Here is a 213,392-nt window from a genome sequence, read left to right as displayed (position 1 = left end):
CACGACTAGACCTAAAGGGTACCTTTACCTAAAAGTGACAAGCTTACCTTTCCCCCCAGGCTCTTGATAACCTATGATGCTACAGTGGTACCTCAGGTTACAGACACTTCAGGTTACAGACGCTTCAGGTTACAGACTCCACTAACCCAGAAATAGTGCTTCAGGTTAAGAACTTTGCTTCAGGATGAGAACAGAAATTGTGTGGTGGCGGCGTGGTGGCAGCGGGAGGCCCCATTATCTAAAGTGGTACCTTAGGTTAAGAACAGTTTTAGGTTAAGGACGGACCTCCAGAACGAATTAAGTTCTTAACCCAAGGTACACTGTATTGATTTGCCGTTAGCATGCAGCCAAAACTTTCTGATACTGTTATGGGGAGGGGGGGGAGGGAGGATGCTTAGTGCATTTTTAAAAATGAACTGCCTGTGTTTTTGTATTGATGCATATATACTATCTCTGACGTCCTGGCTGCATGTAGGGCAAACAGTGGAACTGAAATGTTTTAGACTTGGGGCACCTTCATTGAACATCCATCCTCACCTGTTTGCAGGAAGGTTCGGTGATGTTGGCTATTTAGTGAGCATTCGTCCCGATTTGTTTGTGGGGCTATTACACGACATTGCATCAAGCAAGCATTAACCATGCTTTCCGGTGATTTTTCTGTCCTTTTTCTTATTTCAAGGTCTGATCTCTCGGGGGAAACTCTCAATCAACTGTAACTGTACAACCACAATTTGCCGATAAGTGATCGAATTTCAGTTTGAAACAGCGGCAACCTGGAAATGCCCTTGGATGTGACAGAAAATTGATCATTTACCCCCTTCTCCACAGCTGCCTGGTAGCCTTTTCCACAGCCTGATAGCCTTTCCTTCCTGCCTACCACATTCAAACACACAGTCTTGCACACACTTTCCCTGCAAGAAGGAGCTCTGGTGGCATCTGTCTGGAGGATCGACCACTAACGATTTGTTTGACACCAGGTCTGCCAGGTACTTGCTGCTCACCCCTTTGCAGCCTGCTATTTATCATGGCTGGATGCATTTCGTGTGGCTTGCTGCCAGTGGATTTGAGCCAGAACTGCCAATTGCTAATGTCTGTGATACATCACATCAGAAATGAACATTTTCATACATGGATTAGTAAAAGCACGGCGATGATGAGGGAGGTGGCAGGGAGAAGTTGCTATCCCTTGACTGAACACTCCAATGATTGTAATTTCTGCTTGAAACTCTGGGATTTGTGGTGTGTGTGTATTGTCTTACTTTTCACAAGAATCTGTGCCTGCGGTGCTCCCCTGCTTCCCAATAACTTCTGCACATTGCTGCCACATGTATAATAGCATTCTTCAGTATATCTCAGAGATTATTTTATGCTGGGATTTGCAATGACTTGAGGTTTGCTTTTCACCATCTTGGAGGAGTGATAATGAGGTACTCTCTGTCTCTTACATTTATACTCCCCTTCCAGGCATGTAATTTTCTTCAAAAGTTGATATTGTTCTCATAACAAGCTGCTCTTTCCAATAATGCAATGCAAAGGAGTGAACTGCCCCCCCCAACTAGAACTTAAGTTTTCTTAGCAAGAGGATTAATTCCACACAGCAGCTATGGTGACTTGAGTTTGGGGATTGAAGACAATGAAGTGTAAAGAGGGAGAGAAAAGAGAGAGAAGTAGTCAAGGGCAGTGTCCAGAGGAGGGCAACCAAAATGGTCAAAGGCCTGGAAACGATGCCTTATGAGGAACGGCTAAGGGAGCTGGGCATGTTTAGCCTGGAGAAGAGGAGGTTAAGGGGTGATATGATAGCCATGTTCAAATATATAAAAGGATGTCACATAGAGGAGGGAGAAAGGTTGTTTTCTGCTGCTCCAGAGAAGCGGACACGGAGCAATGGATCCAAACTACAAGAAAGAAGATTCCACCTAAACATTAGGAAGAACTTCCTGACAGTAAGAGCTGTTTGACAGTGGAATTTGCTGCCAAGGAGTGTGGTGGAGTCTCCTTCTTTGGAGGTCTTTAAGCAGAGGCTTGACAACCATATGTCAGGAGTGCTCTGATGGTGTTTCCTGCTTGGCAGGGGGTTGGACTCGATGGCCCTTGTGGTCTCTTCCAACTCTATGATTCTATGATTCTATAATATGGAGATGAGTAAAAAGAAAACCAACCTTGAGTCATTGATTGTACTGAGCAGAAAAAGGCATATTTATATTATAAATATCATTATTTTATATTCTATTCTTGTGTAGCAGCCCTATTATTCTAACTTAAAATGTTGAAGTGATGCTTCAAGACTGATTGCAGTATCATCCATCTCAAAAAATGCTCATTTTATTTGGGCAATTTGAGTAGTTGATGACACTTCCAGATTGCAAGTGTCTGTTGTTGTTGTTTACTGTTCTCAATGAAAAAACATCTCAGTGATAGACATTTAACCAATGGCTTCAAGTCCTAGTCAAACGTGTAAATGTTTATATGGTTGAATTTATAGTTGGATGTCACCTTGATAATTATATGGAAAACAATATATAACCCTTTTAATGAATAAATGAAGAGGTGATGATGGAATAGTACCGCCATTTTTGTCCACGGTGTGCTCATTCATTGCCTGTGTTTTACTATCTGGATAAACAGCATTTGCAGGTTTGTGGATCACCACACAAACCTTTGCAGCTTTCTGACTCGGATGCTGATTGTGGGAAGAGAACAAATGAACATCCCTGGATCATGGCTGACTGTGATTGGGAGTAAGGGAGAGCAAACTGTTTGGCACAAGAGGGAAAGATTGTTGATAATTAAAAAAAGTTTCCAAAAGAAAAGGCGGTGGGAAGAAGGAAGACGAAATCCAAACAGATTTTTGTTGCGATGGAAACCTTATGGCAAAATAAGCTACAAACATCGATAAAGAAAAACACATTTATTAAACTTGTTATATACAACAGTGGGCCTTGTATTATGTTAAGGGCTGCTGGGAATTATGTCACTGTGAGGGGTAAACTATAGTGCCCAGAATTCTCTGAGAAAAGAATGTGCTTCGAATGTGCTTTAAAGGTAGAGTGTGTGTACAGCCGAAGATATTACTGTTTGATGTACTGTTTCTCAAACCAATTGGAGCCCGTAAGCCATTCCTAATTCAGCCTGTGTATGAGCCCATTGTCAGTCCTGACACATATTTTTTTTGCTTACTTGTGAGTCTCACTTTTTGTTTTTGTTAGTTAAACATTTAGCAGTTCTACCGCAAATCATCTTCTACTGCAAATTGTCTGCAATCAGGAGATCCCAATTTTACCTTTTGCCTGCTCTGCGTTAGACAATATCAAAATCTTATATGCAAGTGGCGGTGCTGTAACATTCATTTTTAAACTCATTACACTAGCCCAGAATATAGCGCTAGACTTCCCAAGATTCAAAAGCAATAACAGATGCAGTGAATCTGTGTAATCAACAACTTTCTATGTAATGTTTTTCTCTGCCTGAGGCCCCTGATTATAATGATTTCTCATTTGTGACAGGTTTCCACACTCCTATTGTCACATATATTTATTCGCAGTAGCTCAGGGGATATTAGAAACATTTATACTTATTATGAAAGTGACACACAAAAGATTGGAGACATCAGATCAGTTTAGTTATCTTGGAAGATATTCCTTGGGTATGCTACTAATCTCTGGAATTTTGTCATATAATCACCACAACTATGATATCCTCTGGTCTAGGTATGCAAAAACTCTACACCATTCTGCTACACTTGGTCCTAATCCTGAAATGTGTGTCCCCCCCTTAAAGTCATTATTAAGATAACTCTTATACAGCCATTATGAGAGATGAGGTGTAGTTCTGCAGATGGTGGACTACCATTATGTGCCAAATACAGGGTTTCTCTTCAAGACTAACTATTTTGCAGTTAAACAAAAATAAAATAAAATGTGGGGAAACTGTTATGTACTGAAGTTCTCACCCTGGGCCAGCAGGGGGATATTGTAGATAGTTATGCAAATAAGGGATGGAAAGTGATGTTCAGTGATTGGATAGTTTTAGAAAGTTGTTACAATTACGTTGTACTGGAGCTCTATATAAGCAGGCTGACTGAACCCTTCAGTTCAGTTCTGTTCTGGCCTGTGAATAAACAAGAGCTGTTTGAAGAATCACTGTGTCGTCTGATATGTTCACCAACAACTTAATAGAAACCAGTAATTAAACCTTCCCATGGTGATCAGGAGCACTTCATCGTGAATGCCATATTGAGAAGAAATCAGAAGGAGGGAGCTTCTCATTAAAATTGTAGGGGACCTTTGCTGAAGATAAAGGTCCTGAGTAAACATTATAGAATAATCTTTATCATGGGGGTGAGCACTGTCAGAGAATATATAGTATTATAATGTGCTGCTTAGAACCACGGTTTTAACTACACATTATGAAAAATTAATGCCTCCCTAAAAGACAGGCGGGTGGAAGCAACCTGGGACAGAGTGGTTTTGAGTGGGTAGATAAGATTTGGGGAGCACCAACTGCTAGTGTTAATAAAATGTTCACAGCTTGAAACAGGATAGCTAAAGCAATCATAAGGCTGGTCCTGTAAAGACATGTACAGTTATTTTAACTTGCACAACACACTTTTTACATCGCGAACCATTTTTGGCAGCACTATTAAAACCCATTGCCAAGCTCCACAGGATTTAGTACTATATAACAACTGTATTAAGAATTTATGGAACCAAGATGAATATCCTGGCCTGCTACTGCAAATTTGAAATAGATACCCGGTATATAAAGGGACAATGGGAACTTCCACAGCCCAGTATTTCCAACATGCATATGCTCTGAGTGCCTTAGCAGAAAGGTACTGTATAAATGCAATTATTATTAGTAGTAGAATTAGTAGTAAAATCATTTTGCTTGCTCTTTGCTAGAGTGTTGCCCTAGCCCAGGGGTGCCCAAACCTTTTCCAAAGAGGGCCAAATTTGATGAAGTGAACATGTGTGAGGGCCGACCAAAGTTGTTGAGTTTTTTTGTAGGACTGAAGTTGCTGAGCTTTTTTTAGGATTTTACCCCAATACATATGCTGCCACGGGGGCTGGATTAAATTGACCAGCTTTGGACATGCCTCCCTAGCCTGACCGTTGGTTATTAACTGTAAAAATACCTCATTTTTTAGAATTACTCTCTATTTCACAAATTTTCTGCTTAACAATTAAAAGCAGTTGCATGCATAAGAGCAACATGTAACCAACTACAATGAAACTGGCCCACATATTAGTACATTCTTTCCTATGTGGTGCTTTGTCCTGTAGTGCAAACTTTTTGGCTCAGGATTTTTCAGAAGATGACAAAAAATATTGATCAAATTGCCTACCCAGATCTGGGCTTTGCTTTAATTTGCCTCTTTCCCGACTTCATTCATAGGCTCATGCAATTCTTTCCTTGAAGCTGCAAGATTGGAGATAGCGCAACATTAGAAATATGCCTTTCCATTTACAGAATAAAGCTGGTGGATAATAATAGGGTGTATTGCCTTGGCTGAAAAACTAACTCAGCATCATGGTGTATTACGGAGTAAAACTAAGATAGATAAATTTGATATTGTATGGCAAATGTTCCTATGAAATGTTACTGGTCAAAAAAGTTTGTCCTCCAGATCCTTTCAAATCTTTCTGGCCATACCTACCTAAGCATTTTTCTGTTCCTAGAATAGCAGCCAGGAGAAGTGAAAAGCCTTCACCAAAATCTGCATCTAATGCTCTTTGATTATATATGTAGTAGCTTGTCTTTTGTATTTGTCCACAACCCCTCTAACACCATGTGGACAAGTTATCATTTATACACCCCAGCTCCGCTGGTGTAATATCCAGGGGGTGGCCCATCTCCTTTTGTTTCTCCTGGAAACAGGAAGGTGTTGCCCTGTGAGTTCCTGGCTGGATCTAGACATGTCAAAGAAGTGATTCAGTTAAATGCCTTGTAAACTCATACAGGGAAATCTGGTACGGATAGACAGGACTCCACAGCGCCATCTGGTGTCACAGTGTTATATTGCATACACAATGCATATACAACACTTTTTCTTTACCAATCTAGCTGAGTCCTCTGTGGGGGCTTTTATGACATTCTGCGGGGCTCTCACGAGATCTTGCCTGCACCTGCTCCTCTGGTGGCACAAGGGTAGGGGCTGTTCCTATAGAGGTGCCCCTTGGCTTCTGTTTCCGAGGCAGCTGTCTCAGTCTGCCTCATTGATGGCTGGCCGGTACCGTCTAAATGTCAACTTTGCTTCCCTCAACTGCGTTGATAAAAGATTTCAAAGGTTTCAAAGGCATCTTTAACCATATGGTTGCCCATACTGATTCATCTGCTATGGCTCAAGTCCTATGCTATGCACAAACCATTAGACACATCATGGGATATGGATAAGTGTGCTTTAAGGCTACATGTGTACCATATTTCAACTTAATGAGTTTATTCTATTTTACGTTGCCAGGTATGAAGGGAAGTAAAATAAACAATATTCAGATCCACAAGTGGAAGGACATTTACAGTAACCAGTGTATTAAAATGCTTGAAAGTATAATGTGGGAAGTGATATAAAGGTAAAGGGACCCCTGGCCATTAGGTCCAGTCGTGACTGACTCTGGGGTTGCAGCGCTCATCTCACTTTACTGGCCAAGGGAGCCGGCGTACAGCTTCCAGGTCATGTCGCCAGCACGACTAAGCCACTTCTGGCAAACCAGAGCAGCACACGGAAACGCCGTTTACCTTCCCACCGGAGTGGTACCTATTTATCTACTTGCACTTTGACGTGCTTTCGAACTGCTAGGTTGGCAGGAGCAGGGACCGAGCAACGGGAGCTCACCACGTCGTGGGGATTCGAACTGCCGACCTTCTGATCAGCAAGTCCTAGGCTCTGTGGTTTAACCCACAGCGCCACCCGCGTCCCTCTTGGGAAGTGATATACATACCCTTTAAAAAACAGACACATGTTCTACCCTTTCTAGTTTGAGTGAAAAGGGCTGTCTCCTTTGTTTTTTTCTTCTCTCCCAAGATCAGGCACATTTCTCTTAGCCACTTTGTAATGAGAGATCATCTAACAGTCTCATCTTTAGAAGGCCCTCTTTACTTAATAGTTATATTTTTAATTAAGTCTTTTCAAAAACTTTATTCTATGCTAATCATTGGGGCATTTTACTTTACTCAGAAGGGTATGTTAAAATGCTCCAGGGATATTATATAATAGCAATTTGGTTGTTCCGGCTTTGCCATGAAACTTTTTATTATAGTTCACTCATATCTGTAACTTGAACGCTAGCTTTGAAACCCCTCGGATGTCCGTTCAGAAGCAAGTCCCACTGAGCTCAATGGAGCTTAATCCTGTATGTGTATGCATATGCAGAATCAAGTATACCCTTAAGCAGGATGAGTGAGCACCTTTTGAAGGAAGCGCAAGGATTTCTAGTCCACAGAAAACACCTGACACAACACAAACCTACAACTTAAAGGTGTTGTTTTTATTGCTGATCTTTGTTCAAACAACAGAGACTCCAGTGCTTGATTGATACCGGTTAGGTGACACAACTCTTCCTCAGGGGCAACCCCAGGAGGCTGTGCGCGCACTGAACTGAGTACAAACATGCTCGTCGGAACGGGCTGCACGTGAACACGGGAGGAGCAACGCGCTCGTGCCTACGAGACCCGAGCGGGCTTACTCTGCACTTCGGCTTTTTATGTTTGACCATGTTTTTATACATGTTCGAAGCCGCCCAGAGTGAGTAATAATAATAACAACAACAACAATAATAGTAATAATAATAATATCAGTCTCCAGCTGGGATTCTTTCCAAGCAAGCAAGCCGCCCAAGCGAAACTAAGGGCGGACCCAGCTGCCGGCGGCGCGCCTCGAGACCGAGCTCGTCCGCAGGAAAGCGACGGGCATCCCCGCACTCGCCGCCGGCCTCTTCCCGGCAGGAGACTCGATCCCCGCTCCGTTCCCTCCCTGAGAGGAAGTCGACGCTTTCCCCTCCCCGACGCCTCACGTCTTCGGCCGTCTTCAGCGCGAGGGCGGGGTTTGAGCAGCAGCTCTTTCTTCGCCTCTCTCCGATTGGCTGGCGCGGCTCTAGGCCCATTTCGGATCGCGCGCGAGAGCGTCGGGGTTGGCTGGCCGGCGGCAGCTGGGTCACCGGTCTCCGATTGGCTGCCCGCAGGGTGGGCAAAGCGGGCGCGGGATTGGCCCGGGCGCGCCGTCACGTGAGCCAGGCGGGGCCGACGACGGGCGTATTGTGGTGGAGGGGCTCCGCTTGTCAGGTAGGTGGAAGATGCTGGGGATGAGGAGAAGGAGAATAAGAATAAGGGAATTAAGAATAGCAGCAGTGGCGGCGGCGGCGGCGGGTGCGCGCGCGCGGGGCCGGGGCCGCCTGTCCTTCGGGTGGGGCTGGTGCTTTGGCTGCGGCCGGCGGGTGGCAGGGGCCTGAGGCGAGGGGACTGGAGCCGGGGTCGTGAGGGGGTGCCTAGGCCTGAGGTGGGGGGGGGGCGCTTTCAAAAGAGCGACAGGGAGGAAGCAAGGAAGACGTGGTGGTGTTGCTCCTCCTTTTCCTTGGGCTCGTTTGTTTTGGGAGGTTGGGGGGCGGGTCCCGCGTAGGTGCCTCACCCGCCTCCGCGCAGCTGCAGACAGTTCCGGGGGGCGCGCGGGGCGGGTTTCTCTCAGGCACCCCACGTTCCCGCCGCGGGTGGGTTTCGTCCTTCCTTTGCCTCGCCTTCTGGTGGGGCGCCTGACCCCTGGGCGAAGGAAGTGCCGGGAACAATGAAGCTCCGGGGTTGGGTTTCCAGGCTGTCAGCGGCCGCAGGAGGAGGGGCGGAGCCGGCGACAGGGGGCAGCTGCCCTTTGGGGCAGACTGGCACCTTAGACTCGGGGGTGGAGGAGGCGCGCCCCACTCCCCCCACCCGCCGGGCCTGACCAGTGCTCTCTACTATGGGTCATGCAAAGGGCAGCGCCCTCTCCTCCTGGGGCGGCTGCAGGAAAGAGCACCGGGAAGTGCCCGCCAGGCATTTGAGTGGGTCTTTTCTCTCTCTCGCCAGAGTGAACAAGTGAAGGCATAGTGGGTAGAAGTGGTGGGCTTGAATTGCAAGAAGGTAGGGCTGGGCCTTGCAAGAGCAGCAGCTTCTTCTGTTCATTTGCTTATGCTCTGTAATGTGGAGGCCTGAAAGATTCCTTTCCCCTCTTGCTTTCTCTGATAGCCTTAGAGAGGAAAGCGGAGATGTGAAAGTGAGTGGTGTTTAGCCCATTAAAGGCAGTGCTGGTAGGCATCTGAGTAGAGGTGGTGGTCACTAGCTCTGGGTGGCCCTTCCTGTGCCCATTTGCCACTGCTCTGTCACCCAAACAGTAAGAACCATTGAGTGATCTGGAGCAGCAGTCCATTTTACCTGCTGTGCTACTAGTTGGGGATGGAAGCAATCGGGCAGGGGTAGTAATTTCTTCCCTTCTTTTGCTTGCTTGCTGTGCTTCCCCTGCACTTAGTCCTTTCTGCACTACCTGAAGGGAATGCACAGAAATGTGAGAGGAGCTACTGCTACGTGCTTCTACCTGCTTTTTCCCTAGGGGTCATTCAGCTTGTCTTTGAGACATCTGAGTGAGCAGAACCCGCTGCTGTCCCTACTCAGTTGCCTTTTAGCATTACTCTAGGCCCTCTGCACAATCTCTGCTGTTGAATCACCAAGAACAAGGACACAGGTGACTAAAATGGTGAGGCAGTTGATTCTTGTATAGTCTCTGCCTACTTATGCTTTTCTGCTAGGGGCTGTGGTGGTATAGACTAACACAAATGCAAGTGGGTTGTGGTGGCCCTACTGTCTCTGGGCAGTTCTGCATAGGCCCCCTCCCATGTTTCCCTTAGAGAAGGCATGGCCAAACTTGGCCCTCCAGCTGTTTTGGGACTACAGTTCCCATCATCCCTGACCACTGGTCCTGTTAGCTAGGGATGATGGGAGTTGTAGTCCCAATACAGCTGGAGGGCCAAGTTTGGCCATGCCTGCCTTAGAGAGTGCATGTAACCTGTGCCTACTAGTTTGCTTTCTCTCTTGATGGCATAGCTTTGAAGATTGTGCTGGCTAGTGGGTGAGCAGGTGGGAGGGGGGTCTCCAAAATGTGTGTTGCTTAAGGGCTACCCAGAACTTGGGATGGAACCTGAGAAGGGGTTAAGAGTAATTCCCTAAGTGGGGAAGTGGTTGGGACTGGCAGGTAGGACTCTAAGGCACTTTTGGGGTTACTTGGCCTTCCACCCAGCAGTGAACACTTACTCCTGTTTACCATATGGACTATGGGATTTCTAAGTGTGCTTACCTCCTTCCAGAGATGGTGACAGGGTTTCATCAATGTGAAAGATAAGTCTTCACTTCACTAGTCTAAATTTGGTGTGCTGATCAGAGGTACTCGGGGAGGCGGGCAGGGAGAGATGAAAAAACATTTTCTTGGTTCTATGATTCTTTTATTTTTTTAATTTTACTTATTTATCAACTTTGTATACCACCCTTCTTCCATAGATCTCAGGGTGGTTCACAACATAAAAATACAATATAAAAAACACAAAATTCATAATAAAAATAAGAACAAAAACAAACCAATAATTCCTCCCTTCCACAACATGTTTTAAAGGGTGTTGGATGTTAATCTGCCAAAGCCTTGGTTGAGGGGAAACATTTTCATCTGAACTCTAAAGGCATATAATGAAGGCATCAGCCAAACCTCTCTGTGGAGAGCTTTCCACAAATGGGAACCACTGAAGAGAAGTCCCATTCTTGTGTTACCACCCTCCGGGCCTCTTGTGGAGGAGCACATGAAGAAGGGCCTCAGAAGATGATCTCAGGGTTTGGTTAGGTTTCATATAGGGAGAGGTGGTCTGTGAGGTATTGCAGTCCTGAGCCAACTTTTGCTTGTACACAGTAGTGGAAGAGTGGAACTCTTACTCAGGCTTCTTAGAGCTATAGAAAGAGGCTGTTGAAAGTAATGTACTATTACACAAGGAGGTAGTAGAACACTTTATATATTTTTTATTTTTATTACTTATTCAATTTTAGCAGTGGTCCTGGCAGAAACAAATTCCTTATTTTGTGCTTGAATTTTATAATTTGGAGGAATGGGACCCATCTCTGGTAGGACTTACCAGTTGGATCTATTGGTTTATAATGTAGTTTTCTTTTTTGGTAGTGTCACAGAAGACTAGTGGCACAAAGAAAACTAGTTAAGCAGGTAGAGTAGGTTTTTCATCTAGTTGCAATTCGATTTGTGCTTCAGTGCCTTTCTGTTGTTGTCTTCAGAGTGTTGTATGGAAACAATTTGAAACATAAATGATTCAAATAAAATATCAAGTGGTTAACTGCTGTGAAGAACATGTTGCTGTCAAAGCAATAAAATGTTTCAACTTGTTAAATGTGTTTTTTGCAGAGTGGGTTAAAATCAATGTTGGGTCACTGCTGTCTGAAACCCCTAAGAGCTGCTACCAGTCAAACAAAACTAACTTCTAGGGACTGATGATCAGACTTGTAAAGCTTCCTATGTTACCAATACTCCCCCCCACATGGAATTCTCTCTGCACCTGGATATGTAAAAGAAAATTCCTTGATACATAAAAGTAAACCACAGAAAGCTTAGCGTCTGCTGACAAACTTGGGTTGGTCTGTCATTGCTTGTAACAGCAATTTCAGTTGGTTGACTGCTTATCAGCTTATAAAAGAAATGGAGCCACCCAAAAAACAAAGTAGTCATTTCTGAATACTTGGGTGACTCCCTAGAAACGCAAACATGGGCCTTTGAAAACTGAAGTGAAAATACCTTTTAAAACAGTGGTGGAAAATTCGTGGTCTTTCAGATGTTTGACTGCCACTGCTGTCGTTCCAGACCATTGGCCATGCTTGCTGGGCCTGATGGGAGTTTGAATCCAGCATCACCTGGAGGGCCACAGGTTCTTTCCCCTGCTCTAAATCAATCTGACAGATGGTGTTGAGATGCAGAAGCCAATATCACCAGTTGATGTCAATATTCTGTAATATATTTGCCACCATAGTCTATTCCAAAAGTCTTTATAATCAATTTAAAACCAGAAAGATAATGTTAAGCTGAAGTAAAAATCAGAGTCTCTGATTACTGAGTCCAAAACATTAACCCTGGTCCTTAACATAATTTCCTGTCCCCATTTGCCATGAGGTGTGTTAGTTGTAAGTTTAGGTACATTTCAGCCACAGCTCTTTCCAAGGCTATGGGGGTATGTGGGATATGAGGATGGGGGCACTATTGGATACCAAACCAAGAAACACCAGGGCTTGTTTGATCAGAATGACAGTGAGATTGAACAGATTATTGACAAGAAAAGGAAGGCCTTTCAGATCTGGCAAAGAAATAGAAACTGCGCCACTAAGAAAAACCCCCTATGCCAACACTAAGGGTAAGGTTTAAAGAAGAACCCTAGAGCTAAAGAACACCTGCTGGATAAAAAAACCCCTCAAGAGATCCAGCACTTAGCTGACATTCAGTGTGCACAGAGTTTCTTTAAAGCCACAAAGACCATCTCTGGGCCAATAAATCATGGCATACCCCCCCCCCCCACGTTCAACAGACAGTACCACACTTCTAAAAGATAAAGAAGCTATTGCATTGTGCTGGAAAGAACATTACTAGCATTTCCTTACTGCAACTCCCTCGTAGCTGCTGAGGTCCTCACAAATTCTGCAAAAACAAATTAGAGATGAGCTTGCGGTATCTCCAAATCTGGGAGAGTAGTGTACAGCTATTAACCAAATGAAAAACAACAGAGCCAGCAGACCTGATGGGATACCTGCCGAAGTCTTCAAAGTGGGTGGAATTGAACTTAACCAACAGCTTCACAAACTCATTGAAAAAAATCTGGGAGAGAGGGGTGATCCCAGCAGACTTTAAGGATACCAAAATTATCAATCTCTTTTAAAAAGGTGATAGAACGGATTGCGGAAACAATCAAGGCAATTCTTTATTAGCTGTGACCTGCAAAATTCTTGCAAGGATCTTAGCAAACTGTCTCCTAACAATATCTGAGGCTACCCTTCCTGAATGGTTTTTGATGTTCTAGGGGGACAGTGGACATGATTTATACTGCTTGACAGCTTCAAGAAAAATGCAGAGAGCAAAACCAACCCCTGTATATAGCATTAATTGACCAGACTAAGGTCTTTGACACTGTAAATCATAATGCCCTGTGGACTATCCTTCTGAAAATTGGCTGCCCAGATAAATCTGTAAACATTGTTTGGCTTCTACATGATAATATGACAGCAACAATTGCAGATAACAATGGATCTCAAAGTGAACCATTCGCAGTGGGATCAGGTGTTAAATAGGGTTGTGTTATCGCCCCAAATCTTATTTATATCTCCTTTGATTAGGTGACAACCAGGGTTTCTTTTCAGCCAAAACTCACAGGAGTGGGTAGCATCTCTCAGGCGGGCGCTATTGCCATTATAAGAGAACAAGGGAGGTGTTCATGGTGAGCTCTAGCACCTCTTTTTCTAGAAAAATAGCACTGGTTAGAGTCAAACCTCGTTTGTCGAATGTAATCCGTTTCAGAAGAAAGTTCAACTTCTGAAACTTTTGACAACCGAGGCGCGGCTTCCGATTGGTTGCAAGAGCTTCTTGTACTCAAGCAGAAGCAGTGTCGAACGTCCGGGTTCTGAAAAACGTTCGAAAACTGGACCATTTACTTCTGGGTTTTTGGTGTTTAGGAGCCAAAACGTTTGAAAACAGAGCCGTTTGAGAACCAATGTTTGACTGTACAACCAAAGGAATTGTAATTTCATATTATTAAAATTGTTGCAAACTGCAGTCTGCAACTCCTCTTCCCTTTGTGTGGATTAAGCAGTGGCGCTCTGTCTCCAATAGATCAAGGCCCTTCACATTATAGCTCACCAGTGGCTTATATCATATCTCTGTGCTTGTGTGGGGAGCACTGACCCTGCAAACTATGGCAATAATGAGGGCCTTCAGTTGACTTCAATTAGCTGGGGTTTTTTTGCCCTGGGTGAAGGCTCCCAGCCTGTGTTTGTGTGTACATAAATGTGCATACAGGATGCCAAACTGGGTCTTTGACCCAGGTGAAACAAAGCCTAGTTTCACCCCTGGTTTTAATGTCTCTTTAGTCTCTGTGTCTGTAAAGATATCAGGCACATGATAGATCGGAAGATGACGAAGCTTACTGAGTGAAATTTCTCTTGTACTTTTGTGTAGATACCATTCATGGTTGCTTTATCCACTATTCCTCAACATCAGTTACATTATTTCCTTCAAAATATGTAATGTTAAGCCTATGAGCTTGTTAGGACAGTTCAAGGTGCCCTTTGCTTCTCACATCATAGTTTGAAGCTGGTGTATGTTCCCAGCTTTAGCTGAAGCAGGTAACTAGTTTCCTGGTTTAAATGAAATGGGGAAATTTTGGTTTAATTAGAGACTTCCTGGTTTAATTGTGGCTTGTGAGAAGGGAGGAGCAAAGGAACTGCATGCACAGACAAAAGGTTATTTCATATCTCTGCTTCTAAGCTAAGGCTGTATCTGTACTATACATTTAAAGCAGTATCATACCATTTCAAACAGTTGTGGTGCCTGCCAAAGACTCCTGGGAACTGTAGTTTGTTAAGGGTGCTGATTAATTTAGTATCATCAGCAAACTAGGACACCTAACTTGTCCTATTGTTTATGAGCAAGTTAAAAAGCACAGGTCCCAATACTGATGCTTGTGGGACTCCACATTCTACGTCCCTCCATTTGGAGATCTGCCCATTTATTTCTATTCTGTTTCCTGCTGCTTAACCAATTCTTGATCCACAGAGGCCCTCTTCTCTATTTTAAACCATATTTTATTGATTTTCAAATATAACAGAACTAAATAAACAATAATATCATTACCAACCTAACCCCTCTCCCCGAAGTAGAGATAGCATTAAAGAATAGCACTTTGGAATCAACAGCTAAATTGATGCCATAAAACGAGAATAAATCAAACAAATGTATTATTCCACATTGCCTCTTATTTCATGGACCTCTCCTCTTATTTCATGACTTAGGTTTAGACAGGAATCTAGTGAGGTGCCTCGTCAAATTTTTTTTTGGAAGTTTCAAGTATCCATCCCTATCCATATACTTGTTGACACTTTCAAAGAACTCTGATAATGGGACTTTTATTTGATCACACAACCTTACAACATCTATATCCAGTACATTGTTGATCTGTACAGTGCTGTGATAGTGCTCCATTATGCATCTGGATCATAAAAGGCACAGTGACTCCACAACAGCAGCATAGAGGCTTGAATTGAAATGGGGTCTTCTACTCAGGGAATGCTCCTACTGAAAGGAGCAAAGTCAGGATCCATGCCAAGTAGTCTATAAAAGCAATTGCAGGCAGTTTTTATAGACTATCATAGTTTGCCATTTCAAACTTCTAACTTAGTTGTTGAGGATGTAATAACGGTATTCTAGAGTACATTATGTATATTTATGGGTGCTTATGTTGACTGACTGCTACACCCAAATTGTGAACAAGAGAACAGTTACACCTATAGCATTTTTAATGTATAAGATGATGCTTTATTAGTTAGCAGTTTATTCATGCCACTTCATCTAGGAAAAATATGAGTGACTAGAAGAGATTATGACAAGAAACCCTACGTTAGAACTTTAAATATAGGGCAGTTTATATGCATAGTCAAATCTGAATTATTAGAAGCCAGATTGCATAAAACTGAGAATAGAAGAGTGTGTTCTTGAGTATTGGCAAAAAATGTGCCTTTGTCCTTATCTGTCACTATAGTAATTTAAAAAAAATAATTCATAATTTTGTAGAATTGTAGTAATCCACTGTTTTGGTCATATGTAATAGGGGTTAATTTCTCCAATAATACTTGAAATCTAATTGTTCAGACACTATTTTGTTTTATTATTTATTGAAGCAAACCTTTTCATTTGTTGCTGCCATTTCTGTTTTGTGCAGTTGCAAGTGGCAACTAAATCTATCTTTGTTGACATCAGGAAGAATGAAATGTTTTATTTGTTCTGGGTTAATAATCACAATACTGTGTTATACAAAGTATTCTAGCCATAAGAGGAATCTGGTGATTACAAAGAAGTTCAAATACTGCTAACCATAAAAACAATGCAATATCATGAGACGTTAAAACACACAGTTCTATTGTCAGTACAGATAAATGGGGTGATAGCCAATGAAGTCCAGATCTGCCACTGGAGGCTCAGGTAACCTCAGTGGCTAGAAGTGCCCTTTGCCAACTGCAACTTTTTGTTTTAATCATATTGGACAATTGGGCATCATTAGCAAACTTGGCTATCTCACTCCTCAACCCAAGCTCTAAATCATTCAGGGAAAAAGCCAAAAAGGCACAGATCCTTGCAGGATTATGCTTTTTATGTCCCTGCATTGAAAGAACCAGTTGTTTATTCCTACTCTCTCCATTCTGTTTCTAAACCAGTTACTGATTCATAAGATCTCTTCTCTTGCTCCATGCCTGCTAAATTTACATAGGAGTCTTTAGCAAAGGTACTTTTATCATGGGTTATACTTCCAGACATTGAAGAACCTGCTTTATACTGTTTGTGTTTCATCCCTGGTCAACACTGAGTCTGCTGAGAAATGTGGGGTTTTTTCCTGCAAGTTTCAGGAATGTACATTTTGGATTTATATTGTTTGCTCTTTTTGTCTACTACATATAGAATTCTGGCACAATGCTATTGACTTCAATATTTGACAGTCAGTTGTAAAGGATATGAACTATTATGGTCAGGGAGACAGAGCAACTGTGGTTTTTATGTACTTATATAGTTATATTGACAAAAACGGAAACAAGTGAATTTCATGGGCCTTTGTTAACAGTGTGCAGATCTTTGTGATTATGAGGTTTTGCAAGCCTGTGGGAGTGTTGCTATTTTACATTTTGGTCCCTGCAAGTGATCAGGCCAAAGAATACACAGGTGTGTTGAGCAAAAAGCAAGGTTCCCTGGAGGAGCCAGAGGTATGTCAGCGAGCAGCAGCAAGTCTGGTAGAACAGAGGGAGGGTTTGGTGGCCTCAGCAACAGGATTCCCAATCTGATGAAAGTCGGCGAAGAACCTTATTGGAGTTGGTGTGAATGATCAGGCATAAGTATTTCTTTCTGCTGACATGAAGGCCTGATAATGCAGTGTCTCCTACTTCAGGATTCATGAAGTTTCCTTTAGTGTTGTAGGCAAACTAGATCATACAATATTTTTGTTTTGTATAGACGGGATAACCGGAACAGGGAATTGAAAGTTCTGGACGAAGGACCACGGCACAAGTGTTGAAGAATAAATTTGTGGGAAGAAAACTTTTTTTAAAGGTACGTATCTTAAATTTTGTTCTCTTTCTGTGTCATTTTTATTCTTTTCTGGTATGTCCTATCTAGGGCACTTACCAGCAGTTGTTAAAAATTAGAATTTCCCAGCAAATGCTTTGTGGTTATGTCCTAACTAGAACTCCTGTCTCATTTCACTTCAGCTTTTTCTCTCATGCTGCTGTTAGAGATATTTGTGCTTCCTTTTAAATGTATGCTTCCTCCTTTTAATGAGCTTTAAACTTCTTATAAACTATATGTAATAAATTGGGGCTGATATAATTGTGCACAAGTTTGTTGTTTTAAAAACTACAGCATGCAAATCCTAAATATTGGCAGGTAGCACATCGTGAGGAATATATTACTATGCAACTATGAAATTATTCTGAAAAAATGTTATTTATTAAATACTCTAATTTGAGAAGCAGTTTCTCATTACGATTGAAATTATTCCAGCACTAGAAGTTGCAAAATTTTGTTGTCTGTTGTGATATGTTTTAAAGAAACATCTCTCAACATTTGATTTTTGCTAAGTTGTGAGAAAGCTTGACCAGCTGGCATTTTTGAATGCTACAAACTGTTTGGCTTCCCCATTCTTTGTGAATGGTCCATACTTTTAAGTCTGTAGTCTAAGAACATTATTGGTTCTGGCTGTCTTAACAGCCCAAAGACTTCTAAATGGCTCTGGAATAGTGTACTTGTGTTGTCTTCAAAGCCAACTGGACTCAGAGTATATTGCTGTTGACAAGCTGCTTACACAAAGCAGTTTTGGGGCATTTGGTGACATTTTCCAGTCAGTCCATGTATGTTTGTAGAAGGAGCTGGCAGGGGTGGGACTGGAGAAGACCTAATTTGATAATTTAAACATTTTCAAAGCCACAAACTGCCTCTCTTCTAGAGTGTAGTTGAGCTTACTTCTTGTTTTAAGTGTCTTAGTGAGACACAGAATCATTGCCATGGAAATATAGCATTAATAGGTTCTGCTTTTTGACATCTTTCTCATTAGTCTTGTTCTGTCTACAGATGTGTTGACCAGAAGAATCTCTCACTAGTGGCCCTTGAAAATCTAGTGCCTTATAAAAGATGGGGTTTGGAAGTGACCTGAAGTATTCTCATGAAGCATTGGTAAAACTGCAAGATTGGGAATTACGGCTGCTAGAAACGGTGAAGAAATTTATGGCCATGAGAATAAAAAGTGACAAGGAATATGCATCCACTTTACAGAATCTTTGCAATCAGGTTGATAAAGAGAGTACTTCACAACTGGATTATGTTAGTAATGTATCTAAGGTAAGAAAAATGAGGCATTTGAATTGATCACACTTTTGTGTATTTGATTTGCAAATAGTAAATTTTGAGGCCAAGAGGTGTAATAATGTTTAAGGCTGCAGTCCTAATCATACTTATCTGGAGGTAAGTACTATTGACTGGCTGGACTTATATAACTACCCTTAGGATTTCAATGTATGTTTGGGCGGTGTTAAAGGAAAGGTGGTTTTTTTTTTGGGGGGGTGCATTTTTGGTGTGAGGCTGATCAGGTTGGCAATCTCTGAACTGAAGTCATATATATATTTCAGACTCTATGGATTGAAAGAAGTTCATACTGCCTCTACTAGCAGACATCCTCACTGTAGCCCAGAGTAATGGGTTTGCATTCTCTTGCTGTCAGTTGTCTCTCAGTCTCTGCTTTCCATATCTTTGGAAAATCATTACAGTGACTACTAGCCACAAGGGCTATGCTCTGAATATCAGTTGTTAGAAATCACAGGTGGGCAGTGCGTTGCTGCATTCATGTCTTGCTTACGAGACTTCCACCGTCAGTTAGTTGGCCATTGTGAGAACAGGATGATGAATTAGATAGGATAGGCCATTGGCCTGATAAAGCAGACTGTTCTTACTTTATGTTCTTATGGCGTAGTCGGACCTCTCTGGTCTCTTCCATTTGCTGTGTCCTGTAGCTTTCCCCATCCTGTATTACATTTGCCATTCTGCAAGAGTGGAGATTAATAGACTCCCCACCCCCATCCTGACTTACAGGATAAATTCACCATTGCCTTTTACGTTACAGGATAAATGTTCTAAAAGCAGTAGATATAAAGAGTAGGCTGGTTTGTCTTGACATCAGCTTGTGAACCATGTGGTCTTTTTCTGATTCAGATTCATCTTCTCAAGGCATTAATGAAATGCAGCTCACAAAAATGTAAAATGAAATAACATGTTAATAATATGCATTGGAATAAGAACTGCACATTGCTTTAGTTGGGTTTATTAGCAATATAAATCAGTTTAGTGGATAAATAGAAGTACTTTTAGTTACACTCAAAGTTGAGCATTAGTAGTGTGGCTTCTTTTCCCTGTAAGAATGATAGTTTCATTATAATATCTCCTTTGCCTTTTCTGTTCAGCTACCTTTGGGGGTCTATTTGGAACATTAATGGCACTCGCTGCAGATTTTATTTATTATCACTTTTGCAATCTCTGTTTTTCAATTACAGTTTTATTAAATTAATAGATAAATCATTTTATGACCCAAAGATTCTTGGGAGGAAAAAAAAGTTCTTATTTTCTATTCAAAACATGTATCAGGCCAATTTCAATTCAGGCTCTCAATTCTGTTTCATAAAAGTTTTATTCTGTAGTTTGAGGCTGCAGTCCTGTACCCATTTACCTTAGAGTAAGTCCTGTTGGACTCAGTAGGATATACATCTGAGTAAACATGCATAGAATTATGCTGTGAATGCTATTGTGCCCGCTGTCTTTTTCTAAATCTAAACTGTACTTCAAACTTTCCAGTAATTCATTTATTGCTACATTTCTGGCCCTCTTGTCTCTAGGAAGCTCAGAATAGCTTATATGGTTTACATTCTCCCCATTTTAGCCTCACAACAACCCTGTGAGGTAGGTTAGGCTAAGAGACAGTGTCTGGTCCCACGGTCTGCAGGAATTCAGTAGTAGAATGATTACCTTTTAATGTGTTTATTTCCTGAAACTGGTAAATGTTTGCAATATAACACCGATTTTGGGTATAATTGTATTGGCAGGTGACAATTATGTGTGTAGAATCCACAAATGCAATCAGATCTTTATTGTTATGTATCTAGTACTGCATACTACTGTAAAAAATAAATAAATCTAATCTCAGACAATTAATTTTGTTTTTAAGACAATAACAAATAAGCTCTCATCTCTTGTTTTCTCAAGTCCTGGCTGCTCATTGTGCAGCAAACAGAACAGCTTAGCAAGATCATGAAAACACATGCAGAAGACTTGAATGCTGGGCCGTTACATAGACTTACCATGATGATCAAAGATAAGCAGCAAATCAAGAAGAGTTACATAGGTGTTTACCAGCAAATTGAGGCAGAGATGTTCAAGGTATCTCATTCAATCATTATTCTGATTTTTTTAGTTTGTAGCGCAAATTTAGCAATCCAAATCGCCCATCGCTGCTATGTGATTAAAGGCATTGGTGGATTTCTGAGAGAATGTTACCTTATATTGAACACTTTTACTGGAATAGAATAATAATTTGAACTAATCAATATTTAAATAGTATCCCTGCGGCTTATTCTCTGAAAAATATAATCCAAGGTTCAGCTCAAATGCTAGTCTGTTGAAGCTGCCCAAATACTTCTGCTTGGTAGTGCTCCACTTAAGTAATAGTAACGTTTGAGTGTGAATTGCTGTGTCTGATTGTGTAGGACAGGCTGTGCATCCTTTCAGCACGTGGCTGAAACCCCTTTTTTCTCTCCAAAGAGTGTCCTCACACATCTCTTGTTTGTTTGTTTTTTCTTGCTAGGTTACAAAAACAGAATTGGAAAAATTAAAATCGACTTATAGACAATTAATTAAGGAAGTAAATTCTGCAAAAGAGAAGTATAAGGAAGCTCTGTCTAAAGGTAGGTTCTTAATGATAAATAGTACTACCTTTTGTATCTGCTGTGGCCCTTTCATGAAACACTCGAAACAACATGTGTAATAAGACCTTAATAGAAACAGGAAAAATTAGTGGCTAAGTAATTGGCTAGATAGTTGGAAACATTGTGGAATACAGCTGTATCCCATCCCACAGGTAATCCTAGACAGCCTCTCTTGTCCGTAGCAACTGTTTGAGCTTTTTCTACAGTCTCCTATATTTCAAATGTTGATCTGCACAACTCCTTAGCTGCACCTAAAAAAGAAATACGGTGCTTCTAAATTATGTGTTTAGCTTAATATATCTATGTAGAATTGCACTTACTATTATTGTATAATAATATATCTTTCTGGTAACTTTCTATGTTTTTATGTTGAAAAATAAAATTGGAAAATTAAAAAGAAGACATAAACAAATCCTGTGGGTATTTCAACTTCGCACATTGACTTGATGCTGACCTCCAACTTGTGAATGCATAGTAATATAGAAAGTCTTACTCTGGAGTCATATATTTGTGGGCGCCTATCAATGAAATGCTACATTTGTCAGAAAACCCCATTCCCACAGTTTCCAATAAAAATTACCATGTTTGACACTTGCTCATGATACTTTGTATATATTGCTTCAGATGGATTTTATTTTATTCATGCTTTTAGAGAATACACTCATCCAAGTAACAAACATAATATTTTGTGTTTTAGCTAATATTATTTAAGGAAGCTGGCAAATGTTACATTGGTCACCTAGGAATTACCCATTACTACTTTATTCAAAAACAGAAATACAGCATGTCAACAAATAATCACAAGTATGAGTGTCTTTTGCAGAGTTATCTGAATCTTTTGATAAGGACACAAATCAGTGCATTTTAATGTTCAACTAATGTGCTTATCTTACTAGGGATGTTGTACTGAAGGAGTGACTTTGAAAAATGGGTATTGAAGTAATGGTCTCAAGTAATTGTATTAACTTCCCAGTGTGGTGCTATAACGGGCATTTTTAATAAAGGCCTCAGAAGTACAAACAAGTGAAGTATTTAAATGATTAGTTTGGAATAATGTAGCAGTTATGACAGCAATACTTTAAACGTCTCTAGACCAATCACTTCTAACAGGATATTTTTGAAAGGGAAATGTCTTGATTATTCAGAAATTCATAAACATACTCTTCAAAGGAGTAACAGAAAGCTACTAAGTTGTAAGTAACATTTTTGTGGACATGTTTTTGAAGTTGCAGCCTGTTTTGCCAAATATTCTTCAGTTGTTGTCTGTTGTTGTCTGCATTGAGCCAAAGCTAATATGTTGATCTGCTCACTTTCAGGAGCAGACTTTGCTAATTTCATGTGATGCAGCAACCTCTGGCAGTAGGAGTGGTTTAACATGATTTGACAGCAAGTTTCAAGAGTTTCCCCATTATGGTAGTAGCTTGTGAGGGGTCAGGTGGCAGAGGCATTGGCCTGCTCCTGCGATCCTTGTCACAACAGGGATGAGGTGAGGAGGTGCCGGTGAGGGTGGAGTTGCTCAGGGACAGTGGTCCTACAGGTGTGCACACCTGGGGGGCTGACAGCTCCTATGACCCCATCAATTCTTATGTCTTCAGGATCTTCATGATGACAAGTTGGGGTCAAAATATAACAGATTAGATTATTGTAATGGGCAGCAAACTGAATTAACCCTTTAACCAGAAGTTGAATGAACTGTTATCTAGTTATTTGAGAAATAGTTTTTGTAATAAATATGTACTCTCTTCTGTGTTCTGTCCCGTCTTAGGCATGGATGGCAGGAATCATAGAGCTCTTTACCTTGGGAGATCCTCTTGGTCCTTGTTCTTATCTGATGGCATTCTGCCATTACATGAAAATATTTTTGTTTTGACATGTTTCCCTCCCCATAGATATGGATTTATTTTGCAGGCTGCTTTCCTTTTGTGTAGGGATGAGGGGCCTGTGTGTGTGTTTTTTTAAATATACTTCAAGTTTAATATTGCCCCCTTGAGTTCAGGTTTTGAACTAGAAAATCAGGATGCAAGTTGTTAATAAATAGTCTTGGATGTTGAATGCTAGCTAAATGGCATTTGAACATTTACCAACAGTAAAAATAGATTCTGTCTGTATCTGTTTCCATTAGAACCTAATATCTTTTTGGTACAAGTGCAAAATTTAGAAGAATTAGGCTGCAACCCTACACCCACTTATTTGGGAACAAATCCCATTGAATTCAGTAGGGTGTATTGCTGAGGAGACATGTATAGGATTGCCCTTGTTAGGGAAGCAGAAATAGGAACCAGAATAAACAGTACTCCAGACTTGCAGTTCCACTGATTACATACTAATGTCACAGCAAGCCACAATGAATGGTTTAGCATGAATGTGCAGATTGCTCCCACTTCACTCCAAACCTCAACTCTTGGCTTATAGTTGCATCTGAACCGGGATTGTGGTTTGTTTTACTCCAAACAAACCATGATCAGAAAGTTTGTTCTTGGTTTACCAATCCTAGTTTGCTTGAGTGAAACGAACCACGATAATCCAGTTTGGGTGCAATGCTAAGCTGAGGATTGCGGTTTGCTGCTCCAGTGCTCCAGTTCACTAGTGAGGAGGAGCAAAACAGGAGTCATCTGGTTTACTGTGGCTTTTGAACACACCCATTATGTTTCTAATTTGGAAAGTTTAACATCGTGTTCTTTATGTTTTTCTGTCTATGACAGGCTTTACTTGGTATTGGTTTAATGTGCAGGCTTCTTCAACAAATTAACTTGCACACATGGGTTAGTGTTTTAATGGGCAAGTGGTGGCAAAATCAGAACAAAACCCAGAAATTATCCATCAAAACAAACTGCCAACAAAGAGACCACGTCTCAGGCTGCTGATAAATATTTATTGGTAGCCCAGCATATTTCATTCAAAAGGCCTTGACTAAGAGCGTTATGTACTATTGAAAATATTTTCAGTAACTCAAAGCAGTAACTAAAATGATAATCTCTAGATATCTCTGCAGGTATATAAAGCCCCTGGAAAAGCCCCTTTCGGCTGAACTGTGATGGGTTATCTGTAAATACCTATCAGCATCCTGAGACTTGGTCTCTCTTTTGGTAGTGGAGGAAAATACACAAGCGCAAAGCCCCTCAGATGGGAAATGAAATTGGCTTTCAGTAGGTGCATTGCACACTCTTGGTGTGGTTGCTCACAAGCTTGATAGCTAGAACAGTTTTACAAGCATTCTTTCTTGTACAAATTGAACTTGTGTAATGGAATTCTATAATGGTCTTTGTGGCCTCACATACTGCACACAACCTTGTGCTATATTAAACATTAGCAACAGGTGATGGCAGTAGTTATAATTGGAACATTTTGTGAAACCATTTTACAGCAAAAGAGGAATCTCTTACTTTCTTCATCTTTTATTGAAAAATAGAACATGTGTGCACCTGTCTTTAGCTTTGTTACAAAAATAAAAAAGAAGTAAAACTGCAGCACTTAGAACACTGAAGCTGACAATAAACATGCTCTTCGCTGTACTCATTGTACTTCAGTCCAGTTCTGACATACAAAGGGAATACAAAGCCATCCCTGTTTTAAAACATTTTATATCCTGCATATTTTGGCCCTTCAGCTGGTTTTCAATAAAAAGTGCAGCAGGTTGGACAAATAATGGCCTTAGTTTTTCTTGCAGGTTTTGTCCACAGTGTGTGATATTGTTGCATGCCACCATGTGGACTTTGCACAGCACAGAGTGTGTGGAATTTTGGAAAAGAAAACAGAGCGCATGGTATTGGCAGAGCACACTGATGCTCTTATGGTATGAGTGGCATTGAGTGTGGCTTGAGCCTTTGCCAGGCTTCTCAGGTTAAGGTGGAGCTAGGAAGGTTGCTTTATGACTCTTGAGGTTTATGTCAGCCTGGCTGTCTGACACTCAGTCTTGAGCATTATCTATTTCTTGTTGGGCCTGCCTACAGTGCTGCTAATAGCCTGTCCAAATTTAGATGTGACATTAAGCACTGGATTGTTTGCTTTCGCTTACCTTAGCATCCGGAGTGTGAGTGAGATCTGAGTGGCACAAGGAGGGAAGGAATTAAGTTATTTGGGCTTGATCCAATCCTCATATGGTTTGTGTCTTCCCCTCCACCCTACATTAGTCCTCTTTTCACCATTCATCCAGGAAAACAGTAATAGAAATGGTATATTCACCGTCTGGAACTCAGAAGGTGGTTCAAGAAGATCAGTAAAATAACTGCAGGAAGGAGAGCAAAATAACTGCTGGATTTAGTTTTAAATTATCAATATGCATATAAAGTGGATATGTCTGAACTTAAACCGTAACAGACTGGAAGTTTAATCCAATTTATTGACTTAAGGAAGATTTTAGTTATTTCCTCCCTGGTTTTAATTGAGGCCAAGGCATTCTTGTAATTTTTTAAAATGCTGAAGTTAGGTGTAGAGAAAAGTGACAGAGATGTTCTCATGTAAGATAAAGATTAATTTTAATGTCCAATTAATGAGATTCTTTTTAATATGGCACAGTCAAGACTAATTTGCAAGCTGACCAAAAATATTTTGCAAGCAGAATTTGTTCCTCTCTTTGATCCAGTTGAAATGTTATTTAAAAATAAATGTGGGCATTGGAAGTGCAACTGTACAAGACATTCAAAGGAATACTAAGTATCTTCTAGGATATTCATATAAAATTGCTTGCTTAGTTCAATAAGGGTACTTTAAAGAAAAGTATTTCTTCTGAGATATATATATCTGATTACCCCCCTTTCTATTTTATGAAGTGGAAATAATTTTGTCCAATTTAGATAAATATTTATGCTGCATAGATAAATTTTTGTGTGTGCACACGTATTCTTGTTCCTTTTATGTTGGAGGATTTATACCTGTGCTGCAACTTATATGGACATGGCTGCTTCTGTTTGCATAGTGGAAAAATCAGCATATGCAGTTCCCAGAAGTGAGTTGCAGTGCCAGAATTTAGTCCATTATTTCCGAACTTTACAAAACTATCCCCTTTGTAAAATCACTTTTGCTTGTGACTAGTCTTCATACTTAGTTGCCCTTGTAGCTAGTCTTGGTTTATTTTGTGGCATTTGCCCCTCATCACTTTCATTACTTTCTCAGTATTGCTCCTGCATTTTTGTGGGGGTATTGCCTCTTTTCCAAACGTACCAGCTATTTGGATTATGCATACCTGAGCATATCTGTGCTACAAATCTAAACCAGTTTCTATCTTGTTCTTAAGTAATGACTTCTATCTGAAGGACTCAGGAAATTACTGTAATTATTTGTAGAGGCTGGTGCTCCTTGACCCCCTACACTCTCAGAAAGCCAGGACTATCAAACCACTTTTCGATCTAATTATGTAGTGTAGGTGTACTTGGGTATATAATTAGGTTTAGACCTTTCCCTGCATCCACAAATGAGATGTTATCTCTCCAGGTTCAACAATATGGTCAGATGATTGATTATCTTGTATTGCTGAAAACTTGTTCGCAGCATAATTAAATAAACTATGCTAGAAATGTGGGTTATGCTGATAATAGTCTATGCACATCCAATTCTGAAAATATATTTTGGAGGATCCTCATTTATATGGCATTTAAATGCCTTTTAATCTATTTAAAAAGCAGAAGGGAAAACTACTTTGAGGGCAAAATAGAGACGAATGTAAACCTTTCTGGTGTTTTTTTTAATACTTCTGAGATTGTACAAATAACATTATTTGCAATGGTGTCATAACAGTTGCCTCACAAATGACAATACAGTTAGTGAAGCCATATTGCTGAGCATTGTGAGAAGGCATGTTCAAATGTTACGGTGTATCTTCCAGGCTGTAGTTTTCAAACTATGGGGTAAGCTCTCTCTCTCTCTCTGTCTCTCTCTCTCTCTCTCTGTGTGTGTGTGTGTGTGTGCAGGGGACAGGACAAAAGACAACACTTACGGGTACATGGTTGCAAAATCCAAGTAGGGAATGGATCATGTACCATTATACTCAGATGTACTTTCTTCAGTATCAAAATTGCTGTGGTCATTGTAGAAGCCGCAGAGGCAGGAAGCATATGGGAGTTTCTAACCACAGCAGCTTCTCTCAGCTCCTGTCACCTTTTCAGTTCTCTGGTTTTAGGAAGTGTTCCGAGATGCCTATTGTTGTTCTCTTTTAACACTAGTATTAGATTAGTAGCCCAGTGTGCAGAGACTTGACCACAGAACAGTGTGCTGTGTAAATGCAGCTGTATGTGAGGAGTTTGCACAGATTTTGCACACTCACCTGCCCCTAGGTATAGCTGCCAGCAGTTTGGGGTTTCCAGTAATTTTTGAACAGGGGTCTGGAGTTCAAAGCTCTTCTGAAGGAGCTATTCATTCCATATAGACCTGCCTGGTACCAAGATCTATAGGGGAGGAGGCCCTGCTCTCAGTTTTGTGCGGTGTGAGGTTTGTGGGGCAGCAGGGCACAAGAAGACTTCGGTTGTGTTGGTGGCAGATTGTGGAATGCTCTTCCCTCTGAGATGTATCTGGTCTTCTCACTGGATACGTTTTGACAATGGGTCATGAAACACATTTTGAATAGGCCCTTGGGGAGTGGATTTTATATTGTTGGGATCACATGGTGAAGGATGTGAGAAACATGGCTGTAGCATTCCTGTCGTAAAATGCTCTGTGATGGGATTCCTGCAGTTTGACTCTGCATTATATCCTATAATAGAGAATCCCTGCTGTGTCCCAATAATCCATATTTAAGAAATATACATAAAAAAGCAGTTCTAGTTGGTCATTTATCCGTCAGAAGCGAATCCTTCTGATCTAGCAATGACCATCTGATCTGAGTGCTGGTCATTATATGTCACACTTTAATTGCTGTAATTTTATTTATTTTAGTTTGTTCTGAGATTTTAAACTTGGTAATTGGTGATTTTATCCTGATACCAGTCATTGACTGTAATAAAACGATCTACTTACTTACATAGTTAGGAAGTATTTAGAATATATTATTGTATAAATCAATTACAATTGTTAATGCTGTAATCCTTTGTACACCAATGTTTATTTCAGTGTGTTATACCTATGAGTAAATCTGTAGAGGGATGCATTATTTTACTTCTTCAAATTGCTATTTTGTATAGGGTAGAGAATCATGATTTATGTCATGGTTAACTTTGACAAAAACAATTAATTGAATAATGCCTCAGAATAAAAGCACTTTGAGATATGAATGTATATTATGAGAATAAATGTTCAGGTAACTGCATTATGAGATTTTTCTAGCCAAATGCAAACTAAATGTAATAATACCTTACCCTTCATGAATGTGTAATTCATATTGTCGACCATAGAGCTGAGAACAAAATATGCAGGCAGCATATGAGAGAAAAAAAAATCAAAATAGGAACGTAACATCCAATACAGTTGTTCCTCAAGCTCGGTGTTAAAAAAGGGGAAAAAAGAAGGATAAAGAGTGCATAGTGTAAACTTTTTTGCAATGTGTTAAACTTTTAAAAACGGTGATTCAGAAAGCTCTAATTAGGGTAGCTTGTGCCCAGTTCAACAGATTATATATTGTACTTTGGCATTCTGAAGCAAAGAGGCAGAGCCTGCTTTCATTTTGAAAATTGAAAGGCTAGCAGTTATTTGAATCTGTTTCTAGCACTAATTGGAACTCATTTCACCCTGGTAAGGCAAAGAGCTGAAGTAAAGAAATTGAATTTAAAGCCTTTAGAAATTCTCAGAAGAATCTACGGGTTTCATTAGGTTAATAGCTTGCATTAGATAGCAGATATGAAAACAGAAGTGGTGGCTTGGATCCAAAAAAACCCCAAGCAACTATCTCTCTAGGCTTGTGTTTCTCAATTGCAGGCACTGTGTATTGCATGGCAAACTGCTTTTGAAGGGAGGTGACCTAGGGTGTACTTAAGTATCTCTTTGGATCCCTGCCCATGTGTGTATTTAGCTAGAAATGAAATCATGAGCAAAGTTTAGGGTGCAGCCCTTCACAATTAATCATGTTAAAGCCCTGTTGAATTCAGTGGAACAGGGTTATGTCATGCATACCTGCACCATTGAAATCAATGGTAGTTAAAAGTGGTTAACTTTGGCTCTTGCTTAAGTTTTTTTTATTGCATCCCTATATAATTATGGATTTTCCTTCCCATTGCTCTTCCTTCAGGAAAGGAGACTGAAAAAGCCAAAGAACGTTACGATAAAGCTACTATGAAACTCCACATGTTGCACAATCAGTATGTGTTGGCGCTGAAAGGAGCACAGTTACACCAGCACCAGTATTATGACGCTACACTTCCTCTGTTCCTTGACTCCTTGCAGAAGATGCAAGAAGAAATGGTTAAAGCACTGTAAGACACATTTTCTTTTACTGTAAAACCATGCATATTTCAGCTGCCTGGGCACATTGCATTGTTATTTGTAAGTAGTGGTAGCCTAAAATAGCATCCATTGCTGTTAGCTACTCCCAAAATTTTACAGTGGCAGCTGAGGATAGAAACATGAATTTAAGGTGCTGGTTTTATAAAGCATTGTATGGTTGGGAGTATCCGAGGGAACACTTTCTGCCAACCTGGGCCTGTATCAAAGACCCTGCCCTCATAGTCGAGTAGTCAATGTAGAAATGGCCTTTCTAATGGTGGAGTCCTCATTGTGGAACATTGTCTCCAGGGACAGTAGTCAGCACCAACTTTTTTTGTGTGTGTGTATCAAGTGAAGAAGATAATTTTATTCTCATGGGCTTTTAATGGATTATTCTGTTTTCTGCTGTTACTTGTCTGAATTGCTGATGAGGTAAAATCAGCAAATGCCCGCAAGAAGTAGTGGAAATAAAATAGCTGGTGCGATCTGAAAGCTGGTTGTTGGAACTTTAAACAGTGCTACATTGGAAGCTTGATCTGAAAAGTGGTGTTATAAAAGTTTTAAACAATATTTTCCATTCCGTGTCATTGTTGGCTGTTCAGTTTTTATTAATTGGGTTGGATAGCCATTATTGCTCTCGGTCTTCCTTTTTTGACAGCATAATCTTACAAAAAGACTCCTAAGGTAAATGGAGTTGCATTTTGGTTATGGGTAGCTTTCCCCCTCTTTTAGCTCAACAGCTTCTGTAGATATTCTAAAACCAGGTTACTCCCTCTTCAAACAGTTGCTAAAATATTAATGGGCCTTTTGAGACAAACAGGGTTGCATTTTTTAATTTACTTTGAAGTAAACTGTTAAATTGGAGCCCGTATTTGCCATTCCCAAAGCAACTGACCCTGTTCTTCATTTTGTGACTTTTGCTCTTTTTCTTGTTTTGGCAGCTGTGAGTAGCATTGTTTCTCTAAGCATAGAAATTGTGTCTTCGTGCTCTTACCTGTTCAGTGCTTAGGATTTCATGGGGAACAATTTGTACCAGTGGATTAAATCCAATGGTGTCTATCCCATAGGTAGACTACATTTCCTCTCTCACGATAGGGCTTCCTCTTCTGGGGATTCTTCAGCAGAAGTTTGCAGGGAGCACAGGAGGCTGCTGGGTGAGAAGAAAGGAAGGGAAAGTCCTGTTGTGTGAGAGGAACTCTATTCTATTTGTGGATGCATACTATGGGATTTACCCACTGATGCAAATCTTTGCTTATTTGACTTGTGCAGATGGGCCTATTTAAAAGGACATAACCTTCTTATAGTTTAGTTCTGAAACCTCAAATCAGTATGATATTCATTTGGCTCTTCAGAAACCTTCTTGCAGTTGCTGGGACTTCCAGATCACTCTTGATTGGGACCTGTCCTTAGCCTGCTCAATTTTATGGGTATGGTACTGAATATTTGACAACCCAGTAGAAAAAGGTTTTATGTTTTGATTGATTGATCTCACTCTAAACAAAACCTTTGAAAAAGCATCATGCAGCAGTGAATATATTGTAGCATGCGGAGTGCAATTCAGTTATTCAGTGTTTATTTTTATTAAGTCATCCTTCTCAGCTGAGCCTACAGCAAGTTTCTCATATTCTGGTGAGCAGGGTAGATTATGCTAGATAAATGGCTACCATCAGGATGTGTGGTACAAGGGAATCTTCATTTCCTTCTTCAGTTCAACAGAAATAGCAGACAGAGGAGAAGAGATAAGAAGGGCGGTATAGTGGTTTCCTTCACTTCTCTCTTTCCCTTCGGTGGTGGTTTGAAAATGAGAAGAGGAACATGGAGCAGCTGCTGTGGCATGTTTCTTGCAATCTGCTTGTTCCCCATGTGTAGTTCTAAAGAAGGAAAGGGAGGAGCAGAAGGGAAATTGCTTATGCTTCAGGGTTGCTCTCACCTCCCTTTCCAGCTTTTGAAGTATCACGCAGGTGAGGATAGGCTGCATACCAATGTACGTATCTTGAATGATGAGTTTGTGGTTGAAGCGTGATCACTGTTGCACAGTGTAGGCACATGATTGTCTTTCCCAGACTGGGCTCTGAGGGAACTTGTTCATCTGGTTCTTGGCAGAAACTACATTTGTCACATTGCTGAATGGATGGCTCCTGTGTCAATTATGGAATTCCCCCTGTCCCTTTTCAGAAGAAAACTGTGCAAAGCCCTAATTGTCTGGCTGTTGTGTCCACTGTAAAATAACTTCCTCCCCTTTCAGAACTGGTTCTAAACTTTTAAAAACACTGTAAAAAAATAAAACATTTTAAGAGCTGAACAAGTGTTTGATAGGATAAGCATGCCAGGAAGCAGACAGCCCATCTGAAGCACTGAGGGAGGGGGGGAGAGTGTGTTGGAATCTGATCCACAGACCGTGATCTTCACAGAAGGGCAGGGAAGCAGATTGCACCTCTTGTTCATATGTCTGTTCCCTAAGAACTTTTGCTCTTCAAAGCCTACTCATAAAAAGCATTTGGAGGCCTTGGGAAGGTTGCAATACCAAGACATAAAATTATGAAGCAGCATATGTCATATATAAATAAGACTTAATTATCCAAGGAGTTAATGAAGAGCTAAAAAACAAGAATTCATCCATTCCTTCATGTTTTTAGTTTATAAATTACTGAAAGGTTTTCTAGCCATACTTACGCAGTATTTTTCTTTTCTCCAGAAAAGGTATCCTTGAAGAATACAGTCAGATCACCAGTCTTGTGACAGAAGAAATAGTGAATGTTCATAAAGAGATCCAAACATCTGTTGAACAGTTAGACCCTGGTTCTGAGTACAGTAGTTTCATAGAGGCTCACAGGTAAATGTATATTTATAACTGCTGTTGTTGTTTCACCATGGCAAACTATAATCTGTTCTAAATAAATTTATCCTCAACACTGTAGAACATCAGATAATATGTGGTGGCATCACATGCATGCTCCTCATGCAGCAGCATGCGAGATAGCGTCTCTTTTTCCACATGGTTGCCTGAATTTCCAAAAGAACTGGTTGTAGGAATCTGGAGAATATCTCCTGTTGGCTTTCTTGTCTGTCTTGCTAGTGAGCAGCATCTTGTGTTTGTCTCTGGATTCAACTAGAGAGTCATTGAGGGTTTCTTTTCCAAGAAGTTTGCCACCCACATAGCAGGTGGTGGAGAGCTTAACGCAGGACCGAATATCTGCCTCCCAGTGTGTAGATGCCACAGAGTGCATCTGGCCACCACACCAGCCACAAGGACATAGTATCCATTGTAGGGATGCAATGAATGCAGCTGAACAGTGTAGCTTGAGTAAGGTTTGGTGGGTACGACTCATATCTTGAGCAGGGTTGTCTAAAAGATCATCTACCTGCATTAAGGATGCATGTGCAGACACCAAGTCCGTGCAAACTACTTTTCTGGCTAAGGCCCTGTGGATGGCGCAGTCTAGGTGGCATTCTTCAGCTGAGAGTCCCCTTCCTGCAGAAGCAGAGCTTTAGAAACTGAAATGGAAATAGGTAGAGCTACGCTGGGCAGTTTTAAGGAGTCCATGAAATCAGAATCTAACTAGTATAAGTTTTTAGCGAGCACTACCACTTTCTGATGCTGGAGGGTTGAATCCCATTCAGCCTTTGTAACCTTCAAGAAGGGAGCTGGAACCACAACTCCAGACATAGGAGGTTGTGGTTCCTTTAGTACTGCCACTGTTTTAGTGGAAGCAGGAGATGACTCTGCGGGGGGGGGGGGGGGGGAGTTAAACTCCAAGGTAGCTAAAGTTTTGCATAATAAAGGAATGTAATGAGATTCCTGAAATAGCCAATGTGAGAATTGTTGGTGTTTGTGTGTGTGGTGTGTCATTCCATATATCCTCATATTAATCCATGTTAGTAAAAGTAGTCATTGGATTCTAATACTCTCCCAGACCAAAGGAATGGAGAGACCGAGGTCTGGTGGAAGCAAGCTCAGTGGTAGGTACATTAGGCTGCCTTGAGCTGAGAGAGAACCTTTTGGGCGCTGTCTTTGAGGTCATAAATCCCTTGCCAGCAGGTCTGGCTTGAGCAGGTGAAGAGGCTTGTAAAACACGCAAGAGCTGAGAGTTGTTGCAGGAGGCCCTGCTTGATTTGATTGAGCGTGTCCTCAGACAGCTGTAGGGTATGAGCAGGAGCTGGCTCTGAGGGGGGAATGGACCCCTGAAAAACCCTGGTCAATGGTAGTATTGGAGGGAAGGAGAGTTGGAGCCCCTTGAATTCCTCTTCATCTGATGATTGAGAAGGACTAATGGGATGCAGAGCATTGCAAGGAAGCAGTTTTTAAAGCCCTTGCTTGCATCTTTTCCTTTTCTCAATTGGTATCAGCCTCAGAGGAAGGAGGGACGCTTTCCCCCTCCCCAAGTATCTAACCCCACTAGCTTCCCTGGAACAGGAGAAACTGTATCTCTGGTGGGGTGGGCGCTGCAGGAGAGGTTTGAGCCATTGATGTGAATTGGTAGGGATGGCTGGCTGATCACTATATGAAAGGGGTGGTTGTACTTCCTTCTCCTTTCAGTTTTTTGTAAATGAATTGAGACTCTCTTTTGGAAAGGAATCCTCGATAAAGAGATTTTTCCTGCTTGCTGGAAGAGGGAAAATGGCTTTCTTGTCAAACGCAAGCAAGATGGACTTGCACTTTCTCTAGGTTTCTCAGATCCCTTTCCCATTGTCTTGCATATTAAACGGCTGTTGCTGTAGTGGAAAGGATTTTCTTTTCTCTCTTAGCTTAATGTATGGGGGGATATATAGAAGCTTTTGTTAAATTCCATCTATTCTGGGGCAGAGGTGGGGTGGGGGAGGTCTGTGAAAACTGAAGACACAAAGAAGCTAAAGTTAAATCTGAGGACTTAAAGTTAAATCCGAGAAGTACTGAGTAAAAGTATTCAGTAAGCTATTTGGAAAGACAAGAGAAAGTGAATAAAAATGTAAGAACCTGAGAAATCAGCGGGAGCTAATGGCAACTGGCTGCACTTTGATCGAAAGCAGGAGCAGAACTGCATGATGGATGCCCCACCTCCCAAAAGGTTGCTGCCTGCCTTTGTTAAGTGGGCAGAGCCATTAACCCATCCTACTAACCTAGAGCTGGGAATGGGAAAACTGTCTTCAACACTGTGGAATAGCAGATAACTGGGTGGTGACCGCACATGCATGTTCCTAGTGCAGCAGCATCTGAGATAGTGTGGTTTAAATCACCCAACCCTTTTGAGGGACTGCTTCATACAAGTGAATAGTTGCACCAGCACTATGTGAGTCACATGTGTGAGCTGTCAGTTGTATGAACTGGTCCTCCTCTGATCGTGTGATTGGTGTAGATTGCAGCCATTTCATCTGCAGAGACTAGAAATTCTTATGGGCAAAAGAACTGTTCCTCAGGCAAGAGGTTAGTGGGATGGGGCATGGGCAAAGGAAATCCACATACGACTACTTTGGCAAAGGTCATTGTCAGCTATGGATACATAGTTCATAAAAGTTCTTACTTTCTCTACGCTTGTTTTAAATATAAAATATATTATCTCCCATGGTCCTTCCACTAAATCTTAGTATAATTGTCAGAACTAACAGCCTGTAGCTGGCCAGCCTGGTATGGAAGTAGAATACAGTGTCATTCCCACTTCAGATGCTTGGTGTTAGTCTGTGTCCCACCTTTGGCAGTTCCTAGAACAAGCAGTCCTAGTAGCTCAGAGGAAATCCCATTTGTGGGACCTGTATTCATATAGAGTCACAACAGCGCCTATGGACAACCGAGATATGTTAATATCCTGATTCCTTTAATTTAATGCAGTTGTATTTTTGCAGACTTCGAATAGCATATTGTACTTGTGTGAAGTGTCTTTGAGTATTAATCAATGTTTTGCATCTGTAAAGGACACCAGATGTTGCGCAACAAGAAATAGAGTTTGATACATCTTTATTGGAAGAAAATGAAAATCTTCAAGCTAATGAGATTATGTGGAATAATTTAACAGCTGAAAGTTTGCAAACGATGTAAGTAACTTAGCCTCCTTTCTCGTTTTTTTCATCTTGCCTTATATGGTTCAGTTACTGACATCTCCAGGTAGACCAGACCCCTACATGAAAGCTGGAGAGCTGTGCCCATCAGTGTAGATAATACTGAGCTAGATAGACAAGAGTTTGCTTCACTGCAATACAGCTTCCTATGTTCCCATTTGTTGACCAGGGTGATGAGCAAAGTTATTGCAATGTAATGACCACTTAAGCTTAGGAGAGTGGGGAATTGTTACTGGGGGTGAGTGATATATCAATATTTTGTCTTTTACCGGTATGAACTCCAGACCGCGATAAAGGTTTCACATTTTTCCCCACCCTGTAATATATCGAGAATGCACTACCCAGCTGGCCTTGCAGACCCAGCAGGCAGGAAACAGCACTTTACTGCAAAGCAAACCTTTACTGCAGAGTAGATGACCATTTCCTGCCTTCAGATCTTCAAAGCATAAGCCCCTGCTGCCTCTCAGCTGGTGTTGCAGAGTAAAGGGCTTTACTTTGTAGTAAAAGCTGCTTTCTTCCTGCAGGGTCTGCAAGGCGCAAGCCCCATGCCTCTAGCTAGAGACAGATCCAGCATAACAATAAGCTTCCCTGCCGAGGCAGGGAGATTCATTAGGCAGAATAGAGACCCAGCACGATATCAGGCTAAGCATGATATCTAGGTCTCTACTCTGCCTAGCAAGAGACATTGTTTGTGCCTTAAAGCCCCGTGGATCTTATTGCCAGAAAAATAAACTTTGTTTGCTTATTGGAATTGATTCCAATCAGCAAACAAAGTTTCTTCTTCGTGATAAGATCAATGTGGCTTGGCTCCTGCTTTTGTTAAGGCAAAGAAGCAACAATTTACTTTTGCAAGAAAGGCTTTATGTATTTGGAAACCAAGGTGCAGATGATGCTGGTGAATGGGCTGTTGAACTTGCAAGTATCCCACCAGCCTGAGCCAACATGGCCAGTACACAGGGATGATGGGATTTATAGTTCAAAACAACTGGAGGGCTATAGTTGGTATAGAATGTATTTCCCCCCAATCGATGTGATATAAGCAAATAATAACAATAGATGGATATATGTTCATAGATACGAAAAACCTAGAATGGCTACATATAAGTGTATATTGCTCTCTCTTACATTTTCAATTGTATTCTGATGAAAACACTAGGGAGTTGCTAAGTGTATGCAATATATATTTGTGAGATGAATATATAATATTTTTCATTGAATCCTTAGGTTGAAAACAGTAGTAGAAGAGCTGATTCAGACACAGCAGACACTTCTAAACAAGGAAGAGCTAGTATTGGAATTAGAAAAAAAGATAGAAGAATCTTCTAAGATCTGTGAGAGGAAATCTGAGTGAGTATTAAAAAAAAGTCATGAAGTTTTAGTGTGCCATGATTGGATCTCATATCTGAAAATAATTAAGCAAGCCTGTCTGTATTCAAATGACTTGTTTATAACTTGTTAGGAACATATATTCCAAGGTAGCAGAAGACCCTCTGCAATTGCTCCAATTTGGGAATTAAAATCCCCATAAATATGTATAAATGCTGTGGGAAATTTATCACTGACCTGCTCCAGTAAGGAAGTTAAATCTGACCATATCCTGGTGGTCAGTGACCGACTATTAAGCGGAGGAATGTAGATGTTTAAAAGCAAGGTTCCTAATTGTATTAGCTCCTAACAAGTCTGGATCTACTGACCAGTTAGGTAAGCTTTCATTAGAGGAATATATAGCAAAACCTCTTACTTGGGATAAGGCATACCCAGCCCCATTTCTTGCACATTTGCCGTGTAAAGAACCAGGGCTGTCCATATAAGGCAAATAAATTACACCGTGCTGCAATTGTTTTGTAGTTGCCTCCATCTCCCTTGCCCTAGCTGCTCCAGTTGAGGATTTCTGGACAAACTTTCTGGACAATGGAGTCCCAGATGATTTATTTTAAGCACTGTGGGTCTGTGCTTATGTGGTAACCATATTAAAACCATTAAAATTGCAGAATATCCCTCAGTCAAGAAGAGCTTTAAAATTCCTTATCAGCAGAATGCTGCAAGCCGAATCAAAAGTTGCCCTCTCAGCACCTTTCCTATAATTAACATATATGACTTTTAAGTCCACGTAAAAGTAAAACAGATAAGCTCCTTGCCTGCATGTTGCAATTAACATGAACAGCTGAGCCAATTGACTTTAAAACTAAGACAAATTAAAACAGACGGTGTAGCTCAAAGGACCTGTCACCATCCTCACCCAGAAATCCATGTTTTTTGAGAGGAGAAATTAACTTCAGGTCCCACCCACCCCTCTAAATTAATTTTATCTCGTTCATTTTCAGTGTTGTGCTTCTATTAAGCCAGAAACAGACACTGGAAGAATTGAAGCAAACGGTTCAGCAATTGAGATGCACTGAAGTCAAGTTTGCTGCCCAGAAGGAACTTCTAGAACAAAAAGTGCAAGAAAATGATGGGAAAGAACCACCACCTGTTGTAAACTATGAGGAGGATGCCAGATCAGTTTCTTCAATGGTAATTCCTGTGATTATTATGGTATAACAGTGGCATTAATGGTGTACTTGTATGGGGCTGCAACTAGCAGTGACTGTTAACTGGAGGATATAGCACAACTACAAGGCATCCTGTTTCACTTTAGAGTTACTTTAATGATACATTGATGAATTAGGATCTTATTTTTTAAAATTGAATTTTGGTGCAACTGTAAATACAAAGAGAACTTAAGAATGAGGATCTTACTCAATAGATTGCTTTAAAGCTGGATTAAAATTAAGGTGGCTAGTAGCACATCAAGACCGAAGAGAAAACAGGTTTGCATAAAACTTGCATAAGCGAATTGATATGTGTAGATTGAAATTCAGAAACGATTGCTGTAATTTAAATGAAAGGGCAGCACTTATTAACATAGTGAGGAAGTCTGGGGCCAGAAGACTCGTGTGTCTGGTGAATCTACTGCCTAAGTTCTAATTGCAGAAGGGCAGCTTCAAGGCTTCATGGACTATGATAGCCATGACTATATCCTCTTCGTCCAGAACATTACATTTCCAATTACTAGGGCTATGCACCAGATTTGACTAAGTCCTGGATCCTGAGCCACGTTGTGCCTATTTGGAAGGATTCAGGCCTTGCACAAGTCAAGCTGAGATAGCCACAGATCCCTGTGGGTTGTGTTGAATGACCCAGAGGGATCTGGGGCTGTCAAGGATAAGGCATCAGGCAGGAAGAAGAGGCATGCATTGAGTTCCTTGTGACTGACAGCTGCCTATTTTGAGAGAAGGTAGGAGCCTAATGCCCTGTGACTCTCCTTCCTGCCTGATACCCCACTTGATCAGTGCCTCTGCATAACAGCTGTTGAGCAGAGGCATTGATCCTGTGTGGTGCGGGGTGATCCTTGCAAGTGGCTTCCCTACAGAGAAGTCACTTGCAAAGCAGCACCCTGAAGGATAGATGCCTTCAGCTGTTGTGTGGAGGAGGCATTATTTCTGCACGGTATGGGTCCTGGATTTCCTGCTGACATCATAGGGTCACTGGGTTGGAAGCTGTAGCTCTGCTCTGAAGACGAGGTAGGAAAAGAAATTATTTTGGAAGAGAGCAGTTCCCAATCAGCTGGTTTATTGGTTTCTGACTATCCTGGCAGAATGGACTATATGGATTTTGGGGACTCAGTTATGTTCTTACCTTTTGGAGTAGGATATAAATCTCTGGATCCCCACAGGAATTCTAATTCATAATATCTATGAAATTGTGTGGCTTAGCATTGCTTCTGTTTCATGGCAGGCAGATAAAACAAAAAAAGAGATAATTCATTTTATTATAGTTGGTAACCTTCCATCGATATGTGGGAGCGATTCACTAGAAATTTCTGAGTGGCTTTTCTCAACATGCAGAGGTTTGGAACTTGTGTTTGGTGAAGAAAATTTTCTCTCATTTTTTTGTTCTGCCTGTCTGCATCACGTCAACATGACATCTTGGTTTGCAGTAGAGAAGACTTCCTGACATCTATATCTCATGCAAATGAAAATGTGCATTTGATATAATTTATTTCTGTCTCCATTAGGGCATGCTTGTTTTCCCATAAACATGTCCAAATATACTGTCTCAATACTGGCTATTGTTTCACCCTCCCTCTCTTTTCCCATCTAGTTGTTTTTCAAATGCCAAAGTTGCATTCATTCCCCTGTCACTATTATTGGTATTCAAAACATGAGATGTACATGCTGCTCTGGACAAACTAATTTGATAAGGGCCTCTGCTAGAAAGTTTGCAATATAAATTAGGTATAGCGTAGCAGGAAAAAATATATACAGTGGTACCTTGGTTTAAGAACAGTCCTGTTTAAGAATGATTTGGTTTACGAACTCCACAACACTGGAAATAGTGTCCCGGTTTGAGAACTTTATCACAGTCTAAGAACGGAATCCGAATGGTGGAAGAGCACCGGCAGCGGGAGGCCTCATTAGGGAAAGCGCACCTCGGTTTAAGAACGGTTTCGGTTTAAGAATGGACTTCCGGAACAGATTAAGTTTGTAAACCAAGGTACCACTGTATAAAGAAAATTAACTGAGAGAAGGAAGAAAGGGTTGCTGTATCAGTATTTAAGAAAAAGTAAATTAGTTTTCTGATAATATTGCCATGGCCATACCAACCATAGAGGCAGCTTGCAACTATTCTGGGTGCCAAAATACCTGGGGTGCTAGCTTCACCTATGTAAACAGAGAGCACCACTGTGTGGACTTTTGAAGGTGACACAAGAGACAGCTTAGTAGCTCTTAAACTGGGTGATATTCCCTCCCTTCCAGGAAAGATAAATGAAAGTCTTTTGATCCTCATGGAAATACACTTCACCAAATATGTGCCTGTTTTGATGTGGGGGCATTTCACACGCATACCTCTAAGCATTTCCTTACATTTCCTGGACTTTGCACACCCTAGTCTTGGAGACTAGCTTTCAGAGGGAAAAGGGAGCAGGGACAGTGTTAACAGGGAGTGTTGTGACTGGAGGGCGCTGGAGGGGCTAAGAATCCATTCCTACCTCATGATACTTGTGTACAAATGACTACTACCCCCCCCCCATTAGTGCTCTCTACCTTTGCTTTGTAAGATGGGGTTCCCCTACCCTTAATTCAAAGAAGAATGCTAAACACATCTTTTCTGTAATGATTGTGATTGATCATCCATTTTCAGTATTTCTTCGATAAAACAAAAGTATTTTGTTGGTGAATTATATATAACCTTTTCTCTTATCTCACCATGCTGTGACTCTTAGTCATTTTTGAATGGCTTTTCAGATTTACCATGTATAATGATCCTCCTGAATGAAAATTATTTATTTAATTAGAAGTTAAATTGTTGTTTTCATTTCAAAGCAGGTCATCCTTTTGACCTTTTCAATTTTGTTATTTAATTCTTGACTTAAACAACTATGAATGCATTTCTGATTTATGATCAGCAGCATTCTTTTATGAATTTACAGTGTTGTCGAGCACAAAAATATGCATTCAGCAGCATAAAGAAACCTTGCTACTCAATTATCCTTAAGTAAATTATGCAAAGCTTCTGTATGCAGATGCAGCATAAGGTTTAACGTATAAGGTATCTGTAAAATAGATTCTTGATCAGTTTTTTTTTTAAAAAAAATATCATTATTATAAATTAGAGTGTTACTGTTTGCATGGGTTTCAGTTTGACATTCATTTAAATATTTTAAATGTTTTTAGTGAGGGTTCATTGCTCAGTTTTTTCTTGCCCTCCAATACAGCATGGAAGCTAAGGAGTGAATGGGGTAGAGCTTGGTTTTGTATTTCTCCCTTCCCCACTCCCCTCATCAGAGAGTGAGTCATTCTTTCAGATAAACCCAGGATCTCCTTTTATTTCATTTCCATCTCCTCACGGTGAAGGAAAGGGTAAGAGAGAGAGAGAGAGAGAATGCTCAGAACCCAACCTTATCACTTCCTAGGGGGTTAATTGGACTGTATTTTACATTACAGTGGTACCTCGGGTTAAGTACTTAATTCATTCCGGAGGTCCGTTCTTAACCTGAAACTGTTCTTAACCTGAAGCACCACTTTAGCTAATGGGGCCTCTTGCTGGAGCACGATTTCCGTTCTCATCCTGAAGCAAAGTTCTTAACCCGAGGTACTATTTCTGAGTTAGCGGATTCTGTAACCTGAAGCATATGTAACCCGAGGTACCACTGTAATCTGTTTCCCATGCTTCCACTTACTGATTACCCTTATGGAATTGAGAGAGCTCTGTCACCTTGCTTTATGTCACTGATAGCACTGACCTTCATCTGGTAGGCTGGTTCCCACAAGTTGGTCATAGCTTGGCATTTAGTGTGCTGCCCCATAACACTATTTCTGCATATGGTAAAATAAATAAATAAATAAGTAGGTCCCATAATGCATATTTGCATTGAAAGGTGCTTCCTAGGTGTGGAAAGTTGAGAACTGCAGGTGTAGTAGTGTTGATGGATGTTGATGGAAGTAGTGTTGCTTCAGTGTGTTTAGCTTGATGGATGACCACCTTGACAGATGGGAAGATAAAATATATTAATTCCATTTATCTCTGAACTTCCTGAATACTTAAGAGGAGGGTAGGGCATAAATGATGAACATTGGGGGGAAAGAAAAGAGAAAAAAGAAACTCAAAGTTGCTTAAAAACATTTTTGTCAGCATTTTTATATCAAGAATTCCAAAGTGAGATCTTAAGAATGGTTGTGATTGAAGCTGAAGTTAGAAATATTCTTCTTGGCATTAAATCAGTGACTGTCTAATAAAAGTATTCATCTTGTTTTTGAAAGCTATATTTCATTACTGCAGCAAATAAACTGTGGGAACATCAAATGCTTTATCTTTTTTCAAGAAAGTGAATAAAAGCAGAATAACATTAGAACTCTGTGTAGAAATGAGGGCATGTAAATGTATGGAATGAAAACAATGTTAACATGACTTCATGACAGCATTCTGGAGGAAGTTAGGATAACTCTGCTGTTCCTAGATGACCAGGGAAGGAAACCAGCACAAAGAGGTCTAGCCATTATAAATTGTTTTGATGCTTTTACCACGAAAGGTCTCCTACATGATGAAGTGATCAAGCCTGCCAAAAGTGGGTCCCAGAACTACTATATCCAATGTCTGATCTCTTCCTTTCCCAATTCTTAAGAACACAGATGGTGGAGAATGGACAGATTTACAACTGGGAACAGAGGCCTTGAAGAATTGGGGATGAAGTGGGGGAGTCACTACCGCTAATAGCAAACTCAGGTGGCCAGCTCTGACACCCATTGCAGATTCGGCCTTCTCTCTGTAGCCTGCTTTGCTCCCTGTGCAACTGGTCTGAAAAACTGCTCCAAAGGAGCTAAATCTCAATTCTTCTGTCTCATAGGAAGAGAGACTCTGATCCATTGTTCTATAAGATTTGCAAGAGAAGTGTGTATTATAAAAGTGTGACATGGATTTAATTATATAATGGCCAGGTTTTGATGTAGTGCTAATAATCTGTGATTTAATGTTTCATGTACAAGCCTTTGACTCCTACAGTGATGGGGAGGGAACTGGAAAGTTTCACTTTCTTGTTCAACCAACTCCTTATGTGCTCCTTATGTGGGAAGTCTTAACTGTGATTTAGGGCAGCTTCCCCAACCTAGTACCTTCCAGATGTTTATGGCTGCATCCCTTATCAATCATGTCCAACATAGCATACTGACTGGGACTGATGGGAGCTGTAGCTAAAACATGTGGAGGATACCGGTTTGAGAAAAGCAGGTTTAGAGGAGCAAGTTAGGATCAGAAACTCTGCTATGAAGATAGCTGACTAAAAACCTACCATACTTAGGCAATCTGTGATTCTGTATCAATGTCCAGTGCTTAAATCTCATTTTCCTACTCATATTGAAATACTGTCCCTCAGTGAGGCCAAACTTAGATTCACAAAATGTTTAGGGGTATGCGTACTCTTGCATCCCCCCAGAAAAAAGCACTGTCAATGTCCATCTCAAATTGTTCATATCATCGACAAAAAATAATAGTTCAGTCAAAGATGGAATGTTAGGTATAAAAAGCCATCATATCTGGGTCAGTTTGCCAGTAGGTGGAGCTCACTGCCAGCTTAAAGGTATGATATTGAAGAAAAACCTTTATTTAATTCACAAGTTTGTTTTTTAGAACAAAAAAATTACCCATAAGGTAAGAGAACAACAACAACAAAAAGTTTCTCTCTGTACTAAAGGAGACTGCCTTAAATCACAAATGTATGTCCAAATTATAACGAGGCATACTTTTGCTACACTTCAGTAGAGAGAATAGTCAGATAAGGTCAAGCTGTGAGAAAATCATGGACTCTACCATTTGCTTAATGTCACATCACCATCCTTTTCAGTTAATACAGAGAAAATAGTTGGTAGGGCAGCTTCTGCCAACCTGATGCCTTCCAGATGTTTTGGACTACAGCACATCAGTGTAGTCCACATCAGCAAGGGACGCGGGTGGCGCTGTGGGTTAAAGCCTCAGTGCCTAGGGCTTGCCGATTGAAAGGTCAGCGGTTCGAATCCCCGCGGCGGGGTGCGCTCTCGCTGTTCGGTCCCAGCGCCTGCCAACCTAGCAGTTCGAAAGCACCCCGGGTGCAAGCAGATAAATAGGGACCGCTTACTAGTGGGAAGGTAAACGGCATTTCCGTGTGCGGCTCTGGCTCGTCAGAGCAGCGATGTCACGCTGGCCACGTGACCCGGAAGTGTCTTCGGACAGCGCTGGCCCTTGGCCTCTTTGAGTGAGATGGGCGCACAACCCTAGAGTCTGTCAAGACTGGCCCGTACGGGCAGGGGTACCGTTACCTTTACCTTTTACATCAGTGTTAGTGGATAACTTAAGCAACATTTTTAGCTCAGGCAGCATCTTTAGAGTTGGTGCTTGCTTTTTAGGGTCATTTTAACTGTGTGTATTATTTAATTACATTCTTCCCCACCTGCCCACCCAATACTACTTGTATTTTTAAAAGCCCTCAAGATAGATGCAAAGATCAACATCCCATATTGTTTGGCCCACAGACTTAGGATCTGCTGTCCTAAATCTCACTAGGATCATGCACTGAGCTCTTATGGCTGATTTTTTTTTTTTTTAAATTCCATTCTCCAACTTCTCTGTAATGAATTCAGTTTACAAATTTTCAATACGTTATGACTCTTAAAAAGAACACGGACATCTACTTTCTGCTACGCTGAAAAACACGCATCCCCCCAGCTCCCAGACCCTACTTCTTAGAAACCCAAGTTATAACCTGAACCTATGCATGTTGATTCAGAAGCACGTCTCACTTTGTTCAGTAGAAGCTTCTTCCAGATACAGGATTACAGCCTCAACCTCCAAGTGAGTGAAATATGTCCCTTGTCTCAAAGCAGATATAATTCTGAAGTAGGTAGGTTGCATGAGCAAAGCATTTAGGTCCATAGTTTCGGATTGCACCGCTTGGTTGTGCAAATACTTCAATTAGTTTGTTGATGACATAAGAGAGGGCCTTCTCAGTGGATGCTCCCGGATTGTGGAACTTGGTTGGCTGGCTCCTTCTCTGCTTTCTTTTCACTGGTAGGCAAATACTTTTTTGTTTCAATGCTGTTGGGGCAGGGTTTTCTAAGGTGCAGCTTATGCTTTTGTGTGTGTGTGCTTTCAAATAGTTCTAAGTGTTTTCAGTGATGCTTTTATACTTGGGCTACTTATTTACTTGGGCATTTTTAGATATTTATATTTATTGTGTATGTTTTAGTTGTATCTGCTTTCTGTTGTTATATATGTTGCCTTTGGTGCTTCACTAGGAGAAATGTGGGCTATAAATTAAATGAATAACTAGATAAATAAGAGTGGCAGCCAAGTATGTTTTAGCAGTTAAAGCAACCAGTTTCCTTGTTGATTTAAATCACCTTGAATTAAGCCAATCCATCTACTCTGCTCCAGAGATCAGCTGGTCACAAGGTTGTGGTTTCAGTTTGGGGCGATAATTCTTTGAGGCTCAGTACTCCTTGTGACAAGATTAGCCAGCCACATCCCAGTAGAGGGCCTACTGTCAATGCTTTAATCACCTGCTGCTGCTGCTGCTGTTCTTCTTCCTTGGAGTTTTTTTTTTTTTTGCTCTCGGCTGCTCTTTGGGAGAGCTGCCACTGGGATGGGTGAGGAGAAGGAGCCAGTCACCTTTGCATGATTTGTCCTCTCCCTCAGGGAAGTGGTTTGGGTTGGACCTGGTGGAAGAGGCAAGTGGATGGGCAGCAACAAGAGGGGGGGCACTGATAGCAACTTGCCCAAAAGCTCATCAGAACCTGGAATTGGCACTGCTTTGTGTTATCCCCATGCTCTGCCAAAGCTTTCTCTCTTTTGGTATCTCCGAATAAAATCAGTGCATTTGCTTAAGTGCTATATTTTAGTTTGCTGCTGCTGCTGCTTTTAATTAAAACACACTCGCCCTTGGAGACTGCTGTTTAAACATTTCCTTAAGCTATCTATCTATCTATCTATCTATCTATCTATCTATCTATCTATATCCATATCCATGTACCATAGGGTTACACTGTGCTGCAGCACAGCCAAATGCATGCAAGTGTTCTAAGCATTTCCAGGAGTAGAATTTTCATATCTAAAGTGACACAGGAACTCTGTCAGATTCTGGGGCATTCTATCACCGCAGTAACTGGAAGCTCAAGAGTATAGCCTGGAACACCTGCTCACCAATGGAAGCATTTCAGTAATGCCTTAAGTGCTATGAAAGTGCTTTCTTTATAAATCAGAATGGACTTTAAAAAAACCTGTTGACTTGTATTACGGCGAGCCTATAAATAAGCGGAGCAAATGACTGATCACTTGCAACATTTTTGTTATTGGGTGAAGAATAACCTTGTCTGGCAGCATATGGCGTGAGATATAAACTGACTGTTTTGCTAAGATTTGGAGACTTGATTTGAAGTTGGGTACAGTTGAGTTGAAGATTGTGTGTCTGAAGTTTAGGAATTAGCAGAATCGCAAGAGAATTATTTGAGATTCCTGATTGCTGACACACAGCTAGATTTTTTTGTTTTTGTTTGGGGACAATCATATTTAGAATCCACTATGGACCGAAAATGTAGCAAATGTCCGGGGTTTGAGGAGAAACCAGACCATGAACACCATACTGCACGTGAGACAGTTGAGTCTGGGATTCCTCCAGTTTCCTCTAAAGCTCTGGTTCCTGCTGTCCCATCTAAGTCCCTCACACCTTCTACCAATACAGGAAGCACTAAAGTTTCGGTAAGATTCTAAAAGTGTTTACCTCAAGAGAATGATTTGCACCATAATTGTATGGTGCAACGTTGAAATTTGCTCCCCATCCCCATTTGTGCTGAGTCAAGCTGTTGAAGGAGTGTTAACCTTGATTTGTATTTGTTTGCCTTTTGTTCATATTATTTATAATTTCAATGGCTATGATCTGACCTGGTTGTCTTGAGTACAAAGAGGTCGGGGTTGTTGTTTTTTTGCTTATTTTATTCATGTGAGTGTTCCATGAGCTGATGTCTGGATCCAACCTTCTGTTATTGAAGGCGTATTCTTAGGGTAACCTGTTAAAGCAGCACAGGAGTACCCCATTAGTTAAGGCCAGTAGAATCACAGAAGTAGCGAAAAAGAAAAAAAGATTTCACATTTATAAAAACAGCACCTATCTACCCATTGCCTGCCAACCTAGCAGTTCGAAAGCACTTCTGGGTGCAAGTAGATAAATAGGGACCGCTTACTAGCGGGAAGGTAAACGGCGTTTCCGTGTGCGGCTCTGGCTCGCCAGAGCAGCAATGTCACGCTGGCCACGTGACCCGGAAGTGTCTTCGGACAGCGCTGGCCCCCGGCCTCTTGAGTGAGATGGGCGCACAACCCTAGAGTCTGTCAAGACTGGCCCGTACGGGCAGGGGTACCTTTACCTTTTTATCTACCCATTAACTTGAAAGGTGGTAAGCATAACTGACCTGATGGGGGTGTACATATTTGCTGAATCTCAAACTGATCCAATAAAATTTGCCACAGATACAATGCTGGAAATTGACACTGACCCTTTTTGCTGAAATCGTTGGAGTAAAAACAGTTAAAAAACCACCACATATATCAAATTTTCTTGAAACTGCTGCTGTACTTTTATCCAGGCTTTTTGGTGATAGTAGTTTCTCATTGGTTTGGTGAAGATATGATCAAAGGTTCAAAAGTTAAACATTTTCTTAGCAAAGCAAGGCTGGCCATGCACAAAACTGGTTTTTAAAGAAAACTTTTGGCCAGGCCTACAGTGTTTGCAGAGGGAGCTACCTAGTGGAAGCTGTGTGCAATGCCTATTCATTGTACAATGGTTAGATGTGGGCTTGCCAACATTTTTGGACCCACGGGCCCATTTGGAAACCTGAGGAACTGTCATGAGGGACACCACCTCACACTGCGACACAGACACATGAACCCTTACACTTTGCTCCATACGAACACCCCTTTCTAGCACTTTCTAGCACTCAAACCCAATGTCTGCTGCATCAGACAGGAACCCTGCACCACACTGAAACAAACCGCGAGACACACCTAGGCATTAGGCACAGCTTAGCTCAGGGGTCAGCAAACCTTTTTAGCCGGGGCCTGTCCACTGTCCCTCAGACCTTGTGGGGGGCCGGACTATATTTTGAAGAAAAAAAATGAACGAATTCCTATGCCCCACAAATAACCCAGAGATGCATTTTTAAAAACACGCTGACTGTCTTTGGGCCGGATTTAGATTGATTGGGCCGGATCCGGCCCCCAGGCCTTAGTTTGCCTACCCATGGCTTAACTCATAGGAGGATTCCTACAGCCATATAATAAGCCTCAGGTGCTTGATGAAAGCAGTACAGGACCAGGACAATATGGGAAATATTTTTTCATTCCAGGCACCTCAACCTCCCCATCTGAATTTGGGCCTGAAAGATGAAGGGAAAGTGTTTGTGCGTGAAAGGCAAGTGGTAAGCAACACAGTTTGCGATAGTTCATAGCTGATCATGGGGCGTGTATTCAGCTTTGGGTTCCAGTTTCCCAGCTAAGAGTACTTACTGATAAGGAGATATCATTCTAGCTCTTCTTGCAGTATTCATGGTTATAAAGAAACCAGTGAGCCTTGAGGATTCACCACAACTTACTTAGAAAAAGATGTAAAGACGCATAAAACGCTATTCAGGTTACTCATCTCAAGAACATGATTTTGATTAGTTTATCCTGTTTCTTGAACTCTATTAAAAGAGCCTTCTGTAAGAATATAATCTTGTGGAGAAATGGCAAACAAATGAATGAATTAATATTTTGAATTAGGCTAAACCTTTTAGGTGTTGAACTTGGTTACAGCATGTTTGGCACATTAGTTAAATGGTTTCCTGAAAACTCATATATAATTTTAATGCTCAATATAAAACTGCTTGCTCTCTGAACTAGCATATGAGCTCATGTGAGAAACATGGAGGACAATAGACTTGGTACCCTCATTTCTCATTTTTTTCATTCTTAACTTTAGTTCTCCACATTTCTGCAGCAATTTGCTTTAAAAAACTTTTTTTGGACATTTGAATGTGGATTTCTCTTAATAAACACATTTTTGTATGCAATTTGTCTAGTACACAGACCTGAAAACAATTTTCCATAATACACATTTTGTTATTTTCACCAATACTTGCATTTTAATGCACAACTTCTCCTCTTATAATGCATTCTTGTAGTCGCTGATTGTACCCAATGTAGTGGTAAGGTAAAGTCACTTAACAGTACATTTGTTCTGCTACTGAAATATTTTGTACCAGTGAAATGTTGTTGAATGTATAAGCAGTTTTCTAGTAACTTTGCGCACCATCAGCTGCATAGTGAGTTTCTTCTAGCGCAACTATGGTTTTGGACTCTTCTGTTACACAATATTAAAATACACTCAAGAACCCTTGTGGTGATGGGCAGAGAACATTGAATACAACCCCTCTCATTTGGTTGGAGAACTGCTTTGTAAAATTTGGAGAAGCGTGAATATCAAAGGGTGGCTGATTTTCACTTTGCATATTGGTGCATATTGGGTAATTTCTCATTAAAATGCAAACAAAATAAAATTTCTCCCCCATCCCTAGCTATAGGTCACATACATGGCAATCCTAGGCATGCTTACTCAGAAGTAAGACCCTCCAAGTTAATTGGATTTCACACTGAAGTACGTGTGCCTAGGCTTGCAGCCTTAAATGCTGAAGGAAAAAGATGGACTGAGCTCTGGCCCTTGTTTTTTAAATTAATTTCCATCCTGCCCTTTCTCCCAAAAAGGATCCCAGGCCAGCTGACCATTTTGCTTCAGGCCATTAGCTTATTGGTTCAAATGATGCAGGGAAAGAAGTTACCGTGTTGAAAAGAATGTGGAGATAATGCAGAATTTTTGAAGAGGTTCATATACTTTAGTAGGTTTGTTTCATTTGCTTCCCCCTGCCCCCTGTGCACGCTCTCTCTCTCTCTCTCTCTCTCTCTCTCTCTCTCTCTCTCTCTCTCTCTCTCTGTGTGTGTTTTTTTTTAACTTTTGCAGGGCAGTAAGCTTCTGCTGTAAGCATATGATAGCACAGTTGGATTGCTGGGAGCAACTTATGTTCCTAAGGTAGCAAGATCACACCAAAACCCATCAACAGATATGTTTAAATAAATATATCTCAGCTTTTTATTTATTCTTTCTGGAGTGATGATGTGAAATTGTGAGTACCATTGTTTCTCCCTAAGGAAATATGGGTGTAAGCAACAAACATGCAAATACACAGAATACATATAACCTCCTCTGTGAATATTTTAGGTGATCTCGATGCCTAGAGCTATAGCTTTTCTGGGAATAGAATGGGTTTCTGCTGCATAGAAACAAATCGATGGTAGGGATAGGAATGAAGGCATTTTATGTTCTAGCAAGGTAGAGTAGAAGCAGAAAATCCAAGGGTGTCCATGGCTGAGAGGTCATGTGACTGACAATTTAAAACACCAGATTGTATGAGGATATGAAATTATAACAATATCACACTTTTTTTAAAAAAAGTTACTTTTAAAATTCCTATACTTAAATCAACAAACTATGTATTTATTCCAACATTAACAGACTGTACTTTAATAAAAATACAGCAAGGGGGTATACAGCATGCAAAATTACTATAGGATCAATAAATAACTAGTTTGGGGAAAAGAAATTCATGTTCCAAAGGACTGCCTGAATAACAGAGTTTTCAGGAGACACCTGAAAGTCGGCAGGGATGATTCCACAAAGAAGCGCTTGCCATCCTAAAGGATCGGTCCCTAGTACTCAGGAGTAAACAAATATAGATGGGCTGCACACCCAGGTTTCTCCTTTTCAGTTCACAGTTCAAAATCTTGGGACTTGCATGTTACAGGTGATACGAAATCAGAGTGTAACAAAACATTGTACATCTAGGCTATTACAAATAGACCTCTTGATGAAGTATGTATTCATAGTCTTGCTGAGCTGACTGCCTGACAGAAACAGCCACCTTGGTTTTTAATCTGTTCAGTCTGCATATCTCTTTCTGTTTCAGCGTATGAAAGGGTAAGATTTATCCTTTAATACAGTTAATGTAAAAAGCTAAACTGGTTAAGAGTGCATTTCCTTCCCTATCTCGCCAAAAGCTGATCAGGGTTAATTCCGTCAGGCTTCTGTTTTACTGAGATAAAGAATTTTCAATATCTCTCCACATGAGTTTCTAAGCAGAGGGTAGACCTGCAAGATAGTCATATCTAACTAGATTTTTAATAAACTTCTTCCTTGTGAACACCGAGGTGCGGAAATATTCACAGGGAAGGTGGTAATTTCAGGTAGCTTGGAGGCATGATGTTTGCAAAGGCACCTTAATTGGCTGTAGGTTTTTCATATTGAAAATGTAGTTTTAGAACGCAAGTAAAGAGCTCATGGAACAAAGCTCTGCTACCCCGCCTGTAACTGATATTCTGCAGTATTTGGATACTTATTAAATATTTCAGTAGTGCTAAGAAGCTGACTGCATCTTTTTAGGTTTTATTCCTCTTGCTTAAATATGCATATCTTTAAACCGTAAGATAACGGTTATGAACATCGGCTGTTTGTTGTTATTACCTAGAGTCTCGTTAGGTGATATTCAGCAAAATATTTGGTATATTTGGTATTGAACACAAAAATTAGCACTGGTGCTATGGAATCTCCCCCTCTCCGCCCCCGCAATTCGTGTTCCCTTTGCCATCCTGGAAGGTTGGGGACACACAGGGAGAGGAGAATGTTCCATTGTGCAAGGAGAAATTATTATGCTGATAGTATGTTCACATTAGTGCTATGTTGAATACTATCCTTTATAATAAAGCTGGTAGTGGGTTTTCTTTCCACACTATTTTCAGTCCTTTTCTTATATGCATCAAGTTTTTTAAAAAATGAATTCTTAAATGTTATAGAAGGAGGCTATTCCATGGGCTAAGGAGAATATTTCAGTAAATGAAAATGCTCCCATTTCTATGGCACATACCTCTTTTCTTGTGTTAACCACTGTGTATGCATGATATACCCACCCATACCCACACATAAATAATACCGTAATGTGAAGGTTGTGAATGTCTATGCTCATTGACACTAGCATTAAAACATTACGGAGGCATTTCTGGTTTCTGTTGGATTTAAAAGACGTTGAAGAGGTAGTTAATATGTCTTTGGCTGAAGCTTGGCAATGCTCTGATGACAGAGAAAATGAAATGAAATGGCCATAGCCCAGAGAATCCTGCAACTAAGCTTAATGTCACATCATGTCTGTGTATTCATGTTTCCTGTCCAGCATTCCTCTTTGTCGCATTACAAACCTCCTTTGAAGACTTGTAGAGACAGGATTTTAAAAGCAGCCTGATGTGAGATCCATGTTGTATTTAAATAAGTAGTTAGAAGTAGCCTGACTTGGCAGGCTAAAGCCCATAGGTATGCTGAAATAGCTTTCTGGGTTATGGCCAATGCGTAGATTTTGAGAATCACAGTCAAGATTGTGAATGACTATACTATACCCTATGGAGAATAAATGAAAATACTAGGAAGAAAATGAATCTGTATGTGGGTGAAATTCTGAACTCCCTCTTCATCTTCCTTTTTCTTTCTGCCTTGTCTCCCTTTCTACAGTAGCCCACCATATTTTTACATTGGAGTTAATGGATAAATGACTGGGGTGTCTCTGTTAGGCAGTGTCAAGATAGTCCAGGCAGGAACAACCAGGGATCATAGAATAGTAGAGTTGGAAGGGACCCCAGGGGTCATCTAATCCAACCCCTCGCAATGGAGGAAAGGTTCCCACAGCCATCCCTGGGTGGACTTATACCACCAATGTTTTGTTTAACAGCCAGACGCACTGACCCATTGCACCACAGGATACAAGGGTGTGCACAGGGAATGCAATGTTTATTCAGTTCAGATCCTCTTTGATCTCCCTCTCTTTCTCTAGGAGCTCTTGGTGCTGTGTCAGGTTTGATTTGTAGGTAGCTCATTTCAACACGGTCTCCAATTAGCAAATGCAACATACTTTTCTGCTCTTGGTGTATATGATGTACTGAGTCAACTTTGTAGTTTTAAAGCTTGTTTAGACACTTCTGCATGTGACAGACTTAAAAATTGTCAACTGTAGAAAGCTTTGGGGGGGGGGAATGGCAAATTAACAATGCTATTTAAATAAAAAGGTGAACTAATTACAGATCACCTTGTCTGATAATTTTTTTTGTCTTTATCAGGGTATGAGCTCATTACATTAGTTAAGGACTGAAAAGTGAAGCTGGTGTTAAGTTTTGAAGGTTCAGGGAGCTAGTTCTGCAAGGAAGCAACTGGTTTTAATGTTTTCATAACAGTTCTCTACTCTTCAGCTGCCATGTTTGTATTTCCAATAGATGTCAATGTCATGAACCAATGATTTCATTTCATGACTATATAATCCTTAATGTGGCCAATACGTTTTACAACTGAAACTTTTATTTGCAAGATAAAATCGCTTCAACTTGACTTGTGAACCCAATTCCTCTTAGTAGCCTTTTCAGTCTGTTACTTTGTATCTACGTATCTCCATTAAATTGTAAAGGCCTTCTCTCCTCTGTATTTCGTACAGTGGTACCTCTGGATACAGACGGGATCCGTTCCAGATCCCTGTTTGAATCCTGAAGCGAACGTAACCCGCGCGTGCACGGGTCGCGATTCACCGCTTCCTCCCATGCAAGTGACGTCATTTTGACCATCTGCTCATGCATGAGCGGCAAAACCTGGAAGTAACGCATTCCGTTACTTCTGGGTCACCATGGAGTGCAACCCGAAAGCGCTCAACCAGAAATAGCATATTGAACCCGAGGTATGACTGCACTGCCGGGACGCTGTGGCGCTGTGGGTTAAACCACAGAGCCTAGGACTTGCCAATCAGAAGGTCGGCTTGTCGAATCCCTGCGGCTGGGTGAGCTCCCGTTGCTCGGTCCCTGCTCCTGCCAACCTAGCAGTTCAAAAGCACGTCAAAGTGCAAGTAGATAAATAGGTACCGCTCTGGCGGGAAGGTAAACGGCGTTTCCGTGCGCTGCTCTGGTTCTCCAGAAGCGGCTTAGTCATGCTGGCTACATGACCCGGAAGCTGTACGCTGGTTCCCTCGGCCAATAAAGCAAGATGAGCGCCGCCACAGGAAGGAGGCAGGCAGGCAAGCAAACAAGCAGAGGGGGGAGGGAAGGAGAGAAGCAAAAGCTACCTCAACTCGGGACCCAAACCCTGAAATGCATAGTGTTAAAAAAAGTGATCCCCTGTGTGCTCCATGCCCCCCCCCGGTGCTTTGTCCCATTTCCGCCACCTCCGCCACTGTGAAAGCTTCTATTCCCCGCGTCTGCGGCTGAACGTGGGAAGAAGGGAGGTCTATTCCCCGCATCTGCAGCTGAACGTGGGAAGGAGGGAGGGTTGCGTACTGTTGGGTGAGCATTTTAATCAATCCCACCCCCAAAAGCTCAACAACTTTGTGCTCTTCCCCCTAAGAGAAGCTTTAAAACTCCTGCTAATCCCTGCCATAAATAGCTGTTGGCACTCCACCCTAAAAAAAAAGTTCAAAAACTGTGGCCAATACTCTCCCAAAAGGCTCAACAACTCTGGGCAATCACTTCCAGCTGGGTGGATCACTGCCCTAGAATATAGTATTGTAGAGTTGGAAGGGACCCTGCTGAGAATCACCTTTCATATATGCTCTCAGCCCTCATTTGCCCTCCTCCTACTATGTAAATCTCTCTCCCCCCCCCCACGGTTGCTAGTCCTACTCGGATGCTAGTCCTACTCAGAGTACACTTACTGAAATAAATTAAAAATCCAGACAATAATTTCAAAGGATCTGCCCTAAGTAGGATTCAGGTGGATGTAGCCTGTTATTATGACCAAAGTATCTTACCCAAAAATATCTGCACAAACCAGTTTATCTGAGTGCATTTTTCTCAGGGTGGGAGGACTCATTTATTTATAATTCCCTAATCATATGGGACTAAATTGCATTATGTTGTAAGGGCTTTTCATGAAATCTCCAGATGTCCTCAGCCTCCTACCCTTTTGCCCTAAGCAAGTTTCCAACCATTGTTCCACCTAGCTCAGTATTGCTTACACTGACTGGCATCAGTTCCAGACAGGGATCTTTTTGTGCACTACAAATAAAATATGTGCAGTGTGCATTGGAATTCATATTTTTTCATATTTTTTTTCAAACTATATTTTTCATATTTTTTTCAAACTATAGTCCTGCTCCCAACAGTGTCTGAGGGACAGTGAACTGGCCCCCTGTTTAAAAAGTTTGAGGACCCCTGCTGTAGATTATCTCAAAGCATAGATGGGTAGGTATATATGGAAAAGAGGTGGTTCTTGATAGCAACGTCCCAAGTTTTGCAGGGCTTTCTAGGGCTGGAACGACTCCTTCTTTTAAATAGAAGATTTACTAGCCCCTGGACTCAAGACCGCTCACTTTCTCTTCCCCCCGCCCCCCGCCATCAGATGTAATAAGCTAAAAGAATGAGGGGTACAGAAATAGTAAGATGTAAAAATGTAAAGAATGTACAATAGAAAAAAATGGATCATGCATCAAGATATAAAGATATGAATTAAATGGTAGTGTTATGTGAGCTCTGTGCAAAACTGGAATCCTCTCTGTCCCCCATTTGTGCAATGTTCCCCCTAGAGAGGCTCACCTCCATCAACATTAATGTGTTTTCAGTGCCAGGCAAAGACCATTAAAAAAAAATCCTAAGCATTGTAATATTTTTGAATGCTTTTAACACTATTTTATCTCTTTTAAATGAATTTCCAATACTGATACCATCTAACTGCTTTTTTAATGGGAGTTGGGATTTGACCTGTTCCTCCAACTTTGTGATTACCGTAGCTATAATTTTTGGTCTGGCAATGTCTTTGTTTGGTTCAGTTTTCTTGATTTAATTATTTTGGTGTCTGCATTCAATTCTTTTTAAACTGTGTAATTGTATCTCACCTAAAATATATGCCGTCGGGCTAAGAAACATAATAAATACTCTTGGTATTTTAACAGCTATATTGTGTTACTTGAATTTAGAACCAAATATGAGCTAGTGCAAATAAATGCTGCAACATACATGGCTTGTCCTGAATTGAAATGAGGTACTGCCTTTGTAGTGGATAGGTTTCTTTTAAGATTAGGTTATCTCCCATGATGCTTGTGCAAAACTGATATTGTGGAGGAACTTCATTTCCTTCAGTAGCTGAACAGGCTGCCCCATTTGTGCAACCTAGGATATTTTTTTCCAGAGGCAGTAATGTATAAGAAATATAATACAATTTAAATTCATTGTGGGTGAGGTAATGGTTGTGAGGACAAAAAATAAAACCCAAATAAATTGAAACAAACAACTGAGGAATTGATTTCAGCCTCTTTCACATGAATTACACATACAAAAAAGCAATCCCCCAAGTTGGAGAGATCGTAATCCTTGAAATAACATCAGATGTATTTCTTTTGTTCTGATTATATTGGAGAAGTTTTCCAACTGGGCAAGAGCACACATGAATGGCTATTCTGGAGTGATTATTCAAATATCTAATCTGTCTACAACTGTCTTTACAATATCAAAGGCTGTCCTGGGCAAGTTTAGCATCTAAAAATCTTACGTGTTTTCCTACATATTACTTAAGCATTTTATAATTTGCATATAATTGACTTGGAGATAACATTGTTATAAGAATGCAAGGAAGTTTCCTGCTAGATCAGACCAGATGCCTATAAAGATCAGCATTCTGTTCTAACAATGGCCAACCCAGGGTGTCCTTGTGAAGACCACAAGTTTGACAGGAGTGCAATATTGGTCTCCAACTCATGTTTAAGATCATAAGACGGGCTGCTGGATCAGGCCAACGCACCATCTGGTCCGGGCAGTCTATTGTCACAGTGACAAACTAGATGCCTGTGGGAATCCCGCAAACAGGACCTGAGTGCAACAGCACGCTGCCCATTTGTGATTCCCTGCAGTTGATATTCAGCAACTGTATAGGCAGAACATGACCATCACAGCTAGTAGCCGTTCATTAGCTTTCTAATCCATGAATTTGTCTCATCCTCTTTTAAAGCCATCCATGTTGGTGGCCGTCGCTGCCTCCTGAGGGAGCAAGCTCCATAGTTTAACTGCGCTGCATGAAGAAGCACTTTCTTTTGTCTCTCCTGAATCTTCCAACATTCAGCTTTTCTGGATGTCCAATAGTTCCAGTGTTATGAGAAAGAAATAAGAACTTTTCCTCTATCCACTTCTTCCATGTCATGCATAATTCTGTTAGCATCTATCATGCCACCTTTTCTGTAAACCAAAGAGTACCAAATGTTCCACCCTTTCCATCCTTTTGATCATTTTAGTTGCTCTTTCTGCATTATTATGAATATTAACACTTTGGTCCCACTGTTCCTTTGCTCAGGACAGGACAACAGTGGTACAAAAGGATTGTTCTTCTATATGCTTGCTAATTCTTTTCTTTAACAGTACTTTTCATGGGTGTTAAACTAACCGGCCTGTCATTTCCAGGATTCCCCCACTACCAGATCCCTTCTTAAAAATTGGTGTTACATTGGCTCTTTTCCAATATTCAGAGGTCTACAGCCATGGTGAAAAGACAACCATCATGATCAGTAGCCTTTGATAGCCTTTGATATCTGTTTCTCTTTTAAAGCTGTCCAAGTTTGTGCCTGTCACTACATCTTGTGGTAGCAAATTCTGTTAACTGTACGCTGTGTGAAGAACAACTTATTTCTCTCTGTCCTGAATCTGTCACTGTTGTTGTTTTTTACTTGATGACTCTGGGTTCTAGTATTATAAGAGGAGAAGGGGAAAATACATTTTTCCACACATGCATAATTTTATATGCCTCTTAGCAGGTTTCTTATTTGCCTCCCCCCCCCCAAAAAAAAATCCCCTAAAAGCTCTAAACATTAAATACTTTTAGGAGAAAAATATTGGGATAATCGCAGGTGTGCAATACCGAGGAAAGGGTAACCATAATTAAAGGGCTCGAACAACTTCCCTATCAGGGGAATATTTTTCTCAATATTTTTCTTCTAAAAATATTGTAAATTAAATTGGACCGGGAGACATTGTCTTGCCAAGGTCACCTAAGCGAGTTTCATGGCTGACCAGCAATCTGAACTCAGCTCTCCCTAGTCCAGATGCAACACTGTTTGCTATAACACACTGCCTCTTGTATGTTCTGTACCTTGAGAAAGTATTAGAAGGAGCTCTAATTGCTAATTGCTTTGGAAAGAACATTTAAGTACATTAGGTGGATGAATTGAAATGATATTAGTGTCACTTTGAAGTGCTTATCTACATTTCAATTTTAGATATGTGTTATAAATAGGATTTGCGTACTGTGTTGCTTGGTAAATGGAGTTCAACCAAGGGATAGTGCCATATTTACATCCAGTTAACTCCATGTGTTGTTGGAGTTCAGTACTTTTAACCAGATTTTGCATATTCAAGCTTCCTCTGGCCTGGTTGTCGCTGTTTGTTGTTGTACATAATTTCTAGCTTGAAGAAAAGAGTGGGAGATTGATCATACCATTTGATGTGTGCACACTGTCTTATGTGGCAGACCATGGATGTTGTATTCTGTAATGAGCTTGTGTACAATGTGCCAGATGCGTCACTCTCCTTTCCTGGGTCCATTAGTGCATTGAGACTTCTTCTTCTTGTTGTTGTTAAAAGGTGATAAAAATATTAGAAACCAGCCCTTTACAAGGTTTATTTTATAGATAGTGCACTGCATCATCAGATTGGGTGTGGCTTCATCTCAAGTATTTCTACTCAAAGAAGCTGTATGTGTTGGCAAGCATATTCTTTCATTTTGAAGCTGCTGGTTTTAAAAAGCCAACAGTTGGCCTTCAGGAACACTGTCTTCTCAGCATCCCAAATGTGTTTGGTGACTCAGCCTTTTGAATGTTAGCGTGAGTGCCATCTGGAAGCTTCTTGAAAAGCTGTCCAGCTTTTTCATAATATTGGTATAAATTAGGCTACATGCCATTGAAGTCATAAGTAGAGTTCTTCTGGATTGGACCAAGGGTCTAGAACTCTATTCCCACAGTAGCCAACCAGAAGCATAATGTAAACTATAGAAGGGTGCACCATAATCAATGCCTAATTATAGTGTGACTTTGGGATGGGGTGGAATTTAATTCCTGCAGCTGTGAAACTCTGAACTCATTGTGAGCCAAGCCCAATTCTCCTTCCAGTTTGTTGCGGGTTCTATTGCCAGTCCTCCCTATTGCCAGCCAGTCCTCCTGCCTCTCGTCTACCCTTACCAAAGTTATTCTTGCTAAGGTGGGGGACGAGTTGCAGAGAGGGCTGGTGGTGGAGGCCTCAGCTCTTAAGACCTGGATGCTTGTATGGTGTGTCAGTGCCAATGAGCAAGGAAAAGTTTCCACTATTCCACATAATTGATCCAGAAGGCATGGGAACATACATTCCCCATTCTTCTCTGTGACAATGGTTTCTCTGTGTTGCAAAGATGAAACCTCTGCTTCTGCTCCAGCATGTTAGTGATTCCCCCCTCTTCCTCCTCCTTTTTTTGGGCAAAGATAAGTCTTAGGGAACAGAAAGACTGGTGGGAAAGGCTGATGGAGAGATCCCTGTGGCTCATAATGTTCCAAGATTACATGCTGAAAGAGAAATCTCAGTTTCTCCACCCAAGCTAACACTTGAGGCTTTTTTTTTTTTTGAAGAAGTGGAAAGAGTAAGCCAACTCTGAACAACATGTGGGGAGGGGGAGTTTACCAGTCATTACTCATTTTAATCTTCAAAGCCTGTGAAAAATTAGTTCCTAGCTGTATTTTAATGTTGATATTAATTTAAGCTGTGTTAGCACTTTTCCAGCTACATTTTCCATGAATACTGTATACTTTACTGATTGCATGCAGTCTCTTTGGATGTGTCAAGACTGTGTTTTTCCCTGGACGTACCATGTCATTTTTGCAGGATCAGGACTTGAAGGCAACATCTCTCAAGCAACTAGTTACTGCTGAAGCTGAGTCGAGTTTAGGGAGACTTGGCAGAAACTTAAATGACAGCTTGAGGGCGTAATAAAGTTTGACAGGTTATTGAAGGCTGCTCTGTTTTATGTCTATCTCTTTGTTTTGTACGTTTCCTTCTGTGATTTTCTTCCTTGATTTAATTTGTGGTTACTAAGGGAATTGGTGAAAGACAACAGGTCTTGTATTGCTGCTCCTGGTGGTGCTGGTGCTGGTGATTGGGGTTGGGTCCAGGGAGTGGTGACTACTTATTTGTGTTAAGGGGGTGATGCCTGCTGCTTTAAAGGAGGTGGTGGTGTGGCCACTACTGAAAAAAGCTAGCCAAGCACCCAATGCATTTTTCCAGTCTCAAATTCTTCCTTTTGGGGGACGGTGTTGAACAGGGTTGTTGCTGGAACAACAACAGGCAATCCTGGATGATGATTTGGATCCATGCCAGTGTGGGTTTGGACCGAATCCATATCATCACCCTGATGGGTGGTCTTTATACAGAGAAGGGCGGCGGGGGGCGGGGATGCAACCTTGCTCCATGCACTTGATTTCTCAGTGGCTTTTATACTGTTGAGCATGGCATCTTTCTGGACTCACTTTGTGGGATGGCCAATCACTTAAATCACTTGCATCTGTATTAACACATGGAATTTGGCCACATACTTTCAAATATCAGGCTTCTCAATGGCTGTGAAGTACATGGGGGATTCTATAAGAATGCTAGCATCCCCCCCCCCCATGAACTCTTAACATTATTTTGACCCATTTGCTAAATAGCCACATTAGAATACCTGTCCTAGCTGATAAGCTTGGATGCACATGATGCAATCTGTTTCATGCAGAGTTACCGTTTTGTATCTGTCTTGGCAGCAGCTGTTAACTGACCTCCCTGTATTGAACAAAGATCTAGTAGCATTTTTTCCCCTTGGCAGCTTCTCTGCTTACCGTGTGTGGAAAATAATGAAGTGAGTGGATTTAATATCTGTAAATGAAATAAATGTATGTGTTTAATGACTCCAGGCAAAACAGAAGAGCTAGGACCATCATTGTAGATACCCATTTTCGGGGGGGGGGGGGTTAGTGAATGTAAAATTAAGGCATTACTGGGATGAATTTGTAGGAAAACTCATCAGCATGCACACATCGTTTTTTGTCCCTTTCCCCCACAGTGATATGAGAAGCAGTCATTTAGCTGCTGCTAATCCCCATGACTCGTTTATCTGAAGAAGACCCTTTATCTTGTCATTACCTGAGGTGCGTGAAATGAGCTGATCATCCCAAGTCCTGGCAGACCTAGAGGCAAAATTAGGCACCGTATCCATGGTAATGCAGTGAGCGGTTTTTAAAGTAGCCATTTAATCCATTGATATAAAATCGACCCACCAGTGGACTCAGAGCAGCCTGTTTTTTATTATCGGACAGATTGTAATTTAAAATTGATATGACATGTTGTGTAGACATGATACTGTTTAAAAGGAGGAAGACATTTTATTTTGTGAGAATTTTGCTTGCAGAAGTAACAGGTATGATTTGGATGCTGCTTCAAGATTACTTTGATGCAGAATTTAATTTCTGCATCTGCTGTTGTCATCTCTGATAATATCCTGTGCTTCATTGTGGGAACTTTTACGAGACCAGTGTCTCTTGACAAAACAAACATCAGAGGGAATCTTTAGCAGAATGAATGCATTGGAAAAGGAAGCTTCTGGTTTGAATGCCATAACTGGTATACTGGTTGGGTTAGTGGAGACAGGAATTCTAACTGTTGCCCTGCAGATGGGGCCTGTCAGCAAGGAAACTCAAGTTGGTGATGGTTTCGAGGTACAGCCAAGATGGGGATAGGTCTGAACTCTCTATGTCCCTGTCAGATTCAGTGGCTAATCAGTTAAATGACATCGATCAAGATTGGTGCTTTAGATAACTGTTTTCACACCAGTATGAACACTCAGGAAATGAACTTGGAGAAGTCATTTTTCATTCTTGACCTAACCCCTTCAGAGACAAGGCTACTGATAGTGGATGAATATGCTGATAACACACTTGCTACCTTCCAAGGAAATTATCTCAGGGAAAGGGAATTGCATTTTGGAAAAAGCAACTTGAGAGGAAAGAGTAGGAAGTTCTCAAGCCATAGGACTCCTACCTTTGTAACCTATCCCAATAATATCCATATATGCTCCAACAGACAATAAGGGAAGATTCGTTATATTGGCCTGAATGCAGGGATTAGAAGAAATAGGCTCAGTTTAGAGGTCCCAAAGGCCTACCCTGCTTGGAAGCTATTTTCTGATTCTGGGCCAGAGGAGCAAGTAAAGCGGATGCAGACCTCAGAACACACCAAGGTGGCTGTACAAGGTACAGTGTACAGAATGATTCCTGCCACTCCTCAGAGGAGGAAGAAACTTGTGGTTGTGGTAGGTGACTCCCTGCGTAGTGTGTGGTAGCAGTGTGTGGACAAAACAGGATGTTTCAGGAAGTGTGCTGTCTTCCAGGTGCAAAGATTCACTGACCATAACCCCTTCCTTCTGATTTATGTGGGTACAAATGGTACTGCCAGACACAACCTTAGGCATATATAGTGATGTAAGGTGAGAATATTCTCCGGGTGCTTGAATATTCTCGGGAGAATATTCTCCACAAACTGTAAATTCTAATGTAAGAACCAGTTTTACAACCCACATTAAAAAAAAAATCTAGTACAGTCATACCTCAGGTTATGTACGCTGCGGGTTGTGCGTTTTTGGGTTGCACGTTTTCGGGTTGTGGACCACGCCGAAAATGGAAGTACCAGAATGGGTTACTTCTGGGTTTTGGTGCTCGCGCATGTGCAGAACCACAAAATGATGTCACATACATGCACAGAAGCGCCGAATTGCGTCATGCGCATGCACAGACATGGCGCTGTGGGTTGTGAACTTTGCGGGTTGTAAACGTGCCTCCCGCACGGATCACGTTTGCAACCCGAGGTATGACTGTAAATAATAAGCCAAGCTGTGATATTGCCAGTGTAAGTAATGTGTCACTCACCATTGGCAGTTCTGAAATGTAAGCCACAGAAAACTGTTTTTTTTAATGCTATTCATTTAATTTGATGAACATTTGAATTCATATGTATTTCAACCATATGTAATAGCCTTTTTTCTATTTTGGTGTGACCTTATTCTTAGCAGTTTTATACCCTTGGCCATACAGTGTGCTTTATGTATTTAGTTATTTATTTTACAGAAAGTAGCTTTAGTGCTTTATACACTTAAAGTACCTAGGCCTATACAATTATGTGTAACAGCATGAGATGGCCTTGATTTAAACAGTTGATGTTTATATATATATATATATATATATAGGGCCAGTAACTGGTATTTGCAGTGCCATTCAGTGGTACAAGGTGCCATTTGCCAGAGACTGACATCCTGAAATATATTATCATATAATGATAATATATTTAATGTTAGTGGCTTCTTCCATATATATATATATATATATATATATATATATATATATGTATATGCATATAGTTTTGTTTATCAAGCTGTGTTTTAGTCACCAAAAGAGTTATTAAGTGTTAGAGCTATTAGAAGCACAAGACAGCCTATTACTGAATTTACTTGTATCAAACCTTAACATGCCAATTGTATTTTTTGACGTCCTATAACATGTACATGTTCTAATGGAAGAATAAAATATGATATAAGTTTCCTTATACCAAACCTTAACATGACAATTACTGGTGCCATCACCTTAGAATGGTTTAACTTTAACTATAAAACATGTTTTACTTTTTAATTTGATACTTGCAAGTGACAAGTAGGTTTGTGCTTATATATTTTCACTGTGGTTCCTTACTAAACAACAAATTTCTTTATATGTCAACAGTGCTGACCTGCTGACCAATAAGAAAGAGTTTTCTCTACAGTTTTTAATTGCCGTCTGAACAAGATTACCCATGAATAAAGATGTATTTTAACTAATTAGATCATTTTCATTGCATTAAAATTAATATTGTCTTATTTTAAATGAAAATTCTCTAATATTCTCATCAATTGAGAATATTCTCCAAACGATTATTCTCAAGAATTTAACATCACTAGGGACTATAATACTCTGGGCAGGAAGCTGACAGGCCTTGGGGTACAGGTAATTTTTTCATCACTCCTTCCTGTTGAAGGTCAGAGCCCAGGAAGAGAAAGAAAGGGTTGGCTTTGCGAACTACTGTCTCTGCTTCCTTGAGGAAGGCCTTCGGGCAAGAGATGGGCTGCACCTCATGGCAGTTAGCAAGAATGTGTTTGCTAAGAGTCTCATGAACTTGATCAGGAGAGCTTTAAACTAAATGCTATGGGGGAAGGAGGCAATATTACAGATGAGGAACACCTCGTGTTGGGGAATAATAGCTTCACTGATGCATAGGAAAGTGTGGTGGTGTTCCAGAAACCTGCTAAAGGGCTGGAAACTACATGGAAGGGAGCAGCTGGAGGGAATACTCATGGTTTCAGTTGCCTCTAAACCAATGCACAGAGGGTGGGAAAACAAGCAAGATGAATTGGAGCCCTTAATACAGGATGGCAAATATGATAATCACATAAGAAAACCCTGCTGTGTCAGATTTACCCAGTCCAGCATTATGTTCTCACAGTAACCGACCAGATGCCCCTGCACGGCCATAATGCAGAATAAGCACAACAGCGCTCCCTGTTACTGGAGATAGTACCCAGTTCTCAAGACTAGTTTGTCTTCAGTAATCCCTTTCTCCATGAATGTGTCTGATCTCCTTTTAAATTCTACCGATGTTAGTGGCTGTTTAAACGGAAGACTGTAGAACCTGCCTTTGTCCAAATTAAGGGCCCAAGGTGCATAGTTACACTTCTGCAAAGCCAATAATGACAGTAAAATTATTGTAAAACAGCACATCATTTAACAATTCCAGATTCACACTGCTCTACAAGCTCACTAAATTATAGCTCCCTCTGCTCCGAGGAAGTTCCACAAATGTGATGCTGGCACAGAAGATACCTTGCTCTTCATCTATTTATGGCGGACAAGAAGAAAGCAAAACCTTCTGTGAAAATTTAATGGGGTGCAGACATTCCTATGGGAATGACAGTAAATTATTTGCTGTGCCATCCAGTGCCATACACTCAAGGGGCTGAGTGCATCTTGTGACTCTTAATAGAAATAAGGGGAACACGATTTAATTGTGTTAGATTTTAGACGTGCTGACTATTCATGCTGCTTTTTAAACTGTGGAAAAGTATTAAAGTTTATGGCTTAAACAGGCAGGGAGTTTTTATTGAAGTTGCCAAAGTTTCCTAATTTATTTTACCCAGTGCTATTGATAAAGCAGGAACCCCACCTAGCACTGAGTACTTAATCTACAAAGGATAGCTGATTTAATTTCTAATGGTCTGCTTTTCTCCTCCTTGTTTTTTAGGATAAGAAAGATAAAGTTTCCCGGTTTGATACCATTCGGCACTCCATTGCTGGAATGATAAGATCTCCAAAGTCTATGTTGGGCTCTTCATCGGTAAGTCCACAGGTACTGTATTCTCACATTCTTTTTCCTTAGGAAAATAACTTATTTACACTATGTGCATAACATTCTGGTAGTTGCTGCAAGAATATTAACATGTAAAGTGGTTGGTAGTCTAGCTGGTAGTAGCATTGAAGGAAAAGGTACAGCTGTATAAGCCAAAAGAATGTCAATTCCAGCAACTCTGGGAAAAGGCCTGGCCATTTCATAACACACCAGCTGCAAACCTGTGGCCATCTAGATGTTGTTGCCCCAGCCAGTGTGGCAAATTGTCAGGAATGATGGGAGTTGGAGTCCTGCAATATCTGGAGGACCACAAGTTCCCCATCCCTGTCCTAACATGAGACAGTTAGCATGGTGAAGTAGCCAAAGCATTTTCTGATTTATTGTGGTCATCCTCCTTCCTCAGAAATAGTATTCATGTTTCTCCACCCCATTTATCCTCTCAACAAATCTATGAGGCAGGCTAGACTGAAAGAGAGTTAGTGACTTGCTCAAGGTCATCAAAAAAGTAGGTAAAGAGAGGATTTGTACTTGGGCTTCCTGATACTCCAACTGCACTGTACTGGCTGTCATGTGCTGTTCTAGAAATGTGGAAGTGTTTTAAAGTTACTGGATTTTAAAAATAAGTTATGTGCAATCTTCCTGTTTTGAGTTCTTTGGCAGCTCCTAATTAATTAGATATGTCGCTTTATTGCGGCTTTCAGTTGAGGAACTTATTCTGCAGATACAGGTTGCCACCACCTGTCAGTTCTGCTATTAGGTATGGCAGGTAGAACACTTATGTGATGGTGGCTATTCAGCAGAGAGCCTGTCATGCAGCGATGTGGGTAGAGCATTTGTTGTGTACTTCTGTACTGTACTGGAATAACCTTCATGGGGAATTTCGCTGCTGAGCTGGTACTCTTTGCTGCTCTTACCCTTGATATTTGGATCAAGCATTTGAAAGTACAGGAGGCATTAAATGTGGCCCATTGCTCAGGCAGAGGTTTATTTGTAATTATTGGGAGAGAGGAATATGGTTTGGAGTACAACAAAAAGCCAAGGTGGAATAAGAAGAAAACTTCTGATGCAATAGTGCAAAATCCCTGTTGGGATGGAGCTTTTAAAAATATGCATCTTCCAAAACAGTGAAAACTCACCTACTTGAATATGCATAACTGATAACAACAGAATTTACCTGGCTGATCCCTCTTGCTCAGTCCAATTACTGAAAAGACAAGTCATTTTATGCTGTGGTTTTTGTAGTTTGTTCACCAAATGACATAATTTTTTCCCCTGGATTTACCGTATTTTTCGCTCTATAGGACACACCAGATGATAAGACACACCTAGTTTCGGGGGGGGGGGGGAAACAAGAAAAAAATATTTTGAATCCCAGAAGCCAGAACAGCAAGAGGGATCTGGTTTCTGGGATACCGTGTGGCTGTTCTGGCTTCTGGGATAACCGCGCCAAGCCTCTTCAGGGCAGCGGGATGAAGGCTCCCCCTGCCTGAAGAGGCTGCTCGCGGCTAAGGCAGAAGCCAGGGCAGGCACGTCGCTGAAGGGGCGCTGCACAGTTCTCCCTCTCTGCGCAGCGCCCCTTCAAGTGAAGCTGGAGAAGGAACAGAAGGAGACCTTTCTGTTCCTCCTCCCACTTTGCAGGACAGGCGCCTTGCTGTGAAGCAAGAGGAGAAACAGAAGGAGTCCCTTCTGTTCCTCCTCCTGCTTCCTGGCAGGCACGTGGCTGAAGGGGCGCTGCACAGTTCTCCCTCTCTGCGCAGCGACTCTCCTGCGAAAGAGAGGCGCTGCGGAGATAGAGCTGCGCAGCGCCCCTTCAGCGAAGCGGGAGGAGGAACAGAAGGGGCTGTGTTCCTCCTCCCTCTTCGCTGAAGGGGCGCTGCGCAGCTCTACCTCTCTGCGCAGCGCCATTTACTCCAAAAAGACACACTCACATTTCCCCTTACTTTATAGGAGGAAAAAAGTGCATCCTATGGAACGAAAAATACGGTAAGTCATTTGAGATATCTAAGGAAGCATTTGAGTATCTTTGTACAAAAATGGACAATGGAGAGCAGGGCTTTCCTTTCATGGTAAAGTGTTTTGTGTTAGAATGGCTAATTTGAAAAAGAACCCCCTCCCCAAAAAAGTGACTCAAAACAAAACTGCTTTTGGATATGAGCAAGACAAATAGGTTGAGACAACTGAGTAATCAGCAGCAGGGGGAAGCCAATTCACTGCATTTCACTTTGTTTTATCAACTGGTTACAAGGCTACAAGGTGGTAATTCCTTTGAGAAAACTTGATCTTGTATTCTTGCCCCTCATCTTATATGAAGAGGGAAAGAAGCATTTTAATACTTTTCTCTCTTTCTTAATATGTTTTATCCCCTCATAGACAGGCTATATATCTCACTATGAAACTGCTCAGCATTTTTCATGTTCAGTTGTGACATTTCTAATAGGAGGGACCATAGCTCATTGGTAGAGTGCATGCTTTGCATCAATCTCTGACATTTCCAGCTAAGAGCTGCAAAAGGTAAAGGGACCCCTGACCATTAGTCGTGGTCTGACTCTGGGGTTGCTGTGCTCATCTCGCTTTATTGGCAGAGGGAGCCGGTGTACAGCTTCCGGATTATGTGGCCAGCATGACTAAGCCGCTAATCGGAAAGGTCACCAGGTAGGACCATGCAAAGGTACTGCCGGACAGTACTGAGCCAGATGGACAAATAGTCTCACCTGATACAAGGAAGTTTCCATGCCAATGCTCTGTACTCCTTTTAGGGGGAAAGACTGTAGCTGAGTGGTGGAGCTTTTGCTCTCAAATGGGCCCAGGTTTAGTCCCTGTTTGGAAAGGGAGAATAAGTAACCTGAAGCATTCATACAATTCACAATTCAGAGATGCCGGTTTTTGTGAACACTGGGATCTTGGTACTTCCTGTTCACTAACCTGAGTCAGATGTATCCTACTTAAACTTCAGGGGAAATGATTCAAAATATGTTGGGTTTTAGGGATTGGTTTCCTTCTAAGATTCAAGCCCTATTTGGGCATTGTTCCCCATGCAAGTTAGGTACCATTGGGTAAGAACAGGGCTGCATGAGCTAGCCCTTCACCTTTAGATTTGTTCCCTGTTGTCTCCATCCCTCCTGTCCATGCATTATAGGAGGGTCCCAGTAAGAGATACTCCTCAAAAGGGTACCTAAACAAAGGGGAAGCCTACATGTGGCCCTCTTTACAGATGGGCCCCCAACACATGGACAGCATGGAAGTGGGATGAGTAGCATGTACAACAGCCAGGGCATGACCAAGAAATATGCCCCAACACTTTCCATGTAGTCTTAATTTCAAGGAGGGAATAATGTCTCAATAGGGTTTAGCTGACTGTCATAGCCAGAAAGATTTTATTTGATCTAATCAAATAAGAATCGGCTTCTCACGTGGTGATGGTGATAAATGTTTGCCTTGCCTTGAAGAGTAAGACACATCTTGGTGGCTTGACACAAAGATGCAATGCTACTTTCATTTGATGAAGTGGTCTATAGTTCAGTCCATGAAGGCATATGTAATAATAAATATGTTGATAGTTAGAGTGCCAAAAGACTATTTGTTGTTTTTTGTTTAAACAGACTTAAAAATTATCAGAGGGGTAGCTATGTGTTTTATGCCGTAGTTGATTCTTTTCAAAGTGATTCTCAGGATGATTTGCAACATAAAATAATTAAAATAACAATACATACGAGCAAACTGGGGGAAAAACACGGAAGCACAATAAAAATTTGAAGCTGTCAATGCCTGGGTAAATGGAAATGTTTTAATCTGTTACTAAAACCATTAAGGCAGATACCAGCTAAATGGATATAGGGAAGAATTTCTGCTGATGACGTGTCCTTACCCTCAGATGGACTCTCTCAGAGATGATGTCTTAAGATTTTAATAACTGGGCAAGTTTTTATAGGAATAGATAGATAACCTGTTTAAGGCATTAGGAAATATGATGGGTTTGTGGTAATTGCTTTTGAATTTTTTAGAATGTCAATGGCTTATTTGCTTGGAGTTTTTGGATGTGGAGAGCTAAGTGTTTTGCTGTGGCTAGGAAACAGGAAGCACAAATTATTAGACAATTGACCCTATCCTGAAAGAAAGAAAGAAATCAAATGCACCAGAAAGGGAGGAAATGTTTCACTGTAAGAACGTTTCAACAGCCCTCAGTAAAACACTGTTGCTTTTTATTTTTAAATAGCATTTATATGATTTGCACCACTTGATGTTTCTTCCATTTCTTTTTCTCAACTTTTCTCTGATGCATGGCTCTGCTTGTTACGTTGAAAGTAAGTACTTGGCAACAACAACAACAACAAAAACTTGCTTGGTTCTATAGCTGGTTAGCTATGCCCACTTTAGTTCACTCACTAATAAATGTACAGTTTTCAGAGCAGTTATGAATTATTTATTATCCACTGCAATTTAAATGAAAGCATAATGTACACAACCTATATTCACTAACCTTCATTCTTTTTTCACATTTTCCCACAAGTTCTTTGATGTAATATCAACCAGCGAGAAACCTCTGGCAGACCAAGATTGGTATCATGGTGCAATCCCAAGAATAGAAGCTCAAGAGTTATTAAAGCAGCAAGGAGACTTCTTGGTGCGAGAGAGTCATGGCAAGCCTGGTGAATACGTCCTTTCTGTGTTTTCAGATGCGCAACGGAGACACTTCATCATACAATATGCTGATGTAGGTTTGTGGTGATTTTTTCCCCTTTTCAGTGGCACAGCCTGTGTTTTTCTATTGGTTGTATGGTGTGAAATTTATTTATTTATATTTGAGAAGACTGATAATGCTTCTTAATAACATAAAATATTGATCAAAAATAGCAGTAAAATCAACAGACTTTAAAAACAAGCAGATATAATAAAAAATAAACAACATATAGAAAAAATACTGTTTTAAAAACAATAAAATTATATCTCTGAGTAGACTTTTCTAAGCAAAAGAAGTTTTTAGTAGGTATCAAATACAGTGCATTTTGTTTTAGATTTTTTAAAAAGTCCTGTATAGAGCACTGTTATTTTCAAGGCTCCTGGAGAGATGTTTATTCGGTGCCCCTTGAGGATAAGAAAGCAGTGTCGGCAGAAATCTGCTTTTTAAAAACACCACCACCCAAACCATTAGAGCTGACTTTTTGGATTAGGCCTAAGACCTCTGCCTAGTCCAACATTCAGTTTCCAACTGTAGTCAGCCTTTGTGAAACCTTGTGAGTAGGTAACATCTTTGTGTTCTTGGCCCCCCCCCCCCCCAGCATCTTACATTCGGAAGTACACTGTCTCTGAACAAAATAAGTGGGTAATTACTAGATCTGACAATCCTCATTCAGATAAGAGGGAACTTGAGGCTACGAAGGGGAATGGGCATGGTTTGCTGCAACTTGCACATTATTGTCACTTTCACCGAAAGAAGTTCAGAACTGTCTCATAGAGCTGAGGGGATCCTCATATGTCATTTAGTGAAACTTCCTTCTAGCTCACTATTACAGGATGTCCGTGAAGGACAGTACACCATTGTTCTACCACTGAATAGCTCACACTCTTCCTAATGTTTAGCCCAAAGTCTTTTTGTGGTTTAGTTCCTGCCCTCTGGAGCAATAGAAAACAATTTTGCTCCATCTGTGTGACAATGATATATTATACATGTTCTCTTTCATTCCCACTCCTCCTTAAAGGAAGGGGAAATGATATAATTAAGTTTGTTTTCTTGTCTTGAGGAAAACAAGAGAACACCAAAGATTGATGTGGTGTTTTCTGCACATTCTACCTTATCAAGCAGGTGATCCAAGTATTTTTAAAGGCAAGGGTGAGCCATGGTTTGGCTGCCCTTAGAGTATGAGTATTGCAGTGATTGTTCCATATCCTTTGACTCGCCCCTTTTCCATTTATGTGTAGGCTTACAGGACTTTAGATAAAGATCATAGTTGCCCTTACGTGGACCCATATTTTCATCACACTTCCTTAAAGTATTGCTGGAATGTTTTCAGCCCTATAAAGTAATTATATGACTCAACTCCTCAGGAGCTGCTAGAAGCCAAGAGAGTGTGTTAAGTTGCTGCAGATAACTGTGCTGCATACTGTCGTGCTGATTACATAGATTATTTTTAGAGCTAACGTGGGCTGTAATTGTAAACAGGTGTGTTAGAGTTGGAGAAAGACTTGCAAATGCCCTTTTGGGTTGTATTAACAACAAAACAAAACCTTTTTCTGCAAGATGTGGAAATGAATAGTGCCGCTCTAAGGGTTCATATTTAGGCTTCAGAAATGTTGCGTGCAATTTTTTTTTTTTTTTTGGCTCAGTAGGTATTTTAAAACTGATCAAGTCAAACTGGAGGAGCTGATAACGGCTTGAAAATCTGTATCATATTAAAATCAGCATGAGGGGGCTAAGTATGTTTTCATTTTGAGAATATCGGTGTGGGATATGGCAACGGATCTCCGTAGTCTAAGGACACACACTCAAAATCACATAGTATGCTCCCCTCAGAAGATGGAAAATGAAAGGATGCAACTTTCTGCTATTATCATGCTGGATTATGGGCAAAGTTGGGATTTTAATCGCCACCACTAATTGTGAGCACAGAACCTTGGGGTGGTATTTACTCCAAAAAAAAGGGGCCAAGCCAAAGATGGTGGAAGGTCTATGACTGGATATCTCACTATTTAAGAAAAAGTGAAACAGGTTTTTCAGAGCAGCATGTGGTTCTTGCATGGATGGGAGGGATTAAACCACTCCCAACCCCCTGTGCTGTTTTCCTGTTAAAAATCACTTTCCCAAGTTCTTGTTTGCTTTTGACGGAAGGGACATGGAGTAATAATAATAATAATAATAATAATAATAATAATAATAATAATAATTTATTATTTATTATTTATACCCCGTCCATCTGGCTGGGCTTCTCCAGCCACTCTGGGCTGCTTCCAGAAAAATATTAAAATACTGTAATACATCAAACATTAAAAGCTTCCCTAAACAGGGCTGCCTTCAGATGTCATTTAAAAGTCTGGTAGTTGTTGTTCTCTTTGACATCTGGTGGGAGGGCATTCCACAGGGAGGGCGCCACTACCGAGAAGGCCCTCTGCCTGGTTCCCTGTAACTTGGCTTCTCGCAGTGAGGTAACCACCAGAAGGCCCTCGGTGGTGGACCTCAGTGTCCGGGTAGAATGATGGGGGTGGAGACGCTCCTTCATGGAAATGCTGTGTGGGTATTTAGCCCCATTCAGAGCACAATTTTCATTGGGGAAAATGGAGTAGGGGAAGGGCCCAACTAAGTTTGTGCAATCTGGTGCCCTCCAGAAGATTTAAACTAACTCCCATCACCCTGACTGTTATCCATGCTAGGAGAAAGCTGGATTAAACCTTTCCCTCCTGCAGCACCGCAGTCCCAATCTGAATCAAATGCTATTTAACTTTCATAAAAGTTGTGGAAGACCACATCACAAGTCTCTTGCTGTCGCCACTCATGGTACCTTTGTGTAAAGCAATATGCAAAACCTGTCCCTGTTTGAATGAATGGTTGAAAAATGGTATGGAGTATTCTATTTATTTATTTAAAACATTTTGATACAACTCTTCATTAAAATCCCAGGGGGATTATAACACATACATTATCAATACATTAAAAAGCAACCCATTAAAATCCAATAAAAACAGCAACATCCATAGTAGCCACACAATATTCTATGACATCGGTATCAATAACCAGCTTGGGTGACCAATTCTGGAGCTGGAAACTCAGCAGAATTGGTCCTTTCCTTATTTCTAGTGGTGAGATGATGCTACAACATAAAATGCCCTCCCCAGTTTTTGGTAGATAGACTTCTGCAGGCTGTAGCACAACCAGGCGGGGATAATATTCTGATATCTCAAGAATTTGGTCTTTTCCATAGTAGGATTATAACTGTGTAGTTCTGGGGATAGGTCACTAAAAGAAAGAGTTAATATATCACCAGAAATGGCTAATTTTCATCTTCCTGTGCCTCGAAAAACTCATGGAAAGTACTGTGATAGTAGAGTGTGTCACCGTGATGGTTTTTTGTGCAATCAGTTTGTATTAGGGATGTCTGTGTGCAGAGCAAAGGAGTGAAGCTGCTTTTACCAGCGTTCAGCATTAGTCTCAAAGACTTGGATTAATGAAAGGATTTGGCTGAGCCAGTTCAAAACTGTTAGTAGACCATACTGTTTCAACAACAGTTAAAAGCAATACGTCTTGGTGGGAAACACTACTGAAAGCATATTATGTATAATGATGTACTTTCCTTGTTTGAGGCCTTTTATACAGTTTTCTTTCATAATTTATATTGTGTGCAGAGACTTCTGAAAACAACTGTGAGAGACATCCTCCAAATTTTGATTTTCATTTTTGGGGACAAGAGAAGCCTTCCTATGTGTTTTGATCTTCTAGTTCCCTGTGAAATCGCTAGTGTGTTTCCAGGGATAGCAAACCATTAAATACCTTGCTAGTCCTTTTACCCAGCTGCTCGGGTTGATGAAAAAGATTTAAGCCAAAAATGTCCTCTTTGATTACATACGCAGTTCAGTAAACTCCACATGTAGACTTTATCCATTGACATCCTGTTGGATAGCACAATACTAGAAGAGATGCATTCCATTTTATTTAGAAAGGAGAAAGTTGGTTTAAAAGAACTAATAATTTGGGACCTTTATTTCATGCTCCGTTTGGTAGCTTTTGACTATAGAACATCATTTAACAATGACGTTGCTTTCCATTCATAAGGGATTATATTTCAAGTTATTAAAATACGAAGTATCTAAGTAAGTTACCGGTATATAGTTTCTACTAATCTTTGTTACAGAAAATATTTTTATATGGGCCCAGTTTTAAACATTTCTTGGTTTGCTGAACTATAGTTTAGTAAGGTGAAAATCAGCTTTCTGATATGAGTATGGCGCTTTAAGATTGACATTAAACCATAGTTCCTTGTTTTCAAGAATGTACAGGGAAGGGATGAGCGCAGAAGTATATTGTCTTGATGCTCACTCTCAGCTGCTAAACTATGGTTTAGCAAGCTAGGATATGCTTATTCAAACTGGGCAAATGTAAATATTGGCTCATCTTTTAAACTGTAATCGATTTACAATTTGGCCTCAATGATCAGCCACTGTAGGTATTTGTCTTAAAATAGAGCAGAAGTATGTAAATATAACTAAGTTTATTTAGTGAAAATAACTCTCCTTTATTCATATTCTTATTTTGACACCAGTAGAACTTAAATTTAGTTTAACCCCTGTTACACTGTGCTTTTGTAATTCAGAAATTACACATGTTCAACTTCATGGGTCTGAACCCTTTACTCTGTTTCTGAGCACCTTGAAATACCATCCACCTAACAACAGTGGAGAAGGCAGACATTTCCTTATCCCTTGTAAAAGTTAGTTCTGTTAAAATTTTGTATTTCCTCTTCATTTCTTTTTGTTATAGAATCAGTATCGATTTGAAGGGACGGGGTTTTCAACTATTCCTCAGCTTATAGAACATCATTACACAACGAAACAGGTGATTACAAAGAAATCAGGTGTCGTTCTGCTGAATCCTGTTGTTAAGGTATGTGTATAAAATTATTTTAATAATAAATAACATGATTCAATTTTGTATGTTGGTGTATTATAATTATAATTTTGGGAATTATAGCGACAGGACTACCCAAACTGTATAGAAATTAATTCATATATGCGACTATAGTGGCAAGAATGTTACCCAAAAATGGAAAGAAGAAGAAGTCCTAGAAAAAAAAGAATGGATACAAAAACTTATGGAATATGCAGAAATGGTGAAACTTACCAGAAAAATAAGAAATCAGGATAACAAACATTTATAAAAGAATGGAAATTGTTTATTGAACATTTACAAACAAACTGTAATCAGATAAGAATATTAGCAGGATTATTGTAATAACCTGCAGTTTTATAAGAGTATATGTTTAAAGTAGATGAATAAATGAACAAATTAAGTTAATTTGGATATGCAGAAAATATTAAAAATAATTTTAAGGAACGACAGAAAGAGGGGGAAGGAAGTCAAGTTTTGAAATTATTGAAGTGTATAAAACTGAAAATCATTTGATAGATGGGGAGTGTGTGTGTGTCAAAATAACTCTGTACAGTATGTCACTTGTTTGCTTTCTGTTATCAAGTATTCAGTACCTCTTTCTTTCTCTCTTATGCACCCTGCCTTTTTGAAAATCACTGTTCCTTGAGTAAAGTGAAATCCCCATAGACACAGCTGGAGAAAGATCACAGATTGTTTAGCTAAAGGCAGTGCTTCCTTGCAACCATTTGAGAAGTATAAGTTCATGTATTTAATCATTACAAAGGTTACTCAGCCAGAATGCCTTGTTGGTTTTGAGAAAACAGTAACCTGTGAGTTAGAGAAAGAAATAGTAATAATAACCTTAGGGACACGGGTGGCGCTGTGGGTAAAAGCCTCAGCGCCTGGGGCTTGCCGATCAAAAGGTCGGCGGTTCGAATCCCCGCGGCGGGGTGCGCTCCCGTTGTTCGGTCCCAGCGCCTGCCAACCTAGCAGTTTGAAAGCACTCCCGGGTGCAAGTAGATAAATAGGGACCGCTTACTAGCGGGAAGGTAAACGGTGTTTCCGTGTGCGGCTCTGGCTCACCAGAGCAGCGATGTCACGCTGGCCACGTGACCCGGAAGTGTCTCCGGACAGCGCTGGCCCTCGGCCTCTTTGAGTGAGATGGGCGCACAACCCTAGAGTCTGTCAAGACTGGCCCGTCCGGGCAGGGGTACCTTTACCTTTACCTTTTTAATAATAACCTTAGGACCAATATGATCAGTATATACTGATCATTAAGGAAAAATATACTTTACAGCACACCCCAAAGTGCTAATAAATTGCTAATAAAATGTGATTGAGATGGCTGAATGTGCAAGTTTCAAGAGAATTTGTTCTTCTGTAACTTCTTCCAGTTATAATATTTATTTGTTTTAATTGTATCCTGCCTTACATTCCCAACAGGAATAATCAAGCTACTACATTGTGGCCATGCTGTTATGGGACATTAAAGAATTTTCAGACATATTTGCTTTGGGGAGAAGGTTGCTGCATATGACATATAGAACAGGGAAGATTATTTCTGTGTTAACATACTGTTTGAAATTCATGTGAATTTGCCAGCGACCTTCTTCATTTTTATCTATAGAGCTATAAAGCAGTAACTGGCATTTAAATCTCAGTGGAGTTTTTTAAACAGAGGATGGATTGCCATATGTCAGGGATTCTTTAGTTGTGATTTCTGCATTGCAGGGGGGTTGGACTAGATGACCCTTGGGTACATTACAATTCTACAGTTCCATGATTCTTCTTTTTATGGATATAATAAATCATTTGGTAAGTGAAAATTAAACAGGAGTATCAGAAATAATGCTATTTAGCAAGCAAACCAAAAACCTATCACTTAATTAGTTTGACCTTCTCTTACTTTTTACCCTTGCAGCTAACTTTTATAATTATGCCCCAAGTAACAGTCTTACAATATGCTCTGCCTAGTCCAAATCTGCAGGGACAAGGACATTTAACAAGATGCACAAGTATTTTTTTATTTGTAGTCTTCGGAGGCAACATTACTTGCTTAATTTGTTACTGGTGTAACCGTTTAGCCCCAGAGTATATATGCTAATAGTTTTAAATAATAAAAAGTCTGTTTCAGCACAACTGGTGTTTGGGCTTTCTAAATTGACCTTAAAGTGCTGGTGATATTAAATTATCCTGGATACTTTTTTAAAGTTAATACCAATGTACCTTTATACATTTCAAAATAAATTTAGGTATCTTCATCTTTAATGTTCACAAAACTAAGATCTAGGAAAAGAAATCAGATTCATGGAATAGTTTTTCAATTAGATTAACATTCACATTATTTTTGGTGACAGTACCAAACATTTTTATTTTGAAATTTGTTCAGGACATCAAAATGTCTGTGGAATATCTTGTTTACATTACAGGAGTGAGATTTATAGGAGGTTGGGAAATTGACAGAAAGTACCAACTTGTTTCAGAACCCAAGTATTAAGACCTAAGCTGTAACATCTCTGCAATTAGTTTAAGGAACCAAAGTACATTTGCCATCTTGTTTAGAAGCCTGTGACATCCACCAATTTCAACATGAATATAGTTAACTGTTTCCTGAAAGAATTCTAACGCACCATTTGTTTTGCCAATTTTGTTGTAAAATAAAATCTTTTTTTCCTGTTCTCTTCCCTAAATCTTCCAAGTGCCACAGTTTTCCTCGAAATGCCCCCCTCCCCCCCCAAAAATTAGCCAGTGGTAAGAAGGGACACACCTCATTCACAGAAATATTTTGTGAACAGATAGACTAGAAAATTCTCCTTGTGGGAGAGTGCTTTCTACCTGGCGCTTATAGAAAGCTTATCAGCCAAGAGGGCAAGTATATAGTGTCTGCTTTTCTACAGAACTGTTCCACATTCAGGTCTGTGCTTGTTGTTTAGTCGTTCAGTCGTGTCCGACTCTTCATGACCCCATGGACCAGAGCACGCCAGGCACTCCTGTCTTCCACTGCCACCCGCAGTTTGGTCATATTCATGTTTGTAGCTTCGAGAACACTGTCTAACCATCTCGTCCTCTGTCATCCCCTTCTCCTTGTGCCCTCCATCTTTCCCAACATCAGGGTCTTTTCCAGGGAGTCTTCTCTTCTCATGAGGTGGCCAAAGTATTGGAGCCTCAGCTTCACGATCTGTCCTTCCAGTGAGCACTCGGGGCTGATTTCCTTAAGAATGGATGCGTTTGATCTTCTTGCAGTCCATGGGACTCTCAAGAGTCTCCTCCAGCACCATAATTCAAAAGCGTCAATTCTTCGGCGATCAGCCTTCTTTATGGTCCAGCTCTCACTTCCATACATCACTACTGGGAAAACCATAGCTTTTACTATACGGACCTTTGTTGGCAAGGTGATGTCTCTACTTTTTAAAATGCTGTCTAGGTTTGTCATTGCTTTCCTCCCAAGAAGCAGGCGTCTCTTAATTTCGTGGCTGCTGTCACCATCTGCAGTGATCATGGAGCCCAAGAAAGTAAAATCTCTCACTGCCTCCATTTCCTCCCCTTCTATTTGCCAGGAGGTGATGGGACCAGTGGCCATGATCTTCGTTTTTTTGATGTTGAGCTTCAGACCATATTTTGCGCTCTCCTCTTTCACCCTCAATAAAAGGTTTTTTAATTCCTCCTCACTTTCTGCTATCAAGGTTGTGTCATCTGCATATCTGAGGTTGTTGATATTTCTTCCGGCAATCTTAATTCCGGCTTCGGATTCATCCAGCCCAGCCTTTCGCATGATGAATTCTGCATATAAGTTAAATACACAGGGAGACAATATACAGCCTTGCCGTACTCCTTTCCCAATTTTGAACCAATCAGTTGTTCCATATCCAGTTCTAACTGTAGCTTCTTGTCCCACATAGAGATTTCTCAGGAGACGGATGAGGTGATCAGTAACTCCCATTTCTTTAAGAACTTGCCATAGTTTGCTGTGGTCGACACAGTCAAAGGCTTTTGCATAGCCAATGAAGCAGAAGTAGATGTCTTTCTGGAACTCTCTAGCTTTCCAGGTCTGTGCTGTGCACACCCAAATGTCTGTCTGTGCAGAAGATGAAGAACTGTAGTTATAAGAAAGAAATGATTTTGGTTGTGAATTGTGGTGATTGGAGGAAGGGGATAGAGAGAGGGAATGCTCTTTTATTTTTATATACAAATGCAACAAAAAGAATACGACAGCTTATGAAATATTTGTAGGCCTACCTAGTACAATGTGAAACGTTTTATATTGGTAGTCCTGCATCAGGAACCAACTTCAGTGCCTTGAGCCCCCTAATAAGGGCTTGACAATAGATTGGGAAGTGTGCTTTTTTTAAAAAAAGAACTTGACTGTGTTCTATCCTGTGCTGTTTCAATATAGAATGTAGCATAATGTAATGGAAACAATAGAGCCAGGAAGGTGAAGTGTTTGCTTTTGAACTTTTCACTTAAAACTGCCTTCTTTTTAACCTGTCAAAGATACTGTTCTGCAATAGCCTTTGTTATTAGCCTGCTGCTATGTTCCCATTGATTATACAATGGAGCCGAACAGTTGGGCACTTTTACTTGGAAACTTAAAATGAAATATAGTGAAATAAATGATTACGTTTGTTTCAAGAGGAGTTTTCAGGGTCTGAGAAAGGAATCAAATGAAATGTCTTTCCTATGAAATAGAAAGCATTGCGTTCATCTATCCAGTTTCGAAACTGTATATGTGTTATTAGGAAGGAAACGAAAGGAAAGGGTTTGTTCGGGTGCTATTTTGGTCCTGGGATTCTACCCTTAGTGAACTTGGCAGTTGGACATCAGGTACTTGTAGTCCCTCACAGTTGGTAGAAGGCAACAAGTGAAGTGGGAGACTTTCATGTTGCATTTACTAAGCAATTGTTTATCCAGCCCTTGATTTCAGCTTGAAAACACCAAGGCTAAGAAAAGGAATATTGTATTTCTGTTTGCTTCCCTGTTGTATGGTTCTCTTAGGTTTCCCCAGCTCAGTTTGAAGTACCTAGTTTGTGGTCTTTTTCTCAAGAGTTCTTAGTCATGTATTTTCTAAAAGCTTGACAAACTTTTTTCCGCACACCTAGCCAGCTGTTCTTCTTTTCTGGGAGAAAACATTAAAACTGGCATGCTCTTACCTTGCTTAATGGAGACAACAGGCTGCCTGTCCTCTTCCTCAGACCATGGCACAATGTGGCCAAGATATCATCGCACCATAAAACCTCTGTCCACACCAGCCTCAGCAACTGAAATGAGGATGCAGCAATGCCAGGCACCCTACACTTCATATTTTGGTGCCAGTTACTTGTATAGTTGGGGCATTGTGGGCAGAACCCTAAAACCTGACTTGTACTTTGGTCTATTAGAAGTTGGGGATCACAGTGCTCTTTACGAAATAATGCTTAGATGGAAATAACTAATGCATGCCACTGTAAAGGTATCGCTTGCACCTCAATTTTCATATTCCTTCTGCAATAGACAAAGATAATGGCAGTAGATGCTTGATGATGATGATGCAGAGCTGTCCCTGAAGCAGTTTTTTCAGTGCCATGAATTGTTGAGAGTCCTTGAAAGATTTTCTTTTCTGAATCTCTCTTCATAACACATACATTTTTATGAAATACATTTCCTGCTATCTAACTTTATTTTTGCACTTCATCGGAGAAACCTCAGACATTGAGTTTTTGATTCATGAAATTCATGTGCCCTCTTAGAGATACTACTGTAGGTGGCATCAAATATAGTTTTCCTAACAAGATCATTTCTCATTTCCATCGTCACAGATTGTATCAACAGGTACGCATCTGTTATTTACCCTCATTTCTTCCTCTGCTTCAGCAACTTTTGACAAATGATATTTGAATACCTACTTTCGATGAATAATGATGTGCTGTGATGGTTTTGATGTCCATAAAAAAGCATTAGGTGTAATTGTTTCCAATATTGGAAATGGAAGATTGACTTTTCTTTTTTCTTTCATTATGTGATTTTTTTTTGCTGGCCTTACAGTAAATTATTTTCAGTGGAAGGTGGAAGCAAAAACCTATTTTCAATATATTTCTCTGCAGCCATTTTTAAATTACCTTTTGTGAAGGGGAAGAGATAACTAGAAAAAGAAGAAGCTATACATGTTGCCTTCTGATATCCTTATTCTTTCCCTTTTCTTTTCAGTTGTGCAGATTCTTTAATGCAGTATGAAGTCATTATTTAGAGGAAATAAAGGCTTCTGTGGTCTCTTCCTCCTCCCCTTTCAATTTGGCTGTAAACAAACAAACCAACCTATCAGCTTTTGAAACCATAGTAAATTAACACTTTTTTAAAAAAAACAAAAACAATACTGTTAAAGCAGAATCTCAAAACTGAAGATCAGAAAGTCAAGTTGACCCATTAGCAACTTATTGGATCACAGTACTGGTGTTGACATTCCCACTGTAGGTTTGAATGAATGAGCTGAACGTTCTTTATTGATTAGAGTCCTTATATTTAGAGAAATATAGGAAGTTGGTGACTGATCTGGGGAAGAACAGCTGCAAATGTCTAGGTTGTAGGGAGAGCTGAGAGAATGACTAAGATGGCTGAATGATAGAAGGGAACTGGGCAGATAACAAGCTGTATTTTGAGGTTTGATCTCTGCTAGTTGTTACCCCAGGTATCACTCCTTTTGAGAGTCACTGGTCTGGGTTGGAGAGAGGGATTCTTAGCTAATTATGTCAATGCACGATCTTAAAAGCAGTGGAAGAAAGCTTGCAGAAGGAGACTTCCCCATCCTTTCCCCTCCATTGCTGCCCTCTGCACCCCACAGAAGCTTCTCCTGTGAGCAGCAGAGGATCTTCCCAAACTATGTGGCTTGGCAGCAACCACTATGGGGAGGGAGAATCTTCCAGAGTAGTGCAGAGCTCATGTGGCTGAACAGAGCAAAAGGTTGTTGATCCCTTCCTGAACCCTTTGTCCCAATTGTCTGGTGTGTGTTGTCCTGCTTGTCAGCACTGCTAATTCTAAATGTCCACAACTGAAAATTTCATCAATGAATGTAAGCTAACTCATTCTTGATTACTCTCCATATCCACCTTATTGAGCAGATAAACAGTTGACTAAACACACAAACCTGGCTTTGGCTTTAAATTTTGGAAGCAAAGGATTGGAAATCTGTTGCCAGTTCATGTTGCCTTTCCCTAAAAGTGTTGCAGAAGCCCACCCATTTCTGTCTTACCACCTTAACTAAAAACTCCTTGTCACTTCCTGTCTTGACTGTTCTAGCTGTCCCACCGCTTCTGCCTTTCATTTTTCCTTCCTGTACTTCAGTCCTCTCTCCTCCAACTTTGGTCACAAATCTTTCTCCTAAAGCACTTTCGGGCAACACCTATGCCAGCTCTTCTCCTCTTTCTTTATGCTGAGAGTTGGTGGGGTTCTGCCTGATAAATCAGCAGGGAAATATTAAAAAGGGCAGTGTCCATATTCCAAAAGCCAGGGAGCAGGTGGAGACAGTCGGGAAAGATAGTCTATATTCCTCTTATAATGAAAAATGGATGAATTGCCCATTTCAAAGCCCATATCTGTTTCCAGCATTTCATTCTCAGCTTGCTACCCTCACCTTTCCCCCTTTTCTTTAATTCCCCAGTGGCATAATTCTGACCCATCACTAACTTTTTTTATTTGTCAACCCAGCCCACCTTGTCAATTTGCTATTCTCCTTTTGGCCTCCTAATGACCACTTTCTCATAACTGACTGTACATGTCCCCACTATAAGAAGTTGTCACCAACCAAATAGAGGTTGTCTGACTAATGATGGACAATTATTTGTGCTTCTCTGTCAGCTTGAAGCTGCTGAATGAGAGCAGTGACACCAATACATGCTCAAGCTTGTACTCAGTTCTGGGATTTAAATAATGCCTCGTGGCCGCACTAAACATCTTAATACAAACTTTGCCAAGTTGGTTTATGGGATCAAAGTGGAGAGACAGACTGAAAGAAGAGCCTTGTATTTAGACTTTGTAGTTATTCTGATTAATTTCTAGTAGTTATAGTGAAAGAAGGGATATTATTATGCGGTCTTAGAAAAGCAGATGTACTTTTAAAGGAAAAAAAACAAGTCTACACTGTAATTTTGTGGGCCTAAAATCAACCCATGCATATAAAATAGAATGCCTACGTGAGCTTCCTATTCAAGACAACTCATGGATAATGGAATTAATTTATAGACCATTTAAACAGCATTCAGTTACTGAGGACCTGTGAAACCGACTTTAACAAGGCAGCAAAATTTGCATATACAAGTCAATAGAGTGAGTTTTTTTAAGCACACATGAGAACATTACTGTGGAAGCAGATGAAATTCTGAATAATCCTTTAGCATGGAGATATTTGCTGGGGTTGAAAATTTTGACTGAAACAAATGTGCAAAGCTTGTATAATAAAGCAGTCTTGACTGAAAGGCTTACAAAAGGGAAGAAAAACACAGGTAATGATTAATGTGCTAATATAAATAGTGGTAACACTTTCTGACAGCTGATTTGATTGCAGTTTATAGTGCCATTTCGTTTAATTATTCCTCTGAAGGATTATATATCAGATACATTCTTCATAAACAAGTCTTTGAAATGCCATGTTGTCAGTATTTTTAAAAAAGTCATTCACCAGTGGCTTAAAACATGGAAATATATGAAAATCCATTTATTTTCATTTCAGTACATCCTCGCTTCTTTGCAATTTTTATTGCCAATCTAAGAGATCATCAGGTTAATACTTCAAAGAAAATGTTCCTGTTACTTTTTCAAGGAGGTTACTTTGATTCTTTCTTGACTTTATAGAGTTCTAGTCAGTTTGATGGAGCAAAAAAGAATACAGAGTGACTGCTGTAAGGAAAAGTATACGTGATGGGGTCTGGCCTCATTACCGCACCGGAGAGCAGAGGAAACTGCCTTATTCTGAGTCAGACTGTTGATCCATCTAGCTCAGTAAGGAATCTTTCTCCTGTCCCTACCTGGAGACACCAGGGATTGAACATGGAACATTGAAGATGCTCTACCATTGGTGTCCTTGACATAGGAGTACATTACGACAGAAATAGGTGCTATTCATTTGGGGGGGGGGCCTCCCATGCACCACTTTTGAAAATGCTACATAGCAGTTAATGGGAAAGTGCATATCCCATTGTATTTTCTTTTTCATTGTACTTGGGTTAAACCACAGAGCCTAGGACTTGCCGATCAGAAGGTCGGCGGTTCGAATCCCCGCGATGGGGTGAGCTCCCATGGCTCGGTCCCTATTCCTGCCAACCTAGCAGTTCGAAAACACGTCAAAGTGCAAGTAGATAAATAGGCACCGCTCTGGGGGGAAGGTAAACAGCGTTTCCATGCGCTGCTCTGGTTCGCCAGAAGCGGCTTAGTCATGCTGGCCACATGACCCAGAAGCTGGATGCCAGCTCCCTCGGCCAGTAAAGCGAGATGAGCGCCGCAACCCCAGAGTCAGTCACAACTAGACCTAATGGTCAAGGGTCCCTTTACCTTTACATATCCCATTGTATTTTCTTTTTCATTGTACTTTTCTTTTATCCCATTTGTACGTGCACTGCTTTGGTTCGCCAGAAGCGGCTTAGTCATGCTGGCCACACGACTCGGAAGCTTTACGCCAGCTCCCTCGGCCAATAAAGCGAGATGAGCGCCGCAACCCCAGAGTCGTCCGCAACTGGACTTTGCGGTCAGGGGTCCCTTTGCCTTTACCTTACATATCCCATACCTACTAAAGATACCGTTAAAAACTGATGTGTGTGAGAGAGAGGCTTTTTACCTTTGACCTAGGAAGCACTGTTCTTCATTTTAAAGGGGCTGCATTATAATAATGCAAAAAAGAAGCCCACAATTCATTTTTTAATTTTTTTAAAAAAAATATTGTGGACTTGTGGAGTCAGGAAATTTAGTTCTCAACAATATTAATGTTAGTTGATGCCAGCAACAGCTATGCATGTATCTGTTGCATCAGGGCTGGTTATGCTCTTGGAAATTAGTTCCTACTTTTTTGCAGATACTGCTTGAAATACTACTTAAACCTGCAGAATCAGTTTGACCAAAGTCAACAGCAGTCTTTCTGCTTACGAGTTCTCAACTCTCTTAGCTTTTCTGTCCTGCTCAATGCTAACTGTCTTATTTCTCTTCCTTCCTGGTTCTGAGTGACTTTGAAACAAAATTGCTATGTAGGGAGGGTGAATGCTCTAATTCTTATGGTAACTCATTCTCTCTGAAGTATTTAATTAAAAGCAGTTAGCCTCTCCTTTGTGTAACATTTCTGTTGAGACACTTGATGCAGAATGGCAGCTCTTTAAGAATCATTCCCTTGGGAAAAGTTGTCTACTGACATGCATCTGAAGGTTGAATGGGATAAGTTGGGATTGCATCTAAAGTTCATTCTAACACTTTTTGTTCAGGTTTATATCTGAAGCTTTAAATTAAAGGGGCCTATAACCTTCTTATGAATTGAGCCTGAAAGCAAACTGGAAACCAGGGAACTTGTTTTGAAGCAGGAGCAATGTGACCCAGAAGCTACGCTGAACCAGAATCTTTGCTGTTACAATTGCATTTTGAATCACTTACAGCTTCCAAAAGTCTTCAGGGCTTTAAACACTTACCTTCTGCTGGAGCAGGACTTTTAAGAGTCAATGAATTTCATTTCTCAGCTTGACTTAAGGGGACTTTGTTCACATTCCTGGTGATCACTGATTGCACCTCAAATTCCCCCACAGTCTCACTCACCAGGTTCATGTACATGCTAAACATCATGGGAGATAAAACATAATCCTGTAACATCCTAGAATAATTCCCACGAGGCTAGATGGTCTCCTAGCATCACCTTCTGAAACCTTTCTGCTAAATAGGCTTGGAACAACTTTAAGTAGTGCCCCTAATCAGGAACTAGTGGCCCAGGAGTACTTAATGCTATTGAGAGAGACAGCAGAATAAACAGTGTAATGCTCCCCATATCTTCTACTGACTTATCAACAGCAAATTGTGAATTAGTATGAATTGCATTTCCCAACTTAATTTGATTGTATAAAGGTCTTTGGCTTCTGACATCCGCTTCTGAGTATCAGAAGAATGAGCCATCTTGGAAATGAAACTGGTTCACATAAATGAGAAACGAATAATTTCATAAGGAATAAGCAAACTTGTCAAAAGATGCTTAGTGTTTCAAAATACAAATATAATTTATTAATAGCAAATATATGTCTCAACAATAGATATCTGAAATTATATTTGTCAAAATAAATATTACCGTATCCTCTTTAATAGAGAATTGCTCAAATTAATTGATATGATTAGTTTAATAAATGAGGTTTCAAACATAACCAGCAAAACTCAATCAGTGTTCTTCAGATTTTTCTCTCTCTCTCCGCCTCTCCAAACCTCATTTCCCCCTATGAGCCTAGTGAAGAGATGCTTCCAAAATGTGTTTCAGTGTGTCATACTGTATATTGAATTTTTGTTCATGTGTGTCCAGCTGTTAAATAGATATTTACATGGAAAGGTAATAATGACCAATAGAAAAATGTTGGAAGTAAAGAGATTTGTGCCAGATGAAATTTATGTGTTTGAATGGCTAACAGCCACTACTGTCATGTAATGCATATTCCATAATAGAATGTTTGCATGTGATCATTAGTGTAAACTCTTGCCATTGATGGGGTTTTTTAATGGATATTACTGGAGCTTGCTTCATGTATGTTTAGCAGATGCTAACATTCAGTTTCTTCATCTGTAGAAGAATGAACTAGTTTTCTGAATGTGCCAGAGAAAGGTCATTTTTAGGTTGACCAGCATTTGAATTTTAAAAATATATTCTTTGCCATAAGGTTCCTTTACATAATTTTTGCTTTAAAAAAAAAGAAAGCTTTCTTAAAAAAAACAGTAGTAGAGTTACCCTGAATTTAATAAAGGAGCGCATGCAATTTTGTATGTTATGATATCACACCTAAGCCTTAATTTTTGGATAGAGATTTGCTGTAGCATGCTTTTAACATCCTATTGTGTAGTAGCAGCTTACTCTTGAGATTATGTTCTTAGCATGTTGCTGATTGAATAGTCTCACTGAATCATACCTTTAGGTCTATTCCTGCTAGCTCACAGAGGTTTTATAGGAATGCAGTATTTTGTAGACTAAACACTGGTGTGTATTTCTTGCTGCAGGATAAAAAATGGATTCTCAATCATGAAGATGTCACACTGGGAGAATTACTGGGGAAAGTAAGTAAACATCTGTTCTTAATGAGGAAAAGTACACCTTAGCCTTGGAGTATACTTGTGATATTGAGGATGGTGGGCTTCTTCCACCACCCAGTATATAATAACATTGCTTTGTAGCAGAATTGCAATTTTTTAAAAAAATTGTCATATAATAGACCCAGCCAAAGTTAAGCAGATTTTTACCTCCGGTGGGAAGGTAAATGGCATTTCCGTGTGCTGCTCTGGTTCACCAGAAGCGGCTTAATCATGCTGGCCACATGACCCAGAAGCTGTATGCCTGCTCCCTTGGCCAATAGAGTGAGATGAGTACCGCAACCCCAGAGTCGGCACGACTGGACCTAATGGTCAGGGGTCCCTTTACCTTTAATACATTTAAAGATTTCAAGGCTTCCGGGTTGGCGCCATCGCCGAATGGCGGACTCCCTCCGAGCTCCGGAGGGAGTCTGCTCGGCAGGGGCTGGGTCCTACCGCAACGGCGATGCGGGGACCCTTAGAAACCACGGCCACGGAGGCCGTGGACATGGAGACTCGGCTTGCACCGTTAGCGCCCTCCCGACTCGTGAAGGAGCCTTTTTAAAGGCTACGGATCGGGTGCCGGGGAGAAGCGTGGTGCCTTGAGTCCTCTGCTTCCCCTGCTGAGCGCAGCCGCATGCCATCCGGCGGAGAGCGCTGACTTCTTCCATTGAAAATTCGGACTTTTCAACAATAACCCGTGAGTAAATCTGGAAATCGGGTTCAAAAGGAGGAAAAAAGAAATTTTTTTTTCGAATTGGATACGAGCGGGGGGGATTCAAAAAGGAAGTCAGTCCCCTCCCTACTGTAAATTGTCTAAAACAAAGACGGGGAAACCAAGACCCAAAAAGGCTTGCATTGCTGATAAAAATTACAATTCCACGATGGGGAACTACAAGAACTGTGCTGGAGGAGGAACTGGAGAAGGGAAACACAACCCCCCCCCCTGGGAACCGGGGCGATTGAAGAGAGAGCCTGGTGAAAGGAGTCGGAGAGTTCGACAGTTTTCAAAATAGCTGTCAAAGTCGGAAAGTGGAGTGGATTTTATTATGAGAACTTGGCTGGTTAAATTTGCTTCAATTTGCTACAATTTGTTAAAATCTGGATACAAAATGGCGAATATGGATAACAACTTGACTTTTGGACCAGAGGAAACAAAGTTATAACAATCCCCCTCGAGGAGCTTCGGGACATTACAAGGACTGGGAAAGTGGAAAAACACCAATGGAATTTTACAGAACTGGTTACCTTCTGGGAAAGCTGCAAAACGGAAACAACATCTCGTCTGCAGGGTGTTTTCTGCAGACAATAGACTTTTCTATTGAAGAAAGGAAGGGACTGAACGTAAGGTTTTGCCCCTGAACAACAACCATCCCTGCAGACTTACCAAACTTGCGAATTACAACGTTTAAGCAGCGGAACAAAAGGAAATTAGACTACAAACCGGAAAGAACAACGGAGGGAGTTTTACTACAGTTTTCTTAAAGACTGAAGTTAAAGCTTTGGAGAATAATAATAATAATAATAATTTTGATTATCAAAAAATTTATTTCTAATTTTAAAAAAAAAAAGGGAAAGCCAGCTGGAGTTGGGGAAAAGTTGTGATTTATGGCCTTAAGAACTCCAGGCAGATACTAGGGGTTGATGGTCAGGGGGAAATTAAACCGGGGACAGGGGGGGGAGAACTAAAACTCCAAAGGCTTGCCAACTTTGTTCTTTTTTGTTGAATTGGTCTTTCTTTTTTATTATTCATTATATCTCTTATTTTTTACCTTTTCTATTGTTATTATCTGGGGTGCTTTTTTTATCAAAAATGGAAATTGTGGAATGAAAGGGGGTGGGTCCTGGGGAAAGAACATTGGGTTGTTTATTATTATTAAGGGTAAAACAAATTAAGCTTTAATTTGAAAGGGGAATTTGTGTGGCCAACAATGTGAAATGGGAATATGGTGGGGGTGGGGGAAGGGGGGAGTCCCATAAGTGATTATGTATTTTTTGAAAAATTTTAATAAATATTATTTAAAAAAAAAAAATAATACATTTAAAGATTTCAAAATAAAACATTACAAATGCAGTCAGCTAGAGAATGTACATTTAACACAGCAAAGTTAAAACATTTTCAAAAAAACATTTCAAAAGAAAACATTACTAAAAATATTTTTTGCTACTGTGCAGATTTGCCAACCTATCTTTGCTCAATTACCTGCAGACTTGTCTAAGTAAAGGAAGCAGCTACAACCCTTCTTGCAGTCTCCAGTTTGACATGGTCCGAGCAGGATGTGTCTCTCCAGCCCCCAGTCACAGAGTGGTGTTTGGATGCTGGGCAGTAGCTGTCAGAATCTCTTGTATACTCTGTATTAGTGTAAGCTCCAAGTGCTTGGACAACGCCTCTCTGGGCATATTGCATATACAGAGTAGGGCTTTGCATGTGCATTCAACCCAGGTCTGCGATATGGGGAATGTGGAACCTCCGTATTGAGCACTGCGGGTAATGAAATGAACCAGCCCATTCCTTTGTCTTCAGTTTTGAAACACACTGTAAACATTGTGGGTGAAATTCAGAGAATGTTAGATGCACATAAATCCTATTAAAATAAATGGGACTTAAGTGCATAACTGTAAGCTTATATCCCATGAATGTGAATGGTAATTAGAGATGCCTAATTTTCTTTGGGTTGTGCTGTACAGCTGCAACACAGAGCCTGGCCTGTGAACTCCCTGCACTCTTTTGTGTGTGAGCCAAATGCTGGGAGCACACTGCATGCATAGCAGCTTCCCATTGTACTTTTCTCTCACACAAGAAAGTGGGAGGCTTTTCCATGTGTAGGATGTTTTCAGGTTTGTTTGGACATCATATGGAGATCTATTGAGCATAATTTCTACTTACTCATCCAAGTTATTAATGTCTATGTTGACTAGGTAAGGTAAAGTAAGGTAAAGGACCCCTGGACGGTAAAGTAAGGATCCTCTCATTTATGCCCATGGATTGTATTTGGAGAAATAGTGGGAGTATGCCTCCTTTTCTGCATATCTCCCTTTGCTCTCAATCAGTGCCAACCTAAGACTTTTTGTGGACTTAAGGTAGAGGCCAAATGGTGTTTCCCTCCACCCCACCCCCCACCAACCTTGTTAGATTCCATTTACAGCTTTCATCTGTTCCCCACCACCACAACCTTGGCACAGTGTCAGCTGAAATCACTTTGCCCTTACTGCATGGTAGGGCCAGCCTTCCCATAATGCAGGGGAAACTCAATTGTGTGATCGCACAGTTCCATAGGGACACGGGTGGCACTGTGGGTTAAACCAAAGAGCCTAGGGTTAAACCAAAGAGCCTAAGACTTGCCAATCAGAAGGTCGGCAGTTTGAATCCCTGCGACGGGGTGAGCTCCCATGGCTCGGTCCCTGTTCCTGCATATCCCATTGTATTTTCTTTTTCATTGTACTTAGGTTAAACCACAGAGCCTAGGACTTGCCGATCAGAAGGTCGGCGGTTCAAATCCCCACGATGGGGTGAGCTCCCATGGCTCGGTCCCTGTTCCTGCCAACCTAGCAGTTTGAAAGCACGTCAAAGTGCAAGTACATAAATAGGTACCGCTCCGGCGGGAAGGTAAATGGCGTTTCCATGCGCTGCTCTGGTTAGCCAGAAGCGGCTTAGTCATGCTGGCTACATAACCCGGAAGCTGTATGCCGGCTCCCTCGGCCAATAAAGTGAGATGAGCGCCGCAACCCCAGAGTCAGCCACGACTGGACCTAATGGTCAGGGGTCCCTTTACCTTTACCTTACAGTTACATAAATATGGGATCTCTTGGTTTCTCCACTTGGGATGATCAGACAGCAGAACATGTGAGCCCAAGACCAGCTCATTATACTTCTCTGGATGTGGCCTTAGGAAGCTTATTTCATCTGAGTTAAGGGATGACTTACATTTTTTTTTCATTTTTATAGTTGAGCATTTCTGTTACAGGGAACACCCAAATGCCATAGCTAAAATAGAATTAAAACATTTTTTTTTAACAAAAACCCTAAAATAAAACAGCACAATATAGAAAACAAGAAACAACCTCATATTATATCGGCCTGCCAGAAATGTCAGCTGAAACAGTCATTTCCTCTCCACTAGCTAGGAGCTAAATGGCACCTTAGTTATGGGCACAACAACGGAATGTCTAGGCACGCTTTTTAAATAACAGGAGTGCAAAGCTGAAAATGAATGAACTGCAACTAAAATATTATGTTCGTTTTTCACATGGTCTAGTCATTCCCCTCCCCTCTCCTCCCCTCCCCCTCCCCCTTAATATTCTTAAGAGGGTCTCTTCTCTAGTCTTCAGAGAGTAGCTGAAAGTGGGGAGGCAGAAAAAGGTCCTCCTTCCCAAACAGAGGACTATCCCCTGACATCCATTCAAATATGATTGTCCTGTATGAAGTAGGACACATGGCCACCATAGCAGGACCTGACCTGTAAGTTCCTGCTGGAATCCAGGGCTTCTTACATTCTCGCAAAGCTGGAAGAAGAGGCATTTCTGTAGCTCCCAGGCCACTCAGGTCCCTTGACTACTGGGCCTAAGTTGTTAAAAAGAAGAAACTTAAAATAATCCACACCACCATGTTCTTTTCCTCAAAATACCGCCTCCTCAGTCTTGGACGAAACTGGATCATGTACCTCAAGGCTAGAATGGCTTAGATTAAAGTGATTTCACGGTGTGATTAAATTACTTCAAGTTGTGTTATTTCAGCTCCTCTACCTAATTATTCCATATCCTGTGGCAAATGTCAATAGAAGCAGGTCTACCAAACTTCCTGAACAACTTAGAAATCCAGTTTTTTTTGTAAGTCCTATTCCTTCCTTCCTGTAGGACCATCATCTACACCCAAGTATAAAGTGAAATGCGTAGGTATTGGATGAAGAGCGATTGACAGCTAAGCTGATAGCTCTTAAGATGTCATCCCCTCTACCCCCTGGCTATTCTGCGAAAAGTTATAACTGTCCAAGAAGCATCAGCCAAGGGAAATGACAGATGGACAATAATTCTGTTCCATTTGGTACAAACAATTAAGTAACCTTAATTTCAGCATTTTGCTAAATTATAAGAAATCAGGGCACACCTTCTGCCTTAATTTTTACTTGGTAGCAGATTCCCAACCCCAGTTGCCACCAACAAAGAGAGGGGCATTTTAGACTTCTCAGCCCCTGCCTTGCCATTCATTTTAGTGGTAGCAGTGTTGCCACTTACAACCCTTTATGTGTTGTGTTTTAATTCTCTGTGGCACTTTTCAGTGAAAAAGACCCCCAAGGAGACTCTCAAAGAAAAGCAAATGCAAAACCCACACAATAAAACACAATTTACAAAAGTTTAAGACAATATATTAGTGGCATATTTACTCCCCCCCCCCCCCCCAATCCAAACACATCCTTTCATCTGCCTTAAAGCAAAATGGAGTTTCCCCAAAATGCTAAAGAAAGCAAAGCAACTTTCCTTGAGAGGGTCCCTACTCCTTAGGCAGCCGCCTTCTAAGCAGCAGCTCCTTATGAGGAGCTGCTCCTTATGAGGGTTTGTACACAAGAGCAGATGGGAAAGCTCACCCCTGATGGCTCCAAACATACTCTGTCCCAGTAAATCACAACCCTTGCGCAAAACCTCCTTCTAGGCATCCTATTTATTGAGAGTTCATCTTGAACTCTTTGCAGCAAGTTTGTAGGGAGGTTATTTGATTTTGCATCAAGCAATTATTCACACATTACATTCCCTTTTCTCATTATGTTTAGGAGTAGTTCTGAGTGGGGGTTTTTTTTGGGGGGGGGGTAAATGGAAGTGGGTTTGTTCCACAAGTGTGCAACATGAACATGCCGACATGTGCTTGAATCCCACCTACAAAACTGATGATCTGAAAGCAGCTGAAGTCTAAACAGAAGAGACCCTGATGGGAAGAGGGAGAGCAAAGAGGAGCACTAGGATCCCCTAAGTGAGGCTGGATTCCTCTCTTTTCTCCCACTATTAGGAGAAAATGTTTTTTTCCTTCTTCTTCTTCCAATAAACAGAAGCTAGATGACTGGGGCTAGTCATATACTTCCCCCTCTGAAGTCATGAAAAGGAGTTTGGGCTGGCTGCTATGCTTAGCTTCCTACAGAGGAGGAAAAGTGATGATGGGAAGGGAAGAGAGGGCATTGCAAGGCAGATAAGCAGGTGCAGTGGGGGAAGAGACTGCCTTAATGAAGTGTGCTTCTCCCACTCTTGTGTCAAAATCTTTTGTGAAACATTGCTAAGTTGCTTTTTCCGTGGTAGATGACTGGATGGAGCGAAGTACAAAATTAATGGGGTGTTCAGTCTATAAGGCATTAAACATTCATTATATAAAGGCAGTGTTTGACTAAAGCCTTGAGCTTGATTTCATCGGCTTTTCAAAAACGTTAAAGTAACATTTCTTCCCATAAGTTAAAAAGGGAAGTACCTATTTCCTTAACCCATGTGCGAGCTTATATAAGCATATTGTTAACTGACACAGCTGTGATATTTTCTGCACAGTGGAACTTTATTTTGCTGAGGAATGCCGTTACGTTTGTTTACTGACAGTTTGTAATATCTGCAATTTCAGGGTAATTTTGGTGAAGTATATAAGGGAATATTGAAAGATAAAACTCCGGTTGCTGTAAAGACATGTAAAGAAGACCTTCCCCAGGAGCTGAAAATAAAGTTTTTATCAGAGGCCAGGTGAGTAGTATAAATGTGCACTTGGGATCCATTACATACCTAAATTTAATACAGTTCTAAAACAGGGAACAGTTCCTAGATTGTCTGAGACTAATCAGTACTTTCCACTTTAAAATATATTTCAAATTAACAGTGGTGGTGGAGGCCCTCCCTGAATTAATTCTCCCTGGAAGAAGTAAAATGTCATATGCAATCTGATATATCAAAGGTGAAAATAACCACCAACTGTTGATAGAAATTCCATATTGTGTAATATGCATACAATGGAAAACATTCCAGGTTAGATTATTTTACTAGGGCAATATTGTAGTAAGTGACATCAATAAACTCTTTTACCCTTACAAACAACTTGGACTACATAGAATAGGTTTTTCTTTTTCTTTCTTTTTTCTCTTTCTCTTTTCTTTTTTGCTAAGAAACCTGGAACTATAGCAATTATTCATTATGAATTATTTACTGAGGCTCAATTGACATCTTACAGTTTTCTGTGGGTTTTTTTTTAACTTCTTTAAGGATAAACCACCTAGAAAACTATCTCAAAACAGTACTTGGCTGAAATATTATACAACCTTTAATGTTTCTCTAGGTTTAAACTCAGCCACAGTTTCCACAGTTGCGGTATAATTGTTAGGTAGCTGTTTGTGAGACTTGGGTTTCATATCCTTGCACAGTTTTGCAGAACGAACCTCCCAGGGCTACTGACAGGATAAAATGTGAATTTGAGCTGAGCCTTGCCTGTGGGAGAAGCAGTTGGTTGAGGTTTGCCTATTCCTCACAGTCTTGATCTTTTTCTCCAGATCTTTAGTGATTTTAGTTACATTCCCTCCCCACCCGGCCTGCCAAATCAAATGTGGAAGGCATGGTATAAAGGACGGGATGGTAAACGGGTTGCAGTCCTCCAGATGTTGTTGGACTACAGCTCCCATCAGCTCCAACCAGCACATTAGTAGGGAGGATGAGAATTGGAGACCCACAGGTTCCCCATCCCTGGTATAAAGGTTCCATGTGCTCTCAAGTACATTGGGAGTCAAGGAGGAACAGCCATGGACATCTAACTCAGTGCCACTCTTGGCCGCTCTGTATGCATAGAGCCCCAATGTTTTTGTTCCTTGGCAAGGCAAAAATCCTCTGCCCTCCACCCAGGAATCCAACAGCCCAGCTCTTTCTGTGTAGATTGCATGCGCTTAGACTTCATGGTAAGAACAAGTGTGTGACTGGGTGGGGGGTCTGTTAGGGGAGGAGAGCCCTGTAGAGGACAGAATTGGAGAATTGCTATGAAGATGCGCTATGCTAGTGGCAGCACTCCCAAGCAGAGGAGGGGTGGGATCGATTGGGATATATACCTCTGTACTACTAGTGGATTTACTTGTCCATGCCATGAGGTATGGGAAGTATCAAGAGGTGCTTGAGTAGTGTGTGTAGCCTTGGGTCTTATGGAAAAGGCGGAAGAACAATACCAGAACTTCAAAGAGCAAGGGAGAAGGCAAGCATTAAGGTAGTGCAAAAGAAGAGTAGCCATTTGGTAACTTGTACAAACTGTCGTGCTATATCCTGATGACGATTGACTCAAAAGGTTTCAAGCAATCTTCAGGTAGTAAATTGCTGCTTTCTAATACCAGCTTGAAGCCGTGTTCTCCTGGCTCTTGCAATCATGAGCTCTCCTAGCATTGGGGAAGGGGGGGGGCATAACTGTACACCTGGGCTTTCCAGAACTATATGAGGAGCTAGATCATGACACGGCTTGTTAATTTGTTAATGAGAACATCTCTTTGGAGCTTAAGTTGAAAATGAATCAGTGTAACTTCTCTGTTCACATCTTTAAAATGATTAAGATGGTAGAAGGCACAGGTGTTGATTGCAACTGGAGAGTGATCACATGCCATTTGTCTTCATGGAAATGTTCAAATGTCTTCTAGGATTTTCTGCCTATTCTAAAGTAGTGAATATTTGCTTTCTATCTATTTTTACTTGTACGTACTTATGTCTGGTAGATGTTGATTAAAATAAATGGCACTCTAGCCCTATCACTTGCATGGTGGGGTAACTTAAATCTAAAGGGGACTATAGAGTCTCAACTTTAGCCCCACCCCTTTGTCACACTGCCCCTTACAGCTTCCCATATGTTCAGGGCAGATGTGTGCAGTGGAGAGTGTTTTGCACTCAAGTAGATTTTCCTGCACGTTCTAGAAATCTGGCTGTGTTTGGTTCTAGATGATATGAGTGAACCTGTATAAATATTTTTGATGTGTATTTTCCTGTTTGCTTAAATTGTGCTATGGTTGTGTTTTATTTTTTTCAAAGTTACCCTGGGATTCTTTATGTGAAACGTATTGGATAAAGTAAATGAATACATGCTCATGATCCCCTTTCATGTGTGTTGTCACTGAGAAGAGCTTTAGTTTTATCATCTTTCTTAGTAAGAGGTGGTTTCAGTTGTACAATGTGATTCTTTTCGTGTTTACTGAAACTCATCTGAGTTTATTTTAGTCATGTAGATGCTCAGTAACTTTTTTCCTACATAACTGAAATCAAGTTGATACAATGACATGATAAAACCTTTGTACCCCTTTTTCAGAATACTCAAACAGTATGACCATCCGAATGTGGTAAAGCTTATAGGAGTTTGCACTCAAAGGCAACCTATATATATCGTTATGGAGCTTGTTCCAGGTAATGTGTTCATTTATTCTTATAGCATTCTTGTAGTACCCAGGTTTCCAATCCTCCCCATTTGTTTGGATATACTCATTGTCCTTCCTCTGCATCTTCTCAGTTTAAATAATCTGCTCTTTAGAGACAGAAAGGTCTCTGATATCCGCACACTATTTCAGAATCAAAGAATAATTTTGTTTTTACCAGCAGGTGGAGACAGTATCAAAGTCATAGCTTGTAGGCACATCCCATTGTAAATCAGTATGAATCATGGGAATATGTGCAATCAAAGAATCATAGAACTGTAGAGTTGGAAGGGACCCCAATCTGCTGTTCCATGTTCATTCCACATACTGAATACATATGTGAAGAGCAAAAAGTAAAAGTCTTATTCTATAATATTAAATTAATCAGTAATTCAGTACCTCACTTTCACTTAAAAGGAACAGGGAAGTTCTCAATTAGGGTTAGGCTAGATACTGAACCTGTGTTCCCTGAGCTGTTCCTGGACTCCAGCTCCCATCAGTCCCAAGCAAGAAGGTTAATGGTCAAGGATATTGGGAGTTGTAGTCGATCAGCACCTGGGCTACATCCCCATCCCCGGGTTTACATGTATTTTCAATGCTTTTGGTGCACAAATATTGTTGACTAGTTTAACTAGTCTATTTTTCTTCTTCAAAGTTTTCCCCCTCACTTTGAGTTACAGGTGAGGAGGTGTTGTCATTGGAAGCAAGGTCAGTTGCTTTCTGTCTCATAATCTTTGTTGAACCTCGTGCCCCTTTTGCTAACAAAAATATATTTTTGGAGAGAGAACTGTGGAGAACATGCTGTTTCCATATCACTCACAAGATTAATATTCCATATGGTTCCTGAGTGCAAAACCAGGGTGGAATTATAACGCGGGGTAAGTGTTTATACCAAGGGTGAGGAACCTATGGGCCTTCAGATGTTGCTGGACTCCCAACTGCTATCAGGCCCAGCCAGCATGGCCAATGGTCAGGGATGATGGGAAATTTCGACCAACATCATCCAGAGACCCTGGGTTCCTGGTTTATACAATGTGGATGTATCAGTCTTGAGTTGACTTTTTTAAAAAGGGTTAATCTAGTTTTTTATGTTTTGTTCTCTATGGTGTACCCATGACCAAAGCAGCTCATGATCAATACCAAAATACAGCATCATAAACAAGGAGTTCATAACAAAACATATCAAGCAAATTCAAATAGGACAAAGTCAAGTAATCAGATAATGATAATATAATGAATGATACTTTTAAATACAAAGGCACAATAAGAATGAATGGTTTGTGAAAAAAGAGAAAAAGTTAACCCAGTGTTTGCTACTACAGTAGTTGCAAGTCTTGCCTCAGCAGCCCAGTTTATATAACAGTCTGGCATGTCTGGGGCTGGGCTTCTCACCAGGCTGCATGGCTTGCAGCTGGCTCCTTCATTTCTCCTCTAAGAATGCAGCATTAAAAGAGAAAAGGCTGTCCTGCACCAAGAGCAACGAGATGTTAGACCTTAATGACAACTATTTGTATTTTTATCTCATCCCAGTAGTGTAAATAGTCTGATAAAAAGATCTGAAGAACTCGAGGATACCTGGAGGGCAGCATGAGAGCTAGCCACCTTGTCACTTCCAATTTATATGATATTATTCCTATGGCAATGAAGCATCTGCCTTTGATTGGCTAAGGTGGTATGGTGACATGGAATGTTCATCTTGCAGTCCAGCTCCTGTGTAAGAAACGTTTTCAGTTAGACTGGATTAAATGCTTTGGCAGGGGCTGGTTGTGGAATGGAAAACGTCCCAGTGTGCAGAGAAGCTAAGGAGAAGCTCAGAGAAAAGGAGGCTAGAGGAAGGATGCATAGTTGGATTTGGGCTGGGAAGGGCAGAGGAATAAAGCAACTGAGGCAAAAGGGAGCTACAGTAATGAGAATAGGAAAAAGAAACCGCATCCTAGTCTTTGGGCCGCATGGTGTGAAGGAACTGAATGATGTGAGAGTGAGTGCTAGGTAATTTGCTTAAGAAACATGGAGGGCAAGGGAAGTGGTTGCTTGGTCTAGAGCCTTGAGAAGGGAATTGTGTCAGGCATGGCTTCTGCTGTCACTGAAGCATTGTGACTTGACTTTCTTAAGGGTGCAACAGTTGGACCCAAAAAGCAGGAGGCAGGGCTGGATTTCGCGTACTGAAACCCAACATTCCCCAACCTTGTGCCCTTAAGATGTTTTGGACTACAATCCCCAAGAGTTCCAGCTGGCTTTGGCAATCGTCTGGGGTGATGGGAGTTCTAGTCCAAAATATCTGAAGGTCAAAAAAAAGTTGCAGAAGGGTGGGATGGAGACTGGTAAAAAGTGTTAAAACCAAGAGGCAGGCAGCAGGATCAGAGTTAAAATAGAACAAGCCGAGGTTGGGAGCAGGGAGGCCTGAGGAAGAGTCTCAGGAATCAAGGTGACAACAGGGCACAGAAGGAAAACATGCACTTGCATCCAGGAAATCAGATAGAAACCTGGAACTGGAGTAAGAGTTGAACAAGGCATGCCTAGCAGAGTTAACCAGAAAGCAAGCAACTCCCAGGACTGTAATTGCTTCCACATACAGAGGACACGAGCACAGCGAGGGATGGGTTTCAGGAAGCAGTTGCTCAGGTTTCAGTCCTATGTAGCTGAAATGATAACTCAGCAGCCATGTTTCTCTAAACATGACACTTCTCAGCCAGTGTGACTTCAATTGTTTCTGCCCTCAACTCTGTTTAGGATTATGAGCACATGGCTGCTTTGTTTGTGGCACATGCTTCTCCTTGCCCACTACCTTCTCTTATTGGTGGCAAATAGATATTCTCAGCCTTTTTTTCTGTAAGTAGAAGCTGCCATTTGGCCCATGGCAGCAATCATAAATGTGGTTTGAAAGATGCCAAGCAAAGTTCTACTCATAGTGAGTGATTCAGATGATCTGTCAGGAGTTGCAGTGGCAAGGAACTGCCACAAGCAGAGTAGTCCTATAAGGTCATAAATACAGCTGAGGTATCCGTCTGAGTTGGGGGACTCATGACACAATTTCAATGTTTTTTCTTTATTATAATGTGCTCAAAGAAGTACTAAATTTAAGGTGGACTGGGCAGAAAAAAAGTATTCTTGAATGGATGAAGAAGTGGGGATCCCCTTAATGAAATATTTTAGGGTATGTATTTTGAAACCATTTTTCTGCCTTCTGTGCCCGTTAGCTGGGAACCAATCACATAATACTGTTTTTAATTTGTAGCTTTTAAATGTGTATGGTTTTCATATGGTTTAATATAGATGCAGCCCCTACTGAATCACTGGTTTGTTTTTTAGTGTCAGCATGTAACTGCAAAATTCATGCCAGTGTGCTTTTTATAGCTTTAATATTTCAAAGCTTATTCCTTTTGATTTCATCCATCAAAATATTGCTGATACAGCATTAGCCATTTGTGGATACTTTAAAATAGTATTCCATAATTCTTTGTTTGGTTGCGCTAATGTTTCATTTGGTGCCTAATATTCCAAAACAAATGAGGATGGGAGAGCATAAGCTGACCACTTATTATCATGGTGAATAATCATTAATTGTTTGAAATGGGAGCCAGATATTTCAATTTGCACATTGCATAAGTTCAAAGCCTGTTAACATACTCCATAAGAAACTGTTGACATTTTTATCGTTCTCCTCTGGCTAGGCTATTGTATATTATACCACTACTTATTTTTCGTGTGAGGCTATACAGTAAAAAAGGCTGAACTAAAAGAAAAAAATACCTTCTCCAATTTGAGAGCTGCTTCTTGTTTCTTTTCCTTTCTAAAAATATACAAAGCCAGAACTAATGGAATCATAGTACTAGCAGTTTCTGCAGCAAACAAGGGAGAGAAAACTTTATTTCAAATGTAATTCTTCTGTCTTGGCACCCATGCCACAGGTTTAGAAAGAGGTGAATGCCCCCAGGTAGGTCTAGGAATACCCCCGGTCTGAATCCCTGGAGAGACTCTGTTGATCAGTGTAGACAATACTGAGCCACATGGACTAATGGGTGGTAGAAGGCAGCTTTTCTATGTTTGCTGAGCTCCTCTTCCAGTTTGTCACCTAATGATGGTAGCCACCATTATGTTCAAGCAGCTCCTGGCCTTCCTATCAAGAGTTGCTACAAGCCCTAGAACATTTTGACATCATAGCAGTTGAAACAGTGGTTGGGGAATCTCCCCCTTTTTACATACGCATGCAGAGGTCCCCATTTGTCTCAGTACTGTGTTCTCCATCACCGCTTCTGCTGCCTCATACTTCCATCACTTGTTTTCTAGCCCCCTCCTGCTTCTCACACCTCTCTCCTTTTTGTCCTCATATCAATGACATTGGACCTTCACTCCAGCCTTTTTCTCTCAGTTCCAACTTCCACATCTCTGTACTTCCTCAACCCTCCTCATATCTTCCGTGTCATCACTGCAGTTTAGCCAACCTCTGGAAGGAAACTTGCAGACTCACAGGCAAGTGCCTTAAACTAAAGCCTTTCAGCTTATGTGTGCTCATATCTGTGCTCATATTTATTTGGAGTCTCGGTAGTTGAACTGAGCTGAAATAGTTTTTTGGGGTGTATTATTGGGCAGAGGTGCTAGATTTTGGCCAGATCCCTATGAACTTTGAGCTTGCAAGCAATGTGGAAGCCAAGTGTTCTATCACGTGTTCTGATAAAAGTGCTTTAATGTAGTATGAAATGGGTATACAGAATTGTTCAATTATGCCTAAAAAGTGCCTAGTGTTACATAACACCCAGAACAAGGTGGCTTCCCAGCAATCCTGCAGAAGAGAGGATTGCAATTGTCTTGTGCCTTCAGTCATTGAGGGGTCAGTGACAGTTTCTGCTGGAGTGCATTCTCACTGTGGGTTTTATGTGAAATATTTCCCAAGAGAAACAATTGGGAAATATTTTACACAGAAACGTGCTGGAGTTGCCATAAAATTTCCTTCCTTCCTTCCTCTCTCTCTCTCTCTCTCTCTCATTAGAAATAGATCAGCATCACCAGTTCAGTGATGAGATTGCTACCTGTCTTGGGGGTGCCAATATTGGGCCAACCCAGGTACACCATTCTTTGCCTATTAGTCCAGGTTAAGCATACCCAACTCCCTCAACCATTGCTCATAAGGCTTGGTTTCCATATCTTTGATCATCTTGCTCACCCTCTGTCTTCTCACAAGACAGAGAAACCAGTAAGAGAACACTTCAGTCTCCCAGGACAATCTATACAAGATCTCAAAGTAGCTGTCTTATTACAAAACAATTTCAGAAATAGACTGGAGTTGCTGAATTGCAACTTATTACCAAACTTAAAACCGTGGAGAAACCTGGTCTGAATAAAGACATTGGATTCTTATCTCATTATACATGATAAAGCTATTTTTAGCCATCTTACCCCTTGCTTTTTCCTGTAAGACCAATTGCAGTCATTAAAAGTCGTCAACAGGTTTACCACACCTATCAGCCAATCACCCATTCCCACCACCCTTCTGAGTAATATCCCTCCCCACCCTCTCACTATATATAAGGGTCTGGTGACTTCTATTTCAGTGTATCTGAAGACACGAAAGCTCATGCCAATAACAAACTTAGTTGGTCTCTAAGGTGCTACTGGAAGGAATTTTTTTCTTTTGTTTTGATTACGGCAGACCAACATGGCTACCTACCTGTAACTATATTCTCAGAGTATTAGACTCGGACGACTCAGCTTTTCAACAGTGTTGCTATTTGACTCATGGTAGTGATAGCACTTTGCAGTAGTTTTCACCAAGTAAGCCTGCCCATTGTGCAGTTGTACTTCTTTGGGTGCATGAAAGTGAAAGAGAATATAGTGATAAGACCCGCTTCCCCTTTCTGGGTTCATGTAAACATTGCAAATTACTTGCTCCAGCAGCCTTAGCTAGAGTCTGTACCTGCAGTCTTCTCAAGATCCAGGCACATTAGTTAAAATATACCCTTGTGTAGACAAACTACGCTTGGGTTGCTTAGAGCTACTCAAGTCATTTTTGAACCTCTTCAGGCTCATGATACTGTTGAACTTGGATGCTGCCTTTTCTCCTATCATTCCTCCCTTCTGTCTGCAGCAGATTGCCTCCAGACCCAGCTGCTTTGGAAAATGTCATTATGTTAATAGCAATGGCTTTGAGGTTTTCAATACACAAATGATGAGGGTAGAAGAAGTTACTGCTTTACCAGATTTCTATAACACCGCTGTTGGATTCCATGTTAGTGGCATTCTTTATATTTTGGACAAGTGAGGAAAGAAGCAGCAGGGAGTATTAAGTATTTGGTGAGGAGAGAGAAAATTCCCCAGCAGCCTTTATTCTCTGTGCATTCTTGCTCGGATACCTGTGGTGGAAATTGATTAGTGCCTATCCAGCCCTCTAGATATCGAAGCTAATGGTCTAATATTTCTCTGTCTCACCCACATGCACACTGAATTCAGGCTCTCTTCTGGGAAGCAATAAGAGGATAACTTTGTTTACCATTTCAGTTATGAGGTGCAAAAATAACAAAAAACGAAAAAACCAAACACCTTGGGTATCACAGGCTAACTGCTGGACTGTTGTCCTCATGAGCTAAGTTAATATCGCAGCTAAGTGGAGTCGCTGACAGAGATTTAGAGTTTAAAATGACTTTCTCCCAAGAGAAAGATCTCAGTGTTGTTGGTTTTTTTAAAAATAATAATAATTCATTAAGAGTAAATACAGTAATCCAGGGGCTGATTCAATTCCCTATTCCTGTGTTGAGTCATAGTTCACAGAGCAAAATGGAGAGATATGTTCCATTGGGTGTCATTTCCCTGCAAGTGATGCCAGAGCCTACAAGCCTATTAAGGGAATACAGGGGCACTAAAATATAGATGTTATTGCTCTGACAGACAAATGGTACTGGCTGTTGCATGCATCGACTCACTCGTTTTTCTTAGAAAGGAGGTTGCCGTATGAGTTGGCACCGAAAATATCATTTGAAAATGTTTTTGCAATGTTCTGTAGCTCTGCAATAATAAGGCACTAAAATGCCACATTTCTCAGGCCTGCTTTAGCTAACTAAGCAATACTTATTATGTGAAGGACAAAAATACCCTCACACAAAGACAAAAGACGCGAATGGCAACACAAATAATCTCCCCACCCCCTCAGGTATGTAGCCGAGTCACAATTTCAGCACTTGGAGACTAGAGAGCAGTAGAATTTCATATTCCTGTCTGGAAAGAAATGTATGATCCTGCTGAGAGAGATTTTCTTTGTGCTTTGTCAAAGAAAACTACTGGTCAGGCAGTACATGAGAAGAGGACTCTGGAGCATTTTTAGCACATTATTTGTTTCAAATACACAGTTATCTGTTCTAGCTAGGCAGAGTAAAATTCCATGAATCATTGTACCATTTGTCAGAATGTTGAAAAGACACACTTAACCCATCAAGCAGAATGAAACGTGGGAAGTGTTCTCAGGAAAATGGAAAGCTTAGTTGGAACAATATTAAGATGTTCTTCTGTTCAGAAAGTGTTGATTATGGAATACTTAGAAGTAGCTATCACGTGTTTTCTAGAAACCTGGCTTGTTCCAATCAATGGGATATAGCTTTTAGAACAATGTTCATTTGATTTTCTACAGTTTTATTCAGAAGCAATCCTGTCTTTAAGGACAGGCAGTTATAATCTTATGGATGGTAGCTTTGCCCCATTGGCTGCTTAGATCTTGTATTTCTCATGATATGATATCTGATTAATTCCTTAATGTTGTCACTTGCGGTGGGCTTGCCATGTACCTGGGATTTCAAAAGAATGGGAATACAGCACACTTGACTCTTGGATAGGTCAATGCAATGCTACTGTGTGTGATAACTGAGATGTTAGCTGATGTTAACTGAGATGAGATGTGACTCTCGTTGCAATTTATTATGCTGCTATATCATAGTTTACATGGCAAAATAGGGACTGTATTTTATTAAGATTAGGCTCTAAAGACTGCACACAATTTTGTATTCTAAATACTCAGATTTTTAGGCAACTACGTTTTATCTCCATAACTTAGGTAAAGGGACCCCTGACCATTAGGTCCAGTCGTGACCAACTCTGGGGTTGTGGCGCTCATCTCGCTTTATTGGCCGAGGGAGCCTGGCGTACAGCTTCCGGGTCATGTGGCCAGCATGACTAAGCCGCTTCTGGTGAACCAGAGCAGCACATGGAAACGCCATTTACCTTCCCGCTGGAGTGGTACCTATTTATCTACTTGCACTTTGACATGCTTTCGAGCTGCTAGGTTGGCAGGAGCCAGGGACCGAGGAACAGGAGCTCACCCCGTCGCGGGGATTTGGACCGCCGACCTTCTGATTGGCAAGTCCTAGGCTCTGTGGTTTAACCCACAGCGCCACCCGTGTCCCTTAGTGCTTTTCAGATTCTCTGCTTTTTGAAATCACTTTCTCCATTGACTTTCCTGCTGAAGAAGCCTCTGAATGTCATGCACTTTCTGGGTCTTGTGCACACCCAGTTCATGCAGAATGCACACCAGGTCTTTTAGGTCTTCCGTTGACCCACATCAACCAGGAACATTGCTAAGATCACACCCAACGCTCCCCCTTGAATTGGAAGATGAGTAGTGTTCATCCTGTCTTTTAGGGAAAACTCATCTGCCATTAGTGATATTTTCGTTGAGAGACACCTGAAAAGCTTCCAAGGAGCCTTAGAAAAATGATTTGAAAATGCTGATTTTGTCATTCGTATACGTTGCAGTTCAAGAATCACAATGATAAGCGTCAATATGTGGAGTTGGAAGTAATCAGTGTTTTTGTCATGTTCTCCCCACACCTGATCTTTGGTTGTGAGCTTTCACACCTTTACTGAGATTGCATCGTAGAACATCCTTTTTCCCCATTAAAAAATGTGTCCTCTTTCCTAGAGTCATCCTCCATACTGCTTCTTAGACGATAGCTCAGTGGGACCTTCAGTTTTAATTAACCTGTACCTTGAGGTTAAACCAGAGCTGGTTGACATTTTTCAGTACAAGTTAAAGATTTTACACATAAACAGGGAAGTTTGGTATATTTGTTTTAGCATATAGGCTATATGACCAAAACAGCTTACAGTAAATTCCAAAACAAGGTAATATTAGCAGTTAGTGCAAAGCTAGGCTCTTGTATGGTCACTGTGAGAACAGGTTATTGGACTAGATGGGTCTTTGGCTTGATCCAGCAGGGATTTTTTTATGCTTGTGACTTTCAGCAAGACAACACCATTAGTCCGTGGAACAAACAACAACACATACCTAACAGATTTAAATCTAATTTCCAGTCGTTTTTCCTTGGCAACTCAACATGTTTGACCAAGTCAGTCATTTTTTTAAAACTCTAAAAAGCATTCAAAGTACTGGCATCAGTGGCGTAGCATGGGTTGTCAGCACCCGGGGCAAGGCAAGTAATTTGCGCCCCCTAACCCGTGGATTTGCGCCCCCTAACCCTAACCCCCAGATGTTGCGCCCGGTACGGCCGGCCCCCCTGCACCCCCCACGCTACGCCACTGACTGGCATATAGAGATTGTCCTACTTTTTTTACTCCTGTTTTCTTTTGCAAAATCGTTAAACAGATTTCCTTCATATTTTCTACTTAACATTGCCTTAAATTACTTTATACTTTTCTTCCTCTGGACAGACAGCTGTGTTCCCTGAAAATCTGTAAAATTCAAAAGGCTCTACTTGTGTGTGTGTTTTTAACAGTGATTTTGTGAGTTTTGAAGACCTTTTGTTGCATTCCCTTATGTTTGTGCAAACAGAATTTTGCCAAATGGCAAATTTATATTAAGGCTAACTTTGGAGCAGACATTCGATCAATACTAGAGGAATAAAACATGCCATTTGGAGGAAAGCTATTTTTTCATCACATCTAAACTTGATTGTTTTGGGTATGATGTGGCATATACTTAGCTTTTTATAATTAGCTGGGAAATTATACTTAAATAACATTGCAATACAACATGCTTTTCAGTGTTATGTAACTTTAAAAATTGATTGAAGGTAAATGTAAAAATGATTATCAACACGGAGGGCATTCTAAATTGCTTTGTAGGCTCTTTCCCTCCAGAAAACTAGAAACACTTTGAATGAGTGAAACTCCTTAATAGAAGGTTCTGCTCATAAAGTAAGAGAATTCTTAGTAATTTCAATAGTGCTGAAAAAGCAGTATTCGCTGTAATCGATAAATTCATTAGGCACAGTTTAACAATACAGTTTAATCTTGCTCTACTTAGGAGTTCTCACTTGGTAAAGGTTACTCAACACTTACATTGGAAGCAAACGATAGCCTGTCTGTTTTCTTTAGTTTAACTGATACCTTCAGTAAATGTTGAGTTTTGAGAAACGATAGCATTTGTATTTGTTAGCAGACCTTAAAGGCTAGAATTAGTTTTTAAAATGAGAAGTTTTAACACTATATTTTTTAGGTTGCTGCCTGAGAGATGGAGCATGTTTACTCACTTCTTTAAAGAGAATCAGGCATATCCCTTGAAGGGCCAGTAGGCATAGTTCATGTAATATGCATACTCTCAGTTCTATCTAAAGGTTTTTGTAGTGCGGAGAAGGATGTCAGGGTTAATTTCTTTGACTCTTTTGCACATATAATCTACTGTCATATTCCAACCCAATGCCAGATCCCACAGAGAAAGAGGCAAAGCTGGTTAGAAGTTGTGGGACCACAGATAGCTCCAAGTGAGCAATTTGCTCCAGCAAAGGTTGAGAAGAGGAATGAACCTTTTTAAGCTACTGCTCTCGGTCTACCTCTAAGGCTCCACCTGTTTGGGACAAGGTTTAGATTTGTGACGAGTCACCAAGGCACCATATCATTACATGTGTAAGACCCATTGGTTAAGGGCAGAGCCGGCCCAGCTTGGAGGTCAGGGTGAGGCCTCCACAATGGTTCTCCTGCGGGTACCCCTTCCCTTTCACCTCTGCCAGTGGTGGAGAAGCACCGCCAGCGGCAGTGCTGATTTTGGGTAAGATCACGCTGATTTTGAGCAAGACCTTGCCTGAAAATCAAGTGAGATTCCATGGAGCAAGTGAGATCTAGAATACTTTCCTTGTATCCAGAGATCCCCTGTGCAAACAGAAATAAAACCTCTCATGCAGGGATGCCCCCCTTTTCTTTTTGTTGAATCCCTTTCCTTCTGCATTCCTCCTCACATGCAAACACATTATGTTGCCAACAGACCGCCAAGCATTGGAAACAGATTTTTCAGGGGCCTGCTGTGGGCAGGGGGAGGCCACACAGCCCTTTCCGTGAATAGAGCTGTGCGCATGGGAGATAGGATGCAAGCCATTGAATCCAGTTTGCAATAGATGTTATTAGTTTCTTGTTATCAAGTTATTTAGCCATATTTCAGAAACAATATAGATTGTTATTCTGTATAAATGGGCTATTTCAAATCCTTACTGCTTGCTGTTACATTGTAAATGGTATCTTCACAACATGTATTCCAAATAAATGTAACATGATGGCAATATGAAGGCTTGTTTTTCAAAAGGAGGTAAAGAAATTTGCACAGCTAGAGATATGAACTGAAAGAGCTGGAGTGAAATCCTCTTAGCATAGCTTTGAAGTATTTATGTGGTCTGTGCCTTATGAAGATGAATTACTGGGATTTTTCTACAAATGCTATAAATGTGTGAATTTACTAGTGGAATAATCCCTTGTTTGTTAAAGGGTTGGCAATTAAGTGTTAATTCACATCCTAGACATAAACATTATAAGGGTCTAAAAGGAATTGGCACTATGTCTTATACTTGGCACTTTAGTCATGTAAATTACCTGTTTACATCCATAAATAATGCCACATCATGACTGAATAGAACAAATAACATTTTGCATATCCTAATATAAATGAAACCATGTTTTAAGGTAATAAAGTAAACATAGAAGGAACCCTGATAAACTATTTCTTTACTTTTTTAGATTGCCCCCTATATCAACGCTTAAGAATAAAACATTTTCTGTGCATCCTATAAAACAGTATTTTCTTGAGGCATTTATGCTGCAAAGTGAAGGATGGTCTGAAATGAAATAGTGAAGCATCTACAGTGTGATGCAATAAGGCTACATATGATAAGAGAGAAAATTCTGCTCCATTAATTTAATAAATTCAACCTAGAAAATTATCTCGTCTGCTTTCCTGATTTCCCTGCCCCACCAGCACCTCCATGCTCCTCTTTCTGATATAGGTCCTCTGCCTTTTGGTTATAAAGCCAGACAAAGAGCATTATTGGGCTGGTAGTTATGTTACCGTGGTAGATTTCTATACAGTCTTACTTCTCATCAGTGATTCTCCACTGTTGCTTCACCTGGACCCAGAAACAGCTGCAATTGGTCAGGAAGCTGCTGTTCATGCCACAATAAGAATACATATGATGGTTGCTTTTTTTGCTGATACTACCTTGCCTGAATCCAGGAGCTCAGGCAAGTTGTAGATCTGTTCTTTCACTTGCAAATAAAATGACCATAGTAACTGATTCTTTGCACTGTTCCTTTAGGCCAGTGGTTCCCAATTAGCTAGGTACTGCAGACTCTCTGTTTTGGACCCCCTACTTTTGATATCTCTGTGGTAGTTTTGAAAGAATTGATGCTTTGAATTATGGTGCTGGAGGAGACTCTTGAGAGTCCCATGGACTGCAAGAAGATCAAACGTATCTATTCTTAAGGAAATCAGCCCTGAGTGCTCACTGAAAGAACAGATCGTGAAGCTGAGGCTCCAATACTTTGGCCACCTCATGAGAAGAGAAGACTCCTTGGAAAAGACCCTGATGTTGGGAAAGATTGAGGGCACAAAAAGAAGGGGACAACAGAGGACGAGATGGTTGGACAGTGTTCTCGCAGCTACAAACATGAATCTGACCAAACTGCGGAAGGCAGTGGAAGACAGGAGTGCCTGGCGTGCTCTGGTCCATGGGGTCACGAAGAGTCGGACACGCCTAATTGACTAAACAACAACAAATGGTAGTTTTTATTATGTGAATGGTGACATGGGCCCCCTGGGTGGGTTATGTGGATCTCCTGGGGTCCATGAACCACCAGTTGGGAGCCCCACTGCTTTAGGGTGATAAGAGCCCAAGGGAAGAAGTACTGATGTCTATCTAACAACAACTGTAAGTTGATCTTATGGCACATTGACATGGAGAGCCATTCATTTCCAGCTGGTGTTGGCCATCTGTACATGTGGATTTCCTCCTAGTCTGGTATCAGTACATTCCTAGGAGCAGTTAACTCTGCATTAAGGGAAGTATTTCCTTCCCTCCTGTATCAGAAAATGTGGCAGAAATGTGGTTTCTTTGTTATGAATTACTGACAAAAATATTTGTAGTGATGCTGAATTCTTTATCAGCTATTATAAAGTTCACACATTAAGAATTTTCCCCTTACGCTGGCGTTTTTTTAGAAGTCTCCAGCTGATAGTGCTTTCCATACAAGCAGCAGAGTTTGCAATGTTGACAGTGTAGACCAAAAAAAAAAAAAAAAAGAGGCAAATGTGTGTAAACAGTTTGCTGTGCTGTTTTGGTGCAAATCAGTGTCTTCAGCTGTGTTCATAAATGTAAAAGAAAACTTGATTTTTATGTGCTTGTTGAACCCTGTATTCCTGTGAAATAGTTAAAAAGAGGGTTCTCAGCTAATGTTACAGTGGCTCTTCTCCCCTCTCCCCTTTTCAGTTAAATTATATTGTTTTGAGTGTAACTTAAAAGAAGACTATGCAGGTAAAGGTAAAGGACCCCTGGACAGTTAAGTCCAGTCAAAGGTGACTAAGGGGTTATGGCTCTCCTCTCGCTTTCAGGCCGAGGGAGCTGGCATTTGTCCACAGACAGTTTTCCGGGTCATGTGGCCAGCATGACTAAACCACTACTGGCACACAGAGGATGTGACGAGTGCCAGAGCACACCGAAACACTGTTTACCTTCCCATCACAGGGGTACCTATTAATCTACTTGCACTGGTGTGCTTTCAAACTGCTAGGTTGGCAGGAGCTGGGACAGAGCAACGGGAGCTCACCCCGTCGCGGGGATTCGAACCACTGACCTTCTGATCAGCAAGCCCAAGAGGCTCAGTGGTTTAGACCACAGCTCCACCTGCGTCCTTTCCCTTTACCTATGCAGAAAGTTTAGCTGGCCACTTGCATGATTGTCCTAGGCTGAGGATGCAGAAATTGTACAGAGCAAGTGACCCCTGGGACAAGTTGCAACCACGGGGAGCAATTTTTGTTAGGCTTTCCACTCCTGCTGCAGTCTTTTCAGGCAACAGAAATCTAGGAGACACGCACAACAATCAACATTGTACTCAATATTCTAAAGAGGGGCACAACTTACTTATTGATCACTTGTCTTTAAGGCACCGTTCCACGCTTAACAAAACCCAGTTGGTGTATGTTCAGAAGTGCTTGTGTTTCCCTGTCTTTGGGAATTGTTTAGAAATCTCAAGTAGTTCCTTATTTATTAAAGGGTTAACTAAGCACACACAGAGAGATGGATGGGGCATCCATCTTGTTTCTCCTTTTCCCCCAATGTTTTTGGCGGTTCTCATTTTTATATGTAATCTGCCTTGAGTCCCATCAGGGAAACAGGTGAGGTATAAATAAATATATAACAGCAGCGACATAGGAATCTGCCATACTGAGTCAGGCAATTGGTCCATCTAGCTCAATGTTGTCTACACTGGCCAACAGTGCTTCTCCAGGCTTTAATTCATTCATGACATTTCCAGTCCATCCTGAAATTCCCAGGGATTGAATATGGGGCCATAAAATGAAATGACTGACTATAGCACTTACTAAACTGAAATCCTAAAGTAGCCACTTCAGCACATATTAGAACATCATTTTCAGGCTAAGCCTGTGTTCAGTTAGTAGAAGACAGAATTACTCTGGGCTATCAAGCCAGAGACGAGGTATTACCAAAATACTGATATATCTCTGTTGGGTGCCAGCAAGAGGGTATGAAGTTGGAACCAGCCAATCAGGCGAGAATGCTTCCCACCCCACACTCCTGGATATCTGAGAGACATACATAGGGGAATTGTTGGCCTATTAAGATGGGAGAAAAAGTGTGAATCACATCACCCTTCTCTTGATTCTCTGCTGGATGGAAAGAGACATCACTTTCTCTGCTCAGAAGAGAAAATAGGACACAGTGGTGACATGTCATCTTGCTTAGGAGATTATGACTGTGAAGGCTTTTCAGATGGAAATATGGAGTTCAGAAGGAGTGGGGTCTGCCTGTTAGTTACGGTATATGAACATTATTCCAAAGAGACGTATTTTAGCAAGATTTTGGTTTTAAGTGATTTAATTGGTAAGGAAGTGGCGTATAAATGTTTTAAATAAATGAAACGCCTTGCTTCCTTACCATTAAAGTAAAATCTCTTTTCGTCTCTTTTAAAGCAAGAACATACCAGTTGTTTTGAGATCCCTGATGACTTAGGAGGTTTCATAACAAGACTTCTCGTCCCTGACTTGTGTTCACACTTCGTTGAAATTTATCCTCTTTTAGCTTGACACTGTTTGCAGGAATAGTGTTCAGTTTTAATTAAAACACTTGACTCCACTTTAAACCATAATATTCAACCCCTCTAGTGCTTTGCCCACCTTTCCCTCGAAATGTAATTTTCTACGGTTGTCTGTTCTGGGGATTTGGCTCTGTGTTTCTGCTTTGCAGCTGATTTTATTTTTAATGTCTGTTTTTTATTGAAACAAGACACTTGTTTTAAAGCAAGCTGTGTGTTTTGGGGAAAACATCTCTCTTGATAAGTCATAGTTCGTTAGAAACTAATCTTAACCTATGGTTTCCTAAAGGGATTGGGGAAAAGTTGAACATAACAAGATTTGCATTTTATTCTTTCATTTTTGTTCCCTCAAATATTCTAGCTGTTATATTGTAGTCTCTGCTGAAAAGTGTTTTGAAATGGAATAAACAACTGGATACAGATACCTTTCAAAATAAATGGGAAAATAGAGGAAGCACAGTTGGTTTTAATGGCTATGGATCTAGCATTGTCTGCTTCTCTCCCTTATTATAATAGTGATTTTTAATAGACTAAGGATCTGGCTTTGTCTGTTACCTCCTTATTAATTATCAGCGTTATAATTGTAAGTACGGAAACACTACTCATAGCCATGTCTTGTGTACATTCCTGATTTAGTGAAGTTACTAAAAAATAGATTTACAGGGTGGTAGCCATATTAGTCTGTTGCAAGAAGAAGAGACACAGCAATTTGTTACAGCCCAACACATTGCAGATCAGAGTCTGCTTCTTCAAATGGATACAACAAATCTTATATACTATTAAAATTATAGGTTTTTAAGGTACCATAGAACTTTGTTTTTGAAAAGTTGTTGATTAGGGTTGCCAGACTGCCAGGGCCCGACCTGCAGTCTCCAGATTTGCCTGCCTACAGTAGGTGACAGCAGGAGGGCTTGAATCTCCAGGTGGGCAAGAACACCTTTTTAAAAAATGTTTTCATTAAGAAGAATATGTGTGCAGCTTGCAAGCTTCATCCTGGCAGGAGCTGGCTGCATATTATTGCATATATTCTCTGCCCTCCTCCCCCTCTCCCAGTCCCAGTTCTGCCTCCAGGGCTCAGTTGTTGGAAGGAGCAGAGAGGAAGAAAAATAACTGGGATGGGCTCAAGAGGAAAAAAGTGTTATGAGTGTGCATGCATGCCTGGTGCTGCTCCTAGGTCTCAGTGTCAGGGATGCTCCCTGGAAAGCTTTAATTGGTTATGCTTTGTCCCACTGAGCAGGTAAGTAACAGCTTGTGACCAACAGGCCTCCTCGCATCCTCTGCCCTGTTAAAACTTCACAGACCTGACTCCATCTCCTCGCAAGAGCTTATCGGGGATATGGGTGTCTCAGCTACCTGGAAAGTGACAACTATTTCAAAATAAAACCCTGAAACTGTTAGAATTAAAAAACAGCAGCAACCACAAATATTTCTCATACTTACCTTGCTGAATTTTACTTCAGTAACATAGAATCTGAAAAGGGTCCTTTTCTGTTTACTTTAGCAATTATAGCTAGACACTATCTTTCCTATACTTCATTCTTGATCATTTCTTTTTTATTTCCAATGTGTGTTTTTTAAAAAAAGAAAAAGTAATGTGTGTGTGCCCCCCCGTGCATCATAGAATAATGTGAATGGGGGGAGGTACAATTATATGTGCATTAATTGCTGAAGCTAAGAAAAGTATCGTCTTACATGTTCCCCAAATTAAAACCATCTATTTATAAGAAATCAATTTTCATGCAGAATATTTTTCCTTGCATGGTTGTAAGTTGAATTATACATCTCCACTGTATCCGGAATACTAAAAATCCTAAAAAATAAAAAGGGTATGGGACTATGTGATGCTAACAACCAATATCAAACTGAAGGCCTACCAGGCTTGCATTTTGAGCACATTGCTTTATGGAAGTGAGCTGTGGGCAACTTGCACCCACCAGTATCGATGCTTCAATGCCTTCTGTATGCGCTGCACCTGGAAGATTTTTTGGGCATCACATGGCAGGGCAGAATCTTAAAGATGTGCTCTTCCAAGCCCACATCCCCAGCATGTTCGTACTCTTCTGTCTCAATGATGTCTACACGGGCTTGGTCATGTCCACAGAATGGAAGATGGCAGGATCCCAAAGGATGGGCCCTACAGGTAGCTGGCTTCAGGCACTAGGCCTGTTGGCAGACCCACTCTGCATTACACAGATGTTTGCAAATATGACATGAAGGCTGGCAGCGTTAAACCTGCTGTGCTTGCCCATTCAGCAGACGCTAAAGCTAGTAACGGTCTTCCTTGAACATCTTACAGCACAAAAGTGAGTTGTGGTAACTGTATTTATTAGCAGAAGCTATTTACATGGTCCTGTGCCATATTATCACTAGGTGGGGAAACTCTTGTGGGTAGTATTGTTGATACTTCTGAAGAAGACCATTTCTCTACACTACCATCAAAAAACAACAAATGCCATTTGGCCGTCAGCTGTCTTACAATCTCATAACCCCACAAATGCCTCCTTTTTAGGGGGTTTGCCTCTCACAATGTTTACAGCTGCTGAAGCACGTAATGTTTTATGTAGATGTAGCTTGTGTAGCTATAAAACAATTCTTTTCATATCTTTTTTAGTGCATCATAATTATGCACTGAAGGTTCTGTATAAGAGTCTTTTTTTTGGGGGGGGGATAGGTTTGACTCATGCCACGACAGTTTGAATTTTATTCACCTACTCTCAGGCTTTTATGAAATGCCATAATGTGTTAAGATTTGAGTAAAGTATGATTCAGAGTTGTGAAAACACTATTACCAGAGGAAAAAATGGATAACATGCTGTTGTCAGAAGACAATATAGGTGAGCGAACAATCAGAGGGTTAAGCAGGCTGGCTTGTTTCTCTATAAAGCTTTAATTAAAGAACATGCAATTAAGCCATCACCTCTTGAGTCCTTCTATCTAAAGAAGCCCAGAACCTTGGAAGACATGGTAAAAGAGAAAAAAAATACAACACAAACTCAGGAATTGTCAATTAAGATGCTAATCCCTCTCACAAATACGGCAGCTTATCTGAGGGCTATAGCATTAGAAGATTGAGTCTGCTGTTAATAAACCCATCTCTTAATAATTTCATACTTTATTTCTTGTAATGTAAGTACACCCGAAATCTGATCTGGAATTGGAATGCTTCTGTGTAAAACTACGAAACTCAGCCGACAGAGATTCACTGAAATTAATCAAGCGTCAAATAGAATAACGGCTGGGCCGGTATCACAAACAACAGCCTGTGTGCTTTAAGATGTGAAAGTCTGTGCCGTTATTTTTACGAATGCCTGTTAAGTTATGAGTTACATTGTGAACTTGGTTCTTCAAGATAATGTTCATTCAGTCTTTTGGGGTTATCCTTGTCTCTGCTTTGCTCGCTCAGTTCTAAGTGAGCCTTTGGGGTGGAGCAGTATAAAAATGCAAGTGGATACCCTGGCTAGGATCCAAAGAACTACTTCAGAGACCCTGTAGGGTTTGAGCACACCCAGTGGGATTTTTTGACATTTTTCTTTGAACAGCCTCAATACCCTATCACAAACTGCTTTTGAGAATCCCTTCTATATCCAGACATGTTTGCAAGGAGCCTTGGCAGGCTGCTATTTAAGAAACAAAGACCACTTAAGGAAACAAAGCAAGTTGTATGGGGCTTTGGGGGGTGGGGTTTATCCTGTAAAGGGCCAGTGCATGTCACACTGCACACAGTTTGCATGCAAAAGGTCGTAGTCAATCCCTGCCATCTCCAAACATTGCTAGGAAAGATTCCTGCTTGAAACCTTGATCTAGATCAGGGAAGTCCAGCTTCCAAAAGACTGTGATTTACTCCCACTATAAAAACAAACAAACTGGAAGTGATCTACCCATTGGATTGACCAAAGTTGTTGAGCAACTGATAGATCATGATCGACCTGTTGGACAGCCCTGACCTAGGTGAACCAATGGCCGACTCTGTATAAGGCAGCTTCCTGTGTTCCCAGGCTTCCTAATTATTACACATTATGAAACCACCCCTTATGCAAAATAGCCTATTGTCACATTCATAGGATGCATCCAGACTTGCCCCTCTGAGAGAAGAGGGATCAGGGATTCAATAGAGGCTCCTCTTTGGACGAAGGGAAAAGATAGCATTTTGCCAATGTTCTCTTCCTCCCGCAACCTCCCAGCACCAGCTCTCATGCTTTTCAAGAACACCGTGTCCCCAACACCCTGGAGAAGATTGTGGGGGACTATAGTGAAGAAGGAAGAATTGGCAAAAATAATATCCCACTCCGTTTCCCCAACACCAGTAGAACTCTACTAAATGCAACTCTGGATCCAACCTTTCCCACCCACCCTGCCATATTTTCATTTAAGTGACCATGTGTTGACCGCACCTCTTTTTCATCATCCCCAGCAAATAACACTCTCCTTTTCAAGTTATACATTGCATTTATGTACAGGAGATTTGAGATCAAACATTCTACCCAGATATACCGCTTCTGAAGTGTTGCTGTACAATGTGCCATTTTAGCCTTCTGGCAGAGTAATATTTAGGGCAGTTTAAGGAAGCTGTATATTGGCAATAATATGCTCTTTGCATTTTCAGGTTGTTTTTTAACCTAGCCTCAGACAAATTGGTTGAAAAACACAGCTGAAGTGTAATACCTTCTGTTCAGCCAGGCATTGCTAATGAGAGATAAATGGGAATATCATCCCTGTCATGTCTCATTGTCCATCTGTCTCTTTCTCTAGGAGGTGATTTCCTCTCCTTTTTAAGAAAGAAGAAGGATGAGCTAAAAACCAAGCAGCTTGTGAAATTTTCATTAGATGTTGCTGCTGGGATGGCGTATCTCGAATCCAAAAACTGTATACACAGGTAAGATCAATTCAGATGTTCTGCCTTACAGTTTGATCAGTCGAATATCTAAACAAGTGTGTGAATATTTAAGTAGTAACATAAATGGATGGCTGGGTTCAGTTGTGGAATAATAAATATGTATAGCACAGTTGTGACAGCACACCAAATCATACTTTGTGCTGACCATAGTTTAGAACATAAACCATAGGTACATACATCAAGCAACCCATTGTTTATTATTGTTGATTATCTGCTTTTATTATGCATCCTTCAGAACTCAGGCTCATAAATTTAGTTTAGTGTGGCATCTGAGTTGAATATATAATTTGCATATTTCCTTGTCAGTGAGGACAAGCTGTGCTTCACGTGAAATGCTATCTTAAGAACATAGTTTAACGTATGGTAAGAGACTGTGGGTGATTGACTTAATAAATTAAAACCCTGCCTCAAGTAAAGTTGTTCATTGTTTCTCTTGAGAAACACCAGTGCTCAGACCTGAATATGGCAGACAATTGGATTTTATTTGTTTGTAGCCTCCCTTTCAAATGATTGATCTTCAAGACTGCAAAACAACAACAAAACGTACAACACAGCAATCCTCTGGCCAGTGAATGCAGCCGAAGTGTGCCTCTGTTTGGTACCACTGGTGGAGGTGGCTTTTTCTGGTAAAGAGGGAGAAAGCACACCCCCCCACACACACAAATGTGTCTTTTATAACCTATAGTTGGGGTCAGTCTCGACTTACCCTTTCCATGATATTTTTTTTCTGGGAAGTATATTGCAGAATGTGCCTCCCTTCAGTTATGCAGTTCCTAGGGCAACTTAAACCTTCTTTCCTAAAAAGAGAATCCTATACTATTTGCTGCATTCTAGAAGGTTCTTGTTGTTTTGTTCATAATTGTCCCTCCCTGCAAAGACTTCTGTAATTTGATGTTTGACATGGAATTTTAATTACAGGTAGGTAGCCGTGTTGGTCTGCTGTAGTTGAAACAACATAAAATAAATTTTAAAAAATTAAAAGATTGGAATAAAAATTTTAAAAAAGCATGTGCTCTATGCTGTGAGCTACTGATCTTCTGACTATGAACAATAAACAGCCCTTCCACAAAATATTCTGGAACTGTTTATAAAAATTAACCCACCCACCCCCAAATAATAGGTATTCATGATAGTTTTCAGATTCACATTAGCACCCTAATTCAGTTCTTAGACTGCCACAACCATAGATTCAGATGAATAGAAGATTTGTTGTTCTGTTGTTCAGGACGCTGGTCCCTTTTTGTGTGTGTGAAAACGCCAGTCAAATGAAGTAGGTAGCTTTCATCCACAAAAATCACATTTAAAATAGTTGGTGCTTTAATTGACGGCAGTAGTACCTCTAGCCACAGATCTTGTGGACCCTGGCATCACCCTCAGAAGATGGGTGGGTGGGTGTGCTCCCCCCCTGGTGCTTGCCACTTCTGCTGCCTGGTTAGCCCATGCCCACTTCCTGTCTCTGAGTTGGTCCACTGAAGGAGTCACCTGGGTCGAGTGCAGTGCTGCCTGTCAGCTGCCATGCATTTCCTCACAGTGTGCAGCATAGGGAGGTGGAACTGAGAGCCCAACAGGTATACACAGGAAATTGGCCGCACATGCTCAGTCATGCCATGCAGGCTGGCACAAAGGCGACATCATGCTTGTGCACCCATGGCTCTTCTAAGAGGAGCAGCAACATTAGCTAACAGCACTGGCCATCCACTTCTCTGCATGGACTGGTGAGCGTTTTCTTATTTCACGGCCTGCTACATTGTGCACAACACCTTTCTTTCTTTTTTACAGAGACTTGAGGTCTTTTAGGAACAGGAGATAGTTGGAGGATAGCGGGTGGGTTTGGAATAGAGATGTGGGGTGGAGTTTGAGGGCAAGGGGTGGGGATTGGAGGTTGGGGGAGATGGGGTTCCTTTCATGCTAGCTGCAGAACTTCTGATATGTTGGTGGGGCAGTATTTTGGGGCAGGATACCAAATGGTAATGCCAAATATCACCTTTTAGTCTGAAGGTGCCAAAAGATCCCTCCCCCCCTTTTTTTTTTGCTGTAGCAGACTAAAGCAATCACTTCATGGATGCCCTCTTTATTCAAAGTGCCTTTCCTCCAGACACACACTTATTTGTATATATAGAAATGGAGAGAAAGGCTACTAGGCTGAAATCATGATTTCTGGGCAAGTTGGAGCATATTCATACAGTCATCAAGACAGAGGTGCAAATAATATTTTAGAAAATGATTTGAGGAGCTCATATCTTCAGTTAATCCCAAATGGAATTAATATAATTAATGGGAGATTGCTAATATAACTGATAAGCAAGGTAACTGTCCTCATTTGTGAAGATGCTCCCAGTCTTTACAGTCATACCTCATGTTGCGTCCGCTTCAGGTTACGTCTTTTCAAGTTGCATCCCGCGGCAACCTGGAAGTACCGGACAGTTACTTCCGGGTTTCGCCACATGCGCAGAAGCGCTAAATCACGTTTTGAGCATGTGCAGAAGTGCTAAATCGCGCCGTGTTCACAGACGCGGCGCTTCTGGATACGAACGCTTCGAGTTGCAGACGTGTCTCCGGGACGGATTACATCTACAACTTGAGGTTCCACCTTATTTACATACATGCAATCTACGTGTACCTAGAATGGGTAGTTGATGCAGTATACGTCAGTTTTATTTGAAGGACTGTGTGTTCTGTTTTGAGCACACAGTGCAAGAAGAATGTCTTCCAAGTTAGAAAGGATTCAGATAATGTTGTTGGTTTTTTGGTACAATGGATAGCTCCATCTAGAGTCACTTCCTAGTCCACATTTTGCTCCCAAGTTTTGAAAACGATTACAGCCTTTTAGTACAGTTACCAGTTCATTGATGATTCTGGGTATCTTTGTGTACCTAAAGAGTGAAATGTAATATATATATCCCTGATCTTTACAGACTGCAGATTACCTGGCTTCTCTATTCACATTTACCCAGTACAGACATAGTACAGGAGATCATGTCTAGATTGCTTATATTTCCCCAAAGGCTTCTGGGGTCTCACTCACGCAGTTTCATCTAAATGTACCTTCAAAACTACAGACAGGCCTTCAAGACATAACTGGAGTTGAACCAGAGTATGTGGAAGATTCCACAGTGCTCTTGGGCATTTTTTATTTGAGTTATTAGTTTTCAAGCTGTCTCTTGTGCTTTGAAGCACATTACATAGAGTGTTATTTTGACAGCAGTGTTATCCACCAAGGGTCACAGACAGGTGAACATTATCCTGTTTCATTTCATTTGTTATGGATCCATAGTTATTCATCACATTGACATTGCAATATTGTGGCCTTTTTATGTCTTGGAGAAAGAGTTGTGTTATAATAAGTTGCCAGGGCAGATTCATTTTTAACATGCAGTTTAACATAACTTTGAAGAAAAGCATTTGTTTTGCCTCTCAATAAACTAAACATACCACTTAATTTCTTGCTCTCCTTCCCTTCTACCTCAACTCTCTCTTTGTCTCCCCCCGCCCTTTATTTATGTAAATTTTTTATGTGATGGAGTTTTCAGTTTCAGTAGTGCTTAGTTCCCCACCATTTAAGACATTGAGGTAGCAGAATAACATCTGATCATTAATGAGCAATTTTAATTCTCTAGAGTAATATTTCCCCTCCCCTTCCTTCTCCTTTGAATATAGGGAATCATTTCGTACATAAATTGCATGAACAGGCAGATTTGCTATTATCATATTTGCAATTTGAGTCATTAAAAACCCCTTTGGCTGCAGAAGAGCCATAATGTAGATCCATGGCTGAATGAAAACATGTTGGGTACATAAATATAACTTTTAAAAAAATATTACTTGCCATCGTGCATTATGTAACAATGTGCATTGTTAAATCATATTTTATTTTTCAGACTAAGTGCAGTAGTAACTATTCCCATATTGTCAAACTCAGATTTATTAAACTGAATTCAGAGAAAGTTTAGTTAATAGGAAGCGAACTTGTGGTTGCTCATGGACCCAGTCCCAACACTACTTGTACTGCAGGGATCAGGCCTGATTTAGTTGGTCCACTGTGACCTGCTCTTAAGTCATGGCACAGCTATGAGCATATGGACAATAGGCATGGTGTAATGATGGGAGAGACAGGGTACTTATGGTCTCTATCCCTGGAATCCCCTCTGCATCAACCTCCTAGCAAAAAATGTCTATACCAGGGAAATGCATGGCTACCTATAATACATTAATCTGCATATTTCATTCAGTTCTTTTGGAGTCAACTTTGCCTACAGCGCCTTCTTGTGAGAGCCCACAATACTTTAGACCAGTGGTTCCCAACCCACCTAAGCATATCTAAAATCCTGATGCCCGCCCCCGCCCCCCGGTGATATATAATTCTTATTATTCAAAAAGTGAACTCCTATTCATGTGGAGGAAGCCTAAAAGGCCATTCACTGTTAGTAACTCATTCTTGAATTGGAATTCTCCTCGTTAAAAATCAAATTGTCCCCCTGTGGGGCATGTGCCCCATGTTGGGAACCACGGCTTTAGACCCTCATGCTCTTCCCATGGTATCTTGGGAGAGCAATAAGGTCCCCAGGTCCTTTTTGACTACATACAATATGAGGTCTCATGAATCTTCTTCCCAATGTAGAAATCCTTTTTTTTAAAGGCAAGATTCATAGAATAAATTTCTCATTAGTTCTTTGCAGCTGCAATCATTCCCCTCTCAACTCCACCCACTTAAGGCACAAACTCTGCAATGCAGCCGCCTTTTAGCACTTGATTTTCACCTTGAAGTACATATTGCATGGGGCTTGCAGTCATTTTTTGAGCACCAGTTAATCTGTTTTGGGGGAGGGGAAGGGAGAAACCCCCAGCCCCAGCCCTTCTAATATTGCACAAACCACAGTTTTTAAGTTGTGGCAGCTTAAGCAGATCCATTGGATCAAGCTGCCAGAAGTAAGGGTAAACATGGAATTGATTAGACATAAACATTCCTTTCACACTAGCTTGTTTTAAAAGATTGATATTTGTATCTTATAGAAATAATGGACTCGGTGTGTGGTTTGTATTCATGGCAGGGGCCTCGATGGCAGGTTGACACCATATTTCAAGATAATTGTTACTGATGCAGGATGATTACTTATATACAAAATAATTACACTGCATTTTGCCTTAGGGATGATAGTTTCTTAGGCTAAAGACAAGCGCACAGTTCAAGTAAAGGTGAATGCTTGCCTATGCGTATTATTTTCTTTCACTCCTGTTCAAAATGTTTATCAGAATGACTAAAGTGGGTCTGAATAATGAGATATATTTCTATATATAATCACATTTTAAAGGTCAGAGAACAAGAGATGGATAGAGTCTCTAGGTGTGTGATAGAAGATTTACTTCCTTTGCATTATTATAAATGTCGCGGCTCATGGAAGAGAATCTATTATGAGACATTTTGTCTAGACTCTTCGATTTCACAAAGCTGTTATTTGATTTTTTTTAATAGCCTGACTTAGCACTGTAAGGTCTTATTTAAAAAACCTCATTCCAACCATAGTGCTGAGGCATAGTGCTGTCCCCATCAAGGGATTTGTGACAAAGTGGTACATTTCTGTTTTTGTTGCATCACTTTCTCCCACACTGATGCTCCCTTTTAGTTGTGGTCCCATTACCCCAAGGGTTGCTTACCCGCTTTATCCTGGCATACCTTAGCACTATCTTCTTAAACTATTTCAGAAGGGAATTTGGCTTTTCAGGTATTTCAACACAGCTGTTACTTTTGCAAACCCAGGGATACTTTAAGGCAGTGGGGCTGCCTCTGAAGAAACTTCAGCTGGTGCAGAATTCAGTGGTCAGGTTGTTCATCGGGACAAGATGGTTTGAGCATTCAATGCTTATCCTGGCCATACTGCACTGCCTTGCCAGTTAGTTTCTGGCCCCAATTTAAAGTGCTGGTTTGACCTATAAAGTCTTAAACAGCTCAGAACCGCAGTACCTCAAGGACCACCTCTCCCCATATGGACCAACCCAGACCCTGCATTCATCTGAGAACTTTTTTGTGTGTCCTGTCCGCAAGAGGTCTGGAGGATGGCAACATGAGAATGGGCCTTCGCTGTGGTGGCTTCCCCTTTTGTGAAATGTTTTCCCCAGTGGGGTTCATTGGCACTGTCACTACGTATGTCTAGGTGCCAGGTGAAAACATTCCTCTTGCCTAATTAAATAATCTGGTGTTTTAAATATGTCAGGGGTATTTGTTGTTGTTATGTTGCATCTTTTGTGTTTTTATACTGTTAACTGCCCTGTGATCTTCAGATGGTATATATAATTAGTTAGTTAGTTAGTTAGTTAGTTAGTTAGTTAATAATTGAGGTTTCTACTGAAAATATAATTGTAGATTTTGGGAAACCAACCCAACTAACTGAACATTTCCTGTTTTATAAAATAATCATGGTCTGTCTTAAACAATGAGCAGGAATTCAATTTGTTTCTTCTACCCTAAAAGACAACTTGAATTAGTTAGTTAATAAATGAAGGGGATGTAGTTCATGTTCAGTTCTTCAGTTCTTCACATTCCATCCTCTCTAATCAAAGGCATTTTGATGCCATTCAGTCCAGCAAAGGTAATTTCTGAATTGGTATTTTGGTTGTGTATACCACTTGTGATGACACTCTTTCATACCTCACTCAATAATCTTCTTTCAAAAAGCTTCCAAGAGGGTCTGTCTGAGAATACTTCTGTGTTAGCTCACTAATCTGCTAAATAGAATTGAAGTAAATCTTATTGAATACTTTATTGACCCCAGACTTTGATAGTCGTTTATGAATGGTCCTATCCCTGTAATGCTACTCTTTAACAAATCTTTCCAGTGTTCCTTCTTTATTTTTCATTGTCTAAAAACAGGGTGAATATACATTAACTAAGCTTGGGAAAGGCTTGTGTCTGATAATTTCAATCAATTAAATTAATTTGTGGGTTTTGTTTCCTTTTGGTTGTTCCCTCATAAGATAATGTGTTAGAACTGGAAAAGGTTTGTGTTATCTGCCAGTGTATTTCCTTAGGAAAATTAACCTTTACATTCTCTGTTTGACATTTAGCCATTTTGGAGAATTAATTATTTTCTGCATTTTCATACTTAATGTCCTTTTTGTTACAACTGCGATGAAGACATTGTCAGCTCTTCCTCTCAGGTGCCGCCTCCTGTGGCTTAATTTTCTGTACAGAAAACTATTCTGTACTAGAATTTCTATTTAACCTGCTTGAAGGAAATGAGGACATCAAAATATTAGCTTTGGAGTTGTTGTTTTTTGTCCAAAAGGTTACAAGTGCCTCAATTCCATGGTGACAATGAGATGTTGTATCAGTTAATAATTTCTCTGAAAGAAAACATTATCTTTATCTACTCTTAACTTTGGGATTTGGAGCCCAAAATTCTTGCAGCAATATTCTGACTCCTTCCTGGCATTACTGTGGCAGTTTATCAGGTGAGGGAGTTTCTATACCTGTAACTGCTGTTTGTTGCTTTGAGGTGCCATCAAATGGAATATTGCAGCCTTTTATTTTTAAATGCCCAGGCTGACTCAGCAGTTTTCCCTGTTAGGATATTTCTGTTCCACCTTAAAAGGGAGCAGGCTTTGTGAGTCACAGAGTGTGTGCATTTCCTGTTCACAGGATGTTTCTGTTGTGTCTTTTGCTTTCGTTTCTCTCTCTGTGCCTGAACACTGAAGCAGGCAGTCATGTTTTTCTTTGTTCTGACCAATGCTGAATAAAGTTGTAAATATGCTCTCCTGAGTGCATCTTTCGCTGTGCATTATCTGCTGATAGAGCGTGCATCAGCTCTGGAATGTGGCAAGCTATTTCTGGAGCTCGTGTCACTAATTGCTGATACTGCGTGTCCACGGGAGATCGATGGACGTCCGGAGACGACGTGGAGTCATGATGGACTTTGTCTCCCTGGCAGTATCCCAGCATTCCCGGTGATGTAATTGGCTAATGCGGTTTGAGCTTAGCCAATAAATCCACAGAATCTTCATCTGACTGTTTGGTCTGAGCAATTCTCAACTCTATAGCTATGACTGCAGATTCTGCCTGCCTCCTTACCTTGTATCTACTTTGCCCATATGTCTTCCCACCCTGTCTGCTCCTGCAGGTGTCTGTTCAGTTTCAGTGCATTACCTGGCTTTCAAATTACATGCCGAGTGCTTCTCAGCCTGACACCATGGCTGGGATCCAAAGATAAGCACCTGCATGCGGAGCAGTGCTTTTTCTTGTGCATACTCTTTGCATAAACAGATTAACACTTATGCAAAACATTTATTTAGAATAGAGGGGTGTGCTTGTGTGTTAAATACACACTCTAGCCCAAATTCCTTTGTTTGAATGAGAGCTTGCACTGTGCTTGTGTCACGCAGCATGATGCGGTGCTGATGAAGAAATAATCTACAAAAAGAGAACAAATTGGGAATTAGAAAGAAATGCTTATGTTAAAAGGTATAATATTGATTGGCTGCATAAAATGTGCATTTCACCCTGTTGAACAATTAGTCTCCTAGGATGAGAACACTTATTATTGACCTCAAAGAAGCTGATGGTTTTAGAATGAACTTATCAAGAGAGAAATAAAGCAGCCTGTCTTGCTAGAGGGGCGAAAATAACAAGGAAATGTGATTGAAAGATATGAAGAGAATGTTGTAATCCTTCTCCTGTAAGCCAAGTTGTGGGATAGCAAATATTGGATATGAAGTCTAGACTATGGTTATTTTGTTTGCTCTAGAGTAACATACTCATTCCCAAATATTTACAGTTGCTGTTCAGGGAATTGCGCTGGTTAGAAAGTATGTGAGGCTAGGGATCATATTTCCCTTGCAGGTTTATACTTGGATGGAAAGAGATCAGAAGTGGGCTAGTCTCCCATGAAGGAGATTAAGCTACATTTCTAAGAAGATTGACCAATTGATGAACAGCGTTGCATATGTTAGAGTTTTCTTAAATTTTAATTTATATCCAGGGTAATTTGTCTTTTACCCTGGCCTTGGGGTCTCTTATCATGAATAGTTGCTTTCTTGCAATATTTTAAAAATCCTCTTCAATTTTTTCGAAGCATCAGCATGTTTTCCCTTCTTCTGACTCTTTCATTGGCTGAGTTGATACCTAGTTTCTTCAGCAATAATAGGCTTCAAATTTTAATTTTGGAAATCGTTAATATTGTTAGATACCAAACATGCCTTTCCACAAACAGAAGGCTCCTTCCATTTGCAGGGAGTGCAGTGTAGTGCAGTCTCCCTTGCTGCCCTGGACTGTCCCCTAACTTTCTGGGAGCAGCTGGTGGAGTACAAGGAGAAGGAGGTATCTGGAAAATTTGTCTTCCACCCACCCAGTCACACCCCCCCCCCAAGTGCCTGTGGGAATGCCCCATTAGTGGAACTCTGCTTATTTAAAGTCTGGATCCAACCACTTCTGTCTTAAGGAGACCAACGTAATTTTTGATATGCAAAAGAATCTGTGGGTTCAGATGTGGAAGACCACATTTAGCCATTATTGATCTTGTAGGTAGGATATATATTGGCAAGTTAAGCCTAGCCTGTAAGAATTAATTAGCTCGTTCCTTTTGATATCTTTCATAAAACAGCAACATTTGTGTATAAACATCAAAGTTAACCAGTTCATATTAGTACAGCAAGACAAGCTATTGAAAGAATGCTTTGCATAGAGTTGCAGACTGGGTGAAGAGTTCTTACCCAAACGTATTGACTTGAACAATGTTTTCTGCATTCAAATAACAAAGGCTGCTTAGTCTTTATAAAGCATACTCTGAATTCTGGCCAAAATGTTGGCATAACTATGACTCTTCCAGACAAATGTTCCTAATAAGCTAACATTTAAAAAAATGGGCCAACAGGACACCAAAGGAATTAATGTTTCAAAGTACTATGGCAGATTAGGCATGTTTTGTCCTAACCGAAAAATAGAAATGAAATGGGAATAATGTTTGTTAGCAGCGTGATGAGCATACTTAGAAATAGAACGTTTTAAGAAAATACATTTTCCTTTGTTCTTCTTTGCTGCAGTACGGCATACTCTAATTGAAATTGTATTGTACATAGTCTCCCCATTTGCGACAGTATAAATCAACATCATCCACTTTCTAGTATGAAAACAAAACTCTCACATTTCCTTTTTTTATTTTTTAAAAATAATTTTTATTAACCGGCCAATCAAATCAAATTAAATCACATCACATAAATTCCGAATTGCAAAGCTGAATTTTAAATTTTGTTGGGAGGACCCATATTTCAAGACTCTCACATTTCCAGTGCTGAGGTCTACCCTAGGGTCCACCCTAAAGGCCAGGTCACCACCCACCATGGGGCAGTATCAGAGCCCAGGCCCCTGGCACCACAAGAAGAGGGCATATGGGGAAGATACTAACACTGAGATTTGGGTCAGGGATGCAAATGTTTTGGACCCTGGCTGTGATGGAGTTGGGAGGGGACACACCTGACTGGGGGTGTGGATACCAATACCATCCCTCACTGGCAGAGCCACCTCCTTTGGAGTCTGCATAGACTCACCGAGGGGGCTCCAGAATTGTGGCCCCAGCAAGCACGGAAGGAGATGGGCCAAGCCCAGGCAGCCTCTTGCTCTGGCTCTGCCTAGGGACAGCCAACAGGGAAGGAGAGGCCTGCTTCCAGGGCCAGAAAGATGGAGGTATCCCACATCTCATGAAAACAACCACAAGGGTATCGAGGGAAGGAATCAGAAGCGGGAGGCAGGGACAGAGGGAGAGAGGTAAAGGAGAGGGGGAGGTTTTTAAGCAAAAGTTGGATGGTCATCTGCCAGGGGTGCTTTAGCTGAGATTCTTGCATTGTAGCGATGACCCTTGGGGCCTCTTCCAACTTATACAGTTCTTTGACTCTTATATAACATAGTTCCCTTTCACTCCATAATTTTCCTACCCAAAGATGTTTTCCATGTACGGTTAATCTTAGCAAAGCTATACCTTCAGATAGTTTCATTAATGCGGAATTTCCTATAGTTTGTTCTTCCTTCCTTGAGTTTCCCCTTCTTTTCTACAGCCTAGAACAGCCTTCATCATGTTTTCAACTACAGCTTCCAACAGCCCCATGCTGCTGGGAGTTGTAGTCCAAATCAGGTGTAAAGCACTGGGGTGGGGAAGGCTGGCCTGGAAAATGGTCTCAAACAGCATTCTGGAATTTCACTGCTGAACCTAAGGTACACAGAATGGCTTACTTTTGCATCTCCTCTGCTCTGAGCTTCTTAGAAGAGGAATGGTTTATGTGAAATAATGAACTTGGAGCATCTTCAAGCAGCTGTTTAAGTGATAAAATGATAGGTAGTACCATTAGCTATGTTGTATGCCAGCGACTAGCAGCTGTTCTACAAAGCATTTGCAAGGTTTTTTTGTTTTTTTTCTTGTAGAGAACCACCCCAGCTATTATATTTGTTTCCATGAAATAAGATGTTCTACCCAAGTTGTCAATACTGCATCTATTTGATTAACCTATTTCTATATAACCCTGATCCCTATCTTTTCATGTTCTGAACTGAGGCTGGACTTGGATTGTGATTTGGAACTTAGTCTTTCATGGTATTGATTAATTTTTGTAATGCTTCCATTAACCTTTCCACCATCTGCACAATATTTTATCGCTTTTGGGTGTAGAATTTGTTCTTTAAAATCTGTAGTAGCCTTCTAAAAGAAAATTCTCATCATGCCACCTCAAGCCTAATCAGGATGCAATAAAAGTGTTCAAAGATAATTTTTTTGCCAACATTGTGGTAAAAATCATAAGGACATTCGAAACGCTTACAATTTAGGGCCTTTTTTCTTTAGGGGGCTTCTCTTACTCTGATTACTCATGCCTCCCAACGTGCAGTAATCTTTTGCAACTGCAACAAGCCCAACTATTACAGCTAACTTTGCTATTTTATCCCTGCCATCACACGTCGTTGAGATAGAAAAAGGATACAGTGACCAACTTATGTTAGAATTGTTTTGAGTCTGTGAGCTCTTTTTAGGTGCTTTCATCAAGCTCCTTTGACCTTCATACTTTTCCAAATTGCATTCTGGCAGATGTTAAAACTTTCATGTTATCACAATATAGTAGACTCAGAGTGGGACTCTAAAAATGCTTAACCTTAGGTGGAAATCACCTTTGAATGAAAACACATTGTTCTCACTTTTTGCGAATGTGAGTGCTGATAGCCATTTTTCCCTCTTGATATTAAACTGAATATCTGACCTTCTCTAACAAAGGGATCGTGTTGGCAAAATGATTGTTTGTTTTGTCACTGGAACAGACTTTCCATTCAGTTTTTACCAAAACAGTAAGCAGTGTTAAGCTAATGTTTGGATTTTCTATATGAATGGCAGTGATTTTTCAGTGTACTTGGGAACAAAACAAAAGACTGAGCACAAAATTTTGAACCTTGACATAAAGGGCTGTCTTGTACATAGCAATAGGGAGAAAAGAATCATTTTGGGGTGAGTTTTTACTCTCTCTTTACACAATGCCGTGCCCTCACAATGACGATGACAATTTATTACATTTCTATACTGCCCTTCATCTGAAGATCACAGGGTGGTTTACAATTTTTTTAAAAAACAAAACCATACCATAATAACAAGCAAAAACAATAACCTCCCACACAGTTTAAAAGTCCGTAGCTTGCTTAATTAGCCAAAGGCTTGGGAGCAGAAGAATGTTTTTGCCCGGTGCCAATAGCTATGTAAGGAAGATGCTGGGCGAGGCTCCCTGGGGAGAGCATTCTACAAATGGGGAGCCACTGTAGAAAAGGCCCATTTTTTGTGTTGCCACCCTCTGGACCTCTCAGGGAGGAGGCACACGAAGAGGGGCCTCAGAGGATGATCACGGAGGCATTGCAGTCCTAAGCTGTTCCAAGCTGTATATGTCAAAAATAGCACTTTGACTTGGACCTGGAAACTAATTGGCAGCCAGTGTAGTCCGGCCAAAACCTGTATAATAAACTGAAACCATCTTGCCCCAGTGAACACCATTGCTACCGACTGCTTTGCTGTCGCTTGAGGCTCAGGTGACCTCAGTGGTGCAGATTGCCTTCCACCCCTATCAGGACAGGGATAGCCTAACTACTGCTGTCTATACAAAGGATCCAGAAGTATCCCTGAACTGTGTACCTGCTCCTTCAGATGAAGTGTAACCCCATCAAGAGCAGACAATCTCCTAGCCATCCATTCTAGGAAACCACCCACTAAAAGTGCCTCAGTTTTATCTGGATTAAGTTTCAGTTTGTTAGGTCTCATCCAGGCGAGACAATGGTCCACCATATCCACTGTCACACCTGCAGATGTAAAGGACAAGCAGAGCTGTGTGTCGTCAACATATTGCTGACAACGTACTGGAAACCTCTGGATAACCCCACTTTGTGGTTTCATGTAGATGTTAAACAGCATAGGGGGCAAAATAGAACCTTGAAGAACCCTACATTGAAGACTCCAAGGAGCTAAAGAACATTCCGCAAGCATCATCCTCTGAAAATGTCCATCCATATAGGACCGGAACCACTACAACGTGGGTTGTAGAATAGATTATAATTGAGTATTACCAACTGGCACCACTTTTGCCTATCAAAAAAAGTGGTAGCTTATAATTTGAATATCTCATTTCTTATTGTATGGAGCTTCAAGCAGTGGAATACTTAATCCACGAAATTCTAACTGCTACTTGGGACATGTTGTCAGATGTTATGATCACGGTATACAAAAAATTCCACCTGCCCAATTTATTATTTTGGGTGATTTAAATGCATGAATTGGGGCCAACAACCAAAATACTGTATCCCAATTGGGCTTTGAAGGAATAGATACAATACCTACCCCACTGTCTGTTCCCTGCTCCTCTAAGGCTAGATTAACTAACAGAGCGGGGTTAAAACTTATGGAATTTTGTATTGCCCATAAAGTAGTTATCTTAAACGGACTGAAAACTTTCCTGGTGACGGTAAGTTCACTTTTATCTCGTCAAGGGGGTCATAGTGTAGTTGATTATTGTATCCTTTTCTCTAAATCTACACTCTGATCTTAACTTCTTTCCTATTGGACTCCGTACAGAAAGTGACCACTCCCCCTTACTTCTGTCTATACAATGTGACCCAGCGAAAAAGACCTTGAAGCCTGGTAACTCAGATCAGGCTTCTCATAGTATTCTGAAAAGGATTAGATGTTCCCCACAATTCGAAGGGCTGATTGCCAAATTCCTGGACTCTGACAAAATGTTACATTTGAGAGCAACCGTTACTAACTCACATTGTATTAAGGCAGTAATAACAGCTTACTCCCAAGTAATAGACTTCTGTGGTACAATAGCCAACCCTGCATCTGTTACCCCCTCTAATCGCTCCCCTTGGTTTGACCAGAAATGCTATACAGAGAAAAGATCGCTCAGAATATCGTTCGGAGATGTTCACAAAAAGGATGACAAACACCCCCCCCCCCCCATTTTGCAAGTAGGAAGTTATATAATGAACTTATTGCTAAGAGTACTTAATCAAGTGGTCTTCTCAGATCAGTATGCATCATCAGCGGTTTGGCATATGAAGCAACATTTCATGAATAGCAGACATGGATCATGAACCTAAACATGAAATAAGTGCTAATGAGTATTCAAGACTTTAGAATCAAGGACTGTCTGGTTATGAACTTGCCAGGTAAACAAAGTCCTCGGCTTGCATCACCACAGGGAAGGAAATATGCCATATCTGAGATTGGATCTTCATATAATACAGCTAAAAATAAAATCTTATCAAACACAGTGCTGAATTATTGAAATTGGACAAAGCTAAGGCATGTTTTTTAAACTGCAGAAAAGAAATATGTTGAGACAGAAAAGAAATTGAATTGCAGACCTTTGTTTCGAGACATAAATGAATTATAGGAAAAAGGTCTTTATTCATAACATAGTCTCATGTTTCGATCCAGCACATTGAAACAATCATAAGGGCAGAAGAAATTTATTGTAAAGTCAGCAGTGATATCACACCGTGTTTGTTTGTGTGTAAAAACAAAGAAAATCACATTATAGATTGAAATGGGAGTGATACAAAATCCATCAAAACAACTTGAAAATAACTGCTAGGATATATTCTCCCAAGCGACTGCCTCATTCTTAACAGGTCTGCCAATGTATAAGAATATATTTTTGAATACTTTACTGACATTATTAGTCTAACTGCATTATCTATTAGTCATTAAAAAAATTGATTTATTTGGCTATATTTTTAGTTGACTTCTCCAAGGAGTTCAATGTGACATTCACAGTTCTCTGTCCCCCACATAGCTCAGTCCATAGAGCATGAGACTGTTGATCTCAGGGTCGTGGGTTTGAGTCCCGCATTGGGCAGAAAGATTCCTACGCTGCAGGGTTTTGGACTCGATGACACCCCAGGACTCTTCCAACTCTACAATTCTATGATTTTAACCTCACAACAACCCTGTGAGGTTAGCTGAGACTGAGAGAGCTGCATAGCTAAGCAGGGAGTTGAACCTATGTCTCCCCAGTCTTAGTCCAACACTTTAACAATCACACCACACTGGGGCCACATCCACACCAGACATTTTAAGCCCTCTTATGCCACTTAAACACTCCATAGCATCTCCCCAGAAATTTTGGGAACTTTAGCTTGTTAAAGGTGCTGAGAGCTGTTGAGAGAGCCCTATCCCCTTCACAGAGCTACAGCTCTCAGAGTGCCCCCCCAACCCAATCCCTCTTTCCTGGGATTTGTGGAAATTGACCATGGAAAAATATACTTCCTGCCTCAATATGTCCCAGTCTAGGCAATGTGAGCATCTGTGCAGATTCACAGCCCACGATGCAACTAGTTGCTATTGCTGCCGGTATGTCCTAAAGGTAAAGAGACCCCTGACCATTAGGTCCAGTCGTGGCCGACTCTGGGGTTGCGGCGCTCATCTCGCTTTATTGGCTGAGGGAGCCAGTGTACAGCTTCTGGGTCATGTGGCCAGCATGACTAAGCCGCTTCTGGTGAACCAGAGCAGCACACGGAAACACCGTTTACCTTCCTGCCGGAGTGGTACCTATTTATCTACTTGCACTTTGACGTGCTTTCGAACTGCTAGGTTGGCAGGAGCAGAGACCAAGCAGCGGGAGCTCACCCTCTCGCGGGGATTCGAACCGCCGACCTTCTGATCGGCAAGTCCTAGGCTCTGTGGGTTTAACCCACAGTGCCACCCGCGTCCCCATCCGGCATGTCCTACTTTTGCCCAAATAGGTTAATGCCACTGACAGTGCTTGAGAACTTGCCTTGGTAGGTATAGATTCTCTAATGCCCATCATCCCTCCTTGAAGTGGAACTAGTATACACATTATACAGTCATTTGAGAGGGGCAGTGACTCAGTATGGATATTGTCATGCATGCATGGTGATTTTGCACAGAGACTGCAATTTTCACATTCTTGTGTCTGCTTTTTCTGGTTGTTGGGTTTGTCAAGAAGTCTTCCTTTGAGTGAGTGATTTGCAAATCCGTAGTAACCACGATATTGCATTCTAATGTTCAATAATTCATTTATTCAAAATGTGCATATCTGTTGCCCTGATGGTAATTTCGTGCCAATACTTAAACCAGTATGACTCTTATTGCCTTTCAGTAGAACAACATCAGTTTTACACCCAAGAAAGCACAACAGAAATAGGTCTGTGGCTTGTACCCAGCTTGCATATAAATAACATTCCATTTAAAAGCCTGTATAATTTATAATCTTAATAATCCTTAAAGAAATCTTAATAATCCTCAAAGACACAATTCATTACTTATGCATAGCAACCTGCCTGCTAGCAAATTATCTGTCTGTGCTAAAAGCAAATGACAAACTCTTCATAAATCCTTTTCTCAGGAATGACTACTAATGCTACAACTGTAATTCTCTACATTAAATGCCTGTGTTCAAAATAGTTTAATGTTATTTTTCCTTTGGACAGCTGTGCTCATAAACAAATGGAAATATAAGCTCTTTTATAATACCTTTAAGAGTGGGCCGAAAAGAGTCTCGCTATTGCAGGATGGCTTTATACTGAGCCTTTTTGCCTTCATTTTTACATTTTAGTTCACTTTTCACTAGCACAGTACTCAAAGGCATTTGAAACTGTGAGAGCAGCCTTGAAATGATAAAGGATTTGAGCTTGTGAGGCTCTGATGTGAAAATACTTCTACTGCAGACCTGGCCACAAATCCAAGGAGCAAGTTTTTAATTCTTTTAAGCTGTTGCGAGTTTTCACTAGATTGGGTTTTTATCCTGTGAGGTATTATTTATTTTGCAATATGTTTCTTCTTACTCTTTTGTAAGGCTCCCTGGGAATGCCAGTTGGCCACCAAAAGACAGAATACACGTTTTAGAAATAATTAACTAAATAATGGTGCTGCTAAGTGCCACAACGTTCTGTTTGTTTTCTCTCTCTTCTCTGTCACACATTAAGCTATCAGTTATTTGCATGAACATGTGAAGAGTTAAGTATGCTCACACAAGGAAAAAGTAAAATAAAACAGACCTTGGTAAATGTCTATGCTGCTTATAGAGATGACTTAAGGGTGATGGCAGACCATAGTAATAAATTTACAGAGAAATTTCACGCACATATATATTATATGCTGCCACTAAAAATACCACTATAATATACATCAGAATATAGAGTTTCCTTTTATCTGTCACTCTAATTGGCTCATAGAGAGATCTTATAAGCTAGGAAAACAGATATCAAAGTAAAAAAATATATATTTTTATACCCCTAGTCAGCCATGAAGCTCGCTGCGTAACCTTGTGCCAATGTTCTATCACTAAACAGCAGGGTTGTGATCAGGGCTTTTTTCCAGCCAGAACTCACTGGAACTCAGTTCCGGCACCTCTCAGGTAGATGCCATTACCACTATAAGAGAACAAGAGAGGCATTCATGGTGAGTTCCAGCACCTCTTTTTCTCGAAAAATAGCACTGTTCGTTATTATAATGGAAGAAGAAGCAAGTCCTTTCAGCTCCTGGAAGAAGGTGAAATGCAATTCACGTGTGACTAGCAAGGTGCAGAATTGGTGTCAGTATTGTGCTTGTTATTGAAACGATTGATTTCTTGCTCTTGCAAGTAGGCAAGCCCATTGAATTGAGCCAAGGCGACTTTTCATGTCCGTTGGTTTCACTTGGAGATATGGGTTATAGTCTCCCTGTGTTTCCATCTTGCTGTTAAACCAGCAGGTCTGGGTTCAATTCTCCATGCAGCTGTGAAGCTCATTGGATTATCTTGAACCCAGTCACTATCTCTCAGCCTAAGGTACCACCTAAGAATTGTTGTGGGGGCTAAAGTGACTGAGAAGGAAATCCATCAATTTATATAGACTCAACTTGGTATTGAATGGACTTGAACTGACAAGTATTATTTGTTGAAACAAATTTATTTAAAATACTTGGTGAGCTATTTGCTAATAAATGATTAATATTTGTTCTTTCCATGGCTCTAGCCTTTTGGGCGGGGGGCGGGTAAGGCTATGCTTTACCAAAACTCATAAAGTCTTAAGGAGAGGCTAAGGACACCATCTTTAAATCACATTGGGACTATTGCAGGGGGGGTGGGTTGGGCTTTGGAGTTTGTTTCTCATTGGCAATCAGTTGGTATGATGGGGAGCATGTGTGAGCCTAAATCATATATGATTCCCCTGCTTCTTCTCTACCCTTCGCAGTTCTGAGAACAAGACTTTGACTTCAAGCTATGCTATCTCCCCACATCAAATCTCATTTACTGGTCTGCACTCTGCTGGAAATAATAACCCTCAAGGGCAGCATGGTCACAGTGCTCTGTTGCCTTGCATGCACTTATTTTACTATTTCAGTAAAAATATTTTATTTTCCAGGAGCCATTATGCTTTGTGATCTTACATTCCCAGTGGTGGATGAAGTTTTTCCCCAGAACACAATGGATGGGAGGAAACATTCTTGCTCCAGCAGATTTGGGTTTTGAATATAAAAGTACATTATTGTTTTGTATTGTATTTATGAAAGCTGCTTCTTTTTCCACACAGGGACCTTGCTGCAAGGAACTGCCTTGTAGGCGAAAACAATGTCCTGAAAATTAGCGACTTTGGAATGTCTCGTCAAGAAGATGATGGAGTATATTCATCTTCAGGATTAAAACAGATTCCCATCAAATGGACTGCTCCAGAGGCTTTAAACTATGGTAAAGGAATACTGTTGCTAACCGTTTTGGTCCAAAATATGCTGTGTGATGTCTGAAAATATAAAGGAGATAAAATATAAAGGAGACAGGGTGAGCTCCCGTTGCTTGGTCCCTGCTCCTGCCAATCTAGCAGTTCGAAAGCACATCAAAGTGCAAGTAGATAAATAGGTAATGCTCCAGCGGGAAGGTAAACGGCGTTTCCGTGCGCTGATCTGATTCGCCAGAAGCGGCTTAGTCATGCTGGCTACATGACCCGGCAGGTGTACGCCAGCTCCCTCAGCCAATAAAGCGAGATGAGCGCCGCAACCCCAGAGTCGGTCGCGACTGGACCTAATGGTCAGGGGTCTCTATACCTTTACCTTACTACTTGTGTTAGCAGCTCATGAATTGTCATAGGGGAAGAAAGAAACTGAAAGAAACTGAAGCCCCCCCACAAAAACCTTTTAGAGTTACTTACGCAGCACTCTTATGGACTTTCCTGCTGTTGTTTTTTTCAAAATAAATAAAGGCACTATTTATAAAGAGGAAAATTGCCTATAACGAGATCAGTTGGTCACAAAAATAGAATAAGCCAAAGTGCTCTTAGTGAGAATGGAGGAATAGGGCACTCTTAATAAGTAGGAAAAGAAGAAACAGCATGTGTGTTTTAGTATTGTGAATGGGGTAATAAAGAACTGATTAATAGTTATCAAATAATGGTTTATTTTAGGGTGTTCCTCTGCATAGGAATAAGTTTGTACCATTTAGTTGCTTTCCATTAAACTTGTAGGAGAACTCAAATTTCTTTTTGGAGAGAGAGTTTAGATTTTAAGAAACAACAAAGTTAAATGTTGGTGTCTCTCTGTACCATAGAAAGCTGTGCCCATTGAACCTGTCAGACAGTTGTCAAGGGCAAAGAGAACAGCAACAAAGATATCAACAAGAAATATGCATTTGCTTATCCACGCTCATAAACCAAAAGAGACATTTGAATTTTACCGTGTGTGTATGCACACACAGACAAAATATTCTGTACTGTTAGCAATTTGCATTTCAGTGTTAACCATGGTATTGAGTTATGTCTAGGGATACACGCACATCCCTTACTTCGACCTGAAATAGATTGTGCTTTGGAAGTGTGTAGTTTCATGATGAGTCAGGGCAGGGGGCAATATTTGGAGTTCTCCTATTCAGTTTTGTATGCTATCCCTAGTTGTATTTGCACTGAAGTTAGTGTTAAGCCATGGCGAACCTTAAACCAGACTTTGAAACGAGGATTTGAAGCTGGTTAATTCTGAATGGGGAAGGATGGAAGAGAATTCATAAGTGTTCAAAGTGTGTATAAGTCAATGAGACAATCCTAATTTCTTAACTATGGTTAAGAGTTCAGGGAACTCAGATCCATTTTTCTACATTAAATGCCTTTACAGTTTTTACAAGTGTGAGCTTTCAAGTGTGCTTTCATAAAATGTAATTAGGGAATGATTTAAATACACATTTCTTTGCAAGTTATAGCTATGTGTAACACATTTCCAATGTTATGTTTTTACTCACATGACTGACTTGCAGGAGCAATACTTGGAGTCAAACTGTACTATGGGAAGCAGTTCAAAGTATTAAATGTAGGGATCAGCATTTACATGATGTTGCATTTTGAGGGATTTCATAGCTGAAGCCATGGATACAAATACTTAGAGTTGTTTTTGAGATGTTCTAAACAATATTATATCCCTGGTCCAAACTACAGTGCTTTTGTGATTCTTAGTTTTCTCGGAACATTTGTATAACTTTGTTCTTTACAGTGGTACCTCGGGTTACAGACGCTTCAGGTTACTTACACTTCAGGTTACAGACTCCGCTAACCCAGAAATAGTACTTCGGGTTAAGAACTTTGCTTCAGGATGAGAACAGAAATCGTGCTCCAGCGGCGCAGCGGCAACAGGAGGCCCCATTAGCTAAATTGGTGTTTCAGGTTAAGAACAGTTTCAGGTTAAGAACAGACCCCCAGAACGAATTAAGTACTTAACCGGAGGTACCACTGTATATTCTCATGGTTCTAGAATCATAGAATCATAGAGTTGGAAGAGACCACAAGGGCCATCGAGTACAACCCCCTGCCAAGCAAGAAACACCATCAGAGCACTCCTGACATACGGTTGTCAAGCCTCTGCTTAAAGACCTCCAAAGAAGGAGACTCCACCACACTCCTTGGCAGCAAATTCCACTGTCGAACAGCTCTTACTGTCCGATGGGCGGCATAGCTTTATCAATTTTCTGTGTCACTAATGCATACCATGCAAGTATATTATTGCCATGCTTTGGGGGCCTTGCTGAGAAAGGTAATTGAGTCCAGATAATAACACTTACCTAAGAAATGTATTACTTATAACTAGTGTCCCCAAATGTTTTTAATGGAAGGTGTTAAATTAGTAGATGCCAAGCTCTAAAAGGAGAATATATGCAGACTTACAAGAACAATCACACTACCAGCATCACAGCCAATGTCCATAATTGCTCTTTATCAACCTGGTAGCCTAATTTAAAACAGCATGAAAGGATATTTAGTTTTAAATGCAAACAGAACTTTCTGAGGTCAGAACAGTTAGCATAACCCCAGCTGTCAGTAACATTTATATGTATTTCATTTAGGCTGGTAATGAGCAACATACCTCGTCTTTAAAATATTAAATATTTAGCAGCTGGAAATAGTGCGCCACTGGAAAAAACTTCAGTACTTAGAGGCAGGGGTGACGAGGGAGATTTTAAAACTCTAAAGCGGAAAAGATTGCATATCCTCGCAACATTTTCCAGCAGGAAATCGGGTCCAGTTATGCCTTGTAAATTCTGAAAAACCACTCCCCCTCCTCATTTGGAAAGAGTACAAGACCTGATGAATAATCCTAGTTGCGATCTTACGTCAACCTGTGAGGTACCTGCAATTTGTGAAAGAGGAGGTTCCCAGCATCAAGAATCTTTAAGGACATGTGAACTTGCTTTTTCAGACACCCCCCCCAAGGCCAAGCAAAACATCACACAACAAAGTGTAGTTGGTTCCATGACCAGCACAAGTACATTGCCCTTGGAGCAGCCATGGGTAAGATTGAAGTGCTCCTGGTGGAAAAATCTTGCATCTACTACTCATGTTACATACAGGGCTGGATTTAGGTTTGATAAGGCACTAAGCTACTGAAGGTTATGGGCCCTTTATATGTCCAGCTGTCTGTTGTCAACAACAAATTGTCGCTATATGGTAATTTATGGACCTAATAGGTATCTAAAGCCATTTGCACATAACAAAATATGTATTTTATCAAAGTAATTGTTGAACTGAAATACAATTAAGAAGAAGTATATTAACAGTGAAATTGGGGGGGGGGGGCAAGAGAGTGGGGCCCTAAGCTATAGCTTGTTTAGCTTATACGTAAATCCGGCACTGGTTACATAGGAAGTCACATAGGTAGTCTCTTGGTTGTTCCCTGCACCTGCCACTCTTCCACTGCTTATGTGACTGGCTTCAAAAGTACCTCTGCTGTGGAAGAAGAGGACAAGCTGGCTGACTTAGAAGGCAAACTCCCTCATGGAGGGTTCTGTAGGGAATCAAAATAGGTGTACAGGAATTTTGACCTTTTCACAGCTGATATCTAATAGTGTTTTCCAAAGAAGCTGGATGCTTCATCTCTAGACTTTGAACTTAAAGCCAGGGCTCTAATCAATACAGTCCCATCCTGTTCTGCGGAGATATGATGGCGGCAATCAAATAAATTGTCTGAAGCACCCATAGCATATGCAGGCAGATGACTCAAAGATACAGGTGGCGCCATAATGTCTGCTATGGAAGTATAAGGGGCTCTTAAGAGTGGCAGGTGCAGGGAACAACCAAGAGACTACCTATGTGACTTCCTATGTAACCAGTGCCGGATTCACCATAGAGATGGTGAAACCCCCAAATCATCTCAGAATGCTGGCCCTAAATAAATGCATATCATTTATCCGCAGTATAGGATTTATGGGGGACAACAGTGGGTAGCACCTTGTATCTGATTTGATTTTGATGTAGCGATGTGCAAATTGATTGATTTCAATCAATCAGCTGGTTTCAATGAGGAGCACATGGATGTTGAGCCCTTCACTTGTCATTGCCTTAGGGGAGGGTCTTCACACCTGACCTTGAGCCACAAGAGGCTCTGTTGCCTTAAACAGCTCAGGATCACAATTCCTCAGGGACCGCCTCTTCCCACATAAACTTACCTGGACCTGCAATCATCTTTTTGTCTTTTTTTATTTATTAAATTTGTATACCTCCCTTCATCTGAAGATCTCAGGGCGGTTCACAGCAGAAAAATACAAGATAAAAACACAAAATACATAATAAGAACAAGAACAAACCAAACCAATAACCTCCCCTTCCCCTGCCTCATTGGAGGCCCTTCTTCATGTGCCAATGGTCCTTTTAATGTGGTGGCTCCCTGCTTGCAGAATGCTCTCCCCAGAAAGGCTCGCCTGGTGCCTTTGTTACATATCTTTAGGAGCTATGCAAAAATATTCCTCTTCTTCCAAGCCTATGGCTAATTAAGCAAGCTATGGCCTTTTAAACTACCGGGGGAGGGGGAGGCGTTGTTTTTGTTTGTTACTGTGGTATATATTTCTGTGTTTTCATATTGTAAACTGCCCTGTGATGTTCAGGTGAAGGACGGCATAGAAATGTAAAAAAAAATAATACATAACATTAAAGTGCTGATTCTCTGGTGCAGGCGTAGCATAGCTACAACTTTCCATAAGCCCCAGTCAGCACAGTCAATGATCAGGCATGCTTGGAGTAAGGGCATCAAACTCAACAAATGAAACCTGGTTAGTCTTGGCGTAGCCTAATAATTAAAAGCTTGAGGAATGATGTTTGCCTTTTCACTAAGGAACATACCCCTTGCTGAAGTACGAGAAGACCTATCTTTATTGGCATTGTGCTGGCTTTTGACGATACATCTGTTTAAACTGGCAGTTCACTGATCTCTGAACCTAGATCCCCCTTCTTAATTATCGTGTTGTTTTAATGGAATCATTTTACTGCATATTTTACTTACGGTTTAAACTTTAATGTTTTAATGGGATTGTTTTAGCGCGTACTTTAACTGTGTGTTCTAATTATGGATGCTTATATTTTAATGCCTGTGTAATTAGTTTTTAAACTTGTAAATTCCTTGGAAGCCTATATTGGCATTAAGGAGTTAATTAATTAATTAATTAATTAATTAATATCTGGTGTGTACCACATTGGCTGCTTTGTTCTGCAGTGCTGCGGATATATACCTCTCCGGAGATTATTCAAAATGCCAACAAAACCAGTTCTGGAAATATATTTCACATAACACTTTTTTAAAAAAAAATGGAATAAGAGAGAAAAATATGCTGTGCTTCATAGTCTTGTGCATGCATGATCAGTTGCTATTAATGGCAATACATTAAGTCCTCTAGCTTCTAAATTTTGTGGACACCACCTTCCGCAAAAAGTGGGTATTGGCGACAGGCTGATAGCTGTTGCAATCCAGGTGGGTCCGGAGCCAGTTTCTTTAGGAGCTAGTTGTACCACTGCCTCTTTCAATGCAGCAGGGACCACCCATCCCCTCTTGCAGCAAAGTGTTAACCACACTCTGGACCCAAACAGTGACCCCCCCCCCCCACTTTTGCTAGATTTGATAAGCCAAAAGGGACAGGGGTCAAGGGGACACATGGTCAAATGCATTGCTGGCAGCATCTTGTGCTCATCAACTTATTGCATAAGGTGAAACTGACCCCAGAAAAGGTCCTTGATAGCAGCACTGGGTACTCACTGTCACAAGTAGATTCTGTGCATTCAGAGTTGTATACGGAGAACTTGTGTCACGCTAAATATTCTGTGTAAGGGATGGACAAGCCCAAGGTTTTTTCTCCATGAAAGGAACATGCCAGGGCCATGTGCACCTGCTAGCTTTCATGGTATTTCTGAAACCTTGAGCCTGACGCTCAAGGAAAGACCATGTCCCAGATACAAGAATATACTTACTCTGAAAGGAAAATCTAAATAAGACTATCCAAGTGTTGGATAATTCATCATGATAATGTTGCAGGGCAGTATTCCATCCCTACTTTGGGAGCCAGTGTGGTGTAGTGGTTAAGAGCGGTAGTCTCGTAATCTGGGGAACCGGGTTCGCGTCTCCGCTCCTCCACATGCAGCTGCTGGGTGACCTTGGGCCAGTCACACTTCTTTGAAGTCTCTCAGCCCCACTCACCTCACAGAGTGTTTGTTGTGGGGGAGGAAGGGAAAGGAGAATGTTAGCCGCTTTGAGACTCTTTAAAAGGGAGTGAAAGGCAGGATATCAAATCCAAACTCTTCTTCTTCTACTTTGATAAAATACAATCGCTGGTTTCAGGAGAGGTTTTTTTTTTTTTTAAAAAAAAATGTACACATCAACAAAAAGCAACAAAGCAGGCATAGGCAAACTTGGCCCTCCAGATGTTTTGGGACTACAACTCCCATCACCCCTGACCAATGGTCCTGTTAGCTAGGGATGATGGGAGTTGTAGTCCCAAAACCTCTGGAGTTTGCCTATGCCCGGCATCAAAGGGATGTTTTAATGTCTTGTATTTAGGATCTGATTCCCCAAGTAGAGAACACACATACACATAGCATAATTTGCAAGGATGTGCCCAGTCATGAGATTGCAAAATAGATGCAGGCCAGGCTCCCTAGTGTCATCTATTTCCTTGTCTTTTATTTTGGCGCAACTGTGGACCACTGTAAATTTACCACAGCTTCAAACGTAAGCATTTCATGTATTGGCAGAATTACTGTACGATCCGCTTATTGCCTATCCTCTCTCTATTTTTATTTTTCTGGTAGGGCGATACACTTCTGAAAGTGATGTGTGGAGTTATGGAATTTTCCTCTGGGAGACCTTCAGTTTAGGTGTCTGTCCATACCCAGGAATGACTAATCAGCAAGCACGGGAACAAGTAGAGAAAGGTAATTGCTGCATGTCACACCATTTATGATTAATTCCGTTGAAGACTAAGAATTTTTTCTAATGCTTTGTGCGCCTTGGATGTATCAGACTCAGGGCAAAGGTCTCTGATGTGAAGAAATTCCAATCTAACTACGAAGTTTCCAAATAGGGATAGATCATCATGAGAAATAACATTATTGAAACATTACAGAAGGTTTTGTGTTATTTTGGTCTTTGATTTCTGTTTTGTAGAAATGTGTGGCCAGTGACTAATAACTAGTAGTCTGATAATTAAAAGCTTTATGCCATGAGAACTATCCAGGAGCTGGTTTCAATATGGGAAACGTATGAGGAGCTGGCCTCTGGCTCAAGAAAGCTATGTTGCAATAAATTTATTGGATTTTCAGTTGCCACAAGACTGTGGTCCTTTTCCCTAATACCTTTAAATAAAATTGAAGGCAAAGGACCCTTAGTGATGTTGATCAAGTGCAGCCTCCAGCTGGGCCAATGTCATTCAAATATTGTGTAGGTCAGGTCAGAAAAATGAGGGGAAAGTAATTAAAATACAAAGTGGGAATAGCGTAGAATGATATGTGGCTTAACTTAACATCTTATTCACACATACATTTAGCGGAATGCGAATTGTTCACCTGAAAGGGTGGGAAGGACCCATTTAGTTGGCTCTGTTCATTTGGGTCCAGCATTCAGTTGCATTCTCCTGTGACCTAGGATTTCATCATGATAGAAGTGGTTTCCGTGATGGTAATAGCATGTATGAATTTGGCCCAAGGCACACAGACTACCTGAACAGAATGCTCTGTGTAATAAAGTTAGTTATAACTGATTTAAATCTCCTTTAGCATTTTCTTCCTTAAAGATCTATATGACCTGATATGAAAGGGATAAATGGATCTAGCTTAGTTTGGCAGAGGGACGCGTACCAGCATGAGTCTTGTTCCTGGGAATTCTAGTTCCACCTTCCTTACCTCCAGCAAGTTGCTACTTCTTGGGCCTCATTAAAAGAACTGTCCTTTTGTGGTGAAACTCACCAACACATTACTAATCCTTTCCTTAAGGTCCACATTGCAAAAATCAACAATACGCCCATAGATTTTTGAAGCAGTTTCCTAGCTTTGAGATAAAAGAACATGCAGCCTTTTCCTTCCAGCCTTGTCAGTCATAGTTAGTTTAGAGTGACCAGTGACTCTGCCTCCTAGGAAGATTTTTCATGTTTGAGCAGCAGGGAAAAGGTACTGTGAGCTGATTGAGGAAAGAAAACAATTTGCTGTGTGCAAGAAGAGTCAAATTCAGAATGCGATTGGGTAGGAGAGAGAAACCTGATTAGAAATGGTTGAAGCTAGAAGAAAGAAAGAGCAGGAAGCATAAGTAAGGTAACATCAGGAAAGGTGAAGGTATGATTAAGGCTGCAGTCCTATCCATACTTTCCTGGGAGTTGTTCAGCTGAAATCAGTAAAACTTCAGAATAAATCCCCAAAAGAAAGGCAGGCAGTCACAATGTAAAGATAATCAGAATGATATCATAATGATATCAGAAGCTAAAACCTGTATCAGGAAGCAGCAAAAGGACCCAAAATTGCAATTAACGCTAAGGTAAACATTAATTTTAATCCAGAGGGGTAGCCAGGTTAGTCTGTTACAGGAAAAGCAGAAAACATTTTTGTGGCACCTTAAAGACTAATAAGCAGAGCAGTCAATACACAAAAGACAAAATGGATATCAGAAATGGCAGTATTAAAACACAACAACCAGGGAGGTGAACATTTTAACCTCCCAGAACACTCTGTAGATGACCTTAAAGTGGCCATACCAGTTCAAAGGAACTTCAAAAGGAGGCTTAACATGAAACCACTAAATTAAAAGAAAAAAATGTCCACAGTTAATTGCGTAATTATCATTGTACTTTTCTGCATTTCATTCCCTCTACCCCCACTAACGCTAACCACCTCCCCGCCAAAGAAAGTCCTGTGTATGCATACCTGTAACTGAGGATAATATTTCATACCACTGATGAAGTGTACTGTAGTCAACAAAAGCTTACGCCATAATAAATTTGTTAGGGTGGAATTTCTAAAGAAAACTTATTTTACAGTAAACAAAAACAAACAAAACATCAAGCTAATAATAATGGTAGCCATGAGAGAAGAATAACCTTACAAGATAATAAAATAAGAATCATATTAATACAGTGATACCTTGGTTCTCAAATGCCTTGGTACTCAAACAACTTGGAACCCAAACACTGCAAACCCGGAAGTTAAGTGTTTTGAACTTTTTTCGGAAGCTGAAAATGCTCTGTTTTAAGTGTTACGCTTCCGTTTTGAGTGCCACATTTCCATTTTGAGTGTTGCACTGAGGTCTGTCTGTTTTTGCTATTTATTTTGCATTTTTGTTTTTGCGGCTCTTTTTGTTTTGTTTTTGTGACTGTGTGGAACCCAGTTCAGCTACTGATTGATTGATTGATTGATTGTGTGACTGCAGTATACTGTTTATTGCTTTCATTTTATGGATCAATGGTTGCGTTAGATAGTAAAATTCATGCTAAATTGCTGTTTTAGGGGTTGTTTTTAAAAGTCTGGAACAGATTAATCCATTTTGCATTACTTTCTATGGGAAAGTGTGCCTTGGTTTTGGAACACTTTGGTTTTGGAACAGAATTCCAGAATGAATTAAGTTTAAGAACCAAGGTACCACTGTAATAGAAAGCTTGAAAAAGAATGAGTGGCATAAAATATATTTCATAGTGGAATGCAAGGTTCATATTGGTACCAAACATATCAAATAATCATGAATGTTGCCAAATAAACTCATAATTAATGGGAATGTGCCAACCATAAGATTGTTTTGTTATATAAATTGCAAACTGCCCCCAAGTCGGAAGGGTCCACATCACCCCTGGCGATATGTATTTTATGAGCCAGTTTTCAGAAATGACAGTGCACACCGTCAGGGCAGTAGTCAACTAAATAAATGTGTGAGAAGAATGACTTCTGCTTGCAAAACAGGACTTTCACCATCTCCAAATCTGCTTCAGAAAGTTGGAGAGAAACCTAGAACAGATTGAGGGATGAACAGGGGGCAAGGGGAATCCTGCTGCAGAAGTGAAAGTCACTTTGCTTGCACAAAGCACTACTAACCACTACATTAAATACAACCCTTAGTCTTTAAGGTGCCACAAAACTATCTATTGATTGTATTAATCCTCCATTTTGTGGGTCTTGCCAGATGGATTTAAGAACATGGAGCCAATATTTGGTGCAACAAAATGATCTACATGCCCAGACAATGGAACATTTTTCTCAATCAGGTTTTTGTGCCATTCATATTCCAGTCTTGCAGACTGGTGTGGCGTGGAAAGCCTTTAAATGTATTCACATCCAACACCCAAATATTCTTCGTGAATCAACTCTGAGGAAGTTTGGTTGGTCATTCAATTTTTAATTGTGGTTTTTTCCCCCCTTTCGCTTCTCAATAGTCATCTTCTTTCCATTTCTTTCTTAATATGGTAGGCTATCGAATGTCAGCACCTCAGAAGTGCCCGGAGGAAATCTATAAAATAATGCAACGGTGTTGGGATTACAATCCTGAAATGAGACCGAAATTCAGCGAAATTCACAAAGAGCTCTCTGCATTGAAAAAGAAAGTGGCCTCATGAGAAGTTAACAGGACTCAAAACTAGAGGACTCTTTTCTCTTTTCCCAGAAAAGTAATATTTTATGTCATGAACACTACACTTTTATACATTTCTTTCAATATTCTTCTAGAATTCTTTTTTAAAAACAAAAAAATGGTTTGTATTCAAGTGTGCCAGGCTGAAAATGTCAAAGATATCTATGTTAAAGAGAGAGAGAGCTCTGCCAAATGCTTTATATCTGATCACAGTGATGCTGTCATTTAGGTTATATGTAAATAGACAACATATAGTATGTGTATAGGTTTTGTGTTTTTTTAAAAGAACTCTGGCTGCTTTCTATTAGCGAGATAACTCCCTAATCTTTTTTTCTGGGCTTTACCTCTGCTTTGATTCCAAGTCCACACAGAGCATGCCCGGTGGTTTATGCACGAAGGCAGGCACATTTTTGTTACCTCCGTTTAAAAGAATATACAATATAATGCTCTGGGAAAAAACCAAAAATACCAGCTAACACAGCCTTGGATTGTGTGTATTCTTACTCTAAAAGAACAGTTTGATTACAGAATGGAACTGCATGCATATATTTCTAGCAGATATTTCATGACAGTAAATATTCCCTATACCCCTCCCAATTTTTTAAACGAAGAAAAAGTAGCCACAATTCACAAAGCGCAAATCTATATGGTCTGGCTGTTATTGGGGGGGGGGGGGGAGCACAGAATAAATCCAGATGTGAGCCTTATGTATGATGCATCTATCAGGAAAACACTGCAGATGATCTGTTTTTCAGAAGGATGAGCTGCAGCAGTGCATAGTTGTTCTTGAATGTGTGCATTCAGAAGTGCTGTCTGCAAGAAACATGTTTGAGAAGGAGAGTGGCATATAATGAAGGTAACCAGTAACACTGAATTTGGATGGGGAGGGGGAAGTGACTTACTCAATTGATCTTTGGGAGATTTGTGAATTGATGTTCCTGTTCAATATGCAGCTGAAGCAAAGAAAAAAGGAAGAAATGTATTTCATGTACACTTTCCAAAGGGGGAATGTATTTTTCAGTAGCAGGGAGCAGGGGGTGGGATCCTAATGGTGGGGAAACTAACAAGGAAACGTTATCTTCTGTATATAGTATCTGGCACACTGAACAAACTACAAAGTCAAAACATTAAGTTGTGGAACGGCATTTCCCTAATTATGCTCAGATTCTACTGGGTTTATTCAGTTGACAAATTGCAAACTCCAAAATGACGAGTGAGCATCAACATATTATTTCCAAGGTCTCCTACAATTAGTCCCTTTCCGGGCTATTGTGTAAGTTGATGGTATGATCCTGACCTCTTGGATCTTCAGTTGATGAGTCTTGTTGCAGGAGTTTCAACTTGTGCTGAAGAGGCAGCAAAATGATGGCCACGGTGTGTCGGCACATTGATCGTTTCCAGCCCAGGGGAATGGAGATGAGGAAATGAAAAAGCGTTTTGAGCCTCAAAACGGCATTCTTTTGTACAGTAGGACCAAGATGTAGGTGAAGTCTTTGACTGCTTTATATGTTACCTGTTTGGCTGACCCTGCTGGCCAGAATACATTTGCTCTTCTGTGTGTGGTTTTTTTTTTTTTTTTTTTTTTTTTTGTGATAGTACAGAGTGGTGATGTTGGGCAAGGTAAAGTATACTTGTAGACTAGAAAAGTTGATGTCATTAACATGATGATAACATTAATTGTTGGATTAAACAGTGGAGTCCATTGTAGATGGACTTGTTAGCAGTCTAGCACAGGGGTTTCCAGGTGATTCTTGCCTTATTACACCTTACTACACCAGGACTGGTCAATGAGTTCAGAATCTAATGGACAAGGAGAGGGGGTGGGAAGAAAATATAGTGTTGCATAGCTTAGTCTGGCAGTTTCTTTATTTAGCAGTGGGCATGTGCTGATCTTTGTTCAACACAAATAGGAAATACTGTATTAGTTAATTATGGTGACCCTAAAGTGATCCACAACAGTGTGCCTTAATTCATTGGCATTGTTATCTAAAATGCACAAGGTCTGAATGCTATCACCACATGGGAGAAAACACCACCAATCGCCTAGCTTTAGGTCTTCATCTATGCATTCACGTAAGGGCAAGAATGTACCTTCTTTTATTCACTGTGTTCTTAATTTTTGTCTTAAGTGTTAATATTTTTATATACGAGAGACTATACCATTTCTTTAAAGTCTTCTGAATGTACTCTTGTCTTTCAGCAATGAAAAGGACAGCTCTTTGTCTTAATTCAATTAGCAGGACTTTCTGTCCTGTTCTTGTACAGATGTAAAGGATAAACACTATTTATATTTCATTTATGTAAGCAGATTTGCAATTCATGTCAGACTGCTGCTCAAATTGAAAACCATTTTCCAAACATGGGATACCAGTAGCATTTAGAATTTGTTCTGGCTGTCCTAAAATCAGGGGTCAACTGAAGATCACTAACTTATGGGATATTGTTGGTTGACTGATAAAAAAAAAAATAAGTGTAGTGTACTGGCAGTTTTCTTCACACCATCTTGTGAATCACTCTCTTAGAAAAAGTCACCTGCCAATGCCTGTTGGAATTATGTATGTTAGGAAGTTAAATTCATTCCAGATGCATGCAGACAAAAACTATTAGTTGCAAGGATTTGGTCAAAAGAACGAGGCTGTCTAATGCACCCCTGCTCAGTGAAGTTTATTAAAGCTGGGGAAACTGCATTTGAAGCTGCTTTCTTAATGAAGTAAAAACTTTGCATTATTATAAAATTGTTGTTTGTTACAGGATTTATATAACTAGTCTCTTAGAACAAGATTAGAATCACACACACACACACACCCCAACCCTCTTTCTTGGGAATATGCAATATGAAATAAATATTGTCATTTATATCGTTCCGTAGCAGTGTACATTAATGGCCTTTGTAAGTGCTGTAATTGTGTTTATCTAGGAAGCAAGTTTGCTTCCACGTTAGCATTTCACAAATAAACCTTTAAAAAGATACAGCACAAAGTGCAATTTGGAACTTGGCAATTTGAGCCTCTTTGCCACAGTCACTTTTCATTTTCAATAAATATGATTTTTAAAAAGGAGTTTATAGTGCAAATTCTGAATGGAACTAGAATCTTGAACAAACAAATAAATTGCTATTAGGAGAATCAAAAGCTTCTTACATTTACTGAAATGTGCAATATTACAAAGATCTCTATTCAAAAACACAGTGTGAGGGAACCTTTAACTATCCTCACTCTTACAGTAATTTTCCAATGTACCATAGTCCCCAAATATTTGAAGCCTTTCATTTGATGTATGAAGTTATCTATAGATGCAGCAAATGCCAACTCTTTGCTTTTATAAATATTGAAGCAGATACTAGAACAATGTTGCCAAACAGCACTGTTTATGCAATAAGCCACTGGCTTGTTTGGTTAGAAAACAGCTGTAAGGAAGAAGAAAAAACACTTCAGTTGTTTTATTGTGTTTCTGTTTTTATCTTCTGGGTTATCAACTGACCATATTGGCTGGTGACCTCGGTTGGCATTATGTTGGCAGTAAGTTACAGAAAGAAAGTAATAAAAAGCACAGACTGTTATCATTGCTGTTTTTATATATTTAAGCTGCTGGCTAACATTTTTTTGTAGTTCATTTTGCTTTCAAAAAATTACCAAGAAGAACTTTTAACCCCACCCCTTTTAGCTGGATGAAAACATGGAGGTATGCAAGGGCTTTCATCAGAGACATAGCTTTCTTTCATATCGCTTGTGGTGGCTCTTCCTCGTGGCCAATAGGTGTTTTTTTAATCATCTGAATAGGTGCAATTGTTTTGACTTCCCATGCCTCTTTCTTTACAAAAAGCACTTAATAGGGACCCTGATCTGGATTGGGACTCTGGGAGAAGAGTTAATTCTTCTCTCATCCCTACAGAAGCTGAGTGGGGTAGGGTGTACTTTCAACAAGAAAATAGTGTGAGCAAAAGCAGGATTAACTCTTCCTTTCCCCTGTGCCATGGTCCCGATCCAAATCGAGGGAGGTTTTTAAAATTATTTTTTATTATTATTTTAGAGAACTATGGCCAGTCCCTAAACACCCTATTCTAAGCATACTATTAATGTAGCATATAGCTTTAGTTCTTACTAGTTTGTTTTCTTAACTTGAATGAGAAAACAGGACTTTGGGGTTTTGTCATACAGCAATCTGGCCCTTGAATAACAAAATCAGATTTTCTACTAACCACAATAATTATATTCCTTTTGTCAGTCAAATGAACAAAGAGAGATACCTAAATCCGACTTCACTCTGAATAATTAAGTGGACAAGAGGTCCTTTTTGAGCGCAAGAAGGCCAATAAACCCTGAAGCACAAAACCGTACTTTTAAAGTTTGCCACTTCTTAGTTTTAGAAAATATTTGTTCTGATAAGTTTGGGGTTTTCTTTGTGGCCTTGTGTTACTTTTCTTCTGAGCTCAGCTATCTGCATGCACGTCCACCAGCGCCTGTTTTCTTGAAACCTAAGGCAGAAGCTGGTTGAACTCTTGCCCAGACGTGGCTCTTTTCTCTCCTCAGATGTTAAAACGTTAGATCTTGAAACACTGAAAAATGTGCAGAAGGTCAGCGTGTACGTAGCTAAAAGTTACATCCCTCCTTCCCTTTACAGCCGGCAACATGTTAGGCAGAATTTGTAAGCAAAAGAACTTTTCTTGTGTTCAGAAGAAAGTTATCAACAAGAAAGAAAGCAAAAGCAAAGGAGATCTAGATGGCTTTAAATGACCTTACATTTTTAAAACTCATCATGCAGCAATTGATACGATAAGATAAGAATGAACAACATGTTCACTTTTCAGGGTGCTTGTTCCAAAATGTTCATCTTGGATCAAAAGTATTTGCTGCGTTAGATGCAGAAAATTAGGGTCTTGCTGGCATGCAAAATGTACTTGCTTCAGGCAGTAGTCTTTCTGAAGCCATTCCTTCTTCCCCCATTTTTTTGTGACAATAACAGGCCTCTTCATATGTTGCATATGTGCGCTTGGAAGAAAGGTGCAGCCAGTCCCAGCTTTAGCTTTCATGGGTTTGTAAGCCTACTGCCATCATACATACGCTGGATTGCATCCAAAGTTTCCCTTCTTCCAATGGAAGGCGTTTTCCTCTAAAGGAAGGGAGCCTTTAGATGCTACCCATTCCATCTTTAAAATGTGTGAAGAGGCCCTAAACTTTTTCATTAAAATCTTATGTGCGAAACCTCCTTCAATAGTGATTGATCATTATTAACTCCAAACCATTCACCTTGGTGCAGGGTCCAGAATGCTATGGAATCCTCTCCCATCACCCCTTGCATCTTCATTCAAAATATAGCTTATTCCTGTAGGAATTTTGGGGTTGATTTCTGCAGATAGTCACTTGAGGTAGGTCAGGCCACATGATGTGGAAGTAGAAAAGGTTACGCCAAAGGAGTCAGAAAAGTTTTTTCAAGCCCTTTATATATGGTCTCTAGGAAATGTAATGTTTTGGTTTGACACTAGCTTCCTAAATCTCGGGATTTGAAGATCAGCTTGGAGGCACAGCCCAAGGGGCTTGTGGAGACTGAGTCAGGCTACTTCGTTGTTCAGTTAGAGCCCCAGATTGTATTGCAATTTGCTGTCAAAACTTTCATTTTGACAAGTAGTTTGTTTGTTCAGCAGGGGAAGCTGCAGTGTGATAAGCACAAGATCCATTAAGCAGATGGAACTGGTCTTGTAGGTTTGTTTGTTTTTTAATCCTGGCCTGTATTTCCAAATACATAATCTGGATACATATATTAAAGACCCTTAACCTAAATATTCTGGATTGCTTATGGGAAATGCATAAATCAATATAGAATCTGCACACAAAATAATATTGGAAGCAAACTGCATAACTTGATGAAAATATGATGTTTAGCTACCCTTCTATGCCCTCAACAGTTAATCTTAGGTTTACAAAAGATTCCCTTATGCACAGGAATTGTCCAGCTAAGGTAACTGTTCCTTTAAATAGAACTTTGGGGCCTTGCATCATACAATCAACTATGTGTGTTCTGCAGAACCTGCATAAAATACAATTTGACAAAAAGGGTGGATAAAATGTGCAAGACGGTTAAACCATGTGATAAGTTTATCACTAGGAAGTGGGGACCAGCCGAACTCCTGTAATTACTGGCAGGTTTGTATCTTTGGGTGTTATTTTAGCTCTGATTGCAAAATACAGACTTCCTCGTTCTGCAGAAATAGGGCACCGAGTACATCAAGGGAAGACGGAGAAGCCCTCTAGCAATGCCATTAACAATCCAAACCAAGGGGAGCTGTGCGTAAGAAAAACAACTTTCTAAAGCAAGGAAAGGAGGCCAATGCTGTGATTAGTTTACAGAAGGAAGGTACATCTTCAAAGTGAGAAATGTAAGAGCCAGAAGAAACATATCAGAGTAGGTGATCTCAAATGTATCAAGGAATAGCACAGGAAATTATTCTTTTTGGGGGGAGGGGAGTATTCATAGAAGTACAAGGCAGAAAAGAAAGGAAAAAACAGGCTTCTAGCTGTATAGACAAGCAGGATAATAAAGATTTTTATGTACAGTCAAATCCTGCCCGTATGTTCCATGGCTGGTCTTAGGGGAATACCAGGAACATTTTAGTAGTTTAACTCTGTGCCATCTGCAACGGACCTTCTTTCACCATATCTTTCTTTCACAAAGATTGGTGACTCATGCCTGTGCTTATTAGAACGGAGTCCTTTCTCTCTTTGATGCTAAAGCAATTGCAAGGTCACATGACTAGGCAGGGAGGATTCCACCCCCCCCCCCACCCCCCATGGTTGATTTGACAGCCCAGAACTAGGTTTACTAATTTTTTAGCTGTTCCCATGAAGTTGAGTAAGGTCATAGGGGCTCATTGTCAAACCAGAGTAGAAGAATTTTAAATATATTGAGTAGACGCTGCAATTGTTTACAGCTTTTTACATATATGTATTTTGGTGTGGCTTTGAGTCTTTTTCTCTCCTTTTTTTTTTTTTAGTTAGTGCCAATATATGCACCAGCAGGTTTAATATCAGGTAAAGCACCTTTTATGCTCTTTTGTTGTCTAAAAATAATATATTTGTGAAACACATTGATAATACATAACACTGGAAAGGGTTGCATCTTCCCAAAAAGTACAGGTGCTTTAAAAAAAGGGAGGAAAGGGAAGCTTTCCTGGCTTTTAACAAGAGTCAAAATGATAGCTTATGTATACTTATTAGTTACCTGTTCTTTGTAATTTTAACAGATCTACATTTTATCTTTTATTTATTTGCCTTTTTTATATTCCTATTTGAACTGAAGTTAACCTTATTTCACTTTCCCAGCCTGTTTTGTTTATATAAAAAAAAGGGATCTTCTGTGTTCTTAGAAAATCTGCAAATAGTTTTGAATGGCCTCTTTCTCTTTGGACCAATTACCACTAACAGGTCAGCAAGACCTTTTTTTTTTTACTGTATTCTTTCAATAAATGTACAATATTTGTATTGGATGTGTCTCAAATTTTGTTTGATGCTCAGGGGTTAATTTTACTCTCTTTCTTCCTCATTTAGATAAATTATACATTATACAAACACTAATAAATGCTAGTCACCCAGTTTTCAGAATTTGCTGTTGGGGAGGGGGGAGGAATTATGAGAGAACAAATCTTACGTTGGAGAGTACAGTCGCACCTCGGAAGATGAACGCCTTGCGAGTTGAACATTTTGGCTCCCGAACCAAGTGTTCCAGTTTGCAAACGTTCTTTTGGAACCCGAACATCTGACGTCGGTTCCGCGGGTTGTGACCAATTGGAAGCCACTCCTTGATTTCCAAATGTTTTGGAAGTTGAATGGACTTCCGGAACGGATTCCGTTCGACTTCCAAGGTACGACTGTATTAGGAAAGAGGCTGAGAATAAAATGAATGGTATTATATTGCTTTTATAAATCAATTGTGTGACCAAATTTGAAACCTCCAGTACAATAAACCTGGGGATGAGTAGCCAGCAGATTGCAGACCTTGTTCTTTCCCCCTAAAATTCTTGGGCTCACCTGAGAGACTATAGGGTTTTCTTACAGGTCAGTACCGTAGTCACTCCTTTCTGGAATCTCAATGGCAAAAGGGTCAGGGAAGGAGTCAGACAGAACCTCAGCACACTGACCTGTATAGCAACATAGCAGGTAGATGCTATGCCAGACGGGATTAAATTCCAGCCACAACAATACCATCATATCCAGTGACAGCTCATCTCTTCATTTTTAAACCACACACTGACTTTAGTTATAACATGCCATGGTAAGGATAAAAAGAGAAGCAACGTTACGGAGAAAACTCTTACCTTTTTTATTTTAAAAAGTGTTTCCACGTGTTTCATCAAAAACAGATTGAGGACACTATGCTGCAGTACCTTTGCAAATGTTCGCCCACGAAGGAAGGTCAGTCTTGCATTTTCTATGCTAAAATATTTACTTATTCAACACTGGGAAATGTTTTATATTCTATAAGGTCTCAGGTTTGGCTCAGCTCTTGTTTTGTAAACTTGAATCCTGGTTAAAAGCCCCGCTCAGAAGAAGGGTTTTTGTTTTCTTGTGACAGAGGTCTCCGAAATTCGACATTCCATAGCTCCCCAGCGTCTTTTAAATATTTGAGACTGTCTTGGCCCACATTGCTTTCTTTCTGCTTGAAGTCTTATTCTGACTCTAATGCTTGCTGTCAGTTTAGCCAATTATATAAAATCCCAAGGGATTTTCAGGGCTGGAAGTTTGTTGATTTAAAAAATATATATAGTTTCGAGGGTAAAGCGCTAGAGATGGATGAAACAATGAAGAACAATATTAGGAGACAACTTTTCAACTCCAGCTTCTTCTGTGGGTGATGGATGATGGGTGGAAATCCCTTTTTTGGTTCCCAGGTACTTGGTTGCACATCACAATCTCTGAAACGTGAAGTACATAATGTTTCTATTAGGCTAATGAGGCTTTTAAAATCATTTGATCTTCATCCAACTTAGGTGTTTGAAGCAAAAATTAAGGTGGATTTTATTATGTGTCTAGGCTAGTGGTAGATGTGAAATTTTTGAGCTGGGGACTGTAGCTTTTAACCCCTGCAATGTTTTGCTTCCCTCACCTGCTTCTTGCTGATCGGCCCTTACATTGTATAAATAAACCTTAATGATTTGGTTACATGGTGTTGGTGGAGTGAAATGGCTAAAGAGTTTGAGATGTAAGCCATGAAGTTTTGGTTGGAAGATGGAAAGGAAATTCTTAGTAAGAAGCTATGCCTGGGAGGGATGTTAATGGATTTTTGCTGCTTTTCAAATATGGCTGAGATCAGAAAAGATGAATAAAGGACTTTCCCTATATTAAAGATGAAAAAGACTTCAAGGATGGCTCCAATTCAGATTTTAACCTCAGCAATGAACCCCCTAAGGTGTGGCCAACTTTTTATCTCTTAGCTTCATCCTTCATCCTTCTGTTTCATTTAGAGTAATTTACTTGGCTGCCAAGGTTGGTATAAAGGTGAGAGAAGCACTTTGGGCACTCTGAAGTTCAATCTAAATGCTGTTCTTTTATTTCATACTGAATATGGGAAGCTCATAAAATGAGGAAAGTGCTTAGAATTCCTTTTGCTTAATTTAAATGAGGATCTCAAGTGAAGTGAGAAGTGAGCACCACTGAGCATACCCCAAAACACAAAACACCTGAAAGACCACCTTCTTCCTTTTAGACCCTCTCATGTGCTAAGATCAGCAGAAGGAACCCTCTTGGTTGTTCTTCCACCCTCAGAAGCTTGTAACAGCCCAGGAGAGGGATTTATCTGTGGTATCCCCTAAGCTGTGGAATTCCCTTCCTACAGAATTAGATCTGGCACCTTCATTATACATCTTTTGGAAAATGCTGAAGGCGCAGCTCTTCACCCTGGCTTTTCAGACTTGAGATGTATATTTTTGGGACCCACCTTATTTTTGAAAGTGTATGTCGTTTTACTCTGTTTTTAATACCGTGTTTTAACAAAGCTTCAGTGTCTAAGGTTTATCTGAGCTCCAGTCTGTCTTGCATTGCTGACCCTTTCCCTCACTTCTGACTTTATCTCCTAGATGCCCTTCATTCATAGTTCCTGGCTCTCTCCAAAGTGCTGCCTATGAGCCATCCCAGGCCCTGGGTCACCCCTGTCCTTTCCTGGTCCACTTCCCTCACCCTTAAGTTGACGGAGTTGAGTCTTGAACGGATGTTGAGTTGGAGCTAGAGCAGACTAGCGGTTCAGCCAGCTGAGAAAATCTCTAATAGGAAGAATTTTTTGAAACAAGGCTTTTAAGCAGACTGTTTTGACTTTGCTGTTGGATAATAATGGGCAAAATTGTGAAAAACTGGGGACAACTTCTCTCTTTCAAACCCTGCAACCTCTAAAGGTCAGGAGAAGTAGAGCCTGCCAAGAAGTCCCTGCTAATTAGCTGTGGTGGCAGCAGAAGGAAAAGAAGATGGAAATAGTGGAAATGACAGTAGTTCATAACTTGGGGAAATTTAAAATCCCCATGCGGAATATGTTATGATTATTTGGTGCAGTGGCTGCATTTTAAAACTTCCCTCTGGTGTCCTAAGCAGACACCCAAACCTTGAAGATATGGAGAGCTTGTAATATAAGGTTACCAGGTGTCCCCGTTTCCCGGGGACAGTCCCCGGATTTACAAATCAGCCCCCATACAAAATCCATTGAAGTTGAAAAGTGTCCCCGGATTCATTGAAAAAAACCTGGTAACCTTATTGTAATAAATACTGTGTCCGACATGTGGACTGAATCAGATAGAAGTGCGGTTCAGATAACACAGAAATTTGGAGAGTCATAGAGCTGTCATTCCATGCTAAAGATTTATCAAAGGGAAACGTGGATGAGGGCAGTGATCTGCTACACAGATTTAGCTTGTGTCATCACTGACACGCTGTTGCAACCAATTAGACTCCAGATCAAGTCATCTAAGCATGCCGTTCATAAGCCCTGTAGGGAGAATGTGGGAGTTGGGCACCTGATCTCTTCAAAGAAGCCTATTGCTCCTCCAGTGGTAAGAACAAGAAAAGCAAAGCAAATACAGGGATAACTCAGGTGGCTGAAGTCATAAAGCACGCCCAAAAGCATTTAATTGAAGAGTTACTTCCTGCCCTTTGCAGCCTCCATGCTTGATGGACACGCCTGCTGCTCATCCTTCCATACCATTCTTCATGAACAAGTAGCAATTGGAAGAGACATCCACGATGCAGCCAAAATGGAACCTCCATGCAGCCAGCAACGAAATCAGATATTTGCATGGAAATTGGAGAGGAAGCCCTTGCGTTGATATTTCATCCACAGGCTCTGTTTAAAGAGCCAAGGAAGACCAGTTATAAATCACCTGGCCTGTTGTAAGGTCGTCCTATTAAGCCAAGAGGACTACATCAGTGTTTGTGAATTGGCCTCCTAGGAAATGTCGAGTGATAGTGATAAATTACTCCAATAGGAAACAGCCTTGTGTCTTCTGGCTAATTAACTGAAAACGTTATCTATGAACCCGGTCATTGCAAAGACCCTTGGTTAGAAAAGCAATCTGTGTGAAGCTTAGGAGTTATTTGAAGAAATCCATTATTAAAGCCAGGTTGGGTAAGTAATTGGTATGGGGTGTTTTAAACCCCCTCAGTCTGTATCATCGGAGGCCAAGCTGTTTCTATAGATCCTATAATTATGGCCATACACTTCTTGTCCCCACTTCCAGAATCTGAATGAGTTCTGAATCTGAATGAGAATCTGAATTTATTAACCTTTATAGGGATTTCCCCATAAAATGGAGTAAGGTGGTGCAGGAGGAATGAGTAAATTGTGCCTGCACTTATTATTGAGAAGTTAAATCTAAAACAAAAATATAAGCAAAACATGTTCTCTGTAAGAAATCATACTGGCATTGTAGCAGTTCACCCTTCGGACACGGGTGGCACTGTGGTGTAAACCACTGAGACGGGCTTCCCGATTGGAAGATTGGCGGTTTGAATCCCCACGACGGGGTGAGCTCCCGTTATTCGGTCCCACCTCCTGCCAACCTAGCAGTTTGAAAGCATGTCAAAGTGCTAGTAGATAAATAGGTACCACTCCAGCAGGAAGGTAAACAGCGTTTCCATGCACTGCTCTGGTTTCGCCAGAAGCGGCTTAGTCATGCTGGCCACATGACTGGAAAAACTTTCTGCGGACAAACATCGGCTCCCTCGGCCAGTAAAGTAAGATGAGTGCTGCAACCCCAGAGTTGTCTGCGACTGGACTTAACTGTCAGGAGTCCTTTACCTTTTTACCAGGGGAAAGGACCATACCTGATGAAACTAACAGAGGTGTAGGGAAGGTTTGACTCTCCAGACAGCAACAAGAGAGGAGTGCCCCTCTCCACCTCCTGTAATCCAAGTATTTAAAGCGCCCGAGTCTCCCCAATAAATCCTGGGAATCTGTTTGTTAATGGTGCTGGCAATTGTAGCTGTGAGGAGTAAACTACAGGTCCCAGGATTATTCAGAGGGAGTCATGTTCTTTAAAAGTTATGGTGTGGCCATGATCTCTCAAATACCCCAGAAGCTTCTATTTGCATTTCAGACAAACACACAAAGACTACTTCTTTTTTAACAGCAAGTTTAGGCCCTAGGAGACATCTGGCCAACTTTGTCTTCTTAGGATGGGGCTCATGTTGGGTGTTCATTGGCAACACAATTTGAGCTGTTTCTCTTGAGTCACATGAAAGCAAAACCTGGTTTCCCTTCACATAGAGAGAGAGGGGGTGGTAAAATGACAAAAGTGACCTTTTCATCTTCAAACTTGCACCATTCTTGGTGTTTACAAGGATGAAAAAAAAGTCAACACAGCTATTTAACCCTTTTGTGTGCTTCCTTTGTGAAATTTTATGAATTAGTGATCAGTCACTTGTGTGAAAGCAGTAGTTTCCTTGTCCTTAAATTTAACTGTCAGGAATTAAAGTGCATGTCACAACACAGTAAAGGTCAGGCTTGTTGTGTTTTGAAGAGAAAAACAATGTTGTTTTTCCTTCTATTGAATTTGGGGTTCAAAGAGTATTTAAAATAAATGGTCTGTCACCTTGATGTTAATCGCGACACTTCGTGTGTGACAAATTACTACATCAGCTCAAGAAAGCTTTAAAAAATTAAACAACCTCCCCCATCCTTGTGATAAACTGACAAGGAAAAAGTAGATCAGAAACCTTGACTTTACAGATTACCAGATGTATGGTTTATATTCTTGAGTGTCTGTAGAGTTATCAGAGCAATGCCATTTACTAAATCTACAGAAATATGACAGGCACCACAGAACTGAAATTATGTTTCCCTTGCAGTGTATTAAAGTGAAAGAGCATAACACGATGTTCTGTCTTATTACCTTTAGGGCACAGCTCTTTGGAAAGCCAAGTTAGGAAAATGGTATTTCTGCCAAGATTGTGGAAAGGATCCCATATAGAATCAGCAGGGTCCATAATCTCTCTCCAAGAGATAGCCTCAGGCAGAAGGGGCTTTGAAAGAGCTCACTTAATGCTTCCTAGTGTGGCACAACTTCGTCACCAAAGGACATGGCAAAAACAATAAAAGTTGTGAGACGTTACAGGGCTAGAAAGATGGGGCATGTGTTATGCAGGATTTTTGCCTTAATAGTGTAAGCACTTAAGAAGCCTTGTCCATTGCAATAAGCCATAGAGATTCTCTGATCTGGTCTTATCTGTATAGTTTCCCTACCCCCCACAAACTTGTTTCTACACAGTAAAGAAAGACTACTGACTTGCAACCAGGTAAGTAAATTAAGACCACCCCTTCAGAGAAATTAGACACCCCTAAATTTTTTATCCTTCACTGCGCTAAGCACTCCTTTTCAAGGTGGGAGATGTTGGAGGAGTGGGTGGGAATTATGTGATTGCCCAAAGTGGTTGTCACTGGGCTTCCGACAAAGGGTTTTTCTCCACTTATTTTGTAGGTTTTTTCCTTGTCAGCTAGTCTAATTCCATCATATGTGCCAAGGCTATTCCATTTTGGATATAACTTTGCCAGGCTCGATCAGATGTGCCAGATCAAAATATCAACAAGAAAAAGATTCATCAATATGGCAATGTTGATAGGAAGGCACGTCCATCATGTTCTAGGAATGAGAGAGCTTCTGGAATAATAAACTGGTTTTTAAATAAAGGTCACCTGAGCAAGCGTAGGTTGATGGAGAAGCTGGTGTTAACTGAGGTTAATAAGATATGCCAATGATTAATTCATATTTCAAATAATTGCAAGCTTAAGCAAAGCCACCACATACCTTCCAAGGGAAATAAATGTTTCAGGGTGTATTGGAAAAGGATATCCAGCACTCTTGTCTGTTGTGGGTTCTGATCTTTAAGTTTTCATGATAGAATTGTTCAAGTGATGAGCAACCAACTTTGCTCTCAAGAAAAAAAAATGCTTACCTTATACAGCCAGTTTATGAACTGGAAGGCAGAAGGCAATGTCAATATTAGAAGGTTCCCAAGCAACCTCTGTTTAGGGTAGGTAAGTTTGTCCAAGGTCTCCTTTGACCTGAAGTGTGATGTTGGCTGTGTACTCCATCCAGGATCCAAGACAGCATGCATGCAAATATCAGCTGCTGGGGGTCATGAGCAGGAGAGGGCTGTTGCCTTCATGTCCTGCTTGTGGACTTCCTATGATGTCCAATTGGCCACTGTGGGGAACAGGATGTTGGCCTTTGGTCTGATCCAGAGGGGCTCTTCTTACATTCTTTGGGTCACTTATGATGCCTTTCTGCTTTTTTTTTTTTTTAAGGGCAGAAGAATTATACTGCCTTTATTCTGCTTAAGGCAAGTCTGTGTACACAGTTCCTGGAAGTTGGGTTGGTTGTTTTTTTATCAGTGATCATGGCTGAGAACATAAAATTCTATGGGAAAGTAATGCCATTAGAAGTACTTGGCCCTCTCTAAAGTGGCTGTCACTCATAGTTTCATTTTCTCATGGGGCTGCGAAAGCTGGAATTCGAGATAGAAGATTCCTTTTGATAGTCTTGAACAATCAGTTTGAATTGTAATTTGTACTAGTCAAGGTGTTTCATTTCCACTTTTGGTTTAGAAGAAATAGATTTGGCAGCCTTTCCAGGAGAGAAAATAAGTTCCATTGAACTTGTGTCTATGCTCCTGTCCCTCGAATCCAGGCGGATTCACTCTTCATAAAGCTATTTAGATTAGATTCCTGGAACAACAAATGCATTCTGACAAGCGTCCCATATAAGAAGGGAGCCAATTATTGGGTCTCCTGAACTGGCATCGCTGTGCAGAATGATACAGAGAAGTCAGCCACGTCCGTCAGCTTATTATTCCGACAGTCATAAGGATATTACGTGAAATCCCTGAAGGTAAGTCGATCTCATAAAACCCAAGCTGGCAGAGACTCTGAAGTGCTAATTTGTTCTCACCCTCTCGCTCCCTGCCTGAATTAAGCCAAAGGTCCAAATATAGATGCCCCTGGTTATTGTTAAGCCTGCTGGAATGCTGCCGCATTGTCCTGATTGAAAGGATAAAAAAGAAAACCGTTGAAAGAAATGTCCTGAATGCCTTTTTCCCCTTACTCTCGGGCTGCAAATGACACAAGAGCAGGGAAATGCGCATACATTATTTATGTGTGACATTCAGTCAAGCGGAGATTACAAGGGCTGCCGTTGGTGCTGCTCTAATTGTGAGATCAGTTAATCCTCGCACCCCACTGCTTGTATGAAGCCTGTAAGGGGGAAATCTACAGCCTTCCCTGTATTAAAAGCAATGTCTTTGCATTAACAGAGCCAACCAAAGCTGAGGCTCGGTGACAAACCAAGGCATGCCTTGTCTAGCACAGCCGAATTTTGTTTAGCTTCCAAATGAATGCAAGGCGCAGAGCTCCAGACGAGCAAAACGGCTCGGTTCGTCCGCTATGGGTTGCCAAGACCAACCAATTTTATTCTCTTTTTTGACAGCCTTTCACACTCCCCCGCTTCTTGAGCAGTAGGACGTTCCAGAGCATCCTTCTCTCCCCTCCCCACCCGCCCCCAACAACAGGGCTGCTTTTCACATAAAAGGAATGTGCTGGAAACTTACAGGGCAACTGTGATAATCTGGATGCAAGCTGAGCAAAGAGGATGTGAAAAATGTTCTGGACAACTGTGCTAGCCTTAAGGATAGCAGGTGTTTTCCCAAAGCTACAGCTTAGATGGGGGGGGGGGCATTTCACCCCGAGGGGACATCCCAGTAACAGGCAGAACCAAGAAGAAGCAACAACAACGGGTTCTGTTGTTGTGCCATAGGCTAGTTTGTACATAGACTAAGGCAATCCTCTCCATCCTCCATTCATCCAAGCAAGCAAGAGACATTATCCAAGTTCAAGGACGTGTTCCAGCCAGACCTAAACACTTAAAGAGGACACAAAGCAGGGGCGGTGAGAGGTGTGGCTTCAGGAGAGGAGCTACAGCTAGGCCTGGGTAGACTCCCAAGGGAGGCCTGGAGACCCACACCCAACTCTTAGGTCTGAGGTTCCCCATTTCAGAGCTAGGGCATCCCTTTGAAAGCTGAACTTCATTGCTTCTTGGGAGCGGCCAACGGTACCATATAACACCGGTCCTGAAAGACCTACATTGACTCCCATTGTTTCCGAGCACAATTCAAAGTGTTGGCAGGCACCTACCTTTAAAGCCCTAAATGGCCTCAGCCCAGTATACCTGAAGGAGCGTTTCCACCTCCATCGTTCAGCCCGAACACAGAGATCCAGCTCCGAGGGCCTTCTGGTGGTTCTCTGACTACAAGAAGCAAAGTTACAGAGAACCAGGCAGAGGGCCTTCTCAGTTGTGGCGCCCGCCCTGTGGAACACCCTCCCATCAGATGTCAAGGAGATTAGTAACTGCATGCCTTTAGAAGACATCTGAAGGAGGGCCTATATAGGAAAGCCTTTTAATGTGTAATGTTTTATTATGTTTTTTATACGTTGGAAGCCGCCCAGAGTGGCTGGAGCAACCTTGTCAGATGGGCGAGGTACAAATAATAAATTATTTACCATTACAGTATTACTATTATTATTACTATTATTATTATTATTATCATCATTACCAATTAGCCTGAAACAACAACAGTCCACAGGCACCAGACTTTTCTCTTCTACTGGCTACATTCAAACTGCCAATCTGTTTTCTTCTGCCCACACCCAAACAGAATGTGTTTTCCCCTCCTAGTAGCCACAAGCCATTAGGCAAATGGTGAAGCTAAACAAAGTGTGTTGTGTCATCTCTTCAAGAGACAGAACACAATAGCATCCCCATAGCATGCTGATCTTAGGTCCAGTGTGCAGTCTAGCTCCTCCTAACTCTACATGCAATACAAATGTTTCAGCCTTGTCTCTGGGCAGATCTACACTCATGGTTTATAACATTAAGGAAGGTTTATTTTTTTTTTTTATAAATAATTTTTTATTAATTTACAACAAAACATATCAAACAAATAAAATATATTTCACATTTCATATTTTAGTCACTTAGTCCTTAATTTTTGACTTCCTTCAGCTTTTCCGCAAATCTTTCGTAGCCATATTTAATTTTCGCATTTCTTTTTTTAACCATTGCCATTAAACCTATTTTTCCTTCACTTTCCTTTTGACAATGTCTCTCAAATATTCACAGTGCTCTTTTAAAACCTTCCAGCGTTATTTGACCATCACTTAGGCTCTCCAGATATTTGACAAATTTCCCCCAGTTTTCTGTAAACTTTTGGTCTCTTAAGTACCTAATCTTTCCAGTCATTTTATCCAGTTCAGCATAATCTAACAATTTAGACCTCCATTCTTCAAGTGTCGGCATTTCCTGTTGTTTCCACCTTTGCGCCAGTAACATTCTTGCTGCTGTCACTGCATATTGAAAAAATTTGCTGTCCTTTCTCTTAATTTCTGTTCCCAAAATACCAAGCAGGAAAATCTCTGGTTTCTTTGTAAAAGTATACTTCAGAATCTTCTTCAATTCATTATATATCAGTTCCCAGAATTCTTTCACTCTCTTACACTCCCACCACATATGATAGAAAGAACCCACATTTTCTTTACATTTCCAACACTTATTGCAAGTCTTATACATTTTTGCCAGTTTTACAGGTGTAATATACCACCTGTAAAACATTTTCATCACATTCTCTTTCAATGACATACATGCAGTAAATTTTAAATTCTCTTTCCATAATTTTTCCCATTCTGTCAATTGTATATTGTAGCCAAAGTCTCTGGCCCAATGAATCATGACTTCCGGTGGAGCGCGATCTCGTCGCAAGCGGGGATTTTTCCGGGAGGGAAATCCCAGGCTATTTTGGAGGGATAGGGGGGTTACAGGGCGCAGTAACCCCCGAAAAGCACCTCTGGTGGGAGTCCAGAAGGTCAGGTTCCCGGCGGTACCAGAAGCGGTTCGCCCGGCCGTCAGGTAGCTTCGTAAGAAGTGAAGAGAACGGCGGAGCGGACCAGCGGGTCGAGGGACGCCATTAACTACCTCCAAATAGCGAAGCCCCGAGCTTGCTGTGGAAGCGCTTCGCTCTCAAAATTACTGAAAACCCGGCACTGGCATTAAGATGAAAAATAAGGATTTGTGAATAAATAAGGAAGTCCCGGGGAGTAAAAGTAAAGATTCTCCGAGTTCAGCTGGCAGCCGAAATCGAGAAGGACGCAGCGCTACGAGCAGAGCGGCAACAAAGGAAAGTGAGTCACCCTGGCGGTTGTTGTTCCTTTTCCCCCATAAGATATTTGGAAGCTTTGAAAAACTTTAAGTAATTGTAAATAAGGGGGGACAGAAGATAAAAATTAATTAAAAAAGAGGTTTTCTGTTTAACTGAGGGGGGACTATTTTTTGTGAAGGGGAGCTTCCGTGACTTTATTTTTGAAGGGAACAATAGACTGCGGAACGGAAGAGAAGCCCCCGCCGCCATTACTATTTACGAAGCATTTTCTACAATATAATCAAACGGCTAAAGTTAACAATATTTACGGACTGGGAAGTTGGGACTGTTAAGTAATAAATTAAGCCTCAACAGACCTTCTTTTTTTGGGGGAATAAGTTAAATTAACCACTAAATTCCGGAAAATTTACCTGCTTTTATAACTACGTCACTCCAACTCGCTGCACCCTCTAGCGGCGAACAAAGAAATAGCAGTTTGTTTTTATTTCCCTTTTCTTTTTCTTTGGATTTTTTGCCACGTTCGGTATTTTTTGGATTTTTTGGAAACTCTGACACTCTCTGGCTCTATTTTAAAGTGCCTTGTGGTACCGATTGATTAAGCTAATTTTGCTACTTCTGTCTTCAATCAAAACTGTCGGTCTGATTCCAACTGGACTCCCGGATTTTGAGGGAATATAAATTTGTTTTGGTCCCGAAAGTGGATTAGCCTGAGTAGAGGCAAGAAGAGGACGACTAATTTATAATGGATTAGCCTGAGTGGAGGCAAGAAGATAATTTATTTATTTTAATTTATAATTTGGTTTTTTCAAAAAGGATTAGCCTGATTGGAGGCAAGAAGAAAAGAGACAATTGAGGAATTATCGATGAACTATAACTCAGAAAATTTAAAAACTGTTTTATAATCATTCATAATTATTGGAGTTTAAAGCTATTGTTTTGAAATAACTATTGGTATTTAGGGACATAAATTAAGATATAATGTCAAATCCGGGGAAGAAGGGGATGGAAGGGACACCATCGGATAGAAAGGGGTCTAAACAGGAAACAGAGTTTAAGACTGAGATTCTAAAAATGTTTGCGGACATTAAACAAAGTCAGAATAATTTGGAAACAAAATTAGAAAATGTAGATAATAAAATTGGAAATGTGGATAAAAAAATAGATGAGACAGTAAAGGAATTGAAAGGACAATTGAAAGACGTGGTAAAAAGGACGCAATCACTGGAGGAAGGAATGAAGAAGACAAAGATAGAAATGAAAGATGTCAGAAAGGAAGAAGAGAAAATCAAAATGGAAATGAGAGAACTAAGTAAAGCACAGGAAGACATGAAAGACCTAATTGCTATGAATGAATTAAGGCAGAGAGAAGTGAATTTAAGACTGAGATCGGTACCAGAAACACAGGGAGAGAACATAAAAGACAAACTGATTTCCGAGCTAGCACAGTGGTTAGAGATTCCGGTTGAAGAAATGGCAAAAACGGTGCAAAATGCATTCAGAATGAGAGTAAAATCAACAAAAGCGAGAAAATTTGTAGGAGATTGTCTAATTACATTCAAAGACAGAGATATGAGGAACACAATTTTGCAGAAGAATAGAGAAAAAAGATTGAACATAAACGGGAATTATATAATTATATTTAAAGATGTTCCGATTAGACTACTTAAACGAAGAGACACTTATAAATCACTGGTGCAGACACTGAAAAAGAACAAGATTGACTTCAGATGGGAATTCCCAGAAGGGATAACATTTGCATATAAAGGCAAAAGACACAGACTGACAAGTTCAGAAGAGATGGGAAAATTCCTGAGAAAATATAAAGAGCTGAAACCAGAGAAAGAAGAGGATAAAGGAGTGGATGAAGGAGCAACAGGCGAATCAGAAGAGGAAGAAGAAAAGGAGAAGAAGACGGATGAAGAAGAAGAGGAAGAAGAAGAAGAAGCTAAATTGTAAAATCAATAAAAAATTATTAAAATTAAAAATTTGGAAGACATGGCGCTGAAAATATGGAATTGGAACATCAATGGAATGAATGATAAAAAAAAGAGGAACAGAATTGAACAATTTTTGAAGAAGAAACATCTAGACATAATTTGTTTACAAGAAACACATGTGGCAAGAAGACAGAAAAAGATACTGATTAACAGAAGATTGGGAAATGAATTTATATCTTCAGACAAACAAAAGAAAAGAGGGGTGGTCATCTATATTAATAATAAAATCGAAGCCCAACAAATATTTAAGGACGAAGATGGAAGGATTATTGCGGTCAGAATCAAATGGCAAGGAGAAAATTTAATTATAGTCGGGATCTATGCACCTAATGGAAATAAGACTGAGTTCTATAAAAGTTTGGAAGAAAAATTATTTGAATACATGGATCAAAAAATAATAATAATGGGAGACATGAATGGAGTGGTCTCATTAGAAATGGACAGACGCAGAGAAGGAGTAAGTAAAGAAGGGAAACTACCAAAATCCTTTTTCTCGATGATTAACAATTTGAACTTGATAGATATTTGGAGACTTAAACACCCATTAGACAAACAATTTACTTATTATTCGGAACCGAACCAGTCAATGTCTAGAATCGATCAAATCTGGATTTCAACTGAACTCACTCCAAGAACTCAACAAATTGAGATTCAACCGAAGGTAATTTCCGACCATAGTCCAATAAAACTTGAACTGAAAGGATATGAAGAAAGATCCTTCAGATGGAGGATGAACGACTATCTACTAGACGACCAAGAAGTAATAGAAAAGGCACAGAAGAAATTGACGGAATATTTTGTGGACAATTGCAATAAAGGGACAAAAATAAATGTTGTCTGGGACGCAAGTAAAGCAGTAATGAGAGGATTCTTTATCCAACAGAATTCAATTAAGAATAAAAACAAAGAAAAGAGGAAAAAAGAAATTTTGAAGCAAATAATGGACAACGAACAGAAATTAATTATGCACCCGAATAACACAAAGGCAAGAGGAAACATTAAAATATTACAAAGCCAATTTGCAATGATAATAAACAAAGAGGTTGAATGGAACATTAAAAGATTGAGACAAAACAACTTTGAATATGCGAATAAATCCGGCAAATGGTTGGCTTGGCAAATTAAAAAAAGGAAAGAACAAAGCACAATAAACAAAATTATGGTGGAAGGAGAAGAGATAGTCAATCCGAAAGAGATTAGAAAGGGGTTCTTGGACTATTACAGAGGACTATATAAGAAGAAAGAGAAAAACAATTTGAGAAAAATCGAGAGATATCTGAAAGAGAAAAAGGTGCAAAAGATCCCGACTGAGAAAAAACAGTGGTTAAATACCCCAATAGAAGAAGAGGAAATAAAGGAAGCTATAAAAGATTTGAAAAGGGGGAAAGCTCCAGGGCCAGATGGATTCACCGCAGGATATTATAAAGAAATGAAATCTATTATACTAACGCCGCTGAGGGAAGTTATGAACAACATCCTAAAAGAAAGAGACATCCCAGAAACTTGGAAAGAGGCATTTATTACATTTTTACCTAAACAGGACTCAGACTTAACCCAAGTAAAAAACTACAGACCGATATCATTGCTGAATACAGACTACAAGATATTTGCAGGGATTCTTGCGAAAAGACTGAAAGGAATATTACGAGATTATATTCACAAAGATCAAGCCGGTTTTCTTCCAGGCAGACAGATGAAAGATAATATAAGAAATGTAATTAATTTAATGGAATATCTGTCTGTCAGGATTGATAAACAAGCCACAATGATATTTGTGGACGCAGAGAAAGCATTTGATAATATAGCTTGGGACTTTATGCTGAGAAACCTGGAACATATGGAAATAGGTGAAGAATTTTTTAATGGAATAAAGGCAATCTATACAGAACAAAGAGCTAAACTTATAATAAATAATGTTATTACAGAAGAATTGAAAATCTCTAAAGGAACAAGACAAGGATGTCCACTTTCGCCATTACTATTCATAACGGTGTTAGAAGTCCTTTTGAACTCGATAAGACAAAATGAAAGTATAAAAGGGGTAACGATTGGACAAAATGAATATAAAATTAAAGCATTTGCAGATGACCTGGTGGTAACAATAGAAGAGCCAACAACTACGGCCAAGGAAGTGCTAGAGGAGATGGACAAGTTTGGAGAAGTGGCAGGTTTTAAATTAAACAAGAAAAAAACCAAAATGATTGTAAAGAATATGGACCAAAGTGGAATCGAAACAATGCAACAACAACTGGAGATAGAGGCGGTTAAAAAAGTGAAATACCTGGGAATATGGCTAACTCCGAAAAATATTGACTTATTTCAAAATAACTATGTACCAGTGTGGAATGCAATTAAGAAGGACCTGGAAGTGTGGGGAAGAATGAAATTTTCATTTTGGGGAAGAATTTCCATAATTAAAATGAACGTGCTGCCAAGAATGTTATTTTTGTTCCAGACTATCCCCATAATTAAGGGGACTAGCCTATTTAAAGAATGGCAAAGAATGATCTCAAGATATATATGGCAGGGCAAAAAGCCGAGAATACAATATAAACTTCTAACAGATACAAGACAAAGAGGAGGCTTTGCCCTGCCAGATCTGAAATTATACTATGAGGCATCATGTCTTTGCTGGTTGAAAGAATGGATAAAATTAGAGAATAAGGAACTACTAGATTTAGAAGGATATGACAACAGATTTGGCTGGCATGCGTACTTGTGGAAGGATAAGAAGAAAGTACACAAAGGTTTTGGAGACCACATCTTCCGGGGCCCATTAATCGAAGTTTGGGATAGGTATAAAAACCTATTAGAACCTAAAGTACCACACTGGTTATCACCATTAGAGGTTATGAGTGTCAAAAAAACTAATATGAGAGGCGATTGGGCGACATATAGCCAATTGCTAGTGAAAGAAGGAGGAAAATGGAAAATGAAACCATATGAACAAGTCAAAAAATATGTTTATGACTGGTTGCACTATTATCAGGTGAATGAAATGTTTAGGAAAGAGGTAAGAGAAGGGGGTTATACAGATAAAGACTCGACATTCCAATCTGAAATAGTTAATAAGGAGGCCAAAACGCTTTCAAAAATGTATAATTTGCTGTTAGAATGGAATCTAAAAGATGAAGAGGTAAAGTCGGTCACATTAAGGAAGGTTTAAGGACTGTAGATGGACACATGTTCTGCTTTTAGCGTTAATAATGCATTATTAATATGTGACACCAGAGGGAGCTGCAGAGCAACCAGGAACCGGCAGTAAGGAAACAGCATTTTTACGAAGAAAACAAGGTATGAAACGCTTTTAATTCACCAGTATGCCTTGTGACATTTTAGAACGATATATCTAATAACGTGAAACAGGTCAGTGTAGATCCAGCCTCTGTTTCTTTGTTAAGCCTGCAATCCTTGGCATTAACTCCTGGAGGAGTTAACTTCCAGGCAGTGGGACTCAACACACTGTAAGGGCTGGTAAAATTTGGACTCCGTCAACGTATCATGTTCTTCATATATCTGGAGTGTTTAAATGTTAAAATTGGATCGCTATCTGCCTGCACTTATCCAGCAGTACAGATTTAGGTGCCCACAATCAAAAAGGGCCTGGGGGTGGGAATATATCCCCAGAAATCTATTGATTTCTGCCATTGGGGTGCTTTTTGACCATCCAAGTGTTAACAGATCGGGATAACACATGTCCCGTCGCAGTAGACTTCAACCTTTTCAAACTCAAGACCCACTTTTAACCCAAACATGCATTTGGGGACCCATTTCCTAATATCTTGCCATTTATTTGCATGGTGTTTAGTGCTTCTGTTGTGATCCACCTTGAATTAGGCCCTGACCCACTGGGGATTCCAGCCTATCAGTTAAAGACCAGTGTCCTGTGGTATTCCACCACCCCCCCAAACAAAAAATATTGGTGGGGCGATGCAGTCTTCATTGGATTCCCCACCCTTGGCATTTTATTGCTCTGTGAACTTTAGCCAGCGGTGGAGGAGGGGAAAGTCCCGCAAAACCATTTATGTAAGGCTTTAAAAACAGAAACAAAACAGTTTTCGGTTAACTACTCATTCAGATTCCAAAACGGCGACCGCCCTGGTACACCAGCAATCAACCTCCTGTTGCCCATCATCTGACCCACTCTAGGTATTTGAATATCAGCTGCTTGCTTGCTTGCTTCTCTGGAACCTCTTGTGCCTTGCATACCCCAAGAAGGTAATAGGAGCAAGACACGAGCCTTTTAAAGCTGTGCAGGAAATCAGCCCCATCTCTTAAAATGACAGACACAATCAAAGGCATCTCTGTGTGGCTGCTTTGCGCATGAGAGTCGTAACAACAACAGCAGAGCTGCTTCTGAAAGGGTCGCGCTCCCCAGCGGGAAGTAGCTGGAGCTAGTCGATGAGTAGGCATGTGCTTGTCGGGGGGTTGGGGTGCACAGTGACAGCATTTGCCTCAAGGCAACAGATCCTTGCAAACCACAGGGCTGACAGCAACAATTCAACACTCGGAGTCTTGCAGCACAAAATATAATGGCTTCACAATAGATTTCCTGTGGCCAAGGGACTTGAAACTGACGTTAGCATAGGCCTCCCCATATATAGCTCCTAAACAGCAGAAGGTATTTGTGTTTCCAAGCAGCATGCGGAAACCGCTCTGCTGTCTTCAGGCAAATAAAGGCAGTTGTTGGTCTTGCAGGCTGCATACTAGGGCTCCAGACGCAGTGGTATTTCTCTTCTTTAAGCTACTGAGACAAAGATGGGCTGCAAGAATCCAGAGCTTTTGCATTTTTTGACACCCTGCCTGCAGAGGTAGGTGATGCTGACATTGAGAGAAACAAATACCAGGCTGACTTGTCTTTTGAAGCTACTTCAGCTGCTGGTCCATTTCACGTGTCTTCCCCCCCCCCCCCCAAAAAAAAAGCTATTTAGTGATTTTAGCAGTACCATTTGTTCGTTTTTGCAGGGGAGTGTGCCCTGGGCTCATTATTGGCATTTAATTTATTTGCATGTGTAAACCTCTTTTCCACCCCAGAGTGGCTGGGGCAACCTAGTCAGATAGGTGGGATACAAATACAGTGGTACCTCGGGTTAAGAACTTAATTCATTCTGGAGGTCCGTTCTTAACCTGAAACTGTTCTTAACCTGAAGCACCACTTTAGCTAATGGGGCCTCCCGCTGCCGCCACGCCACCGCCACACAGTTTCTGATCTCATCCTAAAGCAAAGTTCTTAACCCGAGGTACTATTTCTGGGTTAGTGGAGTCTGTAACCTGAAGCGTCTGTAACCCGAGGTACCACTGTATTATTATTATTGTTGTTGTTATTTTATTATTATTATTATTACTGAAATATACTCAGAGTTGAGTGCTGATTTCATGCTCTTTATTTCAGCTCATGGTAAACAGTGAGTGTCTTTCCCCCAAAAAACCTCTGGGTATATATACATTATTTACACAATGGGTCCCATGTGATTGGCTGATTCAACTCCCCTCCTGGAGCCTGATTGGGCTGCTCTTGCAGGCCAATCAGGTTGCTGATTCACTTCCTCCTGGAGCAGGATTGGGCGGCTCCTGCAAAGCAATCAGGTTGCTGCCTTCCAGGATCCTACCTGCCTGTTGTTCTAAGATCCAAGCCCAGTACATAACAATTACCTAATCTGCGCTTTCCAAGACTATACAGCCATCCTTCAAAATTCACACTTCTCCAAATCTGTGTGTGTCTGTGCGTGTGTGCACATATGTATGAAAATAACATACAAAATGCATTCTGTCAGAGAAAATTGCTTGCAAAAATGGAGAATTCCAGACAGTAGCACAATTCCATAAAAGTCATTTGAACATTGTTGGAATTGCAGAGTTGGAAAGGTGCTTAAGGGTCATCTAGTCCAACCCTCTGCAATGCAGGAATCCTGCCCACAGCCATCCCCAGGTGGGCTTGAACCACCAACCTTCTGGTTAACAGCCAGGCTCACTGAATCATTGTCATCATCAAACTAGGAGCCATATGATATCCAAATAGGAATTTATGGAAATGGTCAGCAGGAGCATATATTGGCGCATAAGGACAGTGCGTCGTGCAGCAAATAAGCAGCATCCATATGTTGCAGATGGCTTAGTGGTACACTGATAAGTAATTAATGTAATTAATTCCATATCTTACTCAGGCACTATATAAGAATCCACATCTTATTTAGGCACTAATTTTTATTAACCTTAGGCACTCTGTTCAGCAAAAACAGCGGCCCTGGAAACGGCAAAAGAGCATCTGTGTGTGAAGTCTTCCAGGTTGACTGTGCTTTTCAATGTCTCTAACAAGCCTAATAACGGAGGAAGTGTCAACAGTAATTGGACGACATCGAGAGTGTTAATTACCATCATCCAATATTGTTTGACTCCTGCAGGAAGATGTCCTTGGCCAATTAACAAAACCAACATTTACCTTCAAAAATATTTTTCACGTCTGCTAAAACGCTTTAGTCTCTTGTGTCTGAAGACGTAACAAGAGAATTGGCCCTGGGACCAGAGTGAGGAAGTAATTAAGAGGGTCAGAATAAGACCTGGGAGATCAGGGGTGCCAACTTTAATAAAATATTGGGGGTGGGGGACAGGTAAATCCCAACCCACATAATCGATCACATGATGCTGTGCATGCACACCATTTGAATGGTAATGCCTGTTGATTGATATCTGTGCCCCCTCAAATATTTTAGGGGAGGCAAAAACCCTCAGCCTCTAAGAGTTGGCTCCTATGTGGGAGATCGCTGCTTGGCCTTGTCGCACACAACACAACCCAGCAACTGGGCTGGTTCGCGCATAGCGGTCAACCAAAATACAGCGGTACCTCGGGTTAAGTACTTAATTCGTTCTGGAGGTCCATTCTTAACCTGAAACTGTTCTTAACCTGAAGCACCACTTTAGCTAATGGGGTCTCCTGCTGCCGCCACGCCGCCAGAGCACGATTTCTGTTTTCATCCTGAAGCAAAGTTCTTAACCTGAGGTAATATTTCTGGGTTAGTGGAGTCTGTAACCTGAAGCGTCTGTAACCCAAGTTACCACTGTATGGCTTTTGTAAAAGCTGGGTTGAGCACAATTTTTAGCAGCTGCTAAATTTTTAGCAGCTCTTGGCCGAGATGCCTCATTGTGTGGACAGACCCCCTTTGGCCCTTCCTCAGAGGGAGACTGGGCAGAGGGAAGCGAGGGCCAGAAAGCCTGAAGGGACTTCCTCTGGGGGGAGAAGCAACGGCGGCAGCAGCAGTACCTGTGGACCGTGAGGCAAGTTGATGGAGGTCTCAGAGCAGACATCTTGGTTTAGCTCATGGAAGTGCTGACCTGAATGCCAGTGATTTACAACAACCACCCCACAGTTGTCTGGAGGTACAGTGGTACCTCGGGTTACATACGCTTCAGGTTACATACACTTCAGGTTACACTCAGCTAACCCAGAGATAGTGCTTCAGGTTAAGAACTTTGCTTCAGGATGAGAACAGAAATCGTGCTCCGGCGGCGCAGCGGCAGCAGGAGGCCCCATTAGCTAAAGTGGTGCTTCAGGTTAAGAACAGTTTCAGGTTAAGAACGGACCTCCGGAACGGATTAAGTACTTAACCTGAGGTACCACTGTATTAGGTCTCTGTTGAAGGTTAGGGCTTCGAATCAGTAGTTTGAAACACCCCCTTTGTTGCTATCCACTTTTCCCCACACACACACATGCTGGTGGAGCTCAGAGATATATAACATTACCCAGCTGTGTAGTTTGCTGTTTTCTTGTAGGTACCAAGGCTGTGCTGAGAGAAAGAAGCTTGCAGCAGCCCTACCAGGTGATTAGTATTACAGGCCACAGGTGTGGCTCCTTAAATTGCTCTCTCAGGCCTCCTGTGAGGCCAAAGCAAACACCCAGCTGCTTGGAGAAGCCCGTGGCTGCACTTTAAATAATGTTAAAAATAAAATTGAATAGCTAAATTCAGTGCATGAAGTAAGACCAAGCTAAAGAAGGGATTTCTGTCTTTGACTCTCACTTCAGTTCTCCCTGCCCCCGACCCTCTCAGCAGAAGACTCAGGTAAGATACACGTGTAGTGGAAATACTGCAATTTGCTGAAATAAATACTGAAATCGTGGCAGCGGGCAGGAATGTCAACAAGTAGGTATTTATACTACAGAGGGGTTTAGGGGACACATTTCTGTTCCCCCGAAGTACAGCATTTTACCTCAGAAGTGAAGAGGCAACTGTTTGGTGCAGCTCGAATTTCATTAGGCGATGAGAAGGGAAGCTTTAACCCAAAGCATTTTTGTGGGAAAGTGTATCTTTTTGGGGAAAGTGTTTGAAGAAGAAAGGTAGAATCTGGTCTGACTGGATTTTCATTTGCTTGACCACCAGACTTTGCCAACCTGGTGCCCTCCTTAGACTACAATTCCCACCAGCTGTTATATTCTGTTTTGTAAATACTTAACAATTTATTAACATCTAGCTTTCCCATTAGAATGTATCAGAAACCCCCAAGGTGCCTTTGGATTTTCCCAGACAAGTTTGATTTAGACAGGCAGGGTTTGTTCTTAAAATAGATTACATTGGCTCCGTTGCAACAGCTTTGTTCTTCTTTTTTGTTTTGCCAGGATTCTGTATTCTTTTTCTCCCCTTTAAGCCCCCTAATATCCCGCCTCCCCGCTGCCGCCCAAGATGTATGATTGCAGTCTCACTGGCCACAAGACAGATCTTGCCATGTTTTCCTCTGAAGGAATGCTACATAATCTAGGTTTGAAAAGAGCATCATGTTGTTTATATAGCTGTGACATTCGGTACGCGGTGATCAGACAATTATTGTAGCTTTCCTTTATGGCTGTGAGATTATTTTCCAGGGAAGGCCAATTTGTGTTTTATAGTAGCACATTTGCAAGTCGTATTCCTTTGCTGTGCTTGAAAACTGATGATGCACTGCAAAAAGGGGAAATAGAAAAATAACCAGGAGTTGCTGTGACCTGCTCTTAAAATTAAATCGAGAAGCAATGGTTTTGTTGTGGATATAAATTTGTTATTTGTGTGTGTGTGAAGCATTGCTATGGGGGAGAGGGATCAGAAACTATCAGGCTTTCCTTGGGGAAAGCTAAATTATTTGTAGAAAGGATGTGGATTATTCCACAGACTAAAAGCTGCTAGAAGTAGAAGCCAGCCCCATTTTAGCTTATTTCAGGGACAATGGCTGCATTTCAGAGTAGAGAAGAGGAATGCTTGTGAACCAGTGGTTCTTACCCCCTTGTCCTGATGAAGCCGATCAATGCTCCTCATTAATTCTTTGGCAAACCAGTTTGTTTATTTTAAAACCTTTACAAACCGCATAATATTTTTAAAAGTAGCTAAGGAGTGTACAATATAGAAAACAGTAGAATTAAAAAAAAAATGCAACACAAATCAAAGTGTTGGTGCTGACCTATAAAGCCCTAAACAGCCTCAGCCCTGTATACCTGAAGGAGTGTCTGCACTCCATCGTTCCGCCCGGACACTGAGGTCCAGCGCCGAGGGCCTTCTGGCGGTTACCTCACTGTGAGAAGTGAGGTTACAGGGAACCAGGCAGAGGGCCTTCTCGGTAGTGGCGCCCGTCCTGTGGAGCGCCCTCCCATCAGATGTCAAGGAAATAAACAACTATCTGACTTTTAAAAGACATCTGAAGGCAGCCCTGTTTAGGAATGTTTTTAATGTTTGATGTTTTATCATGTTGTTAATATTCTGTTAGGAGCTGCCCTGAGTGGCTAGGGAAACCCAGTCAGATGGCGGGGTATTAATAATAAAAAAAGTTGTAGTAGTAGTAGTAACCTAAAACCGGTAAAACAGCAGTATGGAAGCATATCATCGCAAAGGGAGTCCCGTCTCAAGTTTAGATGTTTTATATGGAGCTGCATCAGTGTCTAAAGCTCTCTGAGTGATCCTGGGCCCGCCAGGGAGAAAGTGCAAAGGAGCACGTGTGCAGGTTCCCCGTACAAAGATTTATGCCTTAGCCCCAGGTAGCATGGCAGCAGTAGAACCAGGGAAAGGCGTGCAGTGACTGCAACCTTCGGTCTGGGAACCCAGTGGCGTAGCGTGGGGGGTGCAGGGGGGGCCGGCCGCACCGGGCGCAACATCTGGGGGTTAGGGTTAGGGGGTGCAAATCCACGGGTTAGGGGGCGCAAATTACTTGCCTTGCCCCGGGTGCTGACAACCCACGCTACGCCACTGTGGGAACCCCCTTAGTTGCTTGCATGAGTGCACCAAGTCATGTTTAGGGTTAGTGTTCCGTGTGAATCTGGACACTGTATCTGTACTGAAAGCTTCAGAACACACTGTTTCAAATAAAATTAAAACCAATGTTTTAATTTGTAAAATATGAGCTTTGGAATTATTATTACGGTGATATTGTTGACTGAAAGGAAAAAAATATATAGAAAATTGGAGCAAGTGGAATGAAGCGTCTTTCTTCCCTGACCTCTTAGAGCTCTGTAAACTCTTCATCCGATATCTAAGCTTTCATTAAACTCTTAGTATAACGATGAGGTTCAGACACCTGAGTTTTCTTAAAATAAATTTTGGAATTCTTTCAATTCTGCAAATATCACCGTAATTTCTGCTTGTCAGTCATACTGTTATGTAATATGTATAATGCAAGCAAAGCAACCACTTTTTCTGTGTCAGTGGGGTTATCTTCTTTTGTGAAAAAGGGTGTTCTGCGCTATTTGGGGGGGGGGACATGCAGGAAATCCCTGACTTGTTGCTACTTTGACTGTCACAAGTAATCTTGGTTGCTTGTAGAAAACTATGGATGGTATTAGTCAACTGTGCTCCTGATTCTCTTTCTTCGTGTAATACCCTCATGAATCAGAAAAGTTCTGAAAGACTGCAAAAGTCCTTCACATTCTCACCCTCCAGACAAGCAATCCCTCTCAGAAAGAATTGGAAGCTAGCCTCTCTGGTGGAATGGGCTCTCAAACAAGCAAACAAATATCAATGGAAAATTTCCAACTGCCTTTTCCAGAATGGAATCCGTGCTTTTCTAATAAAAATGTAAATTTTGGCTCATCGGTGGAGAGGGAGTGGAGTCAAAGCTGTCAAATTAAATCATTGTGTATTAATTATGCATTAGTGAAGATTATTTCACAATGCAACACAATCCTTGCACTCAGTATTCAGTCAAAGGGCAAGAGTAAGGTAATGTAATTTTTCTTATTAATAAGCCAGCCCAGACTTTCGCAGGGCTATAATTAAGAGAGAGATCCTTGACAAATTGTATGTGCCAGGGGTGTTTTTAGGGGTTGGAGAGTTGAAGCGTGTTTTCAAATAGTTGGTGTCCATTTATATCCAAATAGTAAGTGACCAACAGACACCTCCATACTGTGAATGCTGAAGGCTGCTACTGTTGTTTCTTTAAGCTTTCATCACTCATTTTTGCTCTCTCTAAAAATTTATGTTTTGACTGTTGTAATAAGACCGAAGAGTCTGTAAACTACATTTCCCTACAGACCTTGCTGTGTGACCTGTTGACTAAGGAAGTAAAGGGATGGGAAGAACCAACAGAAACCCTGAAAGTTGGGGTGGGAAATCCTCAGCAGTAGTTTGGAAGCAAAGGTAGTACTGGAATTGCGTCTACACAAACAGCTACCCATTACATGTCCCTGCCATATAAGGTACAAGGTCCCCTTGTACTCACAATGAATTGGGGGTCGCTGTGCCAGCGGCTCCACCCCGATGCCACGCAGCTTCCTTGGCCTACTCTCAACATCCACATACTGAGTGTGGAGGTCTGCAAAATAGGATTCCAAAGGTAGGGATGTGGGGGATTTTATTCAGTTCACATTTACTGGCAAATTTACTTAATTCATAGAATCATAGAACTGTAGAGTTGGAAGGGACCCTGAGGATCATCTAGTCCAACCCCCTGCAATGCAGGAATATGCAGCTGGTCCATACAGGGATCGAACCTGCAACCTTGGTGTTATCAGCACCATGGTCTAACCAACTGAGCTATCCAGACTTATCTCCACTTTCTGAAACAAGATGGGACTGAAGACACAGTCACTTTTTGAAATCTGCACTTCTCCCATTTTACAGTGTAGTTTCTCACCCAAGTAACATGCACAAAAATGCATATGCATATGCTAAGGTAATGCATATGCTCAGGTAAAGTGTGCCACAAAATACATATATTCCTAAAAATAGCATACAAAATGCATTCTATTTGGGGACATTGCATTGCATAAATGTGTAGGTTAGGAGAAATTGCATACAAAAAGTGAAGCACGTTATCACCGACATTATTAGTTGAATACCACCCTATTATATTTCTCACCCAACCTTCACCAGAAAATCTCAGGGCAGGTAACAGCAATATGGAATATAACATTAAAAAGAATTCAAAATAAATGCCAGTTCTTCACAGTTCCTTTAAGGAGTGAAGGGTTATAACAATCAGTATCTGAGCAGGCACAGAGATGGCAGCAAAATTTATGTTTAGTGATGCTGAACATGCACAGAAATGACAAATTAACTTGTAATCAATCTTGGTAAGAATTACAAGTGCAGTTCAGTTTGCTAGAGAGCAAACCATGACTTCACACTGATCTGATAGACACCTCTAGTGATATTTGGAGTGGACCGATTAGGAAATGGGGAACAAACTGACAGTAAATTTAATTTTTTTTTCTGTAAGAGCTTAACTCATCAAGAAATTTAAAAATTCCTGTCCATCTTTCACATCTTTTCAAATCTTAATGAAGAAGAAAGTCAGATTTAATTGTCTGGATGTTTTTTTAATAATTAATTGCTTCAGGCATTAAAATTTGCATATGTTGCTTAAACTGCAAAATGAGTTGTGCTGGAAATTTCTATTCAATTTTTAATCAGTCATTTTCAATCTCTTTCTATTTCATCACTAAGAGTATCATGCTTTTTCCTGTACTCAAACCTCTCAGTTTTACTGCTAGCCATCCTTGTGCTATGTTTGTCTCGTGTGTGTGCGTATCTCACAGGTGACACATATATTCATACGCTAAATCAAGAGTGGCTAATGGGATGGCATCCAGATGTTGTTGGACTGAAACTCTTAGCTGTAGTTCTTTCCCATCGCCTGATACCTCATCCTTTAACCTGGAAATGCCAGAAATTGAACCTGGGACCTTTTTAATGCCATGTTTGTGCTCTACCACTGAGCTGTGGACCTCCCTTTGCTACTAAGTGAAAGAGAACACCATCCATTGATGGACCTGTTCACACATGTAGGTTCATTGCTTTTCAAATCTGTAACTGAGTCATCACAAATTGATCTCTGCACTCAAGGTGTTCCTATTATCTCCTGTCAGCTCAGACATAATACGTCTCAGTGTAGACAATTCAGACACAAAGTGGTTTACCAAATGATGAGGAGGTCAAGTCATATAGGAGCCTATTTGAGCCAGTTTCAGGTAAGGGTGGAGAAAATCTATGCATTTCCCAATTAGGTTTCATTCAAACGTGCTTTGTAGCCTGTTGTACATAGGGTGCTACCAAAATGGTACCATCGCATCAAGCTTGGTTGTGGGGAAATTATGGGCCTTATTGGTAAGGTTGACATAGTCTTAGGAGATGATTGTTACAGCTTGTGAAAAACAAACACAGAGCAGCTTCAAGTATTTCGGACCCAGAGATTTGTCAAAAAACAGCTCAGTAGCTTTCAGATAAGGCTTCACTTGATTGAACCAAACGTGATCTTGTCCATTGTTTCCATGCAACATTCACTCCCTGGCTGCCTTGGGAAGTTCACAAGTGGGGTGCAATGGAGAAAAATGCCCAGGGTTTTTTTGGTCTTAAATATTGGTAGTCAGTGGTATTATCATGTCAGAACCGTTGGCTCCGAACACAATGCCCAGTATTTTGGATCTCTACATAATATTGCCAGGTTGTATTTTAATGGGTAACAATGCCACTAGGCTGAATGGAGAGGTAGGTTTCTGCTGCTGCCCCCAGTATCTGGTCCGTTTCTTGTTGTGTGAAGCAGCTGAGCTGAGCAAAGCTTGTTTGGCCTCTGAGTCTGCCTGAGATTCAGCCAGGCCACCACCAGTCTAGGTTTAATAAAACCTATATTAATTTCCTCTTTCTTTCCATGGAATCCTCAAGAAATTTGAAATCTTGCATGCAGTGCTGTAAATGGCCAGTGGGTCCCCTCTAAATGCTTTTCTGTGCTCTGTGTTTTTCACAATGGGACAGGGTTGCATTCAGTGTTCCCCCTTTCCCCCACTTCCCATTAGCAAGTGTTACAGCTGCAACCATTTATAGGAGTTACTGCTGTACTCTATTCTTCCTAATGAAGAGCTGCTGGTTTCTTGGACTCGTGATGAATGTTCTCAGCTCCTGTTTGACATTGATCCTTGACTGTTGCAGAATGGTAAAAGAGCCTTCCTTCCTGCATTTACATCACACACGCTGACATATGTCTCAAATGCTAAATTGAACTTGGGCTCCTTCTTTTAGCCCAGCTGTTTTGTGACGGCAGTTCGGGAACTTGCCTCATCGAATGGCTCAATTGCTTGTTTCCTTGCTGCCTTTTCCAAATTGCCTTTGTCAGCTTTACCCTAACAATGTGGACAATTTTGCCATTAATCAGAACCAATGATCTGCTGAAATGAAGAATCATCCTGCTGGCCTGCAAAACAGGAGATATTCGGCAGCAAAGACGCCCTCAATCATCCCAAGGCAATCTGAAATGACTAACAGCATCTCGGTTTCTGGTGCACTTTATCTTCAATCAATGAACTGATCGCAGATGTCTTGCTGATTGGGACACTGGAGAAGCAAATAGCCTCCTGCTTGAGAGTTAGGCTAAGATTTCAGGAACAGCTGGGCAGTGCCCAACTCAGCTGCACTGGGATCTCTCATATTCGCTTTTGGAAAAGGTGATAAAATGTAGAGGGGTCCCAGTCTGCTTGGAGTCACCAAGTACAGTCTTTTTCACTCTATAAGACACACTTTTCCTAAAAAGTGAAGGGAAATGTTTGTGTGTCTTATGGAGTGAATGCAGGCTGCGCAGCTATCCCAGAAGCCAGAACAGCAAGAGGGATCGTTGCTTTTGCTGCGCAGCGATCCCTCTTGCTGTTCTGGTTTCTGGGATTCAGAATATTTTTTTTCTTGTTTTCCTCCTCCAGAAACTAGGTGCGTCTTATGGTCTGGTGCGTCTTATGGGGTGAAAAATACGGTAGTGATCAAGCTCCCCCTTGGCACCAGTTTCATCATCCCAGGTATATCTTCTCACAGAAAAAGATGCTATCAAATCACAGAGTCGGAAAGACCATCAAAGGTCATCTACCACTGATGCAGGAAACCAATTCTTACAGCATTCCTGATAGGTTCAGCCTCTGCTTAAAAAGTCAAACAAAGGAGAGTCCACCTCTGTTCCACTGTCAAACAGTTTGTTAGGTCTTCCTAGCATTTGCTCTAAATTCTTTGTTTTTCATTTGAATCCATACGTTCGGGTCCTGCTCTCTGGAGCAACCCAAAACTAATTTGCTCCATCATCTATAATCTATCAATCTCTTTATTATGGCCAATGGCCAATATTCAGGAAAAAAATGTTGCACAAATATATATAACATAATTCCAAAACAACATAAAACAATAGCAACAGAAATACTTAGAACTTTACCATACTCTAAAATGCCAGACATAGAACATGAAATAATAAATTTGCTAAAATTAATTCCTGGTGAGTTTTACATGCAGCAGCACAATATTTAGCTACCCTGGAAGAGATTAATATGATCTGATCTGAAAGGGGGGGAGCATTAAATGCATTTATTTGTGTATTTATTTTTATAAAATTTATACACTGCTTGGCTATTTAAAAAACTACCTCAAAGCAATTTACAAAACAGTAAAATCAAGAGAAAAATCACAACCCTACCTTTAAACATACAAAAGATAAAATACGAAAATGGATTAATCATCAAACAAATTTGTTCATCATCAGAATTTCCATAGAAAGCATTCAGTGAAAGTTTTACGTCTATCATGAGAAAAAGGGCAATTGGTTCTACCTCTCCAGGTTCATAGGGACATTTAAGTGGACATTAGGGATTTTTGGAACCTGTGCTCAAGAACTGCTGATGGCCCATCATCTAGGTGACAGCCCTTCACATAGCTGAAGAGGGTGATCCTATAACCCAAGGCTAAAGATATCTGAACTGTAATAATTTATGATAACCCACTAATTTCAGACCAAATACCTGACTTCTTCAACCTTTCCTCATAGTGCTTGAACTTTAGTTTCCTCAATGTCTTTGCCACCCTCCATTGGACACATTGGAGACTCAAGCAGCTTACAATTCAGGATTGGGCCCATCAGCATCCACCAGGGCTCAGCAAACTTTTTCAGCAGGGGGCCGGTCCACTGTCCCTCAGACCTTGTGGAGGGCCGGACTGTATTTTGAAAAAAATATATGAACGAATTCCTATGCCCCACAAATAACCCAGAGATGCATTTTAAATAAAAGGACACATTCTACTCATGTAAAAACATGCTGATTCCCGGGCCATCTGCGGGCCGGATTTAGAAGGCAATTGGGCCGGATCTGGCCCCCGGGCCTTAGTTTGCCTACCCATGATCCAGACAAACAGGTTTTTGCCCTTACTGGAATGCGCAAGTGAAATACTTCTTAATGGTGCTTAAATAAATGGTGCCTATAAATCGACAACTCCTCTCCCCCAATTATTTACTAGTTTTTCACATATCCTTTGCTGAAAAAGTTATTTCTCCCCTCAACCCAAATACCAGCCTACATCTTTTGTCATTGTTGCAGGTTGGCATTTAAAACATGTTCCAAATATTTTTGTTACTCATAATTCTTATGTTGACACACAAGACCTCCATCAGGAAAACGCCACACCTCTTCGATTTCACTGACAAAGGGGGGAAGTTGCTATCCATTTATTTCCTCCTCCTATCATTTTCTAAAGCATGATGTGAAACCTTATAAAACACCCAAGGTGAAAATTAGTATTTGAAAGCGGCAATTAGAATATTGAGGCAGAGAGGTCTTGGCTAATCAAAGCATCGACTGTCTGTTTTTGTCAAGTCACTCAGTGGCTGGCTTGCTATCTTTAACAAATATGGAGCCAATTAGCTGCCCTTTAATCACAAACTTTGTTCCTTGCAATGTGTTGACGCATATCTTTGATCAAATTCTGCATCAACCACAATGGTGTTTTTTTAAGCCTACAATAGTTTTAGATCATATTTCACTGCACTTGATCAAAATGGCTTGCCAGAGGTAGTTTTATTGTTTCCTCCTAGGTGCCTAAAAGAACAAATTATAGCAAGATGTGTCACTGTGGAGTTGAGTACAGATTGCAAAGTTTGTTGGGTCTGAGAAGACATAGAGAAGCTGCAAACATTTTTTTTAAAGTCACATTGGTTGAGAAATACATGGTGATACCAAAAATAATTTGCTTAAACCTCTGCCAGTATTAATACATTTAGAATCGGAAGCCAATTTCAGGCAAAGAGAAACTGAGAAGAGCAAGGCAAGTTAAAGAGGACAGGGTAGTGATTTATAGATGAAACACAAAACGTATCAATGTTCGTTATAACCCTTTTTTGTGGTAACCTTCCCCCTCCTCCTGCATAAAGTGAAATATAGCCTTAGAATGTAAGATCTGACAACTGAACGGAACGTTGGAATCAGTTTTGCCTTTTCCAGTCCTTGTGAAAATAACACGAAATGGCACAGTGAGGTTAAAGGGAATTTAGCCTTTGGTTGGAAGGGGGGAAATGGTAATGCTTCATTTATGAGGAACCAAAGCTGCAGATATTCCATACTTCATGCGTGCTGTTAGTAAAACGAACAGAAAGATGAGGAAAGAAGGAAGGGTGGGGTATTTTATTTTTTGTTTAATGGCAACCTGGGGAGAAAAAGAGGACAAAAGATCGATTTGAACCTGAACTACTAAAGTTAGTTGTTAAGGAGTGGCCCAGGGGGTCTGACCTACTGGTGACAGGTACCCATTGGGGCTGGGAGGGCAGGAGACAGGTGTCCAGTAGGGGGTGAAGCCAGAGCCACTGACAGGCAGAGCCAAAAAATTCTAGCTGTGTCCCCATCCTCCTTCCTGTTGAGGGCAGCGGTGTGTTTAGAGAGGAAGGCAACAGGCAGTGCCACCCCCTGAACAGTTTGTAAGTAGGAAAGCAGACAGAGGTTAATGGTCCAGTTGCCCTAATAGACCAGCCTTCAATGTTACATCCCTGGGTCTAGTACCCAAATCACTTGCTCCTTCCTTTTTCTTTCCTTTAAAAAAAGGCAAACTTTGCTTACTGCCTCTGCTGAGCTGCTGGGCATGGAGCCACCCACATTTGTTCAGAAGCCTAAATTTGTATCTATAAATCTATATTTGCATATGGAAATCTTATGCAAATTTGTATTGTGGGCCCATGGCTTGTGTCCGCTAATTACTTAGCAATGCCACTGCCTGAACCCATAATCAATGGGGGGGGGGGGGGAATGGTGCATTTCATTTCTGTAATCTTCTTCCTTGGCAAGTGAAATGACAAATGCCAAATACTGTGTTATCAGCGATGACGGGGAAATGCCCATAAAAAGGTAGGATTATTGTTATTTCAAATTTCTGCAACCTGAGTTAATTCTCTTTCCCTCATTCAACCTCACATCAACTCTGAAGTTTCTCTTGTTGATTCAATTTTTTGCTGACAGTGCCTTGCTAAAGGGTATTCAATGACGGCTAAGCCAGACCTATAAATAAAAGTTCTGAAATGTATGAACAAATATCACCAATACAAACTGTATGAAGACAGGGGTGTTGTTCAGATGTGTATACAGTCCTGACTGTTGTTATATCAACAATACCATGGCCAGCAGTGAGGTGGTAAGTCTGTTGTGGATACACCTTCAATGTATTTTTGCCCAAGGAATTTGAGCTGCATAATTCTCTAGCAGCCTTGTTTCCCCCTCTTTAGCAAACTACTTTGGCGAAACTGAGGGTGCCATTTAAGACAAACAAAAAAAGTTTGTGATATGGCTCGGATAAGAATGCAAAACTATAAGACCTGTGTGGGATTTCCAAGTAAGAGCAGTTTGTCAGTGAAACATACGTCTTTAGGAGATTGTGGGCTCTGCTTCATGGGAGGTTTCTAAGTAGAGATTGGAGAACCAGCTGTCGTGGATGCTTTAGCTGAGATTCCTGCATTGCAAGGAAATGAACTTCCAACTTCCCTTCCAACTCTAAGATTCTATGATTCTAAGCAGTGGCGTAGCGTGGGTTGTCAGCACCCGGGGCAAGACAAGTAATTTGCGCCCCCTAACCCGGGGCAAGGCAAGTAATTTGCACACCCCCCCGCTGCACTGTCCCTCCCCCAGATAGTCCCTCGCTCTCTCTCCGCACCGCACGCCTGGCACCCTCCCCTCCACAGTGGGCGGTGACCCGGCGGCTCGGATCGGATTCGCACAGCCAGCACTGCAGTGAGAGAGAGTGAGTGAGCCAGGTAGAAGCAGAGAGCTGCGAGTGCGAGCGCCCCCCCCAGATGTTGCGCCCGGTGCGGCCGGCCCCCCCTGCACCCCCCATGCTACGCCACTGATTCTAAGTTGTGAAAACTGAAGGGGGGGTGTAAATAAGGGACTGAGGTTCCATCCTGATGCTAGCCCACTATTATAATGTTTTACCAGAGGTTTTTGGGGTAGTGATGATGGCAGTTATGCTATCACACTTGCCTTTAAAACCCAGGTGGAAGTAAGTCATATCTCTCTCCAATAAATTGCCAAACTCCATGCATTCTTCCACTATAGCCATCCTTTCGCGCTAGCATTCAGTATCAAATTGCTCCTGCCCTGCAAAGCTATTTCCCCGCAGTTGCTAACCTTAATCTTTCAGAACTCAGCAAGGCACATGTCTGTATTGTACACACCGAGTGGCAAACTGTCTAAACGATGTACGTTGTACTACAACACAAAATGCAGGCTGTTTTCCAAGAGGTGCTTTACCAAGAACCAACTACATTAAGTGAACATTTAATCGGATTGCTCTCGAGAGTAGCTATTGCCACTTTTATTCAGAGAACTGGGGTGGGGGAGGGAGAGAACAACTTCAGCTGCAAATAACAAGCAAATAACTTTACTGCGCTTGGAATAATTGCATGGTGTTAAGAAGAAAAACATCCAATCCGAAAACAGATCACGATATACACGATGTACTACGCACGTTTTTCTGGTTGACAGATTTGTTGTGTTTGAAATAATTGTGTGGTTGTGTGACTGGAGTGGACTGGTGGGGGGGGGGAGATAATCTTGCAACTAATGATGTGGTCCCAACCTCCAGCTGCCTGTCCTGCCGTGGGAGAATGGGCTGGACGGGACGGAGCTCTCTCTCCACCCAAAAACCTCTCAGTTGGGATGTTCTGGGGGTGGGTCTGAGCTGGCCCAGAATCTCCTGGAACCCAAGCAAGCCCCACTCCTGTCTCTTGGGCTCCAGATGTGTTGGTGGCTCTGCCACTCCATCATGCCCCACCACTGGCTAGCTGGAGTTTGGCTTGCTCTGTTGACTTCTACACAAAGTTGAAAAATCTGCGCATCCACATACATTGGATGAGATTGTAGATTTCAGTCATTGCTTCCAATAGGAATGTATTCCACGCTCCACAGAAGAAAGGCATCAAGTTATTCAAACATGCTGTTTGGATAGAACAGGGTTTGGGAAAACAATAAAAACTGTGTCTCATGGTGGCTAGTGGTCATGGTTGATGGGAGTTATATTCTAGAAACATCTGGCAGGCCACAGCTTCCCCAGCCCTTGAGATAAACAGTGCAACCCAAATTAATCTGGTTTCTTAAAAACATCCTTACGGTTTTTCTGTTGTTTTCAGTCTAGCTCATATGATATCTGGTGCCAGAACTGTGTGTGCATTTAAATAGTTTCTGGTCCTGCCAATCTGTGCCCAGGCTCACGCATTCGATCCAAATAGACCTGTATTAACTGCTGCTGCTTTTGTTGTTCAGTTTCGAAGTGAGAGGAAGCAGAAAGCAAAATACCACTGCCATCATTTATACATTACCCAGACCCTCTCATTTGTACTTTCCAGCTTCATTTTACAATGCTTAATTCTCCTCTCCTAAAAGCAGACACCTGTGTTTGCTGGACACATGCTTGTTGCTCTGTCCTTTCATATCCAAAATGCACAAATGTAACTCAGTGGCAATCTAGAAGCTCATCCACCTTAACACAACAGTATGTCTGGAAAACCCCAGCAAAATACCGGTGGGTATTGTCGTTGTCCCCCATCACTTCTAGCCATAATGAAACAAGATTCACCTTAATGGTTTCCCTCCTTTGTTGATGGAGTTGTCTGCCAAATGTGTAGAGATAAGGACAGTGTGCATTTTCTCTCTCTCTCTCTCTTTTGACCTGAAAGAGACAAATCTGCCAAGTAAGTCCGAATGCAGGGCAAAATTAGGCCAGAAGCCAAGTTCTTCCTGTGTGACAATCTCCTAAATTGGAAAGCTGGTTCGAAAATGGAGAAGAAGTACCTCTTGAGTACTGTGCTCTACCTGCAGCCTGAAGTGGTTGAGCCCCAGGAGAGCATGCCATATGCTCCTCTCTTTGCAGGTTTGAATAATCACTGTTTCAACTTGGTGAATTTAATCCAACAGCCCATATGAATGCTTATTAAAAATGTAAAAGCAATGTATTAGTCTGACTGCATGTTTAATAATAAGCAATGGAAAAACATCAGACACCCAACAGGAATTACAGTGCACTCAAGCAGTGAAAAGCAATGTTTGTTTTTTTGTATTTATTTATTTCTTTTTTTAAAAAAATGAACAAGTTCTTTTGGCAATGTTATTTAGTTTTATGACATACGATACAAAAACCTTACCAGGATAAATGTAACGTTCTGGGTATAGGCAGGTGATGCGATACTCATTATAAGAGATAATGAAAATAAAAGTGGAAGTGTGTGTGCTTGCTGAGAGAGAGACAATTAGATTTCATACTTTGAGAAGGATGGGCACATTATTTATGCCTATATCTCTCTCACACTGTGTGAGAATGAGTGGGCTGTAGTCGTATCCAATCATCTTTTCTAAAATGGCACACAAGTGCTCCCAAATTGCCTCAGATCAGGAAGAAATTGTATTGTCGCTTATATGATGGGATATATATATATATATATATATATATATATATATTCCCCTTTTGACATTTCCCTGCTATCAAATACTTTCACACTCTTTTACTCCTTTCTAATGTTCAGACAGTGGGATGGGCAGGTGATAAGTGAATCAATCCTAGCCAGATAATTAACCTCCTTTGTGAACACTCTCTTAAGCTTTACCTACCAATCGCCATCAGGGAGGCAAATGCCCATCTGTATATATGTCACCATTCAGAACAGACTCTTTCCTACCAGAACATCTTGATTTGGAGTGCCTTGGAGAATGACCGAACTGAAACCAGAAGAAAACCTTTCTTGCTGTTTAATGATCATTATGAGTTGGGGCAAGTCGGCTGGATGCCGAAACCCTTTCTAATTCCATCAAGTGTTAAAATCTTAAGGAAGGATTCAAACTGTTGGACTAGCCAGACAAGCTTCTTGATCATAAGCCTTCTAAATAATGGGAAGAGAAGGTAACAAAGGAAGTGGCTCTGTGCCAGACAGGAAATGGGTGGCCTCTCCTCTCTCAACTCACTGGTAGCTAGTTAGAAAAGACAAAGGCCAGAGTTGAGTTGTGTATGCGTAAAGGTAGAAGTGAGAGGAAGAAGCAGGCTGGAGCTTGTGGGGGAGAGACATGCCTGATTTCTGCTTGCATCCAAGGCTGTGGCTATGGGTGAAGCAAGACCCTCTTGGGTTGTTAATGCTGTGATCCCTTCCATTGTAGGCTCAGGTTGTTTATGCATAAATAAGCCATACATCATAAAGACACCACAGTCTCTGCTGTACCGCATTCCAAAGGAAACACAAACACACCTGGAACCCCTGGAATCTCATACTGCTCAGAGGTTGGGACGGCATGCAACATTATTATGTTCCTTTTTTCAAATGTGCTATTTAGATATGGGATGTCACATGAAGCCACACAGTCCACTAATAATGCTGCAGACACAAGTCTTAATGTGCTCTTGCGCAGCTACTGCTCATTTGATTAGAGGCAAGGAATGATAAATTTCTGCAGATGGATTGTTACCTTAATGTGTGAAAGTATCTTGTGTATGATATAGACATAAAGTCGAGAATGGGATACTCCTCATCAGGGTGGACTTTTGGCTCAAAACAAATGGGACAATGTTTGTTGTATACTTGCCAGCAGCTACTCCAAAACATGGAGTAAGGAGAGTACGTTGTGGCTTGGTGTGTAAATCTATGGCATGTCCAAGAGGGAGCCTTTCATTTCAATGTTTCACCATTAAGAGATATACCTTATGAAGGCACATGACAACCTGGTATTACCTAGCTTTTGTTGATGGCCCTGCCTCCTTCCTTGGTTCCATTCCCACTGTTCATCTGTGTTAGTCCCATAAACCTTGGAGAATTTGTAAGGCGGAATAGGTCATTACATTATGAATTTATTGTAGTTCTGTTTCATGAGTATATGCAAAGAGGGAAGAGGGGCATTATCATCACACCATGAGACATATTGCCAGATTTTCAGCTTTCATGGAAAACAGAAATAAAAGAAACCCTTGTAGGCAGAATGTGCAGGGTTTTGCAGCCCTGAAAGTAACCCATTGTTCTTATATTCATTTTGCTGGGGAGAGAGGGAAGTGAGAACAGTGTGGACCAACACAGAAGTGTAAAGATAAAGGGACCCCTGACCATTAAGTCCAGTCGTGACTGACTCTGGGGTTGCGGTGTTATTTATTCTGGATGTGTGTTTTTTTAAAAAGGGAAATGCAGTGAAGGAAGTGGGGTTGCCGTAAAGCTGATTGTAGAAGTAGCGCAATGAATTAAGCAATTGAGGGACTCAGTGTAAATATATCAGGTCTATCTGTAGATCAGTGACAGGGAATCTGTGGCTCTCCAAATACTGTTGAACTTCAACTCCTATTAGCCTCACCAAGCATGGCCAATGGCCAAAGAAGATGGGAGTTGTACTACAGCAACATCTAGAAGGCACCAGGTTCCCTATCCGTACAATAAAGAAAAAGCAGGTGAACCTGCAATGGAGAGGTAGACCTGGAACACTAGTTTCTCAGGGTCTAGGTCTACAAATCTAGCAGAAGTGGTAGGCCTGTTCTCTGATGCTCAGGGGGTGTGTTTGTTTGTCCCCACTTGGAAAAATGGCTGCAGCCATGCTTATCATTTATAATTAATCAAGAAAGGGGGGGGTGCAGTCAGCTTGACTAATAACTCCATCTTTCTATTGTAAGATTCATTGCAAACAGCCCCAAAAGTAGGACAAGTAAAAATTATAGGCAGAGCAACAAAGGTTTATATTTTCGAAATGCCGATGCCTTTCTACAACAGGAAAAGATAGGGGCTGCTGCACAACCGCATCTGCCAGAATTTATATGCCAGTGGAGATGTCCATTTTGAAGGGTAATGCTTGCTTTTTTAAGGCAAAGGCAAGACCTATTGCAGCTGCTCTGCAATCAGAGAAAGAGTTGCAGACATAATGGAAATCAATTGGAACAATGTTAACAGCGCCTCTAAGCCAGTTCCAAGTTAAGAGTGGTTTGTCATGATGTCCCACAGAATTTAGATGCCATTAAAGCAAATGTTCTCTATAAAATATTTCCTCATTTCTCCTTCTGTTACAAAGTTTGGAAACTTCCGAATGTATTCCCTTGCATAACGTGCATATAAGGATGAATATTTTCTTAATGCCATCTGCTGCAGGGAGTTCCTTTCCTGACAATATTATCAGACAGAACATTGGCCATTTTGTTTCATTAGTGCCCTACTTTGGAAAGACTTAATAACCTGAGGCAAGATGTAAGTCAGAAATGAGCCTCAGTAAACCCAGTGAGACTTAATCTGAAACAGGTAGAGAGACTGCCTCACAGCCCAATCCTGTGCATGCTTACTCATAAGGAAGTTCCACATGTATACTCAATAATAAGCCCCAATGTGTTTAGTGGTGCTTACTCCCAGGAAAGTGTAAAAGGACTGGCTCCAATCCCATGCACACTTACCATGGAATAAGTGCTATTGAACATTGTGGGATTTCCCCCCCAAACAAATATACTACCATGAGTTGGGAGGGAGGAAGTAGGCTATATGCGAGATGTTTCTAACTCCTGGATCCAGCAAGGGTTAAAATACAAGCCAGGCAAGCTTCCTGTGCTGAGGTGATTGCCTGGGTGATAAGCCATTATGGGAAACAAAGGAAGTATTATTATTATTATTATTATTATCATCATCAACAACAACAACAACAACAACAACAACAACAAAACAACAACTTATTTATACCCCACCCATCTGGCTGGGCTTCCCCAGCCACTCTGGGCGGCTTCCAAAAAAATATTAAAATACCGTAATACATCAAACATTAAAAGCTTCCCTAAACAGGGCTGCCTTCAGATGTCTTCTAAAAGTCTGGTAGTTGTTGTTCTCTTTGACATCTGGTGGGAGGGCATTCCACAGGGAGGGTGCCACTACCGAGAAGGCCCTCTGCCTGGTTCCCTGAGATGGCAAATGGGCCAAATGCAGTTTACCTCAGCTTGCAGTTAGTTAGAAGGACGAAGACAGTTTTTAGAGCTGCTATGCTGTGGTGTGACCTAGAAGCAAAGTAGCAAGCCGGATAGAGAGTCAGTGCAACGTTTGAGAGCAATGTTTGATTTCTGTTTGAATCCATGTTGTGGCTAAGGGAGAAACAAGACCATTTTGGGGTGTTGATGCTGTGAACCTCTCCATCATAGTCTCCATCACGGTCTTAGGTTGTATACACGTGTAAATAAACCATATATCCGAAAGACACCACAGTCTCTACTGCGCCTCAGTGCCTGGAACCTCTAGAATCTCACATCGCTTGGAGATTGGGGTTGTGTGCAACCATAGAAAGGGTTATGCTGCGTGACTCCAGTGCTATGCCTATTTCCTAGGGAGTAAGCTACATGGAACAAGTGATACTTATTTCTGAGTTGGCATGCTTCAGATCAGGTTGTGACATTTCACCGTTGAAATCCTAACTTCCTTGCAACAGTCCAATTCTTACAATCCTTCAGAAGTCATCCCAGGGGAGGGGGAGACTATCCACATGATAGAAAGGATGCCCGCCTTTCAAACTGCATGGCAAGTGAGCAAATTATTCTTGTGCCAAATTCTATGGGAGGACAGACAGAACTCCCCATTGGTTAATGCAAAGAGTTGATGTGGTTGTGAAGACTGGCAAAATAATGAATGCTATTGTGGGTTTGAAAGAAGCAGTGCTACAAATGCCTCACTCCATGTCACCCGGCCAGTGTTTAGGTGACAGATGGGCCTTGTGTCTACCCAGAAAGACTTTGGCCTCGCCATTCCCCATCTCATCTCAATTTGCTTTTCATGCTCCCCCAATTTTAGGAAGCAGCTGTTAGGTGGTTGAAGTTGAAAGGCCCTTTGGGGCAGGGCAGGTGAGCCAATGTTCCCATCTGAAGCTTTATTTCAAGCAAAAGGCAGCTTCCCATATTTCTCTGATCATTTGGGTTTGGACTAACGTTCACGGATTACTGTGCTGCGGTGGCCTGTAGCCACTGCGCTCTCCCCTCGACTGGCTTCTGAACCTCAGTGCCGGATGCCTGCCTGCTGCTTTGCCCAGTTTGGCTGGAGGCTTTTGCTGGTTTCTCAGAGAGCTTGGCTTTGCCCTTGCTCTGCAGCACCAGCTCACAGCAGATTGTGGCTCTGATCGGGCAAGTGCTGTAGTGCCATTATGTTGCATATGCCTGATGCTTGGCAGGCTCTGGGTGTTTTCATTACTTTGCCCAAACATACAGTTGTGTTTTGTGCTGCCTCCTGACACATCCATTACAGAGAGAAGTGTGGACTGGCTCGAAGCTGCGGCAGGCCAGGGAATTTATTCAAGGTTCAGTTTCACAGAGTTGTCAGACATGTCATCGGAGGCAAGCATGCTGCCGCTTGCCAAATGGTGACTAATTCCAGCTTACCTTGGAAGCTCGATCTGGGGCTGGTTTCGCATTGCACAGAAGATACTGAGCCCACTTATCGGGATGATTTAGAGGGGAGCGGGGGAAGAAGCAACCAGGTAAGCAGATGCCAGGCCTGTCGTGAGGATGTCTATGTGCCCATCTCATTACTCATGGAGCCTAAGGGCTGAGAGGCTGCTTAAGACCACCCAGCAATTTTTACAGCTGAACTGAGAACGGAACCAGGACTTTCTAGTCCATAGATCATGCATTTAACTAAATGTGTTGCACCAGATAATCATTTTTCCTCCAGAGCCAATAACACAGTGGTGGAGAACATTTTTGGACCAGCAGGTTAGAGCTGTATCTTCCGTCATCCCATGAGCCAGGGAATGCGCAAACATATTAGTGAATCAGCACCAAACAAGACTGAAGTCTCAGTTCAGCTGCTATTGAATGAAGGGTTCAATCACCTCTTTTCGGGGATTTGCTTTGCCAGCACGTTCCCCAGAAGGAATGGCCTTGGTGAAGGGTTGAAATCTTCTCCATCAACTGATGGAGAGATGACATGGCAGCCATTTCAAACAGAATTACACGAAGGCCAAAAAATACCTTGTGGCTGGTAATCCTCCAGCTCTGAGATTTGGCTCTGGTCCTAGCAGCAGTTCCACTGTGTCCAGGGCATCTCCAGCTCAGGAGGACAAAAACAGAAATAGAAAGATGCTGTGGGAGGTTTGGGGGAGTAGTCATCATGTTGTTCCATTCTTCTCACATTGGAGTTGATCTGAATCAGGACCCTGGCCCCAGATCGCAGAATGGTGGTGGTTCATCACATAACTGGCGTGGAGGGCCATTGCCAGGTGTGAAGTTAGGAGAACACAAGCCAGAACTGGTCTCTACATTAGTTTAGCTTATGCTGGGAGCGGAAAAGACACAGACGGACCTGTCTTGCTCTTGAATGCAAGGCTGTAGCTTTGAGGATGCCCCCCCCCCCCCAAAAAAAAAACTAAGGAAGAGGCAAATTCTGTTGGAGTGTTAATTCTGTGAGCCTTTCCATAGTGTCCTCAGATTGTGTATATAAATGTATATATCCTAATGGCTGAGGGAACCCAGCCAGATAGGTGGGATATAATAATAGTAATAGTAAAATAGTAATAGTGATAGTAATAGTAATAATTAATGAGACCACAGTCTCCATTGACCTTTATTCCAAGGAGCCCGGACCCTAGATAAGTGCTGGAATCCCTGGAGTCTCTTGCTGCTTGGAAATTGTGGTGTGCACAACAATATAGATCATCTACAGAACACCTGAGAAAGCAATTAACATGAGTGCAAGCTGGGTCAAGCTCAAATTTGCTAAGGAAGGTCTTTGGACCTGACGACTTTAGCTAATTAGTACAGAAATTAGTGTTGCCTTTTCATGCAACCCCTGTGTTTTGAACATTTGTGTTGGCTTGCTTATTATAGCTTCAACATTTATAATAGGCCACATCCCGCAGCCCAACAGAAGAGTCCAGATACTCATTTTTAAATTACTTGGGCATGTTGAAGATAATGCCAGTTTTTATGTTTAAATGCAGCTGTAAATCCACCTTCCAGCTGGACGTACTCATGGGTACAAAGTGTTCTTAACTTCATTCCTGTTATGTTTTAGTCCTATAGTCAGCAACTTTTCATTAGCACCTTAGATGTCAGACCACAGTCTGCTCCGTCACACCTATCTTGTAGCATTCCTATTCTGCAGTTGTTTCGATGTGATGCAACCTTTTGGTTCACTCCATAATATACTATTGGAAGGAAATGGTGACCTATGAAGATTCAGTTCATATGAATCTGCCCTGTATATTATAGTAGATTGGTGAGAGGATCTTCCTGGGTGAGTTTCCTGGGTGATGCTGAACCAGCCCTGCTATCACTTCTATATTCCTCCTCTCCATTTTTGGATGCTTTCCATACAGTTGCATCAAACTAGTTTTAACAAATTAAAGCATATCAACAGCATTTGTTCTAGCAAGCTTGACAAGGGAACATGTTTAAGTGAATGCACCATCTGTTTCTCCCGCCTTGCCGTCTTAATGTTGTCATTTCTCTGTTCTCTTATACGTTACCTACATGCATGGCTGCACATTGTACATTAACAGGCAGCAATGTGAGCAGATGCCGTAATGTCGATGGCACGTATCAAAACGCAGCAGATCCGAGCCCGTTGCTCTGAGATTCTGATCTTCTTCGAACTATCATTATAGAATTATTCTGATAGAAGAAGTCATGTTTTGACTTAACTCTTATGTCACCTGGCATGAGGGTGGCTAAAAGTTAAGAGATTCTTTGACAAAGATCATAATATAAAGTGAAGATGAAAACAGCTCTGCTGGCAATGTAACAACAATAGCTGTTCCAAAATCAATTGTGACAATGAATGTTTTCAATAGTACAATCGCAAAATTACAAAGCGGTATTGTTGGAGCACATGGGCAGACAAAAAGGAGGGAGATGCAAAAAGGATTGTGTTAACTGGATACATAATCTTACAGTTCTGTGGCTGCTAAATGCCTGGGTTCACTGGGATTTAATTAGAACTTATATGTTAAAGCAGGATGTCAGACCTGTTTGTTATAAGATATGTGTTAGACTCATGTATATTAGGCCAAACACCGTGTGTATTTAAGCTGTGTGCTAGACCTTTCTAATCCTTTAATTGAGCCAAGTGTAAAAGCTAATTAACTCAGGCAGTTTCCTTTTGAGGTGTTAGCCTGAGGATCAGGCCATCTTCAGGAGCTTGTAATAGTTGTGTTTTTTACAAACATACAGGTTGAGCATAGGTGGAGACACAACTCCACATTCCTAGTCAGGTTTTGTCATAGTGAGAAATCTGTGAGAAATCTGGTAAGAAGCCTTTCTTATCAAGTAGACAAACACACACTCTTCAGACCCTACCCACTTCTTCCTTCTCTTTCATATCATTCTGTAATTCTGTGGCATCTCGTTGCTGCTTCAGACAGCCCTGCTGCCTGTTATTTTTTCTGCTATAATTATGCAGTCTGCTCTGTCTTTACCTGACATTGCCTTGCCCACCCGCCCCTATGCAATTCTCAAGCAGACACTGGTGGAGGTGCAATAATAGATCCACCAGACAAGGGTCTGGTGTGTGAAGAATTGGATGCACCTAGCCTACGGATGGCATTCATCTCCAAATCCCCAAGGTTTTTAAACTGGTCTCATCAACATTTAAAAGAGAGGAGCAGCATTGAGCCCCTGCATGCTAAAGGAAAGATACTGAGGAGTTTATTGGTGATGACTGATGGCAAGCATTCTTGTATCTTACAAGAAAATTTCAGAGGGTAGTGATGGGTGGTAAGGTAAAAGTAAGGGTAACGGACCCCTGGATGGTTAAGTCCAGTCAAAGGTGACTATGTGATTGTGGCGCTCATCTTGCTTTCAGGCCAAGGGAGCCAGCGTTTGTCCACAGACAGCTTTCCGGGTCATGTGGCCAGCATGACCAAACCGCTTCTGGTGCAATGGGACACAGAGCACATGGAAACGCCGTTTACCTTCCTGCCACAGTGGTACCTATTTATCTACTTGCACTGGTGTGCTTTCAAACTCCTAGGTTAGCAGGAGCTGGGACAGAACAATGGAAGCTCACTCCTTCATGGGGATTCGGACCACCGACCTTCTGACTGGCAAGCCCAAGAGGCTCAGTGGTTTAGAGCACAGCGCCACCTGCCTGGTGGGTGGTAACACATAAACAGGGAGCAACAAGGTGTATTGATGGTCACTGACTTCATAGAATCGTAGAGTCTGAAGGGGCCACAAGAACTTTCCCAGGCATCTGAAGAATGGTGCCCAACTCTTTTGGAGCTGGTGTACTTGGTGATGGCTTTGGTGCCCTTGGAGATGGCATGCTTGGCCAACTCCCTGGGCAGCAGGAGGATCTGGATCTCGCAGGAGGTGATGACTGAGCGCTTGTCTTTAAAAGGGAGTGAGGCAAATTCATGGAGGATAGCTGCTAGACATGATGACTGTGTCCTATCCCCAGTGTGGGAGTGGTTTGCCTCTGAATACCAGTTTCTGGGAAGTGCAAGCAGAGAGAGTGCTGTCTTGCTCATGTCTTGTTTGTATTTTCACTATGTTATAGGACTTTGAAGGCCTCCAGTATAGAATAAAAGTTGATAATTGCACAAGGTAAACACACACACATAGGTATATAAACCACATGCCTAAAATAGTACAGGAGAGCAATCCAAAAGCCATCTTGGCTCTCCAAAAGACTCTAAATATTTCCTCTGCCTCCATAATCCTCCTTGCCTCAGAACATCAGGAGAAGTTCCTGAAGGTATTCCTTTCCTATATCTATGAACCTCCTTTGTATTGTCATTGTTTGCCCAGATGCTCTGCATTGAGGGATGTCCGCTGGCATCCTAATTGTCTTATCAGATGCTAATGTTTTCTGTAAACTGTGTCTGGAACCATGTAAAACTTGCTGAATCCTCAGGAACATCACACTTTGGCCTGCCTGCATCACAGTAACCCCACCTTATGTGCAATGTAATTTCTGACTGTTTGCAGAGGGGATGTCCTCCTTCTCTACACCAAAATGCAAAACCTTAAAAGAGATGTTTCTTCTTGGTTCTGGATCTCTCTTGCCTTTTTGCTCGGAGGGGAGGGAACTCTGTTGCAACAGAAAAATGAAGATCACTTCATCCTGCCCTCCATCCATTCATCTCTGACCGATCATGGTCTTGGGGGACTCAGTCCCTTGGGGAGTTGGCCAGCAAAAGCCAACCACCCCCATTTTTTTCTATATCAGAGAACAGAATGCCAGATGAGATGGGCCTTTGGTCTCATCCAGCAGGTCTCTTCTTAGGTTCTTAACACTATCAAAGGCCGTTCAAAGATCCAATAAAACGCACAGACTCAGATCTCCCCTGTTGATTTTCTAGAGTAGCTTGTTTTCCATGGCTGCACACAGGGGCTCAGAAATATATTCAGGTGTGTCTAAAGCTGAGCAGCAGCTAACCGCTGTCTATTCTAAGGGATCATTCGAATCGAATTAGAAAAATTGAATTAGAATTAGAAAATGGGATGAGAAATGGCTGGTGAATCAACAAGAAGTTAGTTTATTGATCAAGCTCTTGACAACAGTACATTTTGAGTATAAATGATAGCCACTAGATGGAATAGAGTAAATGGGGTAATGCCAAATACAATTGTAAAGCAGTTATTAAATGGCTGAGTTTTTAAAATTAAATTATGCTAATATGAGGAGCATGGAACAATACCCTTTTAGAAAAATATTTCTTATAATCTTCACTTCATTGCAATCAATGGATGTTTTGCTTGAATGAACACCAACTCATTCTATTTAGTTTTTTCAAACATTGGCTAGTTGCCACTGCACCATTTTTTTTAGTGAGCTTGCCAGCCTTTTGTACTATATTTAAACTCCGTAGTGCATGGAGATAAATATGTTTGGCATAATGTGCCAGTGTATACATCAGCCACTAGTTTTGGAAATTGCTAAACTCAGAATATGCTTGCATGGAATATAATATATTCATACTCGTTCGCGCAATCACACAACCCCATTTGCTGAGTAAGGAATTGCCGAAACTGCCAGTTTTATGAAGTAAAATCTTTAACATTAATGCCATCAGAATATTGGTTTTTTTAAAAAAAAAAAAATTATAAGATTTAGGCAAAGTCCTTCCTCACAAGTGATCTCAGGGCAGATGACATTAAAACAAAATATGAATAAAGAAATACAACATAATCAATCAAAGCCATTTCAAATTTGATTTTCTTCCTAGGAAAACTCCTATGTTTTAATTTTTATTTCTTTTGTAAATCACTTAGCTATTTTATTACAATCAAATAGCATATAAATGCTGTGGCAGAAAATAAAAAAAAATTAATGAATGAATAAATAATGTTTGTTTGGTTTTGGTTTTTTAAAATCAATATCTCAACCTTGTTTACCACCAAATGCCTGGAGAAGAGATGGGCTCTCAGCTGGTGTTGGTCTACCATGCCCAGCCAAAGTTATTGTTGGATATCAGCCTTTTAGGGCCCTTTCGATAGTTTTTAGGGCCCTTGATCTGTTAAGCTGATTGTGTAGTGCAGGCATAGGCAAACTCCGGCCTTCCAGATGTTTGGGACTACAATTCCCATCATCCCTGACCACTGGCTCTGTTAGCTAGGGATGATGGGAATTGTCATCCCAAACATCTGGAGGGCCAGAGTTTGCCTATGCCTAGTGCAGTGCATACAGTATGTATTTGCAGGGGTCTGGATCTCCTCACAGAAGGACATGTGGGAAAGCTTTTCCCTCTCAGAAAAAGAGCAGGACCTCTGAGGTGTACATGCAGAACCTTTATTATTCTCTCTCTCTTTCCTGTTGGAGTGGTGGCAGTGATGGTGGAAGGAATGTCCTTCTGCCAAAATGGCTTCTACCTTCTAGAGGAGTCTCCAGTCAATTCAGGCTGCAAATCTGTAGTTTCCCTAATAAACGAGACAATTGCCTATTTTGACAAGGCTATTAAGGCAGTTTCCAATACTACTGCCTGTTCAAACTTCCTGTCTTACAATAATATAATTGGGGGGGGGGCAGGTGGTGCTGTGGTCTAAACCACCGAGCCTCTTGGGCTTGCCGATCAGAAGCTTGGTGGTTCGAATCCCCACGATGGGGTGCAAAGCACACCAGTGCGAGTAGATAAATAGGTACCACTGTGGTGGGAAGGTAAACGGCGTTTCCATGCACTCTGGTTTCTGGTCACGGTGTTCTGTTGTACCAGAAGCGGCTTAGTCATGCTGGCCACATGACCTGGAAAGCTGTCTGTGGACAAATGCCAGCTCCCTTGGCCTGAAGCGAGGTGAGAGCCGCACCCCATAGTCGCCTCTGACTGGACGTAACCGCCCAGGGGTCCTTTACCTTTTTACCTAATATAATACATGGCAGACTTCTAGAACCTGGTGCCCTCCAGATGTTCTTGAACTCCCCCCAACTCCAGATAGTATGGCCAATGTTCAGAGATATTGCTGGTTGTACTCTGGCAGCATCTGAATGGCAGCAGATTGGGAGCAGACTGATTCAGGGTTTCTTTGAGCTGAAAAGCCAATTTAAAATAACAACATTCATATAGAACTTTGTACCATCTCCCCTTCTTAGCCCAGTCTTAGTATAAACGTGACCTAATTCCGCCACGGAAACAGAATAAGGTAAATTATTGTTTCGAAGTTATGGTTATTAATTAAGTTTTCTGATAATGAACATTTGTCAGCTGTCAAGCTGGAACATTTGCAAGCTTTCTTTCGGAATTAAGGTCAGGAGGTACTTTTTCCTTAATGAGAGTTGTCACCACTCTTTAATATAGATGGCATAAATGAAGTAACGATCTTGAGGCAGAATGATAGTTTGACAGAAATGTGTGCAGGATATCCTTGTCATAAATGGGTACTATTTTGCATTGATTTTCAGCCATTCAAAAGATTTTTAGTTTTAGTTTTTGCTTTGCTTTGTGCCAAGAGCTTTTGGTATTCTTCAGATATATATATTTTAATCTCCTGAATGTCAACACTGCATTTGGGGAGGACACTAAGATGGACATGCCGCAACAATATCTCGTTCCAAGACTGGTGGGCAGTTATTCAGAAGATCTGGGATCTCCCAGTCTTTTTATTTTGACATTAAATACAGCTGTGGAGAGCTCTGAATTTTAACAGCAGGGCTCTTATTATGCTCTTACAGTCAGAGAAGCCTCCACTGGATCAGAGAGCCTTCAATGAACAGCAGGACACCTCTGAAGTCAATTCATAATCCAGTATTTTAAAGCAAACAATACTAAAATGTTCAAACTGCAAATAATTTAACACACAGTTTGAAAGAGTGATATTCTTAAAGACAAGAATAGTGAAACTAACCACCAGTGTGTACCATGAATAATAATTTCAGTTGTTTCAACCTTTTTTTAATGGCTAGGGTGACCATTTGTCCTATTTACAGATGACAGTCCTCTGCTTGAAAGGATGTCACTGGGCAGTCCTTTGTTTGGAGGAATCCTCTATTCCAGTGGTGGCCAAACTTGGCCCTCCAGCTGTTTTGGAACTACAATTCCCATCACCCCTCGCCACTGGTCCTGTTAGCTAGGGATGATGGGAGTTGTAGTCCCAAAACAGCTGGAGGGCCGAGTCTGGCCATCACTACTCTGTTCAAAAGGCTGTCTGGTGCAAGTGTGGTTTAAAGGTAAAAGAGCTGTAAGAAGAGAGGGCAGGTGCAGGAGCATAAGTAGTTAGCACCTGAGCAGTAGACTGAAAAGGTGCACAGCTCACTTGGTCACAGTGTTCTCCAGTATTGTGAGTTGCATTGTATATCTATTATAGTAAAGGTAAAGGGACCCCTGACCATTAGGCCCAGTCGTGACCGACTCTGGGGTTGCGGCGCTCATCTTGCTTTATTGGCCAAGGGAGCTGGCGTACAGCTTCCAGGTCATGTGGCCAGCATGACTAAGCCGCTTCTGGCGAACCAGAGCAGCGCACGGAAATGCCGTTTACCTTCCCGCCGGAGCAGTACCTATTTATCTACTTGCACTTTGATGTGCTTTTGAACTGCTAGGTTGGCAGGAGCTGGAACCAAGAAACGGGTGCTCACCCCATCGTGGGGATTCGAAACGCTGACCTTCTGATCGGCAAGCCCTAGGTTCAGTGGTTTAACCCACAGCGCCACCCACATCCCTATCTATTATAGTACTGAGTTCTAAACATGCATCCATACATGCACATCAGCATATTTCTTATGTTCTTTCTTTATTAGTGGCATAACTACTCTGGACTATGAAAGAACTGCTCAGGCTTGCATAGATCAAAAGACTCGTGTGCTTAAGGAAGATGTTAAAAAATAATAATAGCGAAAACTTTCCAGTTACTCTGTATGCAAATCTTACCCTATATAAAGAAATACTAAGGGCTGAGCTGCACATAGCAACTTACCTAGTGTGTCATAGAACTGTCTTTTACCTCTTTGGAAGGCTGCAAAACCTTCTGGTCTTTGCTCCCTAACTTCACAGAATGCAATGTGTCATTTAGGTGGGGTAATCACTTCCTAGGAAAAAGAATCTCAATTTACATATAGACCACAACTATCCCTCCAACAAGCATCAACTGATAGACACTTTGTACCAAGTACGTATCAGAAAAGGTACCAGTCAAGTGGTCTTACACTTAAGGATAACACTAGCAGTAACACAGTGCCCACATATATAACTTACCTGGTGGTATGTGTGTGCTTTGAATGTATGGTGTCTACAGAGTGTCAACTATCCACATCCACTAGCAGGTCTGTCAGGGGTGCAGAGACTTTCAACTTCATAGAAAAATTAGGATTGTGGAATTCTCTCCTGCTGGAGATACAATTGCCCCCCTCAGTATTGGCGTGCTGCTTAAGGTGGTTGTTGTTCTTGTTGTTGTTACACTTAGGGAAACTGAGGCACAAGGGCTGAACATATTTTGAGTCTCTGAGATGCTCACAGTTAGTTTATTTCAACATTAGGTTTTTTTATGACACTCCGTGGATCTAGTGCATGATTTTATATTATATTACTGTGTACCATCCTGCAACCTTCAGATAAAGGGTGGTCATCATCATCATCATCATATAAGTAGTAGTAGTAGTAGTAGTAGTAGTAGTAGTAGTTTATTGATGGGAGAGTCAGGGGTTGGGTATTTAAAAGCTGCCTCCCCTTTCCTCCATAAATCAAGCACTGGTTAACAAACTGGCAACTAAGGGCAAGAATTGACTAATTTTGCATTTTCTTGATTACTGCCATTTAGACTGCCTTAATTTTAGCCTCGATACTGCTCGTAATGGACTTCCTGCCATTAAAAGCATCCTAAAATGGCATTGGATTTTTTTTTTGTGCTACAGCATCACAGTGTTGACTTGTGCTCCTAGTCTCTTATCGCGCAAACATTTTCCCCTTGACAACATTCCTTTTGATTTGCGCTGGGCATGGTACTACAAATTACATCTAACTAGTGCTGAATGGTCCTGGCTGCAAGGACTATTTAATTCCAGGTACTGAAACTACCATTTTTTTAAAAAAGAATGGATGTTTTAAATAAGGGTGCTAATCAAGTAAAGCTGTTCAATTAATTAACTGTCTTGCTTTTAACTGATTAACAGACACATGGTAGAAGAGGCAAAGGAAGCTGGAAAAACAAAGTCAGCTTGACATTGAAATTCTAGAAAAAAAATTTTACTCCGGGGTGGGGGAGAGGGGGTGCTGTGGTCTAAGGGCTGCATCCTTGGCTGACCCCTGGGGTGCAGGGGGGTGGGGAGAAGGGTAAAAAACTGGGTAGGGGAAAGAGCTGAAGCCAATTGGGCAATGGAAGTTGGTTGAAAACCCTCCCTGAGAAATCTGCCCCTTCCCCAACCAGGGTGATGGTCAGGAAAGAAGGTGGTGTCAAGATGAGAGAGAAAAACAGGTAGACAGTCCACTGCTGGCTTTGGCTGGCTCACTGTCAGCGTGTGACCACAGACAGATAACCTCCAAGGGAATTTGGTCCTCAACAGGAAAAAACGGGAAAAGAATAAAGGTTCTGCATGTACACCTCAGAGGTCCTGTTCTTTTTCTGAGAGGGACATCCATTCCACATCTCCTCTTCCTCAATCTGTTGGGAGGAGATGCTCCAGAAGCAAACACTCAGAGCGGCCAATGAGTGGACAAAGAGACTGTCCCCCTGAAGTTTAATGGATATAATTTTGTTTGCCTTTCCCCAAGCCATCAAGTAAAGTTTAAAGATCCTGGCAGAAGGAAGGTGGCTGGAAGGCCATCAACTTTGGGGTAGCAGTGGTGGGATAATTTCTCAAGCCCTTGTGCTGCCTGTCAGATCTGCTGGCCAGCCACTGTCCACTGTTACCTACCCCTCCGGAAAGGAGGATGGATACGGCTAACACATGAATTGACTGCCTGGTTCTACATATTTCACATCCTAATACCACATCCTGTCAACAGTTCTCTCCATCTGTGATCCAGCCATAAGAAGAGGGTGCAGCTCTCCTAAAGTCTTGCTTACAGTTTGCACTGGCGAAGAAGAGGCTCAAGAGCTCTTTGCTTATGTCTCCATTTGGGAGAAAACGGTTGAGGGACATGTAGAATGGAGGGGCTGGAACTCCTTGAGACCAGGGGTTATGTTGGGGCCCAAATGGGAAGACCTGGGGCATGGCTTTGTGCCTTGAAGGAATTGCTTGCAACATACATTGCACTTTAATTTTCAAGTTTTGCTCCATCCAGTCATGCAGGTCTTGAGAACAGTAACGGCACATCCTGAATTTTGAATATATTAGTAGAAACATTCTACTCCTGTGCAGTGAAGCTTATCTTCACTTTTACAGAGATCATCTCTACATTAACAGGTCACAGTTGACTACTGTTCTTCAATTTACAAGACAAAATGCTCGAGCACTGGGGTATTTAAAAAAATATACAAAAAACCTCAGCAGGTTTTCCAATTTCTGAACCATCAAGCAGTTACCAACTTTCAGGCATTATTAATCATGGTTGTCATTGTAAGACACTATGAACTCCGTCTATTTTCTTTTAATAAAGCACTTGGTGCTAAACATGTAACCTTAAGCAAATGGAAAGAACAAAATCAAGTTAAAGCATAATTTCCAGCTAGGGATTCAAATAATATTCCAGAGGTCCCAAGAGCTGTACTGTATTCAGGAGTCAGAGCAAAAAGCCTTCCCAAACAGACACTTGAGCCAGCGTGGTGTAGTGGTTAAGAGTCTTGTAAACTGGTGAACTGGGTTCGCTTTCCCGCTCCTCCACATGCAGCTGCTGGGTGACCTTGGGCCAGTCACACTTCTCTGAAGTCTCTCAGCCCCGCTCACCTCACAGAGTGTTTGTTGTGGGGGAGGAAGGGAAAAGGAGATTGTTAGCCACTTTGAGACTCCTTAAGGGGAGTGAAAGGCAGGATATCAAGTCCAAACTCTTCTTCTGCTTCTTCTTTGCATCCGCGCAGCCGATTTCCTCTTACATCGCTGTATCATTTTGCAGTACAAAGTTCTACAGACGAGGTGCAGAATCGGAAGTCCAAATGCAATTATCTCTGTCCCTCAGGATTGTTCCTAGGTCTTGCCCTCCCCAGGGACACTCACTCTTCCTGCCCTCTCCTGAAATGCTTCTGCTTGGACTGACACATGGCCTTGAATTGGAGGTGTGAACCCAGAAGCTGCTCACCCAAGTGCACTGGCTAGCTTCCTGGCAGCTGTGTCCCTTTTGCTCACTGGAAGAGGGGAAGGGATGGAGAGGCAGCCCTGGGAGCCCTGCCCCAATGCCCCCCAGTGAGCTTTTCATCTCAACTAATTTCAAGAGTCGGAGGAGAGTAGGTAGGAGTAGGTGGGTATGTTTTATGGGGTAATCCAGTTTTCTCCCTGAAGAATTCTGCATGTGGGGGCTTCCGAAAACTGAAAGTGAAATCTTCCTCTTAGTGCAAAAAAGGGGAAAGATTTCAAATAACTATTGTGATATGTGTAAATCAATGGCTGGCTGTCGGCATACATCTGTCTCAAGAGACAATGGAGTGTGCTTCCGCAGGTGCAGTCAAACTGCTTGTGTTAGCAGCACCTCTCTCTCTGGAGTGCAAGCCTGGGCAGCGTGTCTGGAGGTCTTGGACTGCCCAGACAAGGCTCTCTTGGCTTCCCTGATGTGGCCCAAAGGGAAGCAGAGCAATCCAGTTGGCACCAGCTGGGCTGCAGCAGCTGTAGGTTCCATCTAACTGCGTTAGGGACTCCACTCTGGATTGCTGTAGGGTTTACTCCTTAAGCTGCCCGCTGCAGGGGGGGGTTGGCATTTTTGAGGAGGGGAGTCAGCTCCTCCCTGCTCCTCTCCCCCCCCCCCACACCTTGGCCAAGGGTTGCACACTGAGCTCCTGCAGGAACACGATGGCCTCAAAAAAAAATCTTCACTCTGATGGAGTCAGCTGCCAGTTTGATGGCAAATTGATGGAGACCGATACAACATGTTTACCTACCTATTGACGTTGTAATGGGAAAGATATGGTAATTACGTTATGGAACTGCCAGCTAGAAATGTCACGGGTGAAGGGAGGTGGAGAATGTGGAGAGCAATTTGGTTATTATGAGGTATGAAAAAGCACATACACACCCCAAAAAGAGGCTGTTGGCCCACCTAGCTCAGTTTGGGCTGCACTGACTGTCCATGTCTCTCCATGTTTTCAGAGAGGGGACTTTTCCAGCACTACCTGAAGATGCCCATAGAAGATGACCTTCTGCATGCCAAGTGGGTGGTCTACAGCCTGTTTTCCTCTCTTTTAAAGGTACGTGCAAAATTTCCAGACATCTGCTCTGCTATGAAAGACTGGCTCTGTGGCAATTTCTGAACTGTTGTTTTTTTCCAGAGTCCTAACCTGGGAGCCTATTTAAAAGTTTTTATGAGCCCCATGTGGATGATGATGAGTGCTCAGTAGGAGCACACAGCACAAGATTTGACTGGGACCCCAATCTGGTGTTTTGGAAAACAGACCACTTTGACCCAAGGCACTTTGTAGGATGCTTGATTCAGCTTGGGTCTGCTTCATCCCCTTCCCCTTTACTATAGGGAAATTTAAGAATGGCTGCTGTAACTTTACCCCCTTTTGAAAGAAGCACGTGCAATGCTTTTACGCCAGCACAGCTGCTGCCTGGCATACACAAAAGTAGTGTGGCAATGCTGGTTCAGGGTAAGAGAGTGTTTTAAGTATTATGTCCTGTACGTGGGGGTGCCAATATGAGATGGTTGCATTTTCTTGACGGTTCACGTACAAGAGGTCAGATGAAGCGTGACATTCACACTCTGCTCTTCCTATGTTGGGACAGCGCTTTGAATGTTTAAATGTAGCAGCCATCATGACCATTGGATGTGCTGATGAGGAAAAAACAAATACGAGGCCTCAGTAGCAGGATTCATAACCCAAAAGAATTTGAGAATCGAACCTCACCAGCATACCTTTTAATTAGGATACATGAGTTTGAAAACTGTGCCAACAAAGACAACAAATTTGGGTTAAGAAGTCATTGCCTTTCGACAGTTTTTCCTTTGTGCCAGCTGCTGAGAGGGGAGTGGGGAGCCAAGAGATGAGGCCAGTAACAGATGGTGGGGAAATAACCATCTCCAGCTCTGTTCTTTTTTTAAATTTCCAGTTTATACAAACAACTGGTGGAAAGTTTCTAACAGTGCGATCTACTCAGAAGCCCCGTTGAGCCCAGTGAAGTTTACTCCCCAGGTTATAGGATTGAAGGCAACATACGGAAAACTTGGCAGAGCAACTTGAAAACTGCTCTGTGAGTGGGGGGTAAGGTTCTCTTGTAACACTGTGGTCAGCTAGTGAGAGCGAGAGAGAAAGAAACAGATTGCCTGCTTAAAGTTCTGTCTGCATGAAATCCAATTCCAATGTGCAGAAAAGTCTATTTATTGGAAGCCTCCTACAGGTATTCAAAGGACAATATTAGGCCCTCGGTTTATGTGGAGAGGATTATGTATTTTCACTTTTGCTTACCATTGAGTGCAATGCTGCTTTTAAAGTTCTATTCAGTTGTTATAACTGAATATTTGCAGTAAGGTGAATAAGATCATATATATATCAAAAAGCTTAAAAGATCTGAGATTGTATCCTGCAAAAGCATTCAGCAAATATAGGTTGCTATAAGACCCTTGACAGTTAATTTACAACTTGTACTTTGTGGCATTGCAGTTGATGCTAATACAGTGGTACCTCGGGATGCGAACAGGATCCGTTCCAGAGCCCCGTTTGCATCCTGAATGGAACGTAAAACGTGCTCCGTTACTTCCGGGTTGCCACAGAGCGCAACCCGAAAGCGCTCAACCTGAAGCACATTCAACCCGAGGTATGACTGTAAAGGTATTGCCCTACTGTGGCTTTTGGACCAGCATGGTTCTTTTTATATGCTAGCTGTGTATCTAGCGACACAGAACCCACCATCAAATTGCCCCCGTACGTAAAATCTAAAGAGGCTCCTGCAAACTTGTCCCATTAACAAGACACATCATTGTTCGTTTTGCTTTTTTACTCATTTCTTCACATGCCCAAAACTAAATGGATATTTAAAAGCACTTTATGGATTAACTGGATCATTCCTGACCACATTTTGCCTCCGAGACATAACACTTGGGAGATTTCACTGAAATATATACACAACGTCATTGTAATGGGATATGTCATTCTTACAGATTGTTTGACAAGAACACCTGGATCTTGGATTCCTGCCCACAGCACTAATCTTGAAGACGTGGCTGACAAGATGCAATGAAAACAGTTGCACTGAAACAGTCCTCAAGTCTAACACAAATTTCCTTGCCTTCCGAAATCTAAAGAGGTATGCAATGGTTATATTTGAAATAAGCGTTGTAAGTTCACTCTATGGGCCTAGATTGGGCAAAAAACTTGCTCCAATTTAGCTTGTAGCTTGGAATCAGGCCTAGAACGTATTGCATGGTATTCATCTTGGGGAACAGAATCCAGGAAATGCCATCTTTATCTCACCGGGATGAAAGAAAAAGTATCTTAGCTTGTGCTCCTATTTTATGCTCTCTCTTGTTAGCTTTGCAGTTAATAATAATAAATAATAAGTCATAACTATTGTTATTTATTGAATTTATATACCGCCCTATACCCAGAGGTCTCAGGGCGGTTCATATACTTAACAAGGTAGACATTTACTAGCTGTCTTGCTTTCCAATGAGGCTTCCTTTCAAATAGGTGTGCTCAGGATTGCAGTGATATTCTGCTGTATTAATAATAATAATAATAATAATAATAATAATAATAATAATAATAATAATAATAATATTTATATACCACCCTTCATCATAAGATCTCAGAGCCGTTCACAGAATAAAGTACAGGATAACAACAAGTAAATAATTAAAACAAAACAGCAAAACAATAATCCCAACTCCCCACAGACACATTTAAAAGGCTGCAGAGTATTAATTAGCCAAAGACCTGGTTGAAGAGGAACGTACTCGCCTGGTGCCTAAAAATGCATGATGAAGGTGCCAGTCAAACCTCTCTGGGGAGAGCATTCCACCAATGGGAATCCACTAACAGAGAAGGCCGTTTCTTGTGTATCCTTGCACGGGTTGAGAGTGCTAAACAGAAAAAAGTCTCACATCTCTCTATAGTTTTGCAGTGCAGAAGCTTTGTGAGATGCATGGCCAAAAGTTCTGGATTATGCTCCGAGGTTGTACAAAACAGTTTCAATTAAAGTATGCATCTCCCCCCCCTTTAATATTTATTGTTTCATACAAATACAACAGATACTATAAAACCAATGAAACAAATATAACGAATAGTAACAAAAGATATAACCACAAACACATAGACAATGAAAATTAATTAATTAATTAAACTTCCAACCTCATAAACATATTGCTTGACGTCGTCTAATCTCTTCCATCTGAATCCTTGTAACTAAATGTAGCAATTTTCCAATATACAATCTTGAAAATTTGAAAACAATCTTCCGATTATAATCAAATTTCGTAACTTTTCCTAACATTCTATATCTCATTTATTTATTTAAATCCTAACTTAAACCTAGGCCTATTTAGTACTTTCAAGTAACTTCTAATCTTTAATATTACAATATTTATGATTATGATTACGATATTTTTATTGTCATTGTCCCTTGCGGAACAATCAAATTGAAAAACTACATAAAACTACCACAAAACTACATAAAACTACCGCAAAACTACATTAAAACTACATAAAAACTACGTAAAACATTCAAAACTCCCTAAAAACTCTAAAACCCCATTTTAAAATACACTATACTACAGAGTTTGCTGAGTTTAGAACCAGAATTGCATTAGCGTAGAAACTGTTTCTCAGGCGGCTAGTCCTGGCCTTTATAACCCTATACCTTCTTCCAGAAGGCAGAAGCTGAAAGAGATTATTTCCAGGGTGCGTACTATCATGTGCTATCTCTGCTGCTTTCTTATGGCACCTGGCAGCATATATTTGATCTAAGGTGGGAAGAGTGCACCCAATAATTCTCTCTGCAGTCTTTACAACCCTGGATAGCATTGTTTTTTCCCTGGCCGTGCAGCTCCCAAACCACACACACAGACCGTAAGTTAGTACACTCTCCACAGTGCAATGGTAAAATGCCATCAACAGGTCCTTTGAGAGATTGTTTTTCCGGAGGATTCTCAGAAAATATAACCTCTGCTGTGCTCTCTTCACCAGGTCTTTGCTGTTCTCTCCCCAGGTTAGGTCGTCTCTCAACTCCATTCCCAGAAATCGAAACACCGAAAATTTCTTCCAATCTTCTTGGTATTCCTCTTCTTTGTGGTCATGGATTCTCCCAGGGAGATCAGCTAGCTCCATAAAGTCCATCATCTTCATCTGCCATTCTTCCACCGTTGGTAATTCTTGTGTTTTCCACTTTTTGGCTATTAAAATTCGAGCAGCAGTTGTGGCATACAAAAATACGTTTACATCTTTCTTGGGCAGTTCAGAACCTAATATTCCAAGGAGGAAGGCCTCTGAGGTTTCTTGAAGTATGCATCTTTTTCAGGAAACATGTATTTCAGCATTAAAAATTTGATTTAAGATGTTATTTAAATTGGACTTTTGGGCAGCAAAAGCATTCTTTATAATGATGGTAATGAAGAGGAATGCTCTGTTTGCCAAGGCAGATTGATTTAGATCATTGGGGTGGGGGACAATCCACCATGGGGGGAAAATGGGCATTCCCATCATGTACCAGTGTGATAATGTTTCCTCTTGCCAAAGTCTCAGCCCAGGCATTTTTACCTAGTTTTGTAGAAGGGAGGAATGAAAGCATCTGTCTATTGCTAGGTGACTTGAGAACATAATTTCCTGGTCTTTAAACCTCACAAACTGGCTAGGTTGCATACAGCTTCAGCGATGTGGCATGGGGGGGGGGGGGGAGGAAGAGAGCAACAGTGCAAGGATGCTATGGGAGCTTAAATAATTAGTCCTACACCCTTTCCAAGCAGAGTCCAGCTGTTATTTCCCTTCTGTTCTAGAAACTGTGAGCTGACATTCTTTGTGGGTGAAGTGTGGAATTATTCTCTCCCCCCATCCCTGCTATTTCTTACAGTGCTAAAGCACTGCTGCCAAATCTGTTCTTACAGGACAAGTGAAGAATATACTCTGACAACTGTTAAAAAAAAGGTAGCTGTTAACAGATCATTCATGTATAAGCGCAAAGTCTTTTTTCATATTATGGTAAATTAAATAAGAGCTGGGTAGAAGAACCCCGGGATGCGTCTGTTTCACAGTCTTTTACAGTAAAATAATACATCTGCAGACACTTCAGTGTTGGAGACTTGCATAATTTCCCCAGCCATCAATATCATGGGTTTTGGATGTATTGTACAATGTATAAAGAGAACAGTTAGTGAGTGGATAGAGCTCACCCTAGTGCACACACAATTTTA

At 41.0% G+C, this 213,392-nt stretch overlaps 1 protein-coding gene across 5 annotated transcripts; it reads left to right on the top strand.

Annotated features, from left to right (window-relative positions):
• Positions 1–7,608: 7,608 nt before the first annotated feature.
• On the top strand, positions 7,609–154,655 carry FER (FER tyrosine kinase). Of its 5 annotated transcripts, XR_014503056.1 has the most exons (21): positions 8,134–8,277; positions 17,258–17,353; positions 18,371–18,637; positions 20,549–20,722; positions 21,147–21,246; positions 29,420–29,603; positions 32,309–32,446; positions 35,500–35,619; positions 36,868–36,990; positions 37,968–38,157; positions 65,608–65,712; positions 70,220–70,423; positions 75,176–75,298; positions 87,470–87,526; positions 94,131–94,246; positions 96,822–96,916; positions 101,280–101,394; positions 117,202–117,325; positions 136,383–136,537; positions 143,391–143,513; positions 147,021–154,655. XR_014503056.1 is itself a non-coding variant. In XM_083403894.1 (20 exons), the coding sequence occupies exons 3-20, from the start codon at positions 18,431–18,433 to the stop codon at positions 147,164–147,166; spliced, it is 2,484 nt and encodes an 827-aa protein (XP_083260020.1). In that variant the 5' UTR covers positions 7,609–8,277; positions 17,258–17,353; positions 18,371–18,430; the 3' UTR covers positions 147,167–154,655. The 5 variants fall into 5 exon arrangements, 3 of the variants coding, with proteins under 3 accessions (XP_083260020.1, XP_083260021.1, XP_083260022.1); XM_083403894.1 differs by lacking the exon at positions 101,280–101,394 and having other exon boundaries at positions 7,609–8,277; XM_083403895.1 differs by lacking the exon at positions 101,280–101,394 and having other exon boundaries at positions 8,103–8,277; positions 65,608–65,700.
• The last annotated feature ends 58,737 nt before the right edge of the window (positions 154,656–213,392 follow it).

This window comes from Podarcis tiliguerta (assembly GCF_965153285.1).
Source record: "Podarcis tiliguerta genome assembly, chromosome: 11".
NCBI classification, from domain to species: domain Eukaryota; kingdom Metazoa; phylum Chordata; class Lepidosauria; order Squamata; family Lacertidae; genus Podarcis; species Podarcis tiliguerta.
This window is presented reverse-complemented; position numbering and strand designations above follow the sequence as displayed.

Excerpts from the sequence above, each read along its gene's own strand:
- FER (XM_083403894.1), top strand. The coding sequence starts at position 18,431 with ATGGGGTTTGGAAGTGACCTGAAGTATTCTCATGAAGCATTGGTAAAA. Across the intron at positions 70,424-75,175 it reads TCATCATACAATATGCTGAT|AATCAGTATCGATTTGAAGG; the intron begins GTAGGTTTGTGG and ends TTTTTGTTATAG. Across the intron at positions 117,326-136,382 it reads TCCAAAAACTGTATACACAG|GGACCTTGCTGCAAGGAACT; the intron begins GTAAGATCAATT and ends TTTTCCACACAG.